This window comes from Embiotoca jacksoni, unplaced genomic scaffold (genome assembly GCF_022577435.1).
Source record: "Embiotoca jacksoni isolate LCO1_2020_lvr unplaced genomic scaffold, fEmbJac1.0.p SCAF_4, whole genome shotgun sequence".
In the NCBI taxonomy this organism is placed as follows: Eukaryota; Metazoa; Chordata; class Actinopteri; family Embiotocidae; genus Embiotoca; species Embiotoca jacksoni.
Genome location: NW_027185392.1, coordinates 3,235,749 through 3,524,106, shown reverse-complemented (window position 1 = coordinate 3,524,106; position 288,358 = coordinate 3,235,749). Strand labels below are relative to the sequence as shown.

The 288,358-nt window shown below is 41.9% G+C and overlaps 6 protein-coding genes across 15 annotated transcripts in view; 3 read left to right on the top strand and 3 right to left on the bottom strand.

The window, feature by feature from the left end:
- Positions 1 to 23,674: 23,674 nt before the first annotated feature.
- Positions 23,675 to 56,310, bottom strand: mxi1 (max interactor 1, dimerization protein). 2 transcript variants are annotated; one of them, XM_069166758.1, is made up of 6 exons: positions 55,925 to 56,310; positions 53,250 to 53,352; positions 48,910 to 48,939; positions 30,959 to 31,073; positions 28,656 to 28,854; positions 23,675 to 27,851 (listed from the first exon to the last, which is right to left on the bottom strand). In XM_069166758.1, exons 1-6 carry the CDS (start codon positions 56,151 to 56,153, stop codon positions 27,688 to 27,690), a joined length of 840 nt encoding a protein of 279 aa, XP_069022859.1. In that variant the 5' UTR covers positions 56,154 to 56,310; the 3' UTR covers positions 23,675 to 27,687. The 2 variants fall into 2 exon arrangements, with proteins under 2 accessions (XP_069022859.1, XP_069022860.1); XM_069166759.1 differs by lacking the exon at positions 55,925 to 56,310 and adding an exon at positions 53,627 to 55,910.
- Positions 56,311 to 89,134: 32,824 nt separating this feature from the next.
- On the bottom strand, positions 89,135 to 194,398 carry add3a (adducin 3 (gamma) a). Of its 6 annotated transcripts, XM_069166693.1 has the most exons (17): positions 194,215 to 194,398; positions 173,072 to 173,109; positions 124,750 to 124,994; positions 112,998 to 113,136; positions 112,227 to 112,378; positions 111,808 to 111,888; positions 105,980 to 106,129; positions 105,459 to 105,602; positions 104,429 to 104,527; positions 102,406 to 102,582; positions 100,190 to 100,444; positions 99,450 to 99,554; positions 98,858 to 98,944; positions 98,126 to 98,149; positions 97,301 to 97,424; positions 94,152 to 94,244; positions 89,135 to 92,677 (listed from the first exon to the last, which is right to left on the bottom strand). In XM_069166693.1, the coding sequence occupies exons 3-17, from the start codon at positions 124,942 to 124,944 to the stop codon at positions 92,427 to 92,429; spliced, it is 2,076 nt and encodes a 691-aa protein (XP_069022794.1). In that variant the 5' UTR covers positions 124,945 to 124,994; positions 173,072 to 173,109; positions 194,215 to 194,398; the 3' UTR covers positions 89,135 to 92,426. The 6 variants fall into 6 exon arrangements, with proteins under 6 accessions (XP_069022794.1, XP_069022795.1, XP_069022792.1 ...); XM_069166694.1 differs by lacking the exons at positions 173,072 to 173,109; positions 194,215 to 194,398 and adding an exon at positions 161,808 to 162,098; XM_069166691.1 differs by lacking the exons at positions 173,072 to 173,109; positions 194,215 to 194,398 and adding an exon at positions 130,445 to 130,833.
- Positions 194,399 to 201,402: 7,004 nt separating this feature from the next.
- On the top strand, positions 201,403 to 215,134 carry cusr (Copper-only SOD repeat protein). The gene is made up of 10 exons (XM_069166647.1): positions 201,403 to 201,597; positions 204,240 to 206,313; positions 206,930 to 207,029; positions 208,459 to 208,536; positions 209,062 to 209,166; positions 210,055 to 210,187; positions 210,345 to 210,459; positions 212,143 to 212,267; positions 213,991 to 214,071; positions 214,631 to 215,134. The coding sequence occupies exons 1-10, from the start codon at positions 201,558 to 201,560 to the stop codon at positions 214,720 to 214,722; spliced, it is 2,943 nt and encodes a 980-aa protein (XP_069022748.1). The 5' UTR covers positions 201,403 to 201,557; the 3' UTR covers positions 214,723 to 215,134.
- Positions 215,135 to 216,267: 1,133 nt separating this feature from the next.
- xpnpep1 (X-prolyl aminopeptidase (aminopeptidase P) 1, soluble) lies at positions 216,268 to 227,942 on the top strand. 3 transcript variants are annotated; one of them, XM_069166650.1, is made up of 20 exons: positions 216,268 to 216,651; positions 217,861 to 217,985; positions 218,339 to 218,402; positions 218,855 to 218,959; positions 219,405 to 219,497; positions 219,917 to 220,060; positions 221,457 to 221,552; positions 222,361 to 222,442; positions 222,979 to 223,189; positions 223,928 to 224,017; positions 224,143 to 224,193; positions 224,511 to 224,569; positions 225,278 to 225,355; positions 225,457 to 225,528; positions 225,725 to 225,785; positions 225,927 to 225,996; positions 226,622 to 226,795; positions 227,020 to 227,096; positions 227,302 to 227,400; positions 227,652 to 227,942. In XM_069166650.1, the coding sequence occupies exons 2-20, from the start codon at positions 217,869 to 217,871 to the stop codon at positions 227,769 to 227,771; spliced, it is 1,863 nt and encodes a 620-aa protein (XP_069022751.1). In that variant the 5' UTR covers positions 216,268 to 216,651; positions 217,861 to 217,868; the 3' UTR covers positions 227,772 to 227,942. The 3 variants fall into 3 exon arrangements, with proteins under 3 accessions (XP_069022751.1, XP_069022750.1, XP_069022752.1); XM_069166649.1 differs by lacking the exon at positions 216,268 to 216,651 and adding an exon at positions 216,709 to 217,524; XM_069166651.1 differs by lacking the exon at positions 216,268 to 216,651 and adding an exon at positions 217,568 to 217,586.
- Positions 227,460 to 230,514, bottom strand: LOC138208628 (uncharacterized). Of its 2 annotated transcripts, none has more exons than XM_069166652.1 (3): positions 230,359 to 230,514; positions 230,162 to 230,258; positions 227,460 to 229,450 (listed from the first exon to the last, which is right to left on the bottom strand). In XM_069166652.1, the coding sequence occupies exons 1-3, from the start codon at positions 230,462 to 230,464 to the stop codon at positions 229,105 to 229,107; spliced, it is 549 nt and encodes a 182-aa protein (XP_069022753.1). In that variant the 5' UTR covers positions 230,465 to 230,514; the 3' UTR covers positions 227,460 to 229,104. The 2 variants fall into 2 exon arrangements, with proteins under 2 accessions (XP_069022753.1, XP_069022754.1); XM_069166653.1 differs by having other exon boundaries at positions 227,460 to 229,330.
- Positions 230,515 to 286,419: 55,905 nt separating this feature from the next.
- Positions 286,420 to 288,358, top strand: part of cxcl12b (chemokine (C-X-C motif) ligand 12b (stromal cell-derived factor 1)) — a 14,401-nt gene continuing 12,462 nt past the window's right edge. The window contains exon 1 of the mRNA XM_069167678.1: positions 286,420 to 286,609. Coding sequence (XP_069023779.1) covers positions 286,543 to 286,609 — 67 coding nt within the window. The 5' untranslated portion in view covers positions 286,420 to 286,542. The remainder of the gene's footprint in view (positions 286,610 to 288,358) is intronic.

Here is a 288,358-nt window from a genome sequence, read left to right as displayed (position 1 = left end):
TTCATGTCCAAGGTACATTAAAAGAAAAGATTGACACCTGAATAGTTGTTGACGTTTTAGTCAGCAGACGTTACTCAGTGTAAACACCGCTCTCACGGATAATGGATAAGTGATGCACGATGAGACACGTGTCCTGAATGAAGGAGGCGACAGCAGGCGCGTCCGCCCAATACCTGCTCACACCCATGAAGCTGTGTATGCACATGCCTTCATGTGAGTCACCCGTGTTTTTTTTGGTTTTTTTTGTAAACAAGACTTGTCATGTGTCATATAATAACCTCCACCCCCCCCCCCCCCACACACACACACACATACACCTGAGTCTGCACAAGCTGTTTTGCAAAAGATCATGTGATCCACTGTCAACATTTGATCAGGAGTGTGAGGATTGTTTGGTCGTGTTTGCTCCGTTGCCTTCACTGTCAGTAATATTTTTTTTTTCCTTCTGTTAATCAATCTGTCCACAATTAAACAGTATGTAAAATCATTGAGTTAATTTTTTTGTTGGGGGGTGGGGGGGTTCATTTTTTTTCTTGTCTTTAATCTCTTACTTTTCTTATTGACAATGCTTAACCAACAACTTCATGTTGTCTTATAAGGTTAACTTTTGTCCCTCTGAAGTGAGTTTATTTAACGCGTTTGTGTTTGTTGGTGAACTTCTCCGACTGTTCCAAAGCTCATTTGGGTTCGAGACAATTTCACACAAAAAGCACTTTGAATAAAGTCAATTAGGCCAAGCAATTGTGACATGGTTGCATACGAGTTTTGAAACTCGGACCATATTATCGTAACGAAGGCCGTGACTTCCTGTTTTAGTTTCCAAATAAAAGCTCTGAAGTGTTTCATACACCGTCCAGCTACGTACACTAGGTTTTGACCTAGTTTTAGTGGAACCATTTGGTTTCAGATACGCAGTTCTTTTCCCCACTAAGCGGTCCGTCTGACATCCAACCTCTCTGTGACTTTATGCATGATGTCCCACTGGCACTCTGTCTCTCTGGTGGATGGAGCAGCCTGCTTTGTGAAAACAGAATAGAATCAGAATTTATTTGTCCAATGAGTGAAACATACAGATGCATATAAATGAAGCTTATCACCCTGAGCTGTAATACAGGAGTAAAACTGGACACCAGAGACAGCAGACAGTGAGCTCTCCAACTACTTCTAATGCACCTGCATTACAATAGTGGAGATAATAAGAGCGGAGGAGTCGATTTAGTTCTGTAACGACTGCAACATGCACAACACTGCATTACATCACATGTTAATTCATTACATCACATGTTAATTCATTACATCACGTCAATTCATTACATCACGTTAATTCATTCATTACATCACATGTTAATTCATTACATCACGTCAATTCAAACTTTGAACCTGCTCAGGTCGAGCCGACAGTCTTTCTTTTCCACTGATGTCTCTCCACCTCCACCTGCTCTCTGCAGCCTCCTGCACATGTAGTTGGGTTCGTTTATCCGGACCGGTACTGGTACATGTAACCGAGAGGGTCGGTGATTGTAACGTTACACCGGAGTACAAAAACAACAACCCTCCCCTCATTAATTGGGAGGACTAGATATCCTCTGGTCCATGTTTACCATCACCCCGACATGTAAAATACAGAGTTACATATATTATAGTTCCTTATCGGAGCTATATTGAGACGCATAAAACAATCCGCGGTTATCGCAGCATTTTCCTCTGAACTCTGCTCGGCTACGAGCTCAATAGAAGCTAATTAGCACATTAGCTCCCATTTTACCAAAATACCGTTATTCTACATCGAGTAAAATCACGTTAGCGGTTTGCACCGCGGACTAAATGTAGCAGAGTTACTGTGGAAAAGTTATCTAGTATAATTATAACAAGGACACAGAACTTACGCTGACTGGTGGACTGCTGGGGGCAGCGGGGGACGCTGCCGACGGCGGCGGGAGCGGACTGTGAGGGTGAAGCTCGGTTCGGCTCCGCGCTGCAGGAGGAGCGATGCGTCCGTGAACTCCGTCCGTCTTCCGGTGGAAGTTGGTGAAACAATCCACCGTGAAATGGTCCCTGCACAGGCGGCTGTTGTTGTTGATGATGAGAAGCGCTCCATCAGCGTGGCTCTTGACAAAGTCAATCCACCTCTTTTTCCTTTCTTCCTCAGTAGGAAATTTAAATAGCGATGCGGCTCTAGTTTGGAGGTTCTTGCATCCGGGAAAGATGCACTTGCGGGTGGAGGGAGACGTCCTGTAGCAGCTAGCTGATGTATGATAACAATCTGACTACGGCAGGAGTAGCAACTGAAGTCGAGTGGGATGACCTCTCATGCAAATGAGCTCCAGGCTTTTATAGCGTTTCACCGTGTGAGAGGAGGAGCCATGCAGAAGGTTATAGAAACCAGCTGTGATCTGAGGTAGATAGGTTGTTGTGAGGTAGATAGGTTAGGTTTTAGCCCCGCCTTAGAAAACCTGAGCTGAAAACGGGTGAGAAACTGTTCAACGGTCTAACGCCACATTTCAGTGCGACAAAGTTTTCTAGCTTTGCACGTGCTTTCAGCAACTCATTTCACACGTATATAATGTACTGAGAAGCAAATCATGGAATTTGCTTTACAGCATCTTTAAACAAAGAATTCCTCCCACAGATGTTGTGATGTCTACGATAACTCGTGATCACGACTTGGCTCCAAAAAATAATGTCTGACCGCAGCACATAGTCATTGTGTGTCAGGTACACACCCACAGACTCTGATACCAGTCCTGTTCAGTGACATCTTTGGTAACCTTGACGATCTAACCAGAAACCCCGAGGGACCAGCCCTCTCCCTCGGGCTTTTCGATGACTCAGCAGTCTCCTGCTGCGGAGACGCTTTTGTTATCTCAGCCTTTCCGTCGGAGAAGCTCAGTTAAGGCCACAGTCATCAACACCACCGTTTCGTCAGCTCCCACAAGCACTTGGGCGCCCTTTAAGGAAAGTTAGGTCCCATAGTAGGAGATGAATTGAGTGGTTTTATTTTTGAGCGCCTTGCTTACGTATGGTGTAGTCATCACGTGAAGCGGCGTTAGGTTGGCGGTGTGAGCAGGACAAAGACAGAGAGAAGAGGCTGAACTCTCTCTCTCTCTCTCTCTCTCTCTCTCACACACACACACACACACACACACACACACACACACACACACACACACACAGTGTTCTTCAGGACTGATCAATATACTTTCCGCTCTGAATCCGTCCACGCGCCTCAGAGTAACCGCAGATTGTGATTGTGAGAGCGGAACAACCTACTTCTGTGCCTCCACATGTGCATGTAACTCCTTCCTCTTTGTCAATACATGAGCCGAGAGAGTCTTCAGAACGTCCTCGGAGGACGCACGTCTACAACAGACGCCGCTGCCTTCAGGAGGAGCTTTGGGGACCTATCTACATGCAATGTACGATCGTTTACGAACCAATGCGGATTTTTTTTTGCTCATGCACAACATGAAGACATGTCCCATTTCAGATACTGACACTTACCCGGTGTTCACCCCACATAGACACAGAGAGAAAGTCCACACACACACACACACACACACACACACACACACACACACACACACACACACACAAAGGCCGCCAGCTAACCAGCGCATTCAAACCCAGAACCCTCTGTGAGGAGACAGTATCACCACCAGGACTCGGCTTTGTTTAAAACAATGTCAATACCGTGACTTTGAATATCAATTCAATAAAATCCATTTTAAGAAAAATAAACATTTTATGGTACAACTGTTTAGTTTCCATGCTAATTTAGAGGGGGAGAGGGCAACCCAGGTTGTTTTGTATAGTTACAATTAATAGGTGTCCCCTAAACGCCTCACATTATATTGGCAGAAGCCAATAGAAGTTAAAACCGGGTATCATCATCTGGATGGCTTCCCCAGTAAATGCAATGTCTGGTAAATGTTGTGGGTCACCAACACCGATGAGATTTACTCTTGTGTAAATGTAGCAAAAGTTATAACATACATTTCCAACTAAAACACATTAGTGTGGATGTAGCCAAGGTAACACAATTTGGTACAAAATGATAAGGCATATTTTGATGATAGGTAATACCCAAGCAGGTTGGTGCCATATATGGAACGTAGGTAGAGAGCCATAGCCACTTCACCACTGCATTACTCTCTATTGAAGACATATTTTCATTTTAGATCAATTTTGAATAGATAAAGCAGTTACACATAATATGAATGTGGTTGGAAAAATTGCTTACATCATCATATTCCAATAAAAATACATGCAAAACCATAACTTGGTACATAACGTGTACTTTCTCTTGCTAAAACAAGGACACACAGATGAAGATAACCAAACGATGTGGCTGATAATAGAACCTTTTTCATGAACTGAAAAAAACTGAAGTAACAGCAGCCAAAATATGGCTTATTGTTATTGCGAAAGTATTGCCGTTACGTAAAGTACACTACAACTCATTGCTCGAGGTAGGCCACACACAAAAACAATAACACACTGGTTGCGTAACCGAATACCATAGTAAATAGTTGGTAGAGTAAATCCATAGCAATGTGCTGTAAACAAACAAAATATCAAGGGAGGCTGAAAACATCTCAGGACATGATGCACTTTAGATCCCTTTAAGATGATAGATACAAATAATACATTTAGATTCTATACTGTGTTCCTACTCTGTTCTACTCACAGAAGGACCATTTCATTAAATTAATTAATTATGTTTATTTTTTACATTTGTTCAGTTTTGCTTGAACCCAATTGGGAGTGAAACATCCGTCCTACTGATGTCGTTTTCAGTCGGCCCGGAAGCTGAAGTAGCTGTTTGCCGAGAGCAGTTCACATTTGATCAATTAAAAGATGATGTCCAATCTAGGTATTGTTTCTGAAAGTTGACTTACAACAATGTACAACTGTTGCTCTCATACACTCTTGCTACCTAGCATAGCTATACCACTAACAAATATCTATTTAGTTCTTTCTTCAACCTGCTTAGTGGTCATCAGCGAGAAGAATACTGGGTCTGTTTTTATTGCTCAGGGAGTTAAGATGCAGGCGGTCTAAATAGCCGAATTACTTCTCTTAATGAATCATTTAAAATTCTAAATATGAAATGATATCAACTCATCAACAAAAGATTTACATCTACCACAATTTCCTTAAAATCTAGGGTTTAACCCATGACTGGATCCACCCTATAAAGCAAGAGAAGCAACTACTTTCATTGGTCAAAGTAAGAATGTATTCTCATGAAAAGTGTTAATTTTTATATATATTTTTTGCAGTGAAGGAAGTACACATCTTCCTGAGAATGAGTAAATGCAGTATTTAAAGGAGACATGATGAATACGTCTAATGTGTCAAACTGTGGGTTAAACCCTCCAGCGGCTGCAGCCCTGCCCCACTCTGCACAACGCAAAGCCATCAGTGACATCACTGTCGTAGGTACACCTTCCCACAGGCGTTTAGTCCGTATGTACAAGTGAACTACAGGGACAAGTGAAGTAAGGCATCAAAGCCCAGCCTCTTAATTTCAGTCTCGAAGCATTTTGTCTGTGATTGATCGCCTCAAAACATGTCACGGTTGACTATTGACGTCAGCCTGCACGCTCTGTCTGTGTGTGTGTGTGTGTGTGTGTGTGTGTGTGTGTGTGTGTGTGTGTGTGTGTGTGTGTGTGTGTGGTAAGAGTATCGTAGTCTGTTCTATAGGACACTTGAGCAAATGGTTTTAATGAGATATTTTCATCTCACCGCACAAAAAATGACCAACACTGAACCGAGAAAAAAAACCAGGTGGTTTCTTCCGTTAAGTTAATGTCAGACATTGGTGGACGACGGACATGAAGATGTTTCTGCTAAAGGAGGCTGTACTAACTTTTGAGGTCAAGGATGTACTCAGTGTTTCCACAGAGGAATATTACATGCATTGATAATTTTGTTGAATTAACGATTGAAAAGTATTACTATACTTATAGTGTTGTTCAAGAATACTGCCTGTATTCATAACGTAGCCATTTGTTTTGTCAAAACAGCTCACGCTGTCTATAGATGACTGTGTATGCCTCATGCCGTGCCAAGTTACTGTGTTAAAAGGTCTATTTGTTCCCACGAAATGCGCCTCATCGCACACTTTATTCACACGTTACAACACACTGATACACTCGGAGGCCTGCAGGCACACGCACACTGAAAAAAAAGCCAGAAGGCGGAAGGCATATGCAGACAAAAAGAGAGCGATGAAAGGAGGAAAACGAGAAGGGGAGAGACTGTGACAGGCCTGAAGGCATTAACACACATTCAGAGAGAGAGACAGAGCAGAAGAAGCAGAAGAAGCAGAAGAAGCAAGAGGGAAGTGGCACACAGAGAGAAGCTTTTAAATATTATGAAGTCGTGACTCATACTTTTTTTTTTTCAAAACACTCACATGCATGCATGCACACACAAATATATGCATGCACATGCACGCACACACACACACACACACACACACACACACTGTGTAGTCTGTGCAGCTATCCTTGTTAGGACATAGCATTGACTTCCACTCATCCAAACCCTACGTCTAACCATAACCAATTCATGCCCAACTCCAACCTTATTCACACCTTACCTCCGACCTTAACCAGGACTTCTGACATGACATTTTGCCTCATTCAGACCTAGTTTTGGTCCCCACGGGGGCTACTTGTCACACGAAGGCCCGTGGTCATACTGACAAAGGTCCCAGTGAGGTAACAAAAAGGCGTACACACAAGGCAGTGCCTACATTTCTTTGTCAGTTCTTTCCAAACAGCAGATGAAGGAAATGAAGGGGGGCAGCCTGCTGGGGACGGAGATGGCAGAGTGACCCACCACCCCGACTCGGCTTGATGTAACAGGATGTGACCCACTCGACTCTAAAATCCCACCCCGCCTCCAAGCGCCTGCATCTACTGGACTATAAATCCTACTTCACTAAAGCCCTTCTTCCTCTATGTGCTTTTATTCCCCCATTATAGAAACTGCCCGTGACAAACATGCCCTCCTCAAACCATGACCTCACTCTCGTTGTATGGGAGAGGCGGGGGATGGCGGGCTTATCTGAGAAGCTACCAAAATACTAAAAGATAAACGCAGACTCCTGATTGGCTGTTTTTTTTTTTTGTTGTTTTTTTTTTAATACATCTTGCAACCGAAGCAAAAAGTATGCAAAAAGACACGATGAAAAGACAACTGACGAAAAGAAGTTCCTCCTACTTGGAGTATTTGACATGAAGTAGTGGTGACTTCTCAGAAAACACATCAAGTCCTGTCACAAAGGCTTTATTAAGACTTGTGGTGATGACACTGCAGTGTCTAGTGCAGTGTGAGTCACCCCTCCTCATTTCCTGTTGACTACAGGGAGGCACAGAGCACCACATGGATCGAGGCGGCTGGAGAGCAGAGCTCCACAGAACAGAGGCAGATGAAGCAGGCGAAAACGCGTCGGCTTCATCATCGTGAACACAGTCGCCCGAGCACTTCTCATTAGTTGCGGTGTGTGATATGATAAGGTGCGAATGACGCCGAGTGTCAGGCGTGTCAGATCTTACACTGTCACAGTCTCACATCTAATTGGACGGGTGGCAGCTTCACTCATCTTGTTGTTGTTGTGGTTGTTGTGGTTGTTGTTGTTGTTGTTGCTGCTGTTGAGGGAGGTACGGCTAGTTAGAGGACGCTCTGAGAAAAGGAAGGATGAAATAACAAAAGGAATGTCTGTGATATTCTTTCACACAAATGCAAAACCCACGCCGGATCATATCGCCAGTCACACGCATACACACAGTGATACTCGCACACACGTATGCAATAATAGACAAGCAAGCCCGGGTGTGAAAATACACAAAATCTTTAAAAGACATCTTCACACTCTCACACACAAGTATTGTAGAGATGCAGACACGCCACACTGAATTTAAATTCCTCTCACACAGTTTGCCTCCTCTGCTGTAAGAGGTGGGGGTGTAGGGGTGTGGGGGTGTTTCTGCTAGTGGCGTTGACGTAGCAATTATCCCTCCCGTGCTCCAGTATTATAGCCAATCCTGGAGGATTAAAGGCGCACAAGAAGAGTTAGTCATTATCCCTGCATGAGCGTCATCTCCATCATCATAGCAGTCATCTGCTGTGCTGATATGATAATTGAGGGGTTGGAGCCGTGATAAAGCTGATAAAGGTAGACACCTTCGCTGACGGTAACTGCGGGAGACGACGAAAGGGATGAAAACTTTTATAATGCCTCCGCAGCAGGTGAATTCCTACAGCTTCCTCTGTTCTCCGCGCGGTGCCAAATGCAGCTGACGAAGTGGATGGAGGCAGAGTAGGACGAGCAACATCATCAGCAGAACTCGACCCGACAACGAGGGGGAATCCGTGAAGGGCAAAATTAAAGCATTTGTTCCAGTAAATGACATACAAACACATACCAGGTCAGACATACGAGTGTTGATCTGTTTTTCCTCACCCGACCGACCACAAGCACAGAGCTGCATTCATAAACCTGCTTTCATAAAAACAAACCAGGTGCACTGCTGGTGAATCAGTCACAACGTAATCAGGTGTGAGGTAGCAGCACTGCTGCCGCCGAATAAGATTTACATGCTCAGTAGGTTCACTTGTGTGAAATTACATAAATATACATCATCTGAAAAATCGCTCTACTGTTAGAAATAAACAGGAAGAGCTGCGCAGTTTATCATTAGACAAATTAAAGCCCATTTCTGACCCAGAGACGGTCTGATCAGGTAAATGTAAAGAAATTGAAAGAAACTTTATTACCTAAAATTCAAAAAGAGGCTAGTACTAGTGTTGATCTTTTTTTTTCTTCTGTGCTTTAAAAAGCAAAAACTAAATTGAACTCCCCTTCATCGCTTTGAGGTGGTGCCAGATTTTTGTTAGGTGGTTATTAAAAAAATCCTCTGTGGATGGCCAGATGCCATTAGGGTGAAAATATATATTTCATGTAATATGGGGGAATTCACTCTGACGTGTTTCAAAGCAACACAGCAAAAATTGGCAAATTTGATTTTAAATTGATTATCACACTGAGAAATAACCTCCTTCTCCTCTGTCAGATTTAATTAATGGAGAGTGCTGCTCAGCCTGTAAACGGATGTAGAGCACCTGTTCTTCTCCGGAGGCAGAAAATGAACCAAAATAAGGTCAGCTTCAACATTCATTAAAACTCAGCTTTTACAAGCTGGAAGGCGCAGCGCTTTAAAGAAATGTACATTTACCATGCAGGGAGTGTCTAAAGAAACCTCAATCTTTGCTGCACAAGTCTCCTGAATTTATGCCATCATAATCTGTGAAATACCCCTTTTAAAATACATCTCTCTCTCTAGTATTTTTTTGTGCTAAGGTTCCTAACTAAAAGTAAATGTTAACCGTGATGACTGACACACAAACCACTGTGTGATCTAGTTCTGGCTGTAAATATGGGTCATTTGATTGCGTAAAACATATATGGTAACCACCAAAGTCCGGTTGAACCCTGACATGAAAAAAACTCCCAAGATAAAATGTCTCAGTGAGCGAAGTCACTGGTGTGGTGACGGCGCTTCATCAGCTTGAAATTGTGTGATTTGAGTTTTACGTTTATCTGAATATGCTCTCATTAAATACCTTTTGAAGATCCCACCTTCATTTTATCACATTGGTCCACTGCCATCTTTCCTTGTAGCGTAGAGCCTACGAGAGCGATTGAGAAATACTGAGAGAGAGAGAGAGAGCCAGACCGGCTGCGTCTTGTCATACATGCCAACAACAATGGTGACTCATCAGCCGCCTCTGTTCAATTCTATTTCTTTCGAGACGACCATATTTTCTCGACTGTACTGCGTTCGTTTCAAGAAATTGCCCTTGGATCTCTTTCTCACTTGTGCTCTCTCTCTCTCTCTCTCTCTCTCTCTCTCACACACACACACACACACGCGCACGCTCGCTCGCTCACTCACTCACTCACTCACGTCTTTGCATTGACTTATCTTAACCGTAAGCATAAAGACTACTTGCCTAATCATAACCGTTACCCCAGCCATACTAATATTTAATTATTTATGTGATGGTGACTTGCTTTCGGTCGCCAAAAGGAAAGTCAGTCCCCACAATGTGACTGCGTACATGTGTCCCCAAAACATTTGTGACACACACACACACACACACACACACATGCACACACAAAGACAGATGCCTGCAGACGATGTGCTTCTGATACTTTCAATGATGAGTTCCTGTCTCAGTGGTGACATATTTGCTCGTGTAATCAGACCGCCGTGCGCTCACCCGACCGACCACAAGCACAGAGCTGCATTCATAAACCTGCTTTCATAAAAACAAACCAGGTGCACTGCTGGTGAATCAGAATCAGTCACAACGTAGTCAGGTGTGAGATAGCAGCACTGCTGCTGCCGAATAAGATTTACGTGCTCAGTGGGTTCACTTGTGTGAAATTACATCAATATACATCATCTGAAAAATCGCTCTACTGTTAGAAATAAACAGGAAGAGCTGCGCAGTTTATCATTAGACAAATTAAAGCCCATTTCTGACCCAGAGACGACCTGATCAGGCAAATGGAAAGAAATGGAAAGAAACTTTATTTCCTAAAATTCAAAGAGAGGCTAGTCACTACTGCTAGTCAGTGTTTCTGACCAAAATGTATATCCTGTTAATTACATTTGATGTTTGGTTTTTCCTCCCCTTGTCATTTTTACAATTAAAACCATGAACATGTCAGCTCAGAAAACAACAACACATACTCATACAGCATAAACGCTCGACTCCATCAGGAATGGAAATTGTGCGTTGTTCACTCTCCAAACAGGCTTATGGTCGAACACATCACCTGCCAATCCCTGAAAGTCTGAGTCAGCATTAGTGTGGATGATTATCATCTGAGACATCTCCAGGGCAGCTGCTCCAACTGGCTCAGACCTCTCTGCCGGCCGTGCCCTTTAAAATTACACGACTTTCCTTTGCTTCAGTGATCCCACCCACCCGTACACAAAGGAAACCAGCCCACACACGCGCATGACAAATTCTTCCTTTTTTTTTTTTTTTACTCATGGGGGGGCCATGATTCCTGTGTTAGAGGATAACCCCACACTGAAAGTCACAGAGAAAGGAGACTGAGACTGACCCGAGACTGGCCGGACCGATATTTTGTATTTTGAGGCCTCTCATGCCAATTTAAAATGTATGAAGTTTGACAGGCAAATAAAGGCTGAATGATTAATAAATAAAAAAGACATGAAAAAAAAAATTGTTGCTTAGATGTAGTCATTAGTAAGTAGGCCTGTTAAATTGAGGATAGGTCATAGTCCTGGTTCAACTTCCTGTTAGGTTGACCAATGTTTTCATAACTGCAGGGCAAGAAATCTCATGCAAAGGCGCTTTGAACCGTTACCTGCATGAACAGGTTAGTAAACAGTTGCCTTCAGTACATCTGGAGGTCGACATCTGGACATGAAGCAACATCAGAATTCACCTGAAGTTGTGTTTCTGTTCCAACAAGTCCTCAAACCAACACGGTTTTCATGAATGGGGAAATTACCTTTGATGAACAGGCGTAAACATGTTAATTTTTTGCTGTAAAGTTGTGCATTTCAACATGCAGGTCTATGAAAAATGACTCTCTTTTGGAGCCAACCTCATTCGATGAACTGCAGTTTTGGCAGCTGGCTTCATTTCTCAGCCTCGGAGGTTGCCAACTGGTTTCATGTGATACGGTCGATATTTGGTTCGGTTTAGGCACCAAAACGACTTGGTTATGGTTGGAAAAGGACCAAGGTTTAGGCTTAAACGGGGAGGCTGTGGCTCAGACGGTAGAGTGGGTTGCACACTAATCAGAAGGTTGGTGGCTCAATCCCCAGCTCCTCCTGTCCACATGCCCAAGTGTCCTTGAGCAAGACACTGAACCCTAAAGTTGCTCCCAATGGTGTACCATCGGTGTGTGAATGTGCTCCTGATGGCAGCACCTTGCATTGTGATCTGTCTCATTAGTGTGTGAATGGGAAAACCATGTTAAAGCGCTTTGAGACCGAAAGGTGATAAAGCCCTATACAAGTACAGACCATTCAAATAAGTCATTTTAGGCAAGTAACAAAACGCACAGGAAAAGAGTTAAAAGTGTTTTACACCACTTACTTTCATTTATTTCCAAAAATGTTTGCTTTCTCACCAACTTGAACACTGATCTCCAAGATGAAACTCCTGTGTTTTTTTTTTCCGATCCAAACACTTTGTCACTCTTTCTACTTCATCATATGACCTCCTCCTTTCACCCGGGTGGTCATGATGGTGTCCGTGCCAACTGGCACCTGGTTTTGATCTCTCTAACGGCAACCACTCTGACAAAACAGTGGTATCTGACGTCCTTAGAAGGAGAAGAGGCTGGACAATGACAGTCTGAGTCTCCCGGCAAAGCTAACACAAACCCTGACCCTCATTTGTTTTGTCGCAAAAATACATAATAAACAGTTTCCTAACCTTCTCATTTGAAATGTGCTATGCACGCCGCAGCACACTGCCATGCTGCTGCTGGCACCGATTTATTTAGGGTGGAAAAGACTGACGTAGCAATGAGAGGAAACACACTCAAGGATAAGTTAGACAAGGAGAATGGATCCCTGCGGCCTTCCTCCAAATACTGTCACCTCTCCAGAGGCTGCAAACAGTGACGAGTCACGGACACACAGACAAAGCGAAGTGAAAGAGCAAGAGCAGGAAACCATGCCAGTGATGAAGGGGGGAAAAAAAGAGGAAGAGGAGATAGGGGAAAAAAAAAAACAAAAAAACATAAAGGGAAGTAGACAGCCTTTTCATAATAAAATGACAGCTTGACAGAAATGCTCCCACCTAACCTTGAGTGTTCAAAAAGGTCAGCCTGTCTGTTTGTGTGTATGTTTGTGTGTGTGTGTGTGTGTGTGTGTGTGTGTGTGTGTGTGTGTGTGTGTGTGTGTGTGTGTGTGTGTCACACCTACATTTGTCTGTGGTAGTTAGCGGTGTTGAAGTGTATGTGAAACAGGACAGTGGAAAGGACACGTCAGTCCATCAGCAAAGTGCTACTTTGCAACAGTCACCACTAAAGAGATGGTGCTCAGCAAAACTGAGAGGGTAGTGGGGAGCTGAGAGGAGGAAGAGGAGGAGGAGGAGGACCGGCAGACAAAGACCTTCCTACCAACCACGCAGGGACGGGATTCGTCATTGCTGCCCATCTGTCACACTGTGAAGCAGAAAGAAATGAATCGAGCGCTGGTTGTCAGTCACATACAAACCTCTTGACTGTCTCTGCAGCCCAAACAACCTCGAACATGGCGCCGGCGCTCATTTGCATTTCTTTGCATTACAAGTCCACAACGAGTGAAAATCTCAATAAAAGGAAGCAGCTGGCAAAGACTGGTTTTGTCACGGTGGCTGACAAAAATGTAAAAAAAAACAAAAAAAAAACCAGACTTTTAGAAGACCCCCAGATGTATTTTCCAGCAGTGATTTGTAACAGGTTTGGAAGGCACAGATTAATAATGTCGTCCTGAAGCTACGGGTATCTGACGTGAAAAGACAAATGCGTCGTAGGTAGATAGATGGATGCTGCGGGGTCTGACCATATTCCACGAGGGATCGTTTCCAGGTCGTTGCAATAGGCGTAGACCTCGGGCTCATTTTGAAACTAGTAGAGCAGCCGCTAATCAAACCGACCCGCCGACGCCTCGATATGACCAGAGAGCAACGGCGTGCGGATGAACGAACATAGCACTTTAAAAAAAAAAAATCATAAGTGGGTGAAGCTCCGGCTTCAATTCCTCCATATTTGCTAGTGTTGTTACAACTGCTCGTATCCCTTCATCTCACTCGGCCATCGCCACCATTGTTGGGACTAAATTTGGAAGGAAATGCTTGACTTCAACTGCGGCTGTCACAATCGGGGAATTTTTAGTTGACAAATAATTATGAATAACAATTTGATGGCATTATTATAGTGTAATCCTCGTAGTTTAATGACACATTTATACCTTATTAAAAAAAAAACAAACAATAAACATTTATTGGCTGTGGTTTTGGCTCTGAAACTAAATCCATTCCGTTGATGTCGATGTCAACCATGTGCCCTTAAACCACAGCAGGAGACGCCGACGCTACAAGATAACGTCATTAAAAGAGTCCCATCAAACCTCAAATGGTGGAAAATGACATAAAAATAGTGGTTAATAGGTTTTATTTCGCTGCATTCATACAGATGAACTGAAACAATTTGAACGATTGTGCGAAATGATTGTAGTCAGCAATCAAAAAAAACAAATGGAGTTCATGATTAACTTCGATGTCTTTGCACTCCGACTGGACGCCAACTTGTCCGCCCTTCAGAGTGGCCGAGCAAACCTTTCAGCTCACATTGTGATTTAGCGCTTAAAAACGTTTTCAAATCAAAATGACACACCCTCCATCACTGTGACCGCGTTTCCTTTTACTTGTATAAAAGCGTGTCATGACACTGCTGAAACCGTGCGAGGCATCTTCAATCCTTTGTGCCGAAATCCAGAGAAGGCCGTTCCATGTTAAAATTCGAGAAGCGGGTTACGAGCTTTCACATGAAAGTCTTGGCGTCAGCAAAGACAGACTTCATGTCAGAAAGCGATGTACGATCATTTCTGCTGGGTTATTAAATTGGTGACTTATCTGATTATCTCCACCAGCCACAGTTTAAATGACACTCAGATGGGTTTTCACTGGTAACACGGAGGCAGCTGTCACTTCCCGTTTTCCATGTCGGCTCGCCAGACCTGACGGTTTTTGGATTACCTGCTGAAAGTGCTGAAAAAAGAGGCTTCAGAGTACTGTTGCTTGAGGGTTGTTGTTTTTTTTGTTTTTTTTAAATGCAGAGATGTTTATTTTCCAATCAAAATCTCTCTCTTTCTTCTGTGCATCAAAGTACCAAAGCAGTCATGGTGTTTCTGTACTCACGATAAAGGAGAATATTCATCTACAGTTTCTTTACTGAAGATCCAAATTAACTTAAAATGGAGGTAAATCTTCTTGTCGGGGAGCCAGGAAAAAAAGGTTTTCATCCATTTGATTTATATGGCCCAGAATACAAAATGTAACAACAGCTTGGCTTACAAGCAGTCCACCTGTCTCCGCAGGCTTCCCCACCTGCTAAACAGGATATGTATTTATAGGAGTGCGAATGGGTTACAGGGAACAGTTGTTGTGTTATTAAGCTGCTTTCACACGTATCTAAACACTTTAATGGATGCTCATATTACAAAAAAAACAAAAAACATTTATTCCAGAAAGACATTAAGTACTTTCTGTACAACATGTTTACTCACGCGACACAAAACAGAAGGCGGTGAAACAAACGCAACCCAAGTAACATGTCTTCTGAGCTATGTGGGTCTCAAAATGTATTCCTGGGCTCACAAATGACAGTCAGAATTTAAAAACAAGTGTGTTCTAATGGGTCCGAAGACCATAGCAACTTTAAAGTTGTGATTTTTGTCCGCAGGTGGAACCACAGGATTCATGGCTCTTCTTTTCTTTCTTTCTTTTTTTTTTTACTCCTGTGCAGGCAGAAACCCAGCAATTAGTTTGTGAACTGTCATTTTGAAGTCTTGAATCCGGCCATTTTAGGATTTTGGACGCCAAACATACCCCTCTTTGACGCCTATAATCTGATCAATTATGGAATTATTTTTAGAAGGACCCCGCTGATCAGAAGGAGAGAATTTAGCGAATCACACAATGACGTCTTTTTGGAAAGAAAAATGCGTCCGTATTTCATGAGACAAGTGGATGCTTTTTAAATGCGAGTCTATTTGAGGATTTTCTTTGTTGCCAGCCCTTATTGGCCCTCGGCATTGCATTTTAAGGCACTTCTGTATTGCCTTCACTTTTCAGGCCTCGAGGCTGCGTCCATTTTTATATCTGGTCTGTGCTCCTGAGAAAGCTATTCAAACACCCTCTCCGTGTGTCAAAGCTCCTTTTCATCCTTGCCGAGTCTGCTACTTGAATGCGACTGTCAAACGAGCTGCTAACGAGACGCCCGTGTAAAAACCTCTGAAAGATTTCTGTTTGTCTGGCTGACTCCCGGGTCACAACGAGCACAATTCCTATCCGAGGCTTTTCACAGCGTACGTGCGCCTACGACTGAATCGGCTGGACTACGTGAGGTGGGTGAGGGACCTACGTGCCTGCTGGGTCTCCTCACCCTGACAGCATGATGAAGGGGGGGGGGGGGGGGGGGGGGGGGGGGGGGGGGGGGGGGGGGGGGGGGAGGGAGGGAGGGAGAGATGGGGCTCGTTATGATTGGATGCCCCGAAGCCTGGTCAGTTCATGACGTCGACCAGCCTCCAAACCAGTTCTTCTCCCTGCAACTGCAATTACTCTCACAGTCTGTCACACTGACACACACGCACACGCACACGCACGCACACACACGCACGCACGCGCACGCACACGCTTCAGGTCTTGACTAGATGCCGCCAGTTTCCTCTGACACTGGATGCATCATTTGTTGTGCCATGAGCCCCCCACCCTTCAATCCTCCCCACCCCACCCCACCCCGCCCCACCTCCCTCATCCACCGGCAGCAAAGGATATTTATGGGGAATTGCTTTCCTCCTCCTCCTCCTCCTCCTCCAAAGCCGCTGTGATGTCAGAAGCCCAGTCGCCGTGGGGATGGTGACTCATACTCCTCACTGGAGGAACCCCCCCCCCCCCGCCCCCCCAACATATCCCCAACACGCTCAGCCCCATTGGCCTGCTTAATTTTACCTCCTCCTAACCCCCTGGTGGACTCCCGCTGTTGAGCTGTCAGTGCAGTAATTGGCTGCACGGGTTTTCGTCTCTGCACGGGAGGAGGAGGAGGAGGAGGAGGAGAAGAGGGGCTGAGCAACAACTACAATATGGAGATGAGGTCCGGAGTATGAGTCATGGAGGGAGTGAAAGTGGAGCATTCCTCACAACAGCCTCTCTCTCTCTCTCTCTCTCTCTCTCTCTCTCATTTCTTTCCACAGGACTGGAGGACTTCTGCTGTTGAAGGACGTGACCTTGACTGAAGCGTAAAACCATGCCCTCCAAAAGTCCCACTTCTATTTTTAAATGCAAGTGAATAGTGCTCAGTTGAGTCAAGCCAGTATTAACAGTTTATAGACTCTGTCTCTGGAATATTTGCTTCATGTTTACAGACTGTTTAACCCTGATCCCAACCACAGAAAAGCACCTCTGATGCCTCGTCCTTTCTGGACTATCGCAAACAGCAGCTCGTTGCTTTCAGCCGAAGCTCGTACTACGAAGCGGACTCGGGATATTTCTTTCCACTATCTGGTTTAACTAAGATTCATTAACATAACCACGTAACACAGTTATCAATCTGCTAAATCCATCCAGGGTTTCTCAGCCTGGCTATGAGCACACTGACATTGGAGAGGAAGTGTTTGCAGCATCTGATCAATCACAAACGTGGACATGTGTACTGGCAGCGCAGCAGCATATTTTACAAACCAAGAACAAGCTATAATGTTCGACAAATATTAAGAAGTTAAACACAAAATCCTGGCTGAAGGCAGAACAGCTGCAGATGCCAAATGCAGGAAGGACAGCTGGCAAAAAAAAATAAATAAATAAATAAAAAATCGACAACTGCATGACAGCGTAACTTGAGAGTTGCCAAGTTGCGTCTGACACTTTCAGCCAAAGAAAAAGTGGAAACGTGTCCCTCATTATCTGCGCACCGAGCTCCACGATATCTGTAACGATCGGTTGTGTCATTTTCTCTAAGAATTGATTGGGTGGACCTTTTACATGTTCTGATCTGCAAGCTCGTACGTAACCCGCCCCGGAGCTCATCAGGTCTGCAGCACAAGTTACCACGGAGATGCATCCCTGTCGGAAGTGAACCACTTTTGTAACCTGAAAACCCAGAGTTAAACCTGAGGTTACCACGTTAACCGCTAATCCCGTTTAGTAAATACAGGCCTCGGGTGACTCGGGTGTAATCAGCTGGCTTCCACCACTAAAACACCCGCGTATGTCAGACAATGGAGTTGCTCAAATCTGAAGCACGATTTTTTAATGAAGTGGAGCGGAAACTGACCGAGTCGTGATGTTTTTTTTTTTATTCCAGAGAGCAAAAATATATTCATACAGTAAAGCTGCGCTATTATGGATGACATTTCGAGGGATGGAAATATCCCCAAAACCATTAACGCGGTTAGTTATAAAAATCTACTTTCTTTCTGAGGCAATAAACATCAGCATGTCAGCAGTGATCATTATCTTTTGTTGTGTGGGTTCTCTTCTGATGATGAGAGGAAATTCAGACCGGACTCACTGAGATTCCTTTCAAATGTTGAAACCAGAAGTTAAATTGCAGAACACAAAACGCTTCATTTTGCTGTCATAAACTCAGAACCGGCTAAATTCTTTGTGACAGTAAAAACAATATCAAGCTCAAGCTTCTTTTCTTTTTACACATTCGACTCCTAGAAATAGACGCACATGACCTCTAGTTAACCATCAACATATTTATGGATTAAATGGGAGGATGTTTTCAGTTTTTAGGGAGTTGATGGATGGTTTTCGGAGGACAAAGAAGCTTCCTTAAACAATTCTCCAATAACTCATTTCCATAGCAACTCTGGAAAAAACACAAACGTACAGCTCTGTTAACGATTAAAAAAAAAAAAAAAAAAAAAAAAAAAAAAAATGTTGTAGATGTTTTTTTGTGCTCTGCTCACAGAGGCTATTTCATGTCGGAGTCGAGATTTCTCGGGATGCTCCGTCAAGAGATTTGCAAGCGCGTCTGTGCAGCCTAGTGGTGCAACAAAATGGAGCCAGAGAACTCATCCATCAGTCCTGTGGGCATGTTACTATTATTTCATCCCTGCCTGTACGGCAATTTTTTTTTAAAATTTGAATATTAAAAATAGTGAATCTCTATTGATCAGAAAGCCAGAAAAGAAAATGATATAAGTGTAGTTTTAAGCATCACTACGAGCGTTCAGGACAAAGGACACGAAAGCAGCAGTACTTAAGGAAATGTGGTAAAAGGGAAGAGGAAGCTTCTCAAAAAGGCGGTAGCAAGGTTACAAACAGGCAGAATCTAGATGGAAGGGAAGGTCCAAAAGGTAAACAGAAAACGAGCCGGGGACAGCAGAACGCTGTTGGCGCAAAGCCCAAAGACAATCTGGCAAACGCAGAGCGGTGGACCCGGGGGAGGGGGGGGGGGGGGTAGCCCGGCTCCGTGAGCCTATATTACTCAACGCTTCAGTTTTCTTCGCTGCGTATTACAGTCTGGAAAACCCTCTTCGCATTACATTTGCAAAGTGCGATTTTTTTAAATTTTTTTTTTTCTTTCTCAAATGTATTTGCAGCAGTGGTTGAGTTTTGGTGCATAATGTGGTCAATGCTGAGAGGTTAAAGGCTGCCCCTAATAGTTTCTAAACTAACCCGAGGTGTATTCCCGGGAGAATCCCACGAGGGGGAAACAATTCCCGATGGAGGGTGAAGCGGACCCATACCTCCACGCAGTTAATGTTGGCTCTGTGAACGCCAGGCGACGTGAACTGACCCACCGTTGCAGAAGTCACGCCACAGATAACGGATTAACATCCTGGATGCAAATTACGCAGGAGCTGTGAAAACTATTCCACCCGTCCCGATTTGTGTCTTCAACCAAAATATATCTTGATCCAACGCCGCTATACGTTCACAGACTGAATGGCAACGTCAACAGCCTGCAAACATTGTGAGCGGCACAATCGCTGCGTAACCTGAAACGCCGTGAATTCTGGTATCGACAATCAAAGAATCGGCTCTCGTGACATGCCGGGGCTCAACAGTGCATGTTCAGGCTGACGGCACATGGTGACAAATCCTATACACGGATGACGACATTTGAAATGGACCCGAATCAGGATTTGTAAAGTCAGATTTAGTGCAACTTTTGTCATTGGCGCGTCTGTCGTCTGCAGTGTAAACATAGCTGAAGATTCCCAGCTTTGCCTAAAGATGATAAATAGTACATCTTAGTTCAAGCTCGTGAAAAACATCAATGTCGCGCATCTGTTGTTGCTGACGTCTGATGAATTCCTGTGAAATACAGCTCAACGCTGTATTGTCAGAGTGGGCAGACATGGCAATATGTTACTGATCATTTAAAAGCCTCTGGTGCCACCTAGTGGTTGTTGCAGTGCTGTATTACGGGGGCTTGGTTGAAAGAAATGACGTCACCCTGGAAAGGTATTTATTTTCTGACAGTGATTTTGTAATTAGCAGAAGCTGAAATTTCTCTGCAGTAAATGCTTTAATTAATTTACCGTGTTTGTTTTAAACACATATTGTAAACAAATAGTCTGTTGTTTTTACATATTAAAACAGCATTGCACTTAATATGACCTCTTTCCTTCCACAGAATGTAGGAGAAGTCTTCTGAACATGACGACTGTAGTCAGATTAGACATCAGCTGTCATTCATTATTGGTTAGGATTTTTATTTCACTGTGCTGATGCAATGTCCTTTGTCAATATGTGATACTCAAGATTTTTCTCTTGCTGGTGCCGTTGGGCTGCTTGACTCTTAAGTGAAGGCGCCCTTAAGTTCAGAGTCTTAAACAGCGTTGGGTGGGGGGGGGGGGGGTGTAACTAGTTACATGTAACAGGGTTACATAATTACAAAACAAAATGTAACTGTAATCTATCACAGTTACTGAGAAAAATAGGTACTTAAATTACAGTTACTATTAAAAAATGTTGGTGACATCCAAATGAATTGAAAAGATATTATATTTCTAAAAGTAGCCTTCCTAACACTCGGGTGCAAGTAACAGACACACAGGTGTAGGTGTGTGTGTGTGTGTGTGTGTGTGTGTGTGTGTGTGTGTGCGTGCGTGTGTGCGTGCGTGCGTGCGTGTGTGTGTGTGTGTGTGCGTGTGTGCGCGCGCGCAAATCGTTCACTTACCGCTGGACTCCGAGTGTCTTGGTTCCTGGTCGGTGACTGTCTACACCTTCATAACACGTATTGGCATCACAAGTGTGCGCCGTGTTAGGTTCACAGTTGCTCCTGTTTGCGTTTTTTTTTTTTTTTTAATCAAGTCGTTTGTAAGCAAAAAGACGAACCGTTTTGCCTAATTTGCGCTCGAGCTAACAGGAAGTGGAACTTTGGTCAAGAGTTAATTGCTGCTGCGCTCATTGGCCGAATCGCATCAAGCTGTTTTGGCTCCATTTTTTTTTTTTTTTTTTTTTTTTTGGGGGGGGGGGGGGTAAAAAAAAAAAAAAGATCAGTTTATTTCACTAATGTGGTTATTTTTTTTTAATTTTTTTTTTTTCAAATTAGAAATCTCACTGTTGAAAAATGTTAAATTAAAAAAAAAAAACATAACTAAACCACAAACATTTCTTGAGGGTGCTCGAGCTGTCTTCAGGTTAGCTGCAGCTAACCCGACTCCTCTCTGCTGCTGTCACTATAGACCGTATAGGATGAAAGTAAAAGTATCAGTAAACTGAATTTAGATGTTAGACGAAGGCAGGCTGATAACCCCTGACTGTAGGTGGCAGCACGTCTCTGAAAGGGACACGGTAGCAAACCAGCCTGAGCACAGAGCCTGTGCGACTCAGTTTACTGCACAAACAAAATGGCTTTATCATAATGGTCCTAATTAGTTCAACAGCTTCTGGGAAGGCGGAGAAGACGTTCGGTCTTTCAAAACGAGTAACGAGCCTGACTTTTCTCTGGGTAGACTTGTAGGCCGTATGTAGTGATAACTGCTATAAAGCTCAGAAATATAAATGTAGTCCTTTCTTCTCCTACTGTTGAGATTTACTGTGACACAAGTTCCTTTTAAAGGGCTGATACTGGTTATGGAGTTCAGTATTACATTTTTTTAAACCATTAAAAATGTATGTATAACTACACGTAAAGACTTCTCCTTTCATTTTCTGACACGCACACCAAAACATTGTCAACTTCTTGTTTTCAACGTGGGTTTTGACATCAGACCTCAGTTATTGGTAACACAGACGGACACAGCCCATGTGTGTGTGTGTGTGTGTGTGTGTGAGTGAGTTTTATATGACACGTAAGGAGCAACATCATCATTATCACGTTTCTCACTTTAGTGTAACATGGTGATTTTGTACATGATGTGAAGTCGAGCCTCTTAATCTTTCTTCACAAGCCGTGATCACTTGAGAGTAATGATACATTACATCGGTGCTCATGTGGTCTGTTTAAGAGGAAAAAAATTATCCTGTGATCACACACACACATCATGGAATCTCAAACAGATTTACAGCACGTGTACACTGCTGGACGGGGTCTTAAATGCAGTGTACACAACTTTGAAAAACGTGGTACCTAATAGTACAGAGCAGCTTATTATTTTTTAAATCAGCAATAGTAGCTGCACTCAGTTTCCTGTTGAAAACTCTGAACCTTTTTTTTTTTTTTTTAGATTAATTTACCGTTAGTGTTATTAGGAAAAGTCAAAAATTTGCAAATGTAAATTTGTGACACTTGAAAGGTCACATGAATATTGTCATATAACATTACACCCGAGGTGACCTAGTTTTTAATAGATTTATAAATCTTATCCAGACCGTCTGAGTGCCACCGACCCTCTGAGACTGAGATCTTTTTTTTTTTTTAAAGTTATGAGTACGGCAGCAGTTTGAAAATTTATGTTCAAAGCTAAAAGTGAGTGAAACTCAATATTTAATTGATGTGTGTGTCTGTCTCAGGGTGGAAAAGCTTCAGAAAGAGGACTTGGATAAAAATCTCAATGTCAGTTTCATCACACGGTTTCCATCAGTCGATCCACTTTTATTCAGCTGCCAATCAAAAATAACTGAAACAAAAATCAGTTGACAACTGAGATAACTCCGTCCACAGAGGAAATGACTCTGACACAGTTGGAAGCTCTGGAAAAAGCATGTCAGTGCTCATTTGATTTTTTTTTTTTAACTAGTTCTGTAGTAAAAATGAAATTTCACGTCAAGAATTTAAATAATTTCGAGACACAACCAGTTCAATGTAGTTAACCTCAAAATGTGCACTTTCACGGTTCATTGGCTCTTAATGCAGAGTGATCTACTTCATCCATTCAATATTAAATAACTTTTGGTTCGTGACCCCTTAAAATTCAACATCGACCCGTGACCTCTTCTCGCAGATTTTATGTTAGTTCATAAGCTTTGAGCAGTTCGAGTAGACTCTCATTTTGTTTGATCTAATATTTAAAGGTTCGTATAAAGAAGAATGCAATTCGAGAAAACAATTTCTTTTTTTTCTTTTTTTAATTCCTGTGCTGCTATAATCATCTTCTAATCCCTCGGATTTATCTTGCAACCCAGCGAAGGAGTCCAGACCCAGAGGCTGTAAACTACTGTTGCATAAATCATTAAGTTATTGACAGAAAGATTTTTGAATTATGAAGACAATACATAAATTGTGCAAAATAATCGGTCGGTGTTTTTTCCAAGTTTGGTCGGTGGGAATGTTGTGAATAACAGGTGACTACTAATAAACACCTTTAAAAGTATTTGTGAATATACTGCAGAATGTTTTGCGGTGATAACCTTTATTTGTGTTCGTCAGTACGAGCCGTTGCTGGAGAGTGCATTCTGGATGGAAACATTTCACGGTATTAACAGCCCAGTTCAGTCCTTCAGGTTTGAAAATCTTGGTGTTTTTATTGTAAGTATTGCATTTTCAACTTACACGGCTTGAATCATCATCATCGTCAGAGTGCATGTTGTACAAAGGATGGCCACAGGTTCAGAACAACAGGAGGGCTCCCTACTGCTTGTTTGGTTGGGCTAACTCGACTTCATGGACCCGTTTTGCTCAAATCAACCTCCTGAGAGACTGACACTACAAAGGAGTATGGTTTCCAAAAGACACTGCAATTGCCACTTCACCGAGGCCGGTCCACTTCTGGCTAAGCTAAAAAAAAAAAAAAAAAAAAAAAAACTGGAACTCAACCCTTAACCACAGTCTAAACCTGAAACTCTGAGGTAAAAATATAGCTATGTGATCACCAGCTTATGAGGATATGCTAATGAATTTACAGCAGAGCCAGAAGCGATTTATCAGACCTCCTCATTAACTGATCCAGGGCCAGTCTGCACGGAACTGACGACTAAGCTAAATTATTTTCCAGCGCAGTTTATGCATCAGAGCCTCGACTCTTTTTTTTTTTTTTTTAAATATCCTACTCTGGATGGACTTGTCTTTTTATGACACACACTCTCCAGAAGCCTGATATTTACTGAACAGCAGGTGGCAAACAGCTCACTGAGATCTGTGCAGACGAGTCCTGGACCAGGTGCCTTTCTAAAGCTCAGCCTCGGTGAACATGGAGACACACACACACACTGTACCCTCACATAAGAGAGGACAGACCTGGACTCAGTAAAAAAAAAAAAAAAAATCTGCTTGTTTTAACCCACCCTGGAGTACAGGATCAGAGTACTTTACCACAGGAGACAATATAATGAGTGCTCGAGAGTTTTCACACACTTTTTGTGACAACAGAGGGAACACTCAGATTTATCTCAGTGTAGTAAAACTGCACATTTTGTACTGTGAGCAGGTTAAAAACACCACAAGGGTCTGAGCCAGGTCTGAACAAGGAGTGAAATTCATTTGTCGTCAAACGCGGGACCTTTCTCCTGTCAGCAGTGCAGGTTCATAAAACCAACATATGAAGAAGAAGAAAACAGAAACAAAGATAAAGATGAAGGTTACAGGTAATAACTTAAAACGGGGCAGAATAAATGTAAACTGTCCCTCAGAGAGAGATAAAGAGAGAGGACACTGAGGTGTTCTGAGGTGGTTTTGGCATTTTTATATATATTTTTTTTATGTCTTTTTATGTTAAAATAATCGAGCACCAACAGCGGTGACTTTCTGATTCAGTGCCAAGTCTAACAACCTCAACAGAGCTCCGCGATGAGCTTACATGTCAAACTCTACACCTTAATGATGTCCTTCAGAGAAAGCGAAGGAATTGTTCTTTTTGTGTTTATTTTCTTTTCTTTAAATCCTCAGTCGGAGGCCTTGTAAATGTAAGACACATTTTGTCAACTAAAACACAAGTCTAATAGAGACTACGATCCTCCTAATAGAGGAAAGTGGAGTTTTAGACCCCTTTTTATTGTGTAGTAGCCGGCTCAATATTTGCCAGTAAAGTCTTGGCTATCTGTTAAGTCTTGTGCAGAGCTAACCCCCCGCAGTACAGACCCAAAAACAAGATGGAGACCTTGTGACAGCAGGCTGGGCGTGAAGGTTCAGTGATCAGCCCATCCAGTTGTTTTGGATCTGTATTAATCGCCACAGACGGAGTGTGTGTTCGTGTTGGGGGGGGGGGGGGGGGTCGGCTCTGGACAAGGCTGGCGACTCTAAACAGGCGAGGCTCAGCACTAGGAGCAGCTTAGGGGCCAATTACATTTCAAGTGTCCATTGAATAAAACATCAGAAAAATGAAAACAAAAAATGGCTACATTTTCTCATCCCCGCCCACCCTCCCCACCCCAAGAAACAAAAACAAAAAAAAAACAACTTAACAATAACCCATAAAATATACAATTCTTAAAATAAGGAATGAGGACCAAGCATCAAAAAGAGGAGTAAAATAAGACAGAACCAAAATAAGTTAAAAAAAAAAAAAAAAAAAAAGTCCCCCCCATTGCTTGTGTTTTTTGAGGGATCGAAAAATAAATATTTCAAAATGGCGGTGTTTTTTTTTCTCTTTCACACATAAATTGATGAATGACAGTGGAAATGAAAAAAAATTAGAATAAAGAGAACTGTAGTTGAAGTGCAATTCTTAATGCCAGTGGAGCTGGGATAGAAAACATTGACATCATACAACCCGTTTTCTTTCTTGCCACACTTCAAACATTTCCTCCACAGATCACCTGACCACCAGTGGAACGCCAAATACAGCTTCTTTTTTTTTTTTTTTTTAACCCCCATTCATGAGTAATATAAACGTCTAATAAATAAAAACAGTGCCAAAACAAAAATCGGGATTCTCCAACAAAAGTCCTACTGGATTGCTTTTCCACAACTGGATGGGAAGTTCTTCTGTTGGTTTTTAAATTAAGTGTATTTTCCTTCTCGGGGCAGGAACAGAAAGGTTAACATTTAAATGTTTTAACCAGCAAAGTCATGGCGCATTCACTGCCCCTCTGGAGAGGATAAAAATCTTTCCAAAATATTGAATTTAAAATGCACAATAAACACAGGTCAAACAGCAACAGAGGCAATAGTTCTACCCATGAGCTCTACCTTTTTTTTTTTTTTTTTTTTTTTTCCAGTTTCATTTGTTGAGCTATTTGTATGTACAAAAAAAAAGAAAAAGAAATTTGCTTTTTTTTTTTTGGACGGTCACACTCAACTCTTTAGGGAGAAGAAGAAAAAAAAAAAGCAGGAAGGAGTTCAAACTGACGAGACAAACACACCTACAAGAGTTATTGCTTGTTACTGCTGGAAAGAGGATGGACATCTATTCCAAAGTTTGTTGGACTTTTTTCCTTGTTGCTGTTGTTTTTTTTGTGTTATTTCTTTTTCTTCTTGGTTTGTGCCATTTCTACGGACAGCTCTAAAGTAGGCAAGTGCAGGATAGCTTGTTGTAGCTGCTTGTCGAGGGGAAAGAAACCAAAATAAAACACACACACCAAGTTACAATTTTCCACTCTCTGAAAATGCACCGAGCACCCACATTCGACAGGAATGTTTAGTTTTTTTTTTCCTCCGTTTTTGGTGCCTGTTTTTCTCCATGCCTGTTTGGAAATAATCACGGCAGACACGCTCTGTTTTGCTTTAAAAGCTAAGTGTTGGTGAATCTGATCTGTTTCCCCGTTTGTTGGTTGGTTGGCTGTTTTGTTTTGCAATAGCACCAATTCAAAGTGTCCGAGCTTCTGTGGTGTCGAGCAGAGGTAATGAAAAAAAATAAAATAAAAAGTCGAGGGTTAAACTCAGGGCTGGAGGGATGCTTTTGTTGTTCAGGGAAGAGCTGTGTTGATATGGCAAAGTTGACCCAGAGAGTTCATTAAAGTCCAGATTAGATGTGCTCCCGTTTATTCAACACCAGGATCAGCTCAACACAAACCCCCATCAGAGAAAACCTAACAGAAACTCTGAATCATTTCAACATTATGTGAGTTTAAGTGCATTTTGAGTTAAATTAAGGGGATGTGTTTCTTTCAACAACAAAAAAAGTAAGATTCAAGGAATAATATAAGTAAAATCAACCATTCATTCAAAGTAATTGTGTGTGTTTAAAAATCAAGATGACGTGTATTTTTTTTTTGTTGTTTTTTTTTTTTTTGGATCAACTAAGTCTCTGATCTCCCTTTGAAATAAGATTTAAACCAATTGGCAGTCTCACATCACTGTGTCCGGCTCCCTGGTGTCAGCGAGGGGGGCGGGGGAGGGAGGGGGGTGGAGCGGGCGGACACTAAAAGGCTAGGAGCAGAGGGGGGAGGTGGGGCGAGGGAGGAAGGGGGTCGGGGCGCTGCTGAGAAGCCGTAGCGGCGGGAACGCCGATAGCTGTGAGGCGTGCCCGTCGTCGGAGGGGTGTAGGTTTTCAGTAGGCATGGCTGGATGGAGAAACAGATGGGAGGGAAGGCGGGTTTGGCAGGGAGGTGGTGGTGGTTGCGGTTGCGGCGGCTCTAGGAGGAAAAGGCAAGTTTGACACTGCAGGAGGAGTAGCCCTCGTCGCTGGCCATGCTCTGCAGGCTGCTGTGGTCGTCCAGGTCGCTGGTGCTGGCCGTGCTCACACTGTCCAGCTCTCCATGGGAGAACTCCGTGCTTTCCACGTCCACCTCGATCTCCTCTGCGGCCGAGGACGGACAGATGGGCAGATGACGAAAAGGGGGGAGAAGGACGGAGAAATTTAACATTTTCCCTGCACAGCAATCTCTTTTATTATTGGAGAAGATCGTGTGCGGTGTACGGTATTCCTGGGTTTGTTTTTTGTTTTTTTTGCAATCTTTTCTTTAGCTTCCCACTTTTTCGGCTGCAATCTTGTCCTCTGCACAGTAGTGCCAAAAAAACGGACTTTTTTTGACAACGCAATATCAAACTGATAGCATTAACCGTACAACAATATGCTGTAAGATGCTACAGTATGTGTTGTCTTGTAGTCAAGTTATCTTGCTCCGTATCACTAAGCGCGTCACTAAAGTGCAGCGGTCCATGTGAACCAAGGAGTCTGAGAGAGATGAGTATATAGTCACTTCCATTTACCAGGACTCCTGACATGATGAGAACTAATAATGGCTTTCATATCAGTTTGTTTGATTAGTTTAGTTTAAATTAAAAGCCAAATTAGTCTAAAGTTTGTCTTGCGGTACAAAGCAAACATACACCTCCACATCACGATCCACTATGTGACTACAAAACAAACAAATAAAGTACTACAATCAATATCTGTTTTGCTTCAGTTGCAGTTTTCTAAAGGAAACATTTTAAAACGTCCGTCCAGGAGGTGTGTGTTGATCACTTTAAGCGAGACTTCACCTGACATACGGGAGCTCCAACCTCAACGTCGTAAAAATTAGCCCGAGAGCAGCTGGAGGCCGCGACGCCTCGTGCTTTCCAAAAATCAGACCCCGTTTAAGTCTGCGGCGCCGCTCACCTTGGTCAGAGTCGGAGCGGTCGGAGCAGAGGGTGGAGCCGACGCTGTCCATGCGTATCCTCTCTCCCTCCCCCGAGCTGCTCTGGGCTGCAGCACCGCTGCCTCCCCGCAGCAGCTCCAGCTGACGCTGGAGGTGCCTCTGCTCGCGCTCCAGAGACTCCAGCTGGTACTGGCTCTTCCTGTCCACGTCTTCAAGTTTCTGGTTGGGAGAGACAAGAAGAGACGGAGGACAGGTTACCTGTGGGTGCCTGGGACCAGGAGGAGACTCGAATCAGGGCCGCTTTAGATTTGATTTATTTAAGACATTTTATAAACTGCATAAAATGCAATTTAATACCTTGTATTTTAATGGCACACTTCATGCAAATTTAATTAGAACATGAATTTGCTGACATTTATATGAGGTGTGTATTTCAACTATTGGATAGAAAAATCAATTAATATGAACAGGATCCCGATCGGTTTAATAGATGAGATATTTTGATTCCCACTTTTTCATAAAATCTTGATTTGTCAACTGTAAACTGATGATCTACTGTCGCAGAGGCAGTGCTTCTGCAGCATAATCTACAGTCACAACAATCCCACTTTTAGAGTTTGTTGCTCTGCCTGTCAAAGCACTTTGTAAAGTTTTCAATGTGTTTTTTGTTTTTTTAAGTTATCGTTATCAGGATTTTGAGGTGTAGAACGTCTGTAAACTGTTACAGTCTACGACAGGAAAGAAGAAATATTCAAGACATTTGTAAATAAAATTCAGGACTTAATACTTTCCAAAGCCTTTTTTTTTTTTTTTTTTTTAATGTTCGGACTGAATTCAAAACTTTTTAAGGACTTTGAAAAATACTCTGTAGAATGTATAGATAAAGAACAGAGGTGAGACAAAGGAACACCAAGGAGGTGCAGAGACGTGAGAGCATGAAGAAACGTGGAGGAGATAAGAGTGAGAAGAGGAAGGCTGGACGAACAACTTTAAACAGAACGCTGAGATGCTAAAGATAGACCTTAATTAGTTTGTCAGGAAATTCCTTTCATATCAAAAGACTGCGAAAGTACAAACACAGTTTACCGCAAAGCAAACACTTCCCCCAGGTGCCTGCTTTAGCATTCAGCCGCTTACGGTGCCGTGTCCCCTCAGATCTTTCTCCTGCCAGCCCGACACGCTCTGAACGATTTCCCCCGCCGGCCTCGTTTACGCCACGTCGCTGCTTTACTCGCAGCCCCTGCTCACGCCTCGCGCCATCACGACGTAAGTGACGGCCGCGTCAGGGCCCGATAGAGCCGCCTCGTGCTCTGGCCTCGTAGCCTCGCGTCACGGCCGCCGACACTGACGAGCGTGACTCCCAAAACAATAGGCCATCAATAAGCAAACGGGGAGACTCAAGTTGACAGCAGCAGAAGTGCAGAGTGGTGGCGGCGGAGGGGCCCGCAACAATATGAGCTTTATACCCCCCCCCCTCCTCTGAGTACACGCCACGCCAGGCTTTTCACATTCAGACTGCTCAATCTCAGGCAGTCACATGCCTGTTTTTAAAAACGTGATGTCTGAGTGTGTTACACAAGCTTCACAGCAGCTCTATCAGGCAGGAAAATGATCCCCAGAGTACAGCTGCATCCTTCTTGAATTTGAAGATATTTCTTTTCACAGGTCAATATATACATATCTAGGATTTAACAAACTCGGCACAACCTTAACCCACCGTGGACCCACTGAAAAAAACAAGGTTTTCTGGCAGCTTATTGGACGCTGCAGTAGGGGAGAAACACCTACAGCCAAGTCCTTCCAATACAGATGCGGTACCTTGTTCCCTTTGTTAGATTTCACTACCAATACATTCAGAAACTGAAACGATTCTTCACGGTATTGTGGCGAAAACGGTTGGTCAATCAAAACTGCAATAAAAATTTTTTTTTAAAAAACCGCTGCAGTCAAAAAGCACATGAATCTCTGCCTCTGCATAAACACAAATAAATTACATCCTGGGGATGATCCCAGCAGTCGGTAGTTGAATCTGGCAGAAAAGATCAAAACCAATTAAATCCAAGCGCAGCCTTATTGTTCAGCATAGTGGAGCATCTTTTTTGCATCTCCGTCAATATCTCCGCACCCTTACTTGTCATTTAAGCGGCGCATCGTTATCCGATTTCCTTCTCCGCTGCGTTTTGTTGCTGTAAAATATTTTGTGTGGTGATATTTTCACCTCTTGGGTGTCGAATGTTTTTCCAATACCATCTCTTGCCTTTTTGTGACTGAACGTGTAACCAGGACCGGCTTTATAGCGAAGAGTTTGGGCAGTTTTACGAACCTTTATGTGTGCTTTGGCTTTGTTGAGCAGGCCCAGGGTGGTGTGGCGGTTGCAGTCAGGTCCCAGAGGTATGAGGGCCTTCAACCGCTCCAGACACAGCCGTAGGTGAGCTCGTCTACGAAGGGGAGAAAGAGAACCGGAACCGTTAGCGAAACAACAATGTAGGAAAGGGCAGGGCTACAGCGCGGGCAGTAAAACAATGAAACGCATATCAGTTATATCAGATATTTTTCTGACCCTCGTGTTGTTGTTGTCGGTATTTTCTCGCGGCCAAACAACGCATATCAAGCTACTAACGTGACTTCCCACCAACCTTAAGTAAAAGCAACTGTTTTCTATGATTTCTAAAGATCTCTAACAGCAGTATTTGGTCATCTTTGGGATGCAGGTTCACTGAAAGTATTCTCACTTTGTATGAATCCAGCAGCTACATGATAATGTACAGCGTATCTCCAGTTCACAGTTTAATGGGACAGCAGGTCACATGTGATTCATATCTAACGAAGCCTCAAGGCGACACATTATCCGCTGCAGATATTTATTCTAGCTTTAGTTATTCTTCTCTCGCCTACATTACAAACAAGTTTCACCAGGCGGGGGTAGGTAGGCGGGGGGTGTAATGGCATTTCCTGGACCCTGCTGGTGCTCGTACGCTTCATCATTCTGTGACTAGAGACGGGCCCAAGGTACTATCTATCCTGCTAATGGACCCCAGTTGAGAGGTAAAGAGAGATAATTTTGGCTATAACACAATCAGCGCTCCATTAGTAGGGTCTGGCCTTTCAGCCAGCCTGAAGGGAAAGGGTGGGGAGACATTAAGAGCCAGTAGACTCGGTGGAGCGGCCCAGACTCAGGAAGGATCTCTGGGGGAGCCCAAAGGAGACGAGCCCAGGGGAGCGGAGCAGGAATTCACTGCGCCACGTTGCTCTGCCGGGCTAGACGGCTCTCTCTGCTATGCTCTGCTGCTTTAAGGCTTGGTGGATACATGTGAGTGCAGGCTGGAGTATGTCTGTCTGTGTGTGCCGGGGTTCAGCTATGCATGGATGGTGCTGATAAGAACATGAGAACAAGCCATTACAGCGGTACTGTATGTGTGAGGGTGTGTTTAAATAAGTGCTGCGTGTCTGGGGAGGGAACGATGAGGTGCCCTGATTCAGTCTGTAGTGCTACAGGTTTGGATGTCACAAGACACACACACACACACACACACACACACACACACACACACACACACACACACACATTTTTTTTTTACTCTGGGAATTTTCTTGATATCTATCAGTCTGGCTCAGGTCATCTGTCTGTCTAATCAGCTCTATTCACAGGACTTGGCAGAGCCGACCTTCTCTCTTTATCTTGAGTCATGTCAGCATGTCTCATCTGCACATACACAGATATCAGCTGCCACTTATTCACATTCTACTCTTTCACAGGAGCCCGGGACGCAAACACACACACACACACACACACACACACACACACACACACACACACACACACACACACACACACACACACACTCGCCCCACCTGGGAGACGTCGAAGACACAGAGAGGACAACATGGAAGAATGTTTCTCAAAGTCATTACAATCCTGCACATTTTCTTCAGCACCATAATCAGGATTATTACTTGATTGAGTGAAGCAACCACAAAGTGAAACGTGCTGCAATTTGCCACGTTTACTCTACAACTAATTTCTAATTAAGTGTGCCATGCACATGGAATGTTTCAACATTGCTGATATGCCAATAAATGATTCACGTGCAGCTGAAGCTGAGGAGCTGACACACATATCATTTTTACGTAACACTCAAGGAAAAACCACGTGCTTGTCCACGAAGGTCCCATTTTTAGTTTTAAAGCTTCATCTCTCATACATGTGTACACTTTTAAGGACAGGCAACCCTTCTTTCTCCTCAGTCACACAAAAACAAGTTTTCACTGATGGCCGTGACCTGCCTGATAAAGAGGGCCGAGAGAAGAGCAGGACACAGCGGTCATGTATGAGCCTGCCTGTCTGTCTGACCTGACAGGCATCGAGTTAACAAACTCCAGACACTGGAGACTGCAATCTTCTCCTCCAGTCCCCTCGAGATTAAAACAACCGTCTCGGCAGACAAGGCCAGATAACCTCCACTTACGTCCACTCCTGTCCTTCCTCCACCCTCCCTTCACCCTGACATGACAAATGTAGAGGGGAAGCCGGGATGCACTGACCACACAGGCACCGCAGTGCATCACCACATTTCGGAGGCCCCGGCTATGACCGAAACATCCCATTACGCTTCTTCGCACCACTATTACCGAGCGTGGTGCGAGGCGTCACCTGTTGGGCTGCTGAATCACCACTTTCTGCTGATGTGGCGTAAAACCACAAACACCCTTTACACACCCACGTGATGATGAGGAGGAGTCTGCCACCTGCTTCAGCGCGTTGTGTCCTGCTTGTGCCCTTGTCACTGAGGTGCTGTGCAATCTCCTCTTATAGCAACTAAAGCTATTGACTGGCAGCATTCAAACGCTCTCGCTGCGTCTCTAATTGACAGACAGGCATGTGAGCCGCCCGCCTGCCATTTGTTCTAATCTCTGGGTGTATAACACACACCACTGTGTAGCAGTCTTATAACTACAGATGGCAAAGAAGCCCCAAAAAAAGTACAAGAGGGAGTGTGTGAGGAACAGTTCGTGACAAACACAATGGCAGAAGAGAGGACCTATACTATTGTGAGTCATGGCTATCATGCTGAGCAGTCAGGGAACAGGAAGTCAAACGGGAAGTCGTGTTCTCAGTTGCTAAATGTTTCAGAAATCATTCTGGTAGAAAAATCTACTGATTATGTCCCCAGAGCAACAGGCTAGTAATAATAAAGGCAGGTTTATGATGTTAGTCGCCACCACCAGCAGTATCTGTAACACCAGACAGCAGATGCACATACGACACAGGTGTACTCGGTTGTGCGTCCACTTCTGATAGCAGAGGCAGGTCATCAAAGAGTCCAGCCCCGGTTGAGAGGAGAGCCGGCTGACACGGTTTGACCTCCCACAGACAGACCCCTGCATCTCCGTATCAGTCTGAATGAGGTATAGACCTCTCACTAAGGGGCTAAAGGTCATGAGCTCCTGGCTCCTGGAAATGCCCCCACAGATCCCTTATCCCTGAGAGAGCTTGTTCATCATGTCGACCCACAGCCGAAGCCATTTGCAGCTCACGTTACGAGTGGCGGCTTGTGGCCATAAATACCTGCATGCTGCAGGCAGAATCTCTTTCTACCTCCAGCCTCTTGAAGCCAAGTAACCAGCAACAGAGCCCTCTGTTTCAGTTCTGAGAAAAGACTAGTGCTCGTGACATCAACAGCTATGGATTTACTGTGCGGACCCATGAATTCATGTCCTCGGCTGTAAAGACTGAGGATGGGTTAAGAAAACTTCTTTAACGGATGTGACGTCACACGATCACCGGCAGTTTAGGTGTGTAGCTGTTAATGCAGCTGGTGAGGAATTACACTAAGCAAGGGGTTAAAGTGCTCTCCCGAGAGAAGTGATCTCTCGAGCGGCTAGTTTCTTCGTGGACATGACTTAAGGCAATACAAGCCAAACTGTGTTTTATACTTTTTAGATGAAATATTAAGCTGAGATATGAACAAAAAAAAAAAAAGAATCACTTCAATCAACAAATGCAAAACAACAAATTCACAGATAAATTGAATGAATAAATAGATGTATTCTACACAACAGCCGACACAGCGCATGGTCCACTTTGTACCTGCGCTGTCCGATGAATGGCGAGCTGTAGGTTGCCTGAATGAGGAACTCTCTATCTGTAGCGGATTACATAACACGTGGCCAGTTGCGACCAGTGCTCCAAACTGTCACGCACAGCAGAGATATCGAATCCCTCCCTGACAACAAGACAACACAGGCAAAACAGCCTCTGCGGTCCTTGTACTCAGCAGCGGGAGATTCCAGAGAATCGAAACAAATGCAGCAGCGCGTTTCATTTCGTTTTGTTTATGTTTTTGTTGCCTTGTGTGTACACCTTTGAAAAACAGCTGCTTTTGAAATCCCACGCAGGCAGTGAGCTTCAGCGGACTCGAGTCTTAATACAGATCGATTTATAAGGTAAGCGGCTGTTCAAAGAAAAATAAACACATCTAAAGCTGCTGCTCTCTGCTGCTGCTGATCTCCCACGAGTTCATGGGAGTTACCTGCAACTCGCAGAGTAAATATTCACAGCATTTATAAAAGGAACTTTACAGCAGCTTTTAGTCCTCACTAAACGGTCAGCTTACTCGTAAACATCTCTTGAAAGATGGCATCTCAATGCACAGCGGCTCGGTCCAACTATTACTTTGACACATTATAAAACTATTACGGTTATATTGAGATTTACTGGTCACAAGTGCCCCATTATTTCTACGTATATGGCAACTGTTTCATCATACACCTTCCTGCAGTGTATCGTGATTAATGCCCCTTGCAGGCCTATAGAGGAGATTCATGGAAGCATATAGGAGATTCTGTCTTGCTGCTTTCTAACCATTTGTTGAAGGAAAAACAATCCAACAGGCAGCCTGTTCGTGATAGCTTTGTCCAGAACATATATCTTGTAACTTTGCATGTCATATTAAATCATTCAAACGTAAACAAAGCACAAAAAGTGATTTCCTAACCTGCTGAACATGCATCAAAATGACACAATTTCACGTATGCAAAATCCTCCAACCCACCCATGTGTACGCGCTCCTGCTGCAGCCCAAAGGCAAGGCATGCTGGCTCACCACCGACACACCAAGCCTTCCTTTTCCTCCTGAGACAATACTCACTACTCCCTCCACTCTAGTGTGTGCATGCATGTGTGTCTCTGTCATGCTTGTGTGTGTGTGTGTGTGCGTGCGTGTGTGTGCGCGTGTGTGCGCTCACGTGGCTTGTGTTCCTGATGGGCCCCAGATGGGCACGCAGGCAGGCAGCTCTGCCTTTTGGCTTTGACATGTGAGCGAGCAGGCAGCCGGCCGGCAGGCCCCGGGTCACTGCACCACACCTCTCCTCCGCATCCACCCTCCTTTCTAAGCCCCCCTTCCCCCCCAATGAATCACGTGCACACCCTGTCTTTTCCACACAAATCCAACGACTTTCAGTCATCTGTACTTGCTCCAGAGTTCTGCCTCAGATGGGACTAGAGTGCAGTGTGTAATCACTTCTGCGACATCGTGATTACTAATAAAGGAGTATTTATTCTGAAACCGATCCGTCATCACTCCTGTGCTGCTCTCCGTCGCTCCGTAGCCGTTTCGGTTGTTATTGAAACGCGTCAAACTGCCTCCGATGCGACTGAAGCCGAGTCTTTTTTTAAAGTAGCACTTTGAAGCTCTTCCTGTTGGTATGGAAGAGCTGCCCACCACAGCTCTTACAGAACCTACGCACATCCTATGTCCACCAGCTCAGCACTCAGCTCCCCTTGGTGTTGTATCACCCTTGCACACACGTGCAGAGTGCCTTTGGAACGGCACTGAAGGGCACACGCATCAAAGTGCACAAACACACACACATTTCTGTGTATTCTGGTATGTGACATGTTTGTAGTTAAAATCCAGTGTCAGACACACTGCGACAGACAAAAAGCCCTTCAACTGTTCGTCAGTGTGACGTGAAACAAGTGTAATGACAGCAACGAGCTGTAATTCCCACATCATCAAGACGACGAGAGCAATCAGCAGCAATCAGATCTGTAGTGTCTTGAAAATATTCCAATTCCTCTGTCAGAATAGTGCATGAGAGAAGTGTGAGCATGTCGTGAACAAGAACCTGTGAGTAAGGCCCAGCTGTGTGCAGACACGAATACAAGCAGCTTTTGTATTCTCAGTTGAACAGATCCTCGATCTTGTTAAAATACCAACAAAGACACTATCATGTCTATGAAGGTGATAAACTGTGTGTTAGTGCTTTTTAACCACAAGGATTTTTTTTTCTACAAACCAAGGAGTGCTTTTATTTTATTTTATGAAACTTCATCTGTATTTCAAACTGCAAAAAACCTTGTTTTCAGATTTTGTATTGGGTCATAGTTGTTCCCCAGAAAGTCCCTGCTGCCAGGGTGGAAAGCTTTTGAATCTTTTTTTTTCCAATTCTGATTGGTTACCACAAGCAACAACTTTTGTCAGTGCGGGAGCACGTGTTATCTCTGGGACTATCACTGTCATTTCCGATAGTAATATATCTAAACACTAAATGTGGTACTTACTGAATTGTCTAAAATGCAAGAGAATAAAAAAAAATAAAAAAAAACACCTGAAACTTTACTTCGGAGGAAACTTCAGTACAAACTTCACTTTTTAATGACTTATAAGCGATTTTTCACATTTATTTCAGGGCATATCAATATACAAACAGACCACATAACTTTCCAAGTTAGATGTTGAGACTGTTTGGTTTGTTTTTAGACACATTCTATTATGTTGAACTTGAAAAGGATTAGGACAACTTGCTGTCTTTGATCTGTTAAACTCATAAACTCAACCTGGATTCTAGCTTGGTTCACATTACTTTCCAGTCACCTTCAGGGAAAATTGCAAGATCAGGCGGCAGCATGTGGAGAACCAGGCCAAACATGCAGAGGGATATAAAATCAGAAGAAACTGAGGAACAAAACCAAAGGACAAGTGATTTTATATTTAAATCCTGTTGGTGGATGTGATTTCTCATGAATTTCAGAATAACCCTGAAATATAAGACCTTTCATTTTTTTTTTATTATTATTAAATTTTTTACACATTTTATGCCCACATGGATCACAGATATGCTGCTGTGGGTATTAACAGGAAAAGGTGGTGATCAGAGAAAAGGGAAATGCATTTTCATCAGTATTCTTTTTGTGTGTGGATAAAATAAATAGTGATAAAAGGGAACGCCTGAACAGTGATGGGGACTTTACTTTTCAGGAAGCGAAAGCATCCAATAAAAAGCACTGACAAAGCAACCTGTGCTTCTGCTTATTTTTCATTTTAAGTCCTCTGGAAGCAACACAATCAGTCAAAGCGTGAGCTATGGAGAGAGAGAAAAAAAAAAAAATATATATATATATATATATATATATATCGCTGCCCTAGATTCCAAACTTGTGAATACGTAAATAATGGATAACTTCTCAGGCCATCCAAGACTTCTGACATAATTACTGGATGTGCTTTTAAAGGGGAGGGTCAGATTTCCAGCCCAGATACCAGTCGATACAATTCTCTTGCAAATCCCCCACTCTCTCAAAACCCATTTAAACACACACACACAGACACATACACACACACTCCCGGTTTGACCTACTTCTAATATATGTGGAGGGAGAGGAAACATGACCCTTCACCCAGTTATTACACTAATTACACATCAGCAATGACTGTCTCGGTGGTAAATCTCTTAAATTGGCATAAGAAAGGAAATTAAGACATCATTACACGGGCCCTATTAAGGAAAAAAAAAAGGTACTTTATGAGGGAATGCTATTGTTCCTCCTCAGCATTAGTACTCACTCAATAACCTTTGACATCGCTTTGAATTGTGATTTGTGGCTGCTTTAAATTAGTATTTTGTAATGCAAAGCCTCAGTTAAAGCAGACTAAGCCACGTCCATGGAGCACTACATCAAATCAGGAGTAAATGATTCTCACTATGTGGAGGAGGCCAATTAAATCAAACAGAACACGTAAGCACAGATGTGGTTTCTTTCATTCGATGCTTTCAACATTATTTTCCAAAACACTCCGAACGCGGTGCTCCTCAGTTATAAATACAGCATGTTACATGCTTCCTGCTTACACGGTCCCGACCTGCCACACAGGCAAATCCCATGTAGGGCTCCTGCTCCCAGATCATACATAGTGAAACAACATGCAAACGTGTGGCACACTGATCCACACTCTGCAGATGGTGACATGTAATATACATGGAGAGGGGCTGGTTCTCAAACCACATGGCATGTGTTTCCCATGATGCTTTGCTGCGACTATAGAAACTGAACTCATTTAAACTATCAAGGGCAGATGATCACAGTCCTGGTTGTTCTTTTCCATTTGGTTTAACTGTCATATGAATTAATACGTATGTAAAGAATCGTGCCCCATAGGCATTACACACAATCATTTTTCATGTTACTCAAACACACCCACCCACCCACCCACCCACGCACGCACGCGCACACACACACACACACACACACACACACACACACACACACACACAGGACACACAACGGGTCTCTGTGTTTGCTCACCACCTTTGTTTACTGGCTCACTGGATTAACACGACAGGCAGGGTTTTTTTTCCCTGCTAAAGATGCCTCTACAAGGATTCTGTTTTTTATGCCCCTTGTGTCTCATTCTTTTTTGGGGTGGGGTCATGCGCTCTCTCTTTCTCTTTCGCTCTCTTTCTTTTTATCCCTCTTTCTTTATTTTTCTTTTTCTTTCTCTTTCTCTTTCTCTTTCTCTCTCTCTCTCTCTCTCTCTCTCTCTCTCTCACATGACCAATGTCACATGTTAACCCATACGGAAAATGACACCTGACTAAATAGATGTTCTTTCAAAGGGGAAGCTCCTACTCGCTAGGTTAACTGCTGGAACAGCCAACAAAGGAGGCACCAGCCTGGCTGCAAAACTGGAGCCTGTCATATGTGTCTTTCGCCAATTACAGTTTTATTATCTGCGCTATAAATGGCCAGTTGAGGAAATGACAAACGCAGACGAGAATCCATGTTGAAAGCCTCTCGGTTTTGGATGGCAAAATCATCATTATAGGTTTCTTTCTTGTGGAAAACTTTAACGATGATTTATGATTCGACAGATGGTTCGAGCATTAAGCCCATGCCTGGCACGTGACGTGTAACTCATTAAGACCCACTGGACAATGCGCTGGACCGCGATTATAAAATGCGGTAATCCCTGTTACCAAAAATATAAGAGCTGTACATTGACATTTGCGTCGTGAAAGTTTGACGTCGTCACGTCCGGCACATTTCTACGTGCACACGCAAGATTATTGCAATCTTTGCCCTACTGCAACTGTATAGGCTCGTTTTCTTCTGACAGGCTCACGCTTCCCTCATCTCCTCTATGAAACACGGACAGATGGGATAGACGTAGAGACAGTCAGCGCGAGATAGAGAGGGTGAGAGATATAGAGGGTGGGGGAGGAAGGGGAGCGTTCTGTGTTTGTAATCTGCCCAGAAACTAGCCATGGGCACGAGAGAGAGGGAGAGGAAGAGTCTGTCTGGGTTTAGCGATGGCAAACGACTAATATCAGATCTCAACATCAACGCGACATGTTTTTTTTTTTTCGAAATACCATCAAGTGCTAGAAAAACACATAAAAGACATGCATGCTCCGTGTTGAGCATGACTGCGTATATTTTTATGCGTGGGAAGCATCAGTGAAATATTACCTCTAACCCAGTAAGGGCTACAAGGTGGGAGGACTAACTGAACTAAGCCCGTGTTGGTATGTTGGTAACGGGACGGTATGTTGTTTGACCATTTTGACAGTGACGGCAGAAAGTGCTCAGAAAGTCACTTCAAGTTTAAGTGGTAGAAAAATCTCAAAGTCGTCACCTCTCACCTGGCAGTGAACAGGAAAAATCTGCACGAAAAAAGGTAAGCAGAACCTTGAATGTATTGATGGAAACATACGTCAGCACCAACAGTTCCACTTGCGGTGCTCTTCAGGGGAAAGAAAAGGTTGTTCCAGCTTCTAACAACCAGTTCGATAATTCACTGTGGGTTTTACTCACGGTCAGAACTGACAGCTCGTTGTTAAATTTAACAGCCACTCTTAAAATATCAAAAGGATCATCATCTCTCTTTCCGCATATAGTAACATCTGTCTTGTCCAAAGAGTTCAACAATTATTAACAAGTCTTGGGATTCTGTGGGAACTGTGCCAAACGAGGATGACTTTTTTTTCTGTTTGGATGGCAGGAAACCGAAAATAAATGCAGAGGGGGGTGAAAATGTATCGCTGCACGTGGGTGGGTGTAAATGAGACTTCAGAGCATTCAGGCAGTTGTGACCTCAATCCCAAAAGAGAGATTCAGTGTGTGGAAGAGCGAGAATCTCTCTCCGATTGGCAGTAAGCTGACTGCAAAAATGCACCACCTGAAACTGAGAACAAAATGCAAATGGGGAAAAAAAAAAAAAAATCAAACACAACGCACCAATCTGAAGGCTACAACTGGTAAACAAAGTGAAGTGCAGCGGACTACTTGGCGGACCAACGTGGCAGTCGTACTGAATCCGCTGAAGCTCACGCCACATGGCAACACTACGACGGAGGATAGATTGGGATGAGGTGGAAACCGAGGAGGAGGCAAACACGGAGCAAAAAATAAGGGACTTTTGAGAGAAAAGCCGTGAAAGAATAGCTCAGCAATTTAGCCTCTCCGAGCAGCCGCCAGACACACACACACACACACACACACACACACACACACACACATACACACACACACACACACACACACACACACACGTGTGAGAGTGCGCTGGAGTGGAGAGAGGGGGTGCGCTCCTCCGTGCGGCTGGGCCAAGAGACTGTGGGGCTGAAACCATCACTAACACACGGATTAGTTCACACGTGTGAACACGCTGCCTTTTAATCTGCTGAACCGACAAAGGTTGGAAGGGAGAGAAAAAGAAAGAAGCAGGCGAAAGACGGAGAGATGGAGTGAATGAACGGGACGGCCATTGATAGAGCCGGGGGGGGGAGGAGGGGGAGGAGTTACTGGGACAGGGAAACAGAGATGGAGGAGGGGGACATGCCCGCAGGTGCACTGTAAAACTAGCAATGTTGTCAATGCATTCGTTATTAGCAACTGACCAGAAAACCACTCGCATACAGATCATGCGACTGGATATCATTTGTGCCCACTCGTTTTTTTTGGGGGGCGTTTTATTTTTAACAGTGGACAACAGGACGTAGCAACTGCACGGTCAACATCTTTAAACCCTATTTCAGAATGCAGCATCAGTCCAATTCTTTGTCCGCCTGTCGAGCCGTTTTCCTCCCGACCAAAGTCATCGACGCATCCACAACCCTCGCTTTCCCCTTTAGCCCTCTGTGACCGGAGGAGTGAGCACAGAAGCTTTGGATTTAAAAACTCCAATACGGCCTGGCTCCAAAAATGTGCCAACTGTAAAGCCAGGGAGATGCAGCCAGATGTTGGCTCAGGGGGGGGCCAAGGGTGGGTGGGGGCTGGGAGGGGAGTGGACGTCAAGGGCTTGTCCTGACAGACCACAACCCTCTTATACAGTTGCCCATGTGTTTTAACACGTCCAATACAGGGTGGGGGAAGGCGCGTCATCCAAATGGGTCACGTCAAGGTTAAATGGTTTCTAAACAATTTGCACACGCTCACTTTCTCGTCCACTCAGGTTAAACTTGGGACTTACTAAGTTACTTAGCCCAGTTGAAGGCAGGTAGATCCACTCGATGTTAAACTTGATCACGGAAACTGCAAATAATGACAATCAGTGTCGGCTCTGGTGATGAGCGTGCGCGTGAAGTAGCTGTTGTGGTTTAAGGGGCGGAGACTTCTCTCGACACTGCTTCATCTCGCTGCTCTCATTGGTGAACAGATCGCCTCTATGATTGGTCAGGAGGCAGTGGTGTTTCCCCATTTTTCCCCAGCTGTGCGGCTAAAAATAGAAACCGTCGGCGGTTTTAGTCTAATTGAGTCTGTCTTGCGTTTTCAACAAGCATCCTACTCCACCCCCCACCCCGTCCCCCTCCCCCCCCCCACACACACACACAGCTATCGCTCTCTTCTTCTCCTTAAGGTTAAATTTCCTTGGTTGCTGGCGTAACATTGAACGCCTTCAAACAAAGTGATATTACTAAAAAAAATCTTCTTATTTTAGTCATTAAAATTTTAAAACAAGCTGCCGGGTCAGAGAGCTGCCGGGTCGAACAGCTTAAACCTGCTGATTAAGCCCGTGTGGCCGTTCAGCTTTGCTCCATTTGGTTATGCTCTCCTTCTGAAGAATGCTGTACATGTGCACTTTTGCAGGATGAGGGCACAACAAGAAGGCGCCAAGATAAGATGAGTCAAGGGGTCAGAAGAACAAGACGAAATGTGAACGATGGGTGAGCTTTCAAGTACCAACATCCAATCCCCCGTGTGGAGCATTCTTTCTACCTGTCAAGGGCTGTGTATCGATACTAAATTGTCGATACTGGTGCCAGTATCAATACCTCAACCTCGATATTAGGTCCTAGAGGATCCTTTTGACACCGATTTCATCAAATTTATTTTAAGAAAAAGAAAAATGAGTGACGTTTCTTTAGTTTTCATGCAGTTTAGGAAGAGCATCCTGTAATGCGTGTTTTTGGTGGGTATAATTAACAGACGTCTCCTTAACGTCTCACATGGATCTTTTGCTAGACGCTACAATTTACCGAGGTTCCCTCACATACTATCAAACGATGCGAGCTAGCACGGAGAAGCCTAAAGCTTCTGCAGCTCACGTAACTCGGACAGATATGTGAACACTTAGTTGTTTGAAAAAGTGAAAAAAGGTGTTGTAATGTAACATCTCCTTCCCTTAGCTGAAACTGAGTGATTTTTATCTACGTGAGGCTACGTATGGTAAATGCTACGTTGGCTCACTGACGCTGATGAGATTTACTGCAGTGTAAATGTAGTAAATGATGTGGCAGTGTGGCAGTAGCCTCGGTATCGAAACGTGGTACAGAAAGATAAGGCAATTATTTTTATACTCGATGGCGCCCGAAGCAATTCGTTTGGTGCCATAAAAGTAACAAAGTTCATCCGCAGACCAGGCAAAACACTGGTGACCTTTGATTTTGCACCGTCTTCCACATGTGACAGTGAGCCAGTGGGGATGCCGGGGGATGTCCAGAGAATGGTAAAGGTCTGCACTCCTTGCATTTAAGTTGTCAGGCTCTTTTTAAGCAGCTGTTGTCCATCTCAAATTGCAGCATTTGAAACAGAAATTATAGCAAATGAAAACCAAAGTGGCTATACTACTCCATATGTTATGTTAATTCAAACTGCCATTTGCCACATTAAGTTCTCTTTTATTAGAAGCAGCCGCAACAAGAGGTATTGAGCTTCCATTAACAGCTTGCCAACAATACAAAAGAGGTGCTCAATCTTGCTTTCTTTCATTCTTTCACAGATCTTTGTCCACTTGTCACTTGTTGCTGGTACCTATTTCCTCAGTTTGGCTGATTTTAGAGTTAGAAGGTCTGGTCTATTTGTTTTAATGTCAGTGATCTGGAAACCCAGAAGGTAGGGGCATTCGAAATGTTAAATAGTAAAGGCTCACTTGTGGTACCGACATGGCGCGAATGAAAAGCGACCTCTTGTCAAGGCTTCTCTTGCAGTTGTCTTGGCTGCAGGCATTACATGCATTCCTGAACACACAGCGTAAACAAGGTACTTTCACCATCTGAGAAAACGAAACCTTTAAAAACTGAACATGACCCCTTCATTACATCTGGGAACTTGCCACACCACTTGGTAGAGGAAGCCGACTTTCACAAACACCATCTGACTTGATACTGCGCCAGGTCTCACTGTGTTAATTACAGGATGGAATTGCTCCCTGCACACGCATTGGGAGTGCAGATCAGGCCTGCGTGCTGCTCAAGGCTTCCCTTAGTCAGGTGTGTTTGACCGATCCCTCTCCTCATCCCATCAGCCTGTCAATTACTTCCTTGTCCTCTTGACACCGTCATCGGCTAAGCCAAAGCCAAGCCAGGCTATTAAGAACTGGGACCGGGTGGCCTCGCAGAGATGGGAGGTAACATGCCCCACCACGTGTGTGTGTGCGCTCTAGCTGGGCTCACCAGACCAAAGATCAAGTCCCCTAAGCTGCTTTTTGAGCCAAGAAAAGCTTACAAGTCGTCACGTTGTTCAGAACAAATGGTCCCAGTTTTAGGCCCCGCAGCAGAGCCTGAAAATAGGCCGCACTCGCTGGTTAGACAACACAAAGACTGGTGAAGCAGTTTTACTTTCTTCAAGGAGCGTCAGCACAGCCAGAAAATGTAACCCGGGCTTATTCATGTTTGACTGCTCATCCAACCCCAAGGCTCTAACAACAGTACTGAGTTTATAGCCCACTGGGTACAAAGAATAGAAACTCATGAAAGCTTGCAATCCCAATAAAAAAAAATGTGCCATTTGAAAAATGTGACACCCTTCTATTGATATTCATTTTTTGAAATAGTAAGGTGGGAGATCAACTTAAAAAAGAAAGAAAACCAGAAAACTTTTACGAACAATTTTGTTTTTTAAAAAACATCCAAGCTGTCTATTAGAAAACAACAATAACACAAGCAGAAAATAAACACTGGGGTGGGGGGTGGGGGTCATTTTTGGATGAAATAAAAAAATCCACATTAACTAAAAAGGTTTTAAAATTTGAAAGAACATGTACCCAAAAGCCTTTAAATTTAACAAACAATTAAACCACAAATAACAAAATACATATTTCCTCTCAAAGTCATTAAGTATCCCGAGTATCCTGCATTTTACAAACTCCCTCCATCTCTGAGTGTCAGCACTCAGGATATGTTGAAGTTAAATCTGGCCATTTAAGCCTTGCAGCAAGAGTTTAAAAAAAAAATTAAAAAAATTAAAAAAACGAATTTACATGTACACAGACGCACACAAAAAATAGAATCCCTGACAGAAAAGAACACCCACAACAATCCAAAGTTGATCACAAACGAGGCGCTACAGCGAAGCCAAAACCTAAATCGGACCTCACCGATGCTCTTTACGTGCCACCCAAGGACAACTCTAATGGCCAAGAGTGAACCTTTTTAATATTCCACAGGCACACACTGAAAGGAGTTTAAAACATCAGCTCCCCTCGTAAAGAATCAAGCGGAAAAGCTAATATTGCTGCACTGCCTGAGCAGTGGGGGAAAACAATTTGCTGTGTGTGTTATAAGCCTGGCCTCGATAAACAATGTTAAAATGAATAAGCCGCAGCGGAGGAGGAACTCGAATGACAAGCAACAGCTCTTGAGGATTTTTTTGTGGCAAGTTAAAGCCTGTTGTATTGATTATCCATAAACAGAGTCATCACCCGAAAAGGTAGGAGAGAACAACCAGTTGAACGCCTACGGAATAAACTCAGAAAAGCCTTCGTTCGTCAGTGTAACACACATCCCCTACATAACACGCAATGATTTACAAACAGGAAACCTGAGCTAGGGAGTTTATTATCAACATGTTTTCAGGAAAACGCCTAATATGCAGAAGGCTTTGAGATCAAAGCTGCGGAGCTGCAACAAGCGGGGAAACAAGCCTTTTACTGTTAAAGCCTACTAAGGCAGTGTAATTTAGCAGTGGCGTGTGGAAGTGAAATAAGGCTGTCAGGACGCACATGATCAAAGCGGCAGAGCCACCACGTTATCTGGTCCCACCGCAGAGGGTGAGTATTTGGAATGTAGAGTTTTTTTTTTTTTTTTAATTCCCTTTTCGGTGCGCCTCCTGTGGTCTCTGCTGCCACGACGAGTCTGCACGTCACAGAGGTTATCAGGACCTGCGGTAGCCATGCGAGGCAAATCGTCTCACCGGCTGCAGATACACAGGGTTGATAAGCGTTGAAAAAAGTTAGCCCGGACCATAAAGCAGCCGCCACCAATTTACAAGACTTGGAAGTTTGCTGAAACGAAACGAAAACCGCCGCCACTGTTGTAGAATCATAGTATAAGCCTGACACACTTGGGTGAACAACTATGCCTGATACATATAACTTACAGTGGAGCTCGTGCTTAAAGGGAATTGGATTAGCTGCTGGCAAAAAAAAAGGGGGGGGATTATAAATGATTCTGACTTTAAGTGTGCTTTGAAAAAGATGGATTACCATTTCAATTTTTACCCTCTTTTTTTTTGCTAATGGAAATTTAAATTAGACCTGTGCTCGTCAACTACCGAGCAACAACATGCTGAAAATAAAGACGAGAGTGGAGCAAAAGCAGAGTGTCAGTATCTGGATTTGGTACATCGGTGTGTTACAGGACGGCCTGTTCCCGGCACGCTCTGCTCTGCTGCAGTTATCACTGAGTGAGTCTGCAAGGTGGAGCCAAGAACAAGAACACATCAACGATGCAAGTTTCATCAGATGTTGTACACATAATTGGAAACTAAACGCGCGGAATAAAAACTATTATCATCTAGACAATCTCTTTTTTTTTTTTTACATTTGGCTAAATTGAATTTATGAAGTATGATTTCACTGCTTGTTTAAATTCTCTAATCTAATGGTTCTTAACTCTCCACTTAACATCATTTCAGTGATATACCACCATTGAGAGCAGAGTCAGCAGTCCCTTCTGTTCAGCCATCTACAGGCTTTATACTCGTCTGCTTTGATTGGCAGAGATGGCTGTAGACCATAAATGGCCAGAGAAACAGGTCATACTACAAAGATCAGCTGCAAGAATGTGGAAGGAGTGATGAAAACAGCCATCACACTGCGTGGCAGGAACAAACAACTGAGCTGGCATTTCTTTTTGAAAATGTATTTGTGTGGGTGGATTACTGAAAAAAAAAAATGCAACCCCACACGGGTGACTCAATCTGCCGAGGCCAGTCAGCCGACCGGCTGGCCTTGTGTAGCTTTGCATAAAAGCACCAAGATGACACATCAACTCTTGTCTATATTTAACTCACTGGACGGCTCTCCTTCCAATGTTCCCATCCTTTCAGAAGAGGCTGCCAGGGAGGATGGTGAGAAAACAGGCTGAGGTGATATGTAATTACACTGAATGGATCCAGCCTCCCACATCCTTTCATTGTACCCACACGCTCTGAGATAATGAAACGGAAGGCAAGCTTCTTCTTTTTTTCTCTATTTACCATAAATCCAGCAAGTCTAGCCGCTCTTATTCATGGTGTCAAAGAAAACCCTGTACAGCTTGACTCTTGAAGCCTGTAAGGTCCCATGGCATAAACACCAACAAGCTCCCTATGTGGGTGGTGAACTCAATCTGATAAGGGCCTCAATGAAACCAGCTCCTGCTCTCTTCAAAGGATGGCGTGGTTAAACCATCACAAACCAAGAGCTCACTGAATACCCCACTTTTTACAAAGTAGATACCATCTTGAATCCCGAGAACACCCTAGAAAGCCACTGAAAGGACGTTTTGTTCACATAAAGGGCAGACCTTGATGCAAGTACATACTCATCAAAGAACATCTTTGCATCAAAACAAGCACTGATTCTTTGACTTTAGCTCCAGCTGATGAGACTCAAAAGCTCTTAAGCTTTTATCCATATTCTCGGGAAAAACTCGGACAGCTGCGGGCTTGTACACGCTTTTATACATGCTACATTACGGGGGGACGAGTACGGAGCACATTCCACACACGCTCAATAGAAAACATGATGCTGATCACCTGACAGCAAAGAGAAAACCACCTTTTGTTTGTTGTATCGGCTAACAACAAGAAACACTGTGACAACTTAATAAGAATAGGCCGAAGGATGTGAAATACAGTGCATACATTGAGTACCATGAAATAAGCATCCAGTTTAGTTTTTTAGCACACAAATTCGGAGCTGCATGCAGAGACTCGTGGATTTGGACAGATAATGAAATTACACGGGCCCACGCACTCACATCAACACAAGACGACGGGACTTTTAGAAACCAAACTGTTGCATAAATCACTCTTTGCACCTTTTTGTGCAAAGAGTAAGTTCATAGGAGCGGGAAAACAGGGAGGTGAGAAAAAGGAGAGAGTATCCTGAACCCAACTAGGCCACCCTTTTCATTTAAGGACCTGATGAAGAGGACAAGCTCACTTGAAGAAGGGCAAAAACATTGAAAGTGGGACATAACGGACCCTGTTCACATGTCAAGGTTGGGCGTTTATGTGTCTGCAGGCTGTGATTTAAAGGTCATGTGTTTGAAAGATTTAAATCGACTCACCTATTCTTCTCCAGCTCATTATGTGTGGACCTGCAAGAACAAGAAAACAGAAGCTGTCAAATAAAGCACACGTAGACTTCTACATAAAGAACAAGCAAAGTAAAGATAAAGTGTATCTTTATGCACTCTACAAGGGCAAATTAGGTGTATAATAATGATGATAATAAGTAAATGAACTACATAACCGTAGGCTGCTGAGAGGCCTATGATGAATTGGAATGTCAAATCTTATTTATGGATTTATTAATCAATCTCAAAGAAGACCAATTCTATGTCCAACACGCTGAATGCCAATGTGACATCCAGGTGTTCAATGTGGCATCACACAGCCTCTTCCTCAATAATGCAAAGCCCATTTCTGGGAGGATATGTGTGACACTTAGGTCCACACTGTGCATGTGTGTGCATATGTATGTATGTATGCGCGTGTGTGTGTGTGTGTGCAAGTATGAGCACACGCACGCACGCACGCACACACACACACACACACACACACACACACACACACACACACACACACACACACACACACACACACACACACACACACACACACACACACACACACACAAGCAGCCAGGGTTCAGCGCTCTGTTAATAATGTAAAGTGAATCAGCTGGTACCTAAGAGTGGCTTTGTGTGGCAACACACTGAAGGGAGACAAGACCTCCTCCTGATGCTTAAATGGCCAAGTTCCCTCCCACACAAACTGCACTCTACCTACTTTTAGGGAGGGAGGGGGGGAGTGGGGGTAAGTGGGGGTTGATGGATGCAAACACTTCCCCACATTGTGGGTTATCAATACTGCAATATGCTTTCCTCCTCTACTTTTTTTCTTTTAATATTGAGCTCAGTTGATGAAACTGCCATATTGTTAATATGGATGCAGGAAATACGGAGAAAACAAGAGATAAAAATAGAACAGAGGGAATGCCGAGGGTCCATGGCTGCAGTTCAGTCTGAAAAAAAATGGCCCTGCCTTTAACGGAATTATTTTTTGGAGTTTAATTATTTACACCAATGAAAACACCATACATCCACATTAGAAAGCATTAGTGTTCATGTAGTAGGATATGCCAGACTGGATGTTAACTCAGCTGTGGCAGTATATTTGATTTAACATGACAAGGTCTATGGCTGCATCACAGAAAGACGTGGGGCTCACATAGAAGCCTGTGCAGGCCATTTCCTGAAAACCTGTGAGAGCCTAAGTGCTCACATGTGTGCTCTTGGCAGGTTTCAACTTACAGTACATATTCTACAGCTCTGTAGTGGTCATGCATGGCTGTGCTCTGCACCACCCACACATACTAAAGCCATGAAAACGTATAAATCTAAACCAGCTCTATCGCTTCTGTTTAGCAACTATCTTCATAAATGTCATAAAAAAAATAAACCCACAGTTCCAAAATTAGCCCTTTGTTGGGAAAATGAATAGTCACAGTCGTGTTAATTGCAGATTTTTTTGGAACACATATAATTATTTTCTAATGGTAGTGTGTCGACGGATTTCTGTAACTGTTTGTGTGTCACAGCAATAGTTTTGCAAACAGCAGATGAATACTTTGGAGTGCATAATTTGCATCATTAGCTGTCACTGGTTGCATCTGTGTTGCTTGGTAGCCCTCACCCCAATTTGTAAACCTTTCCAAACTCTGAATGTGTTATCACAATGTCATTCTTTTTTTAAAGTAATTTTTCGGCTGAATATGACTCTTCAAGAATGATGAAGCGCTTTAAAGAATGTTAAAAGAAACTTGCGTGAGTCTATTTTTTTTTTTTTTTTTAATGTAGAAATATCCTTTAGAACTGGAAATCCAATTTTAGGCAATGCTGATGTCACGCCATCTATTATTCTGGAAATGAAGCAGGCCTTAGGTCAGCCCTGGTACAAGCCCCCACAATCAAGCCACCACGACACACAGTACATCTCAGTGTGACCTATCATTCGAAGTAATCAGTCTAAGTCAGCTTACTTTCCCATCGGCTTTTATAATCACGAGCCCCTTTCCCTGCCTCCTGAATCAGATATCTGCATGTCTGGAGCGTGACAACAATGCAATGCAGATTATAAACTGGCTCAAGGCCACACAGCAGCAGCAGCGTTCTTCCTTCTGTAAGCCTGCATGCGTACGTGTATGTGTGAGCATTATTACGCACACGCAGAGTGGGTCAACGAGATAAAGCCACCCTGCTATAAACGATGGGCAAGAGAGGACAGAGTCAGATAAAGCCTATCACTTAAGCCTCAACACGTTACTGAGAGGACCGCTACAGCTGGAGCAAGCTGGTAGCAGGAAGCAGAGTGCGCTTTAATGTAAAATGTAAATAATATAATGAAAGCATCATTATAATCTCAAAAAACTCAAGCTTAGGATCAACTTTGGAAGGTCATCATAAGCAAGGAATTAACAAGAACATGTACGTGACTGAGATGCTCTCATCGAAGCACCATCATTGATCAATCGGGAAATCATCACTTTTTGTAATTAAAAATAGACACACAGGAGATGACAGAGTTCTGGATGTTATGCTTGGACATCTGGTTGATGCATGACACTTGTATTTCTGTGGATATTGCGAGGTGGTGAAAATCGCTCACAACTTTGGCTCATTAGCAAGATTTCTCACCTGTGTTGATAGGCTTTATACAGGGCTGTTGAATAAAAGAGGATCACTAATGACGCAGACATGTGCCCCATCAGTGACCCCGCCAACAATTACGATATCCACATAATGCTGTTTAGTTTGTTTCCAAGGTGTGAATTTCCCGTGCGAATAATGTAAGCCACTTCACAATATGAGGCTGTGAAACAGTGTTCGAAACCAAATGTGTTAACCCACTGGGTGAGTTGTGAACAAGTCCCTATGGAGACCAAGATCAACACCAAACATTACTCCAGCGCGATCTAATCTGTAGTAATTGTCTGTGTTCTTTCTTTTGTTTGTGCCTCTTGCCGCCATTTTCTCTCCTGCGTATGAAAATCGTTCCTTTTCTGCATCTTACAGTTGTCCCCCTTAGAGGCGGATTTGAGAGCCAACACGCTTTGTGGAAGCTTATTGCTTCCCTGGGAGTCAATTTTACATTAGACAGTAAATTCTTCCAAAACATCATTAGTTGATGTGTTCATGTAGGGCCAAATGATATGAAGCATTATGAATACGGCCTCTGACTTACATCTGATCGTGACTGTTGCCGTGCAGAACTAGGCAGCGTTTGGCACTCATGATGAGTAATGCGCAGTTCCTGGTCATCGCTTACATTAATATTAAAAGGCTCAGAGAAAGAGAGAGAGAGGGAGAGAGTGGGGCTTGTGTTTGATGTATGACTGTCAATGGACAGATTATTGTAAGCAGCCTAGCACCAAGAGAAAATACAATGCAAGCAGGTCCTAACTTGAGAAATCCTGCATGTTTCTCCATCTACTAAATACAAGCCCCTGTCATCAGTGAAAGCAATGTGCTTGACAAGGACTTTAATCTTTGTGGCTGCTAATGATGTGATAATCAAATAGTGGTACATCAAGCTGTGCAGGAACAGATTACTAAACATATGTTCCACAGTACTTAGCAATTGCTTTGAAATGATGCATACAAAAAGTGCAACCTTGCTTTTCTTTGTAAAATATAGTTGCATATAAAGGTGAAACATTGTAATTGCTGAAAGACGCCTAACATATTCACCTTTGGATGTCTGCAAACAACATCAGCCATAAATAGCAGCATTTCCTCTTAAGGGCAAAAGGCAAAACATCACTCTCTCCCACAGTGTAAAACACATTTAACATGGGATTAAAAAAAGAAAATAGCACGTCCACCACCAAAACCTAAAGAAATACCTCAATTTAAATCCCAGACACACATGTCAAGTTTTTTTTTTAACAGCTTCTTAGCTGGCACAACAGTATAAATGACGTTTTTCGTTTTGAAGCCGTCACTTTCACCACGGTCCCTAACCTCGGCCACTGCAGTCCATTTGACAATCAGCTGATGAATAGCCAGCAGAGCCGTTGGTTCTTCCCCCCTCCCCCTGCAAAGCCCGCAAAACAGCAATGTGGACGGTCAAATTGGTGCACCCAGGTACGATCAAGTTTGAGAAACATCTCTTTGCAAGTCAAGGCAAACTTCTCAGCACTTAGAAAGTCCCGTTTTCAGAGCAGTGTAAAACGCTGCCAGAAAACTATATTCCGCCTCTGATGACAGCTGGGGGTGTTTACCAAAACGCGCTGGCAGCCAATGTATAATCACATGCTGTCTGCAACACACTCCCAGAAACTCTATGACAGCTTAATTACAAGCAAAAGAAGAAGAAAAGTCAATGAAAGAGAGCGGTTTCTTACCTATTGTGGTTACTGCTGAACTTCTTATTTCGGAATTTTCTTTGCCTCTGGTAGTTTGTGTTCTGATTTGACGGAAATGTTGAAGCATATCCGTGTTCACACTCTGTTGGAAGAAAATTGCAGGACAACTGTTGGTCATTTATTTAGTTAGGACACTATTTCCCCCCCTCTTCCTCCTCCCGATCCCTGCTCCAAAGTATATGCAGGTAATGAATGGATTTCTCCCCAGGTGGCACTTTTCTGACAGCACTTCCTTTTCGACCTTTTTTTTTTTTTTTTTTTTTTTTTAAAAGAGTCCCATTTAAAGCCACCAAAAGAGGACAGTGGTTGAGCTGTTAATTAAAGACATTTAATATTAATATTTAACATATATTTACCTCTATCTCTCCTTTCTAGATATTCCGCCGCTTCCAATAACCGTTGGATATTTATCAGCTGAACAGCCGTCATCCTTTTCCTGAGGCTGGCTGCCGTTAAACGTAAGCGATGCTTCTCTCCGGCGTTTTAACGTTAGCGTTGCGAACGGCAGCGGTGACAGTACATCGGTTATTTATTTATTTTTTTTAAAACGATTATTATCTTTTTTTTTTCAGATCCTCATCAGCAGTCGCTGTCGAAAGGAAAAGGGGGTTTGGCGGGGGAGGGTGGTGAGGGGGATCCAGTTTACAAGCTAGCAAGCTAAAGCCAATCCTTGCGTTGTTAGAAAAAAATTTTTTAAAACCGGTGTATCAAAGTATTAAAAGTTTCTAGGAAACACGATATCAAATTTTTTTTTTTACAAAAACGGATACAAACAATATAAAATATATCCCCGAGGGAGCCCAGAGCCAGCAAAGTGCCTGCTGCTGCTCATTTCCTCTCCTCTCCTGTTTGTTTACCTAGCTGCTCAGCTGAGAGGCGGAGAATCTGACGGCGCGGTGCATTCTGGGAAACGCAGTTTTTCTTTTCCAACGCAGTTGGTAATTTTCTGTCAAAACACGCACGCTGTTTATTGATTTCACCGTTTAGCCGGCCTTTATTGTAATTTACCGAGACAAATGTACTCCGTGGATTGCTTTATAATGAAACTAACCGTAAAGCATATTCATTTAATTAACAGTAAATAGACAGCTGTGGAGAAGTGCTACAGTCCACTTTGGTAGACAAAAATAGTTTACAGATAATATATGATTTTTTTTTTTTTTTTTTTTGCTTTTGCAAAGTTTAATAAGCTTAATTGCTGCACAGTAAAAACAACAAAAAAAGTTGAAATAATAATATTTAAATAGTCAACATTATTTTCGTATTTCACATGCCAGTGCAGCTGCATTAGAATTGTCCATAATTTTTTGATTTGCTGTAACAAAACGCTAATCAATCATGAATCAAATTGATTGAGGTTTCTAAATGAAAGGTAACGACTAAAGGAAAAACACCCGTTTCATGTCATAAAGTCCTTTTGCCACCGCCTTGACACTCTTCGCTCGCTACAGGAAAAACCCTACAAGTCCCATGCTTCACCGGGACCGTGGGCGGGTACTTGCCGGCTGAAGCCAGGCCCAGCAACACGTGACGTCGCTGCTGAGCGGGCATCTGATTCGACAGGCGTCGTGGGTTGAGCTCGCATCGGACCAATCGCGGAGGAGATTTGCGCCATGTGGAACCCAGTTACGACACGCCCCCAAATAGCAGGAAGCAAACAAATCGAGAGGAGAGCTGTTCCGTGCGATCTGCCGAGAATTCCCACGTTACGTTATAAAGATATACGACTTAAAACACTTTTCGCAGCACGCACCAAACCCGTGCGATCGTCCCGTCTGCACGAAAACATGCGAAACAGATAGAAAAACAAGACTGTAGCGCAATCCGGTCTTTATAAATCACGACTTGTTAGAAGGAAATGAGGACATCATTAAAGACCCAACGAAAGACACGTTGTTTTTTTGTTTTTTTAACGTTGCATTTCTTAAAATTAACCACCATTGAATTATATATACACGGGCCGCTTGCAGATTGGAAGATTATGTAATCTGCAGTCAGCCATAACCTCATTTTTGGTGACACAAATCGCTATAGGCTTGATAAACTATCAGAATTAAAACAACCAGGTCAGACATTTTCAACGCTTTATAAAAGTCCGATTCACCAGTTGTGTCCGCGTCGTCGTATCTATAAAGTTTCCGGTTTTTTCGATCGAGTCTGCGGGGGCACAATGACATCATCCCAAACTGAGTTGGAGGTTCGCTGCGATGTGGTCAGATTTATTATAACGGAATTGATAGCCAACACATTTCCACCCACACACCTAATCATTATGTCACATTGCTTTATCTGTGGTGCAGGGGAAAATTACAGATTCCCCGGGTGAGAGTTGTGGAGGCGCAACGCGACTGTGCCCGACGCGCAGATAATGCAGATATAAAAAAAAAAATTAAAAAAAAAATAGTCCAGAAAATACTGAAAGCTGAAATTCTTTATCCTCTCCTGTAATTGCAAAGAAGTAAATCACTCGTATTAGTCTGGTCCCCTGTCATAAGGCTGTGCTTATTTGCAGGCAGTGGTGCTTTAGTTTGAATTAACTCAGCCCTTTGTTGTCTGAGTCTGTTGACAATGAAGTCTTGTTTATCTGAAATTCAGATGCAAATGAAAAAAAAAAAAAAAAAAAAGGATCAAACGCAGCACAAATAAAAACTCACTTCCGTCCTTCCTCTCGGCGCTCTCAAGAAACCGAGCAGCCTCCAGCAAAACTTGTACATTTTTCAGAAAAGTGTTGATCTGCTCCATGTGGGAGTCTTTGGAGTTGAAGACGTCATTGAAGGGACAACTAGACATCTCGAAATCTTGCTGGTCCAAGAGAGACGCCTCGGAATCAAAGAAGAACTCCTCACTCTTCAAACTTCCTCTTTGCCTCTCACTTTTGGCCATTTTTTTTTTCCCCTCTTGGTTTTGAGTGGTTTCTGGCGACGCGCAATAAACAGTGAGGCAGCTACCAGTGGACGCTGCTCTTGTCAGATGGTTCCTCGTTTCTTTTTCTTTTTTCTTTTTTATGAATGCTGGGTGTTTAATGTGGAGCACTGGCCAATGTCAGTGGATGGTGGTGCATGGGAAAAACGGGAGCCCGGCCCCTCTGGTGTCTGAGGAGTCCGCATGGTCCCTGTGCCCGCCTTTTTTTTAAACGTGGCATCTATGCAGAATAAAAACACCATATAATCACATTTAAATGTTAATATTACATTATTATTTAATTTTTTTAAAATAGGCTATTTCATACGCAAACTTGATCTCGTTCTAGAGTTTAAAATAATGATGCTATGAAACCGCATTAGCACAAATGGCAGAAATAATAGTGGTAGTACTTGTAATAGAAGTAGAGATCACAGGAGTACAGCTGGTGCTAGCGATTATAGTGGTATTGCTATTAGTTCTATTGCTACAATTTTACTTACAGTAGCCACCTAAAGTAAAAAGAAAATCTATAAGCAAGGTGCCCAAAAGTTGGTTTAAAATGTATTTTAAAAAAAAGTTGCTCAATCGTGGCATTGAAATATTAAAATGCATCAATGACTAAATGTATTCATGTTACTTTAAAAGCAATCTTGATGTTTTATTTATAAGGGTATGTTTGGTGGTGTATTCACAGCCCCAAAAGTCTCTCAGACTCTTAATGTAACAGCAGAGATTAAAAGTATAGAATATGTTCAGAGGCTGTTAGAGTGATGAAAAAAATGATATTAAAATGTAATCAAATAGCAGTAAAATGGATCTCTATCTCAGAGGGATGAGTGGACAGAGTGTCTGAAGAGGAAGATCGACAAATTACATTTCGTAGTGGAGCCATAACACCCTTAATTACTGACAGATTGAGCATTTATTGAAAATAGTTCCACAGATTTCCAACTGTAATGGCACATGCTGCTTGACTAAAAGCTAACCTTAGCACTGACATTTTACTTAATGTAGCAGCAGTAGTAGCTTTTTTTTAGTTGAGTGGTTTTTTTTGTTGTTTTTTTACATTTTAGGCTTGTAAGACACCAATCCAAGGATGACTTTTCTTTGAAAAACACATACAAAAATCTGAGCCTTTATGAGAGCGGGGAGCTTAAAGAACTGGTGTAGTGTTACACTATAGTGCATCCATAGATCCTCCTGTATGTTACCCAAAAGGTAACGGGGAGATAAGTTCTGCCTTGATCTTGTGACATTTTCAGTAGACCTTTAGCTGAGCTGTTTTTACACTGCAGCGGAATCCGTTGTGAACCAGAACATGTCGAGGCAGAGGTCTGTATTCAGTCCTGATACCCCCCCCCCCCCCACACACACACCTCTTTGCCACTTCAAAGAGCCAACGGCTGTCCATGATCGTTTGATGTAAAGTTCACAGAAACTTTCAAGTCCAACGCACAGGGGAATCTCTGAAGGTCCCTCCTTCCCCTGCCCCACCACCTCTCTCCTCAGTGAGGGGTAGCTAGAGGAAGGAAACCCATTTCAGAGTGGTCCTGCTTGGACTTTGAAAGGTGCCCCCGTCAGCGCATTACAAAATGGGTGGATTTTGAAGAGCGCTTGGTCACATCCTCTTTAGGATTTGGGGCCAGATTCTCCATTCTAGGTTACTGGGTGCAGTTTTGTAGGCTGTGCTTTTTAGGTTGCGTTTGCCTCCTGCAGTGCATAGCTTCAAGGCAACTTTTCCTCAGTGCACAGAAACCTAATGTAAGAGCAGAGGATAAAAGTATAGAATATGTTAAGAGTTGATCTTTATATTCTCCTCCTCAGGCAGGGTCACAAGCCACTGTTTGGCCACTCAGGTCACCTGCTGCAGGGAGGGAGAATAGAGGAATGCAGCAGAAAGCAGGAGGGAGTCAATTGTCCCGGTGGGGAACAGTGGTAATAGTGTGAAGGTAAAGATTTAGGCAAGACTGGAGCTTGGTGGTGTAGATGGTAATGGGTGAGACACATTATCTGCAGCTCCCCCTACACTGACCAGTCAAACCAATCCTCTTCACACTATCATTCTGATTAAAGGCCACCTCATGATCTTTCACTTTTGAGGCAACACCCAAGTCAAAACAAGCTGTTGCAGCTAAAACATCAAGAGGAGAGAGACTGGGTCAGAGGGCAAACATTTTCAAGGAGACAAGCGCATTTTTCCAAGCCTAGGGGGCAAACAAACACCAGCTCGTAAGTTAAAGGGGGGAAACCAGCTTAATGGCAAACCAATGCTCATGTCTCTCAAATGGAAATGAAACGTGCGATAAGGATTGTCCACTTCCTATTAACTGTGATACCCTTTGATCATTGGAATTTTTGTTTTCCATTTTTAATAAAATTTTTGTTTAACCCTATTTTGATTTGGTCTATAAAATATGAGAACGTTTCACCCAAAAAGTACCCATCACAGGTTCCCACAGTCAACTCTTCAAGCTGTCCTAAATAAATATTAGATTTTAAGTGATATAGAATATCAATTAATCCTCACATTAAAGAAGCTGGAGCCAGGATTATGAACAATGTGGATTCCGCCCTGCTATGAAACAGTGGATCAACTCTTAAACCTTGCACAGTTACTTGAGGGGTCATGAGAGTTTCCCTATTCAGTCTGTGCTTTGTGGACTTGGAGAAGGCGACTGGGTCCCTTGGGGGATGTTGTGGGGGGCACTGTGGGAGTATTGGGGTTCCAGGGTCATAGCAACAAGCGGTCCCTATACAACTGCAGTGTGAGTTGTATCCGCATACTCAGCACAAATTCAAGCAACTATCTGGTGGGTGTTCCTACGGAAGGATTGTCCTTTAGTTGTCACCAATCCTGTTTGTGATTTTCATGGAAAGGATTTCAAGGCGCTGTCGGGTTGAGGAAAAAGGTCCGGTTGGGGGTCTCAGGATCGTTTCTCTGCTATTTGAAGATAATGTGGCTCTGTTGGCTTCATCAGGCCGTGACCTTTCACATGCACTGCGGTGAGTTTGAAACGGCTGAGATGAGAGCCACCACCACCAGGTCCAAGGCCATGGTTCTCTGCTGGATAATGGTGGATTACTCCCTTCGGGCTAGGAAGAAGATCCTGCCCCAAATAAAAGAGTCTAAGTGTCTCGAGGTCTTGAGTGTGAGTGAGGGTGGGATGGAGCTGGAGATTGACAGGTGAATCGGTGCAGCATTAGCTGAAAAGCAGGCATTGTACCAGATAATTTTGGTGAAGAGGGGGCTGAGCAAAAAGGGAACGCTGTTGATTTACCAGTCAATTTTCATTCCAACCCCCACCGATGGTCATGAGCTTTGGTAAGTGAACAAAAGATACGAGATACTGAAGTGGCCCAGGGACACATAGGGATCCCCTGTATAGGAGCTGGAAAACGTTGTTGAAGCGAGGAATGTCTCTGTCGCCACTGTGACCCAACCCTAGACAAGCAGCAGAAAATGGACGGACAGACAGACGGACCCAGGATTATTGGGCTTTTTTTTTTTTTTTTTTTTTTTTTTTTACCAATGCAGCTTCGGGATGGGGATTTCAGTTTGTTAGACTGTTGGTCCTCCAATTTAGTCCAGACTAAAAAAGCTATTGAATGGTTTGCCATGAAATGTCATTGATATTTTTATAGTTTCCAGTGGATGAATCCTAATTACTTAAGTGATCTCCTGACTTTTCATCTCCTGTCATGAGGTTGACATTTTTTCTTTTATTGGACTATTTTGACAAGTATTGGATAGACGTACTCTTTTCATCTTGCACTATCAACCAGTCTAAAAAGTTTTTAAATACTTTGGTTTATGACTAAATGTCACAGTTACACAAGGGAGAGGACCCAAACGAACCACACAAGAGGCTGAAGTGGAAGTAAATTGCAAGTAAAAAAAAAAAAAAAAAAAAAAAAAGGGAGCAGGTAAAACTGAGGAACTGGCAAAAGTAAGGAAGAACAAAGCCATGCAACGATGTGGCAGCAGGAAAGAGGTTGGACAGAACTACATACACATTGGGACTGATTGGCCGACTGGACAGAGGTGGGTTTAATGAAAATGGGAAAATGACACAAAGGCAGGAAGTGAATGCACTCAAGCACTCGGGATAGGTGATTACAAAATAAAACAGGAATGTGACAACACAAGTCAGAACCATGAGACCAAATACATCAGCTGCACACTGTAGGCCATTTTGGGCTATTTCGCAAACGTTAGCATGCTATCATGCTTAACAAAGATGGCGTCAACATTATACCTGATTAGCCACAGCATGTTAACATTGTAGCTGCGTATTGTATGCTGGTGTTAGCCTTTAGCTCAAAGGGCTGCTCTGTTTAATTGTTGCCTTACAGAGCTGCGAGCATCACTGTAGACTCTTTGTCTTGTTACCTGATAAATGACTTATAATAAGATGTTAATTGCTGAAATTTGTGCATTAACTGATCATTTCAGCACCAGTAATTTTCTTCTGAATTTAAGTGTAGCGCAGAGGCGACGATGATGATAAACTGAAGGTAATGTGGCGACGATGACAGCGTACGGCCAAAATGAATGATTCTATACATACGGAATACTCATCTAATCGTGTTCTACCATGGGGCAAATTTCAGAGTTTGTTTTGCGAAGCCATTTTGCATCATCACTGAGTTGACACCTTCCACTGAGCCTCTGTGGACCGAAACCATATTAGTTACCAGCAAAATGAAACTCAAATCTTTTGAAGGCAGCTACAAAGGGATGGTAGACACATTGCCACAATAAAAACGCTCTGCCATAATGGTTCTCTTTCAGCCCTTATTGCTTCCCCTGAAAACTCACTGACATTTTCATAAATGTCATCGATTTACATCATTCTCGGAGGACCACTTCAGCTGGTGGTGTTCATGGGTAATTACGCAACATCTGCCACGCACACCTCCACACTCAGGGAAGTACAGTGAGAGGAAAGACACACAAAAAAATAAAGTGGGATGCAGTAATATAAAGGGGAAGAAAATTGGGTAAAATGACTGAAAGAAATAGAGTTGAGAGTACATTAACGAATCTGCATTTTTAAAGCCTGTACGGCCCTTAAAAAGCAGCACTTTAGTCCTAGCAGCGGGGTGCAGACATTTGAAGAGGGGCTATTCATAATGCTGACCTTTTTACAGCCTTGTGTTCCTGTCTGTTTAGCTATCCAAAACACCAGAAGCACCCTTTTGCTTCCCATTCAACAAGTTGGCCTTTTGACCGCAACCGAGCCACCGCCGTTTCCACAAGGTGAACAAATAAAAGTGTGAACTTTGATCGCCAAAGCAACATGGCTGAAAATCAAAATACTGTCAGCATGTTAGATTGAAAGATACACATTAAAATGCAATATAAAATGCTATTTTGGCAGAGTGCAGATAGAGCATGTGAGAGTCAGCTGTCGAGCAGCTCTACCCTAAATCAACCTTTCTCTTTTGTTTTGGCCTTTGTCCACTGGTGTGGTTAACAAGACCTCTGGAAGAGACCCTCATTCGTGACCTTTATGTCCTCTCCTCATCAGCCACAATAGGTATTTGTTCTCCATGGGAGGTCAAACCTGATCACACAAACACTAAGTAAAGGTCCTGCCTGCCGTCTTTTCCTCTCCACCGATCAATTACTGTAATTGCTGGCTTACATGCGAAAATGCCGTGGTGCTTCTTTACCTTTACACACACACATACAAATCTGCAAATCCCAGGTTGAATTGTCCTTGCTACACAACAAATAAGTTTCCATTGTGTTTCAGTTCGCTGTTATTTACAAAACTCAGTGCAGCAGACAGCCAATTTGCACAGGTGCCTTTTTAAATTACTGCATGCTCAAAACACCATCCATCAGATAGAAGGAACATATGTACAATAAAAATGACTGCGTGAGAGTGGCAAAGCACTTTTTTTTTGACTGACCTCATGTTGACACTGCAGCCTATGCTACTGTCAGTGTGCTTATTTTCCCAAGGGTCACAAGCTGTGTGATTCTCTACTTTGTCAGGGCTTTCAAGCCAAGATACTAATCTGTCTTCCATCAAGATTGCAGTCAGGCTTTTCTTTTGTTTGGCTCGAACCGTGCAGCCACTGGGGAAAAGCTTCCTGGGTATTATCTCCATTCCAGGATATTCTCAGCCCTGCCTTGTGATACAGTATCAAAACAACACATTATACAGCTCCACCCTGCCCTGTTCCTCATATCAGTAATGCTGATGCGGCTACCGCTGCACCTCTCAATCTCAATTCTCACTTCCTGTCGCAACACTCTCCCCTGTGCGCCACTTTTTAAAACACCACCTCAGAGCTCTATGGTGGGAGAACACACTTGAAATACTCACTGCACCCATTCGCTCCCAAATATGCTGATGAAATGACAGGGTGGGTGAAACATAAACCTATTAGACTACAGACTGGTGTTGCCCCTCCCCAGGCAAATGCCCTTTGGCTCTTAGTGACCATTGTTCACCTCTGTTCCCAGGCACGGACATCTGGTGACAATAGCCACAGCAGGAAAGAGGAAAGCAAAAAGCACACATGCACAAATACATACATACAGACACAAAGAAACACACACATACATTAACAGGCCTCAGATAAACAAACAAATTAGGGTGCATGCAGAACTATAACAAAGGGCACAAAGTTGTAACACACGCACGCACGTGTACAAAAAACACACACAGAAGAGGAAGCAAACAAGGTCACTGAACAGAAATGAACTCAGAGGCTACAAGACTAAAACTAAATGATACAAATAAGTAAACACAAACACATATGCATGATAGTACACACTCCCCCAGGCATGGGAGGGGTGCGAGAGAGTGTGACACACACACAAACACAGAGACGCACACACTGGTACATGCAGAGCCTTATAAAATATCGCACAGTAAAGTCAGATGTGTAAATGCTTATTAAGAGTTTAAAGGATCACATAAAACCGTACAACACAAAAGATCACAGACATTCTCACCCAGTTAAAGGGAAAGTTAGACAAATAGGTGTTGTGGGGGGAAACACACACATCCAACATGTCCTTTCTCTGCTGTCAGGGGGGACCAGCAACAGCGCACCAATGAGAAAATAGCTGAGATCCTAAGCTGTCATTTCTCCACAGGGGCCTCAGACTGCTGTCTCTGTCGCTCCACTGGAGGTGTGGCACCTTACTCCACAACAATATTAAAACAACCCTCCCTGCAGCCACCCGCCTCTACCCTGTGTCTCTGATGTAGGATGTTGCCAAATTAGGCAGGAGGGCCTTGGGGCAGAGAGTCTCTTCTGCAAATTAGAGAGGAGAGAGAGAGCAGGGGAAGATCAGACAGAGAGGGTGTGCACGGGACACAGAGGGAAAGAGAGATACTGAAGGTTCAAAGAGCTAATGACCTGCATGCGAGGGGTGGTGGTGGTGGGGAGGGGGGTGGGGGGTGTTCATTGGAGTCGTGCAAAGAGACTCAGTGGAGAAAGAGGACGAGAAAGAGACATGATCTCACCCTTGTTTGTTGTTTAGCCTGATGAGAGCAGAGTGTGGCACAATGACATTCATGTGTGCGTTCTAACAACACTTATTTGGTGTACTTTGAAAACAAGTCAGCACAGTTCATCCAGAGAAGCTTTTTGCACCTTCCACTCCGGCATGACTGACTACAAACCATGCTGCATCTCTTTACACAGCTAGTACGTAGTAGTTCCTTTATTTTGAACGGGTCTCTTCTTTTTTTGGTGTGTGTTAAACTTTACTAAAGTTGAAAATGAAAGCTCTGCATGTATTGACTGTTTTAGGGAGCGAATCAACTTTGATTCAAAGGAGCAGATCTCTGTGCAAAACTGTTATAATGCCGCTGTCACAGGTATGTCAATAATGTAACAGGGAGTAAACGTTGAACAATTTCCTAAAGAATGAAAGCCAACAGTGTATTAGTTCTTCTGTACTTTTACAGAAGATATAACTACACACAAATAGTTCACAAATGTATACTTCCATATTTTGAAACAGAAGTAAATTGTGCTTTTGTTTGGGACTGTTAATACACGTTTAGAGCCCTCAAGAGTATTTACAGCAGAGTTTGGTGCATGATTGACTCAAAATGAACTTCATTGCCTATGTTAATGCAGAAACATGTCACCCAGTGCAACAGTGTGCCTCTATGTCACAGAGGAATAAGATATATCAGGATTTGGTTACATACACAATACATGCTAATGGGATTAATTCATTAGGCACTTTTTGACCAAACAGTTCCTGAGAGGAACCACCCAGTGGGAAGTTACACAAGAATTGCATTCCTTCAATGTTTTTTTTTCCATTTGCACCACCAATAAGGAGCGCAAAAGTGAGCCAGCCAGCGTTTGGCAACATCTGTTCTGCACCACATGCTGTATAAGAACAACACAAACAACAACAACAGTCCATTTGTCAGTGTTTCATTGTTTTAAGGATTACAATCAAAGGACAGTTTGGATTGTCCGAGGTGGGGTTGTACTTATCCATAGTCAGCGTAAAGCCTACGGTAGATTTTGGTCAGCACGTCTGCAGTTTGAAAACCAGGCAGCAGCACTGACATGAAAACTAAGCAATGTATTGCTGTGGATGAAGTCAGCAACAAAACGGTTGAAAGGATAGCACCTTTGATCTGATATAAGGGAAACTGTGCCTGCAGCAACCTTGATGTGTTAGTTTGTTTGAGTTACTGTGTGACTTTGGTGATGTTCTACATGTTAGTTCGAACTAAAACCAACCCAAAAATCATAATAGCTCAAACAAACAAAACCGTTCGAGGTAGTCGTATTCCAGCAACCCCTCCCGTTTGTGAGGTAAAATGACTGTTTTTGTCAAGGGAGTCCGCGGTGGCTTCAGACAGAGTATTATAACAGTGCAGTTCCTTCATGGGAAAGGGCCGTTTAGATGCAAGGTAAAGTCGTGAATCAGTCACCGTACACTAATGTCACTATAGCTTCTCTTGTGCTGGGGAAGTAGCTACCCCAAAGTGGAAGCTTAAAAAAAAAAAAAAAAATCAACTCAAAGAACGAAGACGACAACACAACCAACAAGACACAATCTTCAAACAAACAACCACAGACACACAAACATGTCCTTATTCCCAAACACACATGAAGGACGGCACAATCGGGACTATTACTCTCATTTCTCTTGTAGATGAGAGTCCTGTGAGCCCTGCAGGAGAAACCAGATGATGGTATGCACTGAAGGAAAGGTGAGAAGAGGAGCCCGAGGAGAGGAAGAAATCAACAAAGACAACCGAGGCGAGTAGATGCTGTGAGAATGCTCTATCGTTTTCACACTGGCTTCCTGTTGTCACTTCTCCCATTTCCTGGAGGAACTCCTCTATTCCCCTGCTTGCACATCCCACCATTCTTCGCTCTGTCCGTGTTTATTTCCCTAGCTGCTCTGCTGAATACTTTTTTTTTAATCTATTTTGGGGTGAATCGCTGTCGTATTTCCGTCTGAATTCACGTGTTAAAAAAAATAGAAGATTCTCAGGTTGCGTGTCCGGCAAGGGAGCTTTATTTTCCACTCATGTGCTTTACCTTTAAGAGGAAACATTAAAACATGAAGCAGCGTTGTGAAAATAAGGGGGAAAAAAAGGCTTACATTGATCAATAGACGCACATCGTCTCTATTGAAGGGGTTACAATGATCACTAAATATGTTAAGCCTGACCTTTACGTTGTTCAAATCCTTCCCATGTTTACCTCCCAAGGCCAGGCCATGCAGGAACAAATGACTGATCTGACAGGGTCAACACAAATACATTTATCTTCCCATCATACACCTTCACCTTCCCACTGTTCTCAGTTTTTTTTGTTTGTTGTGACAATTCTTCCTTTCGCACTGCCTCACCTTCCTCCTCCCGGGGTCTGTCTGCAAATATCCTCCTCTCCCTCCCCTCCTCGCCCCCATATGTGTTTTTTCTGTCTGTTTTCTGAGGCGGCGCAGGGGAGGGGTGCAGTCTGGCTGGGGATGCTGCTGCCTGTGAGAGGAGCGGTAACCTTTCTTTGGGTCCTTGCTGATTTCATTATTTTCATTATTGGGAGACTTCCACCATGGCAATCCCATTAGGATAAGACGGGGCCCAGCAGGAGAAGGCACGCTGCCTGGGGGTGCCGGGTGGGGATGCGAGTGTATGGTGTGGGTGTCCTGCAGGATAAAGGACTAAACTTAAGCCTGGCTGTATTTAACCAGATTGTTCCAAATTGTAAATGTCTCAGTTTTGAAATTTGCCTGTTCAGCTGTCTCGTATAGAAGAGAGACTGCTGATCTTACTTACCTTACAGAATCATGAACCTGAATATGCAATAACTTCGACTTTACATTTCTGAGATCAGTCAAGCAACAAAGGCTGATTCATAAGTGTAAAATTTGTGCTGATTTAGTCACATTGCATCTTGAAAAAAAATAATCTTAAAACTTGTTGTTTTAGTTGAATATCAAAAAGGTGTTTTGTAATCTCTAGGTGACTTTCTGCTTGGAAAGATAAATTCCAGGGAAAGACCAGTTTGAACTGATTGCATGAGCCACAGTGAGCTCAGTCTGCTGGTTCTCCTTTTTTTTACAACCCAACCTAAAACCTAATAACTCTGAGTATACTCGTACTGCTGAGGTTAGAAATGGGGCTACTGGAGGCCAAGTATTAAATGCATCTAAAAAGTGAATAATGGACGAGTAAAGAAGAATGAGTGGTTTTTGAGGGCTGATAATGATCAAATGTTTAGCTGTGGCCAATGTTTTTACTTTTTTTTTATTTTACAGAAAAGAAATGGACACATGGTGACATTTTTTGTTTTGTTTTACTGTGTACACCAGTTTTCCCTGAACCAACACCTTTAAAGACAACCAGTAGCAATAGGTGGACAAAATTATAATATTTGCTCTGTGTGACAGAAATTTTATGCCTGAAATACCCACACAGGGGATTTGAATATGACCCCTGATTAGATGTTTCTCAGGACTGTATGGGAGTGCACTGACTGGGTTTGACTGACATCTCCCTCAGTCTTCTGTTTCTTGTTGTTACTTAACTTTTTGTGTTGCTCTCATTTAGTAGTTGGCTAAATCACTGCTTGCTCAGAAGCTGAGGGAAAGCTCACATATAGATGGATATATAGAGATAACTTATAGATGCTGTGATAACTGCAAACAGTCGTACAATTTGAATATTATATATATATATATATATATATAGTGAGTTCCCCACGAAGCGGTACACGAGTAGGAAATGAGGCACTTAAGATGCTTACCATGACAGAAAACATCCCATGTAGTTGTATGGCTTCAGGTTAAACACATTATGTTTACTTAGAGAGTGGTGTAAATATTTGTGTCCAGGGTTAAATCTAATCCCATTAACACAATTAACTTTTACCCGGAATATTTCAGGGTCAACATTTCTAAGCAGCTCCTTGTCTAATGTTGCAGATCAGCAAGGTAACAGAGAAAACTAATTCCTGAGCTCTGTGTGAGACAACTGTAGCTCGCCAAATGAATCTAGAAGCGATGTTTATTGTCATTTTTAGACTAACATTGCCAATTTGCAGCCAAATCCCTTTGCTCCTTTATGTCTCTGATCAGGCTCAGAAGGAGCAGAGGAGTGTAAAAGCCAGTGAATCATCATGGAGATGAGGAGATGTGAATCTCAGAGGCCTCCTCACAACATCATCATCTGGAGCCCAACTCCCGCCCCGCACTCATCACCATGACAACGTAAGCGCCTCGTTTAGGGCCCTTTTTGTAGTGTGTGTGTGTGTGTGTGTGTGTGTGTGTGTGTGTGTGTGTGTGTGTGTGTGTGTAAGGGCGGGCAGGAGAAGGTGAAGGGCTAAAGAGCTTCATTTAAACCTAAAGGGTCTAACAACCATATACATACCAGAAACTTTCACACACTACACTGCTTCAGATAGATTCATACACACACATTCACACTCACACACATTCATGCTCACACACATACATGCACCCACACTAGGCCCCATAATGGCCTTTGGCAGAAATACGAAGACTGAGCACATGACTGCAGCTGCCAAATCCTTATAAGTCTAATACTTTGATGTTGCTATCAGCAAAATAAATGACCTTTTTGGCCCGAATTGTGTTATTACAGCAAGTTATGGGTCACGCACGCTATGATCGGAGGAAATGTACGTATATACAGTGTTATCTGCAAACTGAGAGACATACACATACAACAGAAAAGACTGAGGAACACACAGATAAAAGCCCAATAATGCAATTAGAGTTAAGACTGCAACCTGCTGTTTGTTATCCTTTTGGTAACCATGGCGATTAAGATCAAGTGTCACTGCTAAGCACTCGCGTGCTATATCCTTGTTCATCTAACCTCATGAGTCCCGTCCCCTGACGACATTCATTTCTTATATTTCCTGAGGGTCTGCTGATATTTGTGTTGTCCAACAACATCAAAATATGTTTATGGCTGTGATAAGAAGTGGAAAGTGGATTGGCATAGAGAGCGAAGATAAACAAGGTATCACAAGATATTCAACCATCCGACAAGCAGTTCTGATGGATTATAATGGACGCCCCGAAACAATCAGATGTGAAATCTGATCCTTTACTCAAATTCCAACCATTAAAACTCTACAAGAAAAATACGAGCATTTCGAACCATAAATTTAAAACTGTTACAGTAAAACTCAAATAGATCCTTACAGAGATGTAAAAAACAAAACACAAACACTCTTTCCACTTCTGAGTGACTGATTGTGCGTTCAAGTTTTTTTTCCCTCTTTTTTTTTTTTTTTGATAACTCAACTGAAAATCTACAATATGTATTCAGCTCAGTATCACGCTAAAGCTTACAACACGTGTGAGTTTATCGCTTAACTGTGAAAAGTACAAACATGTATGTCATGGGTCGAAGAAGAAGCTCATGTGACGAGGTGCAAAGTGTGATAAAGTCGAGGTCGGGAGGAGGTCAGAGGTGGTTGGGAAGACTTTTACTTTTATTTAACATAAGGGAGTTCCATCATGTACATAATATATTGAACTCACATTATGTCCATGAAGTAACTTACAAGGTGTATATACAATTTCTTACATAAAATGACATATTTTAACCCTAACCACGTGGGTTTTGGTGTTTGAACCGAAGGCCCTTTACTTTTGCTGCTGAGGTGAGGTAAACATATGACACTGACAGGTGTATTTGTAATACACTGGGCAGACATACACATTTGTTTTATGGCATGCTCTTTTAATTTGTGAGGAGAACAAATAAGCAAAAGCATCAAAATAGAGGGTCAAGATACTGTAAGCCACTTTAGCATTCATGTAATCAAACACATTCTTCCACTTACTAGTCTCGTAAATCACAACGCAAACTCACAGCTAATGGAGCTAATTAACTAGCTTCCAATATGGCTGCCTTATGTTTGTTTTCACCAAGTACTCAACTAAAACATTAGATTTTAGATTTTTTTTTTTTTTGCTAGTGTCAACTAAATGAACAGTATAAAGTTAGATGTAAAACATGGCTTGCGGCCATGATTTCACAGAGGCAAAACCTCAACTCAGCTTCATTAAAAACCATTAACTCTCTGAGTAACTATCTCAAACATCATATCAAATCTGTGACTAAGATAGTCTCTGTTTTCCCTTTGACCAACAGTGGAAATAGGGTGACCTTAGCAGTTGGCTGTTTCTGGGTAAATAGGTCCAGGATGGGCCTCGAGCAAAGCAGAGGCTGAGCCAAACAATAGGAGCCAAGAGGAAAGAGCTGTGGAGAGGGTCCTCCAACCTCTACAGCCAAAACTAGGTCTCCCATTCACTGAGCTGCTCTGCACAGACAATGTGGCTGGAAGGGGGTGAGTGAGTGAGTGAGTGAGTGAGTGAGTGAGTGAGTGAGTGAGTGAGTTGGTGAGTTGGTGCCAGGCAAGCATGTATAAATGTTTAAGGCGTGGTGCATGTGTGCTTTAAAAGGAACTGCATAAGCGACACTCGGGCACAGACAGCAGGAGCCCCTATAGCAGAGCCACACAATCCAGTTATGGGTCCCCGGCAGTCTAAATATGTCTCCCTATTGGACATCTGCGCTTTATCAAAAGCAAACGGCTCTCCTCTATTCATCTCCCACTCTTACTGCCTCTGAATGGTGATTTGATGTGTATTGTTCAGCCCTCTGGTCATGAACCCTGTTCTGTGATATTTTACTCCCAGGGAGGTTTTAAAAAAGTGCAATGGGACTTTAGTATCCCATTTCCATGGCTGATTACATGTCAGATGTCACTTTTTTTCCCTCTGTTTCGTTCATTCTGGCCTTCTCCGGACATTAAAATGAGTTATGAGTTAAGCCGGAGCTGTCACCAGGGAGGCTTTTCATCATTCTTTTTTAGCCCCTGCACCATGTTTGATATTCAAATGTACAAATCGTAATCCACTGTTTGGGGAAAGCAACTTTGGTGAGAAGTTATTGCTCCGTTGAATAATTCAAACATTATCTTTGAGGGGGGTGTCTGCTCTTTTTTCTTCCCCAAAAAGTCTGGGCAGAGACAATGAGCTATGTGAACAATTTCGGCGAGTCAATCAGCAACTCCCCAGCAAACACAGCCTCTCATTGTGTGCCAGTGTGATGGGAGAAACCCAGGAGAAGAAAAAAGATGGAAAAGTTGATATGTCATGGTGAGTAAGTGAGAGGTGGGGAGGGGCAGAGCTGAACACACCCTGCTCCAGTGGAAAAATTCATTTCTTTCTTTTTCTTTCTTTTTTTCCTGTTAAAGATGAAGGATGAGGAGAACCAATAGACAGAAAGGGTTCAGTTCTCTTTCACCTTGAGGAAAAATCCTGAATTCCTCCCCTCTTTTGCAGACTGTCCTGTTTGCGGTTGTGTATGTGTGTGTGAAGGGGTGTGTAGAAAAGAAACAGGGTAGCTATCCCCCTTCTCAGACAAAGGGCGCAGATGGCTGGCCCTCCTCAGCTTTAGGGTGGGGTGGTGCAAGCAGACGCCTGCAACGGAGCGCCATGCCCTCCCATGGAGTTCATTTCAGTTCTCCACTGAAAGAGACGGCAGACAGGGGGGCCCTGCTTATAACAAGAAGGGCTTAGAGATCCTGAATTCACCCCCTCTTCAACGCCCTAATGCCCCCTCACCACTAGCCCATGACCCTTGCTCCTCACCAGGTCACATGCACAGATACGAAGGTGGGAGGAATGCCAAAGCAGAGAAGGGAGAGAAAGAACCAGACAGAGGCAACCTGACCATGGAAACAGGCTGGTTTCAGTTAAACAGACCAGACTTGGCTCAGTTTGTCATCTGGTTGTACCAAAGACTGTTCCTAATCATTTTAGCTGCAAAAGAGCTCGGCTTAATGACCAAAACACAAAAGTTTCACTAATGACCCTGCCTTCAAGAAGTTCCATATTTATGCGGTGAGACGTGTTGGTGTGCAGTTCAAGCTGCAAAAGGGTCCAACTGCAGACCAGATGTTTGGAGCTCTATGAGCCAATGGGAAGAGAGCATGCTCCCCCTGCATGAGGTGCATCGCTTCTATTTCTGCCGCAATAGTATAAATTCACATAAGCACCAACCTTTTACGTTAACTCCATTTTTATCACAATGACAGGGTGACAGTATCTTCAGTGGAAAAATCTGTTATGAATAAGTTAGCTTGAGTCCTTTATAAACATACGAGTGTGGGTCAAAAAGTGACATGCATAAAGCAGGTGGAAGCTATAACCTTCATGAGTATGTAGTCCACGTTACATGGCTTCATCAACATCTTAGTTATACGTGTTTTTGTGTCCACAGACATGTTCCCATTTGTCACTATGGACCTGATTCTTGAACAGAGAGCGGACATAAAATGTTGTGTCTAGAACACAAAGCCACTCCCAGCACCTCGACAAGCTCATCGTTTCATTGCCATAGATTTTCTGAAGAATTTCAAGAGTCTCTGTTGCAAATTTCCTGAGTTTGACCAAATTTGATGCCAATAATGAATTCACAAATACGCACGTAACACTAGTCAGAAAAAGGCGGATGTTGATCAATTGACATAACTTGGATTACTTACTCACAAAAGTCATAACTTCCTTCTCCTCTGCATGCCACGTTGCTACACTCTGTTTACATGAAACGGGAACAGTCTCTGAATAATATAATCTTAAAAATATCCCAATATTTCAACACACATGAATCAGCCACCGTGGTGTTAAATGTTTGCCCGTTGTATATGCTGATTTTGTGTTTGTGAATTAGATAATTGTGTGTATTCAATGCTGAGAGATTTCCAAACTCAAAAAGATGTATTCATATGTCTTAGTTTTAAGTATATTATACATTCAGAAGGCAGTTTAAGTTTCGGCACATTCAATTTATAAATTTTTTATCTTTTAATGGGTCTTCTGTTAGAACTTTTCCAACAAAATAGCAAAAATATTTTGTCAGTTATTTTGTTGAAAATATTTAGCTAGTTTTTGTTGTTTTTTTTACCGGACAAAAACTGTACATTAAATTGGTTAAATATGCTCCTTATGCCAGGGGATCCTATTCTCTTATTATTGACATCTGGGGTATCCAGAGTTTGCTTTTTGTTATACGATCAAATACAAAAAAAAACAAAAAAACAAGAGCAATCAAAAAAACAATAGATAAAAATGTCGGTTGCATTAAATACACACCTTTAGAGAAGATTAATGTCAAATACAAAGCGTAAGCCAGCAGGTGGTTAGCTTAGCTTGGCTGTGCTGGCCTAGAAATAGTTCCAGCATGTAAATTCCTGTAAAAATGTTTTCATATTGGATTTGTTTTTTGGACTGGATTACACAAATGAGATATAACACGTAAATTAGTGAGCTTTAGGCATAGCCAGGATTGCTGTTCTACTCTGGTTGCACTCATTATGCTCAGCTGAGATGAGTTGGCTTTAGCTACATTTACATTTGGTGTGCAGAGCCGAGGTCTGTGGTGGCCATCTTTGCATCTAAGTCTCAACCAGAAATCAAAAAAGAATGAAAACCAAAATGTCGACCTATTCCTAAAAAAAGAACCCTGATAACTGTAGCCATGGGGAGAAACTGGGATAACATATATGTGCCGAAATTCAAATGAATGAACAAAGATACACAGAGAACCATAAACTGACAGAGACAAAGCGACAGTAAAGACAGAAGGACACAATGATCTTGAAATAAAAAAGATGATGAGCCAAGGTTATCACTCCCTTCCACTTATCTTAAATAATCTAGTTTTGTCTTTGAAGGACGTTGTTTTCATGTGTACTCTTGTTCATGTCACTATCCCCACCCCTTTACTTGACTCAGAGGTCTTGTTGTTTTGTTAATTTAACCCACTTCAGATAGCTTGTTCTGTTTCTGGAGATCTCCCAGGTCCACTGGGACTGCTGATTAGCGGGTGAGCCGTTCCCACTCATGTTTAGGCTCCACCAAAACATGTCAACATACATTGTTTACTTTCCCTAAGAGGAGTTTGATTAAGGGCAGGATTCGATGGGGGATAATCTGCAGGTGATTATCTGTGGTAGATAGTGAAGCGGAGAGGGGAAGCACATTCATAACTCCTATGTAATACAGAGCACTTAGTCCCTTTGACCCAATGACCCATATCCTGTCTTGCAGAACGGGGAGCCTATATTGTGATACTGAAAGGCTTACAATGGCTTAACTGGAGGGACTTTAGGCACAGTGAGGCGCTTGTCAGCCCACTCCTGATCCAGGGGGATTTGACCACAATGTGTGCATTATAATGGGCAGTGGGATGTATGTGGGCAGGCTGGCAGCTGTCCCATACACTGTAAAGAAAGTGTAGTGTGTGAATGGATAGAGAAGGGGAGGGAAAGAAGACTGTTTGCAAGCCTAAGTGTATGTAATAAAGGCAGAAAAGGCGGGATGAAATATTATTGGTTAGTCAAAGGAGTCGTGTTGTGTACGTGTGTTGTGTACGTGTGTGCCTGTGGGCATGTGGGTGAGGCTGAATGTTTGCGTGAGTCATGACTCATGGTTGAAATGCACTTATTGTAAGTCGCTTTGGATAAAAGCGTCAGCTAAATGTAATGTAATGTAATGTAAATGAGTACATTTAGGACAATCCTCACAAGTTCAAGGGCCTTGTGAGGGTGCAGATTTGGATTTTAGGTTAGGATTAAAATCAGGTTAAATTAGAGATTTCAGGATGCACGTCGATAAGTGTCCTCGCAACTTTACAAACATCCGTGTGTGTGTGTGTGTGTGTGTGTGTGTGTGTGTGTGTGTGTGTGTGTGTGTGAATGCATACATGTCTGATGCTTTTTCAAACCACTCTGACTGAGGCAAGAGAAGGACATGCCTATACATATTAAACATTTATGGATATGTACACCAAGATTGTTTGCAATTCTGAGTACGTACCATCCAGTCTGTGTGTGTGTGTGTTTGTGTGTGTCGTAGAGTGAGAGTCATAAAGGACGGATTGTTTTTAAGGCAGTGTGTATTCCAACATTGTGAATGAGTACATAAGAAAAGGTTTTGTGTTGGAGTTGTGTAGTGTGTGTGTGTGTGTGTGTGTGTGTATAGTTGCAGAGTGAGTAGCCGGGGAGCCCTCGTTAGTAGCCAGTGAATGGAGGTCAGTGTGACTCCTGAATAACAGGGTAGAGAGAGGAAAACATGACTGATAGAGGGTGAATCAACAGCTACTCCTCGCCTCTCTCTTACTCTCTTTCCCTCCCCCCTTTCCATTTCCCTCCTCCCTTTCCCCGTTTTGATTCTTTACTGCTCTCCTTTCCCAGCTAGCAGCTAACCAGTTGTAGAGGATTATGTAGCTGTTATGTGCGAATGATTGTAAATTTGTGAAAGTAATTCAGGACAATGTGAAAAGTTGTTTACAATAATTTAACAATAAAAAAATGTAAATCACTACTATGCGTTACAGTAATTCAGCATAAACATGGTGTAGCAGCCCTGGCTGTCATTGTTGTAATCTCTACACAAGAACATACTGTACCTATAAAGGCCTTAGCACTCTAGGGGTGTTATAACTCAAAGACGCAAAAATGCGCGCCTACAAATACTTGGCATCAAAACAATTCATAGCCGCAGCGATGTAAATTTGAGACAGTTATTCAAAAAAAGATTTGAATAGATGTGTGTCAGCTCATTCTTCAGAAAAACGAGATCTTAAGATGATCCTGTCCCACTCCTCCGAGATAGAAAGAAGAGGAGTTTCTTGGTACTGCAAACCTGCTGTGACGCTGTTGCTCCAAACGCTTTCCTTGAGATCATCGTCTTTGAAATTTGTGTGCTACTTGTTGTGTACGAGAGTGAATCGAAAAGTTTCGAGACTCTGAGGGATTGTGTGTCTGGAGGGTTTTCAACACGCTGTGCAACAACAGCCCGAGTGCGGTCGCACCACATGAATGTTTTTCCTTCTGACACCTCAGAACGTCACAGTAGAACTCGACGTTGACAGTCTGACCCGGGGGGGGACAGATTTACGTTGCACAACACTGAAAATATACATTTAAAACCCATCCGGTTCTGTTACTGACCTGAAGCGCTTTTTTCCGTTCTTGGACAGGAATGTTCTGCTGCTCTGAAATGCAAATACAGTATCACTCAGAACAGCTCCTCCGGTTCTGAAACATTTCAAGGGTCCCCGTTTCTGATTTTGACACAAATTATGTGTGCTCTGAGAAATCTCTGAGCGCGTGGACCACTGCTCACAAAAAAATGTGTGTAACCCAGGTGCTGATTTTGATCAGGTGAAGAAATTTGGAATACGTACTCACTCAGGTTGCAGCTTCTAGCACGGTGGTGCACACTGTTCATGCACAACAGGAACCGTCTCTGAACTCTTAGAATCAACCTCGTATCACCAAATGGCTGTTGACACCAATAACAAACACTGTCATTAGGCGTTGTGACGTGACATCCATTCCATTTCCACACAAAGCGATTGGTAATGCGTTTTACTCCCAGTGCGAAAGCTCAGAAAAATCACTTTCTTGCTGTGTAATATTCAAGTTCTGTGTGGAAGTACTAATGTAAAAATGGGTCAGAAAATATATTGAATTGTGAATTAATTGTTAACCTGTGTTTAAAGTCTGTCACAAACTGCTCAGCTCTGGTACGAAAGGGGGAACAGATGTGACGACTGGTCAGACGTGGTTTGAAAGGCGTAAAGTGTAAATCCGACATCAAACACTGTGATTTTTGTGTGTGAAATAAGGTCTTAGTCTCAGCAAATGAAGATGATTTCCCTTGTGGGAAACATGACATTCTGCCAACAAATGTGATTACCATAATTTGTTTTTCCATTTAATACAATCCACAATAAATGTTACATTTATTATTCATGTAATATGAATTTGGATGATTGTTTTTAACCTTCTAACTTATGCTGTCTCTTCTTTAGATTTTTGTTTGTTGTCTGATTGTATTGCCATTGTGATGTCAGCCATATTTCTTGCATCACGAGTCTTTCCATCAGCTCAGCACCAGAGTAATTTACATGCAAATGTCCTGGGGAGGAAAATTGATTTGGATTCATTCATTAATTTTGAATTATTTGGCTGTCAAACAGAAGTTCAATTTCTAAAAAAAACTGCCAATTAACTCATTTTGGTAAACGATTCTAATTTTCTTCAGTTTTTGCTTTGGATGGAAATATCTATAACTTTAAAGTTTTGAGTGATGCATTCAAAAGTGCAAAGCAAATTTTCATCTTGCAGTCTGCTCCATATGTTTTATTTCTGTGCCATGCTGTGTTATGATGCCGCTCACATTGCAAGCAGGGGCTCAATTTCCTCGATGGCAGGGAGATATAACCACACAGAAAGCTTATCCTGATCCATACGCTTCCCCTGTGCGGCCCTTCTTCTCACATCTCCCCTCTGTCTGCCACACCTTTCCTCCCCTGTGCCTTCATCCTCTCCATCCCCGTTTTCTCCTCTGCAGAGGGATGGTCACCGGGGAGTCACACTTCTGCCGCTTCCCCCCTCCTCCCTCCTTCCTTCAATATCCCCCCACTGTTGTTGTTGTTGCTGCCCTCCAAATCTCTGCTGGCAGACTATGGAGGGGCCGCGAGAGGCAGACAGAAAGAAATAGACTCCTACCTCCCCGCTAAACCCACCTCACCATCCCCCAATGTTTTTGCTGTCACCCCTCCAAATCTCTGCTGGCAATTAAGCTATAGACACATTGAAGAGATGGAGAGGGAAGGTAGCAGGAAGAGAGAGTCTTCTCAACAGGGGGATGGCTCTCAGGACGGCAGGAAATTACCCATGTTGTTTTTCGGTAATCCGTTTTTAATATCAGGTTTTGGGACAAAGAGAGGGTGGGAGAGGGTAAGAATGCAGGAGTGCACAGAGGGAGAGAAGGAGTGAGACAAAAGAGGGATGCAGGCCAGACAAAACGATTGGCGGCTCCCGGGGGGACGATATGGTGTCTATGTGTATATAGCACACATCTCAAGTGCTGGAAATGAATAGCACTATGAGACTCACACAGTATGTCTCTGCTGCTCTGTAATACCATCGGTATTCAATGAAATGAATAACATGAATGAACTTTCAAGTAGTTCTACTTCAGAAAAGTTGTTCTGTCCTTTAAAAAAAAAAAAAACTTTTACGAAGTTCCTTTCGCAAGGTTTTGGTTCCAACATGATTAAAAAGTGCTCGAATTAAATATAGCCTGCAACACATCCAAATAATCCTGCAAGAAAAACACTTAATAGTTGTCCTTATTTTATGGTTTGCCAGCATTGTTTTCATTGCACAATTTAACCAACAAAATTGCACCACTCAATTTTTTTTTTAATAAACAGTGGATCAAATTCCTGTGTGTGACTCACTGTTGCCTGTTGAGGCCAAGCGGCAGCCAACAGTGGCGTCACCCATTGGTTTGAGAGCGGCTGTTACGAGGCCTCAAGTTCGGATTTGGCCGTCGCCATCTTGCGGAGGCCTTTTGGAGTCAGCCTCTAGTGGCCCTCGCTGGTATTGCAGTTTAAGGCTCTTCAGCATCGGCCTCATTTTTCAGACCTGGAAGCTGAGTCCACTTTTATATACAGTCTATGGTTGAACCTCGATGTGATTAGGAGACAGGATGGGTCGGGGCTAGCTGGTTAGCACACTAACTTCAGTACCCATCCGTGCAACACTGTACATAGAGATCTGTGACATAACGTCAGAGCTGTCGTTTCATCATATCCTGTGGATACTTTTAGTTAATTAATAAACATCATGTAAAAATAGGTTATTTTGAAGGTTTTTAAAGCTGCACTAATTCATATATGTATACTAATAAATGATCAAATGACTGTGTAATGAGTGAGGTGTCTCCCCAGATAATTACACTTGACTTTGTAGTTTTAGCAGTTCGCCATCTTTCAGTTCATTGTTTTGTTTTTAACTTTATGTCATCGACCTGTTTACAGCAGCAGAAGGAAGTGTCTTTCTGATGAACTCTACACAACCTGCCAAAAAACAAAACAAAAAACAAAGTTAGAAACAAGCAGATGAAGACAGTGGAACATTATGCAGCTAAATTAAAAAATATTTCCCTCATGAGTTGGACCTAAAGAAATCCAACTCGACCGAACTCTCGTAAAATGAGAGTGAATATTGGACGTACATTTAACATTTGGGCAGAAACACAACACCAAAGTCAACAAGAGGCAACTGTTTGTTTTCATGTTTAATATATAAACTTCATTGGGAGATAAAAATGTCATTTTTGATGTGCAGCTTGTTCTTCTGCCCAAAAGTGGGGAAAAAAAAGTCATCGGCTGTAACTTCTAACTTTTTTTCTGCACTTGAAAGAATTTTAAATCAACTTCCAAAAAGTCAAAACATTCCTTCAAAGGCACACTTCACTTCATACTTCAAGGCTAGATAAGTATGGGCTCGCACTGATAAGGGAGAGAAGGATCTGTGCCTGCATTCTCAGCCATTAATCACTGTCACTTAGGGAAATCCAAGCCTCCCATTAAGCGTTCCATTGTGGAGATAGAGGCTGACACAAAGGAGGAGGATCAGGCCACAAGACACAACTCACTGGTTGTACCTCACATTGACCTCCTTTATGGCAGATGCACCCCTTTTGAAAAGGAACGAGGCGTCTGTCTTGGCTGCTGTCCTCTCCTCCCCCATCTCCTTTTCTTCACCGGGGTGTGGCAGATAAAGAAGGGAAGGACGAAAAAGAAAGATAGAAGAAAAGGGAGGAGAAAAGAAAACGATGCAGTGACTCTATTAAGGCATTGTCACCAACATGTATATCACCATCCTTTCAGGATGCCTCGTGGCCCTGGTATTTAGCACGGTGGTGATATACGTCCATACGACCCCCCCCCCCCCCACCCACACACACACACACACACACACACACACACACACACACACACACACACACACACCACACATGTGCACAGTATTTAACTTGGACATTGGCTGGATTTCTGAGGTTCGGGATAGGAGGAGAGAAAAAGGGTGACGACACAGATCAACAATCTCGTAACAACCGAGTGCAGCTTTGACTTATCCGATGCGCACATCTGAGGGAGAGACTTTCCATTAAGTTACATCTCACTTCAGTTCAGAAGTTCAGAAAGTTTCTAGTTTATGAAGAGACATTAGGGCTGCAATGTCTTGAATATCTATCCAAATAAATCCAGGTTGTGTTTAAATCTTGTTTAGGTAAGTAGTAAAAAAAAAAACGTTTGCGGTGTTTTATAGTCAAATAGCTTAAAGTTAATTTTCTTAAACTAAACTTCAGACCATTATTCATTCAGGACAACGGTCTGGAAGCTGTAGACTTCTTAATGCACATTTAGTGCCATTTAGTTTTGAGGAAATTAAGAGCATTTTCCAAAAATGCTCAAAGAAAACCCGCTTAACTTCTAAGATTGATTGTTATTGTGGAAATGGGGAACCTGGTTGATTTGGAAACTGGTCACTTCTGGTGACAAATGCCTTAAAATGACATGAAAGTTCAGATAATTCTGGGGTGGCCAATAGTCCCTGAGCACAACTGAGTATCAGCTGATACACTTGTCCATCAACATGACAGTGGGTTGAGAAAGGCAATGTGTTGGTAGGAAATTTTGAACCAGGTTAGAATGGCGGACTCCACCTCTAAAGAGAAAAGCTACCATATAGAAATGTAATTACACAACCTAAATACAATAAATGGCTACTGGTTAATGAATGCCAACCATGAATAATAGTAGTGAGATTCAATGAAAGTCTTGAGGTAAACTTAACATATATCTAACTTTGTCTGAGGATGGACTTGCTCTTTATATCTAGTAAGTCCTTAATTAATCCAACGGACATTGTTTCCATATTATTTAATTTAAGTTCAACACATTTCAGCCAATCACCCTCCATTTTGACCAGCTTTGTCCAATAAAATCCCGTCTGGTCTAGTCTAGTTAAATCCAGGCCTCCTCAGGTCAATTTCATTGAGTGGAGTCATGCCCAAGGGCAATCAAACCCAGCACATTTTAGCCTACTTTATCCTGCTTCAGTCCAACCCAGCAGTGTGTGGCCCACTTAAGTTTTGAATATTCTTGTCAGTTCATCCCCTCACTTGAACCTGCATGACCACATAAGCAACGCTGTGCCAAACCAAACTTGGATCAGCACATTACAGCCTCTTCTCTGTATCTTCCTTCCTGGATCCCTGGTCTCTGGTGATAAGGAGGTTACGCAGAGTGTGGTGTTTATGTGGTCGACAAGGGACTATAGATCACAATGAGTCGCCCAATGCCTTCCCTTTTCTGCTGAGGATGCACAAACACACCCTTCCGTCATCCCCATTGTAAAAGAAAATTGATCCTTAAATCAGTTTACAGCAATATGAACAAATGATCAGGTCAGAATGAGGACAGAGCACTGACTTTCATCAAAATAGATGTCAGCACATGACCAAATTACATATGTAATAAGATACTGTAGCTCTCTCAGTCATCATATGTGGTTGATATCAAATGAATGCTGAATTAAAAAAAATACTAAGCAGAAGTCCAGTTCATGCCAACATTCTGTTGAATTCTTGACATGTGAAGAGGAAATAGGATGCTATTGATCTCCAATGGAGAATTAGATTTCCAGTAGAGAAAGGATACAGGTCTCATTATACAATGGGAGGAGCATATGACAGAGTGGCCTATATATAACCCATAGCAGGGAGTCAATAGTCAGGAGAACAAATGATACTGTGGGTAAATGCAATCAATGCTAGTAATTCCTCTCAACAATTACCAAATTTGTTACATGGATCTCTTAATTGTGAACGAGTATAAAGCAGCTTTACATGTATTTCCAGAGCTGAAGTGGAAGCTGCTGTATATTTTTTTAGGGATAATTTCTGTCCATCACTTTTGGTTCTCTCAAACATGTATCCACTGTTACATTTTGTTGGCTTTATTTAAAACGTAATAGTACTCCTTCGGTCTTCTTTGTGCACGGAGCGTCTATTTCATGTCTCTCTGACCTGTCGCTCTTCTTATGACCGTAGACTGCGAATGAAATTAAACACCATTCCAGGTCAGAAAAAAAAAGCCAATGCAGAAGTGGCTTAAAGTGCAATACCAATGAGGGCCACTAAGGGCCGGCTCTGAAAACAACTGGCTCCAATAGAATCTCATTCAACTCCTCTCATGAGACACGAAGTTAATCTTTTTTTTTTCTACAAGTCGTTATAGCGTCATTTGTTAAATTCACTTCTGATCAGTGTTCCAGCAATCAATCTGAAATAAAATTCCATTATCAAATAGTTATGAGACTTCAAAAAGCGTTAAGCTTTCCAGGGTGTGTCTGGTTTGATTGACAGGCCTGTGGTGCAGGCAGGTTTCCCGTACAGGTAGGCGGGTGCAGTGTTGAGGTTACCAATCAGAGCGAGTCAGATCCATCGCTTTCTTCACGGCTGTTGGTCCAAATACAGTCATTTCTGGCTCTAAAAAAACCAAGATGGCAACGGCTCATATGCCAGACTCGCGGCTTCAAAACGTCAGTTCACAATTGAACAGGTGTTGTTCCAATAGGTATATTTCTGCTTGTTTCTCACAAACTTGCGATGTTGCTCTAAAAAAAAGAATGGTATTTTATCAGCCACACACCTTTGACTCATGAATAGATCTACAAAAAAAGGGAAAAAGATCATCTGAATAATACATTTTAGTGCCATTCCTGTATGTGTCGCACAAAAATGGTCTATCTTAAGGTGGATAATAACGCCTGCAATATCACTGTTTTGGTTCACTGGACAAATGGATGACAATGTTGCCTCACAACTGAAAGATTTGCAAGCAACTTCTTGCTTACAAAACTTAAATCAATTTGATACGAGGTTTGTGTTGGCATATTGCAAACGGACGAGGGTATCAACCAAACATCTGTGCGTTTTATTCCACTGTTGTGAACATAAGAGAATACAAAAGAATAAAACGTGTGTTCTACTTATTTGGGTGTACGAGCTCTATTTATACTTGCTAAGCTCTATTTATACTTGCTAAGTGTTCACCAAACAAGGGCATTTTGTAGTTGGTTTATGAAATGTTCTTCTGTCTGTATAAATCAGTTGAGTTCCATCTTTCTCACTCCAAACGCACAGTCTGACTTTCCCAGTCAATTTAAGTATTCAGACCGCCAATGTATCAATCGCAGCCTTGTTTTTCTAACCATCAGGCCATTGTCGAGGACATTCTTGAATGTGGATGCTAAAAAAATGGCACTGGGTTGCCTGTTGGGAGAGCAATGATAAAACACCAAGTTAATGCCGCTCAGCAGATTTCCTTGTCTTCGTTTCCCAAACAACATCCATAATGTCCGTCCAAAGCCTTCAATGAATTAAAGATTCAGGGGCAATAAGGGAGATCCTTTCTGGCTCACAGCACCAAATGAACATAATACATCTTCAAGGATTTGATGGAGCGGTTGATCAATAACAGTGACTCCACAAAATAATCGCCCCCCCCCCAACAAACACGAACACACACTGACTTGCACTTATAACCTGCCCAGCGATGGAGGACAGTGCAACGAGGGCACCATTACTATACAAAGCCAATAGCGCAGTATTATAATTACAATATAATTCACCGTGATATCTATTACCTCATCACAGGATGCTTTTACTGGAGCTCTGATTAGTTAATGAACCCATTCCTGCTGTAAAAATGTTACTTCATTAGTTCTGTTTATTACAGTCCATTGGTACGTTTCATATCACAGTAAATCTCAGCTTGCAGAGAGAGTTCAGTGAAGGTCATGGAGTCCCTGAAGGGATGGATTTTTTTTTGTTTAATTTTTTTTTACAGCGTTTGTATGAGGTACTAATCCATAGTCAGCGTCATGTATTATCTGCAGTAGATTGGAGTCGGTACGTGGCAAGTTTGGAGAAGCAGGCAGCTTCTGGCACAAAAGCAAAGCCACGGACTGTTGTGGACAGAGTCGGCGTCCAAACTAACTTTACCCACCTTTACAAACGCCATCCTAAAAAAAAAATCTTGGAAATTAACTGGTGACCTGTCCAGGCAATTGACTGAGGCTCCAGCGCCCACTGTGACCAGGTACCAGAGTCGAACCAAATATTCGAATACTGCTCCCGTTGTCAGTAGCAGTGTGACGTTCACGGAGGAGCGGGAAGCTAAAACCGTCATGAGTAAGTATTCCAAACTTTCGTCACTTCATCTGAGTTGCGCGCATTTGTTTGGAGCGCTTGACCGTACAGGATGAAGCGGGTATAGATAATTGCTAAATGGATATTCTGGGGTTAAACTGAGTTATGACACTGTCGGTGCTCTCTTTGTGCCCTGTTGCAGCCTGCGCAACACTATTACAAGCTTTATGCGTTGTTTCTTAAACTAGCCGCCAACAGAGAGAAGCAGGCAGGCAGGCGAGGACAAGATGGTGACCATCATGTAATTCATCCAGATTACCGTATGTAGAGAGAGCAGAAATCACGCCGCCTTCGGATGGAATTCGTCCGCTTGTGGTTACAACACGGGAAGTTGTGCGCTTGGCGCTGAAGCGGTTAAACCATGAGAACACCCGCTGGGCAACATGGAGTGCGTCTAGAAGCCAAAGCGGCTCACAATTTAGCAAGCTATGGCGGGCGAGTGACGTAATGCAAGAATTGCAAAGACATAATGAAAGAGGGAAAATTAACTTTTTTTTTTTCCTCAGACGTATCACTAAAATAAGAAGAAAAACTGCATATGAAATGACACTATTTTAACTTAACATCCAACGAAAATGTAAATTCCATGGCCTCCATTATTTCTGTGAACGTCAGCAAAAGTCCAAGGTTAAATGTTGGAAATACCGCGAGAGGGAGGTATTGCTAAGCGCTCTCCTTGTGAACGCCGTAAACGCAACTCCATCTGAAGGCGGTCAGAGTACATCGCACACGGTAAAGTCACAGCACACCAAAAAGTAAAGTTAAGTCCCGGTACGGCACACCAGCGAATACTAATCAACTTGGAGCATCGTCCTCTAACCAAGTTACATCTCGTCTGTTTAAAAAGAGGAAGTGTGAGTTCTGGGCGGAAGGTCACATCTCTGACTATTTCATGTCCGAGAGTAATGATTTCCTGCAGTCTTGGAATCAAAAGGTTAGCTGAGTTAAGCTGCTGCCAGCAGCAGTCTTGAGCTTCTCATACAGACATGAGAGCGGAATCAGTCCTTTCATCTAAGTCCCATGAAAGCAAATAAGCCTATTTCCCTTAAATATCAAACTCGGCACATAATTCACAGCCGGTACTCTGCTAAAAAACACACGAGCTAACTGCAGCTGACTGCACGAGTTGGATAAAAGCATCCACACGAAAGAGCTTAACAGGGAAAAAAAAAAAAAGAAAGAAAGAAAGAAAAGCACAATAAAGAATGGAGATGTTTTGAGGACATATGATTCATGGTCTGTCAGCAAGTTAAAGTCCAGCCCTTATTTCTTCTTTCATCACTCATCATATTCTCTTAGAAAAGCCGTGTTGCATGAGAAAATGTACCATCAGCTTCTTGTATAACTGTGTGTGTGGGTGTGTGTCTGCGTGGGTGGTCCCGTGGGGTGTGCATTTGCGCTAACTGACCCCTTATGTTGTTTATCAGTCCTAATTCATCGCAGTGGCATCTGGGCATCGCTGCCCTCTCTGTATACTGTGAAGCTTGGAGTGGTGGGCTGTCTAGCCAGGCATGTCGGGGTGGGGCGGTGGGCATACTTGTGTGTGTGTGTGTGTGTGTGTGTTGTTGGGGTGTGGTGGGCGAGTTGTCCTCCCCCCCCCCAAAAAAAGTCCTATCATGGTTTCCACAGTCCCCTAGCAGGGCATCCATCTGGACGCAAGTAGGCTCATTGTTTTGACACTCACAGCGTGGTGCAGTCTGGAGAGGAGAGGAGAAAACCCCTCTTCAACTCTTTAATTGTGCTGAACATGATGCAATGGGGCGGATCTCTCTGTAATGTACGAGTGTGTGTATCAGTGTTGGTTTTTAATACATACTGTAAACACATATACGACTAAAATTCATAATCAGTTCAAGATTTATTTATTTTTTTTCCCCTTTGGTCTGAACAACTAACTCTTTGGATTTGCTGAATTGATGGGACTTTTTTTTTTTTTTGCTTTTTGGAAATAAACTGTACTAATGAACACATTTCCCACTTAGAACGGGAGGACAGAGATTAAACTTTATTGATCCCCGACCTAATTTCCCTGAGGGGATCGATACTTTCATCTCTTATATTGTCGTTCGTCTTTCCGAGTCAAAGAATGATCAACAGACGCATGAAACTACCTCAGAATCAGCGCAGGACTTCACCTGTTAAACCCCTGAATGTGAATCACATTCAGTTCGTTCGGAGCCTTCATCTACATCACGGGACGCACAAAAAGCACAGCGGCACGGGATAGCTCGTACACTTTTATTGTTCATAACAGGAACGTTGCCAAATAAAGTGCTGTATACTGATATCACATTCACTGACACCAGGACAGGATTACACAGTTTCAGATACTACATATGGAAGCTAAACTAGCAGTATGTAAAACATAAATTACACTCGATAAAAATAAGGGAAGTGAGATTTTAAAAAGGCTCATTCAGTTTCCCTCATCTACATCTCTGTGTTCACAACACACTCCTTAACTTGCGTCCCATCAGGCTTCTGCCCGATCCCGTTAAAGTGCTTTATGATTCTTAACCTGCTTAGAATACCACTAATAATTTTCTTTCATAGTTCCTCATCACTAAAACTTTGCAAAATGAATTTACTTCCTAAACATTCGAGCATTCATTAAAGTGCCTGACAGAACGATCGGGTTAACTAGCTTAAAATATTGTGATCCACGATTTTAGTTTAAGGAGTTCAAGCTGCTGATATAAACCCAGCAAAGTGTTGGGAGAAAATTAGATTGCTTGTCTACATTTCTAATCTCATCTATAAAAGAGACATCATAAGAAGTGGTGGACAGTCCACAGCGGACATCCCCCCCCCCCCCCCCCACCAGTAATATCTGTAGCAGCTTGCCATCAAAAAGATAAAACATTTCAGCGGGAGGTCAAAGCAAAAAGGGGAGGACAGGTTTGGGGGTGGATAAAAGTGCTGCTCGTTCTACATCGAAATGTAAATATTCCGTAAATCGGCAGATACCTAAAGACCAGAGAGCGAGAGAGAGAGAGAGAGAGAAATCTTACAGGGAAGTATCATGACGTCGGTTTTGCATATTTTGGTTTGCATCTCACGATATAAATGCAGTCAAGGCACAGTGGCTGCTCGTATGCACACACTCCCCCAGTTGATTGGATACTGGACAGAATTGTGTCGTGACCTTTAGTGGTGGAGAGTCCCTTTGATCTGGGTGGAAGTGTGCAGCACACTTTCTGACGGCAAAATAAGAATCTGTAGACACAACAAAGGGAACCAAGGCAACAAAGAAAAAAGAAAAGAAGATACATACACACACACAAACGGAGCACATTGTCATTTTTAAAGCAGTGATTCCCAACCTTTCACGACCACATTTCTGAGTACCGGTTGTGCAAAGTGTTTTGTCGGTCTGGAAAGACGTGTGGGAGATCTGATTTGTTGTCCAAAGGGATGTCGCTTGAGGCAGTATATGTTGGGAGCAAGAGGCGACCAATAGTGACGTCAACCATCGGTTTGTGAACTAACGTTTGCAATACGCATTTCGCTTGTCGCCATCTCGCTATTTTGGAGCCAGAAGTGACCATATTTGGACGAGCTGGGGACGAGCGAGCGGATTGACAGGCCTGTCATGCAAACAGACTTAGAGTACAGGTTAGAGGCGAGCGGCTTCAGGGTGGATTAGCCACCATTAACGTAACGCCAATGGATTTCCAACTTAATGGTTGGTGGTTGAGTTGCATTGTGGGCAACGTAGGTGCTGGGTTTTTTAAAAAAAGACTGAAGAATAATGAAGACTGTATCTCTGTGTCTGCTGCATTGGTTTTGATATTTTTCTGTTCATTTGTGAGTCAGACAAAAACAAATATATATATATATATGGTGCTAAATTGGAAGCCCGATATTACCATATTGGTGAATATTTGGGTTTGGTCACGCTCCATTGCGGATTGTGTCTGGTCGTTGTTTCCCAACGGGTCTCGAGCTCAGTATAATACCTTTAACTCGTTGGCATTTACCAAAACTCACCAACTCACCAGTACTCTTAATATACGTTACTGTAGTACATTTAGGCCGTATGTAGCCCATCTTCACAGGATGCAAGAATACGGGCAGTGAACAGGGACCATTCTCAAGACTTATTGCAGTCAGGTTGGGAGCCACTGGTTTAAAACATACTCGGGCTCATTAGATCACAGGTAACCAGAATGACAAACAGTTTTTAGAGCAAACCAGTAAAAAACACGAAAGAAAGAAACGAACACATTTCCAAATAAAGTGTAGTGTACCTTCTGAATGAAAAGATCTTCTTACAGTAGACTTGATCCTCTCCATATTCTAGGAGGCAAACCGCCTCCTTAAATGGCCGTGAGGTCATTGTGCAAAGCATATCTCGTATATTAGTAAAGGTCAGTGTTCTCACTCTCCACCTTACATCATTTCTGTCCAGAGCTTTCCTCTGCCGTTTACGATTATCATCACATTCTCACTTGCACTCCATCCAAAACTTTCGGTTTGAACTATTCACGCAAACACTATGTACATTCTAATGTTAACATCTGGAATAAAGATAACAAAGGCACCAGTTAGTGGTTTTTTTTTCCAGCTCGTTCAACGCTGAAGTGCTGATGTCAGCGTAGGTCCTTCTACAGCCGGTTCTCCGGTGGTCTAACATCAAGACTCGCATGTTTCTACTCATTAGCTACAGTCCCAAATGTTGACATTTTTGAGCCACTCATTTCATTAAAAAAAAAGAAAAAAAAAAAGGTTAATACCAAAACACAATACCTTCATGCACAGTTAAAAACACAACATAAACAAAGAAAAAAAAAAAGTGCCACAAAAGTGCACATAAAAACCTGATGAAACAGAAAGAGGCAGATTTTGAACTAGTCAGATATGCTTTTCAAACAAGTTTAAACTGCCGACGCTCATCAAATTTCAAGAATCAAAATTATACTGTATGATTTATGAGATAAAACGGCAGACTTATTGAATCCTGAACCCGAGCAAATGTTCAAATAAGAGTTGACTACTAAGGTGACGATGTTAGTTTTGGTCGTTACTATAGAGACAACACTGGCAGCGAACAGCTACTGCAGGCACACTGCGTCATGGGAACTATATGTCCTTCAACAGAAAAGCACAGCATCAGAAATCCGGTAGACTTCAAAATAAAAGTATTGACTTTTTCTTTGAAAACCAGTGTTTCAACAGCATTCAAGGCTATTCTACAATCATCATGTAACTACTCAGTTCATGATCAATGGTAAAGTAAAATGAGAGTATGAGTTATGTTGAACTTAACTTGAAAAATGGACATGAACTTTGATGCACAAAAATGAAAAATGAGCTTCCATTTCTTAAAATACAGTTTTATTTGTGAATTTACACGGATTAGCAATACATCTAAAAGCAACTCCATTAGATAACCATTTATATAGGATTTTCACAGGTCACAAAGTAGCTTGGCTCATTCTGGCATGCCAAAGCAAAAAACTTGTTCTTTTTTTTTCAAAACGGAAAAAAAAGAAAAGAAATGTGGATAGAGAGGCATTAGTAAAGCAAGGTGCAAACAGTCGGAAACAGAAGAGGAGAAAATGAAAAGGATGCAATGCACATTCAGTTCATCTGGGAGCAATTTCTGCTTGTAAAATTGTTAATAAAAAATAAAAAACCTACGGCTCTCTGCAAACTAAAAGAAAATAAGCGTACTGCGATACAAATGGAGGATGAAAAAAAAGAGAAATTTCCAGGAGGAGAGATGGTATGAAAAAAAAAAAAGAAAAGAAAGTCTTGAGTGATAAAAACATGGTGTTAGTGTCAGGTTGTCCTGTCCCCCCTGCTACACACACAAATGCACTTCCATTTCCAAACTCACACCTCCCTTTTCTCCATCTTTCAGTTGTGTGACCTCAGCTCTTTGCCCAGAGCCAAAAAGCTGTCGTTTAACACGGCTAAAAAGATGCGCCCCCGAACCCTCCCTCCTTCCCTCCCTCCCTTCCTCCCTCCAAATCCAATACTTCACATTGCTAGCTGGGATATTGGTACATCTGGTTAAAACTGTGGGGGGGGGGGGGAGGATATATGGCAATCCATCACACTTTGGCTTTGCAGAGTTCAACTGTGGGTCATCTGACAGTTACAGCACGATCGTGTTTACAAGAGAAATGACATGAGGGGGAAGCCGACCGGGCCTGCAGAGCGATCAAATACAAATAAAACGTCCGTATGACCTCCTTGTAACGTTCCAGTTCTTGGAGGAAGTAAGTGGAAGATTAAGCGAGGAAGTGTAGCTGTTGTGAATAGAGCTACTGCAAAAAAAAAAAACAGAAAAAAAAAAAAAAGAAAGAAAAGAAAAAGAAAGTTGAGTTTTTGGGAGCCTGAGGGCTGAGTCGATGCAGTCACTGGGGTGATTTAACAGGTCAGGGTCCATGACGCCCGAGCAGGCAGATGAGAATCACAACCTTTGTCTTATTCAAATAATGGTGGAAAGAATTACAATATGGCTTTAAAAACACGCACACAAACACACCAAACGAAAGACGCCGCCGCTCCACTCTTCACCACCCGCGACTCGCGATTCAGCTCGCCGGCCGCTGGGAGTTTGACGTCGCACTTCGGCAAAAGATAGTAGTGGAGTTGAGAAGCAGAAATCTTTTCTCACGTGTGACACCGACGAAAGATGATTCTTCCCTTCTTCATTCGACTCACTTTCCGGGTCCTGACCTTTCTCCGACACCATGCCGCGCTCGCTACTTGCACAACTTTTTACCAAGTACTTCACAATCGCCTTCACCGGTGAAACCACCTGCAACTAAGACGGGTTATATACCACAAGAAAAGTGCTGCACAATAAAATAAAAAATATATAGTTAAAAATCTCTAGCCGACGTATCCAGTTTTCATATATCGGTTATATAGTCATTTTGTGTACTCTGAAGATTAGAATATAGTTCGAGCAATCAGGCATCACTACAGAACACAGTCAGCCAAATAAATTCAGCTCTTGCAAAAAGAGAAAACATGCGTAACATCTGTATTCTCTGTAAAAGCTTAAAAATGAGTACAAAACAGTTGAAAAAAATGTGTTCAATAAAAAAAAAAAGAGATCAAATTTCATGAGATGACAAACTAGAAACTAGAAAACAGCGACGCGTCACTAAAATGAGATTGTTTTTTTGTTTTTTCCCTCCATTCTTCCATTTCCAGCCTGGTATGACACCGAAATGTGAAGTACACCTGTCTGTCCACTAGAGGATGCCGTGTCAGTGTCACGTTTTGTCTCGTCCATAGGCGTGACATGTGCACGCAAATATGACCAGCATCGAAGGAGTTGGTCAGGGGTGGTTAGACGATACAAACACAGGACTTTCAACTGGTCGACCGGTGCTCGAGTCCGTGAGAGAGCTGAATTTCGTGGAGCGTGGATTTCTTTGAAGTAATCGAAGTCTGTTACGTATTTAACATGCGCAACGCAACTCTGGTAAAGTTACTCATTTGAACCCAAACCCTGATCTTTTCCTTGAGCCTAGCCTAGTAGTTTTCCACTTCAGTTTTCACTTTTCACGCCGAGGCGAGGCAATACGCGACACTGACACGGGGTATCACCTACTGGACGGACGGGTGTATTACACGCTTCGGGGCGAGATCGGGTTGTCCATTTAATTTGGCAAAAAAACACACTGAGATGAAAAGGACAAGATAGAAAAATGCTACATAAATATTCTGATAACTGTTGTGATAGACTGCCAACCCTCATCCTCACTAGCTCGGGTCTGGAGACCCTTTAACTCGTCTGTAGTTCAACCAGAATCAGCCGAAGAAGTTTGTGTCAGAAGCCTGAAGGAGCTTAAAGAGCATGAGAGAGCGAGATGGAGAGAAAACTTCTCCCACAGTAAATCAATCAACACAAACCCCGCGGCTGTTTTTCCCGAGACCAGTTTTCCAGTGTGCCTTGAAATTTCATGCGGCCTCTCAGTTCCCATTGCGGAGTCAGGTGACCAGGATGTAAAAACAAACAGGGGCGTTTCAACATAAAAGAAAGGTTTAGTTTCAACTTGTGCAGCCTTACAGCACTCGCGCTGCGATCCGATCATTTCATAGAAGTTGGATTTCGAAGCAAGAAATGCGCAAGGTGGTTTTTCCAAGTTCTGTTTTCAGCCCGGGTGAAAACACAGGAGGGAGCCAGTTATTCAGGATCTAAATGGCCTTAAATGACACTTCCACGGAGGCCTGTCAGAGCTCTGCATTGGTGACGGGGTGTGCCGACACACCGACACCTGCCCGAGTCGCCCCACATCTGCTGCGGGTTCTCATTTGCGGACCCACATACCCTCCCCCGAGATTTCCCAAACATTCTTGTTTTTTTCTGCAGGAGTAGAGGCCGTTTTTGTTTGCGAACCGAATGATTTTCTTTGTGTGTGAAATCTTTTCCTCTGCCTTTTGCACATAAAACCTTTTGTTAAAAAAAAAAAAATCAAAAAATCAAAACATAAAAGGACATTTAAAACGAAGACAAAATAAAACACATTGAACAGAGAAAAGGACCGCTGCGCCCTCTTTCTTTCTTTCTTTCTTTCTTTCTTTCTTTCTTTCTTTCTACGCAGACCGTCTTCCCGTCTGCACGCCTCGCCGCCCGTTTGCCGCACTCAGGCCTCCGTCTTCTCTTTCTTTTTGTTTTTCTTCAGGAAGGACGGGGTGCGGAACTTCTTCTTCTTCTTGGTGTTGGGCGACTTGGACGGGGAGCTCTCGGGGGACAGCGCCTCCTCGATCTTCTCGCCCGAGCGCACGGTGATCTCCACGCTCTCCACGCTCGTGGTCAGCTGGCTGACGCGCTTCAGCAGCTCCTCGTCCACGTCGCCGTGGTCGTCTTTGCCGTTCATCAGGCCGGTGTGGTTCTCTGGGGGGGAAGGGTGGGGTGAGAGGAGGAGGAGGGGGGGGGGGGGGGGAGGAGGCGGGAGACACCGGTTGGGTGAGGACGTGCGGGACATCACATTTCCTATTTACAGACAACAACCACATGGCTTATGCTGTCTGCAACATGAATATTATTACAATATGTGCCCGTATCTGGCCTGTGAGAGAAAGTCTATGTGTCACACTGTCCTTTTGTAGTGACGCTCTGCTGTCCGACATTAATTCCGCTTCAGCGCGTTGAACTTCTGCTTCCCCACGGTCACGCAGTGTCCCCGTGCTCTACATATTTCGTAATATCCCTGCGTAAAAACCTCATTGACCCGATAGCCCAGAGAGTCTGTCCTCTTTTTAAATTCACAGAACGGGGCTCTGAGCTGCAGACGGCACCTACTCCCTTAATGACTTTTTCACGTAACAGAGCCCGCTGAGTCACATCCCTTTCTCTGGGTTACAAATGGAGGTTAGGGAATTCAGGGTAGCGGGATCATGTTGCTGCGATAAAACACCAAAACGGGTTATTTTCAATTCTGCACACAGTAGGAAGACATTGAAAAGCAGTCCGTACAACAATTGACCTGGTTTCAACACAACGACCGGCCGACCTCATAACGGTGGCGTCGGAAAATATGGGTCCCCTGAGCCGGTGTGTCGACGCAGGTTAATTGTAGTTGTGTGGGGTTTTTTTGCGGGCTGGAAGGAAGTCGACAGGAAGTTAATCCGATAGCGTCATTATTTATAACTGGTGAAGAGGCATCGGTGATCTTTGCGTTTCTTGGAGGTGAATCAACAAGCTTCGAATGTCACACACGAGGATGTATGTGTTAACAGATACGATACTGTAGATCCAAATGCAAGCAAGAGGCAAGATCATGCGACATCACGACACGCTCATGGTACCGGCCCGCCAGCTCCGTTGTTTTTTTTTTTTTTTTTTTTTGACATGTCCACTTAGCAGACGTTCCTGAACGCAGCATAAAGTCAGCTTTTAAAACCAGTTCAAGTGAGGTTACGCCTTTGTTCCTGTGATGGAATATCAAGCACAAAAACATCCTTACAACTTCTTTCTCTTGTTGTACTGAAGTGAATTAAAAGTCAGAAGCCCCAGCAGGAATGTAAAGTAAGTAAGTGCTTTAAAAGTTGACTTCATCAGTTTTAGATATTTTTTTTCATAACCACCAGCAGGAATGTGTTTGTGGACAAATTAGGTCTTAAATATGCAGATGGGACTCCCTGTTGCGGTTTCATTTAGACGGGTGTGTTTTTTTTTTTTAGATGGAAAAAAAATCATTAGTGCAGCGTGAACCTCAAACACAGGTCAGTAGTTTAATCACTGCATATTAGGCTTTTAGTGTCAGGTAAGTTTTCACCCTCATGCTCACACAGCGGCCCACGTGTGATCTTAAAGACAAACGGCACGCCGGCGGAAAAGTCTCCGTCTCCCTCCGAGTGAGTGATACCTTCTTTAGCTGGAGTGCTTTGCGGGGACTGGGTGAGAGACAGACACTGAGAGAGAGTGGAGCCGTCGTCGGAGGTTAGCTCGTGCTCGCCATCTGCAGGGAGGGAGGGAGGGGAGGGAGGGAGGGAGGTTGAGGGACGGATGAGAGGATTGCGGCGTGGGGTAGGGGGGTTGAAGCGGAGGGACGACAGCAGCGGGGTGGGGTGGGGGGGGGGGGGGTGGATGAGAGGTTGGAGGGATTTGGGATGAAGGGTCAGGAGGGAGTGTGTGTAGGGGGGGGAGCGGGAGGGGAGGGGGGAGGGGGGGAGGGTTGAGAGATTAGCAGTAACACACGCACGTTAGAATCAGGCCATGCACAGCTGTTTTTCCACCAAAAAAAAAAAAAAAATGTCCAAAATCCTTGTCTGCCATCTTGGAGAGACATCACTCGCTTGTTATCAGTTTCTCCCGCTGGTTGAACATGAACTGTGACATTATGTGGAGCATTAACAATCCCACAGACTACACGGATAATCTGAAGAGGAACGTAAGCCGACACAGCAGATACTGTTTCCTGGTGGAACATGCTAACAATGTACTCTGCTGCTGGTATAAATATTTGAAATATTGAAATATACGGAAGATAAGAGGTTTACAGGAAGGGAAACAAATATATCCTGAAGCTCTTTGATACAGAGCAAAGATGTATTATATTCAAAACTGATACAGCAACATTGATACATGTTGAGTTCCAGTGGATTGAGACGATATCGTTTTCCCAAATTATTTGATTTTATGTCCAAACAGTGTTTGTAATTTAAAACAAACACCATCACTCTACAACGTTATCTCCAACCGGAACGACGCGAGTTCAAAACTGGGCAGCATCGTTGTGCCTCAACATGAAAGGTATCAGGGTTTATTTTTCTAAGAGCACCTGATAAGAGGAAAAAAAAAAAAAAAAAAAAAACAACGTTTTTTTTTTGTTGTTGTTGTTGCATCTCTTACATAATATGAAACAGTTTGCAGCAGCTTTTATTCCAACTTTTCCCAACAGTAAACAGTAAATGTTAAGTCTTGCTCAGCATTAGTAGCGTCATTCGTTTTAATCACATGGTGAATGAATAACTAAATAAATATCGCCTAAACACTTTAATTAGCACATTCGGGATTACACATTCGGCCGGCTGTTGTCACAGTCATTCACAACGAATTCATGCACGGCATATAGGACGTGGTGGCGTAACAGCCGGGTCTGTGCAGCGGACGTGCAGATAGAAAAGTTCACATGCGACACTTTAAAGTGATAAATGTGGAGTGATCTGTGTGAGCACCGTCTGTCTGTCTGTCTTTAATGTATTAATATGTACACTGTACCACACACAACTAATCACGTGCTAAACCTGTGTGGTGTGTGTGTGTGTGTGTGTGTGTGTGTGTGTGTGTGCGCGCGTGTGCAGGCTGAGTGTGTATCAGGTCTTTCCAGACGGTCTCTAGCTTGCCTCCAGATTGGTCACCGGGGATTCATGGGGCTCTGGGGGCAACAGTGTCATAGCAACGGGCCCCGCTCATGTGGCGGGTGTGAAGACCTGCTGTCTGTTCGGTCTGCCATCTTAGTCACACCGGCCTCACGCGCGCGCGCACACACGCCGACACTTGCGGCATGTTTCACGGGCACGCAGCAACGCTGGGACCCGTCCGTACACATGCATGAACACATGCCGTTGCTGATGCGAACGCTCGCATACAAACACACACACTTTGATCTGATCCATCGTGACAGGAGCTCTGCACAACGAGGACTCGAGGACCCCCCTCCCCCCAAAAACTATCTGTTCTCTATTGATTTATTCCCCCTGCCTCCCTGAAAGGCAGTGGGACAGAGGGCTAATATGATTAGCATTGACTCTCCTGTGTGTGTGTGTGTGTGTGTGTGTGTGTGTGTGTGTGTGTGTGTGTGTGTGTGTGTGTGTGTGTGTGCGTGCGTGTGTGCGTGCGTAGACACAAGGTTAACACAGATGAAGGCTGAAGTGGAGCCTGTGGGGACAAACCCTCATGTTCAAAGGTGCACACAATAGGTGTGTGTGTGTGTGTGTGTGTGTGTGTGTGTGTGTGTGTGTGTGTGTGTGTGTTTGATACCCTCTGCATTGTGTAAAAATATGGGAGTGTTTTAAGGGACGGTTGCTCAGGAGACAGCAGTCCGCAACAGACCGGGATCAGAAGGATCAGAGGGATGGTTATTACTTGCCGAGTGCTGAGGAAGCACAAAACAAATTCAGGATGTATTAATCTATCTTCAAATTGAGATTTGGGGAGGAAGAGGAGGAGGAGGAGGATGAGGAGGGACAGATTTGCTTTTGCAGAGTAAATTTTAAGAAATCCTGATTAGGTTTAAGCTCAACTTGAAATCTGCTCCAGCTGTTTATTAAGCTGCTTGTTAACAACTTTAACAGACTTCAACAGGACGTGTGCATCTGTTGGGCTCTTATCTCCTGAACACATGGAAAAAAAAAAAAAAACTCCTGGAGAAGACGAGAAAGGATACTAAAACTAGTTTAAAGGGGTCGACGACATTTAAATTCAAAAACGTTTTACTTTGCTCTCAATGCATGCGAGAGATACGAAGTGGAGCAGAAGTTACACTGGTTTGTAAGTTAGATATATATATATATATATATTTATTTTTTTTCCGCAAAGATACCCGAGGGCTTTTATGGGCGGCAGTAGCAGTTGACAAAACATAACTATTTCAAACAGCTGTTTGAAATTACGAATGACTTTAAATTGAAACACAATATATCCAACTTAAGTTTGGAAAACTCAATGAAAATACATCTATTGTTGCACCACCGTTGCTGTAAGAGCCCAATATTTGGCTGTGATAGCACACAGCTATGAAGATGACACGTCCTCTTGACGACTAAAACTAATCTCCCCTCTGCGTGCTCCCAAATTGTGGCTTGCATATTGATTGTTGATCGGATTTGTTTTAAGCCTGCTCAATATTTTCTTGTTAAATGAACCTTCACAGATTGGTGAGATTGGTTGCTGCTCATGACCGTGAGGGACCAATCTTTTGGGTGAAGCTCACCGTGTGAATATGAGTGTGTGTGTGTGTGTGTGTGTGTGTGTGCGTTGTGTGTGTGTGTGCATTGTGTGTGTTTGTCATACCACTGAGGCCCAGTTGCCTCCTCTCCACGTTCTTGCGGTACTCCTCCAGCTCCTTCTCTGACAGCTCGCTGAAAGGGTTGGGAGGCAGGGTAGCCATCTGCTCCTCCTCTGTGGGCACGTATGGCTGGGGAGGAGACGGGGAGACGGGTGAGCATGGGAGCACACACAGACACACACGCGCACACACACACACACACACACACACACACTCTGAAGTTCAAGTAACAAAGCACGTACAAACACACAAGCGCACACATACACACTACACCATGGATGCATGCATGCGTGCGCGCGCGCACACACACACACACACACACACACACACACACACACACACACACACAGAGACAGAGAGACAAACACCCAGCGTGTCTGAGAAGGACAATCTTTCATTGCAGCACGACGGAGGCTGCTCATATAAAGATAAAACCGCATCACAGCACATGTGATCACTAGAAAGATGTAGAAAATACATTCTGCAACAAGTTGCACTCATGCACACATAAAACACGTCTGCTTACAATTGGTGTGTCAAATTATGTCATAAAGACAATCATGCCCCAGCAAACCATCACACATCAAGGACTCGCAACAATGAGTGAAATTTTATCGAAACTAGAAAATAAAACTGGTGAAAATACATTTTAAATGGGCGTCAATCTTACAGCACAACGCTATTAAACACATGCAGTGTTTTCTGGTCTGAGTGGGCGACAAAGTGTCCAAAAAAAAAAAAAAAAAAAAAAGGACAAATCAAATGAATCAAAGTCAAATAAAATCCACTGCAAACAAGAGACATGAGTAAAAACACTTGTGGATATTTACCAGAACCTTTATCTGCACCAGATCCTTCAAGACAAGACACCAACCACAAAACCATCAGAACCAAAGTGTCTGAATTACAGAGTTTTACTTTAATTGTTTTGTGTATTTAAAATGTCATTCTATCTTTTGTTTTGCTGTTTAAGTGCAACTTTAAAGAGGTTCCTTTTTGTCTTCACAGGATGTGCTCCCCTGCCTCCACCTAGTGGTAGAGAGGTGTTATTACACTGACTGTGCTGTCTGGTTGAACCACTGGAATGTTAAATCACCTGCACTTGTTTTTAATTATTCATTTACAGACTTTGCCTGTATTACATTCCCCCGACTCTGTTTATCGTTCTTATTAGTTTGGCACTGTGAGCTAATTTCCAGAACTGCTCTACTGTAACCTGAGCTGATGTCTAATCAGCCAGAACAACTTTGAATTACTGCCCAAGTAAACGGGGACATTTTTATTGCTGTGATTATTGCACTGGAGAGGAAGTGGTTCAACAGACTGAATACAACTGCATGTTAATAAACAGCTACATACTGAAACTTTGCATTTGCAAAAATTCTGGAGCCTAAATATGGAGTAAATATCTCTGAATTCACTGTTGTGCATTAAAATTTTTAAAAACGGGTAAAAATGAACAAATATGATAAATTATTAGATTCGATTCAGTAGTTTAATCTGGGAGTAACTCAGGCGGATCTTCATGATCACCAGCAGCTATTTTAGGTTGAAATTCTCACCTGTCGTGGTTGGTCGACAGGGATGCCTGCAAGGTGCTGAGAGCGTGGCCCGGAGGACATCATATCAAACCGGTTCTGCTCTCTGATCTGTAACAGGATAAAAAAAAATTTTTTAAAAACACCATGATGTCATCAGGAAAGGGAAACTCTGCCTGTGACTGGTTGTTACGTTGTGGGAGGGTTTAGGTTGTGATTGTGGATAAGGACCACTTGACTTGACAGTGAAACAACCAATTAGAGCAGTGTAGAGTTCAAAGTGTGCGTCCCTCCAGCTGCTCCAATCCAATGTCGACCCAATTTATACCAGTCAAAATAAAACAAGGAACTGAAGTGTGGCCCTACAGTCAAATCTGGAAATGAAATTAAAACTAAATATCTGTGATGAAGTTTTGAAATGCCCATGTATTTTATTTATTGTTAAAAAAAAAAAACATAATCTAAAAATGTACTTCATGAAGAAAAGTCTCCTGCAACAAGACATTTTAGTTCTTATAGTAAAAAGATTAACAACCTTTGTTTTAAGGACACTGATTTTGTTAACGTGTATAGACTCCCATCACATGCTGATTTTGAAATGAAGAGTTAGACCCACTTTGTTCCTCTTCTGCAGCACCTCACTGGGGTCTGTGTTGAGGGGGACAAACTGATTGGGGTCCTCGATTCGGATCGGGGTTCCCGTCTCCTCCGCCTTCATCCACTGGAAAAGACAGGAGAAAACTGGTGATATCTAAACTCCCTATCTATATCAATATCTATCAACTGAAGAACCCCCCCAACTTTATTATTAATCACTATGGTGAAGGCCTCAAAGGCAAAAGACATCAACCGAAGCAGCTGAACCATCGTAGTCCTCTGTTCAGCCACTAGGTGGCGATCAAGTATCAGGTTTGTATTTTGTTTAAACAACTCAGTCAAAACACAGCAATCCACATAAACTGCAATTATGTGCTATTGGTCACTCCATGTTTTTCTACATATATAGACCCTTGCAAATACAAACACACACACAATTTGTGAAAACCTTCAAAAATAGTTTTATTTCTTATATTTTTTTATTTCAGCTTTGTACAACCCCAATTTCCCCAAAAGTTGGGATGCTGTGTAAAATGTAAATAAAAACAGAATGCTATAATCTGCAAATCACAAACACATTTTTTTTTTTGTTGCAGATAGACTAAAACTGAGAAATGTTGTTGTTTTCTGAAAAGAATATGCTCATTTTGAAATTGATGCCAGCGCGCGCGCGCACACACACACATGCACACACACACACACACACACACACACACACACACACACACACACACACACACACACACACACACAGCTCACCGTGGTTGTCCGGCTGTTGTAGCGTTCCTCTCCGCCCTCCACGCTGACCTTGGTGTAGCTGTTGGGCGAGTTGAGCCAGCGTGTCTTCTCCCTCTGCTGCCGCTGCTGCAGAAACTTGAAGGGCAGCCGTGTGGCGCTGTCCCCGTCCTCCTCGAACATGAACGCGGTGACGGTGGCGGGGATCTCCACGTCGCTCTTGTGCCTCGGCTTCTCCCGGACGATGGGGTGCCGGTAGGCGTAACCTGTCCTATAGCCCTGAAGTGCAAAAGAAGAACCACATGGAGAGTTTTGTTTTCTTCAATCTGAGAAAGATTTGGTGTGTTGAGCTTTGCAACGACAATAAAACAAAACCACATGGCCTCACAGGAAGCTCATTCATACATGTCTCGTATGTTTATGTAGTCCTCCATCCACTTCTACTGCTGTGGCGTTCAGTTTAAACCTCATGAGGATCATTAAATCGTCTTAGATCACAGCTCAAATTATTATACAAACTACATAAATACTCAGTCTTTCATTTATTACCAAATAAATAACAAGAGAATGAGGATCTTTTCTGTGACTTCTCCTTCCCATAAAGCCGGTTGGGTCAGTTTCATAGTTAAATAGAAACGAAAGAGAAGCAGAGCGCTGACCGCAGGGTTTCTGGCAGCGTCAAACAGAGTCAGAGAGTCATTTCCTGTCCGACCCTTTCTCTCTCTTTACTTTATCCCCATTTATCCTTTTCTCTCACATTCCCATTTCCTTTCTCTCAGTGTCGCTGTGATTTTCTACACTGGGCTTGACAGCTTCTCTTTTCATCTAAACCCTGTGGTCACAGCTGACCTTTCAACTCCACTTCGTCACCCTTTTTTTTTTAATTATTATTGTTCGGAAAGTCAACCGAGCTGTTCTGATCTTTTTCTGCAACATCCCGCTTTGTAGTCAGACATTTCTGCACACTCACAGCTGGAAGCTTGCTGCGTTTCCACACTGACTGACTTGAGATGGAGAGTGGAACTACTTCTCATCACTGTGCCGGGGTCTTGTACTGAAGCCAAGAGCTTATCTGATACAAATGCAGTGTTTATGAAGTGTGTGAGAAAAGAGGGATGGTACGAAAGGAGGGGAGTCAGAGACGAGCAGAGTTTCAACAGGCTGAGAGGCAATAATTCATTCATGGGAGTGGGAGAGAGGTGAAGAAGAGGGAAGCTGGGAGGGAGGCAGGGGGAGAGATGAAAAGCGTGGGGTGAAGGAGGCGAGAGGGAGAGGCAGGAATAGTGAGAAGCTCGGGCCGAGAGAACAGAGGGACTCTTCTACAGTCACCAAATCTCCCCTGTTTGCTGCTGATAAATCACTGAAAAGGCATATTTCACTTCACTTGTTGTTGTTGTGCTTTAAAATGGATCATTTCTGTTTTAAAAAAAAAAAAAACTGTTCTATGTATTGTGCTTCTCAAAAAAAAAAATATTTTTCAGTTTTAGAGATGGATGATAATAATGGCATAAAAATGAAATATACACATCGTCCCAAAATTAACATCTGTCGATATGACGGGCCTATATTGTGCCCGAATGCTCGAAGTTTGATAAATGCTTGACGTGCCGGAAACACAAAGCGAAGTCACTCATTGTCGGTCATTTGAGAAGGGGAAACATTGCATTCCTTCAAACACCACAAATATAACTCTACAGCTTAACAACCTTTATCCCGATCATTAGAATGAATTTGCATCCTTTAACTGGTGTCACTGCTGCTGCTTTCCGTGCACTTTCTGTTAACAGAGTTTAGGCTACAGCAGGTGGCGCCCTTTTCTCTGTTTACCCACATTGGTCACCACTACTGCCGGTTTAAAGAAACTCATTATAAAGCTGATTGTAAAGAAAAATAAACTTACTAAAAATGTAGCAACAGGATGGACAAGTGAGTGTTCAAAACAGCAAAGGTGAAACCTTTATGAAAGACTTAAAGGTTCAGTCGCGGTTGTTTTTAATCAATCAAAGGCGACGAAAATAAGTTTATTCGAGATAAAAAAAATGGCATCTTATCCCTTTAAAGACTAGTTATGAACAACTTAATCACAAGGGCACAATGTGTGATTATGAGTCCCTCAATTTTCATTTAATGTTAATTTTGGCCTCTGATCTTATTTGTCATGAAGTGAAATGTGAAGGTTAAGTCTCGTTATCATGTCTAACTACCTCTGTGGCATTATCACTTGATGCCTGTGTACTCACCAGATTGTCCAGCATCCTCATCAGAGACTCAAACTCCAGCTCGCCGACCTTCCACTTGTACTGACCGGCCATGTTGACGGCAGCCGCCGTGGCAACAGCGAACACTCGTGACTTGTACTTCTCCTGGTCCAGGACGATCAGGTTGTCCACACCTCCAGCACACGAGATGGCGTTCACCTAAAACCCAAACAGAAAGGCCAAGAGGGAGAAGCATGTGAGCTTCCACTCACCAATGACGGCGTATACAACGCAAAACAGACACAAAGGCCTCCCCCCCTCACAAAACATCTGTGGCATGAGATCATCTACCTAAAAGGAGAATTAAGCAGCGAGCAAACCGCTTTGCGTGCAGAGGAAAGACGTCACTTGGAGAAACCAAAGTGAGACACCCCTCAATCTAACGCCACCACAGCACAGGATATACAGTACACGCCATACGACAAACATGTCTGAGGGGATTTATTTATAGAAATTAAGCTGGGCTTTGCGGGATGGATTAATGTTTTCTTTTGCTTGACCCGCGGAGTCAGTCGGGAGATTTGGTATGGCTGTTCCAGAGGTGGGTGCGGGACACAACTCTTCATCTCTAAAATCCACCATATTTACAAAATAACACAAAGACACATAAGACTGCAAAAACAAAAACACCAGGGAAACCCCACACGCAACACAACGACTCATGAGGTTACACTATACGTCAAAGATTCTCTCATAATTCTGCTGCGCCAGCTCCAGAGTTAGATAACTGCACCGTTTATGCTGATGCAAAAACTGCTGTTAAGATGACACTCGTCATCGACACCTCAGGATTTCAAACGGGATGTTATTTAATAACTCACTCACTCATAAATGATATTAATTTTTCAAAACAACTTAACTGGCTGTGTTTAGTGTCAGAAGCTGAAAGTTTTCAAACCCATTAACTGGGGATGCACAAATAATTGGAATACATTACGATGTGGATTCATGTGTTCTCTATGCGATCTCATTTCTTTAGGGGACATCAGCTGATTTCTAAATGACTACATCAAAACAACCTACTTTCTCCATAAACAAATGACAACGCAGCGTTACACAACGTGATGCAGAGCAGCAGAAACCGGCAGTAAGGAGAATGAACCCAGTGAGAGTCACCAGCGAAGCCCCCCCTCCCCCCTCTCCCCCACCAAAACAAAAACAGAAAAATACTTGTTCAAAGCTTGTTTTAAATAACACAAGACAGCGTTTCCTCTCTGTAGTCGGTCCGATATCAGGCAGCATCAGTTTATGTTGTGTTTATTTCTGTGTCATGTAAATGACTGCAATAAAGATTTATATTGAAATAAAAATCGTGACAGAGAATTATGATGTCAATTCTAGGCAAATTATATACATTTTGCAGCAATTTATTCATTACCTTTTCCATTATATCAGCAAGTTTTCTTACTTGTGGCACAGTGTGGTGTTCAGGTGCAGCTGACTCAATATGGACATAGTTTGTAAAACGACTTGTAGTTTGTGTTTTAAATGCTACTTAAAATTAGTTGAAATATCTTTCCACGCACCCCTGATAACTGCAGAGGACCTCCCCGGGTCGTCACTGTTTTATTAGCCAAAATTACTCAGATTGATACATAAAATGTGAACATAAAACTTAATATAAGCATTAATGCTGAATCAATAGTCAGTCATTTCCCCTCCTGAAATCCTCTCTGGCATCCACTGTTCAGCTTTCTTTCTGACTTCATTTAAAAAAAAAAGAAAAGAAAAAAAGGAAGAACAACACCCTTCTTTAAATGCTGCTTTGGACCGACATCAACAACAACAAATCAGATTTGAACTCCTTTCATCAAACTCCTAATAGCCTGATTATAAAACTGTGTTTAGCCAACGTTTTCCACATGGCAAGAGATTATGAGTTACGGACTGTTGTTAAAATAGTCAGTGAGAGCAGCTGTGGACAGATTAGATTTAGCGGGAAAGCTGATGTGTGTGTGTGTGCGTGTGTGTGTGTGCGTGCGTGTGTGCGTGCGTGCGTGTGTACCTGGATTTCGCAGGCGTAGTGGGCGTTGTAGATGTAGTGAAAGGCCTCTTCGATGGTCTCGCCGAGAGCGACCACACCGTGATTCCTCAACACCAAGACCTGCAACACGCACGTGGAAACACTCGTTAGAAAGAGCAGAACACACATTGGACAGAAGTTACAGGTTCATTTGTCCAAATTGATTTCATTGTGAAATTTATGTGAAAGGCCCCTTTAATGAATACGTAACCATGGAAACATTTCTGATTTAATGTATCAACAAGGGTTTGGCTGCTGAATGACGACTTGGCAGCAGATCGACGAGAGGAAATTCCCTGAAATTCAGTTCATCTCTGATTATTTTTAAAGAAGGCAAGAGTGCTTCCTCATGGAAGACACGTAAAGGGAAAGAAATGAGGAGGTGGAGCAGGTAATAACATCTCAACAGGATGTGCTGATTCTACTGTCCTGCTGCTGCTTTCTATTCGAAACACACCACACCCTGATAATAAGAACATTTTTCTGTCTCAACTTCAAGATATAGAACACTTGTTCCTTTAAAAAAAAAAAAAAAAAAAAAAAAATACTTCAATATACCATGTTCTACGCTTTCGGAGACGCTCACTTCTTTTGATATTTCTGCCTGCTGTCTGAGTGAGTGTAGGGATTACAGATCAAAGAGGGTATTGTGAAGGGAATAACTCGGCTTTTTGGGAAAGTCTCTTTGATTAGCAGCCGCTCTGACACCGAAAAGAAAAGACTCCACGAAGTCAAGAAATAGTCTTGTATGTAAAACTAACATTATGTATGGGTGAGACAAAACGATATGTAACGTGTTAATTAGTGAACTTTAGAGGTGCTGCCTTGCAGATTTTATTACTTTGGCAGAGAGCCAGGCAAGCAGTTCTCAGTGTCTTAGTGCTGAGCCAAGTTTTATCATCTGCTCCCACTTCACATATACATACTATTTATTGATCTTTCAAACGCAAAATTCTATTCAATTAAAGAATAGACGATGTCGCTCGGTGCTTAGTTTTCTCGGTCATCCTACCTTCGTGGTGGGCCCCAGGGCCTTCTGCAGCTCCCTGCGCTCCTCCTGGTCGTCCAGGCTGCCCTGGTAGTTGTAGTAGGCGATGTCACCCAAGATCAGTGCCTCCTGGGAAATGGGCAGAATGCCGCACTTCATAGACGACACCTAAAGCAGGAGAGAGGTGAGAAGGCGGCAAAGACGTGGGAGAGATAAGAAGCTTTGACAGATGTGCTACAGCTGTGTTGTTCATTTGCAGGAGAAAGCTTTGAAAGTCTGCAGATCTCTGATGATGGCAGAGAAGAGACGCTTTTGTTGTCACATAAAATGTAGTTGAATTTCAGCACTGTGAGCAATTTTACGAGGTCAATCTAAGTGGTACAATTACACAATTAAAATGCATCCACCTCCTAGAAAGACCTCATCTCACAGTACAATATGACATCCCCGCTTCAGAATGAGTTTCATGGACTCTGCAGGTTAATCAGAGCAGAGATGTTTGACAGATATCTGCTACGACTTGCTCTGGTGTACAGTGAACTTACAGCTGCCGTGGCAGGCGTGTGCACGTGTATGATGCAGCGGATGTCTGGACGCATGGAGTAGATGGCAGCGTGGGGGCTGAAACCTGCGGGGTCCACCCTCAGGTTGGTGGAGCCCTGCTCGATCACATCCCCGATGATGTTGACCTTCACCTGGTGACACAAGGACAGACTCAGAAACAGGGCTCGCTCAGGAAAGTTTAGCCGATGATGCAAATATTTGCGATAAACAATTTAGTCTTTTTCTGTTCAGTTTATGTCACTATTATAGTATCAGTCTAATCGCACACCTTATGGAGAAGACCAGCCATTTATTGGCATTGAACACAGCAATTATTTTAGGCTTTATAAACAAAAATTACACACATCAGATACGATGTAAATAACAACTTGAATAAACAAATATAGTGTCATCAATAATCAGAGTCAACGGATGCTTCATGATTTCTGCTTTGGATGTAGTTCCTAAATGTAAAACTGCTACCGTTTTCAGCCAGAGAGGTTTTTTTTCCAAACTGGCTGAAAGACACTTAAACTCTGCTGTACAAACGTGACGCAGATGGATCTCCCGAGAGGATCACAGAAGGAACACGAAGAACGTAGGAGAGAACGTACTGAAATATGTCTGGATCGTTGAAAATGAATAAACCGAGGAACGAACGCTTATCCAGAGACCGACACAAAATCAGATCCAGCCGCTCACACACACGAGCACAGTTAATAACCCTCCAACATTAACCAAGAGGACATAAACACAAGTCAAGATCAATGAGCGCGATGACAGAAATCACATTATCAACGATTCCTCCTCTCCGTCTTCTCCTCCCCAGGAAACGAGTTGGAGCATTACCAGGAAACATAATACAGTCAGGGAGTGGACATGATGTCCTTTACTGTGACAACTTCATTACCAGCCAGTTAGCGGTTATTACATTACATGACAGGAGGGAAAGGAGTTGGAGGCAAAGACAGAAGACCTGGAGGGAACGGAGTGGGAAAACCGGAGAAGAGGAGAGAAGAAAGACGGATAACCGGACGGAGAGACTGCGGTAGAAAAAGCTGGAGGAAGAGCAACGACACAACTGAGTGCAGATGTCAGTGCTCACAGTAAAACCTAATCACAAACAGAAAACACAGGTTCGCCTGCAGACCTTGTACAAAACTCACCGTAATCACATGTTGTTCTGGGATACAAACCAGAACCTACCAGCTCACGTTTCTCTTTCACAATACAAAGTCCTAGTGAGTGCTATCACAACAGGAAAGGGGCATCCATCATCCAGTCCGAGGCCAATGAAACACACCCAGTACAACTGGAGCCGGCCGATGGAGCAACGAGGGAGTGCTGCAGTGAATAACGGTGCAGGGGTCTGCGGTTAGTAACGTTCACCTCGAAGCAGAGGACTGTGTGCAGCAAAAACTCCTCAACTTGAAGAAAATCTGACTCCTGCATGAACGGGTGCTTCGTAACCCTGAACAATCGCAACACATTATTAAAACATAAAATAAAACACTGTTAGCGTATTTACACATTATTTAGTGCAAGAACTGCATAACGGACAAAATCTAAGACTTTTCTCATTGTTACCACACACTGTGGCATCAGCGATTTTCGTACTAATACACCATCAGATATACATCCTTCTACTTAATTATAGTCAAATGTTGGAAGTGACAAGAGTGGCATTGGTGATGACATATGCATGGAGGATTTTGACTAGTAGTCACCTCAGAGAAAACCTGAGGATAAACTACTGGGTATGAAACCTTCTTGAAAAGGTAGATTTTAAGAAAAAGAAAATTACATTACACATCATATATTTAGTTTTCAATGGAGTTTAGAAGGAGCCAGGGCAAGCCAAGCTGTTTTCTGAAGCGACAATTCACAAATGTCTTGTAAACACCTCACATGTAGGCTATTACTAGACGCTACATTGTACTGGTGTTCCCTAAACGCTTTACATGCTGTCATTCGATGTTAGCTGGCCGCATGCAACTTAAGACAGGTGTGTGGCCCTAATTTTTTTGTTTTTTTAAAGAGTGAAATAAGGTGTTGTCATTTAAGATTTACCGAAGATGAAGCAAAGAGATTTTATCTGTACTGCCCAGCCGCCCCGGTGGCTCATTGACAAACTCCTGCGTTAACGTAGAAAGCGTGTTGGTGTGGATTCAGCCTGGGTATCTAAAATTGGTCCTAAACAACAAGGCATTTTTTTGATAGTTGATGATAATAGAAGCAATTTGGTCGGTGCCATAAAAGTATCAAAATTCAATAGCCAGCCCAACTTATTATACTCATGACTAAAATCAAAATTTTTACATTATATTGCTTTGATGTTTTCTAGGTCTTGTGTAGTTGTTTACTCGACATACGGTTTTTTTTTTTTGGTTTTTTTTTTGGTGAATTAAGCAAGATTTTTTTCAAAGTTTATATTCCGGAAGCAGCATGTGACTAAAATATATTTACATATTATTATCAATATATTATTTTTGGTATGACAGCAAAAACTGAGGATATTGTCTGATATTGTCCAACTGGGAACTGATCTTGATTTCTAACTGTACTACCCTTAAACACCAGCGTAATTGGAACAACCTGCTGGTGATCCATGTCCCGAGTGGTGCTCAGCATTTTCACCAGCCATATGGATGTTTGGACAGATGACTGTCTATTGATCTTTCACCCGGCAGAGGAAAGCGAATGGCACCGATCAAACATCGATTGGGTTACATCACATGTCCAGTTACATACGAGTTCACCCTGTCATGTCCTTCAAGTCTGCGGCAGCATCTCACTCAAACAGCCCTTCGACTGAGAGGCCATTGTGACGAACGTCGCACTTCTAATTATAAAAAAGAAGCCAAAGGTCGTGTCATGAAGAATCTGAAATGTGCTGCAGCTGGATGGTAAGGAGGTGATAAAAAGAAGATAAGGAGAGGGGCCTCAGGAAGACACGTGGGCAGCTGAAACTGAAACAAATTCCTTTCAGGATAATTCAAACTAATCAAATGGAACAGCTTTATTTTATCCTTCTGAACTTCTTGTGTGAAGTTTGCCTCTATTATGTTTACAGACAAGACATGGGAAACTTTTCAGTGACCTCAAACTAAACTAAAATAACCAAAAGCACTGAAATGGATTATTTTCCATGAACTCGAATAACCTCATGTTCACCTCAGCTCAGAGATATTGAGAAGCAGATGGAAACTGACCAAAGCCAACTGCACCCCAGCCTTTCTCTGATGATACCCCCACCCACTTGACCGCAGCGCGACCTCTCACTCTTTATTCTGGATGACTTCCTCTTAATCGATCTCGTTTCTCTAAACACTTCAACTCAACCATGTAACTATAGAGATGGCTAGATCAAAACAGGTTCAAAGACGAGGAGGAGGAGGAGGAGGAAGAGGAGGAGGAGGAGAAGAAGGGGAGGAGATGAGAGAGAGGCAGATAAACACAGCACTGACAGACACAAACACAGTCAGAGAGATCTGAAAGTGCCAGACTACATCTGCAGCATTGTGGTCTTCCCTCTTGTACAGACAAACTTTACCCCCTAGCCAAAGCAGAGATAGATGTGGTCCAGACGCACAAACTAAAAATGGCTTTGTAGAGCTGAGTCTGCATTTTACCCTGCTGTCTTCCGTCATATGTACTAAAAGTTTCTGTTGGCAACATTTTTATTACGAGTTATTTGACACATTGGAACAGTGTTTTTAGATTTGAATTATAATTACTGGACACCGAGACTCAGTGCCTAGCTGAAACTAATAGTCTTAATATTTTGCAAGAAATTCTCCATCATAGAGATGGTTTCCACTTTTTGTGTATAATATACTGGTAATTAAAACTGCAAGCAGTGATCTGCGGGCCCTCGCGCGCTGCACGTCGGGGATCCAGCGGGTCGGGGCCGCCGGCTCCCCGACGTGCAGCACGCCAAGGTCCGCATATTTCCGCTTGCAGTTTTAATTTTTTTTCTCGATCTCATTCCTTATTCTTCTTTATAAAAAAAAAAAAAGGAAAAAAAAAAAGGCTTTTTTTTCGCGGCTTTAACATCTTTAAAAATTCATGAAAGTTGGTGCCTGACGCAAGTTTCGTGAGGTTTGGAGCATCGTTTGACCTTAAACATCAACTTCCTGTGTCACGCCGAAACATCCAACTTAGCCGCATCGCTCTGGCTATACTATAAACTATATACTCTTTACTATATACTCTATACAAAAAAATATTTTGGGTCACTTTTTGGACGTATGACTTTTTCTGAATATTTCAGACGATATAGTATGACTTTTTTGTATCATATTTTGGACGATATACTTTGAATATTTTTGTATCACTTTTTGGAGTATGACCTTTTTCTGAACTTTTTCTGAACATGCATGCCTCAAGTTGATTCTCACTGTGAGGAGGCAACTCCTCTAACCAGTGCACAATGAAAAAAAAAAAGTGTCTTTTGGAAAAAAAAATTTTTTGAGTTTTGTATTTGTATTTGGTATTAGTATGACTCCATGTTCAAACCCGAACGCGTGTGGCTTACCCTTAGAGGGACTCGCCTTTGGAGGTCTCACCCTCCATGAACCATGTGGCTTACCCTTCGAGGGACTCGCTCTCCGTGAACCGTGTGGCTTATTAAGGGGACTAACTCCTGGGAAGGTTAGCACTGCTGCCTCATGACTAGAAGGTTTGGGGTTCGAGTCCCCCCCCCCCTTAAATAAGTCAGTTTCGACTTTGAAAATGCCGGTAATTTCTTGTACATGCCATAACATGACTTTTGGTTCACTTTTTGGCCACCACGCCACGGGCACACCGATCGACGAAAACAAATTATTTTGATAATTTTTAATTCCAAACATGTTCAGAGGGCACAGACTAAATTTCAAGTCGGTCTGACAAAATCTGTAGGAGGAGTTTGTTAAAGTACAACATGTGTGAATCGCCAAAAATGCCAACTAAATTCACCAAGGTTGCTATTAATGGTTCAAATTCCACCTTGGCCTGTTGATGGCGATTCAACTTTTAGTGAAGCTGAAACGTTTGGAGAAATTTAAAAAGTTTTGCATCCACTACACATTACAGGAAGATATTTAATATCACTGCAGACCCCCCTGAAAACACGTATATCTACTATCCAAAGAATGCCTGCGGCAATTTTAACTTTCAGGAGTTTTGGAATATGACAAAGCCGCCAAAAATGTAGTTGTTTACGGAGAATCATAATAATCGCTTGAATAAGAATAGGGCTTTCGCACCTTTGGTGCTCGAGCCCTAATAAGTATACGTTTTGGCAGGAAAAAAAAGCAACAGAAACTCTGTATCGGTTACTTCTCTTTTTGTTGCACAATGCCACAGATGGTTTTATCAGTATTGTAAAATAAATGCTAAAAAATATCTGCAGATTTTGTGGCAGTCTCTTTAAAACAAAACAGTGCTCTCGATTACCAGACTTATCACACGGTAAGCTGACTAATGTCAACATGAGAGGAGCCAGTGAGACTGAACACGACAAACACGTAAACACAGAAAGAGGGAGGCAACTTGTCTTTTGTGCAAATGGTGCCAAAACACTGAAACCAAGTTCAACTGCTATATTTCCCTCCACAGAGTTCAAGGAAGTGAAGAGAAGGAAGTAAATTGCTGATTATTGGAAAAACATTAGTTCTGTCCAGTTAAAGTCAAAACCTTCATACTCTCAGTGCACTGTTGGATAAGGACACCGGCACAGACAAACTCTTACAACATAATTTATGTGTTGCAAGAAATAAAAAGTAGTGGGCAGGTCACATAATTAAATAATTGTTCGGACCAGACCAAAGTCGTTTACGTTTCTTACCAGGTTTGAAGCAGATGCCTCAGCGAATGACAGTCCTCTGGGGATGATGAGGATGTGGTCTTGCTCTTTACTGACTCGGCCCTAGCAGAAGAAAAAAGTCAAACGTCATTTTTTTGTTTCAGAATAGAATCGACTATTGAAAAAAAGAAAAAAAAAAGAAAATTAGGCCTGAGTAAAAAAAAATGCAACACAATTTGGACAGAATAAATAGTAGTTCAAATATATTTACTAAAACTGATGGAACTTTTTCTACGTCGCACTAATGTAAATTTTATATATAGCATAAAATGCGATGTAATGCATTGTGGGATTATTACGGAAACTAATACGGAGACAAAATAGTAGACAGTGAAAATAGTGCTGGATACTAAAATGGGAAAATGTTTCAATGTATTTGTGCTCTCGCTGCGACGTCTTACTGTGATGTACGAGTTGGCGAAGTGCGCCCAGCTGAACAGGTCCACCAGTCTGTAGAGGCTGGCCAGTTTACAGCGCGTCATCTTCTCCCCTTTCACCATAGTGGTCGACTCCACTCCGTACATGTCGTTGATGGGAGTGACCATCCCCAGACCTAAATAATCATGGAAGATCAGAGTTAAATCAAAGAGAGAAAAAAACGTACATTAAAAACGCTGTTTGCGGATCAGGTGGTATTCCTCGGGATCAGGCAGCTGTATCCAACATCTGATTTTCTATCTAAGGATGTATCTGACACATCTGTCACCACATTGGACTCCTAATTTACACAGTGAGGCGATGCAAACAATACTCCATCCTTTAGTACTTTGTTTGACACCTTCTCATTACGAGTACATTTTAGGGAAGACCTAAAATTAACTGCCATTATCGTCGTCGACGTGTAATTCAGCATCAGTTGTGCATTCCAGCGCTGTGATTGGAAGCAGACTTCACATATGGACTCCTGGACAGAACTCACGAAGGATCAAAACCCGAGGAAATATGCACGGCTCTTCCGGAGTCTGGGGTTTGGTCGTCTAAGAGTATTTATGCCCTTCAGCACACAAAGCTCATGTTTGGGTATGAATCTCCTGTTTTCCAATTTTGAGGCTGTGTTTTTGTTTTTCAGGGCAGTTCAAAGTGGTTGCACCCTGGGCATCGGGTGGCATGTTTGGCTGGATGTTAGTGTCTGGCTGTCCGGCGTAACGGGCTGCAGCACAGTAAGCACTCACTGAGGGGGGAAGTGCTGAAGCCGGCCACGGAGCTGGCCATGAAGAAGTCTGCGATCTGCCGGAGAGCCAGCAGGCCAGTGGGGTTGTTCCCTTTTCGCTGCTGCTCCTGGATCAGACTCTCCAACTCCTCCTTGAAAGCCTGACAGAGAAGAAGACAAAGAAAATGTGTCAAGAACTACAGATCTGAAATTGACCTCAATGTAAAAGGAATAAGCACATTAAGAAGGCTATTTGAGCACGTTATCAAGCAAAATTAACATCTCTTTACAAATATCTGTATGCTGCACATGAATATCAAATCTTCCAGGACTTTACTTTGAGCTCATGATAGGATGCTTTGATCGGGAGTTCTGCAGCTTAAATAGTAAAGAAGACAAATTCATTTCACTTTGAAGATGGAGCTTCAGGTACATTAGTAATCTCAAACTGTAGCGAAATCATAAAAACGTAAAAGACTCGGAAAGGGGATGGCGAGACAGATGAAAGTGGGAGGGAGGAGAAAGCAGAGGATTAATGGTAGCAGAAATGAAAGTGCGAAAACATGTGGGAACGTTAAGAGGGACAGAAGAGTGGGAGTAAAGACGGGAAGATCGAGGGAGATGTGTTAATCGCAGATTAGACCACATGCTTGGGTGTCAATCTGAATCATCCTAAAGGCGCTCTATGAAGCTGCGCTCTGATTGGCTAGCCCCTCAACAAGCTGTGTCAGGGTTGGCCGTATGGCTGGCTCACAGCTTGCGTTATGATTGGCTGCTGGCTGCGACTGGGAGAGAGTGTACGCATGTCTAATCCTCATGTTCAGACTACAGTCATCTTATGAATCCGCAGACACAGTATACAACAATCTCTTATGCAAGACCACACATACACACAGGTGACATCATATACAGTACTGGGTGATTGTATGCTTTCATTTTCCCTCAGAGCGAATGTTCCTCTTATAGCGGCAGCTCATGAACCAAAAGCTCAAAACAGCAATCGCAGGATTTCTCAGTGAACATGAAAATCACAACTGAGAGCATCACAGTCTGTCTGACGTGTTTGAACTGCAGACGGGCTTCATTCATACAGATACCTTCAGACTGAGGCTGCAGCGAGTAAGAACAGTTGAGGCACGACACGCATCCCCTGATGATCTTAATAAGGCTGTTAACCGCTCAGGATGCACATTCTCCTTCTCCACCTGCTTATGTAATTAAAGCGGTGACCAGTACAAAGGATTTCAAACTGTAGACCCAATCAGACACACATTATATACCGTATACTGTATGTAGTGCATGTTTACAGAAGTTATAGTCCCAACATTTGTGGGTTTAAGATGTATTGAATCGATCTCGTCAGCCAGAAAAATTGGTGTTTTTTTTTTTTATTGTTATTTGGTTTCTGCAATACAACCTGTAACTATGACGACCCGTCAAATGGTTGCTCAGACAGAACCATCTCAGAAGTCGTCTTTGGAAACTGTTTTAGAAAAGAGTAGGTACTTTGAAAAAAATACTTGGTAAGTGATCACATCAATCGTGTCCATCACCGACAAAACTTCAAAGAATCAGATCATTGTTGTCTTTGAACAAACAGTTGCTTCTCGCCGTCATCACAACTAAACCTGCCAGTAGGTCCTCAAAAAACGCCGATGGGTCTGAACCACTGTGGTTCAGCCACACACACTTTACTGGAGGACTGATAAGATGGAGTCTTGCATGATCTCGTGAATCCAGCCTCGCAAGGTAACCTTGTAGCAAACCAGGTCATTTAAATTAGCCCGGCTCCGCCCACCTATAGCTCACAGCGTCAGTCTTCCAGCGATTATACTCTGGAAACCCTGTATATATGGAGGTTTGCTCAGCCACTATAGAAGGTTTGGACCAATCAGGGACCAGCGGGGTGATGTTGAAGTCAAGCGTTTGGTTTTACATGTTCAACAATAGAGGTGGGGGAGTTTTGTTGCACAACAATCAAATAGAGGTCAAAGCTGATTGGTTAAAGGCTCCTTCAACTGTTTAAAAAAATGTACGCGACGTCAGCGCCCCTTTGGATGCAATGACTGGAAACAATCTCCAATAGAGCATGACCAGACCCTGTCTATTCATGCCGTGAATTTGGGTCTGCTAATAGCAGGCTACATTCAAATAGCCCTCCAGATAAAGTTGACACCTGTGTATCAGCTAAGGAATCAATAATAAAAGACAAAATGTTCAAAATGTGTGAAAACGAGCAACAAACTGGAGGCGAGTGACAATAAACTTTAAAGCTGAGTGGAGTTGTCTCTGGTTAATTAGTTATTCTCTACATTGTCAACATAGCACACAGGAGAAGTATTGTTGCCATGGTTGATGTTAAATATATATCGCTTTTGCACAGATATTGACTCAGAATCACCCCTCGAGAGCACTTTCTGACTTCATGTCATCCATCTGGTTCACTTTTATATCTCCGATCATGAACTAATTCATTAAAATCCCATTGGGAAGTATGGACATCCTGTCGGTACACAACGTTTCTGTCTGCTACTGCTTAAGGCTTCTATCATTTGACAAAATGAGTACACCACTGCCTGTTTTGGTCCAAAGTACTTTCCTCTCATTTCATTTGGTCTTGGCTCTGAGACATCTTCACCTCATCATTGACTTAAATGACAATTCCTGACATACTGTGAGTCCACTTTAAATTTCCTGGTGGAAATTTAACAGCAGTGACGGACACCTGCGGCAAAACTTGCAGAGAGTGAGAGCGAAAATAGGCCATGACACCGTTTCCACACGATGACACCTCGAGCAGGGCAACATCCAACATTCATGCTTTCATTTCATCTCGGTGCTTATGCAACCATCAACATACTCCCAGTGGAGCAGCATCAATGCTAAAAAAACCCATTTCTGACACTTAACTTCCCTTTTTCTTTGCCACCCCCCTTGCGGGTGTGTTTTGTTGGAACTGGAGCAACCCCCCTCCCCCGTGTGTGTCAGGACATATACAGTCCCGGAGCACTGCTGGTTCTGAGCCCCGGCCAGACATTCCTCCATCCCTGGTGGTGAGGTTGCTGTGGTAACCGGTCGTTTGCGGATGTCTGACAGCGGTGGGTCAGGGCTTTTTTGTTTCAAGTTGTTGTTGTTGTTGTGCTTCGGAGCCTGTTGTGTCATCAAACTGACATTAGATCCACGGCCCTAAAGGCCCAGTTTGTTGGAGCCGGAGCACGGACACTTGTCATTCAGGCAGATTCTGTGGCGACAAAGCTCTTTGTTTTTAGTCTGTGCTGGAGAATTCTCACTACTCCGGCATACTGGTACGGCAAAATGACAACAGACATGAATTAAAAATCTCATCAGTTGGTACAAATTAAACATGCACAAATGAATTGGCCACTTGGGATCAGCAGTGCAAGCTGTGACGCTGACACCGATATGGCAAACAGGCTTATTTAAACACCCAGAGGACACAAACAAAACATTGGTATGCATTAGGAGTTGTGTTTCAGGACATTTCATGATGATAAGTCAAATATTTTTCTCTTTTTTTTTTTTATTGTTTTTGGTCTTCACTGAGTACTCAAGGAGATACGAGGCTCGTTAGCAGCTGAATCCTCCACTACGTTCAACAGCTCGCAAACAGCTGCCTGCAAACTGAAAACATAGCAGTGAAATCAGTGATGCTGAACCAAAACAGTCAAGTTGAAGGCTCGTAAAACCAAAGAAATGAGCTGAAAAGGTCCAGAGCAAAGTGCAATTATAGAATTGGGTGACGATTCTCCATTGTTAATATAAAAATAGATTACAGCCACTTTAAATTCATTCATTGTTTGTTGTAACTCCCGACACGCGCAGATTGAACTGTGAAAACATAACCTTCAGACAGCACACATGAACAATGGACTTGCAGTTATTTTGGAGGGAAAACTAAAAAGCACACAAGGAGCATAACAAAAATACACACATCAAGAAACACATGCCCACACCAGCAGGCATCTGCTCTACAATTTGTGTGTATTCCCAAAAAAGATTATGACAGCAGGGATTTGATTCCCATCATCTAAACAGATTAATACAGGGACCTAAAGTGGATCGTATCATTGATATTTCCACAAAACCCCCACATCTGCAGCAATGAAAACAACATCACATTGTGAGTGTTTTTTTTTTTTTTTTTTAGCTTCTGTTGCACGACTGCTCACCCTTTAATCACGACATCCATTTGACCCAGAGAGAGGAATTCAGGTAAACCTAAAAATAGAGGTTTCATCATTACAGTTACAGTGCGTTCACCTCTGGAGTGGAAAATTACCCAAATATCCATCCTCTACCCCGCCACAATAAAATCCCTGACAGATAACCAGGCCAAGCAGGTTTCTACACTTAGTGGAGAAAAAAAGATGATCTAATCAGAGAAATGGGGAAGTGTTTCTGTGACTGCTCTGAAATGGCAAAAGCTAATCTTTCAAAATGGAAATGCAGCGGTCTTGAAAGTATTAAGTCAACGCGCAGATTGGAGCTCAGCCAGCTCTTCTGTGGAAAAGTCCAAATCTGAAAGTGGAGAAACTACTTGTATAAAGTAAAAAAAATAGTTCAGTTTGAAAAATCCAACGCTCGTCCATCTGAACACATAAGAGGTCTTTATTTCATTACTTGAATGGTTCTTGGAGAAAATATTGTCTTTTGATTGCTTATGCAGGACAGTCTGGGTCATCTAGAGACAAACTGCACTGCCAGGATTCATGCCAAAGTACTTTCTCACTACTTCATTTTCAGTAGTTGGTGAACAAAATTCATTTTCACATGCATATTGTAGATCATCTGAGTCACATTCTCCAAAACACGACAAAAACTTTTCTCCAGACTCTTATAGTCTTCCAAGAGCTTGGTGTCATCAGACTTGCAGAGAGTTTCCTTTTGTTAAAATTCCATTGTTTCTGCTGAAAGTATTGTTGCAGACACAGGTGACACTTAAATCCTTTGCACGTCATCCTGTGGGAATGAAAGACGGGACATTTTATGACTACGTTGGAGCGAAGCCAATCCTGCACGTCTGTGCTTGTGGCCTCCTCAAAGAAACCAGTCTCGCTCCGATTGTTTCAGCATGGCCTTTAACTCGTCGCGTCCTCATGGATATGAATTATGGTTTGCGATGACTCACTGCAACACAGTTTAATTAAGTGAATTAAAAAAAGTCTGGTTAATGTTAAGGTTTACGCAGCAAACCAAAGCTTCAAAACAACAGTCACAGGTAGCCTGCATTGGACAAATACTAAACTAGGCTTCAGCAGCTGAATATCAAATATCAAGTACTGTTTTCTAATAACCAAGAACATTGTGTTTTGGGGTCATTTCCTGAAGCAGGTAAGGATTACGCTCTCACTCCTACAATATTTCACCTGAAAGAACAGAGTGACCTGCATTTTTAGGTATCTTGGTGGTAAACTGAATTCATCTTCTTTGGCCACATAAATAAAAACAAATAGGAGTAACTGCAGACTCTGAATAAAACTCCTCAGACATATTTAGAGTGAAAAGACAGATAAAAGGCATACACACGCACACAAACACAGATTTGTGCAGCTATCCGTGTTAGGACAATACAGTGACTTCCATTCATTGTGGACACCCGAACCCAAACCCTAACCCTGAACCTAACCATAATGTATTCATGCCTAACCTTAACCTCAACCCACACCGAACACCTGACCTTCACGAGGACCTTGGAAATGATGGTTTGAAACCCTCAAACAGAACATCTGAAGTGGTGTGTGAAAGTGTTTACTGGCCAAAATGTCCAAACTCCTCACAAAGATAGTTGGACAAGTACGCGCACACACACAAACACGCGCACACACAGGCCAGGTGACGCCTGTAATTTCAGACAGATCCTCCCCAGTTATGTCAGCACAATGCTGTCCATTCAATCCACCAACGTGACAGTGTTACAAAGTAGAGGAGTGGCTGCCTGCAATCTTGCCAGAGCTATTGATTCCCCCGCCCGCCTTCTAACCTCTGAGTCTGCATCAGGGAAATTGGTGCCCGACTCCAGCTGCAACGTCTCCCTACTCTGCATAAACCCTCTGCCCTTTTTTCTTGGATGATGCACTTGTTCACCTCGACTGAAAGCGCAGGGAAAAGTTGAGCGCAGGAGATTGTTCACACCAGTTGCAATCTTTAAAACTAACAAGAAAAGGTATCAATGTATGCGGACGACTACGAACCGAGTTTGAATTCATATATACATTTGTATGTCAATATAGTGCAGCACAAGGACCTGCAGATAGGGATGCACCAATCCAACTTTCTCTCTCCCGATACCGACCCTGGATCCTTATCTCAAGAGATATGTTGATAAACATAACACCAATCCAATCCCAGTGTTTTGCCGAAATAGAAGATTTGTGTAACGCCAACGCAAGGTGTGGGGTTAGGCAACAGAAGGCCAGGGATAGCTGCAGCATTACAAACTATGACAGGGACACTCAATATCGGCATTGATACCGACAGCATATTGTATTGGTGCATCCCTACTTTTAGATTCACTCATTCAGCAGTTTAAGTGACAAGACATTTTTTAACTTTATTTCTGTCTCTGATTTTTTTAGATATAAAAATCTCGATTTAAGTTGCCAGATGGAGAAAGTTGTGCAAAGCTTGATCTTTTGACTTTAGCTCTCATCTTTTGAGGATGTATGAACTCTTTTCACTATGTTGCTCTCTAATCCTGAGGGTGCTGCTCCACTGCTGAACATTTCTACACCCAAGAGAGATTGTAAAATGCCAAACTGAAACACAGTTGCCAAAACTTTACTATGAGAGGAAAGGTGGTGGTTTTAAAAAAAGAGTTTCTGGAGTGACTTCAACCACTAATGTTCTATCAGATGAGACCTTCAGGACTTTAAAAACGAAAAAGGGAAAACATAATAGAGAGCAGTCGTGACATTTGCCTCACAGGAGGCGGTTTCTCAGCAGAACCCACCAGAGCTCCATAAATTATCCACTTGTGTTTTCTGGAAAGTGTGTGTGTGCACTTCCTTTTGAAAACCACAGGACGAGTGCAAATGAGGCTGAGTAAATTTACCACCTGGCATCAGTAAATCATTTTTATGGGTGATGAACCAAGTGTGCCACAAGCTGGGGAAAGGAGAGGAAAAAGTAATAGCACAGAAGAAAGCAAGATGAGCAAAGATGCTGAAAATAGAAGCAGCATTTGGGAGTGCAACTCAAATTCAATTTGATCTGACTTAATCTCATGCTCCTGATGGTTTCTGACCTTTTGGACTTTTCCAGAGTCAAACCGGGTCACAGCAACCTAGTTCCCAGCAGTTGGAGAGAAACGTGGGGTTTTACCGCAGAATTTAACACTTACAAATTAATACCAGGATTTACCAAACCTCATGAGACTTGAATTTTACAGACAAAATTTGCACCAAAGATCCCTCTTGAAAACAGCCTCAGAGTGCCTCACACACCACCTCAAGGCAAATTTTGATCTTTGCACGTCATACAAGGCTCTCTTTATGTTCACTGATATAATCATCAAAACTCTCATGAAAGATCCCTCCCTTCCTTCTCGTTCTTCCCTCCTCATGACTTTAAATAATGAAATAAATGTAATATCTGAACGAAAACAGATTGGCACATCACTCAACTAGAAGTTCAGGGAAAAATAATGCTCCCCTGTTTGTCTCAAGGATGGAAATACCCACATTTTTAAAAAGGAACTTGCCTTAATTAACTTGCCTTGTTAATATCATTGACAACATCCATATTTCTATAAGTGAGATTGAACAAATTCATTTTTTAGGCTGAAGGTGCGATTGATATTTATGCCTATAAATGCAGCATGGGGTTGTTCAGATAACTGGATTAAGAACTGGCGGTGAGCATGTTTTTGTTTCATGTTTTATGTGCATTCAATCCGTGCGTTCATTTTTTTTTTCCTCTCTCTCGTCTGCATACAAGTAGTGTAAGTGTCCACAGTGTTGTACACGTAGATCGGTGTGTTAAAACAAACAATGAAATGGTTAAAAGTTTAACTGCAGCCTTTAAAGTTCAGCGCAGCTGCATGAATGGGGCGAGTGGATGAAGCCAGCTGAGTGATTCAGTCCCGCCTGGTCTATATTGGTTCGACTTTAAATACAAACCTGCCATCTGAGCAAGAGAAACATGTAATCTGGAGCTGCCACTAGACTCATAACACTGGAATGAAAACAAACAGAGAGGCGAGAGAGAAGTGGAAGAGGCAAGGAAGAAATTATGAGGCACGTGAGTGGATATCCAGCTGGTGACACGCTTTGTTGTTGTTGGAGCTGAATATGAGAGCGCAAACGCATACAAATGGAGAAAGTAATGGAGAAAATGCCACGTCCAGCTGGTGTCACACACGTGTTGCTGGTGTTGGATATGACTGGAGCTGAATATGACTAAAGCAACACTGAGAGTCCAACTGGTTTTATGCAAGAGCTGCAAACACTACGCGAGCCAGAGGGGAGCCACCTGTCACTCCTGACTGAGAGCTGCTTGGCTCACGTTCAAAACCACGGTGAGTGGGAGCAATATACAAAACATTGCGTGACCATGAGTATCAGACACGGGCAGAGCAACAGGTAGACACAAACAGTGTGAAGCAGTTTGTCAATAATGACGGTGTGTGACGATATGTCGTTGAAATAACAGTTATTACAAGTGAAAAAAGGAGCCTTTGAAAGTTGACACCAAAGGCATTTGGTCTAAAAGAGATAAATAAGAGCACGAAATTATAATTTAAGCACAAAAATACATTTGTTTGGCAGCAGATTAAGCTGGAAAAACAACACTGATGAATTATCGCAGGTTGTGTTCCAAGAAACACCACAAGAAGACGAATCAAAGCAGCCATAGCAAAGTATATATACGCACACAACATCTTTTAGAGCAGAACCCTTAAAGGTACCACATTGTGTAATTCAGGTTTCTATTTCTGTTTTAAATGTAAAGTAGGTCTAGATGCTTTATAAATACAGCGAAAGTGTCAAAATGCTGAGTCCACAGAGACAACGCACACAGCCTATATTAGGCCACTGTGCTTTTTGGACGAGCGGTTTGGACTTCCAGTAAGTTTGTGATGTCACAAACTCACACGGATGTCATACGTCCTCCCTCAACACGTGCCACTGTCCAACCTTTTATGCAGAGGAGCGCTCATTCTGTCACAAAGCTAACAAACGAGACTAAACCAAACCTGTGGTTGACCTGGTCGTGTGTCACTCAAAAAAGAGCCAGCCAATCAGAAAGCAGGGTCATTGATATCAAGGTGCCGAAAAGACATCGACACAGAAATGCTTTTTCTTGGCAAAGCTCCAGAGATGCTTCAGTGAGGAGATGTAAAACTATATTAAGATGTTTTTGGTACTTATAACCACAAAAATAAAATTACACACATCAACACTAGCAAATAAAACGTCAGAAAAGAGTAGAATATGGGACCTTTAAATGTTATCACTCATTTGCTCATCCATTACTGTACTTGCGGTTCACTCTCTCTCACACACACATCCACCAACAGAGTATCAAGTGGAAACCTGCATCAGCAGCACTATGCCTCTGCCCTCCCAGACATCTGGCACAAAAACACAGCATGCCAAGAAAACCACACTGTGCATGTGCAGAATGCGGATCACATTTAAAGCTTAAAAAAGGAACGGGCCAAACCACAGAGCAGCTACTACCAAATATCAGCCGCACACACACTTCCAGGCTTGTATTACTCCACATGTGAGGTCCACTTCTAACTTTACCTTTAGCCTAACTTTAACGTCGCCATAAATCTGTCCCGGTTGACTCTCTAACCTCCACTCTGTACATGTGACTTTAAAGTAATTCAGAGTACAAAAACATATAAACACATACACACACCTTGCACCTCCATCCCACTGTAAACAGAGAGGAGCACTCCAGTGAGAGACCGGCCTTGGGTCAACAGCGCAGAGCAAATATTCCTTGTGTCAGCTGAAAGGCCGGGGGCCGTGTTGTAAAGTCTCCACACGGGGTGATGAAACTGTTCAAAGGGCGAAACAGGACAACATTGTGTCGCCTTTGCATCTACCAGTAAATGAGCAGAATGTGGGTGTTATGATCCGAGATTGGTGTCAAGTTACTTCTGGGAATCCAAATGGAGTCAAAAAGGAGACAAGCCAATCCAGATGCTGGCACATATTCATTTGGAAAACATAAATAAAAGGGGGTTGATATCATTCTCGGTTACTCTGGAGTTTTTTTTTTTAAGTTCTATCACAATCTTTGCACTGCATCATGATCCTGGCACGGGTTGCAGCCGGCAATAAACCTACAGCACAGATAAGATATCCCAATCCGTTATACTCTACTGGATCATGAGCACTGAAATAATTACGATGTGTGATTGCCAAGGGGCTCAAGCCTCGAACTGTTCATCCGGCACTTGGCTAGAAGAGCAACAGTAATAAAGTAACAGTAATCCAGACCTCCAGGGAAAGAAAATCAAACAACATTACTTGTGTTGGCTGAAACTTGCCCTGTGCTCACGGAGTTGTTTACTTCAACAGGACCTGACCTAACATGAGCGCCGCCGGCCTGCAGGGCACTTGGAGAGCTTCAACAGTAATCCTGAGCGAGGGTGTGGTAGCGGGTGGCTACATTAGGGTTTTAGCGGGCCGCTGGCTGTTGTGATCCTGTGGTCAGTGTCACAATATCAACGCAAGCACGAACAGATATGTAACATTTAATGCCCTCACTGCTGTAACTTCTTTTGAAATCACTTGATTAAGGAATAGCAACTGACAGAAAGAGAAAATGGGAACCGATTACACAAACTATTAGTCAGTGAGGTGAAAAGTTTGATTCTTGCAGCAAGTTCTCCATTCAGTCTTCTGTTATCTTGACAAATGTGGTTTGCATAGCGTTACTCCCAACTTTGTTTTTGGCAACAAACAAAAAAAATGGACTAAGGTCATTTTCCTACCATCCATCTATTCAATAAAACTGTTCAGAGTTATGGGAGGCTGGAGCCTATTCCAACATACATTAAACATGATGTTCACCCTTCACAGGTAGCCAGTATATCAAGGGCCAAAGCAAGGAGAGACAAATGCACTTTACCTCTCTTGTTCATATTGGCAGGCATGTTTCTAGGTCATCTAAGGTATCAAAAACACAGAGAAAAGCAACACAGACCTGGGCACGACATGCAAATCCCACAAAGAAAGGCCTGAGTCAGTCGTTGGATTCAAATCCGAGTCTTTCACCCTGTAAACTGACCTCACTGCTCCACCCTGCAGCCTATAACTACCTCTGTTATGACATTCATATGGGATCAACATGCTGTACGGACAGCTCTCTGCAGTCAGTCCCATCAGCCTTTCAGCACAATATATGCTCTATCCAATGCACAATATGAATGAGAAAGCACCCTTTCAGATCTCTGCAGTATCTGTGTTGTAAAAAAAAAAAAAAAAAAACATATCTGACTCGGTTTGCTCTCCTTATCAACACGGGTAAAAGGTAGCTTTAGCTGCAACAATTCAACTGTCATCTTCAACAGCCATTTTAGCAGGTCATGAACCGGCACTTGGACCTTTTGTTTTCCTCTGAAAATTGTCCCCCTAGAAAGTAACCGTATATATTTCGGCTATGAAACCTAAAATTGTGACGTCTCCACAAGCTCAATTCATTGAAAGTGACAAGAAAACCAAAATACCACCTTGTTGAATTGGTTGTCAACTCTTGTACGAGTACAAGTCAATATTTCCCGTCTTTGAACTTACGGGGCTCTGTAGTATCTGTGTGACGCGCTTCTTCTGCTCCAGAACGTTGAAGTCCTGCCGGAGGTCGGGCGACATGTTCTTGGCCCTGATGTACTCCGGATCGTTGACGTCGACCCGGTCGAAGTAGCGCTCCTTGGTCCCTCCGCTAGGCGGGGGAGGAGTGGTCACCACCTCCTGATGGCCGTCCGCACTCATGCCTGCTTCACCTCACTCGTCTGCTCTATGGCTGCCGCTCGGACTCTCACCTGAGAAACAGAAAGGTGGACGTGTTAGAATATGTATCATGCCATTTATAAGATAAGCGAGAGAGAAAAAAAAATGATATTCATCACAAAAATAAAACCATTTGTGACGAGAAGATCATCGGTTTTTGCACCTAAAAGGCAAAGTGGTGAGCAGAACAGAGCAGCATAAACTAGGATTCAAACGAAAGCACATGTAACAATGTGGTGTTGAAATGCTGCAGTCATCAGGATGGAAGGCAGAAAGCAGAAATGTCTCATGTTTTACAATCTGTATTTTACTACGTTTAAATATTCCTACCTAAAACAACTACTTTGCAAAGCCTACAATCACGGACACGCACCTGATTTCTCGCAGGTGTTTTACTTCTGTTACAAATCTGTTGTCATTCTCTTAACAAAATATACTTTTTAATATAAGCAGTTACTGACAGTGGTAAGCAAAAGTGCTACATTACTTTGAAAACGAATGGAAAACACCTGGCACAGGCCAATTCAATGTACTGATAGATAAGATGACGTCTTGTCTGTCATCATCAGATGACACCGAGACACACTGTGTGTTCGTCAAACACAAAGGAAAATGACGGCCCTGTTATCGGTGGACCTGAGAGAGGTGCTACTCTTTGACGTAAATAACATCAGAGTTTTTGTTCCATACACATGTTGAGTGACAGGTTAACGCGGCCGCCAGGTCACGCTGACAGCCCGCCCGACAAAGCCTACGAGGAGGAGGGGAGCGGTTCTGTTTGAACATCCAGGCCTTGACCGGTGAGCTGCTTTACTCCCACCTCCCACCGTTCACTCTCGGGTCACCTGGCATGACAACAAGCATTTTACCGGATACAGGAATTGCTACAGTAAAAGCAACAAACGGGAATGACCTTCTTTGTGGTCATGCCAAGGGACACAACCAATAGAGGAAAAACTAAATACTAACAAGAGAAACAAATGAGATCTAGAACATAACCAATAAATCAAATGACAGGAAGAGGCAGAAAAAAAAAGAAGAAAAAAAATAAAACTGCATCTTCCAGGAGCCTTTGCAGCATGTAGCTGCTGTTGTCACAGGGAAGGATAAGCTGCTGGTGTATTAGGAGGAGGCGGGGCTTATGGGATCGCTACCAGATGGTGTCTTGGCTTGGACAGCAGAGGAATGAGGGCGAGCGAGAGAGAGAGAGAGAGAGAGAGAGAGAGAGAGAGAGAGAGCAAGGAAAAGTTTAAGAATGGAATCCCGCTGCTTTCTGACATTAGGAGCACAGCGGCCATCTGACAGCAGGAGGGTCCAAATATAGGGGTTACTCTGCCAGCGCCGCCTCCTCCTCCTCCTCAGTCAACCAGGACGGTGGGCAGCAGGGGTCTGGGGAGGTGACTTGGGTTATGCTGCTAAGCTACCTCATTCAGGTCAAAAGCCACTTAAAAAGACTGTTGAGATTAGCGACACAGCTCAGCGTACAGAGGAGTCACACACAGTTATAAGAAATTCTCCCATATGGGTGCCGTCTTTTTACGGAGTTTTTCCCTCTCATGACCACATATCTCCACTGTGTTACGGTTATACTTTATGTAGTATTGCTGCTGCACTCGACGTCAACGTGCAGGAAAGGGCAGCGACAACATTCAACACATCCTTTCTGAAGTATTACCAACGGCTGATTACACACAGCTTCCCTATTTATTGCCCATTTTGTAGTGCAGCTGATTTATGAGCATTTATTTAACGTTTTCCAGTGAAGCATCTCAACAGGTGGATCTGACTCCCGATTTATTACCACGTTAAAACCACCGATGTGTCTTCTACAAGCAGTCGTGTGTTTAACGTGCTGCTCAGGGTCTGTTACTCGCTTTTTTCCGCCAAAGATTTTGCTATTTGGGAATTTGAACTGGTAATCCTGCAGCAAACCATCCTTTAGGAAATAGCGGAAAAACAACGTCACACCTCTAAAGTGAAGAAAAGACAAAACAACACTTCATTTTTGGATATTGAAATATCCATTTAAACAGCCAGTATTTCCTTTATGCTGTTATCTCCTGAACGCCATAGGGAGCATTGGAAACCTCTCAATCTACCCGATCCCCCTTCTGAAGCTGTGATTTATACAATGGAAATGCATAAAAGCTGTTCCAAAGAAATGCTCTTTAATTGAAGGCAGCTGGACTGAGTTGTGTAACCTGATATTGAATCCATCCTACTGCCTGCACTGGTCTGCTTACTGAGGAGCTGTATACAGGACAGAGTGGGATAAACCAAAGGTCTGAGGCAAGAGCGTAAAATTATGGGTTGGTGATGAAAGGAGGGTTGTGATATACAAAATGAAGGTAGTTAAAAGGCAGATCTGTGCTCTTCTGCTGGAGTTATTTAAAGAAGATGGAGACGCAAAGAGTTAGAAAAGTAAACAAAGTGTTGAATAAATAGAAACTGTTTATGTGACTGACAGCAGAAGAAGCTCGTGCCTGAAAGTTGCTGAATGAGTGGAATTCTACACGGCCGAATGCAACAGCTGTAGCTTCACCAAAATAAAGTCACACCCTCGCCCCGTCACACATCAAATACACCACCCTATCCCTGCTCTGTCACAACTCCAGCAGTCCCCAGCATGAACCCCCCACACCCTCCCCCCATCCCCACCCACACCCCCGCCTCCCTCTATCTCTGTCAATAGATCATTGTCCTCATCCCGAACCATCTCAGTCTGGTCACATCCAGAGAGATCGACGGTTTGGGAGGGTGAAGGGGGATTGCTGTTGGTGGTTGCGTTGTTTGTCTGTGTGTGTGTGTGTGTGTGTGTGTGTGTGTGTGCGCAAATTTTAGACACGCACAATTAATCCGAGTAATAATGAAATCTGATCCTCACGTTACAGCATCAACGTTTATAATTCAAATTTCGTGCTTCGCCGCAGACGCTCACACTTTGTGAATGAAACACATTGAAGCTGCACAACAACGCCAGTTTAGACCGAGTTGAGTTTAGTGACTGACTGGAAATTAGAGACACAAACGCCCTTTAAAAAAAGTATGGCATCGGCGAACAGTCCTGTATTGTCATTGATTTAAGCTCCACCCGTGTGCGGCTGATAGACGAGGCAGGCCGTGTTTAATGAAGGGAACTAGACTGCGACCGCAGCCCGAGGCAAGGTGACCGCAACCTCTCACCCCTGACCTTTAGGGACCTCCTTCCCTCCCTCTCTCCCTCCCTGCCGTGTTCAGCAGACACAAGTCCTCTTCATCTGTGAGCAAGCTGTGCATGAGAACTCTCTCATCTATAAACACTTATTAAAAGAATGCAATAAAACTAATCACTCCTATAAAGCAAACACAGTTCAACGTGTTTTTGGTTACTAGTAACATGATGAATGGAGCGAGTGAAGGACCCGAAAACATTTAGCCTCGGCCTTAACCATCAGGTGAAAACCGCACGACAAATGAAAATATATCAAAGACTCTAGAGGACGCTTTGAGGTCCTGCATAACTGAAAATTATATTTGATATATTAATTATATTTATATTGTTTCATACATATATATTTATATAGTATGTCTGTCTATAGTTTCAACAAAACTTATTAAAACTTTTTTTTACGACAACTACAACTATTGATTATTCTAGCAAATTATTTTTACAATTAATTGTTTATTTATTTGATCTATAAAGTGCCAGAAAACAACAAAACAGCTGTTTCCAGTTTCTACAACCCAAAGTGATGTCTTGAAATTACTCTTAATGTCTGACCAACAGTTTAAACTTTATAATATAAAACAAAAACAAAGCAGCAAATCTTAACAACTAAAAATGAGGAACAGCATTTTACCAAGAAAGGTAACAATGATTAGGTGATGATCAACGTAACACCAGATCTATTTTTTTTTGGTCAAATAATTGATGAATCATATCGTTCCAGCTCCACATTATTTATATATATATAAAAAGCTTTTGAAGTTATAATTCAGTGCTAACAAGTGGTCATTAACTGTAACAGAGCATTTATGTGTTTTAAGATGCAGATTCAGATATGTGAGGTGATCTAAACAACAACAAACAGAGATAACACACATGTACATTCACTAGATGCATGACAGCTTTCCCGTCTCTTTCATTGTTATGTGATAGAATTAGTTCCCTCTTTGGTCTAAGCTGTATATCTGTCAGACAGGATGCTCAGTCATAATGCCTCGTAAGATAAGAACCAGTGACTCAGACAACAACAACACAACTCCCCATCTTCATCTGACGCCAGCCATCTAATCTGGAAACCTCCGTGTCCCCATGTATTTGTTGCTGCATCTCTCCGTCTGGTCCTCTGCTCTGCAACATCTCTCTCCTTCTCGGTCCATCATTCTCTCTCTTCAACTTGTCCGAGCATAACATGACTTCATGGGAAGGTGCAAGCATAACAAAAACAAAGTCTGATATCACAAGCAGTGAACACGTAAATAGCAAACCAACTCACTGAATAAACCACGCACCAACACCGCCCACCCACTTCTGTCACACACACCTCTAGCTTTATCTTGCCAGGGGGCGGCTTTCAGAGCTGGGCGGCTTCAGAGCCGGTCTCTGCCACCCCTAAAAATAGACAAACTGCCTTTTGGGTTGTGTTACAACCTCAATGGCAACAATACCAGGAAAAGAATCTGTACGTTGCTAATTATATCCAAGCACACTGTAAAAGGCAGAGAGAGCGAGAGCACACACAACACACACACAAAACACACACACACACAGAGAGTGACCTGTAGTGTACACCATGCACACACACAAACAAACGGAGGCATGTTTAGACAGGGAACACACCTACTCCTCTATCACAGATCTAACAGGGAAACTAGAGGAGAGTGTGTGAGCCGAACACTCTCAGCAGCTTACATGATCCTCCAGCGGCTTTACTATGAGAAGGGGAAAGCTCTTCTCCAAACGTGCCAGCGGTCAGTGTTTCCTCTGATACACGGCAACATCCGACTTTAAGTTTGAGTCTTTTGTGCTCTTGTCCAGGTTGCGACACAAAAGATCTGACCTTTTTAGGGGGGTTTTTACTTATTGAAAAACAGCTGATTCTTACAGCTGAATTGACCCTAAAATCCATAAATAAAAGCTGAGTCTTCCTCCACTGTTGAACACAGTAGAGTTAATAACCACAGCTAATCTTCTCTGGTGCTCACGCTCACTGCACTATTACTGCCAAGCATGTTTATAGTGTGAGTGTGTGTGCGTGCCCAGGCAGCCATACTAACGTGGAATTCCCCTAAAACTACAAATCAGTTTAGGGATAGTAATCATCGGCTGCTGGTGGGAAACGCAAACACAGAGGCTGCTTTCTGGAAATGAATGAGATGAAGGAGCCTCAAAAGGACATGAAAGATATATTAATGAGCCGGCAGGATCAAATCTGAAATGTCAAACCTGGTGTACACACGTGAGAAACCAAGATACATACACAACCCAAGCCCCACCAACCTTGTGTTTGCTCCTTGGTCAGTGAATGGGAGAGAACAGGCAGTAGTAGGCTGAGGCGAAACACATGTCTCTGTTTTTTTCCCCTGCTGCTCCCTGCCTGTGTTCGAAGTCCAACAGTGTGTCCCAGAGAGAAGACAGGAGAGACCAGAGAGGAAGAGAAAGTGCGGGGTGCCAGCGGCAGAAAACCGGTGGTGATCAGAAAACCAGTCGGTCCACTTGTCCTCAAAGAGTTCCCATAAAGATGCTCTTTGGCGGAGCTGCCCGCAGAAAGCAGATTCCCCCAGACTCCTGCAGGCTCCTCCACTCCTCAGCGCTCATCGGACAGAGAAGTATCAACAGCTGTGAGTGTGTATGTGTGTCAGTGTGTGTGTGTGTGTGTGTGTGTGTGCCCTCAACAAATGAGGGGTGTGTGTTTGTGTGGAAAAGAAGCTAAAGGGACCACGTGATGCAGGCTTAATCCCCCGCCCACTGGCTAGAGGTACACACACACACACACACACAGATTCAGGCAAACACACACACAGGCTACTGGACCAATCAGAGCTCAGGCTCACACACTAATCCTGCCTGCTCTTTCTCTCTCTTCCTCTCTCTCTCTCTCTCTCTCTCTCTCTCTCTCTCATCTCTTTTTTTCTTTGATCCATTCACTTTCTGCTCTATCTCCCGCATTCCACAATCGTCTCTCTCTTTATCTCTCATTCACACCCCCTGCCTCTCTCCTAACCCCTCTGGGCGACTCTACTAAAGGTCAGTGTTTATGAGTGTAACTGCAGCCACCGCAACCAGCAGAAGCTGCATGGCCTTTTTACTGCCGCTTCTGCCCCACTGAATCAGCGATATCTGGCTCTCAGAAGAACGAAGATCTTAAATCAGAGGAGACATAATATAATAAACTCCTATCAGAGGTCAGGGTGAGCGACACAACAACTGTCTGTGGTTTAAAGTCTTGCTTGGAGCAAAACTCTATATTTGACTGCATTCCCTCAAACCAATCAGCCGTCATGTTCGGTCCGGGGGAGACATGGAACAAATATGTGAATGAAATGTTCAAATGTCCGTTCGTCTGTCATTTTTGTGTCTTGATTTAATTGCCTTTACTTTTAGCCTGTCAGTTGCAACTGACAGAATAATAGTGAGCTAAAAAATATACCACGATTGACTGATGACTAGGACGATGAGGTATACAGTTTACATCAAGGCTTCTATACTAATAATAATAATCATAATAATCATAATAATTGTATGGTAGCGATACATGTAATCATGTTGTAAATGTGTGCAAATCACAGAAAAAGTATTTGAATTATTGGTTATTGTCAGATCCAAGTTTTACTGTATATGAATAGAGAGAAAAGTGCAAGAAAAGAACAACTTATAACTCATTTTCAAATTACATTCTTAATTAAATAATAAATTTGGGTGATTCCATATATGAGGAGAACATATTGTCACACTGACAATAATATAAACTATAAAAAGTAATGATAATAGTGAACTATACTGTCCTGCCCAAATGATTTTGTAGGAAAACTAGACAAAGGTTTCTATATTTTTAGGGTTGATTTTTGCTTTTTTTTCTACAGCCCTTAAAGCAATATCTATGAATTTGGATTGGAAGTGATTAGTAGCATGGAAAAAGATGTGCTTACAACGTAAAAAAACCCCCCCAAAAAACCAAATACTGGCACAAGGAAGTTTGTTGCAGTTTGAGGAGGGTTTCCTGCTCTATTGAGAGACCAATGCAGGAAACTAATTAAATCTGTATCACTGCAAAACAGAGACCACACCAGATCTTAATCCTGCCAGTGGGGAAGAAGCTGAGCCTCAGATGACTAAACCACCAGAGAAACACGAGGTCCACATTTCCTCTTGTAACAGTTGGAGGTTTTCCAATTTACAAGTACAGAAGAAAAAAAAAAACATTTCAGGCCGCCAAAGAGATGTCAACAACCTGTCGGTCAAGTCATAAATAATGTTGTTTGATATTAACAGCGTTATGATGTCATTTCATTATAAAAGCGTTATCCATCACACAACACCTTCAGGGAGGCCACATTCAGCATGACAACGACCCCAAACATACAGCCGGAGTTATAAGAAGCTGTCGTCAGAGACGAGAAGAAGCAGGAGTCCCGCAGCAGAAGGTTCGGCTCCCACCGAGCAGTGATCTCACCGTCATGGAGACATTCTGGAGATTACGAGGAGACACCGAGACATCCTATATATACAGTTTACTGCACCTTTTATCACGCTAACTGATTAATAAAAACTATTCATAGCAGTCGTGTAGGTCCTCTCTTTCCTGGCTCACAGTCAAGTAACAGTGCTGGCATATTAATTATCAACTGACTCTCTCAGTGGGATTGATGTCTAAGTTTTAATGGTCTTGTAAAAGTATGTCACTATTTGACTTTGACATGAAAGCATCATAAAACAATAACTTCCAGTTTATGTAGAAACATCAGAAGGTTTGAGTGCCAGTGGTTTGTGGCTGGCAGTTCTCAGGTCATAAAGATCTGCAGTACACGCTCACTGTGATCACCTGATGGCTTCAAAGATAAGGTGTTTTTTGGGTTTTGGCTCCAGCGAGAGAAACTGCAACAACAGTGCGGCAACAGACGCCAAGCGAAACCCATCTGATGGCCCACAGTGATGCTGAAAAGCTGCTGACACCGAACTTTATCAAACCACGCATTGTTTTGCAACATCCGAGTCTGAATTTCCTTTTGGTATCAATTCAAACAGGCCCCTGCAGCTGTTTCAGTTCGAAGTGGTGGAAGGTTTGTGCTCGTTTGTGTTGACGTCAAACAGGGTGTAACATTTCTATTCAGGTAAGAAGTGAATGTGCAGAATATGTGTGTCACAAGGACAAATGAGTAATATGTTGGTGAGAGAGTGAGTCCGTCAGGATTAATGCCCCGCATGCAGGATAATTGTTCGCAGTTTGTTGCTCTGAGCCGACGGTTAAAATAAAAGGGACTCTGATTGACAGTTTGAAAGAGGAGGCAGTTGACACATCAAACATGTCAGACTAACACACTGGAAGCCCCTCAACTAAATCCTGTTGAGTTTAAACCCACAGGTGACAGCTGTAATACTGTAATTACAAAGAGGTGTTCATGATTGATACTGATTTAGTCTTTAAAAGCTTTTTTTTTTTTTTCTGACACTGCATTAGTGCATTACGGAGGGATTCACTTTTCATCACACTATCAGACGTAAGATGCTAATGTTGGCTTGTTGTGTGTCGTCTATTTACCTTTAGGAGGTGGTGACATCAGTGGCATTTGATTACCTACAAGTCACATGAACACACACTCATGCACCGCTTCATTTCTCTCTACAGCAAAGGAGTAAATAAACCCCGGTGATGCAGCTGGTTGACACTGTTGAGACTCAAACAAACACACACATGCATACACACGTGTGTGTGTTTGGCATTTCTTAGACAAAGTCTGGGTCCTGCTGGCGACATTAAAGCAGGCTGATTCCTCTAAATGGCATCACATGCATGTGGAAGAGTTCAGTGGAGCGTTTGCTCGGGGGGCTGCAGCTGGTTTGCAAACAAGAGCCATCATCCTGCTGATGCCACATGACTACAACAAACTGTGTCCTCTACACAGAGAAGAAGAATAATGTGCTCTTGGGAGTTACTTGCACTGCTGGTCTTTGAAGTTGCATTATGAGCAATACTTATAGAAAATATGTCTAGTAGTATCCAGTAGCTTGAGGTGACCTTGTTATTTTTGATTGAGAATCCTCCTCTGCAGCTTTGTCGTAAAGAAAACGTTCTTTCGGAGGAATAAATATGAAAGGATTTATCTTTGAAAGAAACACAAGTGATGCAGATTTTCAGTCCTTAAAGATTTCTTTCACCACTTTGAGTGAGTCAGTAAAATCTGCAGCATTATTGATTGAATGCAGTCAAAATCTGAAGAGCAGTCCTGGCACATCTTTGTGCATCAATACACAATACTGTTAATACTTCGACAACTCTATTAAACATTTATACTCTGGTTCTACATGATGTACTTTTCAAGCAACACTTCGTCGCCACCCTTTCAGTGGGCTATTTAGTTGTCCTCTTTCTTGCAAAGAGCCAAGCAACTTTTTTTGTATTCATTTTCTTACAATAGAATCATGTATTGTAATACAGTGCATTTTTTCAGTTAGCATAATACACAAAAACATTTCTGTGAAAAACACATTCAAAGATAACCAAAGTTAATTTAATAAAATGCCTTTTTCTTTCTTTATAAATGGGATGATCATTGTCGTCCTTGTTCACTATATGATTTTTCAAGTGTTGGCAAGCTCAGTTATAAACTGACATTGAGATTGCTTCTTGCAAACGGTTCAACATTATGTTTTCCCATATTGTCTCGACCCTCTGCACACAGTGTTCTCCTCTGCAGTGCAGGGACGATGCCAAGAACAGACTGGCATAGAAAGGAGGCTGATCTCCCTCCACCCCCGCCACCGCCCGCCCCCCCTTTCTGGATGTTGGTGCATCACTCAGCACTTTATTCTGAAGTCCACCACTCCACACACACACACACACACACACACACACACACACACACACACGCGCGTCACCCCCACCTGTCACTGCAGCCAGGCCTGACTCAGGGAAACAGAGTATCACACACTTGTGTACAATGCTGAAGGCTGCCCTGTCTAAACAGACTCACAAGTCATTGTATGAAGATAACATGATGTATTGTGTAACACTGGTATGTTTGGGAGTGCCTGCTGCTCATGTATTGTTGGTCTATTAAAGGGTTAAAGGCATTTGGATTTCCATTCATTTCACTCTGTTTGGACTGTGGAATAGAACATCTGGACTGTAACTCCTGCACACCATCGGAAATTAGAAAACTCTGGATGAATCTTTACCATAGACTGTATATAAAAATGGACAAAAGTCTCCTGCTCTGCAAAGTGAAGCCAATGCAGAAGTGTTCTTAAGCGTAATACCACAGAGGGCCACTAGGGGCTGGCAGCAAAAATCCTCTGGCTCCAATAGACTCCCATTCAAAGAGCGTCAACATCTCTCTTAAAAAACTAAGTCAATATATTTCTTACACAAGCGATTATGGTGTGACTGCACTCATTATCAGTGTTCTGGTAGTTCTTCTGAAAATTATTTCATAATTAAGCAAATATTAGGCTTCAAAGAGAGGTATGTTTGGGGACGTGCGTGGTTTGATTGACATGCCTATTGTGCTCAGTCGGATCCACCCCCTAAATATGGTCCCTTGAAAACCAAGATAGCGACGGCCAAAATGCCAGACGAGGTTTCAAATCAGTAGTTCACAAACCAATGGGTGGGTTGCCACCTGAGTCTCAACCAGAAATCAATATAGAGCTAGAGATGATATGATATTATATGCGAATACAATGAGTGCAAAGAGGCCTAAAGGGAAGGGAAGCCATCAAACTGGGACAGTCTCAAGATGGTGTCCAGGCATTTTGCCTTACTGGTTGATAACAGCAGTATAACAAATTTTTAATTGCCCTGGGGAGACCAAAATTACAGTTATTGTCTTAGTGTGACTCATGTGAAACATTACAGACAAGGTTAGACTATTCCCATGCGTGCTCGACACCTCTCGCATGTTCACACAATTGTTATCAAGTCTGGTGATTAATGAGTCCTTTGCACACCACGGTACTCTTAAGTAATGCCATACTTCTGTTGAAGTCATCCCCTCCATGACCTCCTGCGATAAAGCTGTGGACCAAACAAAGCACGGCAGAGGGGAGGGCCTGATCGTTTGCTGGGCTGAGTGCATGCTGGTATCCATTTACTGCCCTGCTATCAGCGTTCTGTCAGCGTTTCCCTCCAAATGCCGAGCAGTAACAGGAGAGGAGCGAGGGGGCACGTTCACTGACGCTAGCTATTCAGGAATGTACAAACACTTGAGCTCATGATTGGGACCGCTGAGCTTTTTCCCCAGAACAGACAAAGAAAGAAAGCATACCTGCCTGGTATCTGGAACCCGTAGGTGGGAAACTGACAGATGTGAAAACTCTTAAGAAAATAAGACTTGTTCAGTTGTGAAGCACACCCACTCACGCAAGAGGTGGTCTTTTTTCACAAAGCTTGTTTTGACTACTACTACTTCAAACGCCATTTGCCCACATGACAGGGAGGTCAAGTCGATCCCTTGAGGACAGTACAAAGCTTGTCAGTTCATATATAACGGCGTGTTTTCATCTCGAGCTAAACTGCTGGAAAGATTTGGACAAACAAGCCTGATAATTCTTTGTTGGCCGACAGTGAGTGACCCCTTTCACTTTGTTTTCATTGCCAGCCGATGCATTGTAACCATAAACATATTGATAATAGCCATTTTAAGTTGATAAGTTTGCATTGCCACGAATAAGAGGCGATCAAAAGGTTCAGAGATTGCTCTTGTTGCACTCGAACAGAGTGCAGCACAGCGATGTGCACAGAGCAGGGGGAAGTTATAACCTTTGTAAGTAGGAGTTTGGGGTTGCTTCGCTCGATCATCATCAGCCCCTGAATCACTCACATTGTTGTGACCACTGGTATGTGCACATTTGCGATTTCACCGTAGACTTGAGCAGAGAAAGCACGTTTACTTTTGTGTTAAACTCTGGAAATCGAAAAAAAGGAGACCCTGGAAATACTTCAAAAAGTCCACAGCAATTACACAAGCAGGTGGGCAAGTTGTTCCCGAGAGGCATTCACGTTTTAAGAGGGGCAGAAGGTGACGTGACTGTCCACCACGTTGGTGGTCTCGATGTTCGTATGGTTATGCACCTTGAATTCGTCCCACAGGGTCAGACTGTCAACACCGACTTCTCGTGTCACGTCCCGATGCGTCCGAGTGAACAACCCGACGTGATTGATCCTCTTATAGTTTACACTTGCATTCAATGGAACTTCTCATTAAGAGTATCTGACAAACGTTCAACTGCAGAATACTTTCAGTTTCTTGATCAATAACCATCTACAGGTGCAACAGCAGTCACAACAATGTATTTTTTTTTTTGTATATGTTTAATAATAACAGAGAAGTAGATGGAACGAAAACAAGGAAGAGGAGAGCCTCTTTGTTGTCTTCAGCCTTTACAATTATCATGGAAGTGAGTGTTGCAGGACATCACCTGGCGTCCACATGCAAACAATGAGGAACCTGTGAAGGTGTCACTCCACTGTTTATCTGCCTCTTAACAGCCTGTCTAGTTTTTCGCCTGTATGGGAGTAATCCTAAGTAGCCACTAATCCATGTTTGACCGGCTAATGTTTAACGCACTGAGAAGCGTTCAGATTCACTTCCTGGAGCTCTCGCTGGTCACAGTGCTGTCACTGTCTGAGCAGCTGTGTTACTTAGCAAGCAGAACACACACACACACACACACACACACACACACACACACACACACCAATACAGGGCTGTACTCAAGTGAAGAGGGAGGTCTGCCTCTGCCTCAAGGTTCAGGTACAGATAAATAATAACTTCCACAGAAGAGGGTGAGTGAGGAAGCAGCGTGCCTGTGTGCGTGTTTTAGGTTAGTTTCCTCCTCTGATAGAGATGAAACGTAGCATGGACGCAACAATAGGAAGTCACCGCCCAGTCATTACCTCGGTCAAATGTGCTATTTCAGGTCAAGAATACACTCGAGTGGCCGATTGCTTAGGAATTACAGTGTGTTTCTGCTCGGCGATGCTCATTTTGAAATCTCCAATTTGGTGTATGAGCCACCTGCCCGGTGTTTATAACCTAAAGATTTCCTCCAATGAAAATCAAGTTTAATGGGATTTTTTTTCTTGGAGAAAACCTCTAAACATGTCATGTTGATGAAAAGATAAGAGTATTTCGGGGTTTGACGAATTCTTTTATACATACTGTATTCCCTAGTTTTACTTCTTGGTATATCTATTTTAGTATTAATAGTATTGTTTGTATTGTAAAGCTCTTTGTATTACAAGGCATTAGTATGAAAAGTGCTGTACAAATAAGGTCTGATTTCCTGATTGACATTTTGAGCTTTGTGGTTTTATTTGATTATTTATACAGGTTACACTTTTGCCCCTAAAACTTTCCAACCAAACATGAAACAACAATTTCCCCGCACATGTTGCTTAACTACATGTGACATTTAATCACTGCGGGTGTGTCAGAGACATTTTTCCCCAAGTAAATAATAAAGCTTGTCTTTCCTAATTTTTCTGGAGACACGCTTCTGTTTGAATTCTCATGACAGTAATTAATTAATTAGTTTCCTGTCACATTGGACAGTGAAAGATTTCTGTAGCAGCATTAGTGAAGCCTTTTAATGCTCCAGCGTATCTGAGGGAATGGCAGATTTGATCAGCATTGAAACAAAAGCATTAAAACATCTCTTAAATCTTAAATAAATAATTTTATGTTTGAATATACAAGTGATTTATGACGTTTAAGTTTGTTGATCATACCTAGTATGAACCACAGGGTTTTTTATTTCCAGCTGTGTGTTCACTCAGGTGCATTGCAATGTCTTTATCTGTACTCTATCACGTGGAGGCCCTAGACCTTTTCCAAACAGAGCCTATCATACCCGTATGTGGTCATCACTCCCAAAGCAATCACAGCATATCAGATGACCTTGTGTACACACACACACACACACACACACACACACAAAAGGCAGTTCTTGTTGACAACAGCATGCCATACACACCTTGAATCAACAGTACAGGAGAACACAGTTTTACAATAATATCACTTCCTCTTACCCCAAGTACAGGTCTTCACATATTTATGTTCATTTGGCAATTTATCACTTATTGAATTTATTATTGTAAAACTTTTAAATGTGTGTTAAAAATGGAAGGAGAAAAAAAATGCCTACATATGATCTACAGTGATCTGCATTTCCTGTAGTCCACTCGCAGTGGTCAGACTTTGAAGGAGCAAATAGGAACAAATTCAACACGATACAAATGTCAATACAAATTTATTGTCAAGTTTTAAACCAAAATAGCTGGACACACCTTGAAAAGTTTGCAGATATTCAACCAAAAATAAAAAGAACCCTTACATTTTTGAAGCTAATGAGAATCATGTCTATCACAAACTTGTCAGTCATTTGTAGGACAATTGAATGACAACTAGCTGTGACATGGAAGCCAAAGTAGAGCTACTCAAACTTTCAGGAGAAAAAACAAAGGTGCTTTGTAGCTTATCATCCCAAAGGACAATTCCTCTGAATCAAAAGCTGTGAAAGTGGAGGTTCCACTACTTTTATCTTTGCCTCGGAAAGCAGCTGGGCGTGCAGCATGAAAGAAGCCAATGACATTCAAACCAGGGGAATGTGTGTGCGCATGCACGTCTCTTTGTGTCCGCATGCCCTCGAGCCTTGTGTGCTAACCCGGACAACACAAAAACCAGCATCAGTCAATACCATTTATCAGTCCTGCGGTTATAAAGTTGTTGTTTTTTAAGGTCTTAAAAAACATGGTGTTTTTTATAAGTAAGATTAATATGACAACGTGCATAAAAACAGAGCACAATAAAGATTTATCTACTTATTATTCCACTTATTTGCGTTTTTATTGAGAGTTAGAGAAGACAATTTATACCACTTGATATGCCAGCAGACTGCAACGAGCAGCCGCTTAGCTCAGCACAATGACTGGAAAAAGATTGAAACTGCTCGCCTGCACGGCTACAAGTACCAAAACCTGAAAAGCGGTGCTGTTCGCTAATTAACATATTTAATCTTGTGTGTTTAATCCTTTTTTTTTTTTTTTTTTTCCATTATAGAAAGCTAAGCTAACTGGTTGTCTTATTGAGCAGACATTAAAAGTGATCAAACTTCTCATCTAACCCGAACCCAGAAGAAAAATGTTTCTTAAAAGGGACCGTCCACAAGGTGTCGGCTGTATTTGTAAAACTTCTTGCAATACTGACCGTCACTCCAAATTTTCAAAGATGTCGTCAAGTAAAGTTAATTTATTATTGTTCCATTTAAGGTGCGATATGTAACAGGCTATTACACAGCAATAGTTTACATATTGCAGCTTTAAATGGCCTCGCCAAGTAAAATGATTGCGACATTGATGTTAGAGCAATTTGGGACAATTTAAAAAGAATTATAAGCAAATTAACACAAATGAAACGAGAGCAAATTCCGATACGTACACACACACAAACGCAGAGCTACTGCTGGCTGCTAATTACTGTAATTACAGCTGGTAATGACAGAGCTTCAGAACGGGCCTCCGGTCGCTTCAACCACACAAACAAAAACAATCCATCCCCGGGTGTCTCGGCTTGCTAACTGCTACCGTATGTCCTCACCGCCAGACGCCGGCTTTATAGTTGGACGGAGGCTAAACAGCAGAGCGGTCCGAGCCGCTGCACGGATACGCGACACAATCGAGTTTTCCAGTCGAGCGGTCTGCTGAATTAGCTCCGGTGTGAATTATTGGACATTTTCTCAAAAGCTCTTCCTGACATCAATGCCTGTGAAAACAATGTGGATTCTTTTGCGTTGACGCCACTGTTTTCTTCAACACCCTGATTTGTTCGACAAATAAAATTCACTTCAGGAAGGTTTTTATGGCACCCGTTTAGGATTCAAATCACAAGCTCAGGCTTCGGAAGTCTCTGTACACACAAGCTTCAGCTCCACCGGGCCACTATGACCACCTATAAACTGGCTTCACATTTCACTTGTCCTAAAATGTTTGAATCCAGGCAGTCTTAGTTTTACAGAAACCTACGTGTTAACTCTTTGTGAAGAAGGTTTTTTTTTATGCTGGTCAGTCATTTCCAATCACTAAACTTAATGCAATTAGCAGGTCTGCAAGCACGTCTTTCACCTGGCAAGCCCGCATTTAGGTTGGATGTAAACTACAGCATGAAATAGGTGCGAATTTGTTGGTTTCATACAGTTACAGAAATGGTCGGACGCAGCGCTCCCCAATCACGACTTTGAAAAGATCTCTTTGACCATCCAACAAACGGATAGGGAAAAAAAGCACGCGTTGAATAAAGCTGCCAGTTAACTCATAATTCGAGCCACGTAATCGAGTTCCAGATTTCAGCAACCAAAACTGTAATTTTATTTGCCGTTTGCTTCTTGAAAAGGTCCTTTTATGTCCTCTTTTATAACGGTAAAGAGGTTTTCTATGCTGCAGGAGCTGAAACAGATTCCCTTGCAGAAGACTAGAATACACCGCTGCCCTAAATTTACATCAGATAACGAAGTTATTTTTTGAAGTGGCAGTCTCCTGGGCAACAGCTGCACGCAGAAGCACTGAGAAGGATTGTGTCGGTGTTACAATAACGGCAAACATTGCAGATTGAAATATTCAAATAAAAGAGATGTTTGATGTCCCATGACAGACAACTGCAGCTTCAAGGAAGAAAGGCAGTTGCATCATCAAGCTTAGCGGATCATTTCCAAGGCAAATGTTTTCTGTGCCAAACCCACCTCACCAATCTGAACCTGTGTCAGCACCAGGTGAGCTCACACTTTGCCTGAATTGACATGCGAGGGCAGATATGTAAATCATCCAACCGGCACAATGGACGCTTTGGGGGATTTCTTGAGCTTGAGTCGATGCATGTTGGGCGTGTAAGCCTTGGCAACCTTTCAGAAGCAAATCGGAATCAAGGCAAATTGTTTATTCATTACAATACGAAATGCTGACCCTTTAAAATCTGACTTGTAAATTGGGCATAAAATCGGATTACTGATCATCCGATCAGTTGTAACCGATTTACTTTTACGTGTGCAAAAGCGGAAAAGGCAAACATTTGGCACAATGAAGGAGACAAATTGATCGCAGCAGCAGCAACAATCCATCATTTGGAGAATGCACTTGAGGCAGTGCTACTGAATGTGCTCCTTCCTACGGACAACACAGCGTTTTCATGGATGACCACAGTCACAAGGCAGATCAGCAAGTAGGCCTTGAATAAGTGTGTACATTTATGCTTTGAGGGGAAAATAGATCTTCTAGAAAATCTTTGTGAAGCGAAGCAGAACTTTTCCACACGGAAAATATTTCTTGCCACTGACTTGACTCTCGGCTATAATATATGCACATCAACAGTTGGGTTGCGTTCCACATTTTCACACCATCGGAGATTAGCAGCTGTGGAGCGTCAAGCGTTTGACCCCCGGGTGATAAGGTGGGAGTAGGAACGGTTTTGCAAGAACATAAAACACTAATATAAAGCATTGACAATATATGAGGAGCAGCAAAGTTTTAGGGTTCACTCTTAGTTCACGAACTCTCTTACCCCTTTTCTAAAAAGACGTCCGATACAGATTTCTATTCGAGTAATTCAATTATATATTAATGCAGCATATAAAATTGAATTATCAAACAGTCAGGCATTGTTCCTGTTGTCAAATAGAGTTGAGCTATTTGTTGCCGAGCGCCCCATGACTCCTCTGTGGTCAAGCAACGAGGCAAAACACTGAGGGGGCGTCAGCTACAGAGCTGTGTGTGTGTGTGTGTGTGTGTGTGTGTGGGCGTGTGTGTGTGCGTGTGTGTGTTTGTGTGTCTGGGGACTATCCATTACACAATCCAAGGAAGCAGACAGATTCGATATGTCAGAGTCTATGTCTGGATGAGGTCATTATGCACGAAGCAGAATTGCAGGCTCAACTCACCAGCACAAATACAACACACACACACACACACACACACACACACACACAAGCCTGAGCACACAAACAGTCACACACTCCCACGAGTTTCTATGGCAACTCCAAACAAACAGTCCGTGCAGCATGTGGCGACCCCACCCCAGCAGAAAAGAGGGAGAAAACCGAGGCGGAGAGGCAGAAACAGACTTAGAAGTAGGATAGAGAGCCGAGAGCAGAGATGAAGGCAGCGATGAGGGACATCACAGCCGCATATGCTTCACCATCTTCAGCATGTGCTTTCGCAGTGTCACAGGAGAGACATTTAATAAAAAAAAATTTAAAAAAAAGATGACAAGTGTTCATCACTTCCCATAAAGGACCTGAATTGTGTTGAACCTTTAGCTTAACCATGCATTCATATTCTTAAACGTATCCTCCAATTTGGGAACAAACTTGAAAGCTTCAGATCTAAGACATTTAGAAAGCCTTGATTTCACGAGCAGACTGGGGGATTGTGAAACAAACTCATCCCACCAGTATCCCACGAGCCTTTCATGTTATTGCACCACACCGGTCGGAGACTCGAACACACAGAGACCGCACATCCACCGGCCTCCACAAAAAGGCATTTTCATTCAACTTAGACCTCCAGAAACAGAAAAGAGAACAACAATAGACGTGAAGCTTTGTAGCAGAGTCAAGACCGGTTATTGAGGCTTAGCAACTTCCACGCCAGGTCAGCCAAGGTTGAAGACGCCCACATCCGTAGATTAAAAGGACGCTGGCATTTAGATGCTTTGTTGGTTGAAAAAAAACAAAAAAACAACCAACAACCTCTGACCACTTTGGACGTTTGGCATTTTCCGATGTTTTGCCAAGTCCATTCTGCCAACATAAAACATTCGACTCCTGATGATGCCGGTGAAAGGTTACCAGGTTAGATTTGACTGTAGCGGTGGGCACCTATAGATACTATGTATGGAAGATGATGTATTTCACTGCCTGGTTGAATAACCAGGTCAGACAGTAGATTCACAATAAAAAAAATGTTTTAATTAAATTAAATAAAATGCTTCAGTGTTGTTAAACTGCTACTTTTAGCCTATACACATTTCTGGCACTATGTTCATAATGTTCCTGCTCAAGTTCCACCATAACAACTGTTATTAACCTTAATGAGCCGTCTAGCTTCAGACAGCCTGGAAAAGTCGGTATTCAGCATCCACAGAGCACCTGAAGGCATAACAATTCATCAAAGGCTAGCTGGACCTTTATTTTGAAAGGGCTTTATTTGCTGCACATTTAAGTAGAAAGGTTTGCTATTGTTATGTAGTTTTATTGCATGTTTGTACAGGCTGAGGAACAATGGGTCAATACTTGGTGTCAGCAGACAGTTTTCCCAAGAAACAAAAGCTAGGATGTAAACCAGTTAAGTACTGACAGACTCCTAAAACCTTCAATGCATGATGTTGTGGTATTTAAATGATGCACTTAAATCTAATGATACCAAGACAGACACTTTACAGTTGTCACTATTAACTTGTAGGTCGTCAATTACCTTGAGAAGGGCTGTTTCAGTTCTGTGGTTAGCACAGACACCACACTGTAATGTATCATGGAAGTTGTTGAAAGTCAAGTGGTTGCCCAACTGCTTATGAACAACTTTTTCCAGGACTTAACTAAGGAATCGGGTATAAGAGATTGTCTGGAACTAGAAATTATGGGAGCAGCCAGTGGGCTTCTTTAATGAGACGAGGGATTTCGAGTAGCAAAGTCGGTTAAATATCCATGGGATGCCGAGGTAAGCACGTGAATCACTTGGCTTGCCGAATGACGAGCGAGCTCGGTGATTTAGTGACACCGATCTCTCATCTACCACAGCCGGACTTTCAGATGCTATAAACGTCAATGGCCTTAACGCAGACAGAGCCTCCTCGGGCCTCTAAGTAGTCGTACTTTTGGCACACCCCTGGGCCATGCACTGTGACTACTACCATCAACATCATCATTTCAACCCAGATCAACACGCCGTACTGCCAATGGCAGTCGATGGTGGCGAAAACACCCGACAGCAAGTAGCTTCACCGCACGTGTGAAAAGAAGCTGAAGGAAAGCCGCTGTCCGTGTCCTACCGATGTCAACAGGGGAAAATAATAACGAGACTAATGAGCCAGTAGCTCATCCCATTAGATCATTAACCAATCGAGTTAGTAGTAAACCAAGATCCAAGTGCAGGGCAACAGATAAGGTACAATTTTATTTAAGTTCCAAAAGCTGCTCTCTGGGCAAGTTTTTCATCTAGAACAAGGACTCATGTGGATGATGGATCACATGGGTGGTCTTCACAGACTGGAATTCAGCCAGTGGACAGAGTTTTTGTTTGATTTGAAAGAAAATCTCTGCATGTCTCTACCACAACAGGAAAGCGAACCGGCGGAGGTCTTTTCAGTGAGTCACTGTCACTGGGCTGTGACCCCTTCCATCACATGTGACCGCTCCGTAACACACTGTCAGAGGGAAAAGAGAGCCTCTGGAGTGTGTGTGTGCATGTGTGTGTGTGCGTGCGTGTTTTAGAGTTTCCCTCCATGTTTCCGGGCCTGTCAGACTCGAGCCTTGGGGGTTGTGACACAAATTCATACAAAGCATCCATCATGGATGGGAAAGCGGCAGCAAGTGATGCTGATGACATCCCGAAGGTCAGGCATCTTGCTGCACAAGTCCCTGGGGTCCTTCCTCGTCGCGTCAAAATTTCTTTCACAGAGTGTTGCTCCAATAAAAAGTCCAAAAAAATATGGCAGAAGAAAAGAGAATTTCATCTTTGAGACGTAAAGAAGTCCGGTAGCTGTCGACAAGTGCACTGACATGTTCAATTTGTCTTTAAAAATTTTTATTTCACATTTGTTTTGGTATATTAATAAAGGTTTGTCTGGATTTGGAAATAACCTTCTAAGAATCCTGAATTGCCTAAATATAATTCAGAAATAATATGTTATTTTCCCAAGTCAGCTCACATTTGAACAGATTAAGGTAATACTTTATTTCAAATCTGTTGCACTTTTAACGCTCTGTTTAACTTGTTACCACAGATTGAAATCACTACAGCAAGACGAGAACTTCAACCAAAGGAAATCAGTAAATCTTGAATGAGTATTGTGGGTTGAGTAAATTTGTTTAAATTGACTTGTGGGTTTATAAATCTGCTTCCTAAAGTCATCATGAAACACTTGTAGCATCTTGGTTCTGCTGCAGAGTCACTTTGCTGAGGCCGTGGTCTCATGTAGAGAGCCCGGCTTTCCCAAAGCAAGTTTCTGGTGTAATTTCCTCCATTTCCGGTTTGAGTAATTAATTCTATTCATCTTTTTATAGCTCTGTCTCCTCCTTATCACTTATTTTCTGGCCGCCCACATGTGCAGCGCTTCTTTCTCTCTCTGACAGTCACACACACTGTACTCTGTCTGTGTGTGTGTGTGTGTGTGTGTGTGTGTAGGAAGGACAAACTTCCTGTCAGGATGTGGGGTCCAGCAGAGGGACAGTGGCACATGGCCAAAAGTCACAACTTTCTGTTGAAACCAAGTAAGTCAGAGTTTGTGTGTGTGTGTGTGTGTGTGTGTGTGTGTGTGTGTGTGTGTGTGTGTGTCTCCTCGTGCTGGATGCATTCATGTGCAATTGTCCGCATCCTGATTGGTCTGACCACTGAGCGAGCGTACTTCATTTCAGGAGTTGTTTCATTGACTGTAGGAAATTCTTCTCCGACATCAAAGAGCGTTTCAGGCTCATACTGCGGCCGAGCTTTCATTCATAAATGCCGAAACGGCAAAACTCCAGATGAACCTGAATGAAGATCAGCGTCTCTCCTGCGTCACAATCGCAGCAGAAGGTTTCATCCGTTCATACGGACTCCAGATAATTAGACCACCAAGGAAGGAGAGAAATACCTCAGAGGTGGCCTTTCTTCCTCTCCTCTTCATTGCTACTCTCTTCATTCATCTCCATTCCCTTCTCTCCATGTCACCGCCCTCCCTTCCTTTCATTGTTGTTCATGCTCATCTTGCTCTCACATTCGAACAAAAACATTGAACACGGGGCACAATTTCAGCTCTCAACAAGAATTATTATATTACTGACGAAGAAAAGCATCACTTAGGAAAAGAATGTGGAACGAGGGACGAAGAAGAGAACTATTTATAGGACACATCAAGGACTTTGATGACATTGTATTCATAAATACTCTGACTTCAGTTTTCTCAGAACTAATATCATTATCAAATGAGTGTCTGGGGTCTTCTCACCATCACATCATTTCCCGAGCAGTTTTGTATGAAGATTTAATTTGCACAACTGTACTTCTAGGTCATAAAACTTAGACAAGGTGAGTGAACTGGGTAAAATTTTACTTGATATGCTACTGTATGTCTATAAGTGGGTCCAATTCCAAGGGAAGTGACTCTTTTCTGCACAAATGTACAAATGACCTCACAGTCATTTCCCAGCTTTCTGGATATGAGACTGTGGATGAGTGTTTCGCTGTGTTTGTACAAGCAGGTCCAGCTGTTTCCTCACACATCGTACACGTTCCCACTCACACACCAACTACCATCTTTCCCCATCAGGAAGAGCTTGAAGGGTACCGAGAGAGAAGCAGTGTATTGTTTTGGGGGAGGGATCTTTGTTGTTCCTGACAACCAGTGACTCACAGTCGCCACGGAGACCGAGACCTAGTGATGCAATCGGGAAGGAAAACTTTGAAGCAAAGCGGGAACCCAGTGACAACAGCCACAGATGAGTTCAGAAGGAAATTTTCTGTTAAACTACTATTTCCCTTATAGCTACTAGATGCTGCGTCCAAGGGAACTTTGTTTTTGTTGTTCCTGTGATTTCACAACTAATGAACACTCGGCCGACTAACACCTCTTGCTTAGTCGACTACTTCGGGATAGCAATATTAATTGGTCGTGTTTTCTTAATCTGGTATCTCAGCTCATCAAACTTAATTTAACCTTGCTCCACCAAGGGTTGAGGTCCCTTTTTTTTCCCCTCAGATTTAAACTTTCTGTCTCCAGCAGCTGTAAAAATTAAAATGGGCATTAAACTTAAATCAGGTTTGAAAAAAAATTCCCTTAAAGTTCATGAGTGATATCACAGATTTATGTCTGTGTGAAGTGAGGATCTCAGTATAAAAAAAAATACTAAGTTACTGGTGTTGAAACTGGAAGCCTGACCCTTTTTTTTTTTCCACAGCAAAGCAAAATACCAAAAAAAGTTGAGGGATTTGATCCTCCTCACTAGTGTCTTGGCCTTACTCTTATATCTACTTGGCAGTTTGGCAGGAGAATCTTTAAATTCTCCGAAGTGAACTTGCAGCATGCCTGAGCCACCATCACACGTGTCACTGTCGACTGAGAAAGACAGGCGGCATACCGTTGGATATAATGACAGCTATCTTCAAGCCACTGTAGACGCAGAGACCTTTGAAAAGGCAGAACAAGAGCAAAGCAGGCAAAAGGAGGGATTACACAAGTGATGGCGGATCATAAAGCACAAGGGATTAACTTTAAAACCTTGAGACTTAGATGCCTGATCATTTTCCTGCTACAGGATAAGGATCACTCAGACATCAATTCAAGAAAACCTCCTCCGGGCTGATGGTTACTAGGAACTACAGCCTGTCACTGTGCATAAGCATCAACTCAAACTGGCGCAACACACTTGTCTGGGAACAGCTACTAGATGCATCTGCACAGAAACTCTGGCCCAGATAAATTAAGAGTACTTTTTCTGGTTTAATGACCATTAATAAACAGTATCATAACATGACGAGTAGGAGTTAAAAATAGCGGGAAACTCATAAATCATGACTTTAAAGCAGGAAGAAGAGCGTTTCTCAGTCACGACCACTGGTTTTAGCCCTGACCCCTGGAAGTGTCGAGACATCAAGTGTAGAAGCAGCAGTGGCTATAGCGGTCCTGAAATGCTACCTTCCCAAGGCAAGCAGGCTGAAAGGTCAGGCGACTTAGCTTTGACCTGGCTTCGACCTATTGTCTTCTTCGTATGATGAATCATAAAATTGAAGGTGCTGTTGGATGAGCGGACGGGGAAGTTGTCTACAAATTTAACTAGAAAAACACGGGAAATCAATAAAATACCTTGAAAAGAATGACGTATCTCTGGTAATACACATTTGAAGGCTCTTTGACTGGTTAATGACAAAGATTTTAGCATGTTCTTTAGGATACAAACCCAAGATTAAATTTATACCTGACATTTGTTCCGATTTTTTAAAGATACTCAATAAACAAGGTAACAAACTCCACAAAATGTGAGGCATTTGTCTTCAAGAAATAATCGTCTTTGGTACAAAGGAATGCAGCTAGCCCAAGGTACCGATGTCATGTCAGTTTTGCAGACATACCACATAATGATTTAAATTGGCATCAAAGACATATAATCCCACACTTGGATCTATGTCAAAGGCCACTGCCTTCGGCGAGGGAACATTAAGGCACGAGGGAGATGCAGGTTCTCCTGTTACGTCTTAATTAGCCACCGATTTGTCGGCGGGGCAGGTGAATGTCAGGATCACCCCCAGGGTGCACATCGCAGTGTCGCTTTCAATTAGAGTTGATCAAAGACAGGAAAGTAGACTTTCCCGTGTTTGAGAAGAAGGGAAAAATGACAAATGGAGACACCTCGCTGAACGCCTGGTGCCGCAATCTCTGCCTCCTGGCCCATGACGAGGGGAGTGTTGGTGGTGAGATAGATCACTTTGATACATATTTCAGCTGTGCAGGGAGATACCAAAGCTGTGCACTGAGAAATTCCACCACTTCCTTCATCCTCCTGGACTGACAGCAGCATCCTCATCCCTCATACCCTCCCCCTGCGGTGTCCATACAATCTCCTGGTGTCAAATGTAGGTATTCCCAACAACCAAGCTACTGTAATATCAGACGGTAAACGGTGTCTCATCTCTGGGCAACAAAAAGAAGAGTGCTGCAGCGGAGGCAGAGACTCAATTTCAAAGATGCCTGATGGAGCATACATGCCGGTCGTTTCTGTTTTTATCTCGCACCATATTACAGTGCCAGTTCCCCAAATATCCCTCCTCAGTCTTTCCCTCTGTTTAACCAATCACAAAACCAAAAAACGCCCACCAGCGCAGCAGGCCCTTCTCCGATCTGGTGTTTGAAGACAGGCATGAAGGGATCTTTCCACATTTAAAATGAAAGGCAGGAAGATTTATGGCCAGTATGTGGGCGATACAAGTCTGACCCCGTATTACACATGGAGGAACTGACGCATCATAGAAAATGAGACACTATCCGAGGTCTCTTGTTAACAGCCCACAACATTGTATGGCTTTAACAGAAGACAACGGGGTGTAATGTCCAGACCAGGAAACGATCTGACGCTTCAATCTGCTGCTTTGGTCAGAATTAAAGCCATTTCTGGATAACAAAATATGTCAATGACTAAATAATTAACAGAAGTTAGGAATTTTTTTGATTTATTTAGAGTTTAAGGCTAAAAATGTGTTAAACTGCTTCACCAAGACTGTGTGGATGCCGTTTGATCAGATTTGATTGAGAGTGATGGCAAGTAAAGGTAATTTAGAACTTGTTGCTTCATATCCACCTTATTTCTGATGCTATAATACCTCGTATGAAAGATGGATGCAACTCTAGTGGAGTAAATATGTAGGGAACAGCCTGCCATAGTTCCTACTGTGAGTAGCAAAATAATCAACTAAGTAGCTAATGATTAGAAATGCAACGATTGGTCAATTAAATGATTGATAGAAAATTATTAACCAACTATTTTTCAATGAAAATATTCGAAGATTCCCCAAATTACAGCTTTTTAAATGCAAATATTTTCAGGTTCCTACTAGTCCTCTATGATAATAAACTGAACATAGAGGTTGTTGACTGTTAGTCGCGTCAAAACAAAATCTTTTTGCATCTTGAGCTTTGGGAGACATTCGTCAACTGTTTTCACCCTTTTCTTAAATTCTTTAAGTCCAAACAACTGATCGATTAATCAGGAATATAATCAACAGATTAATTGATAATGAAAATAATTATTTGCAGCCCTACTAGTTCCTACTCATCAGAGGTTGCGCTCCCATCCCTTGACAGTAGAAAGAAAAAGTATGATTACATTATCCCCATTTCTTTTCAAAAATTCTCAGTAGAGTGAAGACACCTGTTGCACACTTCTAACTCTCAAAGACGGCGGTTCAGTGAAAGCATTAAACCCAACCATATTTCACACAAAGTATCGTGAGGGCAGGAATACAGTAGATACACTTTCACGAGAGGTTTCTGACTTTTCAGATTCTTTTTGTGCACCTCTGCTCTCACTTGGGTTTTCTTCATCCCTCTTTGTCTCCTCTCATCTCTTGCCTCCAGCATGTGTGAATCCATCCGTCTCTAATCCTCATCCTGTACGGCTCACTGAAACCTCAATGTTCATTTGTCCAGCTCTTTGTTTGGTATCCAGTAGAGGGTGTCAAGCCTCTGGCCCCTCCTCCCTCTCTCTCTCTCTCTGTGTCTGTTCATCCCTCCATCCTACATGTCCGCTCTCCTTCCATCCCTCAGTCTGTCCACCGTCTGTCCTCTGCTCCATTTATACCTCCCTTCTCCCCTAATCTGTCTTTCATCTCCTCTGTCCTTCACCAGGTCCTCCTCCTCCTCCTCCTCCTCTCTCACACTTTCTTGCTGAAAGAAAGACAGTGCAGCGTCCTGGCAGCTCTCCACCCTCCCGCCTGGGTGGAAAAATAAACAAGCGTCCACATGTTCCCGAGGAATTTTAATGACTTCCATAACTCTGGCTACTTTACCTGCCAAACTCCAGGCAGTGTGAGGGAAGCAGTGGACTCTGAACGAGACAGTTTAGTGGCACTGATGACGAGCTTTGTGAGCCCGAGCCAAGTAGTATCCTTTGAAGCCCTACGCAGCTTTCAAAGACGCCAAACTAGTGAGACACCATATGGACAAATCTATGAGCTGAAGTACAGTATAAACGTTTTAACGACAAAAACATAAGTCTAGTGTCTCCAACCCTTTTGCAAAAGTAGAATTACAGAAAATATAACTATAGAAAGTGTTTGTTAGGACGACAGTGACATCAGCTGTAACATGCAGAAGACAGATTTTTTTCTAATGACCTGGAGTAAACCAAACCAGACAACCAACTAAATGAAGCAAGCATTACACGTACAGCGGTGAGTGATCAAGGCAGCCAGCCCCACGGCAGATAACTGATCCACGAAGCTGTCGTCCTCCTTGTGCCCAAATCATGTCCGTCTCTGTCCTCAGCTGTTACTGCACTAAAATCATTGGCTCCACACGTGTCGTTGGTCAAGAAATTAAACAGAGAAAACTTCTATTAGCCTCCTTATAGTCAACTTCTGTAGCTCCTGATCATATTAGCCTCCACCTGGCTGCGACCTCCTGTCTTCCCAATCTGTGTCTTTACAGTGTCAGCACATTTAATCATACCAATGAGGATAAAGGCGAACAGTTGTAGTCATAATCTTCTCAAAGTTTCACGGTGTTTGATTCAGGTTTAAATCACACAGCGTGACAGAAACAGTTGTTAGAAGAAAAAAGAGTTTGAGAGGAAGACGTTCAAACAGCGATCACTTTCACACCTTCAAACACCCGACCGATCGCTGTGGGAAGTTGGCCTTGTTTGCGTCGCAAACACACCACCTCCAAATCTTAGAGGGCTGATGTTATATGGCCTAACGGGCATTTTGTTTTAACCATACTGAGGCCTCGACATAAAGCAAAGCCTTGGTGCTTTTACTGTTGGTATTGTTTACACTTGGGAACCACAGCTTCCGGATCTTGAGCGATACTTTTTTCAACACAAATTTTAAGTCCACTTGAAGAAAAAAACAATCACATCACACATCATGGTACAAATATTTAATTTAGTGGAAGACGGTGTAACCCAGGTTGTTTTCTTTCTAGCTTTAATTACCAGATGTCCCCAAAACACCCACATGGAAGCTAAATTAGTTTGAAAAGATTGAATTTAAGGCATTCTCATGAAAGATCTACTTTTCTATGTTAAAATAGTTTTTTTTTTATCTACATAGGCGGGTCGACCAAGTATATAGTATATGGTAATTCTTGACGCTGTTGAGATTTAAACTGCTGTAAAAATAGGAAAAGTTGCGTTAGGTATCGAATAATGGCACTAAATAACAGTGTTTTTCAATAGAAAATAATACCTCAGCAATTCTGTGTGCAAGTTCAGTACCCGGCTCTGTGAACTGGCTTTTATTGTGAAGGAAGACAAGCTATGGTCAACGCATAGAGAAACGGATTGTTAGCTGCTCTCTGGTGTACGTACATTCATGCGAGTGTGTGTGTGTGCAGCAGCTGGCTGACTGTCAGGTGATAAAGCCCTTGTTGAGTGTGTATTTTAATGGTGGCGTGACCCCACAGACTGTAGGGTCAAACTGCAGAGCCCTGACCTAAGAGCAGACAAGGGGTTGATGGAGGTCTCTGTCGAGGGCCAAGGCAGGGTGATAAATCTGGGGAATTGCTCTCGTCAGACTAAATACTGAGTCTACATAGTCTACACAGGGAGTAAAAAAAAAAAAAAAAAAAAAAAAAAAATAGCCAGTTCATGCATGAAATAACTCGGTGATGTAAACAGTCCATTGTAACTTTAGACCATCAGTTCCTTTCACCGAACAACTTCACATCAGCGGACTGTTTGTTGATCATATTCGTTACCAATATCTTTTTTTTTTTTTTTATAAACAGTAGGGCTGTGCCTTTTTCTCTCACCTGACCTGCCTTTCACCTTCATTAGCAGCACATTACGAAACCAGACAATGTGTTTTATCACAGATGTGTCAGCAGTGGGGAACACCCAGCCCACCGGCAGGACCACTGTTTAGATTTCAGATCTCTTGAAAGTTTTGTTTTTCTTTCCCTCTCAACCCAGGGACCAGCTGCAGAGGAAATGACAATACGAGGGGGAAACAACAGAGATTCATAACATCTCCTCCCACCGATCCACGCTCCCAACTCACTGCTTTATTTCTTTCATCAAAAAGTGGTCATTTTCTGTCTATACGGCTTACTCTACCGCCCACCCCACTTCTAAATCTGGTTTCATCTGCAGGGTTGTAACCTTTGACCCATGAAATTCATACATTGCTTTGTCTTGCACAAACTCAGGAAGCTCACACACACACACACACACACACACACACACACACACACACACACACACACACACACACACACACGTACGGTTGGTTTCTCCCCTCTTTCCCCGCTCATCCTCTGTCACGCACAAGGAATCTGGGATGTGTTCTCCAACTTCAAGCCCACAATGATGAGTAGGCTTTGGAGTTGTGGACCTACCGAACTCCCCCAAACTTATGTAATGTTGGCGCTTTATGCCTCAACAAAAGCAAGAGCCTCGCCGGTTCCTCATTGTTTTGCATGTGCATTGTGCCGTACGTGTATCTGATAACTGGGTTCGCCTTTTCCTGATAGCCCTGACAGTTAATATATTTTCATCTGCTCTCCTTTCATTTTATCTCCATGGATTCCCTTTTTTTTCCAGTCTGAGCTAACTTTAATACTCCATCATGGAGCTGACAAAAGAAGCGCAACAAGCACAGCCTGCCACAAAGAGTGCTCGTTTTGGGTGGGTCAGGATGAGGAAGTGCGATGTTAGTATAAATGAGCAAATTATCTCCCACTCCTAATCCAGCACAATAAATGTAAGGGACAAGAGGAAAGCAGCTAATTCGGACATCTGAGGCACGAGTTCAAGAATAACAGGATTCACAGAGGATGAGAACCAACAAAAACAGAAAGAGGATGAAGGTTGAGCCTGAAACATGAATATTGCTTCTTTTTGAAGACTACAGATGACAGATGATTTGGATACAATTTCCCTCAACAATCTATTGCTCTAAGCTTTGCCCAAAAATACAACAACAGGTGCTGCCTGATGAAATATATTGACTATAATATTCACATGAATTGCCAAAAGCCATTAAAAGGTCCCATATTTTACATTTGCAGTCTTGATATCCACAAGAAGATTTTTGTGGTTTTAACTCTGGAGCTCTACGAAGAACAGGCTGTTTTGTATCCGTGTCTTTAAGGTGCATTCATATCAAAGACCCTCTCTTCTGATTGGCTGACTCTTTTCTGCGTGATGCACGCCCAGGCCAAACAAAGGTTTACTTGTAGCTTGACGCTGCAACAGAATGACCGTTCAGTGTTTTCTTCCAGATAAAAGGTTGGACAGTAGGGCGTGCTGATGATGGACATATGACACGAGCATGAGTTTGTTACATCACAAACTTGCAGGAAGTCCAAACAGCACAGTTGCTGAATATAGGCTGTTTACTTTTCTCTATGGATTGACAGTTTTGACAATTTCATAGCAGTTATTCATATCTAACCTTTAAATAAAAACGTATTTTTCTTACCCACTAAACATCAAGAGCACTGAGGTGAAGTGACATTCAAACCCTTCTCGATTCACTCCACTTGCTTCAGTTAAATCAATATCACAAGCCTAAAAATGAAAGGCAAAGTGGACTGAGCTGGCTATGGAACGCAGTCGCCGTTTTGGTAACTAGGTTCGGTTATAGCCAAAAATCAGACCACAGCTGGTTCCAAAACTGAGATCTTCAGCTCCGCTCTGATGCAATTCCCTTGATGGGAGGTGTGGGACGTCAAAGGGCAGTCCCTTCTCACTGAGCTGTGCTCATATATCCACCTCTGGACAGGAGAAACCCCATCCTGATTTCATAAATGACTTCCAGGCTTTAGTTAAGAAGGAAGGAGGAAGCAAAGACCTGAAAAAGAAAAAAGGAGAGAAAAAGATTTACAGGGAAAATGGGAGGCTGTCTCCTCAGCCTCCTCACCACTAGAGTCAATATTTACCAGGGCAGAGAAGCTTCTCACTGAATGATAAGGTCACTGTGTTTGGACTTAAAGAACACGGTTCGGTGGGGTTTTGCAGTGTATCCCAGGGATATGCTGCAAGTTTGTTCGTAAGTGGTCGTGCTGGTTGGTTGGTCTTATTTCCAGCTACGCCGAAGTGACGAGGCCAGGATGAGAAAAGCAATATCCTTCTTCCTGTGCTCCACTTTCCCTCTTACAATTCCTCAACCTGCCACACATCACATTACACAGCTGCAAATCCCTGCACAAATGTCACATCTGGAACAAGCCGACAATTTGTCAAAAACCTTTACTCTTTTCCTTTTTTCTGTGAAATTCTCACTTTTTCCTCAGAGCTTCCATTTTCTTTTGTTTCTGTAAAAAAAAAAAAAAAAAAAAAAAAAAAAAAATTGAGAGGACTCTTATTGAAGATTTTATTCCAGGGATTGAGAAATTAGCACTTATTACCTGGCATTTGCTACCAATTATAGTAAAAGCCAATGAGGCATTAAACATGACAATAAAAAGCTCATAAAACACCTTTCAAACCGTTTGTTCCCCTTTTTCCACCAACCGCAGCCATAGTAAAACTAGGAATGGCTTTAGTGGGATGTTGAATGGTGATTTCTCAGCATTACTAACTAATGCTAATCCAAGTCAAGGCCAGTTTTATGCAAATCCAGTGTAAAACATATGATAGTCCCTGATTCAGCACTAGTCTGCTCTTATCACTGCCTAGACAGAGAGTGAAGAGAGACTCAATATAAACTCCCTTCATATCAGGCATCTCGGGTCAAAGTTAAAGAACAAGTTCAGGGCAGCAAATGAGAGCATATGATGAACAATGGGGATGAACAAAAGGTAATGATAGGAGCCCAAAGGTAACATAATGGAAAGTAAAGCTGAGTCACAACGACTGGGAAGAAATGTGCTGTTAAGTCGAATCCCCCAAACCTGGGACATCTGGTGCTTTTGCTGAATGTTGCCCAATATTTCATTTGGTGGAAAGTTTTACTCATCGTGTCTTTCAGCATTTAACTGTGTGTATTAGTCGTTGTCTTTCAAATAGATACGGACCTTAACAGTGTTCGTACCATGTTCTATTAAGTCCTCCTTCTACTCCCATGTTGCATGTGTGTGATATTTCGATGCAAAGCACAGAGGTCCCGCTGTGCAGGTAGGAGGTTCATTCAAATGTGCCGATGCACGATGTTTCTTCGGAACAAGCCCAAACTAAAAACTCAGAGCATATGTGTGCCACCAAAGTGAAAAAGTAGACCACTTTAAAATCACACAATTCCCAGACATTAAATGTGTTGAAATTCCCATAAAAATTGCTGGTATTTTTGTGGTCGCAGTGGCTCATCAGTCCCATGTGTCACTGTCTCCTTTCAAACTTTCTTTTTTTTTTTTTTTAGCAAAAGTAGCATTTCCTGTTTTGCTTTGGAAATGCACGATGACGTAAATGCTGTTGCATCACATTTTATGGGATGATGGGCCTATTTATGACTGGACAGAATCATTAATGATTAAAATGTTGTACCATAAATATGTCTTTGCAGACAATACAACTACTTTTATCAACATTTCAACTGCATAGGAAATGTACAGAAGTGTTGTTTGGTATTTACAGAATGAGACGTGAAGTCAAACAGGTGCGTATAGATTCTCTCTTTCTCTTGTAGAAACAATTGTGAGATCCAATTTTAGTGACAAGTCAAAAAAGAAACATGATGCAGCCGCTTGGTGAAGACAGGTTCAGAAACCTTTCCCATGAACTTTGCCCTGGCTAGATCAGTCTATAAAAAGTGTTGGGAAGACCTTCAGAACATTATTGGTTTCACCCTACGAGCTTCAACCTCTGTGCAGGGAAGCTCAGCTGGGAGCCTGAGGTTAGAGGGGTCTAACCACAGCTGGGCAAAGAGCAGCCCTGACATTTAACTGATATTATCCAGGAGAAGATACAACAGCTGTAACAAGCACAGCTTTCGTTTTTTTTCCTCTCATAAATGAATCCAATACTAACTGCAGCAATGGATCAAACAGTAAACCACAATCTGGTTAAGTAACATGACTGTAACATGATTATACATCTGAGGGAGATGACAGAAAATGAGTCAAGTAGAATTTAAGCCTTAAGGAAATTGAGGATCAGTTAGCCTCGTCCATGCCAGTATCAAACTTTGAAAGACCTCATTGCTTACAAAAGAAAAAGGATCTTGACTGTAGAGAATATTTCGCTGGCATTGTTGGTTCTACGTGTGCACCTGCGTGAAAGTTTTGCAGCCCTCTTGTCAGTTCACATGTAAGCCCCTCTAATGTGGGACCCAGCACAAATACATTTGCTTTAACTTAGACCTGGAACTTTGTGTTCAATCAGACCCAAATCACAATCATCAAAAAAAAAAAAAAAAAAAAAAAGAGAGAGAAAGGTTCAGAGCCTTCATTACTCAGAGTCTGATTTTTTCAATCGGCGCACCAACAAGTGACACTCCACAGAATTTGTGTGTACTTTTACACAAACAATAAAGGACAGATCTAAAATGGTACAAATACAAACCATGTACACGTGTACACACACATACAGACAGACAAACACACACACTGTGATTGGGGATGACTTGAAAGCAAAATTAAGTTCAGCTGACTTGGACAGCTGGAAACCATGCTGTATGACATAATCGCGGGAAGGCTTGCCAAGCTATTTAACACACACACACACACACACACACACACAAGACATTTAAAACAAGTTAGAAAGAAGAGAAACACCCTTTTCTCGAACACCCCTGTCGCTCTTTTAAAAGCACATATTCACGCACACCATCATCCCACCTCAAGTGGAAACATACGGAGGAACTGCAGGGGTGCAGAGATCACTGGGGTTGATTGAGACACCAGGACAATACTTCAACATCACAGAAATCTGTGCTAACCTCTTCAGCTCCAGCGTGAGGGGAAAGTCACTTCTTTTTCCTAATTTTAAAATGTTATCAAACTACATGATCCGAGTGCAGTAAATCCCATGAAACAGCGTGGAATCTGTCTAAATCTGACACAATGACGTCTCTATAAACCTTGAACTGAGAGCATGCATGCGATGTTAAATTCACCAACCAAAATGCCTTTGGAGAGGAAATCAAGGCCGACACGGCTGGAAATCATTCAGCCTGGAGCAGCAACACATCCTTCAAGGGCCCGGCACACAAACTCATTCCAGGGACAATGAGAAAACCTCAGAAGAGACCAAACAAAGCCTGTAGCAGAGAACTCTGGGCAAATATTTGATGAGATGTTTCAGGATTCGCTAGAGGTCCGAGGCCATCGTCATGGCAGCGAGTGCCGAGGGTACGCAGACTCCGCTGAATCTTAAAGCACAATAATAAACACTTTGGTGAAACCTCTGCAAAGCAAGAGTAAGAGCAAATTCAATGTAGTTGAAACTACCTTGCAAAAACATATTTTACTATATTAAGAGTTTTGAGGAATTTTAAGAATCACGGTCTTGAATTATGTTTTTTATGTGCCAAGTGGGTCAATACCAAATTGCAGATCAATTATTGAATTTAATGACAGTTAATCAAAGTGAATACAATTTACTTTTCAGCAAAAACAAGAGCTAAAGCGCTTCTTATAATGTGTACTCTGAAGAAGACAAGAAGTAGAAGTTGAGAAGTGATGACATAAAAGAGGAAAGTGTGTGAGGAGGTTGTTGCTTTCATGAAGCAGCTCTATGGCTGCAGGTGTCTGTCATTGATATGAATCCATCAGACTTCATCATTTCAGCAGTGAGGAGATGAACCTGACAGCGAATCCGACTTTATTTGCCAGCAGCTGGGAAAATATTTGAGCGGCGCTTGTCAGGAGGAACGGTGAGATGAAGACAATCCAGAGATCACAGTGAATTTTTGTCTGGAGTAATTCTATAAGGATATAAAACTGATATTTTGAAGGTTTGTTACTACAACTTAGTGCACACATGGACATATTTTATTGGATTGTGGGATAGGTAGTCGTTAGCCAATACCAGATCCAAATCACTGTGTGACTCTACGGGTCTACTCACACTCTATTGGGGACGGTTTGCAGTCATTGCATCCAAATGGACGTAAACCTCGGGTTAATGTTAAAACTATTAGAGCAACCTTTAACCAATTGGCACTGACCACCATACGCGCCAAATCTCTACCACCGCTTTGGTGAAACTACATTTAGGCCATGTTGTGGCTGTTCTCACAGCAGAAAAACCTTCGTGTAAGCTAAATATCTCACTCCACCTCAAAAATAATTGCAAACAAGATTCAACTTGGCTTCAAATCTCCTTCATTCAAACTACAAAGGAAAAACATTCGTAAGTACCTCCTGGAAATCGCAATCCTGCTGTCGCAATAATTAATACACATTCAAACAATATTTGTGGGAACCTTTCAGTTTTGCAAAATTCGGGTGATTTCTTGCAATAAATGTATTCAAAAGATGGCATTACGACACAAAGTACGACTTCAAAAACAAAACTTGCTTTATCAACTAAACTAACTCCTCATTTACATTCAAGACACATTTAAACACCTATTAAACACATTATTTTTACGTGGAATTTTTTTTTAGAAAAGTCACAACAAAATAAAGCTTTCTGGATCACAACAATCACAAAAAAAAAACTCCTGGAGGAACAGATCTGTGGCAAAAATCTGTGATATTGAAATCAGAGAAGCGTGACCTGAAATGATGTGGCGATTTCTGTGCTAGTTCTTTAAGAATAAAAAGGAAACAAGTAGAAATGTTCCAAAGCATTGAGGCATAAAATACGAGGCCTCGCGCAATACAAATCGAATAAAGTGAAGCAACTGTAAGTAGCAAACGAATAACAACACGAGCAAAGACCAACCAAACCGCAGACTTCCCCGTCAGTCAGTCAGGGATCCAACCATGAAAGGGGCCCTTTCATAGGAACGCCCAGAAAACAACGGACAGAAATAGAAACGAGCCGCTTCTAATGTCTCCTTATCACTGCTCAATAAATAGACACCTATGAAAAGATAAGAGTCGCTGAAGCACTTGACTGTATGGCTCCTCCTCCCCCTCAGGGGTTAAAGTTTGGATCAGGAGCCACGGAAGAGGAAGCAGCTTTAGAAAGCCTCCACTCTTTAACACACATTTTATCAACATGTAGAAGACTAAAAACAGGTAACAGCTCTTCTTATTTTATCAATGAGGTGCCAGATGCACAAACCCCAGCCCCCTCTGCAAACTGCGAGTGCATGAACCTACCCCCTGCCACCTACCCATGAGCATGCTGACACTTGAGAGGGCGGCACCTCTCTCATGCACACAGAAAGCCATCTCAGGGCCCATTCAAAGCTCCCGGCTCTATTCTTCTCCGCAGTAAAAGAACTCTCAATCTGAAAGGAGGGAAAAGGGCCTCTGCTATTTCATTTAGCAGGCTGGACTCACGACGTCTAAGACGGCAGAAAAAAAGTCTTTGGCTCTCTTTGAAAGTTTTTCTTGTAGAGTGAACTTTGCGGAAGATGCCGAAAAATAAAAAAAGAAGCAAAATTCAAGGTTAAACTTTGAAAAGATGCAGGCACATTCTCAGACTTCCAGAAGGATATCTAATTGCAGAGAAGCAACAGGGCTGGACAGCAGTGATATAGCAGCCCGGACGATGGGGAACACAGCATCCATTCAGTCACAGAATACACACGAACGAACACACACACACACACACACACACACACACACACACATATAGAGGCACTAACCAATGCAACAAACAACTCCAATTGCAAAGAATATGCAGCACAAACCTGCTGTAATGGAGCGTTGCCTTCAAATCTTCCTCTTCAGCAGACGGCTGTGATCCACCTGCACTGCAGTGAGTCCTCTGCCTGTGCTGCTCTCTCTCTCTCTCTCTCTCTCTCTCTCTCTCGCCCTCTCTCTCTCTCTCTCGCCCTCTCTCTCTCTAACAGGCCTCTCCCATTGTAGCCCAACGCAGTGTAAAACTGTTGCGTCGGCTGCCCTCCTTTCTTCAAGCTCCTCCTACAGTTATTTTTTTTTTCCCCTTTAGGTCTCTTCCTTCCCCACTAAAGCAGGAGCCAGTGTTACTGTACGTCTGGTTGAAAACACAACATATCTGCTGCAGGAGCTGCAGAGGACCAGCCAGCGTGCACAGAGGGGAGAAACTGTGAACTCAGTGGGTGCTGACAGTGGTGGAAGGGTTGGAGATGAAAAGGGGGGGAGGGGTAAACCTGATTTAAATTCTCTCTCTCACACACACACACACACACACACACACAGAGAGAGGAGTGAGATGAAGGTCATTTGCCCTCAGGGTGCTTCAGTGATCCTTTGTTAAAAGGTGTTTTTTGGCCACGACTTCCGAACAAAGTGAGTGAAATAAAGGATAAAAATCTTGCGAAATAAAAGTGTTCTTGCTAACTCTCGTCCTTCCTTTAAAGACCAACTTTTAAGTTTTTCTCTCCAACGTTCAATCAATGTTGCTAGATTTCACAAAGTCCTCGGAGAGCAAAAAAATAAAAAAAATGCAGAGAGCGCCTTGCCCTTCTTTCCCTCCACTGAAGGGGTCCCCCCCTCCCCATTACTCCTCCAAAAGACATCCAGCACTTTCCTGTACAGCAGCTTAACAACCTCCTCATGTGAGGAATCTCCTTCCACACAAAGGGGTTCTGGAGGAGGATCTGACCAAAATAAAAAGTAAGGAGGCACTGGTATTTAGAAATAGTCGAATTTGCATAAAACTTCACGACGCTGAATAATTTGTGAGATTGTTTCGGAGCTTCTCGAGTTTCAAAACACATATTTTAAAAGACACAGCTTGACATTTCGTAAAATATTTGTTTTATATATATTATATATATTATATCATACATATCACTCACAGCTTCAGTTTTCCACTTAAATTATAGTTTGGATACGCTGCTTGAATTGGTAGACGGGCCCCACGTAGTTGCAGTGTCGGCCGGTTTCACCCCACACTGATTGGTTAAGTGCTCCTCAAATAGTTTAAAAATGGAGCGTACCAAACCCATATTTTCACGGTGAATTTGGGTGTGGTTACGCCCGGGTAGTGATATAAATAGAGGCCAATAAATTAGCACGGGAAAAGCTCGCATACTGACTTCACACTGACAAGGCAACGCATGCAGAGTTCAACCGAGGAATCTTCACAATCTTAACTTCCAGGCATTCGAACAATTTGGGCACCCTCACAAGGCTAAATGTTACAGATTGTTATGAGTTTCATCAACTGATTGTAAGACGGTCGATACTGAAGAAAGACACTCTCAACGAGCTGTTAGATTTCTTGAAGGTTTGTTTAGAGGAATTAAAAATGGGCCTCGTTTGACATTTAACTTCCATAATGTAAAGGCAAATTGTCGGTGTGTAATTTACTGTCAGTCAGAGCAACAAACAAACCTCGAATGAATTTATAATTGCTGCCTCCTCGAAAACTCTTCCATTTGGGGAGTAAAACCTTGGCTTTACTGCTGACTAGCACAGAAACAAGGCAGACAATAATTATAGGAAGCAAAAATACAAGCTAGTGTCTGTGAAGATTCCTGGTGTCCACAACCGGCACAAGAAGCCAGTGAGCCAGCTGAGCCTAAATCAATTCAGAATCAATTATTCAAACAGAGAGGGGGGGGGGGATTATGGGAGACACAGGCCCGCCAAGCTACTGTATATCCAGCTGTCAGACTCTAAGTGGCAGGGATTCCCTGCTTGTGCGCTTGTCTGTGCGGTGAGTGTGGTTTTATGTTTGTCAAACTACGTCTAGGACGACAGGATCAATCCTTCATCGTGGCTGAAAGCGGTGAATCTCCCACACTGGAAACTATGTACAACTGGAGTAAATGGAGTCCTCAGTCTTGTCGGGAATAATTTGTAGTTGACAGCTAATGGCTCGTGTTTGCAGAGAAAGTTAAAACCTGCAAATTTCCTGCACAGACCTCACTTTCCTGCCGATATATTAGAGAACACATCACACACACAAAAACAAGGCCCACATCCACTCCCATGGTCTCTCCTCCAGCTAGACTGCGCATACCTGTCCCAGAATAAACCTCGCCCTCTGTCCTCCTGCAGCACGGCTGGAGCTGGACGGCTGCTCTAACATTAGCGCATATTTGAGTGAAATGTGCAGACACCCACAGTCCCCACGGGTTGAGAAAAAAAAACAGATGAACCTCCAGATTATTTATGGGCAGGATTGCTAGTCGTAAATTTCTACAATACCTCCGTTAAGAAGAGGAAGATGGAGCAGTTCGCTTCGCCAATGGCAGATAGCGTCTGATGACTGTTACAAAGAACTTGCTTGTAGATAATTGTATCGTTGAGCAGGATGAGCTCTAACATGACTGGAAAGGTGTAAATCTACGCTGGTTGATGCATAATCCATTAATCCTTGATTTAAGATTAAGATCCTGACAGAATACTCAGCAGCAGACTCAACAATGGGACAGTGCCGCATGTTCATATTTATGTCTATGATCCTCATAGCACATCTCGCTTATACAAACTACTACTTAATGTCACAAAAGCTAAATATTTACATATTTTAGAACCTGAAACCCCCAACAACTACATTTTAAGCCATATTTCTTCATCAAAACATCAAACTCACCTAAGGATTTCTTCTTTCTTTGCTCTCGTTTGGCAAAAAAACTAAATTGTGCATCACAACCATTCAGTAAAGACTGTAATAAATGCAATCCAGATGCACAACAGGAAGGAAGAGTGTTAACGCTCCACTCTGACATGAAATAGTAAAGATCAACAGATGTTTGATAGGCTAAACTGTTATATTTGAAGAGTGATCATCACATGGAGGCAGCCCATGGTATCTATAGACATGCCAACACCAGTTAGAGATGAGAATTTTTTTTTTGAAGTATCTATTCTGCAGAGTAGCTATTCTAATTATGTTCAACAATCTGGGCTGCTGCTTTTCATTTGAGAATATTGTTCATGTTGACAGGGTTTCAGTTTCAATTTGTCTCATTATCTTGAGCAACAATTAATGTGTCTTGGATTTGATGACTGCTGTATGCAACTAGTACGCAGCTTTCCCCAATTAAAAACAACACAGTACAGAGGAGCAGTAAAATGAATACTCAAAATAACATCAAATAAAACACCAATAGTTTCTCTTTTTATTCACCAGTATGTATTCTTTTGGAAGAGAACAAAATATGTGTCTAAATAAGATCTCCACCCAGAATTCAACTGTGTGCATACAGAGTGAATAAACCCATTCTACTCCCTGCAAACACGAGAGGAGAGCAAAGAAACGTAAATGCTGACGCAAGCTCAAATCCCCAGAAAACCCAGAGGAAATGCTAGGATTCACCTGCAGCAGCCTGCGGCGGCTTATTGGCCGTCACCCAGCTGTGGAAATAAAGTAAAGCTCAGGGGAAGAGTTTCAAGGACTATTACAGTGATTTAATGTGTTTATTGTACAGAAATATAAGCCATATGTTGTCACACTGCATAGAGAGCAGAGAGAGCAGGCACAGTGGAGAACACCGTGTTTGCACATTGATACTATAAGGTGAATCTGTACCCGTTTCATACCAAATATTCCCAATTTATTAACCTGCTTCAGGAGCCTCTAACTAGCTTTCTAGCCGTAGAGGTAGACACAAATGGATTTTAATAAATAATTCATGAGTAAATGTCGTACTTTGTAATAATTAAACCTGACAAAAAGGCCCCCAGCGCTCGGCTTTATGAATCATCCAGATTCATTTTCCCCTTGTTTGTTCACAGAATTGAGTCGACTCGTGTCCTGAGGCGACCCTCCCCCCTCTCTCCCCTCTCTCCCCTCTCAGTGTGGGGTGTGGAGACACTTGGCCTATGTGGGGTGGGGATGAAGGGAGCGGGGGGGCCGCCCTTTAATTCCCCATGTTGACTGCAACACCATGTGACAGCGGTAAACATAGCGTTTCACTAATGAGTGCATGTCTGGTTCAAGGTCAGGTTGTTATTATGGTCAAAATGTACACCGTGTCACGGACTTAAACTTCACAGCGTGACACTTAAAACACGTCTGCATGGCCGCGAGTCTTCACCTTAAACTTAATAATCCACTTCTGAAGGAGTGTTGTTTGAACATAAACAGCTGAAGACCTATGACCACCACGTAAAGAAAAAAAAATAAACACGTTGCTGGCTTCATAATAATGACGTCACCTTTAGCGAAAGCATTAAAGTCATCCAACACAGGCCATAAAAATATTACTATTCAACTTCCTCTCCCAGTGCAGTCATGAGGGAGCCATTAAGACATGAAGTAAATCTCACTTGTATCTGAAGTGTGTGTGTGGTGGGGGAGGGGTGGGAGGGGGTGAGGGGGGGGGGGGCTGTGAGGCTTCGAGTCTGCCTGACTCCAGTGGAGACAAGGAGGGAAAGATCCAGACAAATACAGTTCACTGCCAACAAGCATCGTTACTTCCAACACCCACACTGCAGCACATTTCCACTGCCGGCTGCCACATTCACCGATGATGATATTAGATAAAAACAATCTTATTTTCATGTTCTGTTTTTGAAAAACAGTACCACATGGTTAATTCATTCGAGATGAGCTTTTGGATGTTTTATGATGTCTTTATGCATCAGGACAGAACTACTACAGAGAATAAATATTTAACAATCAAAATGGTGGCTGTCAGTGCCCTCTAAATTCAAGGGGTTTTGAACCAGCAGTTAAAACAAATTAGCATAAAGTTTTGATGGTGCAAGTCATTTGTAGCGTTTTGAGTTTCAGATGTGTTAATGTAATGTGTAGTGCAAAGATTGGAAGAAAAATGTAAAGTGAGAGCGAAGTAAACTATCGCCCTTTGCCTGTTAACCCATTATGACCTAAAACATCCCATAGAAAAGCCTGAGGCAATGTCTGAAAACAACTTCCTAAAACCAGAAGGTTTTCTGAAGAACTTGACAGACATGTCAACGCTTAGAACCTTTATTTCTTAGCCTGTGTAGCAGATAGTAACATTAAATATAAAGTATTTGAGAGCTTAAGTCTTTGGTTTGATCGAGAAAAAATTGCATTCATGCTAAAGTTCATAAAATTATTATTATTATTTTTTTAAATCAATAAACAAAACAATGAAAAGTTTAAAAGAAATTGTTCAAATGTATCAAACGTTAGAGTGCTTTTAATTTAAAATAAAGGCTTTTCATATGAGCTGGGTACAGGAATACATGGCATCTGGCCAACCAATACTTACTTTACCAGTCATTCACACACACACCATCCGGTCCACCATATTTATCATCTAAAACAGGCTCACAGTGCATTCAGCTCTAAAGAGAAAGAAGCAGTGGTAAATACTCGCAAATACTGTATCCAGTTAAATGGGTTAAACACTCAACTTCAAGACGGGGCCAGAGCACATAGGTAGAAGACGTAGAACTGAATACAGTACTGGAAATTGCATGATTTTACAAAAGAAAGTCAAAAGCCAATCTAACCGATACCAAATCTATACGATTTGAAGTGCTTGCATCTGCCAACAAAGACCTTGACTGAGGCTCAATACTCACACTAAAGCACAAGCATTTCACAGCGCAGCTTTCCTTTAAGACTGACCCGACTACTGTCATGTCATAAAAGACATCCATCTGATAAAGACCTGACCGCTGTCAGGTCATGTCAGCCTCAGAGTGCTGAGCTGTAACACCAACCAATCCTCCCTTCAATGAAAGTCCATTTTCTCCTCTAGTGTCATGTGGAGGCTCTAATGAATCAGCCTATTGAGCAGCACAGAACTGTGCTCTGGCTTTGACACTTCCAAAGAGAGTGAGTGTGAGTGCGCGCGTGTGTGTGTGTGTGTGTGTGTGTGTGTGTGTGTGTGTGTGTGTGTGTGTGTGCACGCGCGTGCGTGCGTGTTCCCAGCCTCCTAAAATACAAAGCAGGCGTTTGTTGCCTCTCAGCACTACAAAGGCCCCACAGGCCACCAGAGCTGCAAGTCCAATGTGTGTTTGACTGTATGTGTTATGTGCTTGTATTGTTATGCGTTTGGCTACACATGTGCATACTGCATATAAACGACTGCATGCTTTTCATATGTCCATGTGGTCAAGATGCGGCCACATACACGCCGTCTGTATTTTATTGATGATTACAAGACACATCATGTGGCCCAGAACCAGAGTCAAACAAAGTCCACCGCAAACCCACAGGCAGATGTCGATAAAGCAGAAAATATACAGCTCCAACAAAACCAGAATTCTTTCTTCCATCTTAACACAACTGCAAACAGAAGGGTAACAAATCATATCAAATGTGGCTGTAAAACACAAACCAAATACAGTACATGCACAATCAGGCTAAGACACAAACACACACACAAACCAACCACCTCCTCCGGCTGCTGTCAGGACTTGAGTCACCGAGGAGACAGCTGTTATTTATCAGGGAAACACCCATCCTGATTTTAATTTAAAAAAAACAGTTTGTAACTACAAATCAGTGTTATTCTTTTTTTTTTTTTTTTTTTTTACTAATATCAATACACAGGGTCAGCACAAATCTGTCATTGCCAGGAGAGAAAAAAAAATTACAAATTCAAATACATACTTTCCTACTCAAATCTGGATATTTATTCAGTGTCTGAAGATCAATAGATGATTTATCACGTGAATATATTTGTTGTAAGTCCAACCCCGCGGGCGCTGGAGGGCTGGGTTGAACATCATTATACCATTATCCGTGTCAGATGTGTCCAGCCTTTTGGTGATTTACACCAAACACCCTCCCTGAAAGTCCCAAGAACTGCACGCCTTGTTCATTTCCACCATCTATAAAATCCATCTCTTTGGCTGAGCGCCTGCCTGCACGTTTTTGTTTCCGCATCACAGACCGTGCCCACCAACAGCTGTTCCATTGCTGCAGTGAAAAATGTCTATAATCCAAAACTTCCTTTGTCCTGCAGACCGCCACCCCTCCCCTTATACTCTATAAACGTAAGCCTCAGCATGTGCGTTGACTTGTCTTTGTGAGAGGCAAAGACAAGTCTGACTCAGGATGTGACAGCAGATCTGTTGGAAAGACAAAGGGACTATAAATACACGAAACGTGCACAGACCCTGAGCTGCGGCGTGTAGACGACTCTACAGGTTTTAAATGCACCATAAAGCATCATTTTGCACTTTACAGTGCCAAGATTTTCATTTAAATAAATGTCTGTTACGTCACTGTCTGTTGCAGAAGGAGATAACACAATGGTGATTGAACCTGTGGCCCACTGATGACAGCCCTTGCATTTGCAGTATTATTAGCGGGGTGTCAGTGGCGATGTTCCTGGGAAAATTCTCCAGTGGTGCAACAGAGTGGTGTAACAGTTGCGCATTTTCCATGACCCGGCAGTGGTTGTTCCATAGCAGAAGGTGGATGGAGCTGCGGGAAAAAAAAAAATCATCAACTTTGCATTTCATGGGACGGTTAAGGCTTTTTCAATGGGAGCCAAAGATTTTTGGAGCCAGCCCCTAGTGGCCCTCAGCGGTATTGCACTTTAAGGCAGTTCCACGTTGTCTTCACTTTTCCGACCCAAAGACTACATCCATTTTGTATCTACAGTCTATGGAAGCGGTGTACTGACAAGAAGAAAAAGAAGAAGAAGCAAAATGTTTTTTTTCCGATCGCTGCTCGATACCGTTCCCTTTTGTGAACTGCCTCGGTGCCACCAGCCAACTGACTCACGTCACACAGGCCAGTCTCTTTGGATTTCTGAAGTCCAAAAACACAGCTGATATCACGGCTTATCACCATCAATCAGTGATTGCTACTTGCAACACTCCGCCTCGTGGCCAAAAATCAGATAGTGCTACTTTAAAGAAGAGAGAAAGGCAAAAATATCTGACTGACAACTATTTCCATCATCCCTAAAAAAATGCCACCATAGAAAACCAAGATGCCAATTCAGTTCAATCGTGTCTATTACTTCTGAAGTCCTGCTATCAGGGCAGGGTAAACTAAATTGCAGAAAGCACTACGAAACTCATTAAGGGATCAGCTGTTAATCCACTTTCTATTGTAGTGTAATTTATAAATGGAGCATTAGAAGCTTAGCCAGATGGCTTAGCTGCGGTTTGCACTTTAACTGGCAAACATGTCCAAATCACAAAGCTGTCATCTCCGGTGGAAATCCTTGTTGATGATTACACTGAATCAACTTGTACAAGAGCGCTGTGACAGTTTTCAAAACAGGATTAGATTTTGCTGGAAAGTCAACAGACCAACAGAAAATGAATCTGCAACTATTTAAACAATGAAGAAAGTAATTTTTAAAGGAAAAAATAATCACTGGTTCCAGCTTCTAAAATGTAAATATTTTCTATTTAGGGCCCGAGCACCGATGGTGCGAAAGCCCTATTGTTATTAAAGCGATTATTATTATTCTCTGTAAACAACTGCATTTTTGGAGGCATTATCATACTCAAAAACTCCTGAAAGTTGGTACACACCCCAGTGAAAAATTTCGTATTTTAGTGGAGTGGGCGTGGCCAAATGGCTCGCTAGCGCCCCCTAAACAGATGCCCCCGTGGCTCCATTTACCTATATGCATAAAATTCGGTGGACATGTGTATCACACCCAGACGTACAAAAAAGTTCCAACACACCATTACGTCAACTGAACAAGAAGTCTGCCATTTTTAATTTAGTCGCCATTTTTGGCGATTCACACATGTTGTACTTTAACAAACTCCTACAGATTTTGTTGGACCAACTTGAAATTTAGTCTGTGCACTTTTAACATGTTTGGAATTGAAAGTTATCAAAAGAATTTGTTTTCGTAGATCGGTGTGCCCGTGACATGGTGGGCAAAAAGTGACCCTAAAATTACTTTTGGGTCACTTTTTGCTATAGTATGACTTTTTTTTTTTTTTTTTTCATAATTTGGACGATATGCTGTAGTATGATTTAAAAAAAAAAAGTTATGACAAAGGAGGGGCTCCAACCCCAAACCTTCTAGCTCAGAGGCAATAGTCCTAACCGCTGCACCACCAATCTTCCCGGGAGACAGCCTGCATATTGTGACAAATCTTTGGCTCACTGTAACCCAAGTCCACCGTCCACAAACATCCATTCAAATGCGACCAAAATTGTAGCAGACATTCTTTGGATAGTAGATATACATGTTTTCAAGGGGATCTGCAGTGATATTAAACATCTTCCTGTGATGAGTGTATGCAAAACTTTTTCAAATTCTCCAAACGTTTCAACGTCACGAAAAACATTAGCAGATTTCTAGTTATGTTGTATGCAATACCATTCCACATACTCCTCTAAATATACAACGCAGTACAATGAACCAGCCTGACCTCCAACAGGAATTAGAGATATGCACTCACAAACTAAAGCACTCTGCAGCTAAACTTGGTGAGGACTCAGAAGGTCTCATGCAGGGTTTAGAGTGCCCAGATATGAGGGCAACTGTCACCTAAGACAGCAATAGACCTCTGGAGAGGTATTCAACGCATTATGAAACACGTCAGGAAGCAGAGCTGCACTGATTTCCCTACTGACCCTGCAAGGACCTAGAACTGGGACATCTGCCAAACTAGATCCAAGAGAGAAGCTCTGGAGTATCTGACAGAGAAAGAGGGAGAGTGGGCGAGTAAGAGAAGACTGAGAGACAGAGAGAGAGAGAGAGAGAGGGCAGGTAAAGACATACAGAGAGTGAAAGAAGGGGGATTGAGATAGACAACCTTTGTCAATATGAATTGTTGTGTCGCTCATATGTCTAATGGCGCAAATTAAGATTCCAAAGCAAAATACAGCTGCAAACACAAAGGCATTCATCTAACTTAGCTGGGGATGAATGAGACTGTGGCTGGGAGACGAGAACTAATGAGAAGTCCCTAGATTCACTTAAACAAGAACATACCATGTTCAAACAGTGTTGCAGCGTTAACAACAAAGCATCCACAAAAAGATCCCCAGTAGACATTCTTAAAGATGTAAAAAAAAAAAAAAAAAAAAAAATACTGCCAATTACCTGCTAATTAATTCTTCAAATGACATCCAAGTGTCTTTCCTCATTTAAAGTCCAGAATCTATGAATATGCAAAAAGTTTATAACGCTTAATTGCAGGATAAAAAAAATGTCCGTTATGTGCGATGCAGGTTTCAAATTTACATATTAATCTTGAGGAAGTTGTCCACTGGACCAAGATTGGCTATTAAAAAAAAAAAAAAAGGAAAATTAAGCATGGAAGTTGTAGCCTGTGCAGTCATGTGCATCAAAAACCTATTAAATTCTCAAATCCTCAGTGGCTGACAGTGAAATGAACAGGTGTTCCCTTCACTATAAAGATGGTGCTATGGACTGAAAGCTACACTGACTACACTAGAAAAAGAATGCAACAACTAAGAAGCTGTTGGAATGCAAGACTGACAAGAGCTATGCTCAAGAAATGTAAAAGTAAAACTATACTGTACTTCTGTAGCAGTGAGGTGTAATTTAACAGCCTGAAGACACGTAAAACGTGTTTGAGATTTGAGCTGAAACTGCCACAGTCATCAGGAAGTGTTTTTTTTTTTTCCTTTAACAGGTAGTAAATCTGCAACATTATTATAAACCAGCACATGCAGACCAAAAAAACAAACAAAAAAAAAAAAAATATATCCTCCAGTCATGTACATTAGCATAGAACTGCAGGGGGAAAAAAAAGCTGGACACTATTTTCGTTACGGAAAGACTTTGAGCGCATAAAAAGTCTAGCCAGAAGCAGTTTGAAACCACTGTCCAAAGCCGTGTCATTTACTCAAGGCCTTGCTCACCATTACTCTCCATGTACCTTCTGTGTCCTTGACAAAACCATAGTCAAGAGTGGAGACATATGGACGACAGACCAAAACTTTCCATTTCACTCAACACTGCATTAGAGGCGTTTTTTCCAGACATTTTATTTCTCATCAACTGAGTGTTACAGTGTAAAATAATACTCAAAACAGAGCAGTGCTGTTCATGCGATCAACAGGTGTTTTAAAAGCTTGAGCAGGATCTGAAATGGTGCGTGTTTATGTCGATATTCTTACCTCTCCGGGGACTGCTCGGGTTAATGACGTCTCGCCAACTAGGACAGAAACAGACACAAACATATTTTTACTTTCTGTGTCCAGGTCTTCTGGGGACTGTGACAACTAGCTGGTAAAAACCCTGAGGAGCATTGTGTGCCTGAGGTGAAGAAATCTGACACAATTTGAAACAGACACACTCATTTGGTTTAAATATTATTTACCCATTGTGTGTGTGTTTTTTAAGTTTGTAATACTGGGGTCCAAAAACACAAATTAGTCAGGAATGAGTGAAATAAAAACCTGAAATGAAAATAAAACAGCTCTCACATTAAAGTCTGAAGTCTTTTCATTATCCTTGAAATGTCAGTGTCCTCTGTAATTTAAAAGACTTCAAAAAAAAAAAATCTAATCGAAAAGAAGATATTTCCACGCACTTCTACCAGGTGACAGACATGGATGTATGTTTCACACCCCAAGCTTTGGGTGTCTTTTTAAGTGCCTTGGTACAAATACAATCCAGCTTCCCTACATTAAGATTGAGCAGACCTTGTAACGAACCAACTTCCTTGCAAAGGAAATATTAAAAGGCTTTTCTTCCTCTCACACAACATTTATTTTTATCATGCTCTCCCTACGGTCTCAGTAGCACCGGAGCCTTAACCATCTCTGGATGTGGCTCAGTTGATATGTATGTGCGTGTTCTGACGCGTGTTCTCGGTCACAGCGGCCAGCAGTTTCCACTACGGAGAGTGGGCTCTGCCTGCAGTCTGTACTGTAATGGTGGCAAACACCAAGCGGCAGGAGGCCTGTGGGACTCGGTCTGCCCTTGATAACCATCGATGTCATCTGCACAAACACCAACTGTGTCAACACCAGGGAACACGGCTCACCGTAGGAGAACACAGGAGGCGATTGATGGTGTGTGAAAAGTGTTATTGCTGGACATGCTGCGCCTGAATTCCATTATAATGATAACTGGTAACTGTGAATGTTGGGATTGGCCCAAAATAACACATCAAAAACATTACAAAACCATGTCTAAAATAGTTGCGCGACAGTGTATGAGCGGAACAGTCTCCACGACCACGAAGGTTAGGGTCGGGTATGCTCACTCAGAAGTGAATTTAGAGGCCACACTCACTGTGTTGCACACAGTAAAAGCAAAAGTGACAGAAATTGTTTTGCAGCGAATGTAAAAGGAAAGCTAGAGAGGGTCGTTCGAAGCCAGGCTCCTTTGTAGTGTGAATGCTGGATTGTCAGAAGGAGTTAGCGCAGTGTAAATTATGTAACTGTGGGCACAAAGGCTGGAGGTGTCGGCTGCTTGTGGAAGATGTGTGAGAGTTTCTGTGAGGAGTTGTAGAACACCTGAAAGTAAAAATCCCCAGATGGCACAGCAGTTGTGGATACGCACGCCTGTCCGTGTTGGCTGGACAAGCAGGAATTGAAACCACCTGCAGAATCTGGTGGGAATGTTTTTTTGTGTTAGTGAAGGTGAAGAAATGAGGTTTCCGTCAGTTCTCAGGTGTGGCAAGACAATGAGAAGTGTGAGAAGCATGAGGGAGCTTGACAGAAGGTCTGTATTTTTTCATAGCACAGATTTGTCTAGCCATAAAAAAGCATTAAGAAAGCAGAACAGCGAGTCCTCTGAAATCCAAAACTACATCATTGTTTATCTATGCAACTGCACCATTTAGACCTTGTTTCTATTTATCAAGACTTTTCCTAAGTCAAGTTAAAAATGTTATCTAGACTGGCCAGGACATTTTAATTCTACATCACTGGATCGGTTTGAGACAGACAACTGGTTACGTAATGAGCTGCATGTCCAAATTGTGGTAGGGGCAAATGCCAAATCTCAAACCAAATAGTCAACCAGCAAATCCTCTGGTCCTACCTTTACTGGGATCATTAAAGCAGTATTGATCAGTGTTGTTATAGAAAAAGTGAAAGACATTGGCCCAATGCATCTTTCCACTTCTGATGTTTCTTTTTGCCTGCACTGTGAGATAAAGGTAGCAGAGTTGTGTTGGAGCACATCTTGTTGCAGGGGCTGGCCCTGATAAAGGTTCTATCATCTTTCTGGTTATCCAAAGGTAACTGGACTTGCCCGAGGTTCTTGAAGATAAATATAGTGTTTGGAGTATTCCAAGTTTCTCAGTTGCTGATGAATGCACCATTTGGACAGCATTGTATGAGGCTGGTCTACAACACTACTTCTAAACAACTGCGCAACTTGGAAAGTTCTGACTTTCAAGTAGGAAAATAGACCTGGACACTTGTCGAACTGGGAAAACCCCACAAAGAAATCAGGAAGTTTCTGAAAGCTCAGAGAAGTAGGTTTGACGTCACTTTATATGGCAGCGTTTGTGGTAAAAGGTAGAAATGTACTTGTTCCGACACAGCCAGACTTAAGAAGGAACTTAGTTTCCTAGATGTGTTCAACGGCAAGGCATTAAAACATGTAGAAATGTAGTGTACAAATAACATTGACCAACTGAGGTCCGTTTTGCCCGAGAAATAGAGGAGGATGTTCCCAAAATGTTAACTTCCCCAATTCCTAACTCCCACTCCTGTAGCCAGGATGCTTAACAACCACTCAACCCATGACTCGTGACCTCACTGACTCACAAGGTGTTTACGACCCTGCAAGAAGTTAAAAACCCTAAACACCAGCAGGGTAGAACTGAAGGAGCCTTTCAGATGAGAGGCAGAACGTGTTCAAGAACCTCAACAAAGTCCAGTCGTCATTGGAGATCACAGAGATCGGCAGTGACCTGGATGACTGAGGATCTTCACGTCATCTTTGTTTTTATTTCTTGATTTTTTTTTGCTAACTCCCATTGTTGGTCAGACGGACAGATGGACAGACAAACCAAGGATTTACATTTGTCTCAGGAAGGGTGGTTAAGAGCTTTTTCCCCTGTCAGCAGAAATAATAATTTGCACTAAAGATTTTCTACTGATCTAATGAACTACCACGAACAAAGCTGGGCACTGCACCTGACAAGCAAATTATTTCCCTTTGGTGGAGATGCAGAGAGACAAAAAAAAAAAAACAACACAGTTACATAACAACCTTTTCCTGTTGACCACTGTGGTGGCGTTAGTGATTTGGTGGATGTGACTGTCCGGCCACGCAGCAGTCTTTGACCTCATTATATAAAATTCGGAGTTCACAGTGCCACTTTTTAACCGATTATTGCTTCAGCGTTATTAGGTCGGTTAGCTTCAAATGGAGAGCACCTCCAGGACTTCAACTAAGCTCTTACAGACACCACTTTATTTAAAGAAAAAGCCCACAGGCATGATGAGAGCCAACTTTGCTTGCCGTCCTATTAGTTTTGCCACCGTTACACAACAATCCCAACATCTCATTAATCTGATTCTGTCAAGACAGGTTTACAGAGAAGCCGTGAAAGATGCAACGTCCAGACCGTTCAGGCCTGCCATTCCCTGATGGCGTGGTGGTGCTCGACTCAGTTAATTCAGAGGTATGAAGGGGAGGACAGATGATCCATTCACTGCCGTTGTGCTAATTTGTCGACAATGTGACGTTGAAATTTAAAGAGGATAATGAGCGAGAAGAGAAGAGAGCCAGAGGTCAGAACACACAGGATGCAGGAAAGCAAAAACAGCCTGAGCAGAGGTCAAATCCTGAACTGAGGAGCTGAACAGTTTAGTTGAACTTAAAGTAAAAGCAGGAGTTCGTTACAATTTGTTTATCTTCACCATCGGTCTCAGAACAGATGGCAGATAAAACAGTCTGTCAGGACTGTGCTCGTTCAGCAGGAAACAACAGCAGATGACATCTTGTTAAAATGTTACTCAGGTGTGAAAATCAACCCATTTATTCAAATAATCACACAAGGAGTGGCCCTGCAATGATAATAAGTCAGCCTTTAAATGTCCCTAACTTCTGCGACTGATGTGATTACAGTATGTGAAAGCAAGTGGTCATGCCAATTTTGTAGGTTTTTTTTCCATTATTTGACAATTAGATCAGTTCAAATTAGATCAGAAAGTTATTTGGTTTGCCTGGCGGTCACTTTTAATAATCTCGTCTTGAGCTAAGACTTGGAATTTTTTAATAATCAAAATCCAGCTGGATGATTCTGGCCTGCCCGGCTGAGGAGCAGTTAGTGAATAAAAGGAAGCAGAGTTTCCATCTGGTAGCTGCAGTTTCTCAGATGGCGTGATTTTGTGTGTGATGCTGTCCACTCTCAAAGCTCGACCCTAATCTGACTCCTGTTGACTCTGCTTTTTACAGATGTGCGTGCGTGTGCTCAAATGCCCCCACCACTATGCTAATACTGACCATACTGTGCAATTCAGGTCACGCAATCTAACACGCTGCCTCCAGTAAAATGAAAAAAAAAAAAAGCCAAATTTGACAAATGGGTAAACTAAAAAATATATTCAAAACGCTACAGTAAAATGCTGGCGAGGCACATTAAAAAACAAAGGAAGATGCAAATAGAAGAGTTGTGTTTATCACCTAAAAATGTGAATAAATTACAGAGTACCTGACTTCGAGACTGGAGTTGCCTTGAAATCAATTATTCACCTGTTTCCAAACAGTTTGGCTGCAGAAGTAAAGCTGTTGTTGCCCGCCAGACCTGCAGAGTGATTGCACCTGATGTGAGCCACTGGTGAGGTGGTAGGATCTTATTTTTCAATAATTTCACTGGAGACAGTGAGCATGAAGGCAGGTCGCGGAAACTAAAGGAGGATAAACACAGCAGCTCAGGTCTGAGGCACTGCACACAATCGCCCCCACATGCACTCGGTATCCTCAATGCTGCACGTTCTGATTTGCGCTATAGCACACATATGCTGTGTTCCAAATGGCGTACTTGTGCACTAACACTCACTATTTTGAGTGATTCAGTGCGTTAGCACCGTCAAGTACAGAAACATGCAGTGCACAACAAGTACCAGGATGAAGCACTCAAAATACCCCCAAAAAAGAAGTGTGAAATGCTGGACACTTTCAACCCTAAACGGTCGCCATCTTGGCTCTGTCGAGGAAGGGGCGGGGCCACCGTCGTGAAGAATTTTCAAATTAAGGCGCTGAGGAAGCTGCAGATGTTCCTGAACACCACACAAAAGTTGCTAGTTTTCACTACTGCTGCTGCTGCTGGAAAAAAGAAGCAGTGTGTTTATTCAGTGTGTTAAACAGAGGAAAGAAAAACACGTTCATTTCTAAGTAAAATATTCAAAGCTGCAGATATTTTGGTGGGTGATGGGTTCACATGCTGAGATCATTCATCATTTCCAGTCAGTGCAGAACATCAGTGTGTGATTTGAAACAACAATACTCTGTCAAAATTCCTGCTCTACACAAGCAAGAGTCCTAACATGGAAGAGCACTATTAGTTAGTGTACTACGGGAAGTACGTTATCTGGAACACAGCAATGGAGAGATACACAAGCGTTGGACTAAACATGAACATCGCCGTTTCCTGTGCGCACACGCACACACACACACAATGCCGAACAATTAGTTAATGAAACCCACCCTTATCTGTAATCCTAACAATAAACAAATTGAGCACTTTTCACTCTTTACAGCTAAATATCTTGTTTTATGAGAAGGAGCCCCACCCATAAAAACACGCACGCACACACACAAAGCCATTTAAAACATTGCAGCCCATTTTTCCCCACTGTACAACAGTTGGGTACAATCACACTGTCTTGGAGGGTTTGTTTTGTAGATGGAAACTGTTAGTAACATGCTTAACACACACATTTAGCACACATATGAAAATGCAGAATCCTGCAACTGAGACCAACAGTTTTCTGAGACTGACTTGTAACATTTGGGAAAGCACAGGTGGAATTCATGATGGCTCAGTTTCAATAAGTGTCCCAGGGAGTCATGAACCACCGGGAACAAAAGCAGGACCTGGAATACAGCCGTCATTGATACACCTGTGCTCGCCTTACTGTGACAAGTCAAAATGACTAACACAAGGTCACCTGCAGAGACACGTGCATCAGTACACAAACACATACCGCCAGACCAACAGTGCGATTATCCAATTTGGATGATTAACTGGAAATCAGTCATTTAGAGAGTAATAGCACAGAGAAACGCTGGCGCCATGGAGATTTGTGTGTTGAAAGCCTGCCCTGTAACTAAAAGGTCACTAATTTGAGCCTTGTAACAGCGAATGTAGTGATGGATACAACCTTTTTCCTCAGTGTAAGTAAGACTGAACAACAGCATCAGTTAAATATGGGGGCTTCATCACTGATTCCATTGATTATATCCTGTCCATTTGTCTAAAAGATGAGCACTTAAATGTTAAAAGCTGTCTATTGTTCTTGTGAAGTGACACGGTGTTCTGCTGCTCTTTCTCTCGGGTCGATCTATGTTCTCTCCTGGCACTCGGCCACCCTCCACAAAGCCTTTTTTGCAGAGATCCTCCAGACAGCTGTATTAACAGGAAGAGAGCCTTGCTGAAGGATGGGTTCAGGCAGAGTACATGATAACTTGCCTGGATACGGCCCCATTATACACTCAAGTTCTGTTATCATTTGTTTTATTAATAATAACAACTTGAAAACGTGACACGCTATTAATCCCAGCAGACAACTGCCGCTCCTCGTGGAGATCAGGGGTCAGGATCCGCCATACAGCGGCACATCTGAAGCTCATACATATTCAGCGTCTTGCTCAACGGCATTTCAGCAGGGTCGTTGCTTGATGATGTGAATTGGGCCGTGATATTGAGGGACACCATAAAGCACCACTTTGTATCTGTAAACTTAAAGCAGCAGGTTTAAACGGACTGGTAGCAAGTACTCCGAGTAAACTGGCTGCCAGTCCGAGGGATACGAAAAACAATCAAGTAAATTCATCATATAAATAAAACCATGTATACACACTTACAAGTCAATTCTATTGTTCTAACCTCGACATAATTTCTAAAAGTTTAGCCAAACATAAACCACTTTTAAACCTAACAATCACAACCCTCTTGCACTAAACCAAACCTCCTACCTGGAAACAACCCTTAAATAACTTTGTGAAAAAAAGCATCAAACACGGTCTTACTCATTTTCCGTCTTCTCATTGCAACAGATTGATATCATTCTCTTGTCTGTACTCTAAATATAACTTTGGAGTAAGTTCCCTTAGCATAAAAAGTGGAAATGTGGTTTACCAGCCTGCCTGATTCTGCCCAAAGCCAACAAAGGCTTTGACAAACCGGTCCTTCCCGTCTTAAATTGTACCGGTCCAGATGGCAATGTTGAAAAGTACAGAGACATTCTGGTATTGGCATCACAGTATCTGGATGTCATTTATTTGTTTCATGTTTCATGTTTTTGTTTGCCTTTGGTCAAATGAACTTTTCCCTGGATCAATCTCTCCACCGCCAGTTCACTCGCCCCCCTCGAGTTGGCAACTGGAGTTAAGGTAACTCTTGCTTTCAGATGAAGCAACTTAACATTTATTAACTAAAGCTACACTTCCAGCTACAGTTTAAACAATATTAACTCTAGCATAGCTGGCAGTAATGGTCCAATCATCTTCAAGCTATCAACATTTATTTTACTAGGATGGAGAAATTGCTTTGAAATTGCTTGAAGATCGGTTACTTACACTTCATCACGCCTAGCAGAGTCCTGTGAAGCACACATGTAGTTGTGATTTCTTTATGTGGTTGGTTGTGAAATCCTTCAGCTCAGACATTTCGCACTCTAATACACATCTGTTAGTTTAAACCAGCATGGGCTGCCATGTACAGCAATTATTCTGTATTTCTAGCTCTGCCGATGAAAACGGCTCCACTATTACTCAACACTAAACACACCTGCGACAGGTCTCTCCTGCAAACAGTGATTTCCAATCAAAAATTTAGATTTTCACTGGCAGGCTTTATTTTTCTTCTTTTGCTTTATTGCTCACTGACATTAAGACAAATTCTATTTCCGCTGAGTGGTTAAAATTGATGACTGAAATTAAAACCTTTAAAAAGTAATAATAAGAACCAACTGACCAAAAAAAAAAAGTTTTATACTGGAAAACCCTCGGCGCTTATGATTTTATGTGGTATTTAATTCATATATGATGCCCTCGTTAGCTACGCTCAAAATCAAAGACAGAAAGACAAAATAATTAATTCCCCCAAAAAATAGGAACAGCAAATATTTTAACGTTTTGTTTAAAAAGGACCTGGACAACCAATGGACTAATCAATTAATTGACTTATCATTGCAGCTCAAGTCTGTGATAGAAATGTATTGGTTGTGGAAAAAAAACCTCACACACACACACAAACCTATTTGTCATCTTTTCCCCTTGTTGTCACGTTCCAGAGGCCATGAAACAGATTTTTCCGGCACACAGCATCAGATTTAGGCTCAAACTGATGACATCATCTTTAGGACACGGCAGCGCAGTCCCTTTGACCACAAGATGGATGACATCACTCAACTAAGTTGAAAACAATTGTTCTTGAAACACCATACTGTGTCACTGGCCCATAAAAGGCATAGAAACATGGTATGTGGGATATCACATGGCCTTGTTGTGTTTGTCTAACCTCCCACCCAAAACATATCAGTGACCGTCCTGGAAGGCCAGAACAAAAGATGGGTCCTATCCAGCGATTTCCTCTGCTGAGGTAAAGGAAATTCTGCCTTCCCATGCTTCCCATCCGGCGACAAGAGTCCGAGACATGCGACACAACACCGCGCACATCTGACAGGGTATCTCTCCTTGGCTCCCACCAGATACATCCTCAGTGGAAACTGAGTGCGTGTAGGCGTCCATGTATCAGGAGGGGAACTGACAAGGCAGAAAGTGTGTTTGTGAATCTGTTTGATTAAATGCTTAAAATAAAAAAAAGCTCTAAAATGAATTTGATTAAATATTGAAGGAGTCGCTGTCAGGAGTTTTCTGTGGGGTTGTCCTTCCAAAATAAAACTCTTCAAAGTAAAGACTTTGGCCTGGGTAACACACTTCGATAGTTTTATGGCACCTAATTAATTTCTTTAGTCCCATCAACTATAGAATAATGTCTTGTCATTTGATATCAAATTTTCATCCCTGGGCTACGTCCACACAAAAAATGATCTCGTTTTAACTTGGCAATATTAACGTAGAGTAAATCTCATTGGCATCCGTGAGCAACAGCATTTCCCATAAGAAGCCTCCACTTGGGCACCACACTCACGTGGATAAAATCACCGTTTCAACTTAGGAAGGTAAATGCAACATTAGAACGTGTCTTTCATTCTTTTCAAATAAAATGATGGCCATATATTTGTGCATGTTGCATAACCTGCTGTAACTGGAGGCTTCCAACTCATAGCTTGTGAGGCTTTAAGGGAACATCAGCAAATTGTAGTGTCGAGCGATAACTTGCAACTTGCATGTGAGGCGTCTAGGAGAGATCAGTTAATTGTAGCACCGAAAAACAACCTGGGTTACACTCTCCCCCTCTAAACTACATTAAAAACTACATACTTTGGATGATTTTTTTTTTTTTGCATGCCTCAAGTTACTTCTCACTGTGAGGCAACTGCTGTAACCAAGTGCACAATGAAAAAAAAAAAAGTCTCTTTTGGACTTTTTTGTTTGTTTGAGTTTTATATTGTTGACCTTTGGTTTGGTATTAGTAAGCCTGCACGTACAAACCCGACCCTGTGTGGCTTACCCTTAGAGGGACTCGCCTTAGGAGGTCTCACCCTCCATGAACCATGTGGCTTACCCTTACAGGGATTTGCTCGCCGTGAACCGTGTGGCTTATTAAGGGGACTCGTCCTCCGTAAACCATGAACTATGTGTGATACCTAAGCGGGGCTCGAACTCGTGTCTTCATGAGATCGTTTCCAGCTCGTCGACAATGCTGGCTAGCTCCTGGGAAGGTTGGTGGCGCAGTGGTTAGCACAGTTGCCTCAGTAAGAGGGTTGGGGGTTCGATTTTCCCCTTTGTTATGACTTTTAAATAAAATCATACTATAGCATGTCATCCAAATTATGAAAAAAAAAAAAAGCCAATGTTGCAAAAAGTGACCTAAAAGTCATTTTTTTTTAATCACTTTTTGGACGACGTGCTATATAGCATGACTTTTGGGTCACTTTTTGGCCGGCCACCACGGGCACACCGATCGACGAAAACAAATTCTTTTGATAACTTTTAATTCCAAACATGTGAAGAGGGCACAGACTAAACTTCAAGTCGGTTTGACAAAATCTGTAGGAGGAGTTTGTTAAAGTACAACATGTGTGAATCGCCAAAAATGGCGACTAAATTCAAAATGGCGGACTTCCTGTTGAGTTGACGTAATGGTGCGTTGGAACTTTTTTGTACGTTTAGGTGTGATACACATGTCCACCGAATTTTGTGCATGTAGGTAAATGGAGCCGCGGGGGCATCTGTTTAGGGGGCGCTAGCAAGCCATTTGGCCACGCCCACTCCACTAAAATACGAAATTTTTCGCCAGGAGAGACGGGTGTACCAACTTTCATGAGATTTTAGAATATGATAAAGCCTCCAAAAATGCAGTTGTTTACGGAGAATCATCATAATCGCTTGGATAACAATAGGGCTTTCGCACCATCGGTGCTTGGGCCCTAATAATTTGAAACCCTATTATGTATACTTCCAAATCTGCATGACTCATTTAATAGACCATCAAAAGGTACTACTTTTCACGCAGTACTGAATCATTTTAGGGTGGATGACAGTTTTGCCATTTGAGCACACAGGATGTAATGCAACATCGCTCTTTGAGTAACTGAAACTGGTTACACATGGGGAACACTGGGTGTGACATGGTGCAATCTGTTGTTTAATGATCAGTCATTTTATTTCTGCTCAGCTGCAGCAGGTTTGCCTCTGTAATGACCGAGACTCTAATACGAGCTGTAAAGGATGAGTGGCTGCCGGTTGGAGATACAACAGACGCTTGGTGCCGTACCTGTGCGCCAACATAACGCACAATTTGTTCGACATCAGTCAGCGTTTTCGTGGCGCAGTCAGGGTTAACTATTCTGAAGACAGATCCTGAAGAAATGACGTTTTTAAAGTGTAAAAATTAGGGCCTAAAAACTCTAAACAATACTGTCAATATGTCGTCTGACATAAGCGCCGACAAAAACACTGACTGGAAGAAGAGAAGCATTTACACTGTACATAAAAATGGGCAGCAAATTCAAACAGATCCAAAGAGAAACCCACTTGGTTGCACATCAAAAATGTTGACACTCCAAATACACAAACATGATAAACATGTGTACTGTGCACACACACACACACGTAGAGTCACGCTGCCGGGGGATTCTGAGCAGAATGCAACATGCGTCACTAATAACACGCATCGGCCCTCCAGCAGAGACACACGGCTCAGTGTAAAGACACACTGTTCCTGCATGTACCGGAGGGCGATTTTCTCTTGCGGAAACATTGACCTCGAATACCAGGCTGAGGTGAGAGCACAGCTTTAGCCATCACGTCAAACCACAGAAGGCCCACACGGAGGTATTGTTCTGTATATTGGAGATGATTCAGGAGGGAATTGACCGTTTTAAATGGTGCATCGTTTTGTTAATGGTTTTACTGGTACCCCGAGACGCCGGGGCATTTGTCACTTTCAGGAGACCTGCAGCTCTTCATCAGCCCTCAGGTCGAATTATAAGTTTACGAGCCACGTTTCTTTGTAATTTTCATCTCATTAAGTCATGCTAGGACACACTACCAGGCTCGGACTATGAACGGGCATGTTAAGCGAAAACAGTACGAGATATTAACTGGAAAATATTCAACTACTATTCAAGGAAATGATATTCTTTGAGACAATAGCTGCCTTAACTTTCCAGTTTTGTATGATTTATTTGTATATTACTATTTGAAAGTCTTGACCCAACCCTTCCTCAAACATGCAAAATCAGTCTTTCCTAATGTTCAATTACTCAGTGTTTTTGTAATAATCAGAAATGTGATCACTGTTTGGGTGTAATACAGCCACGGTGTACATGTAACAAATTTGAACTTCGGACATGCTGAAAAGCAGTGTTTAGGTCTCTCTTGTTGAAAGTTTGTTGTCAAGTTCATTGCACCTCTGACTACATCCAGCAGTCATGTCACCGTGGACTGACACACCTTGGAGTCCTGCTCTACCTCACTACAGCAAGATGACAAGTTAAAACATCAGAGATTGCCTGCGGTGTTAAATTGCTCTTTAAAATGTACAGAATATAAACGATGCTGTGGATCCCGTGCGTCCAACATCCTTGAAAGTATGTCTGTCATCTTTGGCACAACACACAGTAATGACAGTTTTGATTTTACATTATAAAAAAATCGTATGTTGTAACTGACGTGCACACGAGGGTATTTGTGATCCGGCATGGGAAGAAACAAGCAAACTGTGGATTATCACCATGGCGATCCTGCAGATCCAGTGCCACCAGAGACGTAGCTCATAGTCCAACAACTTTTACCCTTTAGCCTAAATACACCCCATCACTGAGGACAGCTCTGACTATAATGCTTAAAGAAACACACACACACACACACACACACACACACACACACACATTATTGACAAGTGAGACCCATGTCAGACTAAATGTGTTGTCAGACTCATGTCACATCTTGTCACGCCTTACCACACCACACATCTAAATAAAGCTCATTAAAACCATGACTAAGCACAACAAATAACCTGCCAAAACACAACACCAAAGCGCTCCGCAGTGCTGACTCAACATTTTAGTTGTCCAGCAGCGAGGATGAGAATCAGCGTTCAGTAAACAAGCTGACCCAGTTAGAGGTAAGACAGCTCGGGACAGCACGTTACCACAGCGACAACAGTTTTCAGCACCTAACGGAGATCATTGGGGCAGTGATTTGTTACTGGGTGTGTGTGACAATACCACGGTGTGTGTGTGTGTGTCCACAAGCAGGAACCGAGGTCTGGGTGTGCCTGCCAGATGATGTGGTTAATGTAGATGTTTGGTCACAGAAGCAATAAAGCATGTTTCCTGGACACATGAGGCCAACAACAGTTCATATGTGTATACACACACACACACACACACACACACCTCATTTGTTTGTGTGTAACTGATGCCTTTTCCCGCGTGATCCATAAAACTCTCATAGAACTGGACAAAAAGCATATTTATCAAGTTCTCGACCTGAATTTACTCATATCGTACATGATGACAATTCAGTGAATGTAATGACAACCAATGATATCTACGCAGAGGTCTAAAGAACCAGTCAGACCTTAGCCACAGGCCTTTAACTGATCATGTTGAAATAAAACAGGAGAAACATAAAAGTGGAGAAGCATTAGATCGGAAACACATGCACTCATAATAGAAACCATAATCTTTAGACCCTGATCAATGCTTTGATACAAATTGTCTGATATGCGGCACTATGAAAAAAAAATTGACAAAAGAAAATGCAAGGAAAAAATGCTTGCGGTTATTTAGAATTTGTTTTATTTATTTATTTAGCTATTTATAATTATTACATTCCCAGTAAAGTTCACCGTTCCAATGCACTGATGTCATTTTGGACAATAAAGTTGATTATTAAACTGTAAATTCTTGTGTTTGATAACCACATTTCAGTGGACATTTTATGACTTTGGTATTCTGCTCACATTCAGCCACACAAATACAACCAACAAAAGCATTCACAGTGAAATACGGTGGTTTTCCATCCGTGGCTGCTAAAACTCCAATGAAAATCCCCTTAGAAATACACACTTCAGACTAGCATGACTATTACACAGAGGGTCAGCTACCTGGTGATATGTCTTCACAGAAAATGATGACCGAACAAAAGATCCCCTCTGAACTTTACCCAGATTAAACAAAGCACACGCACACACGTGAGCTGAATGTCACAGCAGGATTCAGGGCTGAACTCTGAGAGCTTTTATATATATATATATATATATATATATATTTATATATATATATATATATATGAGTTATGTTGGTCAGTAGGACTTTTATAGCAGGGTAATAAAATTGCAGAGAATCATGGCTCGAGAGAAGAGAAGAGAAGAGAAGAGAAGAGAAGAGACGAGAAGAGAAGAGAAGAGAAGAGAAGAGAAGAGAAGAGAAGAGAAGAGAAGAGAAGAGTTTTGTGGATTTAGATGTACACATGCGATATGAGCTTTCCATCACACTCAGAAATAGCAACACCGCATCCTCTCCAGATCCCCAAACAGCTTCAGGATCAACACCCGTAATGAAGGCATCCATAGAAGCTCCTCTCGTGCCCAGAAACACAGACCCACTCACTCAGTTTGGGTTATAAATGAGCCTCACATGAACACACTACGAGGAGCACACTCTCATCGGCTAATGAGTCTACGTCCCAGAGGCTGACTGTACGTGCCAGTGTTTTTCTTCTGCCAGTAAATATGTGAAATGACAGTCCGTTAATTGAGTAGATCTGGTGACCTGGAAGATTTCTCATTTAATCTGCATATTAATGCAGACCTTTGGGGCACAGCAATGGGGAACCCCCCCCCCCCTCCCTTAATAGCTGCACACTCACCCTCATGAGTGGCGAGCGACCGAAGCAAAACAGCATACCAAGTCAGAGCCACTCTCTGCTCACAGTTGGATTAGTTTTGGAATAAAGATTCAAGACTTTAGAGGTCTAACTTCACCGATTAATATATTTCTCTGGTAATAATGATCTATGGTTAAAAAAAAAAAAAACGATATGAAAGAAAAGAAACAACATATTTAGTCTCATCAATCACGAACACTCAAGATGATTAAAAGTATAATTGACATTCCGACGTCTGCTCTCGGTGCTGTGAAATTTCTGCCCCTTAGAGAGAGAGAGAGAGACACTTTAATAAGGTGACGACCGCGGGGATCAAAAGAGCCGCTGTCTGCCTCAAAAAGCTCATTTGGCCCAAAACCTGGCACATCTCCTGCTCCCATGGTCAGAGGCTGACCCCGTTGCCACGGTTACCCAACTCCACTATCTATGCAAACGCATTTTAGCTGCATGGGCAGATCCACTGTCGACGCTCTGTCAGACACACACAGACACTGTGAAACTAATGCAAAATGGCCACATAACGTTATCGGCACACATGCCGATCCCCAGTTAGCAACATATGAACGCACACACTCCCAGCTGCTTTCTGTAACTCACCCACCCACAACTGTATAATAAGGTTATTCTAACTCCACTCCGCCGGGACCTCTGGCAACCAAACAACTGTGGAATCTAAACACTCAGCCTACATACTGCATGTATCACATCAAACAGCCCCCTGACTGTGGATGCACAACAGTGTGGAACAATGGACCGTTGACTCTTTGAGTCAAGAGAAATCAGAGTATGAAAAATGAAACACTAAAGTTTTACTTTTGTGTCCAAAATGAAACAGGATATTGTCATTAGCCATGTTGTCCAATCCACTTTTTGTCAATCTTCTCTGTTGGAGTACATAGACTGTATGTAAAACTGATGAAGTCTCCATGTCTGAAAAATGAAGTCCAATGCCTTAAAGTGCAATACCACCGAGGGCCACAAGGGGCTGGCTCAAAAAAAAAAAAAAAAAAAAAAAAAACTTCTGCCTCCATTGACTCCTATTCAAAAAGTCTCAAATTTCTCATTGAATACAAAATCAATAATTTTTTTCCAAAAGTCATGATGGTATGTTTCGCTAAATTCACTCCTTCTGATCAGTTTTCTGGTGGTCCTTCTGAAAATAATTCCCTGGTTAATTAGATATTCGGGCTCAGAGAGAGGTACGTTTGGGGGGAGTGGGTCTGGTTTGATTTACATGCCTGGAGTGCACCCATGTTGCCGATACAGGTGGGCGGGCACGGTGTCCTCCAGTTCTCCATCCTTTCTCCACCAAGCTCCACCCTGTCTCCCTAACATGGTCACTTTTGGCTCCAAAAAAACAAGATGGTGATGGACAAAATAACAGACTTGAGGCTAACAAACCAGTGAGTGATGTCACAGTGGGTTGCCTCATGTTGGAGTATTAGATGTTCCATAAAAGAGGAATGGTTTTGCCCGTTAGCTCATACAATCAGAAAGATTTGTAGCTCGAGTAATAAAATGTGGCAGTATTTTAGGTTATTTGAAGTATTTCCTGTAAAACGACTGGAAACCACAAGATAAGTGTTAAACCTTAAAATGTATCTAAAGACCTGTATTGTATACACGTGTGATAATACGGTAAATAAAAATATTACCCGTGATATGTTTGCCATCTGGTTTCATTGGGTGTAACATAAATGTACACACAAGCTTGAAGGCATGGTGTTTAATTGTGTTCAGCTCAGCGAGCCTCGGTCCTGGCTCACCAAACCCAGAGCTGCTCTCTGATCGTGCCAAATGAATGACAGATGAAGTCGAAACCCAGCGAGAGACAAGAAAATCCAAGATAATAAAAATGAAGCTCGCTTGCGCGCAAACACACACGTCCCCTAACAAAGGAAAAACATCGGAGTCCAAGACTCAATCAATTTGCAGGGAGAGTGGAGCCACATGTTTTTGATAAGTCCTCTAGCAGAGCAGGGTGAGGTAATGATGAAGTCATCTCTGTCCTCTGGACAGGTTCAAATCCACCGCGCTGTGTGCATTTTAAACACACACACACACACACACACACACACACACACACACACACAAGCTTCATTGGTGGAGTTTCTACCAAAAATCCTGTATTTAAATCTGAAGCACGGCAACAAGTGCTCACTAACCTAGCTCCTCTTTAAGGCACTAGAAGTCTCATCCATCACTTATTTTCTGCCTTCATGTCCCCTTCCCCGTTTTTCCTGTTCCCGTTTCCACAAAACATTCCCAAGCAATCAAGTCTTACTATGGACACGCCTCGTTAAGGCTCCCTGCAGACTGCATCCACTCAGCCAGTCACTGCCACACTATTATTAAGGTCACCCTAATCTATGAGGCCATCAGTCCGTTACTCGACCACAGTGGACACTGTACTTCCTGTGTCTCAGAATTCATCTGACGACCGGCTGAGCTCAGTCATGTCTCTGCTTATTATAACACCATCCATTAGCAGAGAAAATAAACAAGAGACAACAGTTCAGACACAGACTGCATTTAAGTTTAAAAAAAAAAAAAAAAAAAAAAAAAAAAAAAATTCCCCTCTGCTTAGCTCGAAATGTATGACATGTATATAGGCCTATGAAAGTACAGTATGACAATAGTAAATTGTGACTGGCTGCAGTCACCCATTGATTTCAAAAGTTGTTTTGAAGCCTGGAATTTCAAAAAACAACAACACATTTAGTATCAATACTGACTGGCTGTAACGAAGCCAAGTGTGTTGGAGGAGGGATTTGAAGAGGAACATGATGTCATTTATTGAGAAAATTTTGAAAACAGAAGAGTTTGAGCCTTTCAGTGCAGGGTGCAGCTCACTAATCTTCACATGCCGTTTAGGGGAATACGACGGACCTGTGCATTAAGAAAGCATTAACAGTAGTCATTTGGGAAAGGGCTGAGATTAAGCTACTGAAACTGCTGTAATTTGTCGAGTTTATATTTTCACATTTAAAACTACTTTTCATTTGAACCTAGAGAAGTTTGTCTGGAATATTCCTCCTCTTCTTCACTCAGCTAACACTGGCTACAAATGCCAGGACCCTCGGCATCTTCACCTCCCCAGAGTCTCAAGAAACTGCAATATTCATGAGGGCCTTACGAAACACTCGCAGCAAGAACACAAGAGAAAATGGAGTTTACATCATAGAGGATGTGCGGAGGCAGAGTAAAAATAAATATGGAGTATGTTTGCATTTTCTATCTATTCCGTCACTGGTTCTGGGTTAAATATTTCACTTATTGAAAGCCCCCTTAGGATTTTGAATTCGGGCCCCATGCTATCCGAGTAAATCAGAGAACGAGGGGGGGGGGGATACCGTTTTATATTTCAGGTCCATATGGTGAACATTCACAATTTTTCAGAGGGCTCTGCAGAGCAAAATAAAGAAAAAAAAAAAAAAAAAAAGAAGAAAGAGAAATGTCAGAGTAGAGGCCTTTTGGAGACAATTATTATATTTGTCTAGACCTTTTTTAAAAAGTTCAGATAGCAAAGCTTTGGTGTGGAAATAAATATCCTCAGAGCCATTACAGGTTGAGAAAATATCAAATAGCCAGAGGTGCTGAGGAGGTGCTTGGGGTGACGTGCTATGCGATTGGGGGATTCAAGGGAAAGAGGTATGGGGAGGCCGTCGTTGAGACTTCTGATCATGACAAGAGGAACAGTGAGAAAGAGTCACTGAAGACCAAAATGACAAGTGAAGAGATGGTGGGAAAGTAAGAGGACTAAGAGGAGATGCACAATGTTGCATGTAGATCCACAGAAAGTGAGACTAACTGCTGCCATAAATAAACCAGATTTCACAACACGTCTACCTTGTGTCTGCAGGAGAATGGATGGACAGTGACTGCCAAAAGCTGCTTTATTGTGGAGGTACATTTTTATCCCAGGAATAATTATATTAGGCACTGCTTGCTGCACTGTGTAACCAGGCCCAAAACTGAATGCTTTCCATAAGACATTAACTTATTGGCTGTAGGAGCATATCAAATGTCTTGCAAGGGTTTGGACTGAATTACTGATTCATGAGTAACTGCTAATACCTCATGTGATTTCACACTATGAAATGAAGGGAAGATTAAGTAAACCCTCAACTGGATTTTTGGTGTTTTCCAACACTTTATCAAACAGCAGTTCCACATGGTGTGGATTTTTAAAGCCCCTACAAAGGCAGGATTTGTTTAACTTTGTCAACTCCTCAGTATGAAGAAATACAATATTGCTCACAGCAAACACAATGTGCACCCACCCACTACCCGTCCTGCTCAGTGAACAGCACAAAAGCAACAACAATCATCCCTGAAAGTTTTGAATCACTGTGCTTCTCATTTACATCAAATACTCAGAAAACTGGCGCTTTTTGACATGTTAAAATATCCTCAAATGCCAAAGTTGAGTATGACATAATAAAAGTTGTTGACTTTACTGCACCTTCCTCAATTAAAACACAGTGTGCAGTGGTGTGAAAAAGTGTTTGCCCCCTTCCTGATTTGTTTTTTTGCGTGTTTGTCACACTTAAATGTTTCAGATCATCAAACAAATTTAAATATTAGTCAAAGATAACACAAGTAAACACAACATGCAGTTTTTAAATGAAGGTTTTTATTATTAAGGGAGAAAAAAAACATCCAAACCCACATGGCCCTGTGTGAAAAAGAGTTTGTTCCTAAACCTAATAACTGGTTGGGCCACCCTTAGCAGCAACAACTGCAATCAAGCGTTTGTGATAACTTGCAATGAGTCTTTTACAGACTGTGGAGGAATTTTGGCCCACTCATCTTTGTAGAGTTGTTGTAATTCAGCCACATTGGAGGGTTTTCCAGCACCAACTGCCTTTTTAAGGTCATGCCACAGCATCTCAATAGGATTCAGGTCAGGACTTTGACTAGGCCACTCCAAAGTCTTCATTTTGTTTTTCTTCAGCCATTCAGAGGTGGACTTGCTGGTGTGTTTTGGATCATTGTCCTGCTGCAGAACCCAAGTTGGCTTCAGCTTGAGGTCACGAACAGATGGCCGGACGTTCTCCTTCAGAATTTTTTGGTAGACAATAGAATTCATGGTTCCATTTATCACAGCAAGTCTTCCAGGTCCTGAAGCAGCAAAACAGCCCCAGACCATCACATTACCACCACCATATTTTACTGTTGGCGCGATGTTCTTTTTCTGAAATGCGGTGTTACTTTTACGCCAGATGTAATGGGACACATACCTTCCAAAAAGTTCAACTTTTGTCTCGTCAGTCCACAGAGTATTTCCCCAAAAGTCTTGGGGATCAGCAACATGTTTTCTGGCAAAAATGAGACGAGCCTTAATGTTCTTTTTGCTCAGCGGTGGTTTTGGTCTTGGAACTCTGCCATGCGGGCCATTTTTGCCGAGTCTCTTTCTTATGGTGGAGTCATGAACACTGACCTTAACTGAGGCAAGTGAGGCCTGCAGTTCTTTGGATGTTGCTGTGGGGTCTTTTATGACCTCTCGGATGAGTCGTCGCTGCGCTCTCGGGGTAATTTTGGTCGGCCGGCCACTCCTGGGAAGGTTCACCATTGTTCCATGTTTTCTCCATTTGTGGATAATGGCTCTCACTGTGGTTCGCTGGAGTCCCAAAGCTTTAGAAATGGCTTTATAACCTTTTCCAGACAGAGATCTCAATTACTTTCTTTCTCATTTGTTCCTGAATTTCTTTGGATCTCGGCATGATGTCTAGCTTTTGAGGACCTTTTGGTCTTCTTCACTTTGTCAGGCAGGTCCTATTTAAGTGATTTCTTGATTGAGAGCAGGTGTGGCAGTAATCAGGCCTGGGTGTGGCGAGAGAAATTGAACTCAGGTGTGATAAACCACAGTTAAGTTATGTTTTAACGGGAGGGGGAAAACACTTTTTCACACCGGGCCATGTGGGTTTGGATTTTTTTTTTTTTCTCCCTTAATAATAAAAACCGTCATTTAAAAACTGCATTTTGTGTTTACTTGCGTTATCTTTGACTAATATGTAAATTCGTTTGATGATCTGAAACATTTAAGTGTGACAGACATGCAAAAAAAAAAAATTGGAAATCAGGAAAGGGGGCAAACACTTTTTCACACCACTGTATATATTAAAATATCAGCATGAACTGGAATGCAGAAATAGGGCGCTGATTAAATCCCTATCGAGAGGTGTAATGGGGATGACCCTGACCTTTGACCTCCTTTAATAAACAAGAGCGCTGCAAAACACAAGACATATTTAAACGAGATTTGTTTAACCCCATCACTATACGTGTATTTTACTGTAAGTGAGCAACGGCATGGCTGTTTGAATTCTCTTATCGTACCCGAGTGTGCACGAGACTTAACGTTGTGACCAACCGCATGAGAAAATGTGATTAAACGTGGTTTTAATGACTCAATAAAAGGACGAACAAGTACTTCTGTTCACAATGCCATATATGTTTTTATCGCAAATTAATCCGATAAAACGCAAGTAGCCAGCTTTCACCGCGCAGGGACGCAAATCGCCGAGCAACACGCAAACCAAACGTCATTTTTACGCAGCGTTGTGTTGCGAAGACATGAATGAAAGCGTCCACGTACCTGCTGTGAGGAGGTCAGAAGCAGCGGCGGACCTGCAGACTTGCGTCCTCCGTCCTTGTCTGTCTCGGACTCACCGTTTGAATTCCAGTGGCTCCGTTCAAACACGACGTGTCCGACAACTTTCACTGCTGTTCACTGGATGCGACGCTGTTAACCCGCTCTCTGCGGGCTGTGCGGGGCTTGCGCACATGCCGCGGAGACCTAAACACGCCGGCTGAAGCGGAAACGCTGGCTCACTATAGGGCAGGAAGTGGATTCTCATTTGTTGAAACGGGCGGCGCATTATTTCGCAAATCCCTTGCTTTGACACGGAGAAACACGTGATTCAGGCGCGCTGCTGTTGACGTGTATTATTTATGTTTGTCCTGATTCAGCCGGAGGGAAATATAAGAGGCGCTTTGGGGAATTTGTTTCACACTTCAAGGTTAAAAAACACACACAAAAACAAGTAAATGAAATGTACATGAATGAATCGAACATATTTTACACTCTTTAAATGGGCTATAATTGAAAGTGTATATGTTATTTACGTGCTGCATGCAAATATATTAATAAATGCAATTAATTATGTCTTGTGAAGATGACTGATATAAATCTTTATTAAACTTAATATACTCGTGTATTGATTATATATTATATGGTTCATGTTTGTCTGCTATCTGTAATGTTAAGGTTGCCTTTGTTGCTTAAGCTTTTACCCATATTGCCATGTAATAATGCACAATCTTGAAACAAAAATCAACCAAGAGTAGCCTCTGTAGAAATAAATATATATATATATATATATATATATATATATATATACTCTTCATTATTTATATTTGCGGTGTCTTTTGTTATTTATTGATTAATTTATCTGATGGTCTATTTTTATAATTTGTTTGATTTGCCTTTTTTATATATATATATGTATATATATATATATATATATATATATATATATATATATATATATATATATATATATATATATATATTATTGCTTTTCTATTGTTCTATTATTATCTTATTGCTTCTGTATGCTGCTGTAGCGAAAAAAATGTCCCCTCGGGGATTAATAAAGTAACTACCTAACCTCACCCAACCTATATATATATGGGTTATACACATAACAAATGTTGCAATGCCTCCATCTAGTGGCCCTGAATGTGCTGGTGTAAAGAAACCCCTGGTAGGAAAGATTCATGAACTTGCTTTACAGAAAGTTGTGTTGTTGTTTTTACAGTGGAGTTCACCTTTTCAAAGCATTTTACACAGACAGTGTATAGAAGAAGTCAATGTGAATAACACTGGGGACAGTTGCAGTATCTGAACAATAAAAAAAAGTAGAAGTACAAAAGAAATACATTATATTTGGGAACCAAACTTAAAATCTAATTAATTAAACTTAATTTAAACTTAAATTATAGATTATTTTTGCATTCATTTCACAGCAGTATAGAGATGAAAGGTGATAGGGGATTGATCACTGCCAACATTTTGTCTGTATTATAACACAGGGAATCTGAATAAGTGTTACTTTAACTCCTGTTCTGAGTATTAGGCAGCATAATATGCGCTTTACAATTGAAATAAATGCACGCATTAACAGTTAAATCCTCCATTTGTTAATGCAGCATTTAAATAGTCCACAAGGGCTATATAATGTCAGCATTTGTCAGTAAAGTGAAACTTTGAGGAGGGAAATTATCTTTGGTAGCCATCCAAAGCTGCATGTCCATCAATCGTCACAAACTGACAAGGATATAATTAACAGATTGTAACGTACATCTATCGCAGCATCTCAACTCCAGCTCTTTATCAAAGTATGTTTCTAAGGTGAAAGCAAAACACAAGTGTGCATGCATGAGATATGCGGAAGTGCTTGATAGTGGGTGTCGTTGCAAAAACAAAGACACAATTAAACAATGTTTTGATTACTGGAACTTATCAAGCATACCAAACTGACATTCAAACAATTGACAATAGTCAATTGATTATTTTACATGGCACCCAACTCTACCAAACTGGTACTCCAAACAATGACATGCCAAGCAAACCTTTAGTCAGTGTGTGATGCATCTTTGTGCATTCATATTTCATATCGTATTCATTTAACCTGACAAAAGTTCTGGCAAATATTATCTCCCACTGACCATGAATTACACAATACCAACATTGATGGTCCTCGTAGAAAAAGTATTTGTGATGTGGAAAGTACAAGAGGCTCCATAATTCAATATGTATGCAAAACATTTATATGGAGAAGAACTTGTTCTGGGTGTGCCAAAGTTTGGCACAGTGCACAGCGGTGTGATCTTGCTTTATCTGATTTACAGGTTACAGATTAACAATCTGGTTAGTTGATAGAAACATATGCATACAATTTGTCTCAGTCTCATCCAGTGGAGAAAAGTAGCAAAGTTCACTCAACGCCGTACTGAAGTTTAGAGTTGTTTGTACTTTATTTGAGTTTTTCTGTTTCATGGTACTGCATACTTCTGCTGCTCTTCATGTATCTCACTGAAGGTAACTTTACAGATTAAAGTTTTACATTGAACATGATAAGCCTATAAAGTACACTGCACAATGTTGTAGATTAAACCATGATAACCAAATACGTTTGGATCCCCACACAAAAAGTAGTATCTGGTTGGGGCCTCTTGTCACCTATCTATGAGCTTTTCGCAATTCAATTGAAGAGTTCCCATTGTAAAAGAAGAAAAAAAAAGACACAAGAGTATTTCAGAAATAAATTGTGTGGCTGGACTTTTTTATAATTCTTATTTTCAGCCTCAAGACCCTGAGATTTATCTTGCGATGCTTGGAATTGGACAAATTTGCATGATTGCATATATTAGCCTGGTATTACCGACCCAAATTCACTGTGTGAATTCATGGGTCTCTCCATGCTCCATAGAGGATTTTTTTTTTTTTTTTTCCAGTCGTTGCATCTGAATGGGCAAAGACCTCAGGTTAATTTGATTTTCAAACTATTTGAGCAGCCTTTAACCAACTGGCAGTGACTGGGAGTCACTTTTATTCAGTTACAAACAGTTATTTATTTAGTTTTATTTGGTTTAGTTCTGCATGCATGTGTGCAAACTATATGATCAGCCTTTAACCAACTGCCATTGACTCCCATCTGTGCTGAAACACTACCACCACTGAAACATTTTGAAACAAGAAAACTACTTCAATGTTATTCTACCCACAGTGGTCACTCATTGGTCTGCTCCTCACAGCGGCAAACATCAATGCAAACAGGGTTTCCAGACTATAATCATAGCGAAGAGAACTAGAAGCTCAGTCAGCCACAAAAGGGAAATGTAATTTACACGCGTTACACATATTGCATTTACGATAACAGGACAGATGTGAAGTCAATGACCTTGATTTTTGACCTCAGACCACTCAAATCAAATCAGTTCATCTTTGTATCCAAGCGACTGTTTGTGCAAAATCTTAAACTATTACCTTAAGGTGCTCCTGAGATGTCAAGTTCTCAAGAATGGGAGGATGTGAGGTCACTGTGACATTGACCTTTGACCTTTGTCCCGACAAAGTCATCCTTGGAACAATGTTTGTGCCAAATTTGAAGAAGCTCTATGAAAGTATTATTGAGACACTATTTTCACAAGAATTATTCGGAAGGACACACCAGAAACAGTTCCAATAATTTTGGCTATCGCCGTCACGGAGGCAAAGGAAAAGAACCCATTTAGCTGTAAAGTAAAGAGGGGTGAATCATTTCACACAGCTCCCATGTTACATTCAAAAGATGTTGGCAGGAGGCAGAGTTGTTTAACAGACATGAAACTTTAAGAATACAAAACTAAAATAACCACAAATAACACACTCGCACACCACCAGCCTGACCTAATTACATCTGATTAATATTATCAGGTCAAGTCCATATCAATTGCAGTCTTTTTAATCTGATAGAGTAAAGTCCATCCCATAATAGTTTGATTTCCTTAGTACTTTTATAACCAACATCCAGTAGAACGAGACTCTGCATACCAAGGTGCAAAGTGGGACACCAACGTAATGATACAATATTATCTTTGGAAATCATGCTTCATATCTTTGACATGGTTCATTGTGCGTACTATACTTCCTCATAAAGTGCGCTGTTCCCATGAATCATGAGTCAGTTTTTTGGAAGACGGTTTTTAGTTTTTGTGACTACCTGTCACTTTTATTCAGTTACAAACAATTATTTATTTAGTTTTATTTGGTTTAGTTCTGCATGCATGTGTGCAAACTATTTGATCAGCCTTTAACCAACTGCCATTGACTCCCATCTGTGCTGAAACACTACCACCACTGAAACATTTTGAAACAAGAAAACTACTTCAATGTTATTCTACCCACAGTGGTCACTCATTGGTCTGCTCCTCACAGCGGCAAACATCAATGCTAACAGGGTTTCCAGACTATAATCATAGCGAAGAGAACTAGAAGCTCAGTCAGCCACAAAAGGGAAATGTAATTTACACGCGTTACACATATTGCATTTACGATAACAGGACAGATGTGAAGTCAATGACCTTGATTTTTGACCTCAGACCACTCAAATCAAATCAGTTCATCTTTGTATCCAAGCGACTGTTTGTGCAAAATCTTAAACTATTACCTTAAGGTGCTCCTGAAATATCAAGTTCTCAAGAATGGGAGGATGTGAGGTCACTGTGACATTGACCTTTGACCTTTGTCCCTACAAAGTCATCCTTGGAACAATGTTTGTGCCAAATTTGAAGAAGCTCTATGAAAGTATTATTGAGACACTATTTTCACAAGAATTATTCGGAAGGACACATCAGAAACAGTTCCAATAGTTTTGGCTATCGCCGTCACGGAGGCAAAGAAAAAGAACCCATTTAGCCGTAAAGTAAAGAGGGGTGAATCATTTCACACAGCTCCCATGTTACATTCAAAAGATGTTGGCAGGAGGCAGAGTTGTTTAACGGACATGAAACTTTAAGAATACAAAACTAAAATAACCACAAATAACACACTCGCACACCACCAGCCTGACCTAATTACATCTGATTAATATGATCAGGTCAAGTCCATATCAATTGCAGTCTTTTTAATTTAATAGAGTAAAGTCCATCCCATACAAGTTTTATTTCCTTTACACTTTTATAACCAACATCCAGTAGAACGAGACTGCATACCAAGGTGCAAAGTGGGACACCAACGTAATGATACAATATTATCTTTGGAAATCATGCTTCATATCTTTGACATGGTTCCTCGTGCGTACTATACTTCTTCATAAAGGGCGTTGTACCTATGACTCATGAGTCAGTTTTTAGGAAGACGGTTTTTAGTTTTTGTGACTCCCTGTCATTTTTATTTAATTACAACAACATCACCTGTTCAAAGAACCATCAGACTGCTGTTACAGATTTCACATTTCCTCGTGCACAGAAAACTTAGCCAGCTTTGATGACCTCCAAAATACAGATATGAATGGGTAATTGTCATACACAGCAACTGTTGCCACGAGCAAAAGCTTTTATTTTTTTCAGTATTTTTTTGTCAGTTGCTGAAATGCTTGACAGAAAATATCACATTTGCTCCTATGGATTTCTTCTTTTTTTTTGTAATCTCAAGTCCATGTTTTAAAATCTTAAATGTTCAGGGTGACCTGATAACTGAGTGCTTAGAGTCAATACCACATTGGTGCACCAACCCCAGGCTGGATTCCATCTAGGGTCTGGTCAAATAATGTTTTCAGTGTCAAATAATAGCTACAACTAAGTCATAAAACTACAGTTCTTCATGTTTGGATGTTTAATTACCTAAAACTGGGATCTTATAGAGTATATTTTCCACATAGTTACCACTAAGTGTCAGTCTTTTCCTCTCAGCCATCCTGTGCAATGCTGTGGAACGGATCCCCTCGTTCAGAGAGCTGTTTACATGATTATGACTGTCAGGTCTCTGCTCTGTCATTACCTATTTTTTGCATGCATGTGTGAGTGTTTAAATGATAAACCTGTGTGTACTTGCAGGAACGGGGACGCGGTCACGTCACGATTTTGTCTCCTGCTGCAATCAGTGATCTAAATAGGCCGAGTGAAGGGCCTGGACCACTTCACAGGCCCTCCAATACGAGTAAATAGCTGCATGGACGACCACAAATGGCTCACAATGGGACATCGGGCTGCTATTCATAGAACAAGTTACTATTTTCGCCCATTCTTTTATTTATTTTTTTTACTCAACTGTCACAAGGACAGCTGAGGTGTATTCTGGGAGAAGAAAGAGGAAGAGAGAATAAGAGGGTCTAAAAGTGGAGTAAGTGGAACCATAATCATTTTTAAAGAGCTGCGGCAACAGCTGAGAAATCATGAAACGGTGAGGATCCTCTACAGCCTTGATTCTGGTCTCCATATTTGTCTTTATTCCCAAAAAATCTTCCCATATCTGCAGGTGCATGTTGTGAATTTTACAAAATGCATCACCTGCTTTGTTTTGTCTAACATATTTATGCCACCACTGTTTATTAATGCTTTGGCTTCATTTGCATCTGTTATTTTTTAATTGTATACACTGTATTTCATATGTTGCTTTTATATTTTTAACAATACATCTCTACTGCCATCAGTTTGACCCTGTGACCAGTTTTTATTCACGTCTGCCTCCAAACAGAGTTGAAGTCGATGCATTTGATTAAAAAAAACATTTTTAAAAATGATGATATCAGCAAACTATTCCAAAACATTCTAGTCCATGATGGACATGTTAAACCCTGCTATCACAATATACTATTCCAACTATTAACATGTAAGTCATCTTATTTTACAAAGCTTGAAACTGTCTTACAAACTTGGACTCAACCAGCGCAGGAAGTTTACTTTTATCTTAACTCCACATTGATATAAATTCATAAAGCATCATTAGAAGACAAATAAACTGCTATTTGAGCCAAACAGCATAGGTGGACACTTTGATCAACAAGTGCTTTCATCTGCCTTCATTTTTCCTTGAGCTGAGAGTGGCCAGGGCTGGGTTGGGCCACCTTCACCCATCCATGCTGCCAAATATTCACCCCCCCCCGCCCTCCCCCTCTGGCTTCATACATGAGACACTTCTGTCCTGTCAGCCAATCACAGGCTGACACAGACAGACCACAGCTCAAAAACAGAAGCATAAGGGAGGCTGCACACTTTTAAAAAGCAGTCCCACATGACCTGTTGTTTGAGAGCACACACACAGTTGCTCCATCACTTTGCTATCACTGAACTTCCTACGCTAATTTTATTAACCTACATTGTGATTCAGGATTTCTGTGACTGCAGTGACATTTGCTTTTCTGTTTGCTGTTTGTCTCGCACACAGCTGCCAACATGTGCCTTCTCCCAGCTGTCCTGCTGTTGTTTTTACTAGGTGAGTATTTTGTAAACCTTGACTTTTGCAGTGAAGCAACCTGGACATCACTGATTAATTATTTGTTGAGCATTGTAATATTTAGGCCAGGGATTAAAAAGTGTGAGTCATGGATAGAGAGTGTGCAGGTTTTCTTTCTACCGATGGTAACATCAGTTAAAAATTCGTCATTGATGGGTTGCAAAGAATAAAGCTGTAGACTGTAGAAACAAAATGGCACGTGGCCAAGGATGTTTGGTTTAAAACTGTTTATCATTATTCATGATGTTTTAGTTGTTTTGCGAGTAGAAGTGTGCAGTAGCTGCATTAGTGGCTTCGTTTTATTGATGAAAGCTCAGCAGGTTGCATTTATTTCTGTGAATTCCACTATGTTCTTATGGAAAGGGCTTGAGACTAAATATGTGCTCTGATGTTGGTGAGAACGCTGCACGTGTTGTAATTCAGTTTATTATTCATAATCTGCTGGATTAAGTTGTGAACATGCAATCCTTATCATCTGCCTTATTGTGCATAGGCAGTCAGAGATTAAGGAGAAAAGACCTTTATCCCGAATTGGAGGTTACTCCCAAATGCCCTAAAACTATTAGCTGTTCACAAAGTGCAAAGTTTTATGACTCTATTCCCAAGAATGAGGACTGATCCATTTTTATAACATTTTTTAATTTACAAAAATTTAGTTATTTCAAAGTTTCACTTTAGGTGAGCTCCATTCCTTCATATTAAATTCATAATAATAATGCCTATGTTTTGCTCTCTGAAGTCACAATAACCTACTATAAACAAGTTCTATAATATTTACACCACAATACTCGTGCTTCAAATCAACAATAATCTTTTTTTCAAATGAGAATCCAAATGGAAATCAAAGCAGAACCACTGGCAGTAAATTTAGACCGGAACCGTGGTCACACTGGGAAAGTTGCATTTCATCTATTAACACTTACTTCGGGTGTCATACAGGCTGAATGCTACTGAAGAGGTGAAAGTTGTAGCTATATCAAATATTTCACAGAGAATAGAAACTACAAGGTGCGTACAAACTAACTCCAACAGCATTTCTAATATAAGGAGGCAATTGATGAATTGAATTGTGTCATGCACCGGATGACATAATCTGATACATTTTTTAAATCGATTGCTGTGCTGCAACAGATGTGACACCCAAGGGTGCAAAAATAAACCAGTCATACCAAATGAATCACAATCACAAGTCGTGTGCTAATTCCAAGTTTCACATTGCTGTGCAGAATTTTCAAACTTACGTTGAGCTCAGCATCACGCATCTTCGAATGTCACCAAAACTTCTTTTAGCATTTCAACTCTACTTAAAATGTTTAAACTGCAAATGGTCTGCAGCCAGCACATTGACTTTCCTCAGATTTGGTTTCCCTTTCAAGTTTCTATGTGTGCTGACTGGTTTGACAGGTGCCTAATCGCCCATCAGTTGTACCAGAACAGATTAAACAATTATCAATGAGTTCGTGTTTAACCAGAGGCTCAGGTTTTGCGTGAGAGGTACGAAGTATCATGATTACCGATTACGTATTACTGACCAGATATTTCTTTGCAGAGAGTGTATTCTACAAAATGCCGTGCACCTCACTGTGACAGTCTCTCCTCAATGGCTCACACGTGTGCGCATACTGAACATCATTTTAATATATTTTAATGTTTAAATTGAATCTAACTTTGGTTGAAAATGTAGTGAAAAATGTCACTGATTTGAGAAAGCAGCAAGGTTAAAACAGAAACACAGTCAATGACAAAAAAGACACATGTCAACTCATTGGTATTTACATTGTGCAACGATATGTAATAGGAACTGATAGAGACTTTCTTATAATGCTCTATGTGTGATGTGTGAGCAGAAACACAGGACAACCCTGTCGGAAATACGGCACATTCCTACTGTATTGGTTCAACTGCAAATAATCAATATCTAATGCAGACACAGTGTAGCCTGGTGAAAAGTACGTGTGGAGGTCAGTGTGGTGGAAGACTCCCCACCACTGCAGAATGCGTTTAACTTGTTGCTGGTTTACTTGGATCTTTGACCTCCATCGTTTGATGATAGAAACCATTCATGATCTGAAGGAAGATAGTTTATCAGTGCTTTGTATACATTTTCACTGTAAGACATATGCACAACTTTGTGCTTGTTTGGAAATCAGATGTTGTCGTCAGCTTTTGCAAAAGTGATGCGGAAATGTCAAGCCTTCTTTGCAGAGATATTGAAAATAGACTTTTCCAGAAATGGAGAACATGTCTAGGGTTGAACTTTCAAAATTAACATGAGGCAGAGGGAGTGAATGGATTTTAAAGAACTTTTTTTTACAAGAAAATTAAGCTTTATCGCAGGAAAACCCCATTGGACACTCTGATTTGAAACATCTCTCAATGGAATCCAATGTTTTTTAAGCATAATAAGAATGCGTCAAACTTTAACCAACTGTTCTGGCTGTGAACCGTATTGTAATATGTGCTTTTACTGTGAGAAGATTATAAAAAAAAAACCAGAAGATTCATAAAGGTGAAAGGTCAGGGTCATTCCATATCTGCTGTCTGTTGTTAAGATAATTATACACTGGCAAGTGTGGTGACCTACATTACCATCTTTGGCTCCTCCTTGTCGTCTTTTTCAGATTCCAGTTCCTGTGTTCAGTTTCTGGCGCCTCTGAACATGGAAGGAGTCACAGGGCAGGTGCAGTTTAATTCCACCTCCCAGACGGCCAGCGTTACCGTGTCTGGCGCCGGATCCTGCGGCTCAGTGAACATTTCACTCAGCGTGTTCCCTGTCATGTACGGCCACTTTCCTCAGCCCTGTTCAGAGGAAAATATCGGCTCCAGCATCTTCACCTTCACGGCTGATCCCGCCTCAAACTCCATCGTCAAAGTGTCACAGCTCTTTGAACAAAGATCAAACCTGGATGACCTCTCGCTGTCTTTGCAGACATGTAACGGCACTAAAGTATGCACCGTAGTAAGTCAAGGTCAAACTGTCTTGACTTATCAGGCTAGGTTCACAGATTCCATCGCAGGTAATGTTTACGTCCGTGTGAACACAGAACAAACCAACCCCAGGCTTCTGGCAGACCTCATTACAATCGGTCAGGTCAATGCCTCACAAACCAATATCACTCTGCATGCATCTACAAGTACTGCTGCAAACTGCGATGTTCTACTTGAAAGCCTTAATCCTTCAGCTTTGACCAATCTGGGTGTTGTAAAGGTCGGGACCCCTTTGCGCCTTCAGAAGTCCCGTCTGGACCTCAGCAGCTTCAGTACCACGATTGGCTTTCTTCTTCTCAGAATGGGGTCAGATTACAAGTGTGCTCAGGTTTATAATGTACCAGCGAAAAAGGTGAGCGCCGTTGTGAATATGAGAGGGATCAAAGGATACTTCAGCTTTCGCCAGTCTTCCCCGTTTGATTTAACGGAGTTGAGAGTGAACCTGACCAACCTACAGAGCAGAGTCGGCCCTTTCCACGTCCACCACTTTCCTGTTCCTTCAGTCAGGTCGGACCGTTGTTCAAACGATAATGTGGGTGGCCACTGGAATCCATTTGGAGTCGACACAAATGCACCAACATACCCTACAGGTCCCGGATCAACACATGACAGATATGAGACGGGTGACCTCAGTTCCAAGCACATGTCCTTAGCAGATAGAGATGCGGTGGATGTAATGTTCACAGACTTTAACCTCCCTCTATTTGGAGAGAAAAGCATCGTAGGGCGCTCAGTTGTGATTCACCAACCAGACGGTGCCAGATTTGTTTGCACCAGTATCAGCTATCCTGGTGAAGTGATTGTAGGCCGAGCCGTTTTTCAGAGTCCTGTGGTTGGTCAGATCTTGTTCACCCAGCTGGTGAACAACCCTCTATCTGATGTGTCCATCTTTACCGATCTGTCATATGGAAATCCTACAACGACACCAACCAAAAACCACAACTGGCACGTTCACACCTATCCCATTAGCTCCGAGAGGGATGATGATGAAGGGCGCTGCAGCACAACAGCAGGTCACTGGAACCCCTTTGCCATCAACACAGCAGACAACAGCTACGCCCTCCACTGCCGCCCGGCTGGTCCCTTATCCTGCGAGGTTGGAGACCTCTCCAGCAAATACAGCACCATTGATCTCAGCCCCAGAATCGGAAAAGTGGAAGCAAAACACTTCTTCACCGATGTCACTTCCTGGTTGCCTGATAAAGGCATTATTGGTCGTTCTGTGGTCATCCATGAGGCAGAAAGAGGAGGACCAAGGGTGGCTTGTGCCAATGTTACAAAGCTGCGGGTCCCAAAAGCTATCTTAGGCAGTTGGTTTGGCCCTGAATCATCCAGTGGCCAGGGGCGATTCTCCCAAGCTGTCCCTCAAGGCCCCACGACTATAGACATGGCCCTGAGGAGCCTGAAGTCCTTAGCCGGAGGTTACCATGTTCATATTTTGCCTCTCAAACCTGGAAGCACAGAACCCTGCTCAAACGCAAACATCCAGGGCCACTACAACCCACTAGCCTGGAACACGTCAATGTCCCCCGCACCTGGAATTGGCACTGTGGACCAGTATGAGATTGGAGACATCAGCGGGAAGTTTGGGACACTGAGTGGCCAAAATGACTTTGATGCTATATACATGGACCCTGACATGCCATTGATTGGACCCTACAGCATAGTGGGAAGGTCAATGGTGGTGCACTACACCAATGGATCAAGGTGGGAACCTGTCTGCATTCATATTTTTGTTCTTATCAGAGAGAAAACAAGATAACAAAGGGTGAAAGTGAAAGAAAAGAATACAGTAAAATATTTCATACACAGGGCAAAAACAGGTTCCTTTATCTGAAGAAGAAGTGGTTAACGTCGTAACTCTTCTGAAGCCACCAACTCTTTTCCAATATGAATACTTGGTATTTGTTGCAAAAATGAGGAAGTATTGGTCATTCTAGTTGTACATCATATGAGACATAGAAGCAGCATACAAGAAATGACAACACCACTATAGCCACTGAAAAGTTTGAGTGGTCACTGATGCCTTTGCAGAATCGCCTGAGCAGATTTCTCCACACTGAGCGGGCGCTGGCACAGAAACAGACTTTGCCAGTCTACTGAGGGCAATTATGCGTGTAGGATGTCAGAGACAGATTCATGTCTTCCTCATGTTTTGTGTTAACATACACTGATATCGTCCTCATTCATGGAGGATGACTCAACAAAATATTGTAAAGGAGAAAATCCGCAGGGTTAACCCCAGCAGGATTTAGATATGCTTTGCTCATCTTGTTTGTGTTTTTGAATCTTTCTGCTTGTGTGCGTGTGTTTGTCTCTACAGAATGAGGTGTGCTGATATCTCAGCCGAGAGAAATGCAGATGGACAATGGACGACTGCCATGGCTGTTTTCAGTGGTGAAGTGAATGGGACTGTCACGCTGGTAAAAACATAAACAAAGTCTTTTCCACAAGCATTTACATTTTTCAAATCAAAAAAGATTATACATCATCACAATAACTACCACACAAATCTTCTATTTACATGAACAGATACTGGATGCATTAAAGTACCTGATGAAGTAAAACAAAAACAAAAAACAAACAAAAAAGATTTTATTTTATTTTTTTTAATTTTTTTTTATAGTGCAGTCAATTTGTTTTATGAAGAAACAGTAAATGAATCATTGGCCATTTTACTGTCGACTTTACGTAAACAATTGTTATCTGATCAGATGAGATACACTCAATTGATTTAGCACTCTTACACCCTCTTATACCATTGTCCTACTGATAACGAAGAGTATTTTCGTAGCGGCTAATGTCGCTTTGAGCGTCAAGCAGAGATGAAAAGTGTTCTGTGAAAATCTGGTGAGGTCGTTTCTTTCTAACTCCAGACACCCTCATACATTTCAAACTAACACGGACTCCAGTGGCATCACCAGGAAGTTTGTCCCTCAGGAGCCAAAAACTCTCTTTACATACACCCGTCAGAGATTGCGTTCACCTGTCGGTAGCACACACCAGCAAAAGTCTACAACAGCCCAATTTTTATTGCACCATTTCAGGTTACTTATTAACAAAATCAGTACAAAATATCAAAACCTAAATGGATGGAAAGGAATGGAAATGGATTTTAAGAGTGTTTCCTAGTTACAAAGAGGTTGCACATTGATCTGTAAATAAACACGTCATTGTTTAATGTTACAATGACGCAGCTCAGCCCATGACAAAACCTAAATAACAAGATTTCCATGTGACAGACACACATCTTTAGGATCACTATCAATACGTTTCCTTTGATAGCCAGAGAGCACATGAATTGTCTCTTTCTTGCTAACTTATTGGGAGCCAAGCTGCCACAAAAACATGGCAGGACATTTCTGCTGCGCTGGACAGACAGTGAATTCATTGTGCATGTGACGGCTTGCGACAAGGAGCTATGGGAAGATGGGGTGAGATCATTAGCTTAGCTTAGCATCCATCTGCTGGCTAATGCGACGTACAGGCTCCCTGAACTCGGAAGCCCACCGAGGGAACAGCTGTCTCTGTCAGCTGCCCTCCAGAGGCCCCATACTGAGTCCTGCACCACATCTATGGATGTGGTGCCTGTAATATCTCTGCGGAGTCTATATTATCAAGAAGAAAAGGGCCGTGTGGATAATAAATGTTGTCACTCAACAAAACCTACCAGTTTCCCTTAGGCAAATGAAGAGAGTCTCAAAGTAGGTGAAAGAATGTCTTGACAGTTAACGACAGGTCTTTTTTTTTTTCTTTTTTTTTTACCGATTGTGTCCTTGTGAGTGTTCCTTAATCTCATAGAGAATGCCTGAGTAAATACAACAGATTAAATTAAATTGTTCTCACTTCCAGCGCCAGCAGATGTTTTCAGATGGGAGTAGCAGTGATACAACACTGGAGGTGGACTTTCAAGCAACTCCAATTGAAACTGTAAGTACAGCTTCATTTACTGCACGTACCGTATGAATGCAACTTTAGTTTTTTAGGTCAATATCAAAAGGAAGTCTCAAAAACAAATTTAAAAAGTAACAAAGTTTTCAACAACTGCAAATGCGTTTCCACGTTACACCACCAGTCTACAAACCGTTCTGCCTCCACAGAAAAACTAGGACAAGAAAACCTCAAAGGAGAAGTTACAGGCTACACACCTGAGCTGAGTGTGTATTGCCAGCGAGAATAATAAAATGGAAAATGTCATAGAAAAAAAAAATCAGGAAAATGCATGTGACCAGCATGAGGTTGTATATGAGAACTGTGATGGTGAATAATGAAGGTGGTGTAAGCAGATTTAAGTGCCCAGATGTTTATTGTTGTAAATGTGTGTTCAGTTTTAAAGTGTGTATGTGTTTCCTCTTAACATTTCTATGTTTGTTTGACAAATTTATAATCACAAAATGATGCAGAAAACAATTCAAGCTCACATTTGATCTTTTTTTTTTTTTACCCTGCTTTCAGAGAACCACAGCTTCCTTGTTCATCACTGAAAACCGTAAGGATGCTGTTGGCACACAATGCAACAGCGTGGGAGGCACATTCAATCCCTTCAACATGAACTCAGCGGTGAGATTAATGTCTATATTTGTGCTGTAATTTCTTCATCGAATACATTTATCGATGGATTTATTAATATAAATTGTGTCGTGCCTAAAGGATACCATGAAACAAGATGAGATATTGCAACCAAAGAGGGCAGTTATTAACTTTAGTCTTAAATGTTTTGGACATAATACTTATATAAAAATGTGTGTGTGACTAAGACATGAGAATTAAAATACACTTTCTAACTCCAGACACCCTGATACATTTCAAACTAACACAGACTCCAGTGGCATCACGAGGAAGTTTGTCCCTCAGGAGCCAAAAACTCTCTTTACGTACACCTGTCAGAGATTGTGTTCATCTGTCGGTAGCACACACCAGCAAAAGTCTACAACAGCCCAATTTTTATTGCACCATTTCAGGTTACTTATTAACAAAATCAGTACAAAATATCAAAACCTAAATGGATGGAAAGGAATGGAAATGGATTTTAAGAGTGTTTCCTAGTTACAAAGAGGTTGCACATTGATCTGTAAATAAACATGTCATTGTTTAATGTTACAATGACGCAGCTCAGCCCATGACAAAACCTAAATAACAAGATTTCCATGTGACAGACACACATCTTTAGGATCACATTATTATTATGATGATTTAGGCCTTTTATGTACATACATTACCTAAATATGTTACAATTGTGTTTGCGCGTGCACAAATTAAGAACTTACGAGTTTTAAATATTCACTAGAGTCTTGTATTATTTATACACAAAATACAACACGAAACTTCAAAGCGTTGTAAAAGGACTTGTAGGCTTTTTTCTACACATTACACATCAAATAACACACATAACCAGCTGCGTTTGTGGTAAACGTGTGATGCTCTTCTCTCTCGCTGTTTCCCCTTCAGAGCTCCAGGTGTTCGTTGGAAAACCCGCTGAGCTGCGTGGTCGGGGAAATATCTGCACGACACGGCCCAGTCAGCCTGGCTGAGAGACAGCTCTTCACTGACAGCATCATCCAGCTCCATGGAGACCACACAGGTGAAGGGAGGGAACATATGTGTGTATTCAGCAGTGGTCAAAATCAAAAGTTTGTAATGCTAGTTTATGACCCACAAAGAAAAGAATGTATTACTTTTGTTGAATATGAAAAGAGCAGATGTAGTTTACATATGTGTGTGTGTGTGTTTGTGTTTAGCGGTCCACAGATCTCTGGCGTTAAAGAACGGAGAGACGATCATCGCATGTGCTGATATCCTCCCAGGATCCCCATCGGCAGAGCAGACCTTTCCCAATGTGACAGACTTCAACCGGTGAGTGAAATAAAAATACGCCACATGATTAACAACCTTTCAACTTGCTTTGATCTTAAATCTCATGGCAGACTTTTACTGTTTGCCTGAGGTCGTTTGTAAAGACTTTCTAAAAAAAACTTTTGTTCCTATAAATCCAGTTATACTTTTGGATGCCAATATATTTTTAACTGTTTGTGTCTGTGAGTTAAAACAGTGGCTTGCAGGTGTGCAGTAGTTTCTCAGGTCAGCAATAGAATCTTACTGATCACAGCTTTATGTCGGGGAACTCAGCAGAGTTGTGGGCTTTAATCCTGCAGCACTGAATTTTTGTCTCCCCTTTCTGCCAGTTAGAGTAATTGACACTGTTGATACTTGATTACGTCATAATGTAAACCGCACATTGCAAATAATTTTGAGCATTTTAACCCCTGTGACATTTCCTCTATACCATCCAATAGCATGTCAAAAGTCTGGAAGAGCCACGCAATGGAATTATTTTATGCCTTTATCCAGGCAGTGTGAGAATATCTCACCAGACACCAGAATTTTTAACTCCATAATGTTAATCAGCATTGTGTGAACTCATTTGACGATGGCTTGAATGTCACGGATGTTCTTTTATATGTTAAAGTCCCGTACTACAGTTTTAAACTCAAGCGTACAGAACTTGGTCTAAATTTGTTGGCAGCTGTCGCCGACCACGCTTCACAAATCTGGTCTGAAGTACATCTGGAGGTTGTTTTTTTTAAGTCATTGATTTATTTCACGAAATTTGTCAATTATTCAGCATAAAAACACGTTTTGTGGTGTGATTGTAAATTATAGTACAGAAGAACATAAACCTGTCAGCGTTAGTGCTACCAGGGAGTGTGTATGTGTGACTCATATTTTGACTCTTCTGGAAAATGTAAATCTGTCAAAGTCCGTGGAGTCAGAGGTACCTCACTCTTCATCAGTCAGAAAATTGTTGTTCCAAAAACCATTCTGAGGAAAATTGTGATGACAATGTTGCGTGAAAGAACCACTTTAATTAATTTGACATTTTCATTTTCATTTCGAGTTGAAAAAAAGAAAGAAAAAGAAACTGAAACAGAATCTCCAGTTCGTGACGATTGTTTTTGAAATGAAAAAATATGTCAACGCTGTCGTGTTGAAGATGAATTAGAATAATTAATCTCCACAAAATAGCTGAGGCATTGAGGAAGCAGAACAACTTGTCACCACAAATAGCAAACACACAAGAAGTCTGAGGTACAATTAAAAAGGAATGAGTTTTTTTTCTGCCCTACCCACACAACGTATTCTCTACGTAGCATCGCAATCTCATTATATACAGTATCTATTCTCCACAAATTCCTCTTTGCACCTTCTACACCTCACATGTACTTATTAATGAGGTATTCTGTGGCCTCATCAGTGGTATGACATGCCATTGTGTCACTAATCACCTAATTACAGACCACTGAAGGCCAGGAGGAGATACAGAGCAGCGGCCGATTCATAAATTTCTTGAACATCCATTAAGTATCAGCTAATTATTCTCGTAAACTCACTGTGATTCTTCAATATCATCCTGACCTGTATTAGAAAAGTATTATTTAAATGGGTCATAGCACACTCTGAAGCACACTGTGCACCTCAGTTTGATCATATCTAATCATTATATCATGTGACGACAATGTTTTATGTCTTTATGTCCAGGTTTGATTTCCGTAGTCGAGTTGCAGATGTGGTTCAGCTGAGGACAGCAGCAGTCACCATCTTGCCCGGCTCTCCTCGGTCTGCCGCTGATGGAAAGTGCCAGCAAGTCAGCTTCATGATATCTGGTAAGGCAGGGAAAAAAGTTGACCTTCTGTCAACACAATGCTTCTCTACTGTAAAATATGAGAAATATGAGAAGAGCTGATATGAGGAAGTTAGTGAGGGAATATGTATTTCTATTTCTCTGTACATGCTGAGTAATAGATCATATTACTAAAATAACATACTCTACATACTGTAAATAGGGTTTCAAATTCTTACCAGGGGTGTTGTCAGTGTAGTGTCATTATAGTCATAATGAAGAGTGAAACAGGTGTTGTCAGTGTAGTGTCATTATAGTCATAATGAAGAGTGAAACAGGTGTTGTCAGTGTAGTGTCATTATAGTCATAATGAAGAGTGAAACAGGTCTGATCTCCAACCATTAAAACCATTTGTGACTTATCTAACCTTCTCACAGAAGTTGTTGTGACTGCTGGGTCATTGTTGTTGCAACCAGGCATCTTGGCGATGTCTGGGCGTGACAGTTACAGGTTTTCCAGTAGTGAGACAAAAAATAAAAACCTACTGCATGCTTTTTAACAAAAACACACGGTCGGGGTTCGTGATAAAAAACATGCTTAGGATTAGGATACAAAAAAACTCAAGAACACCGCTGTCACCTCCTGGATTCAAACCTCATTGTTTCCCATGACAGTCTGCAATTTATTCCACCAAGCCACCATTCCTAAATTATGAGGCTGCCAAAAAAGGTCCTTTATACTTGGTCTCAATACCTGTGCTGCTGGACCTTGGTCACATGATCCTTTGTTAGTTTACATTTACGTGGGTGCAAGATTCATGCTTACTGAGCGTGTAACTTTCCCGCCTAGACAGAGCAAAGCGTGGCTATCCCACATTTTTGCTGTAGTGCACGTGCGTGTCTATTTCACGCTTTGCCGCGATTCTGAGTTGGTTCATAACACTTAATGCTGTATCTCTAAAACTTTAACTTTTAACAAACTTTCGCAAAAAAAAAAGAAAAAAAAAATGGAAAATATATACGAGGATATTGTCTGCAACATGGCCACGACTAGTGGGTTCTGTATTCACAAGCACATAAAGGCTTTTGTGTGTGATGAAAAATACATTTATCTGTACGTTACAACATGTAAATCTTTAAACAAATCAGCTACTTCAAGCTTTTTTGACCTGGTTCGGCAAACTGTGTGGCAGAAAATCAGGACAAAGAACAATTCTGGACATTGAAATCTTTAGAAAGCCTGAAAAATTGCTCAGTAACCTGATTCTGCATGGAGTGTCTCATGTTCTGTCACTTCCTCTGTCCCAGGGGGGGAACAGAGTCGTATCTGTCGAGAGCTTTCACACGCTATAGCACAGGACAGGCATTTATGCCCTCAGAAGTCTCCCACAGGGTGGAGAGTTTACTTTTACAATAATTCTCCACATTAGACACCCCCCCCCTTTCCTGTGCTTGGGTGGGATATAGCAGCAGAGATGCATACAAAAATTTTACAGCCAGCATGCATTTGTGTGAAGTTACCGCTAATATAAATTACATGCTGCTGTCCATCTGCTTCATGAAGCATCATGTAATAGTCTAAAGAGAAACTCAGCTTTATGTGCAATAGAAATCACTCAGATTCTAACTTAATTATGTGTGTGTGTGTGTGTGTGTGTGTGGGGGGGGGGGGGTTAGGGTAAATAAAGTAGAATAAATAGGCAATTGCAGCTTTTACTATCTCAGTCTGTAATGAGTAAGTAAGCATGGCCACTTTGTATCTTAAAGGGGATGTCAGCAGTGAGCTGCTGCAGTCGGTCAAAACCAGCGAGAGGATGGGCCAGTTCAAAGAGTCTGACTCATGTACAAGTAAGTACACTCCACACTGCAGACAAAGCTTTAATGGGACTGTGATGGAAATGGTAAATCATTTTGTTTAATGGACAATGTGTTTTAGAAGTCCTATTCAGAAGAAAATAATGTTCTCTTGTTAATTAAATATTGATTGTGATGAAAAGAGACGTAATCTACTACTGACTATATAGTTTAACATTTGTAAAATATTACCATAAATACATGGCAGAGTTGAACTGCAGCAAATATAAGGATAATAACGTAAAAATCATGGTTAACAATTGCTGGCAATGCAATAACTAAAAATGTATAAAGTCTACATGGAAGTTCTGTTAACCACACACAAAGTGAAGATTGTATTTTAAAGATCACTTCCATGATGCAACACAACCCATGTTTTATCACTTCTAAGCAACATGTCTAGTCATAAAAATGTAAATTGACTATCTCAGAGATAAAAATAAAAAAAATAAAAAATAAAATAAAATAAAATAATAGATTACACTGAGTCATAGCCTCTTTTATTAGAGTTTCCCTTCTCGCTTGAATAACCTTTGTGATTTGATGGCCTCAGGAAATGCAGGTTTTCCGATGGTCCCAGGAAGTTTTCTCCTCGGCTTGATGTTTGCTGCCACCTGCCTGCTGTCATCGACAACTTCTTTGTAGTTGAAGGACTCCACTATCGGCGGGGACAGAAGGATCCTCGTTTTGTGAAAACTGCAAATATGTTGATGAGGTGTAGCCCGACAACTGATACAAACATCACCAAGCAAATAATAATCTTTTTCTTTATACAAGTTTTGTCAGCCAATCAACATCTTCCCATTTCCTCTTTATCATAACCAGTTTGGGCAACATTAACTGTTCAGTGTCGTCTTTATAGAAACTACATGTTTTTTATACAACATACGTTGCTATTATTTTATTCATTTGGGATCTTAAATGGGTGGATGGAGTTACTGCTGTGCATTTTCAGACCTCTTGGCAATTTTCTTTTATGTATTCGCTATCCATATATCCACGTGAAATTGTATGTAAGTATCTGGAAAATTGTGAATAAACAACGCTAATGTTTGTATATCTTGTGCCAATATTTTTGTTTGATTTTTGTCGGCAGGACAAAGCTATTGTGTAAGAGAGGAGTACAATTATTCATGCCACTTGTAAATAAAGGCTTTGGTTGTAAATACTATATATCGGCTATAAGCCGTTAAAATGAAAACAGTTTGAGTTGCCATGTTGCCAGGAGACTTTCTTGGTCTTTTGCTCTCTATATCTGGAAAATTGGCAGCAGAGCATTTGCAGCATCAGGATCAAAATTCATTTATTAACACCATTTTAACATTTACATCAAATAATTTCTTCATTAGCAACTTCTTAACTTATTAGCACTTTACACCCCAATTGGTAAAGAATTCATTCATAATTTATTTTATTAATAAAGCCGAAATTTACTACTCATCACCCATTTCTCAAAGGTACTTTATAGAAAAAGTGGTAGCCTATATTTGGGTTGAAATACAGATGAAAAAAAAAAATTGACGAAAGACAAAAGGACGACAGGTTGTTTAATCAAATAAACATTTTGTTTTTGTTATTTCACCAATAATAGCCTACATTTTAGTGTACTCAGCTGCATTTTATGTCTTGCCTGACGCCTTTTTTGTTTTTCAGTTTGGGGATCCATACGCATGCAGTAATGTTTGGCTGATGCACTCAATAATAAATGAAATATCAGTTAAATTATAATTCGTGTTCGTATTATTGTACACTGCTCAAAACTGTTCCTCCTTGCACAAAGGAGCAGATAGCGGTCCCGCTGCTGCGCTGTTGTCCTCCTACGGCCCCCCCTCCACGTCCCCTGGTGTCTCCTCCGTGCTCTCGACACCCGTGCTGACCAGACACAGCGAACCTTCTCGCCGCAGCGCGCGTTGATGCGCCATCCTGGATGGAGCTGCACTAACTCCGAGCAACTTCTGCGGGTTGCGGACACCTCCTCACGCTACCTCTGGCGGTGAGGGGCGCTGGCAAAAAAAAAAAAATGCAAAAGTGACCAAAAATCAGCCAGAAAGGACGAGGACAGAGAAGTGGCCTGCGGTCACCACCTGCAAGAACCGTTCCTTTACAGGGGTCGTCTTGGATCATTTCCTCTCATTTCCACCTGTTGTCTGTTCCATCGGCACAACAGCGGGTGAAATTGATTCACAATCAGTGTCGCTTCCTTAACCGGACAGGTCGATTTCCCAGAAGAAGTGTGCTCGACTCGGAGTTACATTGCGTTGTTTAAGTGTTCCCCTTTTATTTCTATTTTGTTTTTTGTTTTTTTGGAGCGGTGTATTTTCTGTGCAGTGCCTGAACCGTTCACCAGAGGAAGAGGCGAGTCTGGATCCCTCTGCGTCTACTGGAAGAAACTGCAGTCACGTGACCGCAAACGTCAACAACGAAATGGCAGCATCCTGTTTTGTAAATTAAACACAAGGTCCAGGCTGGTCAAACCAAAAAAACAAAAGCGCTTCGATTTTTTTTTTTGGGGGGGAGTTTTTGTTTTTTGTTTTAAACCCCAAGAGTCACACACTTCCACGGCGGAACCGGCGGGTGTGTATTCACCACTTCACGGGCTGCATGAAGGGGGGGTGGAAAGAGGGGCAGACTTTACCGCGAGCAGGCGGCGGCGGGTTCGTCTGCAGGCGGCACACAAGCGAGCAGCCAGCTGGGGGTGGTGGGGAGAGGACTGTTTTGGAAAGGAGGGAAACGGTCGCTCACTCAGTGCCCGGGTCTGGAGCCGTGTTGTCCGTAAAGAAAGCCGAGATTGACGCGTTTGCTTTGCGCCGTGAAGCCGAGCAGTTAGCTAATAACTTTGCAAAAAAATATCCCACCCGCGTGCTACCACACCCACTACGAAATTCAACGATGACGTGAAATATCGTGTTATGGTTGGCCTGTTGATAAAAGTGATGTCTGAATAGAGAAAAAAAAAAAAAAAAAATATCGCCCGCCCACTTAAAACGCGAGCTCTGGTTTTTCATTAAAAAAAAAAAAAAAAATGTTTATCCGAATATCAAATACAGGCGTTGTAGTTTATTAGTCGAGCTGGTGGGTTATTTATCATATGCAACTTGATTCATCGACACCAACTTGTAAACAACAATCGCATGCCGAGAGTGTAAGCCAATAGGGGAGCTCATCGATGGACAATACTGCGACCTGATTGGTCGGTTTGTTGAAGCGTTTTCCATCGAGGATTGCCGCCGTGTGGTGAACGTGGGCAGTGGCAGTGAATCCACCGCTGCTCTCGCCGGCCTTTGTGTGACCCATTTCCGCTGCAATAACCTCCTAAAACAAGTGCCGACTCGAACCAGTTCGACTTCTCTTTTAATATTTAACCCTGACAGTCGCTTAATCAGCATATTATAGCAGGTTAAAGATCCAGGTGTGGACCGTGACTCTGAACTCCACGTGAATAGTCAGGTAGGCTGCAGTCACTGTCCAGCTCTAGTCATCTGTTGTCAGCATGGCTGCCCAAAAGTCAGGTAATCTACTGGTGATCTGTGAGCGATTTTAAACACCTGCGCATGACGGCATGTCTGGGTGCTTTCTGATTAAACGGGAAGACTTTCAGCTTTTGAGATCTGTGTTTTTGGAGTTTAAATAGATTTCTTTCATATCACATAACGCAGAGCTATGACGCTGTCCTCATCTGAAACTTTTTCAGATTCTCCCTATTGTACAGCGTTATGAAGTATGATCAGTCTATTTGAACTTTTAGATATTTTTTTAAATATTGAATATTGTTTTTCCATTCAGACACAGCCATGTCTCCAAAGATCACTGGAGAGCTGCTCAGGCAGCTTCGCCAGGCGATGAAGAACTGCAAGTATTTCTCTGAGCCGATACAAGCCTACATCGTCCCATCTGGAGACGCACACCAGGTGAGTCAATCACACACATGAGGAATATACATTTACTGCATTTACTGAAACTTCATTTACTGACTGAAGCCGCAGCTAAACACGAACTAAGACACGCATGCTCAGTCTCGCAGAAGTGCAGCTGCTACACCGGCCTTTTTTTTTTTTTAACTTCACATGCGTTTCACCCCTGATCGTCTCGTCTGACCTTCATAATTAATTGTAGCCCTTTGCCCGCTGCTCCTCCCTTTTTCCCTCTCATTGCACAAGGTGGCTTTTAAAATGTCTGACGGGTTGATGGCCACTTCACGCTGATTGTTAATGAAGCTGATCTCTCCCTCCCTGTGTGTCTCTGTCCTTTGTGTGTCTTTCAGAGTGAATACATTGCGCCGTGTGACTGCAGACGTGAATTCATCTGCGGGTTCAACGGCTCTGCAGGTACGTTTTCTGTTCGTTGGACAGACCAGAAACTAAGTGTCTCATTTCCACCGTGGAAAAACTGGGAAAACGTGATAAACAATCAGGTAGCGACATCCAACTCGGTGCTTCTCCTCTCATGTTCAACTTGTTCAGTTCAGTCGATGACGGTAGGTTTTTATTATGTTAAAGGCACTTTCAAGCAAGGTGGCTCTGCCTTCCAGTCTGACATGAGCAGAATCTGACAGCTCAGTCATCCGCAGATAGTTTATTCACTGTTGTTATTTCAGCGGTATAAACTGTATATTTTGCTTCTTGGAACAAAGCCAGCGTCTTAATTTAAAAACAACCCACAAGCACGCAGACAATAGTAGACTGACATTTTTTGCATACTTAGACATTCATTCATTGTACAAACTCGATCCAGCAAGCATCGGCGTTTTGAAATGTTAAATCCGCTTTGTGCCGTGTAGGTACGGCCATCGTCACAGAGCAGCATGCTGCAATGTGGACTGACGGGCGCTACTTCCTGCAGGCCAGCCAGCAGATGGACAACAACTGGACCCTCATGAAGATGGGTAATGTGCCGTTTCAGTTGTACATGATCAAAATAATAACCGCCTCTCTCATTTTACATAAGCCATGAACACAAACACTGATCGTGTCTCAGTTGTGGTTATTTTTGAATGTGTTTTTTAAAGTGTAAGATTTGCAATGCAACTTCTCTAATGTAGTCTGTATTCAGAGGCAGCACAAACAGTAACATTTACATTAAACACTCATAATAAGCCATAAATCATAGCTAGTTTGTAAATCATAATTTCTTTTACCTAAATTGAGAATGGGGAACAAAAGGCTAAAAAAAAAAAAAATCTATGTTTAGACTGGCAAGACTGTCCTATTTATGTCTTTAAGACAAATATAGAAATGAATACTTTTGTTCCAGAGTGCTATGAGTCAGGCCGAGAGTACATCTGCACGTCTTTTAAGGTGTGATAGACTGTTTTCAATGATCATCTGTAGGGCTGAAGGAGACCCCCTCACAGGAGGACTGGCTGATCAGCATCCTGCCAGATAACTCCAGAGTGGGAGTAGATCCGTGGATCATTGCTGCTGGTAGGTGACCGTATTATTTTCCTGTCAGTTTTGACAAGGAACATTGGTGGAAACAGCAGAAAATGTGCTGAGGTTAACAGAAATAAAATATTACAAATTACTAAAAGACAAAACCATTTCCTGCGTATTGAGTGTGTATTTAAACCCTGCATGTAACATGATTCAGGTGTATTCCCCTGAGATTGGAAATAAATATGATTATCTTGCGCAATAAGTGAAAAATTCCTCAGCTTTCAGACATGCGCACTTTTGCTCAGTGCTGTTTTTGCATCCTGCAGAGTTCTGTTGTTAATAAAAAATAGTTTCTCGTGTGTGTGTGTGTGTGTGTATATATATATATATATATATATATATATATATATATATATATATCAACAGCTGGACCTTTGTGCCTGAACCCTCTTAATGTTGTGTTTCAGACCAGTGGAAGAACATGTCCAAGGCGCTGACCAGTGCTGGCCACTCGCTGGTAGCGTTGCAGGACAACCTGATCGACGCCGTCTGGATCGACCGCCCAGAACGACCCAGCACACAACTCCGCACCTTGGGTTTAAAGTACACAGGTCGGTGCCCGACTGCATTAACGCCATTACTGGATAAACTGTTGTTATTTTAGTCGCTGATTAGTGTTTAGTTTGAGAAAAGTACAGTGCATCCGGAAAGTATTCACAGCGCTTCACTTTTTACACATTTTGTTATATTACAGCCTTATTCCAAAATGGATTAAATTCATTTTTTCCCCCCTCAAAATTCTACACGCAATATCCCATAATGACAACGTGAAATACATTTTTTTGAAATTTTTGCAAATCTATTAAAAATCAAAAATGAAAAAAATCACATGTTCATAAGTATTCACAGCCTTTGCCATTACACTCAAAACTGAGCAAGAACCAAGAACCCGATGGTCACTCTGACAGAGGTCCAACGTTGCTCTGTGAAGAGAGGAGAACCTTCCAGAACGACAACCATGAGGCACCTGAAGGACTGTCAGACCATGAGAAACTAAATTCTCTGGTCTGATGAAACAAAGATTGAACTCTTTGGCCTGAATGCCAAGCGTCATGTTTGGAGGAAACCAGGCACCGCTCATCGCCTGGCCAATACCATCTCTACGGTGAAGCATGGTGGTGGCAGCATCATGCTGTGGGGATGTTTTTCAGCGGCAGGAACTGGGAGACTAGTCAGGATGGAGGGAAAGATGAATGCAGTAATGTACAGAGACATCCTTGATGAAAACCTTCTCCAGAGCGCTCTGGACCTCAAACTGGGGCGAAGGTTCATCTTCCAACAGGACAACGACACGAAGCACACAGCCAAGATAACAAAGGAATGGCTTCGGGACAACTCTGAATGTCTTTGAGAGGCCCAGGCAGAGCCCAGACTTGAACCCCATTGAACATCTCTGGAGAGATCTGAAAATGGCTGTGCACCGACACTCCCCATCCAACCTGATGGAGCTTGAGAGGTCCTGCAAAGAAGAATGGGAGAAACTGCCCAAGAATAGGTGTGCCAAGCTTATAGCATCATACTCAAAAAGACTTGAGGCTGTAATTTCTGCCAAAGGTGCTTCAACAAAGTATTGAGCAAAGGCTGTGAATACTTATGTACGTGTTATATTTTCGTTCCTTATTTTTAATAGATTTGCAAAAAATTTTCAACAAACTATTTTCACTTTGTCATTATGGGACATTACGTGTAGAATTTTGAGGAAAAAAATGAATTTAATCCATTTTGGAATAAAGCTGTAACATAACAAAATGTGTAAAAAGTGAAGCGCTGTGAATACTTTCCGGATGCACTGTATGAAGGAGTCATGAAATCTTTTGAGGCAGCACATGGGCTTTCTATACAGCAAAAAGTTCCACTTTCCTATATTTTGTAGACATTTACTGCAAGTAGCTACTCGGGCGTTTGAGGACATTAATCTGATGACGGGTTGATGTTGTCTACCTGCAGGTATTTCCTGGCAAGATAAGATCACCGCTCTGCGAGCCAAGATGACGGAGAGGAAAATCAGCTGGTTTGTGGCCACAGCGTTGGATGAGATCGCATGTACGCTGTCTTTCTTCAAAATACAGAGTGCAGCTTGTTAAAAGCTTTGTTGTGTGTGTGTGTGTGTGTGTGTGTGTGTGTGTGTGTGTGTGTGTGTGCGCGTGTGTGTGTGTGTGTGTGTGTATGTGTGTGTAGGACATTCCACAGGCTCTGCATGTGATTCATGTCAGCGGTGTGGCATTCTAAGCCCTCACATTACAACCCTCGAGTGAACTCCGATTGAAAAGTCTTCTTGTCGGAACATAGATTTGGTCTCATTCGGGTTTTTTTTAGCACTTTTTTTTTACTCACGACTGTGTAAAACGATCAGCGGCTATAACCAAGCCGACATCACTTCTGTTACATAAGTCAGTTCTGATACACGATCACGATCCAAGGACCCTGGGATGCACGGGTGTCCCACTAGATGCCATTTGGAGCACCTCGTTCACCGTGCCTAATGAGCTCTTGTTTCTGATTGGTCGGTCTGAGAGTTTGTGTTAATTAGAGTAATGCTGATTTTGATTGCCGTCAGGTAGCATTTAGTGAAGATGGCTTAATGGGCAGATTTATAATTGAAGGGGATTCGCTTCGGCATCCACACAGGATGAATGACAGTTCAATAAAAACACTGATATTTAACACCAACCGACTTGTACTAAGGTTTCAAAAGAGACATGCAGTGTTCAAAATGGATTTGAAACTAATTATACGGTTCATTGTTCGCTCCATGGATCAGAATAAAATGAATGTCATTTTTGTTATTTCTTAAAAAAAAAAAAAATTCAAATTGTAATATTAAATAAAATATTCTGTTTTCTTTTCTCAGGGATTTTCAACCTCCGTGCTGCAGACATCGAGTACAACCCAGTTTTCTTTGCATACACCATTGTGGGGATGAACACAATAAGGTAACCACACATCATGATGCAGCAGAATACTGGTTTGATTTGTGCCATTTTTAATTACCTTGATGCTACTGATAGATGTAGAGGTTGATGAATTAGGAGACAACATTACAAACACGTTTTTTTCCCACATGTAATCTGTCAGATAAATATCACGTCAACACACTTTAATCACAGTCTTCAATAAATCCTGTGAAGCGGGTAATTGCCGGCAGCATTAAAGATTTGAGAAGAAAAAAGTTTGAGTGGCCACTTCAAAATTTGTACCATGTAGCACATTCTTTCCCGGATCAAGTATAAATTTGCTATATACCGTGACCTTTGTGTACTTTTCTAATTTACATCAACACGAAGCAACCGAATTTTACATTTGCAATTGTTCGAGATTTTCTGGAATATCTGAAATATGCCCAACTTCATTCATCTTTAGAGGTGCGCATCGTTCGAAAACATTAAAACCACCAAAGTCGGAGCAGCACGGATTTCTCCGGCGCTTACCCGTCTGACTCCTTCGCTCCGCGACCCCTCCCTCTCCGCAGGCTTTTTGTGGACCTAAAGCGTCTCTCCGAGCCGGCGCTACGAGCCCACCTGCAGCTGGACGCCCCCAGCAAACCCGAGCTGAGCATCCAGTCGTTCCCGTACGAGTCGGTGTACACGGAGATCCAGGCCGTCTGCGCTGCCCTCGGCCCCAAGGACAAAGTGTGGATCTGTGACAAGGCCAGCTGTGCTCTCACACAAGTCGTCCCGAAGGTGAGAGAACACGACCGTACCCAACAAATATCTAACGTTGAGAAGAGGGACCGTCTGTGGTGCTCGGAGCGGAAGGTTCAAAGGGTTGTGTCCTGACTTCATTGCGCTGCTCTTTAAAGTGAGAAAAGCTGTTGCCCGTTGGACCTCGTCATGTGACTCCTCACGTCTGTCTGATGACACATTTTGAGGTTGTTGTAGTTGTTTCAAATCATGCTCATTCTCACAAACAACCAGTGCTGCAGGTTGTTAGTTTTCTGTGGGAGCAGGCAGCCCAGACTCAGCACTGTGTTTTTTTAACAAAACTAACTTCTACTTATGTTTAATTAAACCAGATATATTCTGTTTTTGTTATTCAGTTAAACCGAGACATCCTTTGATGAGAAGATTCAACCAACAGTTCATATACTGGCTCGTTAACCGAGGCAGACGCATATTGAGCTCACTGGCAATAATTCTCTTTGCTGATGTTATTTTAATTCTATTTTTTCTAAAGTATTATTTGCTGCTCCTCGTGTTGTTTTGGCTTAATATTGATTTTAATTTCTTTAACTTTTTTTTTAATTGTTTATTTTGTATTTACTGGCAATTCAGTAATATTTATTTTTGATACTGTGCAGCACTTTCGTCCCCGTATATTGTATTTTAAATGTGCTATATGAATAAAACTGAATTGATTTATTTTGAAGGTGACATCTGCAGCTTTTCAAACTGTAAATGTTTCCTCTTTGTTTATTTCAGGCCCACAGGACTCCAATTCCCTACACTCCCCTCTGCCTCGCCAAGGCTGTGAAGAATGCCACCGAGATTCAAGGAATGAAAATGGCCCACGTAAGAACCTCTGGATCTTCAAATCTGTAGCGCATGTCAAACTTTTGAGTCTATAATTTCTTCATAAACTGTTTCTATAACCCTCACAAAAGATTAAAGTACATCTCGTGTACTTTTATCACCAGATCAAGGATGCAGTTGCCCTTTGTGAGCTTTTCGCTTGTTTGGAAAAGGAGGTATTTTCATAATTCTTTTCAAATTCTTCACTTTGTGATCACAGAGTTCCCACTGAACTTAAAAGGAAAATTAAACAAGGCTGTAATTTTTTTTTACTGCATTTTATGTGCCCAGTTATACATTGATTGTCATTTGAATCCTTTAAATTACAGCTTTTGTTATTTTGACTAACCCTCCAGTTCCTTATGATTTGGAAAGACACGTGATGTTTTGTGCCAATGTGAGTTTTGGAAACTCCGTGTTCAGGTGGAGGCTGTTACATAACTGAACTGCCAGCAACCCATGACTTGCTTTTTTTTATTTATTTTTTTTATAGATACCAAAAGGCACCGTGACTGAGATCTCTGCTGCTGATAAGGCGGAAGAATTGCGCAGGTGCATTTTGATTTTCCAAACAACTTCTGTTTTCATTGTTTGGTTGACGAGCTCATCCAGCTTAACTTCGAAAGCTTCCTGCTTAAAAGGCTGAAAGTTAAAGATGCTGTCTGAACTAATCTGGAGTTATCACCAGCTAGCCCCATCTAGTGGACATGGAAGTCAAACAAACTGTCTTCTGAAGGCCTCAAATGAATATGATAGGGTTTGACCTACACAGCGTGTTGCCTTCAAATCTTTATCCCTCTAAAAGTGGAAAACATTAGACTAAAGTTTGGACACACCTACATATTAAAGTTTTTTTTATATATATCTATAATTTTTTACTGTTTTCTATATTGTTCTATACTGTTTTCTATAATATAGATATATTTTTCATTTTAGGTTCCTCAAAGTAGCCACTTTTTGCTTTGTTCCCTCATACTCTGCGGAACAATACATCCCATTGATTCAATGATTGTTATCTGATGCAACAATCAACTTCTTGATCAAACAGCCCTTTATACATCAGAGGTGTGTTTAGGCTCATTGTTCTCCTGGAAAAATAAATACATAAATGAATTCCTCCTGTTAGTTTCCCTCAGTAGTGGTTTCTTTGCAGTAGTTTGGCCAGTTTAAACAGGCTCCTCTGAACAGTTGAGAAGTAGTTAAATGAGACTCTTGGCTGTATAACCACACAACACGACTGATGTATTGTTTCTCTTTCAGTCAACAGAAAGATTTCGTGGGCCTCAGTTTCCCCACAATCTCCAGCGTTGGGCCAAACGGCGCGATCATACATTACAGGTCAGAAAACTAATCACGCGTGTGGGTACTGTATTTGTGTAATTTGCTTCTTTTAGGTTACTTTTTATCTGTAATTTTTTTTTTTCTTCTTCTTCTTGTAGACCGCTGCCTGAAACCAACAGAACCCTCAGCGTGAATGAAGTTTATCTGATCGACTCCGGAGCTCAATACATGTAAACAAGATTAATATGATGTAACAATGGCATTGGGATAACCAGCCATGTCATGCCACGTATTGATATGACTTCTCTATCTGAATATGGATGGTCATCACCTCCCATGTCTGTTAATACCATCAACACAGAAACGGTGAATGTTTATTATGCTTTACACGCATGTATATTAACATCCGTGTTCTGTCTTTGTCAGTGATGGAACCACAGACGTCACGCGTACCGTTCACTTTGGGACACCATCTGCTTTTGAGAAGGTAAATTGGGATATTTGTCAAAAAAAAAACTGTCTTATCTCAGGTTTAGCGTTATTCACTAAAACTATTTGAATTAGTTTTGACTGAAATTTATCCAAACCCTGACTTTATTTCTTTGTTTTTATGTTTTTCTTCCTCTAGGAATGCTTTACCTACGTACTGAAGGGACACATAGCTGTCAGCGCTGCCATTTTCCCCAACGGAACAAAGGGTGCTGTTTTCAATTCTGTCATAAGGGATACCCCTTATTAAATTGCATAAAGCATACCAGTTTTAATTCTTCCATTTTTACCTTGAAATGTTTTGATGTTGTTAAATGGTAAGGCTCAAATGATAGTTCTAGAGTATTTCTTGGATATTTCATCTGTCTTTTTTAGGAGAAAAGATCTTTTATTGTTACTCTAAAACAATAGATCAGAAGTAAAGAGTCAGCACATGAAGGCAAATCAGTAACTTATCTTGTGTAGTTGGAAATTTAAGAGAAAGACCAATTACACTACAGAGACCTTCAATCATTGAATAACAGATCAGTCAATTTTTAAGATCAAAATACAGCATGTCACAACGTGTCAGTTAAATCTGAGAAATCACATCTGATGGAGAGAAAGTTTACTTTGTCATATATTCATATTTACTTTTTCAGCATGTTTGGGATAAATGGAGGATCTGGGACAGTTTGTCAGGCTGGCACAGTGCATGCTAACACACAAATAAAATCGCTTAGTTTGACATTTAGGGAAAGCGCTTTTCAATCGTTCAAATATTTATGTGCAAAAGTCCATTTAAGAGCTTTTTTTAGTCAGATCTCTGACTCTAAACCTCCATTTCCTTCTCAGGCCACCTCTTGGACTCGTTTGCCCGTGCAGCTCTGTGGGAGTCGGGGCTCGACTACCTTCACGGTACGGGTCACGGCGTGGGCTGCTTCCTCAACGTCCACGAGGGGCCCTGCGGCATCAGCTACAAAACCTTCGCCGATGAACCCCTGGAGGCCGGCATGATCGTCAGTGACGGTACGGGACGGTTACTGTAGCTGGACTTAGAAATGTCTTGGTCTATGTGATGGACAATCAAAATACAGAGAGCAGCAAAGGTGCTTTAAGCAAAGCTAAGTTGAGTTGAGTCTTCTCGTCCAAGCTACATGCAAGCCTGAAGAGGAACCTGTCGTCTTCGCAGGGATTGAAAACAACATAAATACAAAGTTCAGTTATTTCTCCTTTCTGTGTCTTCTTTCTAGAACCTGGGTACTACGAAGATGGATCTTTCGGCATTCGCATTGAAAACGTGGTCCTTGTTGTTCCAGCCAAGCCCAAAGTAGGTCGTAAAACAGAACCAGAACAAATGAATATTCCAAAATATACAGCCGAATATTTTTTACTCATTCTACATGTACTCATAACCAGTATTTAATGGCATGATACTCATTAAGATGTTTTTTTTTGTGTGTTTTTTTTACTCTGTTATACAAGTTATCTGTATAGTTTGGGAATTTTTGTTTATTTCTCTTGTATGTGTGCAGTACAACTACAGGAACAGGGGAAGTCTGACATTTGAGCCTCTCACTCTGGTTCCCATCCAAGTCAAAATGATGAACACGGAGCTGCTCACTCAAAAGGAGGTAAGAAATTCAGCAAGACGACGTCTAATATTTTTCAATAATCAGAAACAAATTCACCCTTGTGAAATGTATCCCAACAATTTTTTTTATTGTTAATGTGATAATCACTCGAAACACATCGAATGTAATCTACTTTATATAATCTGTAGGAACAATTCATCTGAATCCCAGATGTTCCTATTACATAAACACAGTTTAAACGGTGTCCTCGTGGTGCGACGGCCCCTGACCCTCTTTTCTCTGTCCTGCAGAGGGACTGGGTGAACGAGTACCACAGGAAGTGCCGGGAGGTGGTCGGAGCCGAGCTGGAGAGGCAGGGCAGGAAGGAGGCACTGGAGTGGCTGATCAGAGAGACCCAGCCAATCGTCTGAGGGACTCGCCCTTTAGCGACCCAATCACTGTTGCCCAGGAGTGCTGTTGATCGCTCTGCAGTGATAATCGTTTGTATTTGTCGCATTTTTCTCTGTCTCGCACTCGGCTTCTTTTGTAAAAGCATATTGCATCAGCAGTTTTAATAAAGATCATTCAAAAATAAAGAAAAACTTTCTGACTTTTACTGTTTGTCCCTCAAAATCAATCGGCTTTTAAAAACTGTTATAGGATCATGTGGTTTGACTTGATCCAGTGAGTTTTTTTTTTTTAAACCTTACCTATTGTCCTTTACCTATGAAGATTGCAAATATATATATTGCACACGCACACACACACCCTCATACACTAACTGCCACTATGGTCACCTTGAGTAGAATTCATAGGCACTGGTCATGTTTATGTGTGGTGTATTAATATGTTGGTTTCAAGTTTTATATATATTATTATACATTATCCTATACAGCTGCATACTCAAAGGTGTAGGGCCTCTTGAGCATCTTTTAAATAAAAATCTTGCTTTCTGTTTGTCAATCCTTCAATGCACTTCTGATGTCAAGGCTTCATTTTTCTATAAGCAGCTTTTGTTTTGCACTTTCAAAGTGTAAATTAGGCAGCCGCAGTATTAAAACTGTTTCACTCTACCTACACTTACTTGCAAGCATGCATAAATTCTGAAGTTGTTGTATAAAGGGTAATTATGTAATTTGATATTGTACTTTTATAAAGTTGGAGATTCACGAGAGTCGGATTCAAAAAAAAGAAAAACGACAGCCAATACATTCTGCTGTCCGTAGTACGGGTCAAGCTTTTAAAACACTGGGTTTCGCATAATGCGATTGTTAGCCTGCCTGCCCGTTGCTCGCCGTGATTATAGTCTGGAAACCAGGTTTGCATGAAGGTTTCCTCAGTCGTCACAATCAGTGACCAGTAGAGGTGGCTAAGTGTGAACACATTAAAATCAAGTGTTTCGAAATTCACTCGAGGTCTACGTCCATTAGGATGCTTTGACTGGAAATGATTTCCAGTGGAGCTCGGCCAAGACCCGTATATTCATGTAGCGAAACCTTGTTTTCCGTGACCGGGAAATGCCCACATCTTTCCACCTTCATGACCCCCGTTCGCAGAGCCAAACGAGACATACAACTTCTTTCACAAGACTGAGTAATGCTACCGAAGGTGAAGTCAACTGAATTTAAAGTTGTAAAATGGGTGGGCTGGTCTTTACTGGCCAGTACGCGGCGATAACCTGGAGAGGTCAAACCTCAGACCTTTTCAGACTCAAGAAGACAAGTGTCTCTAGCTAACGTTGTTACAGCTCCTCCCTCCCACCCTTTAAAGCTGCATGTAGAACATCGGAGGGTCCAGGACGACGCCACTGCCGGGGTCGTTTGCGTACTCTTGAAAGGACAGAGGCGGTGACGGGCCAGTTTGCTCCTGTAGTCCCCGGCGGGCTTTACTGGCCCTATCCTCCTCCGCTTCCTCCTCCTTCGCTCCTACAGGCAGCGGGTTAGTGTAGATGTAATAGATCTTTGAGTTGACCTTTGTTGCCTCTTGTTTCCTGAAAAAGGCGAGAGGGTTGATGAAGCTGGTCGACCTCTTCACTGCTTTAACTGCCACGGGCTCCACCAGCTCGCCGCGGGTCACTGCACTCTCATATATGTGGGCTCTCTTTGACTGCCTGGTGAAGAAAGCAGCAGTGCACTAATGACTTTTAATTTAGGTTAAATTACATGCATCCCATATTCTACACTTTTCCTGTGTTTTAGTTGCCGTCTTGATATCCATTACGAGATATTCGGAGATTCTCTCTGGGGCTCTAATTAAGATTTGGTTGTTTTGTGTTTATGTGTTTAAGATTCATTGAGCTCAATAACCCTCTCTTCTGATTGGCTGAATCTTTTCTGAGTGACAAGCACCCAAACCAACCCCGGGTTTGTTTTGATCCTGTAAATCGCTCCGTCCACGAGGGAATGATGGCTTTATGTTTACTTCTGCATAAAAGGTTATAAAACAGGCGATTCTAAGGGCGAACATTTTATATTGGGAATTTGTGACATCACAAAGTCTGAACGGCACAGCTGTTGAATAAGTGCTGTGAGCATCGCTCTGTGGACACCTTCACAGTATCCACATAGTTTTTTAAAACTGCTTGCAATTATATTTTTGTGGACAGTACGGGACCTTTAAAAAAAAAAAATGCTGTCATTTTTTTAACGCGAGTAAAACAAGCATTTTGTTGGACACGATTTGATGTAACTATTCTATACATTCTCAAACAAGGAGCTACACGTACGAAGAAAAACCTCCACAGGTCCCAGTAAAAGTTATCATCCGCAGCCATTTACAGTCATCACAGGAAATCAGAGCATGAGTGACGTGTGATCCTCACCTGCTGCGGTTGTAGCAGGCGACGATGCAGTACAGACCGGCGGCGGTAAGGGTGCACAAGGCCGAGGCAATGATGACAATGTTGAACACTTTGTATTCTGGGTAGCAGAAAAACGCAGAGTGCAAAGAAGCAGTGAAACATCATTCACTCGGTCGAAGAGTGTGGTTGCAGCACCGATATGAAAAAGTATTACACACCAAACAGAGCCGTGTTCATCGCCTCGTCTTGCAGTCCCAAAGCTGTGGTCCCGTTCAGATGGAGGCCGTCTGCCATCAGCGCTCGGTCCTGTCGGGCTCCACTCATGATGCTGCCATTGGCATCCCAAACGTGAACTAAAGGCTTCGCCTCTCCTCACTGGTTTCGAGAGAAACCCCGAGAGCCATGTGACTCAAACAGCTTGACTCAGTCGCCGTGGAGACACCCCCCCCTCCACTCTCCCCACCCCCACCCGGCCCCCTTTCTTTTGTCAACCCTCAGTTCAAGTTGGACACCCCCCTCTTCTGCCTCTCTGCTACTCCCCTTGTTTACTGTTCACTATTCTGTTCAGCTTTTGGGGGGTACGCTGAGGGGAAGGAGATGTTGGGCCTTTTACTCTGTTCGTTGTTTGCATGCTTCCAGCTTCCAGCACCAAAAAAAGCGAGAGAGCAAGCAAAGAGGAATTTATTTACAGTTTACCGAAAATATGTTGCTCAATGTAAATCGAAGTCTTCTGATGTCAGATGCACTCATGACACGAAGAAAAGAAGTATCGGTGCCACGTGTACTGTATATTAGTATTCAAAAGTTTGTGTACCTTTTGTACTTTTAATACAGACTGTATGGAATTCAAATGATATTGACTGTTTTCAAATAAACTTTATGTTTTTAGTGTAAAAACTTGGGGCCACTAGTTTGCTCATCACATGTTTGTTATGTTTTTACACCTGTCGTCAGTGTCCACGGGCCACTGGGTCCAAAGAGCTGTCGGAGCCAAGGACCGCAAACAAAGGCGGCATTCTCCGCGCTCCTTATGGTTCACTTCACCACGCAGCACTATGGGAGATATTGTGCAATTAGTTGAGCGTCTAATTAGATGAGTTTTTGTTTCTCTGTTTGAACAGATGAGCTGCCGCACAAAGAGAACTTGGAGAGAATTTGACATCTCTGAATGACCCTCGTGTCAACTCGCTTGTGTGTTATCGTCCTTATAGATACAGTGACGTGCAGTTTAATGTGTCCGCATTATGTTCAAACAAATGACTTATTTTGTTTCAATGAAATATCTCAATTTGACAAATGGTGCATGGCTTTGATTGGAAACAGTAACTCCATGGAAACGGTGAAGAAGTCTCTGAGTTTTAGTGTTCAGCATCATCAGAACTGCTGACGCTGCTCATCCATAAGATGCAGTGATGATTACTTTAAAGTTGAAACCTGAGCTGACGCCATGTACTTGATCTCAAGCAGTCATGTTTTCATAGTGTTGTTTACTTCTCTCTTTTTGCACCTGATAAAAAAACTCTTATTGTGTAAGAATTTTGGAATTCGTTCAAGAAATGCGTGAGTGATTGGATAAGCTGCTGTACGTCACAGTCTAAAACTTCCCCAGTAAACAGCACCAACAAAGGTTAAGACCGTAGTCTTACAAATACAACCAAAATGTTGAGAGATTAGAACATATTTTTTGAGTCCATATTCTTTTAAAGATTATAAGGATGTGCTAAAAGATAGTCTCTGAACTTATTTCCTACGGTCTGCTTCCTTTGTCATCCATCCGGCTTTATTTATGATGTGTTTGTAAGAGAAAGACAACGTTTACTTTTAGAAAGAAAAAAAAAAACCAACAAAAAAACAAAGCAGAGAAATGTTGATCCTGACAAACTGCCACTGATGCTCGACAGAAAGCCGGTCCAGATGTTCATGAAAACATCTATCACCTTTCACACATCACTGTGGCGGATATTCACGATACTCAGAGGCTTCAATTATAAATCTCATGTATTTTTTTTGGTGAAGTTCCTCCACTAGGTGTCAGACCTCGCCTGCACGTCTGTCCCTCAGTCTCCAATAAAACATCCCTGTGGTATTCATCAGTCAGTCTGGTAGTTTGGGGTTTGAGTGACAGCTGGAGTCTTTATATTTCAAGTGAGAGTACTGGTAAAAGAAAAACAAAGCCAGAGTTATTCTGACTGATTAGGTAATCAGCCGTGACACAGGGGTTGATATATCTGCGTATTAGCCTCCTAAACGTCTTTTAAGTCTGTTTAATTCTAACATCCATCCTGGCTCTCTGCAGAGTTACTGGCACCCACATGCCCCCTTAAATCAAAACAGCTTAAGTTGGTATGGTTTATTTGAGCTGGGCGGTATGTATAAACCAACTGTGTCTGTGGCATCTATCCTGGGAAAGAGAGCGGGAATATTCCAACTGAGTGTTTCCCAGTTTCACCCTGAACTAAAATATTAACGGTGGAGGATATTACTACTTTGACCGTGGTGGTGGGAGTCGATAACTTTTACTCTTCTTGTTTGTTTTCCTTTTCTTTTTACTCAGGTTTTTATTGAGGGGACTTTCCAAGAGTATTTTAGTTTTGTTAGCAAAGGGGTAAATAAATGTCTTTGTACCTTCATCACTAACTGATGATGCTATTTAGAGCTGCGGTTTTATACTATAAAAGATGTATCTACAGTATTAAACCCTAATATTTTAAGCCTGCACATTGGAGTTGATTATGAGAGAGAATTAATTTTGAAATACCGGCTGACAGGAAATGAATAAAGTGAAAAGTTTGATCCTGATCCCTCCGTGTGCTTGGTCTGACTTTGACCAAAAGTGACCTTCAGTGTTGGAAAAAACTCTCTTTACAAACAAATAAGGCTCAGTAGTCTAAACGAGATGAGAGTCATCTGGTGTAGCTCTGTGCATTTTATTAAATTGATTTCCAATTAAAATATTCTAGTTTGAACTCCTGGCCTCTTGTCCTTTTAGAGGGGGTGAAAAAACAACAACAATGTTCCTCTTTCTAAAAAGTTAGTCTGACTACACTGTACTTTTTAGACTAACTGAGTTTTACGGTGTTTCTGGTAAAATATGACAAAAGTATTTATGTACATACAACTTCATTTAACCAGGAAACGGCAAACATTGAGATGGATTAACAATGGATCACAAAACAGATGAGATCAGTACAATAAGGCCAGACAGTTGAAAGAACGGCAATACATATGCCAATACAAAGAATATAAAACTTGTTCTTAAAAATAAATACATTAAATGGAAAGATCATAATATATCCTCTGTGTGAACCAAATAAACAGTTCGGAAATGCTGTAAACTGGATTTGCTCACAGCTAATTCAATAAACGTGACTTTTACATCCTGTAAGGAGATCGTTCCCAAAGTCGCATTTCATTATAAAAGAACATGGTGTATAAACGTATGTTATATTGGGAGGAGGGAAAGTATCTGAAAGGATGTCAGCCTTAGGAAGCGCAGAGGAGAAAAATTTGAATAGCGTTGTTAATGATCACTCGTTTTTACAGCCGATCCACAATCATCAGTGCAGCACAGTGTTCACACACTAAGAACCGTTACGCACTCAAAGTCCTCCTTTACTAACCGGCATCAGCGTTTTTACAATTAACTTTTAGGTGTTTTTATTCACAGCATCTGACGGGGACTGAGCAGGTGACGTCCTGTTGAATGACTCAGGACTTGTTAGACATGCTGTCTTGTGCTCAGCGTCCTCATGATAAGTAACTATCCTCTTTTTCCAGATTTCTTTTTTTCTTCCTCTTGTTCCCATGCTAGTCATCCTCTTTTCACTCTAACATGATCATTCTTTTTGAAAAGTTTGATAAGGCCTGGGTTGACCGTAACATTTTACGTGGAGGAGCTCCTCAATAGAATCCTTTAGTTCCCATTTTCTTTGACTCATTAAATGCAGTTAAGTCAAATCAATCATCTCTCCTATAATCTTCCCTCCCGACTCTCTCCGACTGGCCGCTGAATTCCTGGCCATCCCTCATCGCCCGGCCTCACCCCTCCTCACCCTCGGGTCCACTCTGCTGCTCTGCCTCCCCCTCTGTGTGTTTATACAGAGGCTGGTGGGGAATTAGCGTTCTGGTGCGATCCATTTGTTCTGATGTGGTTCAGCGGGAAGGTCCTGCCTTGATTTATTACGCTTGTCAGTTAAACTTCAGGAGGTGCACTTTAACACACAAAGGCTGGGTAACCTGTGGTGGTTGCATTTTGGATTTTTATACCAGTGATCACCCAGATATGGTGACTTCTACACATGATGAAAGACTCACTGTTGATGGAGGCTCGATATATACAGTTTATAGAAAATATGAGAAAGATATACACTATGAAGGGAAATGCAATTACTACAAGGGCTCATTTTGTTAATTTAGCTTTTTTTTTTTTTTTCAAATGTATCATCACAGGTTGAGAAATGTCCCATATCATGTTTAAAACAAATAGCTTAAAAACATAATAGGAACCTACATTTATTTTTGGAACAATTTATAACTATATTTGGATGAAAATACTGTATAAATTTGACTGGGATCTTTTAAATTACAAACACTGCAAATTATTGTTGAATTTGCAACAATTTTAACAATTGATTGTTATTTTTTTCACAAGAATAACTTAAAATTGACTTAAAATAACTTAAGCATGAGTGAGCTTATAACCGAGATAAGATCCCTCAGATCATAACAACCCGTGCTTCAAGGAAAATGTAGTTCGTAAATTAGTAATTTATGCATAGTGGACGCTTGACTCTTCTCATTTATAACTGCACAAATACATTTTTAATTACAGTGTTTATCCACTCTTTGCACTCAGAAACTCACGGGGCATTTCAAATAATAATATCATTATTAATATTAATGTACATTCCGTTTATTATTTACCAGTTCAGTCAGTATCAGTACTGTTTACCAGGAAGTCCTCCGTCCATCCATTACAAACTACCAACACATTAAACAGTCGGTTGTCAAAACATCGACATCTATTTCTGACAACGCCTGAAACCAAGGAAACACCGGGGAGATTGTTTTTCTTCTTCTGTTTTGAATTTAAGACCAAATTGCTTCTTGTGATAAATGTTAAAATAATTTCCTCTCTTGGCAACGCGAAGCTGAAACCTATTTTGACAAAGAAGTCATGTTGGATTTATGTAATCTGTGAAAAGTCGTACGCTGCATATATACGTGTGATTTAATGATTCCTGCTGTCATCGCTGTTCCGTCCTATTACAAGTGAACACTGATACTGTTTCCCTCAGTGGACGTCTGTGAAACCTGAACAAGGAGTATCAGAAAGGAGGCTCGTACATGAACCATAAAACATGCTGATCCGCTACTTCCTTGACCCTGTCTGACCCGGAGCTCGGTACTGTACCACACAGGAAACGTGCTGTGAGCCAAATCAAGTTCAGCTTATTTACAAATAGCTAAAAAATAAAAAATAAACACAGAGGCATTAAGGAAGACGAGAAAGTTTATAGAAATGAACACCAAGAAGAACACGATGCCAGACTCTTTTAGAGTTTATATAGTCCATTAAAGTTCTATGGACTCAGCACAACAGAGATTTAATCTCCATTATTTAATTTCCCTTTAAAAAAAAACAAAAAAAACAAGCCTTGGTCATAAAACAATATGTAATCTCTTAATATCTAACAACATGTAGGGGTTCCAAAAATGCCCATTTTAAATCAGGGATGGCTGTATAGCTTCTGGTGCGGTTAAAGGTTTGCTGATGACCCAGTAACTCAGTATGAAGAGGAGAATGAGCAAACACTAGGAAATGGTCTGTTTCTACATATTCCTCATTATGTTAACAAGTATGGGTTTTTTTTATATCAAAATTATGAAAACTATTAAGAAAAGGATGCTTATATTCTCAACCGGTTTTATATTCATATATAATTAGGTGTGCTCGCAGCAAAGGAGCGGTACTCGCCTACTATTGGCTCCCGGCCCGCCCTCGTTTATTAGTTTAATATTTGTGACATTATTGAAGTTTTCAGTTATTCTGGCTAATTGTGTGCGCAGGATGGAGCTATGCTGGTTGTGACACAGGTCTCGACATTCGGCACGCAAAAGGTTAATCTGTGTTCAGATCAAATGCAAAGTGATTGTTGGTTGCCGCTTGATTGCACACAAAGTGAAAAGAGAGCATGACAGCATGTCCACACGAGGTGAAAATCGTTCAGGAAATTAAACGACAAATTTGCACAAATCCCAGGCAGTTATAAATGTGCCTCATAAACGCTCACAGACCAAAAAAAAACAAAAGCACGAAAAGTCTATTGGAAAGTAACAGAGAGAACGACAGCCTCTTGGTACACTGGCTGTTCGGGATGAGTAATGAGCGCACTGGCCAAATTGGTGTGAAGCATGCGAGGTGGAAATGTGCTTCGCTTTCTGTCGGGAGAGCTGTAATCCAGCAGACAATTGAAAACACCTGCGAGCGCCATACTGCCTGAAAGCCCAGAAGAAATACGAAAAGGGGTCGCTCATTGAAATCACAAAGAATTACACCCACTTACTCTTCTGGCTCACACTTGTCAAGTGTACGAGTCCTTCTCGTTTGGCCCGAGTTAACTAAACACGCTCTGATCAACTCAAATTGAACTTTCGAGACTACAAAAGCCAAATAAAGTCAGAGACTACAAAATACTCTACAACTTCCAACAATACTGTCTCATTCAGCATTGCTTCTTATTTAGAACAGAACATGAGTTGTGTGCTTGGTAGAATTAGACAATGAGGACATGAGCATCATCTGCAGTCGCTGAGTCCAGATGTTGTCAGTTAAGAAATAACAAATGGCAGCTCATAAAACCGTCCTGTTGCTATGTGTCTGTTCAGGTACAGACTAACTGCTCTTTTATTGTCTTTGATTTACTGTAAGCCAGGCTACTCTTCACAGACCTGCACCACATGTACACTGATGAATATATATGAAGCAAATATCATATTTCCCAAAATGACACACCGTTTCTTAAGAAAGCAATAAGATAAAATGAATTATCGATAAGTTTAATTGATCTGTAAAAACGAACTTTCCACCATCTGGAGTACCATTTACATATGTGGGAGGTAAACTGACATCCTCATTACACTGTTTAAGTCCCACAGGAGTCGCCCTTAAACTGCCACCTGCATTATTATTCTATTGCTCAAATCCCAACGTTCATCAAACCACACTTTAATAACTCAGTATCACAGAGCTGCATCCCCCGCGCCTCATTGCTCAGCCTCATCCAGCTCTGTGCACTGTTGGCTGGTCACCAGGAGCCCGCTGCATCCCTAATCATATCCAGGCCTAATCGTCTGCCTGCCAGTAGTCAATACTGTTTGGCAAACGGGCCTCGGAGGCTGTGTGTGAGAACTGCAACACACTTGCTGTTGGTTTTTGAAAGCTCTGAGCAAATTCTGCGTCTGGGGTTTATTTTAGGCTGCCTGCGAGGGATTGCTGATGGAGGGAATTTAGCGTTTAAACGTAACAGGAGATTTATCCAAATTTAGTTATTAGGGTGAATGAATTTAAGTATCGACCACTTAGGGGAAGGAGAGGCCAGCTAATGTTTGTAAAGCTCTGTTTCTGTGAGAGGAGCAAGAGCAAGAGGAGCTGAGGAGGAACTGTGCAGATCTCGAGGGAGGTGGAAAATAAAACTGGCGCAAAAGGATCAAGGTTGCAAGACTCTTTACAGAAGCCCCAAAGGAAAACACCTGGTCTGCGCAAATTATGCTTATAGTACAATAATTAGCAAAAATCAAAGGATGTGCAATACTTTTTTTAAATAGTAAAAAAAAAAGAAGAAGAAAAAAAAAGAATAAAGTTGTATATTAGAGAATTTGTTTGGGAGGAAATCTGCAACATTTAGTGCAGAAGCCTTGATACATATGATGATAAAAGTCCTGCTGTTCATCCAAGTTTGTCAAAACTGTGCCCTTAAAAAGTCACTAAAGAAGGAATTCACATTAAATGTTTCTCTGCTCGCAGGAGATCCGTAACGTGCCCGAGTACATTTGACCCCCAACGTCCAGTTTGTTTGACAGGTGAGGTCGCTGTCTACTGTTCCCACACACACACAACTTAAACATGACATTGCTGTCCAATCCAACAAACATCTTTTATCACTACTTGGATCGAAAACCTTTCAGTTCGTTACTAATAGGTCCGCTTCTCACTCTGTTGGTGATTGAGAATTAATAGTCGTCAAGTAAATCTGCAAAACTCCTCCCTTGATTTCAGCAGCCTCCATAAAAATCTTCTTATACGCGCAGCATTTATTGACTGAAAATCTCATGAAATAACCCACGAGGCACGTTGGAAGGCCGTGTGTCACCGCACTCAAAAATAGCTCACCAACTGCATTTTTCTGAGCGTTTTGTTTGTCTCAGCATTTTTCTTTGGCACAAAAAGTCACATCGGGGACTCATGAGCGCACTCAGACCCGACACATACAATGTGAGCGCAGGCCAGCTGTAGAGTTGGGGAGGAAGAGGGTGGGGGCGGGTGGGGGGGGGCAGCCTAAGGGGGGTGTATGCTTGCAAAACCGCTGGAGCATTCGGTTCAACGTCACGTACTGTATGTAGTCATCACGTCACCTCGAAGTAGATCAATTTCTTTAACTAAAGTGTAAATGAACATCAGACTAATGGAAACTGAAATAAAGTCCTCTTAGCTGCAGCTCTCACTAAATTTTTTTTTTTTTTTTTAAAAAGTCAACAATTATCCACCACTTCAATTTACTGTAAGGTCTGAGGGAGGCTTAATAAAGTAGCTGTCTGCTCACCCGGAACTGAAGAGCGGGGCAGAGTTGGTTTGCAGATCGTTTTATTCATGCGGTCCCTCATCACATCATGCCCCTCGCTCTGATTCGGCCACGTTTAAAACCAGCAAAAACACGAGACCTTCCCATGAACTCCGGCCACCTGCCGTCTCTGCGCGCCTCTCTATAGCACAGTGGGAAAAAGGATTGCAACATCCCTTCACTTCAGCCTCCATAACAACATTACAATATAAATATCCTGTCAGTTTAACAGACTGAGGTTAAAGGTGATGAGGTGACTGATAATTGTTGGGGTCGGGGGGAGGGTGGGGCTCAGTGGCGAAATCATAACTTTCAACTGGGTGCTTAACAAAATGCCGGCTTATGGATTCATTAACAAAAATGGAAGAGTTATCAAACAAAACAAAAAAAAATCCAATATGCATGTAAATAAAAGTTAGACAAAATCTAATTCCATAAAACTTTGCGTAATTATGTAAATCTACATGGTTTACATCTTTTTTTTTCAAACTAATGCAGTTGCTCAAAGTTGTCAAACAAGAGAAAGTGCTGCTACCTAATTAGGGCAACATTTTTATTATTTAGAAACCTACTTTACATTTGTAAGTTCTTATAACGATAGAATAGTAATCTTTATAGTCAGAAAAGGTGACACATTTGCATCACTCATATCGAACCAAAAGAGGTGACGGTTTAATCAGTTTATCTGGATGAACGAAGTGTTTGTGTGGTCTTTGGCAGCTCCGACATGCAAGTCACACACACACACACACACACACACACACACACACACACACACACACACACACACACACACACACACACACACACACACACACAATGTGGTTTTACTTAGTGTGAATCTGTCTCCTCGTGAACCGGACACCCACTCACTCACTTGTGTGTACTCTGCACGGTCCCAGAGAGTCAATTCTGTTATCTGAACAAAGCCCATCAGACATCTATTTATCTTGGTATGTGTGACAAAGCAGAAAGGGGAGTGTAGTCAAACAGTTTCCTCAAAACAAACTCCTTCGGACAAAGCTGGTGCTGGATGGAGGAAGCCGGAGCCGGAGTCGCTGCCGAGGCCAAAGAGGCGGAGAGGAGAGGAGTGAAGAGAAAACACAAGACAAATATTGAACTAATGTAGATACATCAGTATTAGTGTGTTACATTTATATACGTTACCACGGCAGAAAAAGAGATGTGGCATGCGTGGCGAAGGATGGGAATATTTCCCGCTTCTCTCTTTACTTTTTCTTTTTCGTTCCTTCTGTCTCAATTCATCCTCTCCTCCACGACAGCTGACAGCAGCAGATTCATCCATCCCGCGGGCAGAGGCCGCCTCCGTCGTGACCATCAACCTCTAATTTTTCCGTACTGACCTCTGGACGTGATAACACAGCTACTATCTGCAGTCCAATCAAGTCTAACTAGGTTCTCCTAGTTCTCTGAGTCTGCCTGATGAGATAAGGAAACGTTGTGCAGGAAAATGTACAGCGATGGTGTCACTCCATGAGGTAGCGATCTGAATTACACCGTGCAATGTATTTAGATTAACGAGCTATTTATCATGAATCTGAAGAAAGATGAATGGGCAGTGCACTTTGAGAGGTAAAATGTCGTCAGATGAATTTTACTGTCGACCTTTCAGCAACCTGTTTAATGTCTAGGAGGAGAAAAAGTGTCTTTAGGAGGTTAAATAAAATGTGGCCCCGTAGATTACAAAAATCAAGATAGATTTTCGGACTACAGAAAGGCAGCATGTGTTTTGGCATGGAAGCTCATGCAACACATTTTGATACCTTTCATAATGTAGGTGTTGCTTTTCATAAGTCACTATAAAGTTAATTGGCCTCGGTTAATTTTGCCTGCAGTCAGACAAGTTGTACATAAAAAGCCTTTGAAAAAAATGATGAATGGCATTTCATACTTGTTTTACTACGCCAACATAAAGTCATCGAGCGCACCCTGGTTTACATGTTTCCAACCATTTTGCTTATAAAATAGAAACAATTATAGACAACGGTTACATATTTTAATATAAGTATTAGCTTGATGAAATGACTTCACTTGCAGTCTTATCATGGTGGAGATGTTTGGTTTTTACATGGCTGATCATCAATCTACAGCATAAACGTGGTTTGGCAGTCTGCCGAGATCAGGATTATACATTAGCAGGTCATTACAAGAACACTTATCTTCGCCCTCTCACCTCACTGTGATGCCTCGGAATAATGTCCAAACTGTGTTTTTTTTTAAGGGACATTTTCCTATTATTTTATTATTATTTCCTCTATATAAGATTCACTATTATGTCTTGTATTTGTCGAGAAAAAGTGCTGGGAATAAACGCGTGCATGTGCATGACGTCTCTCATTCCCTCTGCATCACATACTGACTGTTGCTTTGGACGTCGTTCAGGTGCCTCCCGCAACAGCAGCATGTACAAGCTGCCGCCAGCAGAGTTAAATGTTTCCCTCCATGTACACGTTAGAGTAACTGCATTGACCGAGATCAGTGGAAAACCCCAGACTTCTCTGTATTTCTACAGACTACATCAATGTCAGGCCTGCGTGGTTTCGACACTCAGCAGAGGTCAATGCCACTTGACCCACCTAAGCTCCATTCAGGTAACCAACTCGTCCCAATGTGGATTCCGTGGCTCCAGTTACTGACAAAAATGGCAGTGAGTGATAAACCCAACTTCACACCATTTTGCAGGAAACTTATGAGTGCCAACAAGTAAAGAAAGAAACTCGTGCTTGTAAATTCTCCAACTGGTTTGTTTGTGAAACAAGCGTAAGGATCTAAAAAAAAAAAAAAAAAATAAGAAAGGTAGGCAGCTTTTTAAGAAGTGGATTTAGCTTTTTACAACATTTGGACTCTACGTCAGTATATACGCATATAAACACATGACCGTGTGAGAGGAAGACAAAAAAAAAGAAGGTGACAAACAGGACATACAGGATCTAAGAATGATTTCATCATGACACGTAATGAAGCAAGAATACAAACAATACATTGTTGTCACCCGCACATAAGATAAGAAGATAAAAATGTAAGAAGGAGCTGACATTTCTTTTGTACCCAGTGGAAAAACACGTCAGCTCGTGGCCTCTTTGAGGTTTCCTCTGGCGCGACTGACGGCTCCTGGTAGAATCAAAGGTTTTTGTTCGTCACTCCACTGTGACAAGGCGACGAGCGGGCCAGACACAGACGCGCTGGATTCCAGAGCGTTCCCGTGATTATAGAGAGCAGAAACCTCTGTAAAACGATCTATTAAAGTGAACCGGATCATTCAATCAAGTCAAAATCGTTTCCACGTTGCCTTCCACGGTGCAGCGCGAAGATTCATGACCGGGACCTCCGGCTTCGTCGGGACTAAAGGCTCAAACTGTCTAAAGAAGCTATTACAATCAGATTTAATGGCACACAGGGATTAAAAGGTTTGTGAATTCGTGGAAGGAACCTACTGTATCACTGACAGGAGGACACACTTCTGGTCAGATAACACGCTCATAAAACTGCTTGTTAGATTAGATTAGCAGGAGGAGGAAACAAGATGACTAGCACCGTGTTTTTTATCTCTTTGCTGGCTTCAGCTAGAAATCGCTTCCTGAACTTTGTTCACATGGAAATGATGACATGTTACAGTAAATAAGGTCACTGATTGATTGGTTTTTAGATGTCTTCTCCTGACAGGTGCTTTCTACTTGATGAATGACTGGGTGTGAATAACGAAAGTAGTGAAACCATATTTTACTCAGACACTTCCCTCTGTGTTCTGTACAGTGTCGTCGTTGTTCTTTCTTGTGCAACATCTTACTCATCCGAAAACTATTTCTATGAATCCAATTAATCACTGGAGAGAACAACATGTCACTTAACGATGACAATAAGCAGCAGGTTAACTTTTGAGGTTAATGTTAGTTTAATAAGCGGTCAACAAGGTGAGGTTTTTTTTTAACATTTTGGTAGATCTACATTATAATTGTAACATAAATTCATGTATGACTGTATGATCGAAAGAACATTTTACTCGCTTTTTTTTTTTTTTTTTTTTTTAAGTCTTTTCCATTTACCATTAAAAGCCATGAAAAAATGTTCAAGATAAAATCATCTCTCATATGGTGGACTTTTTTTGTCTTGCCAGCTACACGTCAGCTCCCTTTTCGTTTTGTGCCGAGGATTTTCTTAAAAGAACTTGGCATCCAGTTCTTTTGACTCAAGGCTAAAACTCATCATCCAAGAGTTCAAGTACAGCGAGGAAATAATGATCTTTGACTCACTGACAGGTTCAGAAACATCCTAGTTAGGAATGATGCATAAATCTGTCCACCACGCACCTGAGAGAATGTACCATGAAGCTCACTTTACTGGAAGCATGTGGACAGTGTGTTTGGTCGATCTAAGATTGTTTATGTGGGTCTGTCACTTGTTCTGTTCAATGGTCCGGCTATCCGTACATCTATGACAGAAGGAGTGCGTGTCTGCTTTTAAGCGCAATTAAAATGGAGTCGTGCCCTTTTTTATTCAGCGAAGAAAAAAAGGTTTTGGCAGCAGCACCAGGAAAGATATGTGAACTATGAGGACGGAAGAAGTCAGATGGATTTTCTCGGCACTGCGGGGAGCTTCCCCTCATCTGATGTTTGAAGGTACTGTATGCAGGTGGCATTTCATTTTTTTTTTTTTTTAAATGTTTTATCTGATTTTGTAACAGTATGAAATACCCCGAAAACAATATCAGATTCAAATCAAAGTGAACTCACAGTAGAGATTGTGGAGCCACACTGAGGACATTGAATATCCCTCCACCACAACTTCTAACTGTGTGTGTTATGTGTCGCCATTAATTGACACTCTGTGTGGAGCTGGCTGATCGCCCGATCCGGCGCTGTTGCTAAATACTCTTTGCGGCCTTCTGACCGTCATTGATCTTCCTGTCCGGCCTTCTTGTTATAAAAAAAACAAAAACAAAAAAAACGCTCTGGTGCTTTGAGCTAAATTCTAATATAGGTCATGCTAATATTACATTACATTTCATTTAGCTGACGCTTTTATCCAAAGCGACTTAGAATAGGTGCATTTCAACCATGAGGGAACAGACCCAGAACAACAAGAATCAAGAAAGTACAATTTTCTTCAAGAAAGCCAAACGACCAAGTGCTATAAGCAAGTGCCATTTTAAGCGCTACTAAAGTGCTACCTATTCAAGGTAAAGTCGGAAGATGTGTAATATGCTGCTAATATACAGGTCTAATATTTACAAATTTTGGCAGGGTTTGTGAGTGCCTTAGCATGCTGAAGTTAGCTATTTAGCACCAAATACTTTTGACTTCTTTTCAGATGTGTTTTTTTGAATGCGTTTAACCTCAAAAATAAATTCCACTCGCCATCATTGTACTGACTGGGCAGCAGAAGTCTAACCACAAATGTCAGCAAAACTGTAATTCCAACTATCTACATGACAAATAATGCAAACTCAGCACAGCAGGTTCAAACTCAGAACTTTCTTGATGTGAAGTGACATCACCACTGTGCTGCTCAATTCTCCTTTGTTCAAGCAGCTAATGCAAAACATGCATCCCATTTTTTTTTAAACTGTTCATATGTTGCGGACAGTACTGACACTTCTATAATGTTTCGCAGCAGAAAACATGGCTACTAGGTCTGACATCATTTGTCATTGGGTTTGGAAAAGAACAGAAGATTTTATTGGAGAAGATCCAGACCTGGTTGCATTCTGGGAAACCTTCCACCGCCCTCCACTGGAGGGGATTTAGAGTGACGAACTATCTGACGAACATCAAATCAAAATGATTTAAAATGACATTTTTATTTGTAACTGCAGTGGAAATCTAAAATGAGCCCAGGTTTAATGCCTTAATGTAAACGATATTTTTTTCCACAATTAAAGACGTAATTCTGATTTAGTAAGGGAGTCATATTGCAGCCTATCTTAGGCCGAAAATACATTGCTAAATTTTGAGTAAGGAAACTGGCTGTTTCTTGCCATCAGATGCTGAATCCCTCTGATTTATGACTTGGCTATGTGTGTCTGGTGGTTTTCTCACCAATCCTTGGCAAACCTTTTCTCTGGGAACCACAAACTTGATCTGAGAGTGACTGTGACAAATAAAGACGACCCAAGACGCATGTATTCAGAGATTGCTGGGAAAAAGATGCCGCAAGGCACTCCAGGGGGAATCATGCATGTGTGGGACACGGGAGCAGTTGCCCGAAAATAGATAAAAATAGACTTCTTGTGTGTAGATGGTCGGAGGAATGCAGCGCTCCCGGTCAACTGGTTTTCACAGGATAAACACGGGAAAGGGTCAAAGATCATGCAGAGGCACCGACCAATCTCATCATTTATACGCAGTTTTGTAAATTTGTTTTTTTTTTCTTCAGGCCTCCTCCACGGAGAATGAAAGTGTCTCTGCTTTTGGCAGTCACAAATCAATGTGTTTTTTTAAAAATGAATTAATCATCCAAGGAAAGAGCGTAATAAAACCTCCTTACAAACAAGCTGCAAATGTTCAATGAAACGTCTCAATAAAAGAATGTGTTGCTTCATCATATGCTCAGATTTTCAGAAACCAACAAGCCAAACATCTGATGACTAAACACGTTGCCATGACGACCAATCAACAGTTTTTTTCTGTTTTACCTCAGGCATTTAAAACCTCTTATATTTTACACAATGATCAAACACTGGCTACAGTCCAGCTGCCATTGATCACATGATCAGTTCAAGTCCAGGCCGTAGTGGTCAACAATAGTATAAAAAGAATTTGTAGTAAACACACAAAAAAACACCTGTGTGTTGCCTTACGAGTTTGGACTAAAGTCCTCATGAACAAAGACTCTGAGTGGATCCATTTACAGGCATGACTTCAGCGCTGCATTCACCGAAGTCAGCTGTGAAATTAAAAATAACCACAAGCAGCAAATGACACAAGGCCACTGAAATGTCTCAGCACAAAAGTGATTGTCATGAACTATTTCTCTATTGTACCAGAACACACAATGCACGGCTGCATCAAACACAGCAGACACTTTGGAAAATAGTTTGTCTTTCCCCTCGTAGACCAGCCGGCTGCTCCTGAAGACGGAGCGGGCAGCCAACTCAAACAGTGAAATCACACACTCTGCGGCTCACGGTACAGTGAGCGCACTCGTCCAAGCGTTGAGAGAAGGGAGCGAAGGACGTATCAGGTTCTCCTCCCCAGAGGTCGGACGCACCAGAGGCACTCTGCTTGTAAGGCCTCCGCCAGCTGTGCTGGGATGTGTGACGGAGCTCCTCCCCCTCTGAGATCCAGCTGCTGGCTGAAACGCTGAGGGGGGGTGGGGGGGGGGGCTCCATTAAATATGAGATACCCACTATATCTTTTAACCAGCACAAATTGACTAAAATTAAGTGCAACAATAAGTTGTGCCTTATTGTAAAATTTCACCAAGTATTATTACATCATAATGTTAATAATTACATTAATTGTGCCACCTCAACTAAATACACATGGTAAACTGGATGTTTTTAAACCATGCGTTGAGCAGTGCATTTTAAACCTCCAGCCGTGATGGCATTGTGACAATTTTTTTTTTAATTTTTTTTTTTTAAATGTTTTTATTTTTTTTATGTGTTAGGAAAGCTGCTGATGAAACTCTTAAAATGAGTAAAGCAATGCTTAATTGTTTTAAAGTTTTAAATGGTAAAATTTATTGTAGTGGAGTTGAATAAAAAAACAAACACGTTGTATTTGTTTTTGTTTTTCTAATTTGTATTATTATCAAACTAATAATTTGTTTTTATATTGGTATAGTAAGAAAAACACATCTTTAAAATAGTAGGAATGACAGTTACATACAACACGCATATCTAGAGAGAACAGACTGACACGCGACCAGAAAACTTCCCACGTGAAAGCTTGTACCCGCAAGAATGCTTTTGATTATTGGCATTAGAGGTGAAACTTGGCTTCGTAAGTTGTTATTAAGTTGTTTTGAGGGATATTATATTTACGTTCTCAGCCTCATGCTGTTTTTTTTTTTTTTTTTTAAAGTGGTGGAGGCCTTAGTTTTGGTTCATTTCACCAAAATGACATGGGAACACCAGAATTCAATTTGATGGTTGGTTTGTTACAATGCACAATTATATTCTGCTCCCTTCAGGTCCAGGTGCAGGTTGTCACAGTGACATTTGGCCAATGATGACGAATTACACTGTCAACTGCAGGAGAGAATGTCTCTAATAGGTGCATGTTTATTCTTTTGAGTGGAAAAACAGTGATCTTTAGATCTTAATGTACTTTCTAACAACTGTACCGTCACATCCTTCAAGAATCATTCACTCAGTTATTTTCTTCTTCGTCATTAAGGGGCCTTTAACAAAGCGATAGTCTAAGCACGTATAACATTTCACGGCACTGAGAGTTTCTAATCATCACAGGACTCTAACAAGACAATTGTGATAAGACCTTTAAATCTGATCACAATCAGAGATGAAATACTGCAGCCCAAGTACGCATTTGTCTTCGTGGAGAATTTTCCACCGCTCTGCACCGAACTACTGTGACGATGAAACATGAAGCAGTGTTTGCAGAGTGCAGGTAATTGTTTTTATATTGTAGTCTAAACACATATGCATTAATAAACACGATCATAATGCAGTCTGCCAATGTTTAAAGAATTATACATGTATCACAACATTGACTAATATTGCTAAAAGGTAAGCAGAATTTTAATGAGGCTAATCTGTACTATTATATACTTGATATCCAGTTGAGTTGTTATACAAATATTTGAAATGACCCATACCTTGCTTTAAATGTAAAATCCTAATCTACAAACTGTCCAATAAGTGTAATAAAGTTAAAAGTGTACAGTATGTCCATCCAATATGCAGTGAAGCATAAATGTACAAAATATTGAGGTACCTCAGGACATTACTCGAGATTAATGCGCTTGGAAGAAATGAGAATTGAACTCTTAACCTTCGTGTTGTCCTCGGGTCAAAATGACCCGCAGCTGTGTTCAACCAAGTTCTATTTTATTTCTATATTTTTATATTTTTTTGGGATCATTGGTCATCATTCTTTAAAGAAACCCTCACAGCCTCCTTGTCACCAATGATCCCAAAAAATATGAAAATAAAATAGAACTTGGTTGAACACAGCTGCGGGTCATTTTGACCCGAGGACAACACAAGGGTTAATATAACTTGTGACCTGGGGGAAACAGTGTATAAGTGTACGAGTCCCTATTGCATCCTTTTATAAGCTGTGCATTCCCGCCAACTGGCCTACAGCCACATTGTAATTCTGCACATAATGGTCAACTATAAGCAGCGTATTATAGCAACAGAGAGAGAGGACACTGTTGGTAGTCAAAGACGTCTTTTTGTTACTTTGCCAAAATGTTAAACAACAAGCTTAATGTGGTCACAGAAATTCTTTATGACTAATTGTTTAAGTGGAAGAAATACTTTGTACACAGTATGTCAGATCATTTGGCCTATGGCTTTTACTAAATGGTTTGGGCACTTTAAACAGATTTATCTGTGGTTAATATGATCATAAATTTGCAGCCTCAGTTGGGGTGGTTTGGTTTGGCCATGACTGCTCTCCTTTCACGCTCAACTGAAACAACAAGTGCAGAGCTGCTGCAGACCCAAATGATGACTTAACTCCACTTAGAGGATTTGTTTTGAAAAGCTAAGGTCAAAGAAGGTTGTAAAAACTAAATTCCACTATGAGTTCATAGTAAGACGGGCCAAACATATCTGAAAATAAAGTTCGGGCATGAATCCACGTCACCATATTGTCAGAGGAGCATCTATAAAATGTATCTCAAATATTTACAAATGGCTGTAGATAGAAGGAAGGGATGACGAGAGATGATTTAACTCTGGACAAGTAGGCAATCGTACAGCTCCTCACCTCCGCTGAACACAATGAGGCCTACACAAGCAGGTTTTGGGGCGAACATAAAACAGAAGTGACCCTGTGCCTTTGAGGGCTGCACTCCCACCACATCTTTCAGGCACAAGCGCACCACTCAAAACACACTCGCGCTGGAAAAACAAGGACTCTAGCAACGGGCGCTTTGAGAGTCTGGTCACGGTACGCCTCAGAAGTGCAAAGTGTTACCCCCCAAAAAAATGTCAGCGTCGTGCCGAATGCTGTGATCAGCTTGTCAAACGTGGAGACCCGGGCTGTGTTAGTTTTATCACACACGCAGACGCACTTGGCCGAAATTGTGAACCCGGGGAGAGTTTATTATTTCTACTCAATTAAAGCTAAACCCGATACTCCGAAGGGCCCGTTTTTAGCTCCACACCTAAATGCCTCCCCTTGAATTGAGTACATTTTGGTGAAGTTGCTCGTTAATTATTTCCTTATCAGAGTAATTGAAGATGGCATTCGAGGGACGGTTAGCCTGGCGAGCTGTTAGCCGTTCTCACTGGGGAACATCAGCCCAGCAGCTTCTGCAGTGGCCCACCACACGCGCTTCACGTCGTCTCGTAGGTAACAATTACATCGATGAATCACAGCATCAAACGTAATCTCCAATGTGTCGTGAAAGCGAAGAACATCTTGAAGTCCTCCAGACGTGCAATATCCCAGTCCCCGCACAGCCTTTAACATTTTGGAGGAAAGCAACACGGCCATTAACTATCTCGGTATTTGGTCGTGAGGTATTGATTTCACCGCGCTGTGCAGTATTTTGGGTTCAAACACAAAAGAAAATGACAGAAAAATGGAAACCAGCTGAGCTCCCCGCCCAGTTGGCATTGTAAAGCTTGTGTAAACCTTTTGCTGTTGCTCGTAAGTTGAGCAGCGATAATTATACGAGGTGTAATTGTGATCTGTGGCTTCTCATTGAAAACAATTAATGGACCTCAAGATTTGATGAAAGCTAAATAAAGTCGTAATTACACTGACGAAGCCGCTAAGTCTTTAGACTCCAAATAAATGCAACCCATCCTGACTCGTGATGGTTAATGAGCTATTAGAGACCGTGACATAAGCAGCTGTGGTTGTGGTGCTACGGTTTACACTTTAAACCTGGATTAAGTTAGCTAAAGAGAACTAAACGCACTCTTCTATATGTTCTATCCAGTATTTTAGCTATCCCAGCTGTTTTCTCAATCCTTTTTTTACTTATTTCAACTATTTATCATTTTCAACGATTTCAAGTACTGTGCTCACGTGCCAACTGGGTTTGTTGCAGTTGTAATGGCAGCATGTTGCTCATGTTGTTGCAAATAACTCAAGCTGCTGGTTAGTATGGTCAGCTTGCAATTTTGTAAAATTCCCACGATTTTCTTGCAAAAAAAAATATAATTAGCAGAAGGGCTGCTGAGGTACTACAGAACAAAGTAGCCTTTCCAAACAAAACTTGCTTTGTTAAGAAAAATAACTCATTTATAACCTCTCACCATCAAAACAAACTGCATGGTAGCGACCAGAAACAAACAGTACAACTGAATTACAAAAAAAACCAAAAAAAAAAACACGAAATCCTCGAGGATCTGACTTTTATATCATTAAAAAAAATAAAATTAAACCAATCACGGACTTCAGATGGTTAAGCTAACTGAACTCATCTTTTCTATTAACACATTTGTTCCATAGTGTGACCTCATGCTACACTCGCTCTGACGGAGCCACCATAACAAATCTGACACTGAATGACTTTAATCTAAAAGGTAATGGAGGCCTGAAGACAGTCGATGTCCACTGAGATCGTGTCCAACCGATCTTAGCCTGCGGGACTGCAGTATGAGGGTAGATTAGGTTCCACTTACCAAATATCAGTCTGTAGATCATATCATGGCAAAACAGTCATACCAACGCTGCAGACAGACAATGGGGGCATTGATAGAAAGGGGACCCGAGGGAACTTTCTCTTTTCTTTCTCATTTTACATTCATCAAATTCACATCAATAAAGTTGCAGTGACATACTTTTTGTCTTATCTAATTTGCTTCACAGAATTACACATTTTCAAAATAAAGCTGAGATGAAAGTGTGAAAATTGGCTGAGACACTGAAATAAGCCACTGGGCTTCTCTCATTGCCCCGGTTACATTTCCTGCAGTGTTAACTATACTAGATAAACTCGAGCCAATGTTTGTCCTGCCGACCTCATTCTACTGAAAACGGGCCACACGCGCAGACTCAAACTCACATTCATAAACACGCACACACACAAGTCCAATCACGCGAACATGCAAACACGTATAGGGTCTCTTACATCAACACCCTCATGCATTCAATGCAAACACACCCAGAACAGCCTGCGTGACCGCAGTAAGGAAATAAAACATCCAGCGAATCAGAGCGGTCTCAAAGTATTAGTTTGATTGAGTCGATAAACATTTTTAAGTTCTGAATGCGGACCCGGCGGACTCCGCTTCGGGGGACAGTTGCTCTTTGGGGCCAGTTGGTTTCCATCTCACTCTTTTTCAGGATGCAGTGCACATACTGTAAACCTCAACGTGTTCCAACCCCGAGCGAGCAAAGATCGAATTTGGGGGTTGCTTAGTTTTCTTTTGTTGCTCCTTTCAAATACCACTCTTTCCAGGAGTGCAACACAACCCAGAGACCTCCTCTTCAACTTGGGATACAGTGTCCCGATGTCTCTGCCCTTTTGATAAATGACAGTCTGGAGCAGGTCACCACTCTGCAGACTGTCCTCTTGATTACCACCCAGCAGCAGCCGGCCCTGGCTCACAGAAATCCTGTTTGGGTTAATTGTTGCAAAAAAAACGTAAGATCAATATGAGCGAACTCTTGGATCTCAACAGCTTGGCCCATTTAGAGTCCTACAGCGAGATTTGGCAGAAATGTTTGTTTGTCCACAAATAGTGTCTTAATAAACATCCAGACAGGAAGCAGTAACAATGGACAAGAGGCCTGTTTGCTGTTCAGTCAGGACATTTTTTTGTGAGTTGATACAGCCTTTATCCCGTTTCTGTTTCCATTTAGTTGCACTTTACATCCATGTTTGTCCTGACTCATAATAGTAGTAAAGACTTTGAAGGATTGTCTACTGTCAATCAGCTTTATGCACGCGAACGCACAAGAACTCCTTTAAATATAGATGTCGCTGCAAAGAAGCTGCACATTCTTAAACATGGATGCTTCACACACCTGATAGCACAGAACATCTGCACAATCACCACAGTTTCAAGGTGGACACCCGAGGTTAGTGTCAGCAATGCAGTATCTGACAAATGTGTTAAAGTGTTCAATAATGGCCACCAAAGCGTTTTTGCAGGATGTTTTGATGTCACGGTGAAGTTGAACTTTGACCTTTTGGATAAAAAACCCCCCCAAAAACAGTGTTATCACTTCTCCATTTTATCCTGTTTGACACTTAGGAAATTTTGTCACAATAAGTGCATGAACTATGGCCACAAATGTGTTTTATGAGGTCATTGGCCACTGAAATCTTTTCAGTTCATCCTTGAGGAAGTGTTTGAGGAAATTTCCTGAATGCGTTTGAGATAATGCGTTAATGAGAATGGGACATCCGGACGAAAAACAATGCCTCAAGCTACGGCTGTCACTGGTGTGGATGCATACAAAAATATTACAACCCATTTTCTTTTTTTTTTTTATAGTTGCTATTCCTACTATTAGATTTAAAAAGGTTCAGTGTAAAGGATTTAGGAGATGGCAGAATAGCACACGGTCAAAAGCTATAAAAAAAAAAAAATCTCGGCACCCGCAGAACAAGAGAAACATTGAATTTGCACATTTGGAGGACTTTACATTTTATTGCGAGAAACCAAAAAAAAAAAAAAAAAAATCTGCAGGTGAGTGAGAGAGAGTTTAGTGGAAAAAATAAAATAAATAAATAAATAAAAAAGCCCTCAACCGGCTGACCAGAGGTCTGACAGGGGAGCAGCGCTGTGGCAGACACGATGAGATCTACATCATGAATCAGACCAAACAGAGCCAGGAGAGGTGGAGCTCTCCCTCTGCCCAGAGTAAATAGACAAACCTGAACCTCAGGGTGGGTTTTAATGCTGCTGATTATTTAGTTTACGGTCAGCGCTCCAGGGAATGTAAAACTCACAGATTGTAATCTTGTTGTGGTATATGCTTAATCTGAATCTACGCCGCCACAGATCAGTCATCTATTTGTCTTCTGAATCAAAGAGCGGGAACTATTGTAAGTGCACTCCACTTCACCAGTGTGTTATTTTTTTGCTGGAGGCGATGATGACATGGCTCTGTGTTATGGTTATTATAGCTTGAGGAAATAAATATAACAGTATGTCTTTATATCGATCCAAGTGTGAGTCATTTCAGCCTGGCAGGGATTTTTAATTTTAATTTTTAGTCTTTTTTTGGAACATTTTGGATTTCAAACATTTTTGGACTGAATGACATTAAATCATTTTTTTGTGTTTTATAATCTCCTGATTATGTCATACAGTAGGTTTGCTCTCAAGATCAATGGCAAAAGATTAATATTGTTAAATGAGTTTCAGGATGTTTCAATTCTTTAAAGTTTTCAGCCAGTAAAACCTTTGTGATAATCCCAGCTCTAAAATACATAATGGCAGCAATGTGCTCACTTAGTAGCCATTTCCAGGACTTTAATGTCATCGCTAAAATTGAAATCTGCTAAATAAATCTTTATAGATTTTTCTTCATCCTCGAAACTTTGAAAAGACCCAAGAGCCCGTCTGACCCAAGAAGGACTATCTGACATCCATCAGAGGCCATAAATCATGATAAATGGAATTGTTGCCTCCTAAACAGAAAAAGATTGTCCTGGCTGAGTCAAACACTTCCATATGAGATACTGTATGCATTTTTCTCTCTTTCACACTCACACACACACACACACACACACACACACACACACACACACACACACACACACACACACACACACACACAAAGAGAGTGCATGCATGAATTAGTGCACAATGTTCTACACACACTTTCACATATAAGCCACACACATGTCAGCCATCGGTGCTGCGTGGGGGGGGTTCTCATACCTGGCCGGGGTTCAGGCTGAACTCATAGTGTTTGATTTTGTCAGATGATTAATTGTTCATCACTGGACAATCACGCTTCATCAAACTGTCCACATCTCTGTTTGAATCAAAGATAGCTGCTTTTTATTCATCACCCATTTATCAGATCAGGACTACAATCTGTCATCTGCTGATTTTCTGACATCTTACTTGTCCGATCTCTCGTTTTCATTAAAACATTAAAACAGGGAGTGATGTGTGTCCATGAAGCCGTTTTGGATGGATTTTCTTCTATATAAAACGTTTTCCAAGTCATCAATAGTAGGTTTTGGCACGCTTCTCTGCTGTGTTTAAATCAGCTTTAAGTTTGCGGTGTAGGTCGTAGATTTGGGGGGGGGGGGGGGAACTTGGCCCAGAACTTTATTAGATTATGTTCTGGCAGTCTTCTTGATCAACCAAGAAATGAATGTATTCTTATCACTATCCTGGGAGAATAAGAAAATTTGCCTCCCTGAACAGATGATAGATTCGCCCATGAACACACATTCACATTCACAGACGCTGGAGTGTGTCCAGTGTGTGTCTCTGGCTATATTGAATCTTAATACGGTGCTTCAGGCTGGTGCTGAATGGATCTGGGCTCATGTTTTTCAAGAGGACCCCCTTGGATTTTCCACAAAGACTTAATATTGCTTCATTAAGATGGTTATTGTTCTCTGTTTTAGAAGCTTATGGATAGGCAATACAACAACAAGCTGAATCTCTAGCTCAGTCTTTAGAGAAAATTAAAGTAACATATAGTAAATATGTGGGATAAAACCACGATAAAATGAAGACACGCATTTATTTCCAAGCTACTCCTTCATAGCTTTGTGAGCTAGTGTGTCAAATAAGCACCTTTAAAGAGCTCAGTCTGGTATGTCTTCTTTACAACAGCAACTCACGAGTACATCCTACACGTCCCCATGAGCACCTCTTCTCTCCACCGCGAGAGCACTTCAGTCATGACATCATCCTCCAGAGCAGCTCCGCTCCACTTTCTGCTCCCAAACGCACTTTAGGTTGAAATGACTTTGAGTACCAGTGGGAGAAACGGGACATTGTCATTGGCTCGGATATACACAGAGACGTGATTGGCAGCTCCACGGGAGAGCTTTCCATTTAAGTGAGCTATATTTGACCTCCGACCCCACAGGAACTACATATATCCCCAATTGACCCCAACTATCAGAGGAGCTAAAAGCTAGATCAGTAAACAGTCACGCCGGCCACACAGTGGGGAGGGGGGGGGGGGGTGGTTGGGTGTCAGAGATCAGGGGTGAAAGGAAATGTGCTATTGACCAAGATCTCAGACCATAGATGGTGTTTCCTGTCAGCGTTGTGGAATCAGCCAAACCCTGTGATTTTGTGCATTAAAAACAGTCTCTGTCGCATTATCATCTTCATCACCAGTATTATGTTCAACATCAAAGGAAGTCAGAAAAATTTGCAGACTCAACTGGTTTCTTAACCAGGGACTTAAGTGTCAGTAGTTGCTTAAAATGATGGTTTAGAGACAGGAAGTTCACATTTTAGCTGTCCAGTTTTATTCAAATACGTTGATAAAAAAAATTAAATAAATTGCAAAGTAGGCAACTCATTTTGCTATCAAAATTAATATTCTTTTAAAATATGCATTTACAGTTACAGTTTTCTCTTTGGTCTTATATGTATCCAACATATTTTTAAAAGGTGTAAAAATACAGATATAGCAGAAAGCACTGCTTTAAATTTTCGGTCATGGATCAATAGATCGTTGTGTGCATGTGAATCTCCTGGTGTGACTCTATCACCCTTTAAAAACACTGGCATCCTTTCTTAAAGTGACACCTTGTACAAAAGATGTGTGAATTAATGGCTTTTATTAATGGGTAATAGTCGCCACCAGTGGGCCGAGATGGGTGTGATACCACAGCTGGCCATCTGGTGCTCGCTGCTGTCTGCCGACTTGCTCATGTGGATTTAACAGGACAATAAACAGCCTGTTGCTCCATTTCCACCGAGGAGCAATCTATGATGTGACATCAACACCACGAGAGGTGATAAAACATCCGACTTTTGCACTGACTATAAGATATTACAAGTTTGCAGCGGGGTATCTCAGTTGTTGGAGACACTCCTCCTTGTCAGAGAGCATGGCATCCAGTCCATTTGATGTTTGTGAACAGCTCAGCTCTGTTCTCACTGAATCACTGAAACTCTCACAGCTCTTTGCGTCACTGCTGGTAGAGCCAAAAGATGCATTTTCCTTCTGCATTCATATTCTAACCATTATATAGAAGAATAAACAAACCATTAACTGAAGTAAATCCTTTAATAATGTACTGTAAGAGATAAAAGATCAGACTTAAAAAAACTATGGATATAAAACTAAATATTACTGCAAGTGACCGTTTTTCTGTCCACGAATTAACAGGCGAATTGAAAATGAAAACTCTTTTTAAAAATAATTTTCAGGATTTGGCTTGTGACTGTACACCCCCCCCTCCTCCCCCTCCCCATCTCCCTCCACACACACACACACACACACACACACACACACACACACACACACACACACACACACACACACACTCCCACCCATCCCTGCCACCCTGATCAACCTCCATCACTGATCGTCTCACATGAACTTAAAGAATCATATTTTATGTAGCTCCACTCCATTTCCCTCTTGCTGTATGTTCGGGTCTATGTATTCCATGTCATTTGAAACAGTATTGGGACCATGTTTTATTGTGATTTTGCACTTTATATAGAAATTGATTTGACTTTTCTAACTTTTTTTTTTAAAGTCCTGACATCATTTTTAATGCCGTTTTTATCCTGTCTGTGAAACAGCTTCTAAACTTTGAGGGATAAACCAACTTTTTTTCATGAATAGATGTGGAAATGGTCTGGCCCAAGGAAAAAAAAAAAAAAAAAAAAAAAAAAAAAAAAAAAAAAAAATTTCAATTTTTCCTCCAATGATCTGCACTCTGCTATTTTCTGGAGTGACCTCTGATCTTTATCAATGATACAAGAATGCAATGGCTGTAAGTGGTCTTTCTGAATAAGAGCAGACATTGTTTCATTCTGTGTATCAGGTTTCCTCTCAGTACAGTCTGTCTGCGCGCGCGTGCACACACACACACACACACACACACACACACACACACACACACACACACACACACACACACACACGTTAGTAGCAGTAGCAGTTTCTGCACAGGGAAATTAATCATTTTCATAATGTAGTGCAGTTGCTTTTGTATTATGATGGCACTTCAAAATTATCACTTCAAAAAAGGCTCCACTCTATTTCTGTTTCAAATGACAAATGTAATCTTGCTGCGGTATCAAACAAAATTTTAAAATGAAAACTGGTTTTCTACCATTGTAGGAGTCACTTCTTTTTTTTTATGTTCTGGGTCTTTTTTTGGAGTTCAGTGTCTGCAGTGAACTGTGAACTGAGAGTTTGGCATCGGCCCGAGTGAGAGATTGATAAATGAGCGCCGTGTGGATTAATGTGCTAAATGACTCCGAGATGACAGTTTGAAAAACAGTCGCCATGGCCGGTCTCCCACACACAGTATCACACACGGATCATCTAGATAACAGATCCATTAAGATCACTTTGATATTATATTATTTCCTTCTTTCATTGAGGAGAGAAGTTTAACGTAAACTGCAACAGAAGAAAAACAAAGTTGAGTCAACATCTGGGTGCTGAGGTGATGACCAGTAAATGTAAACACAAAGAGGATGAATTTGGCTTCTCTGCTCATTAGACACTCAAATATTCAGAGACGGATTTTAAGCTCCAAGTTTACCACAAAATGAAGACAATCATTTATTGTACTACAAGTGATATGAACATTTATAGCCGTGTTTGTTTTCCAAAACAACATGCTGTGGGAGAGCTCGACTGTTTAATTTGCAGGACGTTTTGACCGCTCTGGACTGGCTGACAATGTTGTGCAGCCATGTGTGGAGGTAAACACACAGAGCCTCTTCCTCTCGGTGTTCTCGACTCCATCCAGACACCCCCCCCCCCCCCCTCACCTCTCCCTCTCCAGTTCTCTTTGGGTCGACGCAGAGAAGCATTGATCCCACTTGTTCTGGTTCACTAAGGCCTGGAATTCCCTGTTCAGATCAACAGGAAAGGAATCCTCTCTGTCCTCCCGAGACAGCTAAAAGCCTGTCTACTTTAAAGAGGGTTGGGGGGTCTCATAAACCCGTCGGACCCGACGGTGTCCTTTTACCTACCTAGCTTCAGTCTCAGCACAAGAGAATTCCCGGACGCTCTTAAATGGCGGTTTATTGGCAACCTGTGAGCCCCGGGATCATCAGAGGTTTTTTACGGGTGACTAATGAAAACGTTGCTGTGGTTCGGAAGCTCCCCCACTCATCTCTCCTCACTCTTCCTTTCACCAGAGATTAGGAGACCCCAATAAACTCTCCACCCTTTCCTCACTGCTACTCCATTTGCCTCCTGCGTTCATCTCCCATGTTATCCAAGCCCAGATCAGAGTTTACAGAGGGACAACTTCAAAACATGGCCTGGTTATTTAATCAAAGCTGCCCTGTTAACTTAAACAATAATCTGAGGCTTATTGAGTGTGAGCGGTTTGGAGCCAGAAGTGACCATATTTGGACGGGCTGGGGAGGAGCGAGCGGTGGATCTGACTGATCTGATTGGAAACCCGACGACGTTACGTCCCGCCCACCGAAAGCAGAAAGCAGTGACGCTGGGAAGCTGTGTGCAACGTATGTTTGGCGTTCAAGTGGCGACGGCGTAAAAACACTTGCTAGGCAATGGCAACGTGGATCGCGTTAAAAGCTACGCAGGGTAATAATTTAGCAAGCTAACAGGTAGATAACGTAATGCAGGGAATGGAAAAGGCACAGAGGGTAAAGATGGGGCGGTTAGGAAGATGAACATTTTCATCAGACGTTGGCTGTTATTCACGTTATGAAGACAAACTTTACATGACTAAAATTACAATGTATTACCTTAACGTCCAATGAAAAAGGATTTTTTTTTTTTTTTACTCACAATCGTTATGCTTGACATAACATTTAACCATCACATAATGAAAATGAAATGGCGATAATAAAATAATAAAAAAAACATTATCCAGAAGTTAAATGGAACAGATGAGGATCTGTTTCGTCGGATGTTTGCTTTGGATCATGAGACTGATTCAGAGTGATGAATGACACAGCATCTAAACACGGTTTAGTGTGTAGACACATTTTATTGGATTTCACATTTATTTATTTGGCTTCCTTCCTGTCTTTCCCGGTTTGTCTTTTCCTGCCTTTTCTAAACACATAAAAATGTCTTAAAAAGCATCTTTCCACATGGCAACATGTTATTCTTGGCATTTTTACCATCTATTTTATGTTTTATGTCTTTTGGTGGTCAAACTTTATGACGGCTGACCTGGCGTAGCTCATAATGTCCATCAAAGCAAACTCGCTCCACTGTTTTCTTACCTGCACACACAAATTGGAGGTGACAGTTTTAGATGGGTAGCTAGACGTGGATCAAGGCGGTCCATTAGAGCAGCAGCTGGGGTCAGTACCACAGGTTTTCATCTCTGATTATGGTTTACATGACAGATGGTGCTGTGGCTAAATCGGCATCTATTCCGCATGTGGCGTGGGAGGACTCATATTTATTAGTTTTGTCTCAGATGGGTATTTAGAATTGAAGTTTTATTGTCATTTTATCTTTTACTTTTACTGCATTTTTACTTTTGGGCTTGCCGTTGATTTAAATTTTCGTTTTATGCGATTTTATTCCAACTTTATTCTATTTAATAAAATTTCCAATCACTGTAAAAACAAAAAAATTCAAAATTTTAAGTGTAATTAGGAGTGAGACTATTTAAAAGAATTGTGGTGATTACATTGGTAGGTTTATTGTTATTGAACTAAAAACAAAGACAGGAAAGCAAATGCTCTTTTCTAAAATGTGTTCATGTGTAAAATTTTATTTTTCAGTAATTATATTTTCTGGTTATTTTCACCACTTAAACCTGGAATAATTTAATTTTTATTCGTGAAGCAGCTTTCATTTGGAGACCTTTGTCTGTCCACCTGATGAATATAAGTCCAATATTTACTCTGCTTCTAGTACTGATTTGTTATACTGACTTTTGAGAACAATGTGTGCATCGTTCGCAGTTAGTCGCACTAAGAAGGTAGCAGCTAGCCGCTAAAGTTGATCTGTATATTTTGTGTTTTGGTAACATACAGTGAGTTTAGGTGAACTGTTTCCCCAAAACGAACTGACCACGTCTGATAACTACACTGTTGAATGCTTTAAAAGTTCCTGTTTTACCAAAACTCTAAAGTTACTGGATGTAAAATCAAAAGAACGAGCCAAAACCTGCTCATATTTTTCGAGCTGACAGTAAATGCAAACTTAGGTGGGCAATTCTGTGTTTAACGCCTTTTACATTATAAATTCATTTCATTGTTGAAGAAAATATAGCCACTGTTTGGTGGACATTTATGAATCAATTTTAATATATTTTTTACATTAATTTTGCACCAAAATGTTGTAATTTTATTTTGAATCTTGACACCTGAAGAAACTGATTGACAACCACTGCCACACAGGTGCGTCATTTTAGGCTGATTTGCAATCAACAGTATGCTTTCAGGTGCGGAAGAGCTCAGCCAGTTTGTGCTTTGGTGAATTACACTTTCACTGGATTTTTCTACATTGTTTCTCCTGAGACATAAAATTGTCTCACACGGAAGAAACACGCAGGACATTAAAGAAGGATTGAAATATATATATACAAAATTCAAATATACAATCTACAAAAATGTGAAAGTCTCATTCTGATTAGATGTGTTTTTTCGAGTCAAAGAAAAGATGTAAATATTGCACTACATAAGTAACAGATTCTGTCTCAATGAGGATTAAAAGGTTTGGATAATGGCCTGCACACAAGCTTGGAGAAACAAAGCCCAAATGCATTGTGTTGATGTACAGTGTGAGGCCTAAAAAGATGGAATGATCTCCAGCTGGTGTTGAAATAGGAAGTCACTCTACCTGTTTTCTTTGCATTACAGAACAACGTAATTCTCTTCACTCTGAATGGCAACGACCTCGTTCGGGGCTTTTAGCTGAACCGTGATTTAATGTTTCGTTGACGTTATTGCGCTCATGCATGTTTCCTTACTCTCTCTGCAGCTGAAAAAATAAGTAGCGGCCTTCACTGGGAGAACATTTATTTCAAATGATATTCATTCTCCCTTGGAAACATAAGGGGAGATTCGATTTTGACAGGCATCCGTACATTTATGCTATTCATTTTGTGTATTTACAGACATACAGTAATGACTGAATTCATTTCACATGAACTCCCAAGTCCAAAGGGAATTTTGATCGGACTAGGATGATACTGCCTCCGTGGGCCTGTTTCCTCCTGTTTAAGCGGTCTCTTTGATGTCTCTGTGGGTGAATAAAATGTGGATGAAGTTAATTCATGGCCAACTCTCCAACCGACAAGCTTCCAGATCCTGTCTGTACGTGAACATCTTTAATTCTCATCCGTGTAATGAAAAAGTACAACAATCCTTTCATTGAAGAAAGATGTGAAACCAAAACACATAACTAAGAGAATTGACATATGATTAAAAGGGCCAAGGTTTAATTTCAACCCCATGAGTGGTCACACTCAAAACTGAAGCCAAACCTAATTATTACCTACTTCAAGGTAAAGTGTAAATGATAGTTGTTACACAGTTTTACACAGACATCATTTACTCTTCAAGGAAGATACACTGTACATGTTTTTATATGCTATTGCCTTCAGTTTCCGTTTGCAGTGTCAAATTGTTCCCCCCTCCAAGGGAAAAATTTAATATTTTGGATAAACACATGAAAATACAATGATAATAAAAAATATTTGCTTACAGATTTTCTTTCCTCAGTCAAGTCCATAATTTATCTGTGAAGTCCTTAAATGTAGTCTGGAGTCTTTGTCTGACACACTGATTCTTCAAATACACATTTCAACATTACCTTGTTTATGCAGCAAATTGGGGTAAAATCTCTGCTTCCGTTTTAATGTTTGTTTTTACTGATTACATTGCAGTATTTTACTGTTGTTTAACTAATATTTTCTGTTTTTTTAATGATTTTATATGTGTGAAGCGCTTGCTCTTTGACTGACTTGTTCTAAATTTATATCACAGAAGAGGAGAATTGGAAAAACATCTGCGTCTGTGACCAAAGCACCTCAGCGACCTACCTCCAAAGTACATCCGTCCTTAAAACGACCTATCATTTTCAACACTTCCATGCGTCTAATTTAGGATATCTGATTTGCTTTTCAACACAATACTTAAAAAAATAAAAAAAAATACATATCCTGTGCTGCTAATGGGAAAAACTTGAATTTCACCCTGCATGTGGAGGCATGAAAATGCAGCTGCCTCTGGTACCACAGCACCTCAACCGTCTGAATGTAATCCACTCATCCATTCACTAAATCCACGATAAACACATGCCAAGCGCGTAATAACACTTTCTCTAAACGCTTGTGTGTGTCCCAGAGACTGACCCTTTGCTCCCTCTAAGTGGACCATAACTCTCATCTAAAAGTCATCTGGTGTGGTTTACAACCTGTAGGGGGTCAGAAGATGGAGCACCGTTAACTCTACTACTATCTACACCAATCAGAGCTACTCTGTAAAACTTATCAGGTGTGCGGATTAGAAAAAGTGAGAAAAGTAAAGCAAGACAAAAAAAACAACAACCCAGAAAAGACAAAATAGAGACAACGGAGGAAGTAAGGGAAGAGAAACTGCAAGTATTTATCAAGCTTTCCTCTTCTAGTGAAGACGCTCAAATGCCACAAAAAAAAAAAAAAAGGAAGTCGGCGACGGAATTATGTTGCAGATAAACCACATTTGTTGGTAAAGACCTTTTTCAATTGTTCAGACGTGTGTTTTGACATCATTTTAACTACAGAAACAATATTTCCTAGTGAGACGGAAACATGAATGGAGACACAGGCAGGCATCGCCTTTCCCCAAAGCGAACGCAGGGATCACTGTCAGCAGTGGTGATCTGAGACGGCACTCGGATGGACATGCTGATAGGATAAGACAGAGCTGTTGACCCGCTAGAGACACTGATATATGAACGTGGCAGAGAGCTGATGGAGAGAGATTATATGTTTGGGAAGAGAAAATTAAAAATACTGAAAGACAGTTAGGGGAAGAGAGAGTTAAACGGAGGGCTCTGAGAAACATTTGAGAAAAACTGAAAGCTGTTTGAGAACTGAGACGAACTGTTTGGTACGTGAGGTGGTGAGTTGAGGGGATGGTTTGTTTAAACTCTATAAATCTCACATGCAAGAAAGAATTGAATTACATCACTGAGCTGGATCCAGAGCAGATCCAGAGCAAGTTATGCAGACACAAGGCCAGACACATCAAGTCTAATTCAAGATCTAAACAGATGCGAAGTTTTTATTTTTATAATTAAGAATGTAGGATTTTGATAAATGATTAGCTATTGACGTAGATGTATAATGAAAACTTCTAGTGGCTCCCTGGACTAAAGTGAATATATTAGGCTTTAAACCAAATGACAACCCACTGTGACATCACACAGTGGTCTGTGAACTATTGCTTTGAAGCCTTGAATTGGCCTTTTGGCGGTCGCCATCTTCATTTTGTTTGAGCCAGAAGGGGCCATATTTGGAGAACCTGAGAACACTATGCTGTACACCTTTCTGGGAAACCTGACTACCCTCCAGGCATGTCAATGAAAGCAGGAACTCCCCTAAACATGCCTCTCTTTGAGGCCAAATTAAAAAAAAAATGTAGGGAATTATTTTTAGAAGAAACCACCAAAACACTGTTTAGGAGGAGTGACTTTATCGGCATGAGGAAAAATATATGAGACAAGATAATCCTTTTTTTGAATGGGAATCTACTGGTGCCAGAGGGTTTTTTTGTTTTGTTTTAGCCAGCCCCTCCTGGCTCTCAGTGGTATTGCACTTTAAAGCACTTTTGCATTTGCTTCAATCTTCAGACCCAGAGACTCCATCCATTATGATGCAGTCTATTCTTTTAATCTTACATACAACATTAAAGGCCCAAACAGAGCGAATGATGTGAGTAAGTACAGGATAAAATCTTAAAATAGAGTAGTGGTAGTAGCTAATTCGCTTTTTGGTTGTTGGTGACTGGCTCCAAAGGTATGAAGGAGACACTGTCCTAAAATGCTGCAGCAGATGTGTTACAGAGCTCATTTCCTTAACAGAATCCACACATTGTGGATTTTTACTGCGGTGCAAAGCACACCATTAATCTTTCATGTTTACCTTTTACAGGAAAGCGGTCACAAAATGACATCTGTGCAACGAAGGCACACTTGTCCGAGTGTTACTTCAAAACCAAGGTATGTTTTGCAGATGGTCGGACGGTGAGTTGCTTTGATTCTAGTTGGCATTTCAACGGTGCAAAACAGAGCGGCTGGTAATGTACACAGAAGGGATGGTAACTATAAAGCTTTATCTTTAAACAGTGAATAGAGGTGGCCTTCACTGGCCTTTGGACCCCGGTGAGGCTAAAGACGTTCTTAATGACATTCATAAAAAGCCTGAACATCACCAAAGGCTCATTCACAGTCTGGTGCTCGAAGGTTGACCACGAACTTAGACAAATGAAAGCTCGCCCTCTTTTTCACATTTTTTTTTTTTCTTCAGTGGCAGCTTCTCAGCCTTTGTGGGTCGGCCACTGGAACGAGATGTGTTTTGAATGATGGCTGTTCGTTTTTGTGAAGTGAAAATGTGCAATGAAAAGAAGGTCAAAAAAGGAATCTGCTCGCAATTTGGCTGGAGACTTCACAAAACTAACATCCTATAGAGTGGTTTCTATAGACGCCAGTGTTTTTGTCTCTGGAAGGCATGAGGTCAGACAAACTCTGGACCAACTTGGACTCCATTTGGTGGTTCTGTGTGAAGTGGTCCATGCTGACTCGTGTGTGTGTGTGTGTGTGTCCAGGAACTAGTGAAAATTATCCTTTATAACTAACTAACTGTGCAATGAAAACTTGTGTGTTGTCTTGTAGTAATTACTACAACAACATAAAACTCAATTGTCTCACATTAACTTTTCTAATACCTTTTTCTTGACACCATTTTGTCCCTACATTGGTCGTCCACCAGTCGGCCCTCAGTTCGTCACAGCCTCGACAGTTTGATCGAATTCTGTGTATTCTTGTCCTGCCGTTCGATAGTAGCTGACTTTTTAATGACTGATGGTTGTAAAATTAGACTGCATAAACCCAGTAATTCATCAACTAAAAAAAACTGATCACCATGTTGCAATCACTTGGCATTACGGTTATGAAATGAGGCAAGATGAGGAAGGTTGGAAAGTTTGCTATATATTCAAGATAGCACTACTATGCCATATGTGAAGACTTAGTTTATGTTATGGCTTGCTTAACTCCTTTTTTTTTTGTCTTTTCATTTTTTTTTAGCAAGACCATAATTCCAATAAAACAGACACATATTTTCTATACATTTAGGATGTTTTTCAGTACGGTTTTTCGTGGTTTCTTCCCGGGAGTGGGTGGTGCTTGTGGTGGTGATGATGATGGTGACTTGTACTTTAGCTATAGTTGAGTTTAAAGTTTAATTCAGAGAAGAAAGTGGAGGACTTCAGTTTGTCCATTGGACTGGGGGCAGCCTGGACGTCATAGCAACTCACTATCGCCTCTTGAGGTAGACAGTTGTATTACAAGATGGAGGGGGATGGGGCTAGCTGGTTAGCATGCTAATTTCAAAAAAGGTGTTTTTGACATAACAAAAAAAAAAAAAAGTTTTTCACATTCTGTTGAAAATTTAATTACTTGCATATAAAATGTGTAATGTCTTATTATGCAGGGGCGTGTCTACAAAACTTAGACGTTTAAGTGATGTAGAAACATTTCTTTTGTATGTCTTTTTATTGAGAAAACCAATTTCCATTTAACTCATTTCATAAACTCCAACCAGACTGGAGCTTCACTGTCATTGTCTAACTCGGCCTGCTTCTCTCTTTTCCCTCTTCCGAACCCTTCATCTTCGACTTTTTACTTTTTCTTCATTACTTTTTGAAATGAGAAATCCTAGCATAACAAAATACAGATGCAAATATTTGATGTTTTTTTTCAAAAATGTCCACAACTTTAGCCTGAAGGACATTTACAGTTTTTCTTGGCAGTTTTGTCCACTTATCAGAGAGAAATACCGGCAGCGAAGGGGTAACAGTGGATATCGGAGAGCAACGGAGGAGGCTCATGATGAGGGGATTTCAGCTCCGGGCAAACTGGCCTTTATTGAGGTGTAAAAAAGGAGCGTATAGAAGACTATAGGAGTGCAGAGCCTGTATGCCAACAGACCCCTTAATCCTCAGACATGGAGACATGACAAGACTCCCAACACTCTAAGTCTAAACTCCAGCAGATTGACAGACTGATTGAGACGTTTAGATTTGGTTCTTGTGTTTGGGCGTGTGTTTTCCCTCCAGGTTGGCGGGTACGACCTGTTTTAGGTGTAAATTCTGTGTTCAAGTGTGCCCCGCGTGCCCCGGGGGGAGTTGTCTTGGAACAAAGATTTTTCAAGAGTTCATTTCCAAAACACTGGATATCCCTTTTAGAAAATGTGTGCAGGTTCTCATTCAGCGTCTTAAAAACCAGTCCCGACTGCTACCATATTCATCTTTGAATTGTTTTTTCACCTTGGAACAGTTAATATCTCGTATTGTATAGCATATATTTTAATTATTTCTCCTTTAGAACAGCTTGAAACAATACAGATCTGTTGATGTTTCAAATGATCCCTAAAACAACTTGGACCAGTTAAAGATCCAGCTGAAGGTTTTCAGTTTAAGTTAATCACAGAGGAAAGATTTTGGCACAGCAGCAAGATTAAATAAATCATTTTGGACACATAAAAATCCACAGTGAATCAACATTTTTATCACGATACTGTATCTATCTGCGGTGCAGCTGGCGCGTAAATGTAATAATCCCCAAGCAGCATCTGAATGCCTATCACTGAGCACCTCTGCTGATTAAAGCAAACATTAGAGAAAGTTAGAAATCTACTTGTTGCTGTAGAAACTGCCACATCAGTCTTGAACTGAATCGGCGAATGAAACAGATGTTCGACTACATGATTGTTCGAGATTGTACTCTTCAAAACAGGGGGAACTATTCTTTTTTTTGATATTTCTGGTCTCTTTTCAGTGTGAAGGATCCAATTTAATATCATTTTTGATTTTCCACCTGCCAGGTGGTTACTGGAAATACACTTTGTCAATTGTTTTGATAAGTCATCATTTGAGAAAAAGTACAGGCTGGAAAACGTGATCAGATATTACGATGAAAAGCATGCAGGGCTCTTATATTTAATCCCGCTCATGAAGTTCGGGTGAAAGAGGAAGTGAAGAGGAAGTGATGGGGGAGAGACTGGTGCTAAGTGGATTGACCCCAGTCGTCATGATTAAAGCCATAAAGATGGTTCTCCTCAGAGGTTATTAAAGGATTATAAAGGGCTGTAAAGGGTTATAAAGGACAGGTCTGGAGAAGATTAACCAACGCTGCTGCTTGAATCAACACCGGTCCACATTCCACACCACTTATTTACACACCAGATAGAGATGGAGTCGGTTTAGCTGACTCTCGAATTCAACCCAACAAGACAGTTACTTGGGAGGTTGATCTTTTGGTACTATCTGTGTCAGGAGAGAACGTTTATTTTCCAAATTTGTTCATCCAAATTGTTTTGGATTTGCATTTTCCTCGCAAAGGAGATGTCTGTTTGAAATGAGAAAAGCAGATTATGTACAAATACTCTGAAATTTTCACCCTTCATCAGATTAGCCTGGGAACTCTTATACTGTTCACAATCAGGCTTTAATTTCCATTACATATGAATGTTGCTGTCATAGTATACTGTTTGCTTTTTACACTTTTTATAGCTTTTTAATTACTTTAATTGTATTTGGCTTGATATTTGGTTTTCCTCCGTGAAATATGAAACACAAATTACCAGAAGTAACCTATTGATTATGCTTCACCTCTCTCCAGAACAACTTGCAAAGATAAATGCAGTCATGGCTCATTTTATTTTCCATTGTTAAGTTATTACAAAAGATTTTCAATAATCACTGCCCTGGACCATGAAACAAACGGAAAATCCAGAATTTGATTTAGGTCTTGGACACGTGTCACGTCTCTTTTCACACAACAAAGAGGTGCCTAAAGCCACAGATTTATCATTGTTTTTTTTTAATATAAAACAAAGCAAATTGTGTTTTATTCTAACTCATTAAATCTCTAAAATAACAGGGAAAATGTGTTTGTTTCTTTTTGGTAGGAATTTGGAATCTTCTGTGTTTCAACACAAACAGTAAAACAGAAAGTTATCAGTGTGAGCATTCCTAAAGAAAAATATGAGGGAAAGATTGCCGGAGGTAATTTTCTCCAGCTATCCCTGGAACTGCTAGCAGCGTGAGTTTCTAAAAAAAAATAATGGTAATGGAAGGAGCAATTCTCCTTACCTCCAAGTCTCATAAAAACACAAAGATATTTGTAATATAATAAATGTGGTTTCGAGAGGAGATTTAGGAGACAACCTTTAGATGAATCCTTAAATCCACCCCTGCCTACAGCATCATCCCGTGCACCAGACATGTCCAGAAGCATGAACTGAGGTAATGGGAACCAGACCTTCCTGAGCTAATCATACAAAGCCACCAGTGAAGACACAGCAGCACCATCACTCTCCCTATGTGTCACTCTCTCTTTCCTCTCCTCGTATGACAGAGGTCTGAATTTAGTCCCAGCTTTTCTCTTTTTGTGTCACTCTCACTTTCGCGCACGCACACACACACACACACACACACACACACACACACACACACACACACACAGATTTTTGTTTTAGCCATTCATCAGTAGTTAATCTCAGTTGTCTGCTTTGAGGTGTTTTGGGGCCACGTGCTCTTAATGAGAAATAGCTCCTGAGCAAACTGAAAAACAGACCACTGTGTGTGTGTGTGTGTGTGTGTGTGTGTGTGTGTGTGTGTGTGTGTGTGTGTGTTGGTTGGTTTCCTCGCTAGTGACCAGAGGTCTGACTTACATAAATATTTGGTCCCATAAAGGCCGTTAGTGCCGTCTTATGAATCATAAAGCTCGTTAAACAGGAGTGTAAATAAACAGTAAAGTGAGTCCTGGCGCCCCGCCGAGCTGCCTCTCCTTCCATAACTCAGTCTGAGCACCGCCCGCCGTGGACGGATAAATTAAGCCCACCACCTGAGCGACAGGTCCCACTGTGTGGCTCTCTAACCTGTTCAGCTTCAGTCAGACAGAAAACAGTAAATTATCAGAGGGCTGTTGCTCCGGTGTAAAAGTGTATAACAGCTCGTTGGAGGCTAATCTTCCGGACTTGTTTGGAAAAAAAAAATTCTGACACTTGTTTTCTCAGAGGGGATTTCTTTTACAAGGTTTGTCGTTCGGAAGGAATCAAAGTTTATGATGCGTGGATGATTTGGTCATAACACAGGCCAGACGGCCACAGTGAGTGTTTGAGTGTGTGTGTATTCTAGAACGGTTTTGAAGCGCTGGTATTTATTGGAATAGTTCTATGTTTGTATAAAGAATTTACTCTTCTTTTGACCGGAGCAGTTTCTTGTAGTTGTGCCGATTAAGCTCGTGATTATGTGACATTTCGAGGGAATTACTTTAAATGTATTGAGTATTTCACACCCTGGCATTTCATTCATTTCTTTATTGTTTTGCTCACCTTTCAGGCCACAGAGCGCCAAGCATGCTAACATGAGATGCCAATATTGCTTTTTCATTCCACAGAAACACCACAGGCTTCAGAGGTCTCCGTTACTTCAGTGATTGAGGTCTCTCTCTTTTTTTTAAAATTCGGAGTTAAAAGTCATCCAAAATTCAAACAATCAATTCATGAGGAACTTTTAACGAGTCTCTGCGCCTGTTGGATGAAAATGTTGAAGAAGTCATTTCATTTGGCATCTTCAATTTAACAAAATGGGGGTAATTTAAGTTTAAACTACGGAGATTTTGGAGCCTCTGGAGTCACACATCATATCTTCTTCCTCGACACGCACTGATAGACTTTGTCTCAACAAAGCACTCTCAAGTCTTCCCATCAGATCTTCTTTCTTTTCCCAGGATATCTAGTTGGAATATTTTGTTTGGCACTTTGGCACTTAGATACTTTTTCCTACAGTGCTGCAAATCAAGAAATTTAAGTTACTTTCACACATTTATAATAATAAAAAGATTTGATTAAATAAAAGGCGAAAAATGTAGATATGCTGCAGTTCAGTATGAACCCATAAGACTGTTCTGGTCTTTCCATTCAGTGTCAACTGTTTCCTGCAGTGAATAACAGAGCGTTACTTTATTGATCCCAAAAGGTAAATTATTTTTTTTACTTGGTCACGTTCAGAAAGTTCAGACCACAGGGTCGGCCATTGAGCAGCACCTCTGGTACCGGAGGGGAACACAGGGTCTCGCTGAGGAACACTTCACACTTCAGCATGTCTTCTACTGGCTTAAACAAGACTACTGTGCATGAAGATTCAGCTTTTTATCTAGTCCTGTCCCCCAGAAATGATGTTTACGTCCTAATAATTGCAGCGTTAAAGGAACCGTAATGCTGTTCAGGATGCTCTTTAGGGATTTCAGGTAAAGCAATGTTGATCTGTCAGTTGGTTGGTCGGTTTAGTTCTTTGAAAAGGTTGCAATTAAAATGTTTACATAATGATGATGATGCCCCTAAGGCAAGTCCTACTATTTTGGTGATTCCCCGGATGTGTTAACACTTATGGATTGATAGAAAGCTATATGGATTGATAGAAAATTCTGTACAGACGTTCGTGGATCCCAGAGGATGAAATGTTCAGTGACCCACTGACTTTTCCACTTTATATCACCAAGAGGTTGTTTTTAAGAAATATGTCTCAAAAACAATTAGATTGATTGCCATGAAACTGAAACACTCAACACCGTATTATGTTTGACGCTGCATCAATATAATACAGACGCGTCGATTTTCCTATCTGCCTGTCTTTATTGGTTTAATATGCTTTTAGAGTTTCAAATGGTTATTTTTAGGTAACTCAAAGGGGTTGGTTAAGGTTATGGAAAGACTGCAGTCTTCTGCACTTCATCCCCTGAGAAAAAAACGTTCATTCTAAAAATAATCCTGGCTGCTGTTACTTTTGTAAATTGGCAAAACAAAGTAAAACACAAATGTAAATTTAGAAGGCATCAGTTGATTCCACTGCCAAGGAACAGCGACTATTGAACTAGGAAAGCAGCTATGTTCCTTCATTGGTCAATCGACTGTATGTGATTCTAGCAAAACTCATAAAGTGTAAAAAAAAAAAATGTGTCTCTGGTTGATAAGTGAATAGTCAAGTTTATAGTCATTCATAATTCATATTTTATGACTGAATGTAAGAAACGGTTAGATTCTGGCCAGTCACTGTCATCTGGTGAAAATAAAATGACAAGCCGAGCACTTAGGGATCTTAAAACAACAAGAGGTAGTTTGACGCCCAGGGTGCAAACACACTTTCAGCTGGACCGTGTAATCCAGGCAGCTATTTTCTTTTGCCATTCAGCGGGCATCTGTGTAAGTGGTGTCTTCGAGGCTACCGGCTCCCGTGTTAACCTCCGACATGCTCTCCTTTTGTTTGCTGCTGCACGGTTGATGAGGTGACCTCGTGAACCCTGCAGTGATTGTCTCACGCGGTTAAGTGGCTCCTGATTGTGAGCAGAGATGGGTGGTGATAATGTCTACCAGATTCTGCTGCTGTCACACACGCCGTGCATACATGCAATAGCACATAGGCACGTATTTCTACACACACACACACACACACACAGACACACACAGACACACACACAGACACACTCTTTGGTCTCTATCCCAACAGTAAACAGTTTAGTGATTCACCGATGCTTCAAAATGCTTCCTGATGGCGAAGCGAGCCGCGTCAGTGATGTTGAAACATGTCAAGTGTTTTCTGGTGTGTTTATTTTGGCAGCTGCGTGGAGGAAACTCATCCTCCAACGTGCCTGATTTTCTGTAAATGTCCAAGACACTAACCTGAACCTCCCCTTTGCTTTGTGATCCCTGCCATTCGCAGCTTTAATATCACACTTTCAATAATTTTAGACTTTTATTTTGTTTTGTTTACGATGATGGAGGATGAGTCCTTGTACGCATGACGAGAGCGTGTTGACCAAGTCCGCAAAATAAAGCGTGTACACATGCCATCACACACTCACACACATAAAGTCCCTCACCCGTCTTCCTTCTCTCACCTCTGTAACCTCAGGCTCCACTATAGTGACTAGAGCTGTCAACAAACAGCTGATCCCACATGGTGAGTGTTGATTCAGTCAAAGATGTGAAAACAAACCAGGTTTCCCCTCTCCTCCTCTCCTCTGTTCTCTCTCACCCTACTTTCCTATAAATCTAAATCAGTGGAGTCAAGGAAGACATGAAAGCCCGCGGCACCATGAACACAGGCTGCGATGAGCATATATGAGCATGTATTTTCCAAAAAACAATACAATTTCTCAGTTTCAACATTCAATATGTTGTCTTTGTTCTACGTTTAATTAAATATGGGTTTACAAGATTTGCAAAATATCTAATTCTGTTATTTACATTTTACACAACCTCCCAACTTTTTGGGAAATGGGGTTGAATATAATTAAAACAACAAAGATTTTTCTGTTTTTTGGAGCTGTCAAAGGTAGGATGTAATGCAACCAAAAACAAAGGTATCAATGCTCAAACATTAGCCACTTGAAGAATTGGTACTCGGTATCTCCAGGTGCTGGAGGTATGGAGGCATCTCAAATTTCAAAGCCTGATTTCAACCGGTTTTGATCGTTCTCATGTTGTTATTGCTGCACTGGACAACTATGTTGGTACCAGACATTTCTGGTTTGAGTTTTGAAATACTTAATTTCACCGAGAACAAATACATTCAGTGTCACCCTTTTCTTTGTCTTTACGTCATCCAATAAACCAACCAGACCAAACAGCACGTTATTCAAGTTTGCAGGTATCTTTATTTTGTCTTCATCTTGCCTCTATCAAGAACATGGAAAATGCTTTTGGTGCACTAACTTGCTGCAGAAATTATGTTTTAACTTAATCAACAAAAAACACAGATTTCCCATGATGATTGCCGTGGAAACTTTGTACCAATAGGCAGATCCAAGGTCAGCGCTGGACACTATTTTAGGCACATTTCATCATCTGAGGCATAGCTCAGCACTCTGGGGCTTAACAATCACAAATCGAATGGAAACTTGGTTTGGGGGGGGTCTGTTTATAGAAGCTGCTGAGAAGAAAGAATAAAGACAAGGCAAGGGAATCGTCTGTGTGTCCTTTTTGACATGAAACATTATTGTGGAAATGCTTCAGAGGATTTGAAAGTACCTCTCCATTAGACCTGCTTACATTTTTCTGGTAATATGTTGTCTGTCTTTTACAATTGAGACAAGGCTCTGTCTCTAGAAAACACTGTGTCATTAAGGAAACATAAAAAGTGTCACAGCTCATATTGAGTCAGCATGTGTTCTGTGAAATCTCAAATCTACAAACTTAGAGATACAACAGTAGCTCTGAGTCGGCTCTGTGTATCTTGTGCCCTGAATCTGATAAGTGATGAAAACCATAGAGGCAGATGTTTTATGCAGTTGGCGGTTCAGTGATACACACAGAAACAGATTTGTTTTAGATGTGTATGTGTGTGTGTATGTGTGTGTGTGTGTGTGTGTGCGTGGCCTGCAGTCGTAGCTGTGGGAATTCCTGCATACTGCCTAAACAGGGGGCTAATGAAATAGACTGATACTCGCGACTGAAAAGACTGAGCGGCACAAACACGTAAAAGCATTGAAAATACAGAAACTTGGAAGAAACCTGCCCACACACACACACACACACACACACACACACACACACACACACACACACACACACACACACACACACACACACAGTTTCTCCCTTTCCATTGAAGCCACCTTTTGGACCATCTGCTCCTTTATTCAGCGAGGTCTCTGGCCCCGGGCCCGGCAGCGGAGGTCACCGTGTGTGCATGTGTGTCAGTGGACAATGATCCAGCTGGACAACCCCCCAAACACACTTCAAACACAGCTCGCTGAGACCTTACACCTCCACCAGACCATCGCCATCTTTCAAGACGGGTGTTAGGTGCACCGAAAGCTGAGAGAGGAGGATGGAATTTGTGTGTGTGTGTGAGATTCAGTGAATGGTAAGTGTGTGCGTCTTTGTCTCACTCACGTCACCATATCCATCCATCATTTTTTCATACACAAGAGGATGAGGTCCTTAATAGCAGCACAGATGAGCGACTGGTCGATATAAACAGTCCTGGACTGTTAATGCCTGCTCGTCTCCCCAGAAGAACTCTAGGCTTTAATCTTATTGATTTCTGAGGGAGAAATCTGTCTGGGTGGCAGAGCTGAAAAAAACACTTACGGTTTTATTCTGTGTGTGTGTGTGTGTGTGTGTGTGTGTGTGTGTGTGTGTGTGTGTGTGTGTGTGTGTGTGTGTGTGTTCCTTCATGGCTCATTAATGGACAATTCCACCGTTGCCAGAACAATTGTGAAGGATTTATACCTTTTCTGCCAACAGATTCTCTAAATCCTACACACTAAACAAAATGCAAACAAGATGAATAGACATCTACGGCATATATACAAGCTAACAGCGGAGATGAACCACTACTTAAACTACAAGCTACATTTCTGACTTGGATCCCTTTGCGTGCACTCATGGGCTGCTTGATGCAGTGGATAAATGGCTCCACATAGTTTATATTCTGGTATTTCAGTTGAAAGCATAAAGAGATTTATAACAAATAATTATGAAATCTTCTGTCTTAATAGCGTGGGAACTTTTAAATGGAGAGTCAGCTTAAAAACAGATATTAAAACCGCCGCATTATGTTTCCTGACTCAAAGTGAATAAATACACTCCCAAGTGAGCTGATGACATATTTGATAAAGTGGCTAATGTGTAATGTGTTCATATCATGTGTTGAGCTGAAGAGAATTTGTGTTGGACATATAGATGTATGTTTCTCTCTTGGATATCTGTCCATGTGACAGTCCACATCTGGAAGAACCGCTGTAATGTCCCTCATATTTGACCTCCTGAGGGAATGTGAGAAAGGCTTTGATTCAGCACAGGGATCAAGAGGAAACCTATGACCAACCTGTGCCACCGTTTGTAGAGGAAGGCGACACGAGGACTTTGATCTGTCACCTCACATCTAGTGTGAGGATTTATAACTTTCTTCCATCTGGGAACTATCTTACTGAGACTTCAATGGGCGGGTAAAGCTCTCTGCTTGTTATCCCTTTGTCCAGGGAGAAGAGGGAGGAGAAGGAGACCCCTGTCATGTTTTCACAGACGGGTCATAAATTGGCAATACTGAGAGGAGGGGACTCATAATAGCAGTTAATGGGTCTGCAGTAAAACGCTGAGTGGACAAAACGACCTGAGTGGCAGCAAGGTTTTAGTCTCGAAATGAAACTCAACCTGATACTGATTATACAAATATTTAGTGTAGTAGATCATGTGATTAGGATAAACGGTAAGATTAAAAAGGGGGGATGTTTACACCAAAGCGTGTCAGAAGTCTTTATATTTATTATAGAAGGCTTGTTTAGAAGTTCAGGACCTTAGAGCTATAATGGAACCAGTTTTGCCACATTATTCTTTCTTATTTCTAAAGTCTGAATATATATGGTCTACACTCAAAACATTTGCTGATTAATGTTTGATCCTTTCACCGATACTGTATTTTAGTTGGTCTGTATTTTTACAGCAGTTTATCATTAATAAAAAAAAATTTAAAAATCCCGTCATCAAACAGCACATCCCATGAGAACCACTGCTCGAGGCAAGGCATTTGTGTTTCTTCCTCTGTCTAATTTCACTCTGATGCAACCCTTGTGTATTTAAAATAAACATGTTGTTTTCAGTTAATCACGCATTGTAGATGATGGTATGAGGAAGAAATGTGAAGCTTCAATAAACCCCTCCTTTGAAAAAAAAAAAAAAAAATGATTTCAAACTAACAACTTCAAGTTGAAATTAACTGATGTGCATGTGGTATTAAGAGTGACATTATTTAAAGGCTAGTCAAGGGGGCATATGGTGATATTTTTTTTTTTTTTACTCCTTCCTAAACGTAAAACCTAACAGTGAAAGTAAAAGGAATGGATTAAACTATGGTTTTTTTTGTCTCCTTCAAAGTAAGACACAAAGGCTCTGAGCTCGCCTCGTTATTTTACTACCAATTATTAATGGAACCTCAAGTGGGGATGGAGCTACTTTGGGACCTTGGCTGGGACTGGGGCCTTTCTGTGTGGAATTTGCATGTTCTCCGGGTACTTCGGCTTCCTCCCACAGTCCAAAGGCGTGCATGTTAGGTGCATTGGTGATCCTAAATTGCCCGTAGGTGTGAATGAATGGTTGTCTGTCATCTGTTTGTCATTCTGTGTTGACCCTGTGACGGACTGACGACCTGTCCAGGTGTACCTAGCTCATGGTGGTGGTGCATGTGTCTTCAACATTAATATCGTACTTTGCCCACAGTGACATAATATAATATTCCTTTTTGGAAAATAATGAATAACCAATATATTTCCGAAACAGAGCAGCTGGACAGATGATTCGCTAATAAATACTTCCATACGTGAACCTGCGTGAATGGTTGTACTTCTACGCATGTGGTTCGGCAGTTTGGCTGAATATGTCGACAGGACAGCTGCTGACTTCTAGATCCTATCAACCGCTGAGTTTTCTCTGCTGACGGTGTGAACAAGCACTAATGGTGTGAAAACAAGCCCGGTGTGGTTTAAAGACGGATAGAATAAATGACTGGTAACATTAGAGGTGGCAAAGAAGGTGACAAAAAAGAAAACATTGAGTGAGATGGAGGAGTGGAGAGTGAAGACAGGGAAAATGACCAAATTACAGGGGGAAGGAGAAAACTGAGAAGTGAAACAGTTTTGAAATGGAAAACAAAAAGGAAGAAACGATTCAGAGTATCCTGAATGTCTCAGATAATAGACTTCTAGATCGCACAGATTATCACCTGAGGGAAATGTTTGACACAAATGTATTTCAAGAAAAAGTTTCTTAAAAACTATCATTGCTATTTGTCACATACATGCTAGATTTGTCAGTTAAATTCTGCAGACACCTGTTTGGTGAAGGTGGGTGTTATTCGCATTTCAAGAGGGGATGAACATCACTGTCCACGACCAAAGGTGGTGCGTCACGTCAGAGGTGCACCGAGTTGGGTTTTCTTTGACATTGGCGGGGCGGTGCAACGTGGAGTCAACAAAGAGTTCTACTGTCAGCTTCTTAGGCATCTAAACATGAAACGCAAACCTGAATTGCGGTGCAATGGCAACTAGGTTCTCTTACATGACCACACACACACACACACGTTTCTCGCCCGCAACAACCTGAATCCTGAATCAGTATTGGCTTTTGTTAATATTTAACCTTGGCAACAGCCTAACCCTAATTCTAACCAAGCAACCTACCACAACAACGTAACCATATCAACCACTTGTTTGGCGAGCCTTGTGTTGGCTGTGGAACAGTGTCCGCTGTTGTAGCTTTTAACAGTTTAAAAAGAGAAAGTACTGCCTGCCTCCCACCTGCCAGTAGTGAGGTCGGGCCAGATGGGGAGCAGTGAGGAGGACTCACACTGATGCTGGCTGTCCAATCTGCCAGGGTCATGACGTCAGCCACATCTCAGCACACTGTAGATGTCCTCCCTGCCTGGCCTCGGCTCTGGCCTGGTACCACAGCGCTGCGCGGCTTGTTTGTTGTGCATCAATCAAAAGATGCAGAGAAGCCAGCTCTGAAAAATGTGTGGATGTATTGTATCTGGTGTTTGAATTGAAGTTATGCGTGTGTGCCAAAGACAACACATTTGCTCCTGAGGTGCCAGACATACATCCCATTAAGCCCTCAGAGACCATAAGTAATTTACATCACAAAAACAGCACCCAGTCTCATTTGACTGAGCAGGTTCTGAGTTATTTCAGAGCACAACAAACTGCAGATTGAGCAAAGAGTGAGCTCAACAAAACGCTGCTGTTTGCAGAAATGTTACTATCAAAGCTGGAGCTGGAAGACGTGTGCAAGCCAAGTCAACTTTAATTTGCCAAGGCTGAACAGCTCAGCAGAGGAAAATGTTCTCTGAGACTCTGCCATGCAACCTGGTGTTTTCAATTTATCCCCTTTCTAACCCCCGAGTCCTCTTGGCCTCCATCAGCTTGAGCTTCAGACAAACAGGGAAATTAAACTTGTCAATCTGAAACAGAGCCATCAATCAGCCATCGTCATGGGATTGTTGGAGGAGGAGGGGCGAACAGATGCTACTATTAGTGTGTCTTTTCTGTCAAAAATCACAGTTGTGATGTCATGAAAACTGTCACGTCCAGAAGAAGCCTTCACGGGCTGTCAGTGAGATGCGTGATAACGTTGATCATTATTGAAAAAACCATATGACTTTTGATAAATAAATATTGAAGTGTGCATATTAGCTGTAGTTCCCATGTGTTTTTGCTTTAATAAGTACACAGCTAACACATTTCAAACTTGGTTTTATTGAAATTGCACTTAAATATCCAACCAAGTAAACAGAACATCAATGACATGGTTGTTATGTCCAGGGCTACAGCTGATGGGTTAAATGTTTGCATGCTGAGTGTTAATATAAGGCTGTGTAAAAACAAAACAAAAAAACAAAACAAAAAAAATCTTATTCATCGTGTTTCAGTCTGTTTTTTGATCGTTATATATGAACATGCAATCAAAACACAGTCAGCACTAGGTTTCAAAACTTTGTACTTGTTACCAGGTTCACATCACGTCATAGACTGCATATAAAAAAAAAACTATGTGAAAGTGCCTTAAAGTGCAATACCACCAAGGGCAATTAGGGGCTGGCCACAAAAAAACTTCTGCTCCAATAGACTCCTATTAAAAAAGCGTCACCTTCTCTCATGAAATACAAAGTCAATGCATTTTTTCCACATGTCATCATGGTGTCGTGAGCTTAATTCACTCTTTCTGATCAGTGCTCTGGTGGTTCTTCTGAGAACAACTCCATAGTTAATTAGATATCAGCCATCAAAAAGTGATATGTTTGGTTTATTTGAAATGCCTGGGGTGCAGTCCGGTTGTTGGAATAAGTGGGCGGGCGTAGTGCCCTCGTGTTCTCCATCAGATCTACCCCTCGCTCCTGCCCAGATCTTCCAAATATGGTCGCTTCTGGCTCCAAAAATCCAAGATGCAAAACTCAAGGTTTCAAGAATCACAAACCAATGGGTGATGTCATGTTGGCTTGCCACTTGGTTCACATGCATGTATCTGCAAACAACTGCAGACACTTATGCATGAAATAATACAAATGCATCACATAGTAGCCACTATTTATTCAATTTATATTGCTAAAATTTCTTTTATTTAACATTTTATAAAAATTTTGATCTTCTTTTTGCACTCCTGGAAACTGAAGCTGTTGATTGCGTTATTTTGGGTAATTTGTTTGAGGTCAATATTTTCTCACACTGTAAGCCAAAGTTTTTCTCAACTTCATGCTGATTGCTGAACAGGAACGTCAGTTCTCCATTCCTGGACCCTACAAATGACAACCTCATTGTACTGAATGATAAGTATGATTAATAAAATATGAATGGGACAAATTCCAAAGGTCATATTTACTCTTTATTTAAGAATTCATTGGTATTTTTCCCCAAGCATTTCTTCTTTTCTCATTCCGGTCTATAAAAAGCAAACTTAACATACAACAGACATACTAACTCATTCACAGAACTACACTCGTGCGGTTCGACCACACGTCTGCGGTCACTGAGCGTTCACGGTACATCCCATCCAATTACAGCTCGAGTTGTGATGACCATCCCTTTATATGGCCTCCAGCTCTCAGCAGTTCCCTGAGACGAGGAGCAGACAACTGCCCAGCATTAAAAAACACACCGTCTCACACTTGAATGTGGCACCAAAGGGCACAAGCACTCCAGTCCACCCTCTCCTTTCTCAGCATCCCATAATATATACAGTAAACACATGTCCTGTCCCATACAGGAGCTGAAACTATGGCAACAAGGTCACATACAAACCATGCTCTTGACAAATATATGAAAGACGAGACGGATTCAATGTGCTTGTCAAGCAGGAAACGAGGAGCGAGGAGGCGAGCAGAGGAGGGGCAGACATTTTTTTTTTTTTTTTTTTTTTTGCCTTTGTTTGGGAAAGCATCTATTGAGTGGCATTTGGTGTCATGCCAGATTCTCTCCTCCCCAGACGGGCACAAAGTAAACTGGATTAGTCATTGAGAGGCCTTTCTCCCATAAATGACAGCCAAAGAGAGCTGAAAACTTCAAACGCATTCAGGACATTTTATACCTAAAAAGCAGTCGCTTATTCACATGGAAATGTCTTTATCATCACTCTCTGCAGGCGTGCACAGCTTCCTGACTGTATGTGCTGTACATGTGGATGGGAAATGTGGGATTGAAATGGTCAAGAGGTGGATTCAATGAGGAGCTTTCTCCATGTTTTGTTCAGCCAAGACCTCTTTGGTCTTTAATCATTGTTTCTTCGAGTCTATTAGACTTCTGCCAACTAAGTTCCCACAAAGTGTTGTACTATTATTTGTATTTTACTCATTTAAACGATTGTACGGCGCTGCCTGCAACATTTTGTGTGTTTTGTAGACGGTGATTGTTGATTCAGGGATTAAAACCGTTAACTGGTTTCAATGCTATCAAAGCTAATGTGCTTCATTATTATTCAGTGAATGTTGTCTCAAGTTGTTTAACTGTTTTATACTTAATCATTATATTGTATGCAATGAATGTTTGACATTCCTAATTACTTTTGAAATGTCTCATTTATTTTAGAAATTGATTGTTCTACACGTGTATATTATCAGAGTATAATTTATGTTTGATTTCGACTGTAAATCTTTCAGATATGGCATGATTTACTTTAGCGTTTCTGTATTGTACTGAAGTACTGAAAGAGTAAGTACTTGCTAAAGTACTGACAAAGAAGCTGATGATAAACAGTCATGCTAACAGCTGTATGAGGTTGAACTCGGACACAGCCGTGATTTGAGCTCCAGATTTTAAATTTTTTTTAAGCCATCGTTGTGCACTGAGCCACTAATAATAAAAAAGATCATTATTGCAGCCACCAACGAGAATAATTGAGCCACTACGGATTGATGGAAACCTCATTTTGGCTAATTAATTGAAACAAGAGGTGTGCGTGTGTGTGTGTGTGTGTGTGTGTGTGTGTGTGTGTGTGTGTGTGTGAACATGTTTTTATGTCCAAGTGTGGAACTGAACCTGAATGCGCACCAACCCATAGGGAAAAAAAAATCTGGTTAAATTTAGGGCAAGGTGTGTGTGTGTGTGTGTGTGTGTGTGTGTGTGTGTGTGTGTGTGTGTGTGTGTGTGCGTGTGTGTGCGCACGCGTGCGTGCGTGTGTGAGAGAGAGTGAGTTCCCCCTGAGGTGCCAGCTGTTGAGGCTCAAGTAAAAAAAAAAGAAAAGCGGGCCAACTGATAACAAGGACCCCCCCAAATAACACATCACACACCCATCCCCCTCTTTTACCCCTCCCACCCCCAAACACACACACAAACACACACACACCTTAACCCCCCCCCCCCAACCCCTCCCCATTTCATCCTGTTTACAGAACTCGCAGCTTTACATCACCACCGTAAACACACACCGATGCAACACACACATACATATCCAATATATATTCAACTTTCTTCCCTCTCAGGGAGAAACCCAAATCCAATCCAGAGTCATGAGACTGTAAATCTTTTATATACCGTAAACTGGCTAACACACATAGGACTGTTTTTTACTCAACACTTAGCCTTATTACCATCCAGCAGACGATATACTTGGTGCTCTTGAGAATTTCTTCACATGTTGATTAATGCGTGTTTACATGGCACATTTCGAGGCCCTCGTACAGCCCCGGCTGTGATGTTGAACTACTGTTTATCTAAGCCCGGCGGAGGGAAACCTTTCATCTGCTCTGCCACCATAAAATAAAACTCAGCACCAGACCGAAGCTGCTGGACAAACACAATAAACCCCGAACCACAAAGCAATCTTCTCACATGGACCCCGACAGCAGAGTCCGGATCTGCCGTCGCACGGGAGATTACGGCAAGGATTAGTCTGTGTTTATTTGGCTTCATTTTTACACGGAATGGCATAAAAGACATTAATGATGTATTTGTGTGGGCTTGTTTTAAGTGCGATGACACAACTGGTGATGAAAGATGATTAATGAGGTGGACCGAGCTCCATATAAACTCTCTTGTTTTTATGACCGGAAAAATGTGACTGGATATGCATGTTATCATATTTTGTTTTAATTTACGAGAGAGAGAGAGAGAGAGAGAGAGAGAGAGAGAGAGAGATTTTAAGCTGTGTTTTATTTCTGTTTGAATATTTTTCTGTTACTTTCTAATCAGTCAGTCTCACATCCTGTTGAGATCCAGGCTTACAATAATTAAACACATTTATGGTGAAAAAGAAGATGTTTATTGTACCTCATTATCTTTATTTGGGCAATTGCTTCATTTCAAAAGGATGGTGTGTGGTGTGGTGTGGTGTGGTGTGTGTGTGTGTGTGGACCTGATGCAGACCATCCACCCACACCAAACACTCATCTGCTCTCCATCACTTCCCTCATCACGGCAGTCATTTGTGCAAGCTCGTCTATCAGGGCTGGTCCAGAACAAAGACCTGGCAGCTCTGCTGCCTGTAACCCTATACAGGCACATGAAACACTGACCTTTGACCCCACGTGTGATACAAGTGACAGTGCTGTCCCGCAGGTCATCGGCAAACGTGCCGAGCGCATTCCCGGCCTGCGCTGCAGCAGGGCTCCTGTGGCGTGTTCGCACTCGAGCGGCCAAAACACATCTGACATTTGTTTTTGTGACTCGGTAAATACAAGCGTCGGCGCTGCGACGATGAGACGGACAAGGTTTTATGCAGTTTGAGGGTTTACCTGAGATAATTTGTAAATGTCAGTGTTTGCTCGAAACATGATACGGACTTATTTTGCGTCGGCATTATAGAAACAAAATAACAAAATTGTTACACCCCGCATGGATTCTATGAATTTGTAGGAAAACCAAACATGCATGTTGGAGATGCAGAGGGCACAAGAGAGCTGAGCTTCACTGTGACGGACTGTGTTTAATCAAATTAGACCTTAGAAACCCGCATCATCTATTCTATGGAGGTAAATGGAATTTGGTTTGAGGTGTTGTGAAAAATTACATTTGAATACTTTATAAGCGAAGAATGTTCTGTTAAATTTTGAGCAACAGATTTTTTTTTTCCCCCACATGCAATAAATTTGTTTTTGCATTTCACAGCCTTTTCTACTTCTTTGTCACTGGCATTATTTTCTGATGAAATATGAACGTTGATTTTCAAAAAGCCTGGATTCAGGAGAACAAATCATTTCTCCACTCTTAATAAGTAAAAAAGTAAATTACTATTATCATTCTGTAAATCGTCCAGATTAACCAGGCCCTTGTTTCTAAAAAGCATTGTTGCTGATGATTTATATATACTTTTTTTTAATGTTTCAATAGTGTAAACACGCACTCAAAGAAAGCCGAGTTTTTTATTTTAGGATAGCAGCAAAAATCCCTGAGGCAGGTATTTCAAACTCAATTTTCTATAATTTAGTAAGGGTAGAACATCCACACAAATATAACACAGAACATCTGTCTTCATGACTGTAAACTAGGAACTGGATTGATTTTGTGTTGCCACTTGCTTGGGTCATAAAAATGCATTGTTTGCGTAAAAAAAAAAAAGACCAAGTAAATTCCTCAGAAGTAATTATATGTTTGTCTCTTCACAGCTCAGTTACATCTCCCTGCTGTTAATGGCACTTCTATTGAATGACTCTCTGGCTAATAGTAAACACCCTCTCAGGTTTACAGCTTCCAGCAGGCCTCAGACCTGCGAGCCCTCTCTCAGCACGCCGCCTGTGAAGGCCTGTAAACTGCAGGGGAGGGATTTCAGTGCATGAACTGACAAGCAGTCCCTTAGCAGTGTATGGTTTTATTACTGGTGGTGGTGGTGGTGGTGGAGGTAGAGGGCTGCATGTGGGAGGGTGGGGGTTTGAATCACCCAGGTTGAATCACCCCCCAACTGCTCCGGCAGAAACGGCGTCAAGTTCTGGCATGACGACCGGTTTCAGTTTACCAGCTGCTGGATTCAATGCAGCAGAACGAAGGGGGAAGGAGACAGAAACATGCATACTCGCATGCATGTCTGCAGACACACACTCGTGCACGTACGGACATGTACACGCATGCATTCGATACCAGCTGCGCAGCAGCACCCACACATCTGCGTCGCCGTAACGCATTTCTCGATTTGTTCCAGACGAAGCTGGAAGTTCTCCATCAGTTAAAACGAAGTGCTTCGTTTGAGGACTCGCATCTGTCTCTTCGAGCTTCTTCCGACTCGTTGCAGCATCGTTTCCGTCTGCGCCGAGTGTTTGTTTCATATCAAATTGAAGCGGGTGGTCACGCACGGTGTGGCTTTGAGATGAATCAAATCGTTGACCTGCAGGTGTTTAAATAACCTACAATTATAATTTGGTAATATATATAATTTGTAAGTCACATTTTAGGTTTTTATATGGAAAAGAAATGAAGTGAGAGCTTTGCTGACTTTGTTTTGTAGATCAGAAAACGATTCAGAATGGAAAATACTGAACTGGAGAACTACTACTGTCCCAAATTGTTTTTATTTTTTACTTTCCCTTCTTTTTTTTTAATCGAATGAAAAATTCTAAAATAAAAATCTGCTTCTATATGTTATTGTACGGTGGAAGTGCTTTCAACTTCTAATGATTGATTATTAGTTTACAGCTGACAGTTATCTTACTGTTATTTTACAGTTCCTTCACAGAATCAGACCTACATTTTTCAGCAACTTGTAACAGAACATTTTCCATTTTAAGAAAATCACTGGTGCAACACGTCTCTTCAGACTTCAACTTCCTCTCTTGTTTTATATGTTGTCACTTCATGTATGAGTATAAAAGAAGCAAAAACAATGTTTCTCATATTATAAAACATCTACGCTGCAAATATTTGTTCCTCGACTTCCTTTTGAAATTGATCTTAAATAAACTCTGTCAAACTGTGAAAAATCCATTAAGTCTGTATCATCTTTGATTTGCCCTGCAGAAGCCTCACTCCCAAACCTAATTTTAAATCATCTTTTGGCCATTACAAAAAGCCTGCAAATTCACATTTTTATTCAGCCCAGCTTTTCTCCCCTTTTTTTTTTTTTTTTTCCAAATTAATGGTACAAATGTGAGGTCTAAATGGTCCTTTAATGATTTCATCACAGAGCAGACAATGAAAGTCCTGTGGAGCCCAATAAAGACATGAACCAGGCGTCATGGATGGGAGCCGAGCCAGAAGACAGGGAGTCAACAAGTGAGAAAACGGGAAAGAGAGACGCAGCTAAAGTGGAGAACACAGAGAGAGAGAGAGAGAGAGAGAGAGAGAGAGAGAGAGAGAGAGAGAGAGAGCAGTGTGTGTCCCAGGAAATAATAACATGACACTCAACTGAATTATACAACAATAAAAGTGCAACAGCAGGAAGCTCTGCCTCTGACAATAGACTGAGGGACTGCTGGTGGGACATAGTGGAAACTGTACATTGTACTCTGTGTGTGTGTGTGTGTGTGTGTGTGTGTGTGTGTGTGTGTGTGTGTGCGCACGCGTGTGCATGTGCGTGTGTGCGTGTGCACGCGTGTGCGTGTGTGTAAGATGGCAAGAAGATGCTGAGAGAGTACACCCAAAAATGTAGGAGGAGGAAAGAAAAGGAGAAGAAAGAGGATGAACTCAACATCATGAAGTGATACTGAGGGAGAAAGTGACTGAAAAATGAGAAGAAGAAAAAACAAAAGAGTGAGAGAGAAAGAATAGTTTCTCTCAGACTTTCTCCTCCGCTCCCAGCCAACACATTTACAAATCGAGGAAGTCTCCACCGACTCGCCACTGCTCCCCCCCCCCTCATCCCTTCCCTCCCTCCTTCCTCTCTCCTCCTCTCCTTTCATGCTGCGACCCCCACCACCACCACCACCTCCTCCCTCCCTCCTGAGAAAGTGGGACTCCCTCTCCCTGCTCTCACTCTCTCTCTCACTCGCTCTCTCACTCCCATCTGAAGATTTAACACTGCAGAGCGGAGCTGGCAGCCACAGTCGAGCCCTGGATTGTAACAGAGGAAGGAAGAAAGAGAGAGTGAGAGAGAGAGAGCGAGAGAGAAGCCCTCCTGCAGCCTGTTAGCCCACCAACCATGGATGTCAAACTGCTGGCACTGATGTCTCTGCTGGCCGTGGCCACACATGTACCAGCCTCCACCGGTGAGTCCAGGAGAGGGATGGGAGACTCCGGGGGGACACTTTTAAATGGTGTAGAGGGATTTGATCTGTTTTTTGAAGGTTTTGATTGAGGAAATTTGACCAAATAAGCTGTTTTGATGTCTGAGTGCCGAAGCTTCTGAGATGTGGCCTTTTTTATTTGTTATTCGCTATATAGGAACTTGCATTTTTCTGGTTTCAGTCTAGATCAGAAAACCAGCTAGAGTGCCTAAATTCAAAGAAAAAGAGTGTCTTAAGTTCTTCGTCCTTACCAAAGCCTGAGTTTTAACATTGTAAGTAGTTCTTTGTCATGTTTTATTGCCCTACATTTTTAAGGGTTTTATGGTTAATCAGTTTCATTTGTTACAGACAAGAAAGACTCTTTTTGACAAATGACTGTTAAACTCCAGCTCTTCAATATCCTGTTTTTTTTCTATTTTGACAGATTCTCACACATGGATTATATTAAGTGAGACTATTCCATTACTGCAAATCTGAAACTATTTTGAGAATGAATCAATTGCTTAAGGCTTTTTACAAATAAGAAGTGTCAAAGTTTTGCTCTCGTTAAGGAGATTTTTTTTGCTTGAGTATCTTTGAGTTTTTAACAGTTTGGATTTGTGAATTTATCAAAATGATTGCGTGAGAAAATACTGGCCTTCAATGAAAAGAAATGTTTATTCAGTGAAAGACACCGATAGCAGAAGTTGTAGCTCGAGAAAATATTGACAAATCAAAAATCAACAAAAGCAGCTTTTTGTAACATTTTTAAATGAGAAGTATATCGGGTTTTCCAGTGACTGTTTAATATTTTGCCCTAAAATCTTGTACCCGCGGTGGCATGCCTCCTCCACAGTGACCCCGCATTAATCTCCCACGTTAACCTTAGCAGGGGACGAGACAGGGTGTTGAGTCGGCTGGCCTGCCCTATGCTAAGCTTGTTGTTTCAACCCCAGTTAGAGTCCTGATTGCATTTTAAAGAGTAAGGTCTAAATGTGTGTATTTGTGTTTTTGCTTTGTTTTCTTATAATTAGTTTCTAATTAGGGATAATCAATGCGGAGGGGATAGCAGTAGTGCTTCTGGCCCTGGTGCTGCATAATGATCCCTTAGTTTGCATGAGAAAAGACCTTGAATGGGTGTGAATCATTAGGCCAATATTACTGAGGATTTGGCCATTTGTGGCACAACATTTGGTGTCTCTTTCTAAACATGCATGTCAATGGGAATACGTTGAGCCCTGGAGGAAAGGTCTGTTACTTACACCTGATTTCAAGTCATTAGGGTGTTTATCTGCGCAGGAAAAGGCTGACACAAAGAAGGAGTTTTTGCAATTTTGCGTTCTGTGATATTTTATAATTTCTTAAAACACATTGCAGGTTCAGTGTTGCATTTTTCGCGTCAAAGCTGTTAGACTGGTCTCTTAATTCTGTTACATTTTATTGCAGGTTATTCCCCTTCATCTTTTCACTGATGTTTTACAGCCATCATCATTTCTTTCACTTTAAAAAGGCAGATTAGTACAAAAGTATTGGAGGGTATTAGTGTGAAACTGGGGTCCTCGGGGCCCCCACAAGCTTCCGTGGAGGCACAGGGGTGATTTGTAATCATTTTAAGAATGTACTCGAGGTGATTTCCACAGAGGCTGTTGATGCCGTCTGAGCTGGAGAGGGCTCTTTCATAAAAGAGGCGAATATTGAAAATTGAATGTTGAGGACCCTTCTCCTTCAGAGTAGCCCGGCTGAATGCTCCAG

Coding starts and splice junctions, on each gene's coding strand:
- mxi1 (XM_069166758.1), bottom strand. CDS start 56,153: ATGGCCAAAAGTGAGAGGCAAAGAGGAAGTTTGAAGAGTGAGGAGTTC. Junction 53,353..55,924: donor CGCCGAGAGGAAGGACGGAA/GTGAGTTTTTAT, acceptor TTCTTCCAACAG/AGTGTGAACACGGATATGCT. Junction 28,855..30,958: donor AAGCCAAAGCACACATAAAG/GTTCGTAAAACT, acceptor TCTCCCAACCAG/AAACTTGAAGACGTGGACAG.
- add3a (XM_069166693.1), bottom strand. CDS start 124,944: ATGAGTGCGGACGGCCATCAGGAGGTGGTGACCACTCCTCCCCCGCCT. Junction 113,137..124,749: donor CACAGATACTACAGAGCCCC/GTAAGTTCAAAG, acceptor CTTCTCTGTCAG/GCTTTCAAGGAGGAGTTGGA. Junction 112,379..112,997: donor CTTCAGCACTTCCCCCCTCA/GTGAGTGCTTAC, acceptor ATGATTATTTAG/GTCTGGGGATGGTCACTCCC.
- cusr (XM_069166647.1), top strand. CDS start 201,558: ATGTGCCTTCTCCCAGCTGTCCTGCTGTTGTTTTTACTAG. Junction 201,598..204,239: donor CCTGCTGTTGTTTTTACTAG/GTGAGTATTTTG, acceptor CGTCTTTTTCAG/ATTCCAGTTCCTGTGTTCAG. Junction 212,268..213,990: donor AGTCAGCTTCATGATATCTG/GTAAGGCAGGGA, acceptor TGTATCTTAAAG/GGGATGTCAGCAGTGAGCTG.
- xpnpep1 (XM_069166651.1), top strand. Junction 225,356..225,456: donor GGCGCGATCATACATTACAG/GTCAGAAAACTA, acceptor TTCTTCTTGTAG/ACCGCTGCCTGAAACCAACA. Junction 225,786..225,926: donor CACCATCTGCTTTTGAGAAG/GTAAATTGGGAT, acceptor TTCTTCCTCTAG/GAATGCTTTACCTACGTACT.
- LOC138208628 (XM_069166652.1), bottom strand. CDS start 230,464: ATGAGTGGAGCCCGACAGGACCGAGCGCTGATGGCAGACGGCCTCCAT. Junction 230,259..230,358: donor GATGAACACGGCTCTGTTTG/GTGTGTAATACT, acceptor TCTGCTACCCAG/AATACAAAGTGTTCAACATT. Junction 229,451..230,161: donor GCCTGCTACAACCGCAGCAG/GTGAGGATCACA, acceptor TTTCTTCACCAG/GCAGTCAAAGAGAGCCCACA.